This window comes from Mustela nigripes, chromosome 3 (genome assembly GCF_022355385.1).
Source record: "Mustela nigripes isolate SB6536 chromosome 3, MUSNIG.SB6536, whole genome shotgun sequence".
Classification (NCBI taxonomy): Eukaryota; Metazoa; Chordata; class Mammalia; order Carnivora; family Mustelidae; genus Mustela; species Mustela nigripes.
This window is the reverse complement of record NC_081559.1, coordinates 68,163,910-68,452,267: the sequence shown is the minus strand read 5'-3', so window position 1 is coordinate 68,452,267 and position 288,358 is coordinate 68,163,910. Positions and strand designations below refer to the sequence as shown.

The following is a 288,358-nucleotide window of genomic DNA, read 5'->3' as shown; positions in this document are numbered from 1 at the left end:
CTTCTCACCCACTAATAATATACAAATAAGTTATAGGACATTAACAATTCTGAATGATTTGAGAAGGTTTATAACAGGTCATCTGGTTTTGAGGCTGTGTGGGTCCTTGTGTTGTGTGTTGGATACTGGGCCAACAGAAGAGCAAGCATAAAATGTGGAAAACTCACATCCATGTAGCTGTCCATGGTTTTCCTCTTCCTCACCAGCATGTACTTATCCTCCTCCTCTTCCTCTTCCTCCTCTGTGGGTAGAGCACTAAGGGACCCAAGGATCCGGGACCTTGATCTGGTAAGAGGACGAGCTCTTCGTTCAGGGTTTCTCCTGGAAGCAACACCTGGGAATGTACGCCTGCGCGGTGTCTTTGACTGCTAAGTAAAACACATGTGATGCAACCCATTTAATCCAGAATGAAGAGAAGTGGCACCTTCTCCGTAAAAACATTTTTATTTAAGTAAAACGAGAGCTCCATTTACTAATCCTCTGTCCTTTCCATAATGCACGGAAAGTGAGCCCCGAAATGATACAGCTGTTGTAATTCTGCCAACACCAAGCCATTCCTCTCAGACTGAGAGATGATCCTTTTATTCCTCCACTTAAGAACAGATCTCATTTTCCAAAAAACCCCCAAAAAAACAAAACAAAAAAAACCTTTCTACAATATCTCTTGAGCCCTGAAACATACTCAATATTTCTACATGGCACAAGAGAGAAATATATGTATGGTTTTCCTTCTTCCGTTCCTTGCTTGCCTCTTTCCTTCTCCTCAGGGAGAGGTGGGGAAAGGAACTCTTCCCTGTTGTACCACAGCAGACACATCAATCTCCCCTTAGTTGTACTAGCTAAATTCCTCAGAAGATAATCACATAGATTAGGCCATGACGTGTTTAAAAAATTGTCTTTTCCTTTTTTATCTCTCATGCTCAGTTATTAAAAACCTCTATTATTACTTATCTACCATGTAGAAGGAATATCCTAATGCGGGATACAGAAAAAAAAAAAAAAAAAAAAAAAAAAATCAGTCTTTACTCCCTGCCCTTGAGGGGCTTAGTCCCAGTTGGGAAGGAGAGAAATAGCCAGACAAAAAAAAAAGAGTTAAACTCTAAAAAAGAGTTTAAAAAGTTTAAAAGATTAAAGTTAAAAAGTTTAAAAGATTAAGCTCTGCAAAAGCATGGCTTGGAGAGGCCACACCGGCCCTAGCTTGCACAGAAGAGGTCCCAGAGATCTGTTAAGTTTTCTCTACTTCTTTGTCTGGAGGACTACACAAAATAAGGAAACTGGATTTGAAAATAATAAATCTAGGGGTGCCTAGGTGGCTCAGGTGGTTAAGTGGTTGCCTTCAGCTGGGGTCCTAGGATGGAGCCTGGGCCTTGGGCTCCCTGCTCAGCAGGAAGTCAGCTTCTCACTCTCCCTCTACCCCTCCTCCTGCTCAGTGTTCTCTCTCTCTCTAGTAAATACATAGAATCTTAAAATAAAATTAAAAAATCTATCTTAGACCTGTCCAAAATACTGTAATATAAATAAGGATTTATACTTACTGTACTGGGGCGTGGGAGGGAACGCCTTCCAGGGAATGAGCCAGGGAAGCTTTCTAATTCTGACATTAGTTTTGCAAGCTAAAAAGAGAGGAAATTCAACAGAAATTATTAGTTTAGAATAACTGCTAAAGAAAAAAGCAACTTCTGGAAATTATAGTAGCATGTCTTAAGTTTCTGATTTCACTTACACATCTACCAAGACTTTTGATAGATTAAAAGAGAAATTAATTTAGGAAAAGAAGCACATTTTAAAGCACACATTGTGAAGACTTCACAGTTACACTGAAAATAATTCTTAGAACATAGGTATGAGCAATGAGCAGCTTACAGAAAGGGTGGGAAGGGTTAGTGTTAGCACAAAGTCGGATACCTACCATTGCTTTGTTTTGCTTTATATTTAAAGCTCTTTTCTCCAAAAAATTCATTCCATTTTCATCTTCTGAATCAGAACTGGAATCAGTCACAGAATTCTCAGGGGGCTTGGAGGGCACTGCTCTTTTGTTGGTGGCTCCCCTGGTGTTTTGAGTTGGGAACTTCATGGCCACCCGGAGGGGTCCAGACCTTCGGCACTGGCTGCGGGTCCTATAGCCAGTGTGGTCTGGCTGCAGTCTCTAGTGAATCAGGAACAGTGCAGTCAGTCATTATCGACTTGTTGATTGTCGGACAGGCTGCACCACTGACTACAAAATCCCTTCTGAACAAAAGACACTGACAGCAAATAAATTTTAATGGAATACTTTAATAGTCAAGTTTAACTGACAGCTCTGGGCAACAAATCAGGAATTATAATAAATACAATAATCAGGGTAATTTAACTCCTTTAGCCTATCTGAGACACGTCTTTATAAGCCATCTTCATAGCCCTTAGGTCAGTGGTTCTGAGTCTGTTTTGTTTGTTTGTTTCTTTTGTTAATGTGAAAATCCCAGCTCCCTTTTTAATTCAAAAATAGATCTTTCATTAAAAAAAAAAATGCCTATAAAAACAAGCATGGTTCTCCCACAAACATGGTTTCAGTGCTTGGCATTAAATATGTTAAAGGTGCCTCAGTGCTCTAATCTACTCTTTAGAAAATTTGCAGCAAATAAGCCTAACATGAAATTCACCATTTTAACCATTTGTAACTGGCAGTTCAGTAGCATGAAGGGCATTTGCACTGTTGCACAACCATCACCACCATCGATCTCCAGGACTTTTTCATCTTCCCAAAACTCTGCACCCATTCAACACTAACTCCCCACTCCCCCCAACCTCTGGCAACCACCATTCTACTTTCTGTCTCTATGAATTTGACTATTTGAGGTACCTCTCTAATCTACTTACTATAAATTTAAAACTTAAAAGTGTTTGAGATTCCCAAAGTCAAGTGGGATTCCATCATTAAAAATATAGTAAAATTAGCCCTCAGGGAAAAGTGAATCAGAATCACAAGATACTGCTTCATTACCCACTAGTGGAGCTGAATCAATAGCAAGTATGGCAAGGATGTAGAGAACCTGGAACCGCATACACTGCTGGTAGGAATGTACAAGGTGCAGCTGAAGACAGCCTGTCAGTTCGTTAAAAGGCCAGAGTTACCACGGGACTCATTCGTACCTATACTCCGAGAGTATTATGTCCACACAAAAACTTCTGTATGTTCATAGCAGTGCTTTTTCACAATAGCCAAAAGGTGCAAACAACCCCAAAACCCATCAATTGATGAAGACGATAAATAAAATTTCGTACATTCACGAACTATTATTTAGCAATAAAAAGATATGAGGTACTAGCACCTGCCACAACATGGAAGAACCTTGGAAATCTCCCATGAAGTCAAAGAAGTCAGTTACAGAAGACTGCATAGTATATGGTTTCATTCCTATGAAGTGTCCAGAATAGAAAATCTATCATGGTAGCAGACAGACTGGTGGTTGTCCATTGTTGACTGAGGGTACTGGGAAAGGATGAGAAGTGAATGCTGATGGGGGAAAGGGTTTTCTGGGGAGCTGATGAAAATATTCTAAATTGATCGTGGTGATGGCTGAAAAAAAAATTGATTGAGAAAAGAAAATAGATCACCCATAAAATCCCAGAAATGGAATAGCCACTGGATTTTTTTTAAACATTCAAACATGTCTAAAACCTGCACAATTTCTAGTATTCTTCATGTACTTTTAGTGTGCCTGATGATGAAAAAATGACAAAACTTTTATGGGTTCTTAAGACTTTGAATTGATTGGTATCTTATTAATTGAAACAAACAGCATCTACAAAGAATGGAAATAGTGCCCAGAAATGACTCAGGCTAGTGGGATGTAAGACCTAAACAATGTTTAGGTCACATGCAGACGTACAGATCAGCCCCTGCAAGGACTCCAGTCTGCACTGCTTTGGACCACCATCCCTTTTTAGACAGGCAATGCTACATTACCACCAAGTCAGATGGTGATAAACACTCCTTGGCCAGATGCTCCCACTTATGGCAGCATCGTTGTGGTCCCTGGGACTGGCTCCCCATCAGACCAGTAAGCTGAAGAGCATACAGTGACTGTTAAGTTGACACACTGCTTCCTTTGTTGAGACAGTCCCGCTAACCAGAGTCTGCAGAACTAAATAGTATGCTCAGGGAGAGCGGGACCAAGATGCAGCAGCAGCAGCAGTGGCCTGAGCAGAACAGCAGAGGTTAAAGGTAAAGCAGCGTGCACAAGAAAAGACAGCCAAGGAGCACAGGTGAAAGCAAGAAGGACCCTGTCATTCCGTGCACTTGAACTCCTGAAAATGAGTCATCACAAGTTTTTCTGAATGAGGTCTAGGTCCACCACAGGAACCAGCATTTACCAAAGGCCTGCTCCAGGCTGAGCCAATACTGGGCTGGGCACTGGAACTTAAAACAGGAATATAGCTAATCTTGAGGACATGTGGGATTCCCGTCAATCAGGCTAGATTTCTGTGGCAACAGAAATCTGGAGTTTGGCCAATTTTATCTTCCCAGTTCCCAAGACTTTCAGAGCCTACAAAATGTTCAAGCTTTACAAGTAGGACTACATTAGTAAAAACCATTGTAGGACATAAAGAAGAAAACAACTCTTAAAATTTTAAAAAGGTCAACAAAATCTTCTGGCATGACTAAAATGAAAATTATGAGAAAAAAAAAAATTTTTAACCAAGTATGTCATGCCTGTAAATGTACCGTACTTCTTGACATGGGTTCTCAAACTCACCATTCCATCCTGTATCTCACTCTCTGAGAAACCGCAAAATGATTCATCGTCAGAGTCGGCATGAAAAATACTGGCCAGTTCTTTAGTGACATCTGGCCTTGATTTCTGTAAAAATCCGCAATGGTCTAATACATCTTGCACCTCACTTTCTGAAAAGCCGCAGAAAGATTCATTATCAGAGTCCTCATAAAAAACATTTGCCAGTTCTTCACTGATATCTGACCTGAATTTAGGTTTCTGTAAAATAAATAAATAAATGTGGTTGTGCATTTTTTCCCCTTTTTCAAGAACCAATTTTCCATAAACCGTGCAGAGAGCAAATCACATTTACAAGTGCACTACAAGAGAACAGCTTTTGTTACAAAGAAAAATGGTTCAGAGGTTTACAAATGATTTCTGAGTTGTTATGGCAAATCATCAGGCATGTTAGGTTAGGCGACATTTCAAAAAGATAGAATAAGTAGCTAATCTACCTCCAACAATTACTACCTAGAACCACAGCAAAAAGTGAAATGAAATTACAATGCATACTGTATTTTCCAGCGGCTGTATAGAAATGCAGGCAAAAAGCAAGCGGTTTTAATCACGCACAAAGCATTTGGGGCACTGTGGGCACTGCAGACTCAATTCTGTTTATTCTCAGGCAGCACTTACCGTGTTTGCAAAATTATCAGAAGCAAAGCTGTCACAACTGTCATCAGAGGATGATGACGTTTCCATGGAAATCAACTTCACATATCTAAATTTCTTTACATTCTTCTTTACTCCGTGATCCTTTTGCTGCAAGTGAAAATGGCAATGCTATTAAGTCGGGCGCTTACTACACTAACTGAAGACATCATTTTTGAGTATAGTAGTTCAAACAACAGAGTAGATATATCCATTTCTTATACCCTACATAGTAAAAGGAGGATTTGCAAATGCTATAAAAATATTTTCAAAACCTGGTAAAATCTTAAAAGGGGACCCCTTTGAAGGAATTATTGTTAATTGATGTCCTTAAGGACATCAATTCAATTAAACATCTATAGAACTACCTCACTGCCCACCTCTCTTCCCACCAAGCAGAATGTGTGATATGGAGTTCCCAAGGGGTTTAATACCAACCTCCTAAAACCTGCCTATTAAGAAGATTAGATTGGACTTCCAAAAGGAAATTTCAAAAGTACAAAATGGTAGAGTGATTTCTCTCCCTCAGCCAAAAATCAAGCTAATGAGGTCTTTTTATATAAGCTTTGGGCTGTGTACTGTGATGCTAATTTCCCAAACTACAAAAACTGGCTAGCACCTCTACTTCAAGATGGCAGGCTTTCAAGCTGGTTCTGCTCTAACCAAGAGGGGTATAGTGATTTCAGCAAAGGTCCTTACAAATCAAGTGAACAAACATACAAGGAGGCAAGTTAAAGGTCAAATAGCACTCTAAACCCAGGTAGAATGCCTGATTCCACCTCAGCATTCTACCAGCCCGGCATGACATTCAGCTCTTTCTTTAGTCTCCTTGCTATACCACTCTTTTAAGTTTTTAGAAGTCGTTCTGTAAGTCACAAATTACTCCTAGGTTACTTGTTCATAAGCACCAAACAGCCTGGCTTTGCTCATCAGAAAATGCAATTAGCATCTATCTCAAGATAAAGACAGCAATTTCTGGCATTTCTTAACATTTAATGAGACCTATGTGTTTTTAGTTCCTGTGTTTTAATTTTCTTAAATACAGTCACACAATAGAAATAACTCCTCATACTGAAAACTTTGAAAGACATGCTCTGCTATGGGCCCCACAAAATAAAGCCAAGATGTGAGGTGTCAGGTGGAAAGCACATACTCGACCTTCCTCCTATACTTAACACTATGCACTTGATTTCAATCTCTTGCAAATAAAATGATCATGTCTTTTGTCCTTTTAGAAAGGCAGAAAAATGTGACGTAGGTAATGCTATCACCTATTAAAAGGGCTCTCACAAGCACCCCATTTTCCAGGTGAGGAAATTCAAGGATCCAGGGAGGTGTAACAGAGTGCCCGAGATGACACAGCTGGAAGGAGAATCCAATTCTGTAATCTCCCAGGACATCAACGATCCTTGCACAACTGGAGCAATTTTCTCATCAATCTACCTACAAGCAGTCAGAGGCCCAGGACAGCCTCAAGGGAGGCAGTCTACTGGAAGTTGACAGGAAAACATAGCTGGGCTTTAATACCTTAGCACATGCCAAGAGTTAGTTAGCAGGCAAATGCATGTTTTAGAGGAAAAGACGTAGGAAAAGGCAAATGGTCATGGTTGAGATTAACTTCTCTGGCAGGAAGGTAATAACTAATACCACTAAGCAGGTGTTTTATTCGTGCCAGGCACTAAGCATGTTTTCACATTACGTTTAATTCCTTGCAAGAAAGGTGCTATCATTATTCCCACCTAACAAACGGGGAAGCTGAGGCGTGAGGGGTTAAGTGGCCTACTCCTAACAGGATGCCCCAAACTGGAGCCCAGGCACGTCAGATTCCAAGTCCTGTTACACACGGCTTTCTCCAACCTAAAAGCCAATGCCGGGTTACACCCAAGCGCTATTTCTCTGAAGCCACGCCCCCAGCACGCCCCACCCCCCCACTGGAACCACAGCCACCCCACGTGTGTCACTCTTTATTTATTTTAAGCAGGTCACACTCTTCCTTTCCACCCAACCCCCATCTTCTAACATCTCCTGGAGTAGACCCTACGTTTCAGTTTCCGTTAGAGCAAAATGTAACGTTCCATTCAGGGCAACGTCCTGCAGCTGCGAGTAAGGCTGGTGGGTGGAGGAGTGGGAAACGAGCAAATGGTCTGCGAACAGTTTGGACCACCGGGTCCTTCAAATGCCCTTCATCGCCGCCCAGAACTAGAGATGCCTACCCTCCATGGGCGCACCCAAGTCCTAAAGAGACCATTTTGCGAGACCTTTAAACTTCAAGCCCACCGATCCTCAGCGGTTAGAAAGCCGACGCTGGTGTGGCAGGCGCAAAATCCCGCCGGGAGCGCTTCCAAAGCGCCCCGCCCCCCCGTCCCAGTGCGCTAGGTGTTGCCGCAGCGAGCCACGCACCCGCCCGCAAGCTGCACGCTGGAAAGGGCTGCAAGGCTGCAGGGCAAAGCCCCCAGGGAGCAGGGCAGGCGGCGCTCCCCTACACCCGGGCTCCGGCCGGCAGACACAATGGGGAACCAGCCAGCTCCAGCCGCTGTCCGGCCCAGAGCACACGTGCACTTCAGGCGCACGTGGCTTCGGGTTCCCGGGAGTGCCAACCCACCTGAAAACTGCTCAAATCTCCGACCGCCAGCGCGCCTGGGGCGCAAGCCCAGCGGGGTCAGCCCCGGGCTCCGAATTACGCGAAATGCATAAAATCTGGGGCTTGCCTACAGGGGCGCCGCCCAGGACCGCCACCGGTGGATAAGGAGCACTCGGTCCGCGGAGTTAGAAAGACTTGGCCCGCGCCCAGCACCCACCGCACCCGCCCCTCGGATTCAGCAGCTTAGCGCTCACCCGCACGCGCCGAGCGTCCATGCTGGCGGCTGGCGCCCAGGCCGGCGCTCTGGGACTGGAGAGCGAAGCACCGCGAGCCGCGGTCCCGCAGAGCCGAAGAAGCCGGAGCTGCAGCAGGCGGGGCGCGCAGACCCGGGCCCGGAGGGGCGGGGCTCTGGCCGGCTTTCCCGCGTTGGGGCGCAGGTCCTGCAAGCTGTGGTAACCTCCTGCCCCGGCGCGAGACCCTCTCCGCACCGGGGAAAAAAGCGACCCCCAAAATATTGTAGCCTCAAGTCGCAGTCTTGGAATACCCTAAAGTCCGTCTTAGAAAAGCAGCGCTTTGGGGGCTCTAGGACGTTCTTTTTACGTGGCTGCACGGTCCTGAGCGAATGGCGCGAAAGCGGTTCGTATTGCCCCGGGGTTAGCAGGCTGATTTGCATGAATTCCCGGGCTGGGAGTGGAAAAGTCGAGTTGCGGGCTAATGGAGAGCAGCGCCCGAGAGTCTTGCGGGTTTATCTCCAGAATTAAGCACGAATTCCCCCCTTTATTAGTCCAGTCAATGTCCCTGAGTGTGGCACCTCTTATCTGGCAACCACATCATTATCTGCAGCAATCAAATGAGTTAGATCTTGATGTTTCTTTTCAGAAAGCACAGGAAGCCGCGTTGTTGTTTTACAGAAGACTTGTGGGTTTTAAATTAGGACCAAAAGGTGCTGCCATTAGTAAAGACTTATCTGCGGGATCAGACAGGCTTTAATATTTATCTGTTGCGGATAGAAGCTGAAGACAATGTGGTTTGATCATCTTTTCTTTCGTTAGAATTGATAATCACCGAAATTGAAATGACCGTGAGATAGTTTTCAATTGCCCTTTTAATCAAACCTCACGTTCCGACGCAATAAAGTGTAAGGTTTTAAATCTTTTGTAGAGCGGGGGGTGGGGGGAGCAGCTTTTAGAAGAAGAAGTAAAATAATTTGGGTTGCTGTAAAAGACACTAGTTATAATCTCACATTTAAGACTAGTGCTTGAAATGAAAACATTCGAATCTTCTCCTTAAAAACTTTTCTCTCGGGAATAATTCTTTGCAGTGAGAGCATGCGTGACCATACCGCGTTCCTCTCTGAATGTACTGAATACAAAAACTTGTGAGCAAGTAATACGAGAGAACAATGGATTGGAAGAATTGGGAGGGTCTTGGTCGGAGTCTTCGAGCCTTTCTAAAAACACGCCTGCCCATGGTCACTCTGTCACAGTGCAAGGGACAAAGAACTCACGGTCTCGAAGGTAGGCGCCAAGAGAGGCGGTTGGTTTGGCGAAATTCTTGGCAGTGGTGGCGATTGGGGGGGTGCGGAGGGAAGTGGTGAGTGACTCAATTAAATGTTTGTTGAGTAGATCAACTATATAAAAGGTGAAAGACCTAGAATCATCATTAGTGCTGTGTCCTTAGGAATACAGTTTTTTACCACTGAAATACGTGAGAATTTGGGATTGTGAAATGCATAAAGTAAGGGAAGATTAAGTCATTTGACTCTGAAAAGTTCTGATAGGAAAATTCTTAATTCTCTTGGGGCATTAGAAAATAGTTTACATATATATATTTAAGATTAAGATGTCTAGTCTATCAGTCTTTTTAATAAACTGAAAGATGCAAATTAAAACAGATACAGTTTCACTCAGACTGGTAAAAATTAAGAAACCTGATAAGACCAGATGCTGGTAAGGACATGAGGAAATTCCTGCAATGTTAGTAGGTAATTTTTTTTTACCTCAGAGGGCAGTTCAGGGGTATTTAGTAAACCCCAGCAAAACCACTTACAGGTATATACCCTAAAACAAAGTTTTTCACACTGTGGGTTAGAACCCATTTGTGAATTATGAAATCAACTTAGTGGATTACAACCAGCACGTTTTTTTCTTTCTTTTAGAAATAATGTAAAAAATACAAGTTATACATGTGAGTATTGTTTTCTCAAACCGTGTGTCCCGTTTGGGTGTGTGTTTTGTATAAATGCGTATTTCATATTGAGCTTCGCCATGGATGGAATTTTCAAGATCATATCCTGGAGAATGTGTGTGATGAGTCTTGTACTGATGTTCTCTCATTCATTCAGGTTAAATATTGACAATGCCTAGTATACCAGACACAACTAGAGACCTAAAGGCCACGGATTACACATCCTAGCAGAGGAGCAAAAGTAAACAAGATAATTTCAGGTGTGATTCCTTCTGAAAAGGGAAAAAGAACAACAGGATAGGGAGATGGGAAATGAAAGAAGAATTAATTGAGATAAGAAAAATAGGAGAGGCTTCTCTGAGGCATTATTTGATCAGGAGCCTGAGTAAAGCAAGGGAAGAAGTCACAGGAGATAAGGAAGTGCCAGTTTTAAGCCCAATGAACAGCTGGTTCAAAGACTTGTGAGGCCCCAACAGAAGACGCCAAGTATGCTGTGACTGTAGAACTAGGGAAAGAGAGGGAGAGCTGCCAGACCGTGTGGGGTCTTCCTGACCATGGGAAGACCTTTGGAGTTTATCCCAGGTATGATGGGAAGCATTTTGATGGAGAGACCTAATCTGACCCCATGGACTGTATGAACTGTATGTTGAAGGGGAGGAGGATTGAAATCTCAAGGCACTTAGGAGCCCCAGAGGAGAAAATGATGGCTTGAACGAGGGTAGTTTTAGGGTAGGGAGAACTCAGATTCTAAGATATATTATTTTGAAGACAGAGCTAATGGGACTGGAAGGATGGCTGGATGGTTCATTCATATTATATTGTATATCATAGTAAAATATTGCAAATAAATTAAATGCCCCTCAGAAGGGAAATGGATGCACAAACAGTAGTATATTCATAGAATGGAATTGGAACAGTAGTTCAGATGAATGGTATGGCATACTTTGATCAATGTAGTTAAATCTTAATATTGAACAAAAAAGTAAATTGCAAACATTTCTGCCAACTGTGCCCCTAATGCAAATTTTAGAAACATAAAACAAAAGAAACCTAAAACCTATTAAGTTTTGAAAACATAAAAACATACACAAGCTAAAACAGGATACGGTAAACTGAGGAGGGAAAAATGGAAAGGGAAGAGAGGAGGTGAGGCCTTCTACTCTAACATTAATGCTTTCTTTAAAAATAAACAGTGTGAAGCAAATATGGCAAAGTGTCAAACATGAGTGGTGGGCACATGAGTGTCTTTTTTATTTTTACTTTCCATGGGGTTTTCTTATTTCTTTTGGCTCCAAAACATTTTATAATAAAAATTTTTCTGAAGTTTGAAGCCTGTCTGTTGATTAAGATCTATGTTTGTAGTGTTAAATATGCAGTTTCTTTACAGAGAAGTAATAAATAGGAATGTAAGCTCATCTTGCAATTTTAGGTACCTCATAAAGGTCTTAAGTCATTATGTTAATCCTATGTTGTAAATATGTTCATTTTATTAATTTTTTTAAAGATTTTGTTTATTTATTTGAGAGAGTGAGAGAAGGCATGAGAGAGGGAGGGACAGAGGGAGAAGCTCCCTGCTCAGCAGGGATGATGCCTGACTCCATCCCAAGACCTAAGGATCATGACCTGAGCTGAAGGTAGATGCCCAACCGACTGAGCCACCTAGGCACCCCAATAGATTCTTTTTTTTTTTTTTTTTAAAGATTTTATTTGTTTATTTGACAGACAGAGATATGCAGAGAGGCAGGCAGGGAGAGAGAAGAGGAAGCAGTCTCCCTGCGGAGCAGAGAGCCCAGTGTGGGGCTCCACACTCCCAGGACCCTGGGATCATGACCCGAGCTGAAGACAGAGGCTTCAACCCACTGAGCCACCCAGGCACCCCAATATGTTCTTTTTTTTTTTTTTTTTAGTTTTTTTTAAAGATTTTATTTATTTGTCAGAGAGAGAGAGAGAGATAGCGTGAGCGAGCACAGGCAGACAGAGCAGCAGGCAGAGGCAGAGGGAGAAGCAGGCTTCCTGCCAAGCTAGGAGCCCAATGTGGGACTCGATCCCAGGACACTGGAATCATGACCTGAGCTGAAGGCAGCTGCTTAACCAACTGAGCCACCGAGGCGTCCCCCCAGTATGTTCATTTTAAATGAAAGACACAAAAATTGTAAGAATGGAAATTCGGTGTGCAGAGAGTGATGAGGTTCCCAGGCCACAACAACAGGTAACAGGGAATGACATTTCATAGGCACATACCTGACATCTACAGACAGTATCTGGTATGAGGGTTGTAAATGCAACAAATACTCGGAAAATACTTAACTACCAACTAAAATGATTGTAGATGAAATTTGAAACCTAAAACATTCTAAAATACTGTCTCCTATTAAAGAGCTTTAACTTTAAGGATGGGTATGTGTTGTCTTGTAGCTTTTATTCACCTTGCACAAAGAATTCCATTTCCTATTATTGGGTTTGAAACTTGACCCTGAGGTTCTGAGCACTCAGCACTTAAATAATGAGGGAAGCTGAGGTCAAACTTGAATTCAAGATGATTGATTTTAAGACTAGGAGTGCAAGAATTAATAAGATGTACCATTTTAAGATGCGTAGAGGTACTGTTCTCCATCCCATATACCCTTCCTTCTCAGGAAATGTAATGTGAACCCAAATGGCTCAGTAAATGAGAGACCTTCAATAGACCGTGCATACCCAGAGACAAAGGGCTGGTGAGGGGTTTCATTGTGTTTGTGGATACAGACAGGTTGCAGTCTGTCAGGTCACAAATCTCTATTCTAAATAACCCCCTAATTATGGATTTACTTCCCCAGTGTCTGCTTTCAGGATGTACAAAGGCAAGAAACCTAAAAGGCCTAAAGTTACCCTTCCATTGCCAGAAGCCACTCTGTGGGAGGGCCCAGCCCATTACCACCCTCGTTCAGTTTAGCCCACAAATCCTGCCCCTCCAAACTCTCCTGGTATGTTTGCTTTTGATTATGTGTCTGTACTGTTAAGCAGGTCAGTTTGCAGACATCAGATACCTGGTTAGAGAAGGGAATATGGATACATGGATGCAAATCTGGTCATTTTTATCAAGAGGAAATACTTGTTTTTTCATGGATAAACATTGTTCATTTTGAAATACTTGACTGTATAAGGTATTAAAGCATCATTAAACACTGGATGAAATAAAGTCCTATTTTAATTACTGAATCAGTCAGTTCCAACGTTATGGAGGCTGAACTATAACTATAACCCATCTGCATTTTATGAACCACAACTCCCCTCTAACTTGTTCTCCTTCTGTGACTTCTTAAATTTGCCCCTGGTAAAGTGTTTTTATAGGGTACAAATACTTCTTGGAGGTAGTGACTTCACTTCCCTGGGATATAGACCCAGAAGTGGAATTACTGGATCATATGGTATTTCTATTTTTAGTTTAAGGCCTCTCCATACTGTTTTCCCTGATGACTACACCAATTTGTATTTCCACGACAGTGTGCAAGGGTTCCTTTTTTTTTTTTTTTTTCCCCACATCCTTGCCAACTCTTGTTATCTCTTATCTTTCTGGTGTAATAATAACTTTAAAGAACACAATGAGGGAAGGAAAGAAGTCCAGAATGATATATAGCAAAATGTGGGCAGAGATTTCTTCTAGAGTAGGGGAGCTAATGGTGATTTTTCTTTGATCTCTTTTCTCTTTTTTGTTCTTTCCAAATTCTCTGGAATGAGGTCAAATGATTTTTCAAAAGCAAAGGAAGAGAGGCTGAGGCAGTTTGGGTGATTTGGAAGGGATGAAAGATGGGGGAAATGGCATGTGAAGGGAAAATGGAGTCAGAGAAAGGGATGATCTCTTGATGAGGCAGCCAGCTCTGAAGTGCTTCTCAGTTATCCTAAAGGCTCCGCTCAGCCTTCTGGAATACGGTAGCAAAGTCCTGCTGAGCAGCTCATGGCCCATAGGCACCAGCAAGATTTTTGGTTTTACTCAAGAACTTTTTGTTTGTTTTCAATTTGATCATTTCCCCTTCTGGAAACAACCAGTGTGCAAAAATAATTCTGTTTTAATTGGGAGCAGCCTCTGTTCATTGTAGGCCCCTTCTAAGCTATTATAGTTGTGAATTTTCCAGACCCTTGAATTCTTCTTCAGATCTCTTCCTTAAGCAGCTCTTTGGAAAGAGGATTGTTGCAGAAAGAGGAAGTTTAACTCTTAGCTAAAAGGAGACTTGGGGATTGTCTATAGATTGGTTAATTTCTGGAGTGAACCAGAAATGGTGAGGGATGGTGAGGGACCCAGAGAGAAGTCTGATCTGCACACTGATGTGTAGAATTCAAAACCAGCCTACCAGCAGTCGTTAAAACATTAAACACAGATACGATATGATCCATCAATTCCACTGGTCAACTGGCAGAATTTCAGCTTTTTCTCTTTAGCTCCTTTGGAGTCCCCAAAGGTAACCTTGTGAATGGTATGGCTCATCTCAAAGCAGCTTTCTTCAGGCTTCAAATTAAAAGCATACAAACTGCTATAGACTAGTACTTTCTCTACCACTCACTCTGGAATTTCATGGCTCCCAACCCACAGAATTCAGTAAGGAACACTGGTAGAAAGCTGAAAGCTTATTATTCTACTTTACCTTTCCTTAGGCTTATCAAAAAAACAGCTGGTACCATACCCAGGACACCTGCAGAGGGCTGAATTGTGGCCCCTCAAAATACATATCCTTGTTCTAATACCCAAATTCTAACTGTTCATTTGGGAAAAGGGTCTTTGCAGATATAGTTGAGGACCTTGAAAGGAAACCATCCTAGATTACCCATGTAGGCCCTAAACCCAAAGACAAGTGTCTTTATAAGAGACAGATGAGAGAAGTCACATAGCGAAGGTCATTTGAAAACGGAGACAGATTGGAGTGAGGAGCCACAAGCCAAGGTACAAGGACAGCCTCCAGAAGCTAGAAGGGGCAAGTGACAGAATCTTTCCTTGAGCTTCTAGAGGAAGCACAGTCATGCCCACTTCTGATCTCTGGAGCTGTGAGAAAATACATTTCTGTTGTTTTAAGCCACTAACTTTGTGGTAACGTTTATGGCAACCACAGGAAATTGGCTTCCAGTCTCTAATCTGAAGAAGAGGAGTCCAGGAGCGCCTGGGTGGCTCAGTGGTTTAAAGCTTCTGCCTTCCGCTCAGGTCATGATTCTAGGATCGAGCCCCGCATCAGGCTCTCCGCTCAGCAGGGAGCCTGTTTCTCCCCGCCCTCTCTGCCTACCTCTCTGCCTACTTGTGATCTCTGTCTATCAAATAATAAATAAAATTTTAAGAAATGAAGAAGAGGGGTCCAAACAGAACCAGCTGGACCAGGCTTTCATGTTAGAGATGAGATTGCCATTTCCACTCTGGTGACAAACTAGATTCGATCTTTCAAACGCTTACTTTGAAAGACAGAATAACCAGGCTTTCCCAGTTTCCAGCTAGTCTTCATGACTTATGGAGCCAGTGCTATGGACTGAATGTTGTATGCCCACCCTCCACCCAACCCACCCCATTCATATGTGGACATCAAATCTCTAATGAGCTGATGTTTGGAGGTGAGGCCTTTGGAGGTAATCAGATCATGAGGGTGGAGCCCTCCTGAGTGGGATTACTGCCCTGATAGAAAGAGACATGAGAGAGTTTGCTGTTTCTCCCTGCTCTCTACTTTGTGAGGATCCAAGGAGGACCGCCATTTGTAAACCAGGGAGCCCTCACCAAATACTAGATCTGCTGGCACCTTGATCATTCACTTCCCAACGTCCAGAACTGTGAGAAAGGAATGTCTGCTCCTTAAGCCATGCATCCTGTGGTATATTTGTTAAGGTAGCCTGAACAGCCAGTTTTTACTAATTTTTCCAAGTTTTATTTTTCTAATTTTTCCAAGTTTCTAATTTTTCCAAGTTTTAGATAATTGACCTTGATACACCTAATCAACAAGAGATTAAACCAAGCCAAAGAAAATGAGAAGCTTAGATTCATTTTGTATGTGTGTATGTGTATATGGGGCCACTACAGTATATTGTGGATCAGTGGCCCCTATGTCAGACGTCCAGTCTGTGCTATCTGGGAGCAGAAGAGAATTCTCAAACATGGTGCTTAAGCAGCTGGGGCTGGGTATTCAGATGCCCTCTGGCACAGTGTAAGGGTAAAGCATGTGGGCTCTGCCTGGGTTTGAATGGTAGCCTACCACCCACCACATGTTTTATGATCTTGGGCAAGTAAATCTCAATTGTATTATCTTGCCTATAAAATGGAGAGAGTAATCCAAGTCTACCTCATAGGGTTGACATGAGTGATTAAACGAATACATATCTGGCATGTACTCAGTGCTCAAAACATTTTAACTATTATTGGGGCTTAAATTTGCCACTTAATTTTTTATTTCCTATCTTTTCTCCTGTTTCTTTATTTCTGTTTTTTTTTCTTTATTTCTGTTTTATTTTTCTGCTTTCCAATGGGTTACTTGAACATTTAAAAAATCCATTTTTGTTTATTTATAATTTGCAGTATATCCCTTTATATATTATTTTTAATATTTGCTCTAGGTATTATCATACTTATCATAGGCTACAAGAGTTTCCATTTCACAAATTCAGACTATTATTGAGCCTGATAAGCACATGATTTTTCCTATTGTGTGGTTCCAGAGATGCCCACAATTAACATGATTCATAAATCACTTCTCTAATTGTAAGCAACTCACATTCCTGTTCCTTTTCTTAAAAAACAAAAACAAAAAACCAACAACCTCCTAAAATCATATCCAGTTACGAAATCTAGAAATGTTATCCTGGGGCAGTATTAAAATTGCTTATCAGTATTAAAGTTCACAACCTCCTGGCACTATCCATCCCATCTCCAGTTCTGCTACAATCCCTTCTTGCTATTTTACAACCATGGAATAAGTGGCACCTTTAACCACCGTCAATATTGCTGACATAATATTTAAATAGTTGTTGTATTTCAACATACTAAAGCATGTGGAAGTATTGAAATATATTTTACAGATATATTTATTAAATGCAGACATTTAAAACATAATCCTTTAAGAATTATAGTAATTATAGGGATGAGCTCAGTTTATTATGAGCCTCGCTGTGAGAAGGTCAGATCCCTTGTTTTCCTATCTTAGGTTTGTATGTGTACACACACAGATATATGTGTGTGTGTACTTCTATGTCCGTATACCACTGAGGACATGGTGGCTTTTTAGATAGAGCAAGTACACTAACATGAAGTCTTTTTTTTCCATTCCTGTATCAAAACAACTTTACCACTAAGAACAACTTTTTTGTCTTTGCCATAAACAAGTGGATTTGAAATCCTATCAAATGAATAGACAACTACTTCACCCTGTGTTTCGAGATCACTCACAGAATAATTATTTTAATTCCAGTATATTTAACATAGTGTTATATTAGTTTCAGGTGTAGAGTACAGTGATTCAATAATTCTATATGTTACTAAATTCTCATCATGATAAGTGTACTCTTGTTCCCCTTCACCTATTTCACTCATTCCCCCCCCCCCCCCCCCCCGACCTCCCCTCCAGTAACTATCTCTTTCATTTCCATAGTTTGGTTTGTCTCTTTTTTCCTTTTTTCATTTGTTTCTTAAATTCCACATATGAGCAAAATCATATGCTATTTGTCTTTCATTGACTTACTTCACTCAGCATTATACTCTCTAGCTCTATCCATGTTGTTGCAAATGGCAATATTTCATTCTCATGGCTGAGTAATACTCCAGTGTGTGTGTGTGTGTGTGTACCACATCTTCATCCATTCATGTATCAAGGGCACTTGGGGTGCTACCATAATGTGGCTATTTTAAATAATGCTACAGTAAACACAAGGGTGCATGTATCTTTCAAATGTTTTCATATTCTTTGGGTAAACACCCAGTAGTGTGATTACTGGATCATATGGTACTTCTATTTTTAATATTTTGGGGGAAATATCTGTACTGTTTTCCATAGTGACTGTACCAGTTTACATTCTTACAGAACACAAGGGTTCCTATTTTCCACATCCTCATCAACACTTGTTTCTTGTGTTTTTCATGTTAGCCATTCTGACAGGTGAGGCGTGGTATCTTATTGTAATTTTTGCATGTCTCTGATAAGTGTTTAGCATCTTTTCATGTATCTTAGCAATCTGTATGTCTTCCTTAGAGAAATGTCTGCTCATGTCTTTGCCCAATTTTTAATTGGATTATTTGGCTTTTGGCTGTTGAGTTGTATAAGTTCTTTATATATTTTGGATTCTAACCCTTTATCACATATGTCATTTGTAAATCTCTTCTTCCATTCAGTAGGCTGTCTTTTAGTTTTGGTGATTGTTTCCTTCACTGTGCAGAAGCTTTTTATTTAGATGTAGTCACAATGGTGTATTTTTGCTTTTGTTTCCCTTGCTTCAAGGAAGATGTTGCTACAACCCATTTCAGAGAAATTACTGCTTGTGCTCTCTTTTACAATTTCCATGGTTTCAGGTCTCACATTTAGCTCTTTAATCCACTTTGAGTTTATTTTTGTGTATGGTATACGAAAGTGGTACAGTTTCATTCTTTTGTAAGTAGCTGTCTAGTTTTCCCAACACCATTTGTTGAAAAGACCGACTTTTTCCCATTGTACATTCTTGCCTCCTTTGTCAAAGATTGACCATACAATCGTGGGTTTATTTCTAGGCTTTCTATTCTGTCCCATTGATCTCTGGATCTCTGTGTCTGTTTTTGTGCCAGTACCATACTTTTTTGATTGCCACAGCTTTGTAGTGTATCTTGAAGTCTGGAATTATGATACCTCCAGCTTTGTTTTTCTTTTCCAAGATTGCTTTGGCTGTTTGGGGTCTTTTGTAGTTCCATACTGGATTGTTTGTTCTGGTTCTGTGAAAAATGATGTTGGTGTTTGGATAAAGATTGCATTGGATCTATAGATTGCTTTGGGTAGTATGGGCAATTTAACATTTATTCTTTCAGTCCATGAACATGGGATGTCTTCCCATTTGGTTGTGTCATCTCCAGCTTCTTTCCTCAGTGTTTTAAAATTTTCAGCAGACTGGTGTTTCATCTCCTTGGCTGAGTTGATTCCTGGTTGTTTTATTATTTTTGGTTGCAATCATAAACGGGATTAGTAATTTCTCCTTCTGCTGCTTCATTAATAGGGTATAGAAATGGAATGGATTTCTGTATGTTGATTTCATATCCCGAGACCTTAACTGAATTCATTTATCAGTTCTAGTAATTTTCCGGTGGAGTCTTCTGGTTTTTGATATATAGTATCATGTCATCCGCACATAATGAAAGTTTCACTTCTTCTTTGCCAATTTGGATGTCTTTGATTCCTTTTTCTTGCCTGATTGGTGTGGTGAGGACTTTGAGGACAATATTGTGTAAAGGTGATGAGAGTATAAAGGTCATTCCTGACCTTAGGAGAAAAGCTCTCGGTTTTTTCTGAGCATTGAGTATGGTGTTAGTTGTGGGTGCTTCATATATGACCTTTATTATGTTGAGGTATGTTTCCTCTAAACCTATTTTATTGAGAGTTTTTATCATGAATGGATATTGTACTTTGTCAAATGCTTTTTCTGCATCTATTGAAATGATCACATGGTTTTTATCCTTCCTCTTACTGATGCAATGTATCACATTGATTGGTTTGCAAATATTGAACCACCCTTGCATACAGAAAACAAATCCCACTTGATGGTGATGAGTGATTTTTTAAAGTATAATTATATTCACTTTGCTAGTATTTTGTTGAAGATTTTTGCACCTATGCTCATTAGCGCTAGTGGCATGTAGTTCTCTCTCTCCCTTTTTAAAGATTTGTTTATTTATATGAGGGAGAGAAAGAGTGAGTAAAGGGGCTGAGGGAGAAAATCTTCAAGCAGACTCCTCCTAAGTAGGGAGCCTGACATGGGGCTCGATCCTACAACCCATGAGATCATGACCTGAGCTGAAACCAAGAGTCAGATGCTTAACTGACTAAGCCATGCAGGCTCCTCTGTAGTTCTTTTTTTTTTGTAGTGTTTTTATCTAGTTTTGGTATCAGGGTAATTCTGACCTCATAGAATGAATTTGGAAGTTTTCCTTCCCCTTCTGTTTTTTAGAACAGTTTGAGAAGATATTCAGTAGAATTCACCTGTGAAGCCATCTGTCTGGACTTCTGTTTGTTGGGAGGTTTTTGTTTGTTTTTGAAGATTTTATTTATTTATTTGAGAGAGAGCAAAAGCAAGGTGAGGGGTAGAGAGAGAAGACTCCTTATTGAGCAGGGAACCCAGTGCTCTAGGATCATCACCTGAGCGGAAGGCAGACCCTTAATCAACTGAGCCACCCAGGTGCCCCTAGGCAGTCTTTGAATACTGATCCAATTTCATTGCTGGTAATCAGTCAGTTCAAATTTTCTATTTCTTCCTGCTTCAGTTTTGTTACTTTATATGTTTCTGGGAATTTATCCATTTCTTCTAGGTTGTCCAATTTGTTGGCTTCTAGTTTTTCATAATCTCATAATCATTTATATTTCTGTGGTGGCAGTTACTTCTCTTCTTTCATTTCCGATTTTGTTTTAGTCCTCTCTCTCTCTTTCTTTCATTTGATAAGTCTAGCTAGAGGTTCATCAATATTGGTGATGTCTTCAGAGAACCAGCTCCTGATTTCATTGACCTATTGTATTATTTTTTAGTTTTTATGTTGTTTATTTCTGCTCTAATCTCTTCCTTTTTTCTATAGTTTTCATGTTTTCTTTTTCTTTTTCTAGCTCCTTTAGGTATAAGTTTAAGTTGTTTGAGATTTTTCTTTCTTCTTAAGGTAGGCCTATATTGCTATAAACTCCTCTCTTGGGATTTCTTTTGCTGTGTTCCAAAGATTTGGGGCTGTTGTGTTTTCATTTTTGTTTCTCTCTTTCCCTCTCTCCTTCCCCCATCTAATAAATATATGTATGTATATACATATATATTTAAATACACACACACACACACACACACACACACATATATTTTAAGTATGCTCTATGCCCATATCATGGTGCTTGAAATCCCAATCCTGAGATCAAGAGTCGCATGCTTTACTGACTGAGCCAGCCAGGCACCCCATGTCTCCATATATTTTTTTGAGTTTCTTTTTGATTTCTTGGTTAACCATTCATTGTTTAGCAGCATGTTATTTAGCCTCCATTTATTTGTGCTCTTTCCAGGCTTTTTCTTGTAATGATTTCTAGTTTCATAGCATTGTGGTCAGAAAAGATGCATGGTATGAATTCGATCTTTTTCAATTTGTTGAAACTTGCTTTCTGGCCTAATATGTGGTCTCTTCTAGAGAATGTTCCATGTACACTGGAAAAGAATGTGTATTCTGCTGTTTTAGTGTGGAATATTTTGGATATATCTGTTAAATCCAAAGTGTCGTTCAAGGCCACTATTTCCTTGTTGATTTTCTTTTTTTTTTTTTTTTTTTTTTTTTTTTTTTTTTAAGATTATTTATTTATTTATTTGACAGAGAGAGAGAGATCACAAGTAGGCAGAGAGGCAGGCAGAGAGAGAGAGAGGAGGAAGCAGGCTCCCTGCTGAGCAGAGAGCCCGATGCGGGACTCGATCCCAGGACCCTGAGATCATGACCTGAGCCGAAGGCAGCGGCTTAACCACTGAGCCACCCAGGCGCCCCTCCTTGTTGATTTTCTGTTTGGATGGTATGTCCATTGATGTTAGTAGGGTGTTAAAGTCCCCTACTATTATTGTATTACTACTCATTAGTTCTTTATGTTTATTATTAATTGTTTAATGTATTTGGATTGTCCTGTGTTGGGTGCATATTTACAGTTGTTATATATTCTTATTGTATTGTTCCCTTTATTATTATATAGTGCCTTCTTTTCCTCATTAGTCTTTGATTAAAAGTCTATCCTGTCTAAGTATTGCTATCCTTGCTTTTTTCTCACATCAATTTGCATGATTAACGATTTTCCCTCCCTTCACCTTCAATTTCTATGTGTCCTGAGATCTGAAATGAGTCTCTTATTATAGGCTGCAGATAGGTGAGTCTTGTTTTTTATCCATCCCATCATCCTATATCTTTTGATTGGAGTCCATTTGCATTAAAAATAATTACCTATAGGTATGTACTTACTACCATTTTGTTACTTGTTTTATGGTTGTTTTTCTTCTTTTTTTTTTAAATTTAGATTTTATTTATGTGACAGTCAGAGATATTAAATAGGCAGAGAGAGAAGAGTGGGGAGAAACAGGCTCCCTGCTGAGTGGAGAGCCGGATGTGGGGCTTGAGCCCAGGACCCTGGGATCATGACCTGAGTCGAAGGCAGAGGCTTTAATCCACTGAGCCACCCAGGTACCCCTATGGTTGTTTTTCTCTATGAGGTCTTCTTAAACTTTGTTTTCACCCTAATAATTACATAATTCTGACTAGAGACCAATGTTGTACTTTAACTTCTGATATCTGATTCTTGGGATCATGGCTTTTAATTTTAGTTTGTAGTTTTCACAGTTTTTAAATTATATCTACAGACATATACTATTATGAATGTAGTTCATTGGCTTAGTTTTGAAGACACCAATATTCTCTTTCTTTAATGACAGCACTCTAAATCTCTTTATTCTATTATTTTACAATCTTCTACCATAGGTTTCTTATTCTTGCTTTCTCTGAATGCCTAAGAAAATTTTATAACCAGTTTTATGCTCATCCTCCCTCTTATTCCACTTGAACAGTATTTAATTAGCCCCTTATTATTTCTTGTCTAGATGGATGGAATAGATTCCAGGTTTTCTAGCATCCAGCGTATTTGTTCCCCTTCCTAAAAATTCTTCATTCTACTGCCAGAATGCTTCTTCTAAATGCAAATTTTATTATAGTGTTCCTTTGTTCTAAACCCCATTGCCTTCAGAATACAACCCAAACTTAAGCCTTTCATCAAATCTAGCCCAAGAGGCTCCTGTGATATCTTTGGTTGCCATTAACTCACCCCTGTTACACCTGTCAGTGCCTCTTTTACTGCATTGCCTGGTGGTCCTAATCAGCAAGGTCTTTGTCATTGCAACTTATATCACCCCATCATCCCCTCAATTACTGATGCAGATGTTTGGTGACATTTGTAATTGCAGATGTTGGTCCTTTTGAAACAGTAAAAGTCTTTCCCCAATTTTTATAATTCTTTTCATTAAGTTCTAAAGGGAGTAGGTCATTCTGCATTACAAGCTGGGAGAAACAAGTTTCACCAGGACCATTTGGAGACAATTAGAGTAGAAACTTTGTGTCCCGTTCCAAAACATCTGTTTATACCAAAACTCCATCAGTGTTCCAGGAGATACCTAACTTAGCCCAAGTATTCTATTAGAGTTATTCCTTTCACACTGGACGACACTCATGTAAAAGTTGTGGATGCCATTTCTTTGATTGCTGGATCTCTGTATACCTGTGTCAGATTGACAGTTCTGGTTGTTTTCATTTCTTTTTGATGGCCCAGGAAATAAAAGTAGATATTTGTGGATATAGAAATTATGTGGAATTGATGGCAGAATTTATTTTTATTTTTGTTTTTTAAAAAACTGCAATTTCTAAACACTGTTAGAGCAAAAGAGAGCTGTGAATTATGACATCATGGAGTATTTATAATTCTGTCAAGATTACAACAGTAATTTTTTCTCTCTGGAAATCTGGGGTAGAAATCTGGTTCTCCTCATTTCTACCACTTTTTATCTGACCCTGTGAGTCTTCTCAGAATCAAGACTTCTGGTATACTGGTTTTGTTAATGTTTTATTGTGTATTGTGGTAAAATATACACACAGTATACCATCTGAGCTGTTTTTAAGTGTGTATGTAATTCAGTGGCATTAAGCGCATTTACAGTGTGGTACAGCTATCCCTACTGTCCTTTTCCAGAACTTTTCACCATTCCAAACATAAACTTTATATTCATTAAATAATAATTCCCCATTCCCTGCTCCCACCCCAGCCCCAGCAACCTCTTCTATTTTCTGTCTCTATTAATTTGCCTATTCATGGTACTTCATACAAGTGGAATCATATAACATTTGTCCTTTTGTGTCTGGCTTATTTCACTTAACAGAACACTTTCAAGTTTCATTCATATAGAATCAGAATTTCATTGTTTTTAAGGCTGAATAAATTATTACCAAATATGAAATAGATCATTTGAATAACCTATAATTATTAATGAAATGGAATGTGTAATTTTAAAACTCCCATAAAAGATATATTCAAGCCAAAGGAGATTCTACCAAACACTTAAAGAATTAAGAAAAACTTTATTAAGTTTAATTAAAACAATTTGGGACAAAATATTTACAAACTGCATATCTGAGAAAGAACTACTATCTAAATCTTATAAGGAATTCTCAACACTCAACAGTAAAACAAACAATCCAGCTCGAATGTCCACAAAACATATGAAGAGACATTTCACACACACAAAAATATAAATAAGCATGTGAAATGATGTTTGATATCATTAGTTATTAGGGAAATTCAAATTAAAACCAGGTTGAGATTATCACTATACATCTAACAGAATGGTTAAAATAATAATAACTTTTAAAAAAACAATGATACCACCAAATGATGCTGAAGATGGAGAGAAACTTGGATCACTCATATATTGCCAGAGGGGATATAAAGTGACACAGTCAGTCTGGAAAACAATTTGGCAATTTCTTAAGAAACAAAATATGCAAATACCATATGCCCCAGCATTTGCACTCCTGGGCATGTATTCCAGAGAAATGAAAACTTATGTTCACATAAAAACCTACATAAATTTTCATAACAACTTTATTCATAATAGTAAAAAACTGGAAAAAAATTTACATGTCTTTCAATGGCTGAATGGTTAAACTATTGTATATCCATACTTCAGAATACTACTTATTATTAAAAAGAAACAAATTACTGATACATACAACCTGCATGAATTATGAGAATTACACTGAGTGAAAAAAGCCAATCCCAAAAGATTACTTGCTGAATTATTTCATTTATATACATTTTTTTAAGGCAGTCTCTATCCCCAACATGGGGCTCAAACTCCTGACCCCAAGACCAAGAGTCACACACTCTACTGACTGAACTAGCCAGGCACCCTAATTTATGTACATTCTTGAAGAGACAAAACTGTAGAAATAGAGAACAGATTAGTGCTGGCCAGAGATTAAGGAGAGGTTGAGGGCTAAGGGAAGTAAGCATGGCTATAAAAAGGGCAACATGAGGAATCTTTGTGGTGATAGAAATGTTCTGAATCTTGATTTTACCCTGGTTGTTATATGGTACTATAGTTTTGGAAGAAGTTACCACGGAGGAGGCGGAGGGGTGGTGGAGACTGGGTAATGGGTACATGGGGTCTCTTATTTTTTACAACTGCATGTGAATCTATAACTTTCTCAAAAATCAAAAGTTTGATTAAAAAATAAAGCTGGGGCACCCAGGTGGCTCAGTTGTTAAGTGCCTGATTCTTGGTTTCAGCTCAGGTTGTGATCTCAGGGTCATAAGATTGAGCCCGTGTTGGGTGCTGTGCTCACTGCTGAGTCTGCTTGAGATTTTTTCTCTCCCTCTACTCTTCCCCCCGCTTGCATGCACTCTCTAAAATAAAGATATAAAATCTTTAAAAAAAAATTAAAGCTGTTAAGTATAAAATATACAGTATAGTTATCTATAAAGTAAAAGTCTAAAGTAAAGATACTGTCCCTAAGCAGTCCTTTTTTTTTTCTTTTCTTTTTTTTAAACAAAGACATAGAAAAAAATCAGTTGCCTGAAGTTAAAAGAGAGTGACCAAAAGCAATCAGGAACTTTGGAGTTGAAAGAAAGGATTAGTTGTTTGGGTGTGTTTCCCAATTATGACTTTTACCGGGGGCAGTCCCAAGTTGGCACCAGACAGGCAGGCTAAAATTCCAATAGAAACATGCAGTCTTACTAGCTTGAAGAACCAGAGTCCGAAGTGGCCACAGAAGCTGGAAACTGACTGAGAATCTCAGAAGAGAGTGATAAAGGGATAATCTCAAAATCTGCACATAAATTCTGTCCAAATCTTTGCCTGATTCCTAAACTGCACATGTATGAGACAGAACCAAGAAGTTTATCCATGACTAAAAGAACTAAACAGATTTCAGCTGCTGCTAACTGCAGGGTAGTTTGACTTTGGAGTTTGAAGCAGGCCTAGTTGACTTTCTGTTGAACAATCAAGACTCTTTGGAAGAATAGAATCCAGAATTTTTACAATGATTATTAATAATGTCTTGTGTAAAATCCAAAATTACTAGATATAGGGAATAAAAGAAAAAAAAAGACTCAGACATTCCATGCAAACTGACTTCAAGATTCCCCAGATGTTGAAGTTGGCAAAGATTGCAGAACTGCTGTTATAACTATGCTCAGGAATGTAAAGGAAAATATCTTGTAATTAATAAATAAGAGATATCAAATATTTGATATCTCTTATTTTATTTGAAAAATCAAATATTTTTTTAAAAACCCAAATGGAAATTCTACAGCTGGAAAATAACGTAAATGTCTGAATGTGGACTTAACAGAAAATTGGACATGATGTAAGAATAAATAAACATGAAGATAGATGATTAGGAATTATTTGGTCTGAAGAATAGGGAAGAAAAAAGATTGGAGAGAAAAAAGGAAAAGAATAGAACAGGAACTTAGTGACATTGGACAAATATAAAAAATTGTAACATGAGTAATTGGTGTCCTAGAAGGAAAGCAGAGAGTGGGTCAGAAAAATATTTGAAGGAATAATAATATTTGAAAATATCCCAAGCTTACAGATTCAAGAAACTCAGTGAATCCCAATAGGATAAATACAAAGAAAGCCACATCTCTGATATACTTAGTAAATTATCTGAAGACCGAAGATGTAGAGAAAAACCTTAAAAGCAGTTTTTAAAAATACATTATATACAGGAGAATATAATACAAATGACCACTAGCTTCTCATCAAAAGTATTTAAGTATTCCAAAATCTGTGTTTTAGTGTGAATCAACTTTAGCTTACTACCAGCCAGAAAACAACAAAACAATAGGACACATGTTCATGATACCAGGCCTTTAACAGAATTACTGGAAATTTTTTCTTTAGTTCCATTGTTCAGGATAGATCAAAGAACCAGCTACTACACAGTGGACTGATGAAAACCTACTCACTTAAGAAAATAAAATTATTCTTTCCTTATATAAATATTAACACCAAGTTGTCATACCAACCCCTGAAAAGGTAGAGTAGAAAGGTCTAGGTAGCAGAGTTTAGAAATAGGTTTGCTGATTAAATTGGATTATCATTCTGACAGCTTCTTCTAATCTCTAGTCAATGATGTCTCCCTAGGGGTTTATTTTCTTTATATTCTTTGGGTAACAGAAGTGTTACTTTTCAGGTGATATTGACCTGATCCAGGACTAGAGTCAGATGACTTTAAAGAAAATTTTATAACTCTCCTCAGGATAGAGATCAATGTAGAAAAAAAGAAAAGCAACAATAGATATTTCTGAAATTGAAGTTTCATCAGAGACCTTCAAACAAATGAACTTATAGAGGTATTTTAAAGCTACCTTCACAATGGTTGGGGAAAAAAAGCAAAAATCAAATAAAAAAACCCATAAATCAGAAGTGGAATTGAACATGTAATACTGATTCTTACAAAATTTAACAACCTGTAAAGAAAAAAAATCTCAGGGAACCAAAGGTAGAGCCTCATAGAATGGCTGTATTCTCAACAACCTTTTACACTAACGCTATAAAACCTGATTTTAACAATAGCACTGGATTGAAGGTCTTAAGTCTTTGAATTTTCTAATCTCTATTTCCAGTCCTGACTTCTCTTCCTAACTGTAGACTGCCATTCACCACTGCCTCATGGCTGGAGGAAGTATGTTACTAAACAGTATTTTCCCAACTTCAGTCATTCCAGCAGTGTTGCCTCATGCTTTGCTGTAACTGTATAACCCTGGTACTATTCGTTTTTATTCCTTTTCTGTACATTGACTCACAATTTTGCTTGTATACAACTTGAAATCATAGGTACAGTTGGAAAAGCAGTATCATGAGCCATCAGTAAAATGATAGATGGATAAAATATAATGCATAATTATTAAATTTGAATTAGATGCTGTTGTCTTCCAAAGCCTGAGACTTGTTTTCTTTTGGATAAAACCAAAGGCTATCCCCTTACATTTAATAAGGATTTTTAAAGGATTAAGACAGACCTGAGAGTTCTGGTGTTGTTAATGACAGGGTAGCCAGTATGAGAATAACTGTTCCAGGGATCACGATTACAAACTCTGGATAAAGTGTAGCCAAGCAACTATTTGAAGACTCTGGAGAGGGGACAAAAGTAGGCAGATACTAAGGAGAGGGCTTCATGCCTTAAAAGAAGGGAACTACACACAGTGGATGAGATCCACATTTATAGAGATATTCCCATGTTTAGGCAGCATGGAGCCTCCAGAACTCAAGCAGAAATTTTCTGTTTTACTGGTTTGAGGTGTCAGAGCTATAAAGCTATTAGAGGAATTAAGAGATTGAATACTTTAAAAAAAAATGTGACTTACCAAGCAGAAGGATGGAAAGAAAAAATGGAGAAACAAAAATAGTTGAGACAGATAGAAAATAGCAAAATAGTAGAACTGAATTCAACATACCAATAATTACATCAAATGTAAATGAATCTAATACACCAATTAAAAGGCCAGAATTTCCAGACTGTATTTTAAAAAGAAGACTTTTTAAAGCAGTGTGCTATCTAAAAGAGACCCACTTGAAGAATGGCTATATTGAGGCAAATTGAACTTTAAAATAAAATATATTACCAGAGGTAAAGAAGAATATTTTATAATGATAAATGGATTATCTCACTAGGAAGACCTATCAGTACTAAATGTATACAAACCAAATAGCAAACTACAAAAAAAAATTTTTTTAAAGAAAATTTAGGGAAAAATTTGACAAAACTAAAGAGGAACCTAAAGAAATTAATAATAACACATGGATTTTAACATCCTTATGTCAAAAATTGACAATTAGACTAACACACACACACACACACACACCACAAAAACCAGGATATGAAGAATTTTGAAAAAAACTATTAAGCAACTTACTTAATTGACATTTACAAAATATTTCATCCAACAACTGTTGAGTAACAAAATATGTTCTTTTCAAGCGCAAATGGAACATTCATCAAGATAAATTTTATCCTAGATCATGAAATGGTCTCAAAAATTTTTAAAAGAGGGGCACCTTGGTGGCTCAGTTGTTAAACGTCTTCGGCTCAGGCCATGGTCCCAGGGTCCTGAGACCTATCCCTGCATCAGGCTTCCTGTTCAGCAGGATGCCTGCTTCTTCTTCTCCCACTCCCGCTGCTTGTATTTCCTTTCTCACATCTCTCTGTCAAATAAATCTTTAAAAAAAAATTTTTTTAAGAAGGTGCAGTTATGCATAGTATCTTCACTGATACTTAGTATCTTCGCTGATTAAATTAGAAATCACTAATGTTATCTAGAAAAGCTTCAACTATTTTGAAATTAAATGACACACATCTAAATATTATTCATGAGCCAGAAAAGAAACCACAAGGGAAAAATATTTTGAATTGTATCATAATGAAAGTAGGATATTAGAGAAGGCAAAATGAAACTGGCAGTGATTGTTTTTAGGAATGTGGGGATTACTTGAGAGATGGCATGAGGGATGACATGCTCTTACAGTAGCAAAGATGTGACTTTATCAGAATGTCTTTGAGGAAAAAAATGATCTCAGCCCTTGGTCAGTGAAGTCATTATATCCTATAATTCCTGACGCTGCATCTCTAGCAAAGACTTTATCCGAACTCCACACTCCTACATTAAACTAGCTGTTTGATGTCATTTTGAATACAACAAACATATCAGTAATGGATCTGTTGGTTCCTTCCTGAAAATCCATTCATCTCCATCCACCTCAAAATGCCATCATCATCTACCTACTTGCTAGCTAAAACTCAAGTGTTATTCTTGATTCCTCTTTACACCTTATTTCTCACATCAAATTACACCAAATAGTATAGATTCTACTTCAACAAGTCCATCACCCATTTACTTCTCTCCATCTCCACTGCCATCATTCTAGTCTAAACCACTATCATCTCTTTGGATTCTCATGTGATTTCCTAAATTTCCTGTAGATCTACAGGAGCCAGAGCAGTTTGTTGTTATTTTAGACAAATGACTTAGAGTCTGTCCTTCTGTTTAAAAAGTCCTTCATTAGCTTTCTACTGCTCCAGCTCCCATATGCCCTATCCTTTGCCTACCTCCTTTAGCTCCTCCTATACTAGTGATCCCCTTGCTCGATGTGATTCTTCCACAAGAACCTCAGACTCATAACTGCCTCAAGGCCTTTGCACATGCTATTCTGTCTGTATGGAATGATGTCTGTACTCTGATTCCTTCAAGTCTTTTCAGATGTTACCTTCCTGGGCCTTATATTACATTTAGAGAGGCCTCCCCTAAGCCCTATTTTATTCTATTACAAGACCCTGTCCCTATTTATTTTCCTTACAGTTCCTCTCAGAATCTGATGTTTGCATGGTTATTTGATTAAAATATGTTTCACCCACTATTCCCAACACACACACACACACACACACACACACACACACACCCTACCTAGAATCTAAACTGTGGGAGAATAAAGACCCTGTCTGTCTTGTTCATGGCTCTCATCTTAGTATTAGAGCTGGTGTAGAGATTCAGTATATGCTACCCCCAAAAAAGGAACTGGAGAAACAGCTGGTACAGGAAGGATACCCTGAACCTCCCCTGGCCCCTTGAAAGCAATAGATAAATCTCCTGAAAGCCACCCTCCCTGTGCTAGAAGAGTAGAAGACATCTCTGGGAATTTAGGACCAAGATGCTGTATAAACAAACCTTGTTATTCCTTCACCGTATTATTACCCCTGGCCCAAACCCTTTTGTCTTGTCAGTGCTTCACAAATCCAGTCGCTTCTTTCTGTAATATTCTTGTGGGGCTCCTATAATGTAATTAAGTTAGTTTTCTTTCTCCCTGTTAATCTTTTTTTACAGGGTAGTCCCAGAACCTAGAAATGAAGTGGAAAATTTCCTCCCCCCCACCCCCACACTGCCATAAAGTAAATGCTAAATGAGTTAAGACAAAGAACACCTGTGCATGCTAGGAAACCCTATGGAGAGTTTCTTGGTTATAGTATTTTTTATGTTACTAGTATAATAGTCTCCTTTTTGTTAAAACCTTACAAGGCTTCTTTTAGTGAGAATGAGCCTACGTTTGTAAGTTTGCTTTTTCACTACTATAAAAAGGAGGAATTAACCCTCATGGACTGTGAAGAAAAATAAGTCTTTGGCCTTAGCTTTCATAGGATCCTATAGAGAAAGGAAGAGAGAAATTGTGGGCAAAGAATGAAGGAGCTATGTGAAGGGACTGAATCATCTCCCTGTCTCCTATCTCTCCTCCACCCACCCAGCTTCTTACTGGTAAGCTACAGGGTTTAACACACACACACAACCATATAGTTGCCCTCCTTGCACTTCCTCAATGACTCTCCTGAACAAAAATTCAGTAATTTCAATTCAGCCCTGTTACCTATTGGTCTTCATTTCCTTGGCCTCTCCAATAACACAGTTGTTTATTTCTTCTTAAATCTCCAAGATCCATCATCTGTTCTATCACCTGGTATTATTTTTTTTACCCCCTTTCCCAACACTGGCTATGGAATGGGTCAGATTTCCCCAAGAACCCATGCAAGCCCAATTTCACAAGCAGTCTTCCTGTTACCATCCTAAAAATGTTCTTGGGGGGTTTTGATCTAGGTGGTCTATCTACACACACTGGTGGTTGGTCTCATAAAACATTCCTCTGTCCTTTCTCCTTTTCTGACTCATCCCTTTTTGGGCCAAGTCTTTAGAGATAGGGTGTCCTTCTCTTTAAAAGAAAGGTTGACAATTCCAGAGGCAGAGTGAAAGTGAATGAAATCTAAGAGCAGTGTATTTGTTTATACCTTTTGTCACTACAAGCTGGGCACCCTGGAATTTGCAAACGTTCCACTCTTCATGGTGCACCTAATGGACTACAGCCCAGTATGGAATACTCCCCCCACCAACTTGGCCTCCTGCTCTCTTCACTTATTCTCAGGCTGACTCTTTTCTCAGAAAGTAGGCCAGAAATAGCAGCCAATGAGAAATAAGTTTGCATCATCTTAAGTGGTTTATTTGCATTTTGAGGACTTCCTTCCTATGAAATACCTGTCTCAAAGAGCTTTTGCCACATAGAAGAATGACCTCTGAGAGGTCATTTTCTATTTTCCTAGACTTAGGTGTTCCTTTTCTGAGCTCCCATCAAGACTATTTTGTATCTTAAATTGTTCTCACCCATCATTAAGATGCTTGAGAATAGGGACTTAGCATTCCTGATACCTACCACAAGAATGACAACAGAGCTTCATTTCTTAGTACAAACTAATGGATTGGTAGTGATTGCCTGGAACATTTGAGAATGACCATGATCCTGGGAAAGTAGGGGAGAACAGTAGCTCCTCAACTCTGGCTTAATATGAATGAAAGAATTAATGAATTAATGGTCACAATATTACATCAGCATTCTCCTTGTGAGCCTTCATCCTAGCTAATAGATGGCTGGGTTTCTTGGGTACCAAAAACAACCCTGTGGACCTCAGGCTTTTTTATAGGAACTCTCATTACCCTCCAACTCTTATAAACATGAATCTTAGTCCAACAGTCAGCACCTGTAACTAACAGGCCTGGCCCCTCATCACGACCACTCGGCCAATTTCAGGGCTCCAGATGACACCCTACAGCTTCCCACACTTCACCCACCATAAACAATAAAGCATCGTACAAATATTCTTAGCTCTTGATGACTGACTTCAGTTCATTAGTCTCCAGCTTTGATGCGAAAGCCTTTTGAGGTTCCTGCCACTCCTGCCTACAATTCCACTATCTGCTTCCATGGCTCTCATCAACCAGCCTCCTGGTGACCCAGGATTTGCCATTATCCTCGGGAATTTTAGTGCTATCAAGTGACCCACCCACTGCTTACCACCAAACTCCCTATACCAAGTTCTAATGGTTCCCAAATTCTTGTCATACTTTAGAATGGTTCCATTCATAGAATGATCAACCTAATAGCATGACCTAAGAGCTGTCTCCTGTTCTGTCTCTTGCTTGCTCATGTGCTTACTTGCACAAGGCCTTCTTTATATTTTACCAAAAGCTGCTGTCCTTTTGACCACTCTTTCTTTTCTTGCCCTAGGGCCTGGTGGTCAGCATGCTTAGACCTTTCCTCTCTGGTCTAGATCTCATGGTCCACTGCTTCAGTCTCTTGCTCACCATCAGTCTTAGCTCCTTCCATGCTTGTGCTGCTGCCCTAATAACTCTGTAAGCCTTCTCTGGCAGCTGAGCATTGTTGTAAAACCTCATATGATGAAAAAAACAGACCTCATTTGATGGTGAGGACTGGTAGCATTCTGAAGTTATGATGTCTAGTTTAAGATGGCTTCTCAGTTCTACAGGTTAATACTTTATAGGGTGCCAGCTCAGTTCCTTCATTAAATGCCACTGAGGCTAACCCAGATCATTTATCCCTTTCATCACACTATTCATGCTACACTTACCTCCTTTTTTGGCTCAGGATTCTACCTCCTATTTCAGTTGGAAATAAAAGTGCTCTTTCTTGACTGGTTTCCACCTAACAAACACTGCTGCAATCTCATTTATTCTTAATTACTCTCCTTCTCTTGTTCAGGACTATTTTTCTCTGTTTACTTTTTAAAAGATTGATTGATTGATTGATTTTAGTGGGAAAGAGGCAGAGAGACAGGAAGAGAAGCAGACTCCCTTCTGAGCATAGAACCCCATGCCGGGCTTGATGTGGGGCTCCATAACCCTGATATCATGACCTGAGCTGAAACTAAGAGTCAGGTACCTAACTCACTGTGCCATCCAGGTGCCCTACTCTGTGGTTTAGATCAGTATTGTCCAGGTGTGATTATAGCTTTAGCAAAGGTCTTGGAACTTAAGAATGAAAGTTTTCGGCCAACCCAGGCCTATTGAATCATTCCCTTTAGGGATGGCAGGGTATTTAACAAGCCCTGCAGGCTACTCTGAGGCAACCAAAGTTTGAGGATCATGGGTGCAGACTTCTGAGTATTTGCTTGTTCTTTCATCTATCTGCATTCTCTCTTTTTTCACATAATATCTCCCTTAATAGGAATTTATTCTAAGGAAGTAATCTGAAACAAGAACATGTCTGGGGCAGCTGGGTGGCTCAGTCAGTTAAATAAGCTCTGTTCATGATCCTGGGTCTTGGGATCTGAGCCCTAGAGTAGGCTCTCTGCTCAGGAGAGGGCCTGCTTCTTCCTTTCCCCCTCCTACTGCTGGTGCTTCTCGCTTTCTCTCAAATAAATAAATAAAATCTTTAAAAAAATGAGAACATGGTTTTATATACAAAGATGTTCATTATAGTATTATTTATAATTGGGAAATATTATAAATAAGCTGAATGTCCATGGCGGGGAAACTATTAAGAAAGGACAAAGGCATATTAGAATGCTGTTGACTAAGTTTTTAATCACAAGGAAATAATTGTTATAATTTTTTTTAATTTTTAAGAAAATATGATATAATAAACCCTGGCTTAAAATATTGGTTTTAATACCAATAATCAGCTATGCTTCTTTCCCAAACCCCACTAAACCCAGAGTAACAGGGGTGTCCTTTGTTGGTTGTTTTTAAAACAGAATAAGATCAAAGAGGTTAGGAGAGGAGACAAAAGCATCAACATTTTAGAAGCTGGAAAAGATAGGGTAGAATGGTAAGCAACTTAAGAAAATGGATTCCTTAGACAGCAATAAGGAATGCCAAGAAATAGACTGCCATTTATAGTATAGAATTCTTAAGATTCAGGAATTGGCAAGATTGTATACATTTCTAAATAGGGATACAGGTGAACTACAAAGGAGAGGAATGGCTAAAATTTATGGCCCAGGCATCTCCCCCAAGACCGGAGGTTTGTCATCTGCAGTGGGTAACACAAGGGGGCTCTGAAGTGAGGGAATCCACACCTGAAAACAGGTGTTTAATGACATTTCACATCTCAAAAATGGAGGCCCCCAGCTTCTATACCTATTCCCAAACTTCTGGCCACCTCTGAATTTCCCATGAAAGTTCCTTTTACATAGGAAAAAAGAAAAGTATTTTTTAGGTACTTGCCTGGTAGGTCTAAGACAGAAGGTCTGACCAAGCGTTCCTCAAAAAAAAAGCCCAGCGACATCACCTCTACCAGAGCTTTTAAATTATGGGGACATATCATGAAATTAATTTAGCTGGCTATGTCCATAAAATAGAAAAGAAAATATGAGACTATATCACATGCAATTAAAGAAAGTATCAATAAAGTATTCTGAAAATTTTAAGACACATTCACATACAAGGTTATTATGTACAATGCATTTCTGTTTACTTGGTCAAAACTTTTTTTTAAATTTAAATTTTAATTTCTTTTAATTTCAATATGTAACTATATTGGAAATAACTATATTGGAATTAACATATAGTATATTAGTTTCAGGTATACAATATAGTGATTCAATAATACCATATATTACTTAGTGTTCATGAAGATAAATGTACTCTTAATCCCCTTCTCCTATTTTACCCATCATTCCACCCACCTCCCCTCTGGTTACCATCTCTTTGCTCTGGTCTCTTCTTCTTCTTCTTCTTCTTTTTTCCTTTTATTCGTTTGTTTTCTTTCTTAAATTGCACATATGGGTGAAATCATATGGCATTTGTCTTTATCTTGACTCATTTCAGTTACCATCATACTCTCTAGATCCATCCATGTTGTTGCAAATGGCAAGGCTTCATTCTTTTTTATGGCTGAATAATGTTCCATTTTATATATACACCACATCTTCTTTATTCATTTATCATTGGACACTTGGACTGCTTCCATAATTTGGCTATTTTAAATAATGCTGCAATAAACACAGGGGTGCATATATCCTTCAAATTACTATTTTTGGGGTAAATATCCAGTAGTGCAATTATGGATTTATATGGTACTTATGTTTTTCATTTTTTAAGAAATCTTCATAATGTTTTCCACAGTAGTTGCACCAGTTGCATTTCTACCAACAGTGCACAAACAGTTCCTTTTTCTCCACATTCCCATCAACACTTGTTGTTTCTTGTGTTTTTGATGTCAGCCATTCTGACAAGTGTGAGGTGGTATCTTATTGTGGGTTTTTTTTTTTTTTTAAGATTTTATTTATTTGAGAGAGAGAGGAAGAGAGAATAAAGGAGAGAGAGAGACAGCGAACAAGTGAGGAGGAAGGGCAGAGGGAAGAGGAAGAAATCCTGCATTGGGATCCTCAGTAAGGAGCCTGATGCAGGGCTTGATCCCAGAACACTGGAATCATGACCTGAGCCTATCCAGGCACGCTTATTATGGTTTTGATTTGCATTTTCCTGATGATGAGTAATGCTGAGCATCTTTTCATGTGTATCATAGCCAGTTTCATTCTTTTGCATGTAGCTGTCTACTTTTCCCAGCACCCTTTGTTGAAGAGACTATCTTTTTCCCATTGCACATTCTTGCCTCCTTTGTTGAAGATTAATTGTGACCATACAATTGTGGGTCTATTTCTAGGCTTTCTATTCTGTCCCATTGATCTCTTGAACTCTGTGTCTGTTTTTGTGCCAGTACCATACTGTTTTGTTTGCAACAGCTTTGTAGTATATCTTGAAGTCTGGAATTATGATAACCTCCAGCTTTGTTTTTCTTTTCCAAGATTGCTTTGGCTATTTGGGTTTTTTTGTGGTTCCATACACATTTTAGGATTCTTTGATCTGGTTCTGTGAAAAATGATGTTGATATTTGGATAACAACTACATTGGATCTGTAGGTTGCTTTGGGTAGTATGGACAATTTAACAATATTTATTCTTTCAGTCCATGAACATGGGATGTCTTCCCATTTGTGTCATCTCCAGCTTCTTTCCTCAGTGTTTTAAAGTTTTCAGCAGACAGGTGTTTCATCTCCTTGGCTGAGTTGATTCCTGGGTGTTTTATTATTTTTGGTTGCAATCGTAAATGAGATTATTAATTTCTCCTTCTGCTGCTTCATTAATAGGGTATAGAAATGGAATGGATTTCTGTATGTTGATTTCATATCCTGAGACCTTAACTGAATTCATTTATCAGTTCTAGTAATTTTCCGGTGGAGTCTTCTGGTTTTTGATATATAGTATCATGTCATCCGCACATAATGAAAGTTTCACTTCTTCTTTGCCAATTTGGATGTCTTTGATTCCTTTTTCTTGCCTGATTGCTGTGGTGAGGATTTTGAGGACAATATTGTATAAAGGTGATGAGAGTATAAAGGTCATTCCTGACCTTAGGGAAAAAGCTCTCGATTTTTCTGCATTGAGTATGGTGTTAGTTGTGGGTGTTTCATACATGACCTTTATTATGTTGAGGTATGTTTCCTCTAAATCTATTTTGTTGAGAGTTTTTATCATGAATGGATATTGTACTTTATCAAATGCTTTTTCTGCATCTATTGAAATGATTACATGGTTTTTATCCTTCCTCTTACTGATGCAATGTATCACATTGATTGGTTTGCAAATATTAAACCACCCTTGCATCCGGAAAATAAATCCCACTTGATGATGGTGGATGATTTTTTGAAGTGTTAGTATATTCACTTTGCTAGTATTTTGTTGAGGATTTTTGCATGTATGTTCATTAGAGCTAGTGGCATTAGTTTTCATTCTCCCTTTTTAAGATTTTATTTATTTATTTGACAGAGATCACAAGTAGGCAGAGAGGCAGGCAGAGAGAGAGGGAAGCAGGCTCCCTGAGAAGCAGAGAGCCCGATGTGGGGCTCAATCCCAGGACCCTGGGATCATGACCTGAGCCGAAAGCAGAGGCTTTAACCCACTGAGCCACCCAGGCGCCCCTCATTCTCCCTTTTTAAAGATTTATTTATTTATATGAGGGAGAGAAAGAGTGAGGAAAGGGGCAGAGGGAGAGAATCTTCAAGCAGACTCCCTACTTCTAAGTAGGGAACCTGACATGGGGATCGATCCTACAAACCATGAGATCATGACCTAAGCTGAAACCAAGAGTCAGATGCTTAACTGACTAAGCCATGCAGGCTCCTCTGTAGTTCTCTTTTTTTTTGTAGTGTTTTTATCTAGTTTTGGTATCAGGGTAATTCTGATCTTACAGAATGAATTTGGAAGCTTTCCTTCCCCTTCTATTTTTTGGAATAGTTTGAGAATAGGTATTAACTCTTCTTTAGTGTTTAGTAGAAGGCATCTGTAAAGCCATCTGGTTCTGGACTTCTGTTTGTTGAGAATTTTTTGACTACTGATTCAGTTTCATTGCTAGTAAGCAATCTGTTTAAATTTGCTATTTCTTCCTGCTTCAGTTTTGGGAAGACAGATATTTCTAGAAATCTATCCATTTCTTCTAGGTTGCCCAATTTATTGGCATATAATTTCTCATAATATTATCTTAATATTGTTTGTATTTCTGTGGTGGCAGTTATTTCTCCTTTTTCACTGATTATTTTTAATTGAGCCCTTACTCCTTCTCTCTGTATCTCTCTCTCTCTCTTTTTAATGAATTTTGGCTGTCTTTTCAAAGAACCAGCTCCTGGTTTCATTGGTCAGTTCTATTGTTTTTTAGTCTTTATATTGTTTATTTTGACTCTAATCTTCTTTTCTTTTCTTCTGCTGGCTTGGGGTTTTGTTTTTTCTTCTTTTTCTAGCTTCTTTAGGTGTAAGATTAAGTTGTTTATATGAGATTTGTCTTAGTTCTTGAGGTAGGTCTCTGTTATTGCTATAAACTGTTAAAGATAAGATTTTTAAAGATTTTTAAAAATACTACTGTTCTGTTAAAGCTATAAACTGCTTTTTTAGAACCACTTTTGCTGCGTGCCAAAGATTCTGGACTGGTATGTTTTCGATTTCATCTGTCCCCATATATTATTTGATTTCTTGGTTGACCCATTTATTATGCAGTAGCATATTATTTAACCTCCAGGTATTTGTGCTCTTTCCAGATTTTTTCTTGTTGGTCATTTCTAGTTTCTTAGCATTGTGGTCAGAAAAAAAGCATGGTATAACTTCAGTCTTTCCAAATTTTTTGAAACTTGTTTTCTGGCCTCATATGTGACCTGTTCTGGAAAATGTTCCATGTGTACTTGCAAAAAATATGTATTCTATTGTTTTAGAATGGAATTTTCTGAATATTTCTGTTAAGTCCATCTCATCCAATGAATCAAAGTCAGTGTTTCTTACTGGATTTTATGTTTGGATGATATATCCATTGATGTAAGTGGGGTGTTAAGATCCCCTATGTTATTGTATTACCATTGATTACTTTATTTTTATTATTTACTACTTTACGTTTTTGAGTTCTCCTATGTTGTGCACATAAATATTTATAATCTTTTTGTTGGATTATCCCTTTTCTGATTATTTTCTGTCTTTTTCTCTTGTTTTAAATTCTTTTACAGTCTTATTTTAAAGTCTATTTTGTCCAGTAAAAGGATGGCTACTCTACCTTTCTTTTCATACCCACTTACATGAGAAATGTTTTTCCATCACCTTGCTTTCAGTCTGCATGTGTCTTTAGGTCTGAAATGAGTCTTTTTTTGGTAACATATAAATGGGTTTTGTATTTTTATTCATTCTATCACCCTATGTCTTGATTGGAGAATTTAGTCCATTTGCACTCAAAGTAATTATTGATAGGTATGTCCTTATTGTCATTTTGTTACTTGTTTTATGGTTGTATTTGTAGTACTTCTGTTTCTTTCTTCCCTTGCTCTCTTTTCTCATGATAACTTGGCTTTCTTCAGTGAAATAATTGCATTCTTTTCTTTTTAGTTTTTGCATCTTAGTGGCTTTTGGTTTGGACTTCTCATTATATAACATCTTCTGCATGTCTATATTAAGGTGATGGTTACTTAAGCTTGACCCTACTCTTTGCAACCTCCCCGCTCCACCCCACTATGAGGATTTGGTAGCATATTTTACATCCTTTTATTTTGTGAGTCCCTTGATTGATTTTCAAAGATACACTTATGTTTACTTTTTTGTGTTTACTTTTATTACTCTTACTTATGGTACCTCCTTTCCACTCAAGGAGTCCCCCTTTCTGGTAGGACTGGTTTAGCAGTCATGAATTCCTTTAACTTTCCTTTGGGAAACTTTTGATTTCTCCTTCTATTCTGAATGATAGCCTTGCTGGATAGAGTGTTCTTGGTTGTGGGTTTTTTCCTTTCAGCATTTTGAATATATCCTGCCACTCTTATGGCCTACAAAGTTTCTGCTGCAAAATCAGCTCTTATGCTTATGAGGATTCTTTTGTATGTAACTGTTTTCTATTACTACTTTTAAAATTGTCTTTTCACTACTTTTTGCCATTTTAATTTCTATGTGTCTTGGTACAGACTCCTTTTGGTTGATATTGTTGGGGGATCTCTGTCCTCCTGGATATGCATTTCTCTTTCTTCTCCAGATTTGGCAAGTTTCAGTTATTATTTCTTCAAATATATTTTCTGTCTCCCTTTCTTTTTTTTTTTCCCCCATCTGGGATCCCTGTAATGTGAATGTAATTACACTTGATAGTGTCACTGAGTTCCCTAAGTCTGTTCTCATTTTGCATAATTTTTTTTCTGTCACTGCTCAACTTGATTACTTTCCATTATTCCATCATCCTGGTTGCTGACTTGCTCTTCTGTTTCCTCTAGTCTGCCGTTTATTCCATCTAGTGTATTTTAAATTTCATTTCTTGTGTTTTTAATCTCTGATTTATTCTTTTTTCATCTCTTCTTTAATGTTCTCACTAATGTCCTCTACTCTTTTCTCAAGTCCTGAGAATATCTTTACAATCATTACTTTAAGTTCTCTATCAGTCATATTGCTTATTTCTGTTTCTTGGGGATCTTTTGCTGTAGTTTTCCCCTATTCTTTCATCTGAACATATTCTTCTGTCTCATTTTATTGAAATGTCTCTGTCTGTTTCGGTGTGTTAGGAAAGTTAGCTATATTGCCTGCATGAAGAAAAGGTCCTATAGTGCCCTGCAGTACAGTGTCCCCTGTTTACCAGCACCTGGTGCTTCAGGGGTATCTCCTGTGTGTGTTGCATAGAACTTCCTGTTGTGGCCGAACTGTTTTTTCCTTCCATCCAGTTGTCTACAGAGTCTCGTGCCTATTATGGGCAAGGTTGGGACTGTGTGGTGTTACTGGACCACCCTGAGGGTGCCTTGGTCTTGAGTTGAGTCAGACCAGAGACCAGGTATTTGCCAGAGATGTAGTAGCACCAAATTCCAGGGCATTTTCCCTGTGTTGTCCCCTGAGAAGCTTTCATTGGTGGTCAGGAGCTGCAATCGGACTAGATGTCTGCCCCCAGTGCAGTGCTGGAGCTGCATTCTGAGTGGTGTGTGTGTGGTTATTTTCCTCTCTTCCCAGGTCATGAGTCACTTTGGAGTGCTGCTGGCCCCTGTCTGGGCTGTTTGCACACTGCTGTTTTATGACCCTGTTTTGAATGGGCTCTGTCCAAGGGAATATTGGAGGGGGTGGATATGAAAAGTGTGTGGGGGTAGAACAGGCAGTTTTAGTATGGTTTGCACACTGATCCTTTGCAGGAGGGGACCTGCCATTTCCAGGACCAAGGCCCCATAAAGTACATGGGCCAGGAGACAATGTGTTAGCAAGATTTACAGTGGTCTTCTCGGAGAGAGGGAACCCACAGCAGCTGAGGCAAGCCTGACTGGAAAGGACATATCTATGAAGCCTGGGGCAGGGCTTGGTGTAAAGAAGTTAGGTGGTGCATATAGGCATAGGGCTAGTTCCCACAGGTGGCCACATTTTGTTTTGTTTTTCTTTTAAGATTTTATTTATTTATCAGTCAGAGATAGAGAGCACAAGCAGGGGGAAGCAGGTGTAGGAAGAAGCAGGCTGCCTACTGAGCAAGGAGCCCAGTAAGGGACTTGATTCCTAGACCCTGAGATCATGACCTGAGCCAAAGGCAGCCGTTTAACCGACTGAGCTACTCAGGCATCCAGTGGCGTTGTTTTTATGCTGGGGTGTAGAGGAGGGAATTGGCACCTCCCTGCTCCTATGTTGCTGGAGAAGTCCCGCAGAGATCTCTGTAACTCCAGGACATATCTGAGATGGTAAATAACTCTCTCTACAATATATCCCAGACATTTTTCAAACTGCTGCTTCTATGGTGTAATTCTGCAGACAATTTGTTGTGCTCTCTTTAAGTTTAAGGACCTGTTTCCTCCTGCCCTCCCGGCTGTCCCAGAACTAAGCCCACTGATTTCTAACATTCCAGGTTTTTAGTCCTGCTGGTTGTAAGAACTCAATAAATTTGGCCCCTCTGGTTTTTTAAGGCCAAATGTTATGGGGATTTATCCTCTCCTGTACAATAGTCTTTTTCTCTCCCTGAACCACATCAGCAGTTCCTCCCCCCCCATGGACAACCCCCTGGGTCTGCTTAGTTCTCCAGTAGGTCTCTACTCTCCCTACCCTATTCATGTGGCCTCTTCTCGACATCTACTTGTGGAGTTTTTCTGTCAGTCTTCGGGTCATCTTCTGGATCATTTATACTGATATGAGTGTTATCTAGTGGCGTCTGTGGGACCAGGTGAGGTAAGGTTTCTTCTACTGTGTTATCTTCCCAGCAATCTCTGGTCAAAACATTTTGAAAGCTACTGCTCTATAGTGAGAACACAGTTGACAGGCTACACTCAGGTTTTCAGAGCTTTCTATCAGCTTTTCTTCCTCACTCTAAAAGATGGCTTTGGAGGAAAGCATGTAGAATGATAGAGACAAAAAAATAATAGAGGAAACTTGGCACAAACAGAGACTCTACATGGAAAAATAAACATTAACAGGAAAATATTACATTAATATTCTCAAAGGGATGAAAAGATATTAAACAAGGACAGAGTGCTATAAAGAGGGAACCCTCAGAACAAGAAAAGGAGAGCTTTCAGAATAAGAAACAAAATTGCAGATATGGAAACCTTAGTATAAGTGTTGGAAGATAGACTTGAGGAAGCCTTATTTACTTTTGTATCCCTTTCTAGCACCACATTCTGCATAAATCAAATGATAAAATTTTTTTGCATTATACAGTAATCTGAATTTGAAAAGGCAGTGAATACCTAAATATTTAAATGTATTTTGTTTTGGGGCAGCTGGCTGGCTCAGTCATTAGAGTGTGTGACTCCTCTTCTTGGGGCCACCAGTTCAAGCCACATGTTGGCTATAGAGATTATAGAAAGAATTTAAAAAAAATTTTTTAATATATTTTGTCTTATGAGACACAATGTTTGGTTTGCCTGTTGACCTATGGAAAGAAGGAGTAAACTGAGCTGGTGTGACATTTGAAACCTGGTGTTTTTATATAGTCGAGATGAGAGTATCAGCTGCTGCATGCCTATTACTTTTGTGGAGTTACTGGACGTTCAAAGGATATTATCAATGACCCTAATAAGGAGAAAGTTGAATAATGAGAAAAGACCAATCTACGGAAACAATTAGACCATTTTAACACTTTATTACATAGTCTCATTAAAGTCAAGTAATAGAATGTAAACATCAGGGGCGCCTGGGTGGCTCAGTGGGTTAAGCCTCTGCCTTCGGTCATGGTCTCCTAGGATCGAGCCCTTCCATCAGCTCTCTGCTCAGTGGGGAGCCTGCTTCCCCCGTCTCTCTGCCCGCTGCTCTGCCTACTTGTGATCTCTCTCTCTGTGTCAAATAAATAAAATCTTAAAAAATAAAAAAAAAAAAAAGAATGTAAACATCAGACTGTAAGTAGTATAGGATTTTGAGAAAGGAAAACCAAACCCTTTGTGAGCATAGCTCCTCAGGGGAGGCCAGAAAATCACTTGGGAGGTATTTCCTGACTGCTAATCTCCTCTAGCAGAGAGCTGGTGGATACTGCGCTGCCCCTGCTGTCTTTAGTTTAACCACTCTTGGGTCCCAACAGTAGACCCATTCTGTTTTTCCACACCCGAAGTTTACCCATTGTTAAATATAATCACCACAGACTGTCACTAACTTTAGACACCTTAAACTCCTCCATGACTTCTGACCCATCACAACCAACAGTGTGATTCTTAGAGCTCTGGACAATCATTAGAATAAAAAAAATTAGACAAAACTGCTTCCACGTCCCCTGTATGTGTTTTTCAGGGGAGTATGGTTAGTTTCTTCTAACTTATCTATATAAAATGTCAGGAGTTCTTTCTGGCTCAGGTTTTTTCCGTCTCAATTGCCAAGTAATGAAAATTGTCTTTTCTGACTCAGAGTAATAATAGTAATTCCAACAGAGGGCATTGCACCGTGGAAGTAAAAATTCAAATGAGTGTCTTTGAAGCACAACTTCAGTATCTTTGGGAGTTGGGTTTGTGGAAAACACAGGCTTAAAAGACAGAGGTTTTGATCCTCCCCAGTATCACTTACATCGGTAACAGAATCATCGCTGGCGCTGGCGCACATGGAGAGCCTTGTTTTGAGTGATTGCGCCCAGTGGGGAGGGAAGAACAAAGAATGTCAGAGAAACTTTGTGCCCTTCAATCAGCTCAGCCAGTTTCTAGATAATGGTCAGGGAATAGTTTTGATGTGTCCCCTTGTGGGGTATGCTTCCGCTGGTCTTCCTCCAGTCCTCCCACCTGCATGGGGACATCTGCTGGGGGACACCGGGATAAAGGAGAGGAAACCGGGAATTAAACAAATAATAAGGAACTCAGCATTCAGACACATCTGAGATGACTGAACTTGACTGGTGGCAGAGCCAACTAGTTATTACTGTAGTTTATTGGAAACCCCCAAACCAGGTTTCTCCACAGGAGTGAATAATGTTCTGCCACTCAACTTCCAGTAACATCTGTCATGCAGAAATTGCTTTAGAGACTGTCTATGTATGTCATGCTCTCTTTGCTATGACAATTGTATGCACATTTAATGGTTTTCCAACAATGGTTATCATTTAAAAGAGAATCCTGCAGGTAGGCAGTTTGCCTTTCTGATGGAGTTGCAAATGTTCCTGGAGTATATTTCACTTTTATTTTATTTTAAGATTTTATTTATTTGAGAGAGAGTGAAAGAGTATGAGTAGGACAGGGAGGAGCAGAGGGAGAAGAATCAGGCTCCCTGCTGAGCAGGAAGCCCAATGCGGGGCTCCATCCCAAGACCCTGGGATCATGACCTGAGCCCCAAGATAGACAGTTAGCTGACTGAGCCACCCAGGTGCCCCTCTATTTCACTTTTTTTTTTTTTTTAAAGATTTTATTTATTTATTTGACAGACAGAGATCACAAGTAGGCAGAGAGGCAGGCAGAGAGAGAGAGAGGAGGAAGCAGGCTCCCTGCTGAGCAGAGAGCCCGATGCGGGACTCGATCCCAGGACCCTGAGATCATGACCTGAGCCGAAGGCAGTGGCTTAACCCACTGAGCCACCCAGGCGCCCCTATTTCACTTTTTAAATATTGATCACATATAATAATAGCTACTTAACATAGCCTAGGCTTTCACTGTTCTAAGCACTTTACCTTATGAGATAGGATAGCTACTACGATTATCTTATTATACTGTGGAGGAATCTGAAACACAGTGGGGTTAAGTCACTTATCACATGGTTTGAAAATTGTGAGTTGGAATCTGAGCCAAAGCAGTCTGATTTGAGAGGCCTCTGGCTATAGCCTTGACAATTTTAGAGATACAGACTTAAAAGATAAATGTCAAAAAGCTAGGGGGAGAAAAGATTTAGAGATATTGAGTCTGAAAAATGAATCTTCTCTGTAAGTATTTTATCAGCGTAATGATTTAGAGAGCAAGAAGGTCTTTATGAATACAGGTGGTTCCTAAATTAGAAGGGTAAGCAGGACAAAAGCTTTGTTACTCTGGGATTAGCAGTAACACTTATGATTTGGTAGTCATTTGATCAGCTGCTAGATGAGCATAAATAAATCAGCTGATCTAGGTAGAGATTTTACATGTTTCACACAGAGATATAGAAAAAGTAATCTCTTGGGGTGCCTGGGTGGCTCAGTGGGTTAAAACCTCTGCTTTCAGCTCAGGTCATGATCCCAGGGTCCTGGGATCAAGCCCTACATTGGGCTCTCTGCTCAGCATGGAGCCTTCTTCCTCCTTTCTCTGCCTACTTGTGATCTCTGTCTGTCAAATAAATAAAATCTTAAAAAAAAAAAAATTATCTCTTAAGAGATCTATGCATCTTCATCATTTCAGCAGCAAAGAGAGCAGACTGGTTCCCTTTCACTGGCAAAGCTATGTCAGGAGCCCTGCCTTTTGGAGATGTTTTTACTTAGGGGGTGGTTGAAAGAATAAAGACCGTTTGCTGTTGTAGCTACAGAGACGAGTCATAAATACAGCTACTGCATGTTGAATGCTGGCTCAGGCCAGGTACAATGTTTGGAGTTGTACGTGCATCCCTCATAGTCACAACTCTCCTGTGAAGTCAGGATTCTTGTACCCATTTTTGTAGGAGGGGAACGTGTGTCCAACACGATACAGCTCCTGAGGGACAAATTGAAATTTAGGGCTGTCTCAGTCTCAAAGACGAAATTCTCAGCTCCCATCTGATAGAGCAAGAACTTGGAGATCTTTCCAGTAGCAGTGGTATTGATTTGTACTAGGATGTGTTGGTCACCTTTCAAAAAGGTGTGGCTGGAATAGGGGTGTAGACAGCAAAGTGGGCACATTGTGGATAACTGGTATAATTTTTTCAGAGCCTGGTGAACAACAAAAAGGAGCCACCGGACAGAGGAGAGAAAATCTCTCCCTACTAAGTTTATCTAAAGACAGTGAGTTGTAATGTTTGCATAAGTACATTTTTAACTAAAAAAAAAACCCCAAGTAATTCACCCTCATTTTTGAGGTATGAAATGAGCAGAACAAGGATAAAAGACAAAGTGCATATTATCCTACCACCCAGAGATAAATATTTTATTATATATCTTTCCAGATTTTCACACACACACACACACACACACACACATATCTTCTCCTTCTTCTTCTTCTTCTTCTTCTTCTTCTTCAAGATTTATTTATTTTAGAGAGAGGGAGAAGGGAGAATGCACACACTAGCAGGAGGGGCAAAGAGAGCGGGGGAGAGAAAATCTCAAGATGACTCCACACTGAGTGTGGAGCCCAGTCTCACGACCCTGAGATCATGGACCTGAACCAAAACCAGGAGTCAGATGCTTAACCAAATGCGCCATCCAGGCACCTCATCGCATACACACCTTTAAACTTAGGTTTTTTGTGCAGTAATACCAGATTAGAATCTTGGAATCCATTAAAAATGTACAGAATTTTGCCATTTACCCAGCTACTGTAGTATTCAGTGTTTAGAAACATCAAAGTTGTACATCCGAGTCCATTAATATAGTCAAGAACAGGTGTTGTTTCTTCTGGGGAGAAAGCCCACTGGATTGTAAAATTTTAGGGAAATCAAAATTTGATCCACCACTACCACAGCACCCTTAGAGCAATATAAAAACAAATCATAACAAAGAAAAGGGCTGGGGACAACGGTGCAAGCAAAGATGAACAGACTAAAACAAATATGTAAGTGCTCACCTGGGCGTTAGCTGGAGTAGGGCTTTGCTGTTTTCATCTCAGGCCTGGCCAGTTTGAGTTTTCAGATAGAATAGAATACTAATAACAACCATGATGGTAGCTATAATTTATTGAGCCGATAGTGGGAGCCAGGTGGGAACTGAACACTTTACATAGATACCCTCTATTTATTTATTTATTTATTTAGAAAGATTTTATTTGAGAGAGAGAGCATGGGCAGTGGGGAGGGCAGAGGCGGAGGGAGAAGCAGGCTCCCTGCTGATCTGGACTCTGGGATCATGACCTGAGTGGAAGGCAGAAGTTTAACTGTCTTTCTGTCTTTTAAAGATAGTTATTAAAGGGGCAGCTGGGTGGCTCAGTCACTTAAGGGTCAGACTATTTATTCTGGCTCATGATTTCAGAGTCCTGGAGCTTCTCGCGTGCACACGCTCTCTCTCTCTCCCTCTCTCCCCCTCTGTCCCTACACTCGCCTTTCTCCCTCTCTCAAAAGAAAAAAATGCCTATCTTATTCTTATTTTGTAGTAATCCTAATAAAATAAGGGCTAAGGGCTTTGCTTTCAAGGTGATATAGGGGAAGAAAAATAATTTTCTCTTTAGCCTTATGAGTTCTTGGCTGAGACCTCCTCCCCACCCTCATAATAGAAGACAGTTTAACAGGAGAAAAATAAAACCAGCTTAATTACATATATTCATACCGGAGTCTCACAAAAATTTGAGTTTCAAAAGGTGACTAGACAATTGAGATGTATATCGTCCTGAGCTAAGCATTGGGATAGAGGCTGGAGCTTCAAAGGGAGAAGCAATTCGGGGGCAGGTGAGAAGAGTATGTTTGGTAAAGAAAGATTGTCCTAGTGGGAAGTCCCTCAGGTGGAAAAGTTAAGGTAATAGCTCTCTTCCGGCTAATGTAAATTTTCTTTATAAATGTAGATTATGCTTACAAAAGGGTAATGTCTACTCTTTTAGAGCTTCTTCTGCATCTGCAATTTCTTAAAAAATGATTTGCTCAAAATAGTCCTTACACAAAAGAGGCTTGTTTTGGGAGTGGCACATTTGGCTACCCTTCAAGGAAGGAGAAAAACATTATCTCTGGAGAAATCCTTAAAACAAAAAAGTCAGAGTTCTTTGTTTGGTTTTGGTCTTTTTTGACTTCCATAAAGGAGCCAGCACTCTCAGTGGCCGACAACCCAGTGAGCTCATGTGGGCTTCCTACCCTCAACCCAGCCTGACAGGCAAATGTATCAATTTTCCCAGGGTTAAAGGTCACACCCTATAAGTACAGAAGTGATGGGGATTTCTTTTCCTTCCTTGCCTGTTGATGGCATTGTGTTGTTTTCAAAAGGCTGCAATCAGCAAACTCCAGAGTGTGTACTGATAACCACTTCCTTATCTTTTAGGTTTTCATGTTCTTAATAATTTGTTTTTAAACTAGAATCAACATTAAAACATTCTTTGCAGTTTTGATTTAACTTCAACGCTGGGAAGTGACAGGGAGCAGAATATGTGACTCCAAAATGTGCCACTTTGGCATGTGGATATGTTGAGCTGAAGGCAATCAAGACCTAACAAATTCAGTTTTCTTTACCTCTCCCTTTACTGCCAACGAGAATTTAGATAGCAGAACAGAGTAGCAATAGTGCTATTACCAGAGGTAACTTTTTACATTAGAAAGACTGATCCACTCCCCGAACATTTGTTTACCAAATGCCTGCTTTTCCCACCTTCCTGTGAATTGTCTTCCTTACCTTTGAAGTCGACCTCTGCCTGCTTCTGTTTCTCCTTAGCTGACAATCCGATATAGACCTCAGTTGCCGGACTGTCTGGGAGACTCATATCTTTGGGATTCCTGTGCATATGGAATTAAATTTGTTTTTCTCCTGTCAACCTGTCCAATGTGCATTTAATTATTAGATCCGTCAAAGAAACTAGAAGGGGCGAAAGGAAAAGTGTTCTCCCCTATGGGAACTGCAGAAAAAATATACCTTATAGATATGCCTAGACTTTATTTAGTACAATTTGTTAACAAAAATAACTTGCTAACAAAGTTTGAGATCGCCATCCTATGTGATCCCCATCCTATGTAACAGATTTGCAGTGGGGATGGGGGAATAGTGATCTTCTGGGAAATTCTCTTTTAAGATATATATAAAGTTAGGGAAATTTTTCTGTTATTATAAATTGTATGCTTTTCTCCTGTTAATCGGTTTTTGTCCGTTTAATTTTCAGACCCAGCCAGAGACTGTAAGAGGGATGAGAAAAACTTTTTCCTTGCCTACAGCACTCATTCTATTTTTTCTGTAGTTAGCATTGGAATCAGTCTTGTAATGACATGGCTGTGAATGGAACAATAGTGATTTATTTGAATTAAAGATTAAACGTAAATTCTCCCATATTCCAATTTAGACAACACTCTAGATATTTCTAATACCACAGGGACATCTTTTCTCCTCTGTAGAACAGAGATAAGGGTTTTCTACACAGTGGTGGTCCTGGATATGGGGCCCAGCATTTGTGGCATGGCCATAAAGCACTGCAGAAAGGAAGAACATTGTTACCTTTAGTACTTTACCTGTCTGTGCTTGAAAAACTTGTCCATGAAAAATGATGGATTGAGAGAAGAGGAGGGATGTTTTCTTTCAGGGAACCGGACTGCGGAAAGCAGCTCACAGCAAAACACTCTACAGTTCAGAGGCTTCCACTAGCATGCAAGCTGGCTTGTATTAAGCACCAAATCATCACAGCTCTATCCGAAGCAAAATGAACTATCTCTGTTTAAAGACAGCGAAAAGCTCTTCAGGGGGCGCCTGCCTGGATGGTTCAGTGGGTTAAAGCCTCTGTCTTTGGCTCAGGTCAGGATCCCAGGGTCCTGGGATCGTGGGCTCTCTGCTCAGCAGGGAGCCTGCTTCCTCCTCTCTCTCTGCCTGCCTCTCTGCCTACTTGTGATTGCTCTGTCAAATAAATAAATAATTTTTTTTTTTAAAAGCTCTTCAGGTAATGACTGGACAGGTATTAATTCAGGAGACAAGTATCATTAATTCAGTAGACACAGCAGCGTGATTCAGGTTGAAAATGCCAGCCTTCAGGAACATGAAGCAGCCATTCATCTTGAAAAGCTGCTGAGCTAAAGCAAAACAAAACAAAAAACTTCTAAGAGGCAAAGACCTGGGAAAAACAAAATGGTAAACAAAACAAAATTGAAGACAGTTTAAGATTTGAGAAGTCTAGTTAAACCTTAAACAGGGTAATGTTTATAAAGCACCAGGCAGGCACACATGGTAAGCTATAGTTAAGATTTTATTTATTTCTTTGAGAGAGAAAGAGTACAAGTCGGGTGAGGGGCAGAGGGGGAAACAGACTCCTCGCTGAGCAGGATCCTGAGATCATGACCTGAGCAGAATCCAAGGCCGACAGGGTACCCCGAGTAAGCAAGCTATGGTTAAATTGTAGTTACAATTATTGCTACTACTCAGAATAAGAGAGAGAGAAAAGGCAGGAAAAGGATGTTGGAAAACTAATGGACAACAGTATGCAGTTCCTCAAGAAATTAAAAATTGATATACCTTACAATCAGCAATCCTAATTCTGGGTGTATATCCAAAGAAAATAAAAATAGGATTTTGAAGACATATCTGCAGTCCTATGTTCATTGCAGTGCTATTCACAATAACAAAAACATGGAGACAGCCTAAGTGCTGGTGAGTGGGGGGCGCAGAAAAGATGTGGTGATGTGGTGTGTGTACAATGGGGTATTATTCAGCCACAGGAAAGAAGGAAATCCTGCCATTGCAATGACACGGATGGACCTTGAGGAAATAGCGCTATGCGAAACAAGTTAGAGAAAGACAAATGTTGTATGACATCACTTATATGTTGAATCTAAAAAAGCCAAACTCAGGGCACCTTGGTGGCTCAGTCATTTAAGCATCTGACTCTTGGTTTTGGCTCAAGTCCCAATCTCCGGGTCATGAGAGCAAGCCCAGTGCTGGGGGGCACCCCGCTCAGGAGGGAATCTGCTCAAAGATTCTCTCTCTCTCTCCCTCTGCTCCTACCTTATTCCTGTGCCTGCATGCGCTCTCTCTCAAATACACAAATACGTCTTTAAAAAAAAAAAAAAGTCAAACTCATAAAAATAGAGGGGCTGGATGGTGGTGAGCAATAGAGATAGGAGAGATTTTGTTTAAGGGCCCAAACTTGCAACAAGTAGTAAGTTCTATAGATCTGATGTACAGTATAGTGAACATAGAGAACAATATTGTATTCTCGTCACCAAACTTGCTAAGAGACTTGATCTTGATTTTTCCAACCATTAAAAAGAAATGATGATTTTGTGATATGACAAAGGTGTTCATTATCATTACAGTGGCACTTGTAATATATAAATCTATCAAACCAACATGTTGTATGCTTCAAATTTACAATGTCATATGTCAAATATATTTAAATTAAAAAAAAAAAAAAAAGACTCAGAAAGTCACAGGTGACCCAGCAGGTAGGCAAGGACTGACAAGCCTCCCAGGGTGGGGTCTAGGAAAGAAGATAGGTATGAAAATCTAATCCTGACTCTGTTACCATCTTGCCATGGTCCTGGGCACTTGAGTTTAATCATGGTTTACTGAGGATCTGTTATGCCCCAATAATGGGTCCGTGATTAAAGGAACAAGACTGATATAAAGCGAAGGTCAAGCAAAGCTTTATTTCGCGCCAAGCATGAAGAATCTAACTGAACGTTCGGGGACGCACCTCTTACAAGAGAGGGCAACCCTTCTCTGTTTCACAGAGCAAAGGCCATGCAGTCGGGCCTGGCCACACACAGGTGACCAATGAGATTGTAAAACACACAGGAAACTCCACAGTGATGCTAGGTGACCAATTGAATTACAATTTATCCTAGTAGATATTTGAACCAGCCTATTACACCTTGATTAGATTGGCGCCAAAAAGGTTCCCAAAGGGCGGGGGCTAAAGCAAAACAAAACAAAAAACTTGGTAGCTAGGGAGACAGTATGCAATCCCCCACTGATTGATGTCTCCACCTGCCCTGACATACCCTTGTATCTGTGCTTTGTTACCTGGAGCTGGTTTCCGGGACTTGTTTTTAAGTGAATCCCCTGGGGGAAGGGAAGCAGAAACAGTTTAAGGATTATAAAATAGGTCCTTACAGATCTAAGTTCTGGGCTCTTGGGATGAATAGGTCATAGTGCCTATCTTAGGTAGTTCACAGGTTTCTTTATTTCAGGGCCTTGTGCCTTCCATCTGAAGATCAGTAGTGTTATCCTAAATCAGTGTTCCTCAGACTTTAATAATATATGTTCTTCTTTTAAAAGAAAAAGAATTGGGATGCCTGGCTGCCTAGTCAGAGGAACATGTGACTCAGTAAGCAAGCTATAGGGTCATGAGTTTAGCCACACATTGGGTACAGAGATTACTTAAATGAATAAATAAATAAAAACTAAAAAAAATAAAAAAGGAGAAGAATTATGACATTCTAAAAACTAAATTAATTCATTAAATTAAAAAGAAAATTAAGTTATTAAGAATTATTAAATTTAATAAATTATTTTGGTTATAATGTTACTTTAAAAAAACCACCACCCGAGAAAACATATACCCCTTGCCTTATACAGAATTGTCATTCAGCTGTACAACCCAAGTTAATTTATAAGTTGAAAATCAAGCTTGAGCACCTAAACTGGGTATAAAGAATGATGTTTTTTGAAGTAAAATTGTTCCCATCATCAATGTAGTGCCTTCACTTACTCAATTCTGTTACCATTTTTCTCTGTTCCAAACACCGGGAAATCAAAACCCTGTGTGCAGTGAATGTTGGCATAAATGTAGTTCCTGCATGTTGTCAAGTTTTCCTTTTATTATTTGCCCACCAAAATGATTTTTATGCTATTTAGAATCAACAAAAATGGACTCAATTACCAAAATTATGTGGCGGTATATAGATTTGAAGTGGCCATGCAGATGGTCCAAAATGTGCTCATGTATTGTTTAGATTATTGTTAGAATACAAACACCAATCTTAAGTTTTTTTTAAAGAATGTGTGACCTTTTGAATAAATCTGACCCCAGTCTGGAGACCCTTGGGAACCGTAAGTCCTTCCTAGCTCTCAAATCCTGCAAATTCTATTCTTAGTCTTAGGAAGTTAATCTTTGATGTTACTCGTAGTCAGTGCTCAATTAAATATTGGTTTGAATTGAAGTTATAAAGTTATAAAGATATAAAGTATAAAGTTATCCAGTCTGTGAAATAATAGAAAAAAATATATATATATATTGGTCTTTGCCCTGGGTTGCTGCCACAGAGCTCCTAAAACCCTTGTAATTTCCTGAGTGAGAAGAGCACCTAGGAGCATCTTTTGTTCTAATATTTTGTTTTGATTCTGATTCCTGACACTAAGCTTCTCAATCCCTTGCAATTTACTGGGTGGTAGGAATGTCTGTTCTGATGAGGAGACTCTCTGGGCTCCTGGGTGGGGCTTGTCACAAGAAGGACCTACTCTGGATATAGAAACTTGGAATTTTCAGCCCCATCACCCATTCTCCAGAAAGCGGAGAGGGGCTGGAAGTGGAGTTAATAATTGATCATGCCTATGTAATTAAGCCTCCATAAAAATCCCAGTAGTATGGGTTTTGGAGAACTTGGTGTTGATGAACACAAGGAGGAGCAGGGAGCCATGGAAGCTCTGCACCCCTTCCCACATGCCTGTCCTCTGCATCTCTTCTATTTGGATGTTCATCTGTATCTTTATCATATCCTTTCATGATATAATAAGTCAACTGTTTTCCCATGTTCTGTGAGCTGCTCTAGAAAATTATTGAACTCAAGGATGTGGCCTGGGAGCCTCTGATTTATAGCTGGTCAGAAGCACAGGTGATAACCTGGACTTGTGATTGGCATCTGAAGTGGGAGGGGCAGTTTTGTGCGCTGAGTCCTTAACCTGTGATGTCTCTAGGAAGATAGTGTCAGAATTGAGTCAAATTGTAGGACACCCCACTGGATTTGCAGAATTACTCAGTGTGGGGAAAAAGCCCCACACAAATGGTGTCAGAAGTGTTATGAGTGTGGTAGTCATGTGAGAGTGAAGGAGAGACACGGGAGGAGGTGTAGGTTTCCTGCTCACAATCCAGTCTTGTTTACAAAGTGAAAATTTTTATCTGCATAATTTTCTTGGTATCGTTTATGAATGCCACAGAAAAAAATGGTTATTAAACTCAACAAATTCCTTGGAATATGCCCTTCTAGTAAAGGGTGTAGACTAGGATAGCGGGAGGATGAGTGTGCTGGAGAAGTATGCCTAAACCCTGTTCTAAGAGAAATGACTGCAGCTACAAGACCTTACAGCCTCGATGGCCATACCTCCTATCCTCTGCTATCCTCATGCTCCTTTTGATAGGACCAGGGAGGGCACTCAGCCAGCCTAGGATCTGCTGAGCAACCCATGACTTCTCAGGTCTGTCTCAGTAACATGAGCTGGGCCAAGTTGAATCAATCTCTTTTGGGGACCGAACAAAGAATATGGAAGGAATTATTACCAGTTAAAGGTCAGAAGTGTAGCTGAACATTTATGAGGAGGCATCAGTGATGGGAAGCCTTATTGGTACAGACTGAAATACAGGAGAGCAGCAAACATCAGATGTTGGTGCCATGGGAAAGCAGCAGCCATATGGGCGTAGATGAGTCACGTTAATTGTACAGCATGGGGACAAGGATCCAGTGATTCAACCCAGGTTTTGAGAGCCACCTTGAATTCTGAGCAGCCCTCTAGCACCGGTCTTTGTGGGGTCATATCCTGTTGCAGTGCCACTTTTTGAATTACCTTGGGCAAACAGCTAACCTCTCTATTCCTCAATTTCTTCAATTATAATAGAGTCTACCTCATAAGGTTGATTGTGAAGATTAATGAGGGAAGGCCTTAGACTGAGACTGGGCACATAGTTGTCAGTCAATAAATGTTAACTCTAATCGTGATTATTTCTTCCATGATATATTTTATATTACTTAAAATAAATTTAATTGTTTGAACTAGGTAGGATCGGACTCTGTTTCTTATCATGAAATCTCAGTAAAAAACAGATGGGGAGAGGAGGGAGGCAAGATGGCATAGGAGTTGGGGACCTCATTTCAACTGGTTCCCTGAATTTAGCTGGATATCTACCAAACTGTCCTGAACACCCACAAAGTCAGCCTGAGATGTAAGAATACATATCTGAGCCTCTCCAAGCAGAAAAACTCCACTGGGTTTGAGTGGTGGCTTCTGACCACTCCAGATTTTCCTAAGGTGCATCTTGCCTGGCTCATCGTTGATATTTTTGATTCTGTACGTTCCCTCAACCATCCCTCAACAGAATGACTAGGAGGAGAAACTCCCAACAAAGAGAAGCAGGGACCTAATAGATATGGATATAAACAAGATGTCAGAGATAGAGTTCAGGGTTGCAATTATGAAGTCAATAGTTAGACTTGAAAAAACCATTAGCGGCAATATAGAATCTCTACACACTGAACTTAAAAATGCTATGAAAGAGATGCAGTCTAAACTGGATATTCTAATAGCTAGGGTAAATGAGAAAGAAGAATGAATTAGTGATCTAGAAGATAAGCTGATAGAAAGGAAGGATGTCGAGGAGGATAGGAAGAAATAACTAGAAGCCCATGAGATCAATGACGCCATGCAACATTCCAAAGTCAGAATTATTGGGATGCCCGAGGGGTTGGAGACAGAGGACTAAAAGGTATACTTGAGTAAATCATAGCTGAGACCTACTCTAATCTGGGGGAACAAAACATGCATTTGTGTCCAAGAGGCAGAGAGGACCCCTCCCAAGATTAATAAAAATAGACCAACGCCCCAGTATATAATAGTAAAACCTGCTAATCTTAGAGCCAGTGCAGCTACCTTGAGAGCAGCTAGGGGAAGAGATTTCTTACCTATGGAGGAAGAACCTCAGATTAATGTCAGACCTGTCCACAGAGACTTGGCAAACCAGAAAGGGCTGCCAAGACATACTAAAGGTACTAAAGGAGAAGAACATGAAACCAAGAATACTTTATCCAGTAAGGCTCTCATTCAGAATGGCTAGAGACAAAGAGTTTCCAGGGCAGGCAGAAACTGAAAGAATATGTGACCACCAAACCAGCCCTGCAAGAAATAATAAAGGAGGATTCTCTAAAAGAAGAAAGACCCCAAGAAGAAAGACCCCAAGACCCCATGTTACCCCAAGAGTAACATGGACCAGAAATTTACAGAGACAGTCTATAGAAACAGTCTAGGGGCTTTACAGGCAATATGATACCACTAAATTCATATCTTTCAGTAGTTACTCTCAACATGAGTGGCCTAAATGCTCCCTTGAAAAGAAGGAACACATGCACTCCAGTGTTCACAGCAGCAATGTCCACAATAGCCAAACTGTGGAAGGAGGCAAGATGCCCTTCAACAAATGAATGGATAAAGATGTAATTCATATATACAATGGGCTATTACTATTACTCAGCCATCAGAAAGGATGAATACCCACCATTTGCATTGACATGGATGGAATTGTAGGGGATTATGCTAAATGAAATAAGTCAAGCAGAGAAAGACAATTATCATATGGTTTCACTCATATGTGGAACATAAGGAATAGCACAGAGAACCATAGGGGAAGGGATGGAAATCTGAAGGGGAAGAAATCACAGAGGGAGATGAACCATGAAAGACTGTGGACTCTGAGAAACAAAATGAAGGTGTCAAAGGGGAGAGGGGTAGGGGGATGTGGTCGCTGGGTGATGGGTATTGAGGAGGGCATGCATTGTAATGAGCACTAGGGGTTATAAGCAACTAATGAATCATTGAAGACTACATCAAAAATTTAATGATGTACAATACAGTGGCTAACTGAACACAATTTTAAAAAAATGAAAACAAATACAAAACAACAAAAAATCCCCCAAGCAGATGGTATTGTTTTCCTTTGAGTTTGCCCAGAACTTCATCTGTAAGTTGGTAAGAAGTATGAGATTTCTGAAAGTTGACCACCTAGCATTGGATCTCTTATTTCCAGTCAACTCATTTTGATTTTTTGATAAAATAAGGCAGTGATTTGCTATAATGGCTCAAATTTAAAGATGGGTCGTTATTGAGTTTTTTATATTACATGCAGGAACTAAGAATTTTTAGGCATTCTTTTAAGACACAAAGAATAATTGTGTAAGCTAAATCCTGAGAATTTGGATGTTCAGAGGTACAGGTGCCCTAGGCTGGGATGAAATGCAGGGAGAGGGAGAGGCAAGGGGCTGGTGGGCAGAAAGGGTCAAAGAAGCAGGGAAGGAGTTACTCCTGGTCCACAAAATAAGTGATTTCTCTTTCCTATTTTATCTTTCTAATTTAGTCTCTAGGAAAATAAATCCCCTACCTGAGATTTGTTTCTGAATATACAATGGAAACCACGGAGAATGCAGACCAGTGTTGAAGACATAGTAGGACGTTGGCAAATGTTTGCTTGACCAAATTGAGCATTAAAATGTACTCTGTAGACAACTTTATTAGGAATACTTATTCCGTAAAACAGATGCTTTCTCTAAAGCACCAGAAATACAGAGGAAACAAAAAGTCCTGATGAAAGAAAGAGGAAATGTTTTTGCCTTTGGTTTTTAGAAGCATTTAGTCATACCTACCAATCCACAAAGACTCCCCCAGTTTCTATGGAGACTTAAGAAGGTTCAACTGTACCAAAATAAAGTAAGTGTTAACTGTACCAAAATAAAGACCTCAGCAACACCAATTTCACATACCATCAAACATTTTTGCAAAGCACAGGCTTCCATGAGAACAGTGTAGAGGAGAGCCTTAAGGGGTGGCCTTGAGCTCTGCCTTTGCCTGTGACTGGCCGAGCTGCTGGGTGCATGCGTTGCTCTGACAGGCTTTGGTTTCTCCATCTGTAGTGAGGGCACTGAACTTCTGACAGTTTTTGTGATGCCTTCCTGCTCAGGTTCAAATTTTGGATTCTAGGAAAATGGAAAAGAAGCTGAAAAAGCAAAGCCCAGAGAGCAAGACCTCAAACTGCAGTTGAGGGGAGTGGGTAACAGAGATTTTCATGGTGTCTGTGGTAGCCAGCCTACAAGGTGACTCACTGACGCCCAGCCGTTGGTAGTCACACTGTTGGGTAGTCCCCTCCCATGCTGATAGGGCTGACCTGTGTGAACAAGAGGATATTATGGGAAGTGACTGTGTGTGACTTTGGAGGCTAACTCATAACAGACATTGTGGCTTTCACCCCACTTTCTTGGCTTACTCTGTCTGGGGGTAACCAGCCACCATGTTACAAGGATACTTAAGCCTGTGGAAATACCCACATGAAGAGGACCCGAGGCCTCCTGCCAACAGCCAACACCATGTGAGAGAACTGTCTTGGTGGCTTTCAGGCGAAGTCAGCTCTGGTGAACACCTTGACTAACGCTTCCTTAGAAACCCGGGCCAGAATCAGCCGGCTCAGCCATTCCCGAATTTCTGAACCACAGAAACTCTATGAGATTGAAGCCACTGAAAGCTGAGGGGTGATTTATGACACAGCACTACACAGCTGTCACAATGCCTGTAAGAAAAACGCAATTCATGTAGATGGTGTATATAACATATGCTGGTTAGTTCACCTTCATTCCTTAACTTATGCACTCATCAGAAACTTTACTGAGAACATATTCTGTCCCAGTCACTCTGCCTGGTGGTGAAATTCAGGAAAAAATGAAGTTTCCTGTGATGGAGAAGCTCGTAATCTGGGAAGCGGGGGGCTGGGTGGGTGGTCACAAACCGTAAATGCGTCTCACAGATGCCACTTTAATACCCCTGCTTTGATACTGCATGTTCCATTCCTGCCGGTGTTTTGAGTGTATCAACTTTGGCTGTGACTTCAGTGGTTGAAGAGAATGCTCATCAGTTACTGCCGAATGACTGTTTTTGGTTTTAATAAGAGTGATCAATACCATCAGCTCCCCCTTTAAATGCTAATGAATGCTTTAACACAGCAGATGTAGACATACAGTACACTGCAGATTAAAATTAGGCACAAAATTAAATTGCTTACACATAGCAAAGGAGCCAGTTTGGACATCTTGATAATCAGCCGCAACCAGCTGACAGATCTTGAATTGTCCCCGCACCAACGTCAAGCCTCCCCCAGTCCCAGCCGGAACAGACATCATCTGGCATCAGGAACGCGCCTGGTACCTTTGGGTACAAGAAAGGAAAACTGCCAGGTCAGACTTTCCATAAAGCTTTATGTGCTTTTAGAAGCAGTCACAGCTGCACTGGAAAGGGTGCTAGGATTAGGAACAATTGCTAGTCATTAGAAAGACAGAACTTGGGCTGCCTGGGTGGTTCAGTGGTTGCGCGTCTGCCTTCGGCTCAGGTCATGATCCGAGCATCCTGGGATCGAGCCCCACCTTGGGCTCCCTGCTCAGCAGGAAGCCTGCTTTTCCCTCTCTCACTCCACCTGCTTGTGTTCCCTCTCTCACTGTGTCTTTCTCTGTTAAATAAATAAATAATCTTAAAAAAAAAAAAAAAAAAGAACTTTGGGCCTCTGGAAAGGATAAGCCTTGTTGTGAGACTCTAAATGTCTAAAAGGACAAGGACAATGTCTATGTTTGAATTTCTTTAACATGCATAGTATCTCTGTTTTGTTTCGTTTTGTTTTTTATACTTGTGACTAGTCTTTATTGAGAACTTGTGTATATAGTGCTATACTCTAAAAATTCAAAATGGAAAGTATGGGAAGTTCACTACGATAAAAAGAGCTGCTTCTTGAGAACTGACCTTTTCCTTGGGTGACTTGGCATATCCACAGTCTGCTGTCAGTGATAAGCCCCCAATTTAATCAGTGTCACAGAGTTATTCTTGGGGGCCAACTCACACTGGCAAAGCTCACAAAAGACTGATGTATAAAGTCAGAATGGCAATTATTTTAATACCAGAAATACAATTCCAAAGTGGGCTGGAGACTCCTGTTAAGGTCACTCAATGAACGTAGGATTAGAACAAGAATTTAGATGATATAATAGTTTGTTAGCCTGATTAAGAGACTAATCAATTAATGCATTCATTCAGCAAATAGACTGAGTACCAACTACATGTTGGAGATAGACTGGTAATCAAGATAGGAACAGTCCCTACCTTCATAGAGCTGATAGTCTAGTAAGGAATACAGATAACCAAATTTGGGGACAATTATAACAGTGGGGGATCCATATAATTGAGTAACCAAAAGGTTCTCATAGGGAAGGGCCTTACCCAGACCTGCGGATCTGAGGTTTCCTCGAGGCAGTGATGTCTTAGCAGGGAGCGAAAGGATGACATTGCCACGCAGTGTGGGGGAAGCTGGATGGAGGGATTAAACATTTTGAAGACAAGAGGGAACGTGGGAGCAGTTCATTGTGGCTGTGGCATAGTATTTGATGGCTGCGGGGAGAGGAAGTTGGTGATGCAGAAGAGGTAAGCAGGAGTGGGACCATATGACCATCTCCACAGCCAAGTTCAGATTTCTCCAACTGAGTGGACTCTCAATGTCAGTTTGGAAGGGGCTCTGCTGGATGATATTGTCCTGCTTAAGGGGTCTCCACAATCTGGACACATTGTGCCCCGCATGAAGGCCTGGCATGGATAGTAAGTAAGGCTAGCTTTTTCCTTTGTGGGTCACCTTCTTCTGGCCTTCCAAGACTGACCACCCCTAGCTATCTCCACACCTATCGCCTAACCTTCCCACCACTTCTGAAAGACTCCATGTTCTCATCAGATTACTGCTACTTCCAGTCTGATTTGTGGCCATGTGTTTCAGGCCTGAGGGATATTACACCATTTGTGGCCATTCCATTGGTTAAACCTGGGAGGTTAGTGTTGCTTCCTTAGCAACTCATTCTTAAGCAGTACTGCACTGTTCTCACAGAGGACCTTCAGGGGAGAGGGTTTGAAGGGTTAAGTCATGGTGCAAGGGAGTGAGTGATAAAAGGGCCGCAAGAGGGGTACAGAATGGGGAAAATGGCTGGAACTGTGGAGGGAGAAGCAAGACGTCTCCTGGATCTTGAGGCCTGTGTGAGATTCCTGGAGGTGGGAAGGAAAACATTTTGGGGGCACTGCTGAGGATATGGATCATTGGTTCTGGAGATAAATCTTGATTTTAGTTTTGAATGAATGAACTATGAGGTCATAAGTTGTCTTCATTCTGTGACCCTCTTGATTCAGCCATGCATTCTTTGGCCAGCTCAGTAGACAAAGGGAAAGGGCAATTGAGCAAACAGTCACTGGGGCCTGCTACACTAAAGTCTTGGCAAGATGGACCATGGGTCTGGCACTTCTTCCACCTCTGGAATCTTACAAACCCGTTTCAGTAGTAGCAGATAGACAGAGATGGTAGACCCCGGTCTTATGTTCAGACTTCCCCAGGGCAGCCTGGCCTATGTGTAGCTTCTCAAAGCTTCTCAAAGCCAATGTCTTGCCAGTGGTGCCAAGAGATTTTATAAGCCTCCTAACGACAGTATCTATAATTTAAAATTTCAACGAGGCTCCATCCTGAACAAGTTAGCACCACCCACTCATGGCACCCTATAACTGAGTGGTTTCTGACAGCCCAATTTCAGAAGCATGCCATATCTGTACCAACTTGTTGAGGCGAACTGATAAATTATGAAGAATGTACTTACAAGACTTATAAAATAGTTGGTACTTCTGAAATGGAAAAGTTTCCATGAAGTCAGAATGCCCGAAGCTGCGTCCAAGATGTTTTGATTCTGCCACTCGGAATGACTGGACGTTTTGATTTTGCTGTTTTAACCCTAGGACATTTGACTCTATATGGATAAAATATTTTTATCAGAACTATACAACTAATGAGAAATTTTTTTTCCAAGAATTTCATGAGGTGAATTGTCAATTTAATTTCCTGATTTTTCTATCTAACATAATAAAATTGATTCTCATTTTTATATTAAATTTTTTATTGTATTGATTTTTTCCCCCCACGGGACTAGTTCTTTTCAATTTAAATTTTACACTGAAGAATTTATATATGAAAGTTTGCCTTGTTCATGCCAAATTTTACCAATTATCACTGTGCCACTGCAAGGATTCTTTTGTGGCCTTTTTTTCTTAATCTTATTTCCCCCCAGGTCAGATCTTACTGTTCTCAGTTTTACCATGAGTAATATTAAATATTGTAGTTAAATTTTTATTATATTATGAACTAAATGATTATTGGTTGAAAGCAGTTGCTAGTTCATATTTATTTCTAAAGTAGTCCTCGATAATCTCCAGTTTTCCTTTACAGATTTGGGATTACTTGATTATTCTGACTTATTTCTATAGAGGAGGTGCCTGGGTAGCTCAGTTGGTTAAGTATCTGACTCTTGATCTCAGCTCAGGTCATGATCTCAGGATCCTGAATTCAAGCCCCATCCCCCACCCCCACTGGGATCCACACATAGTGGAGAGCCTACTTAAAAAATAAAGAAAGGACTCAGACTATTTCTAGAATTGCTAATTCTATAGAATTGCTAATTCAGTGACTTTGCAAAGCATCTTGCTCTGTTTGGGCTATGCCTGGAATAATGACTATCTCTATGGTAGCAACCAACATAGATTTAGTAGTTCAAGATTCTATCAGAAGTGTACTTAAGGGGGCGCCTGTGTGGCTCTGTGGGTTAAGCCTCTGCCTTGGGCTCAGGTCATGGTCTCAGGGTCCTGGGATGGAGTGTCCGTACCCCCCCCCCCCATAGGGCTCTCTGCTCAGCGGGGAACCTGCTTCCCCTCTCTCTCTGCCTGTCTCTCTGCCTACTTGTGATCTCTCTCACTCTCTGTCAAATAAATAAATAAAATCTTAAAAAAAAAAAGTCTACTTAAGGACCACTGAATCCCCACATTTCGAGATGCCGAAGTCAAGACAGACTTTCTTAATTTGTTTCTACTGTAATTTTTCTCTTAAAATATCCTTTTTAATGTTATTTTATAAAGGTTTTATTTATCTGAGAGAGAGAAAGAAAGCACGAGTGGGGGGAGGGGTAGAGGGATAGGGAAAAGCAGGCTCCCCACTGAGCAGGGAGCCTAATGCAGGATTTGATCCCAAGATCCTGGGATCATGACCAGAGCCAAGAGAAATGCCTAACCAACTGAGCCACCCAGGCACAGTTCCCACCACACCCCCCCTTTTTTTTTTAATTCACTTCAGTCTCCTCAAAGTTCCATAGTTTGTCATTGTTGGCAACTTGATTTAGTTGGATGGAAAAAAAAATCCTATTAACCCTTGCTCTGTTCTTGACTTATATTTATCTTTTTACCTGGTAAGCAACTTTTGGTGAACAAACATCATTAGAAAAAAAAAAAAAAAAGAACAACTCTTATTTTTGCTTTACAACTAAGAAACAGATTCCTGATGTTCTTATTCTGGTTTTGACTGGGAGCACTGATGCTGACAAGTATTTTTTCAATAGATATCACAAAGTGGTCAGTTTTGTGGGCTGTTGGAATAACCATTGTGGGATCAGCTACTACACTAACTAGGCAGAGGTCATTAGGTCATTTCACTACCAGCCTGGATCCTCTAGCCCATAGCCCAAGAAACCTAGAAGAGGAGAAAACAGCCTGTAACAAGCAATCATTTGCATAACACTTTTTACACTAGATTCTAAAATGCCCATTTTGTTTAATAATTAAAGCCATAACTTTGTGTTCCTTTTAGAGTGATTCAGTTAAGACTCTGTTCTGTGTTCAGGCACCTAACCAAAAATTCTAATCACTGAAAATATTTTATTGCCTATTTGGAAGGAGCATGCTATTAAGATAGCATACTTTATATTAGTCCATTTGCTTTTAAATATAAACTCAAAGGACAAGAAAATAATTGAAAACAGACTGTAGTGAGTACCTCACCCTGATTTTACCACTCCCCACCATTTTTGCTTATGAATGCAGATGGCAAACGTGTACTACAACTTACAAAACCGAGTTGTCGAACCAGAGCTAAGGTCACACATCTTCCCTTGTAAATAAAGGTCATTTTCTATCACCTTGACTTTAATGCTTCCCAAAGACGGTTTTCCCCACCAGGCACCATATCACAGCTCCGCAGCTCCTCTGGGAACATGCGCTCAAGTCTGATGACTGGGTTCTATTGAAGAGAACTTAACCCCATGGAAATTACCAATGTGTCATTCGAATTTCTCCAGAGCATTGAGAATCCTGTGCAGGGCAGGGTTAGTGAATATTGAACAGAATCTCAGAATATATTAAAAGTAACATTTATTTATTTTATGTATAAGTTTCTGACCTCCTGACTTTTTGATTTGTAAAATAGGAAGAATTTCATAAGTTGGGTCTCACACTTCCTGCCCTAAGCTGCAGGCAGGTGCCCTTCGCGCCCGCCCCACCCACCCCCACCCTGGCCCTCACCCCGGCCCTCACCCCCAGCTACTTGGAGCTTTTTTGCTGCAAGGATGGTATTTACTCTCTTGCTCTAACAAGGATGTTGGTAATTTTAAATTTCTTTGGCTTGTGGCTTGTGACATTCTTATCCTGCTCTGTGTCTGTTTTAAGATTTTAGATTTCTAACATTCCGGGAGGTCTTTACGGACTGTGTTTCCCTCTGCTTTTCCTTTGGTAAAATGTAGAAAATAATATTCAAAAGCAGTCCCTGGGAGCTTTGGGGAAGCAGTAACCACAAATTTCCTAGGCAATTTTAGATCTTTGTTTTCTGATAAGTCTTAATGAATGAGATAAGCATCATAATCAACATTAAGTTCAAAAACTTTTTTATTGCCTAAAAATGACAAGCCAAATCACTTCAGCTCTGACCATGATAAAAATCCAAATACCTTACTAAAATAAATACCAACCAGCAGTGTCAAGACTAGGGTAAGGCAAGTGAGGTAATTGCCTCAGGCACAAGATTTAAGGCGGCCTCAAGAAAAACAAGAAACCCCAACACCTCAGTAATCAAGATAAATGATATTTTAATGCAATATTTTGAAAATTAATGCAAAAATTCATGATGAACAAAATACCAAAATTTTAAATAGACAGGATCAGTAACAGCGCCTTGCCAAGCCATACTGGAGCCTGAGACAAGAGGAAAAATCAGTAATACTGATCCTGTATTTATGGAGAATTCTGATTTTTTGTTTATCACAGAATTTTTTGCATTAATTTTCATTTATTTAAATATTGCATTAGAATATTATGTATCTTGATCACTGAGCTTTCTGGTGTCCCCTATAAATTCTGCATCCAAGACAAGGACCCTCACTTAACCCCCCTAGTCCAGGCCCTGCTAATCAGAATGGCAGTGGTTTCGGAAATAAAGTGACGTATCCCCTCCTCTCAAAATGTTGATTTGGGGGTGAGGAGGGATATTCACAGTTATGTTTACATCTTGTTATCGTCCCTGGGCAACATTTTGGCTCTGGTTTGGCTGTAGTCTCAATTAGAAGGCATTTCCTAAATCCCAAAATGGAAAAGTTGTCTTTTTGTTAATTCTGTCTGAAGGTATCATATTATCAAAATCCATTCCGTCTTAAAGAAAAAAAGAAAAGAGCCTAGTTAGGAAAACTCATCTAGTTCAATTCATCAAAAGTTTCTCCTTCCACGGTAGTTTCCTCTGCTTCTTTCCCTATTAGTCTTGGCAGGAGAGGGCCTGTGAGGTTTCTTCCGGTATTCCACCTTTGTCCATCCTCCCTCACTGACTTTGGTTTCCTCTTCATTGGCTCTTAAGTCAGTCTCAGGGTGTAAAGGCATCCCGGGTATGGTCCTGGGTCGATGGCAGTCATTTGGGCTTCTCTTGAAGTCAGGTGACTGCTGAGCATTGAGCGCCGACTGAGAAACACTGTAGAATTTTCCAGAATATCTTTCTCGCGAAGGTGTGGAATGAGGACTCTTCCCACTGTACCTTCCCCTAGGAGAAGAATTGAGTGATACGCTCCCACGATCATATTTGTTCTTGTTTCTACCTGAGTATCGACCCCTCTCTAAAGAGCGGTCGGTTGGAAGACTGGAAAAGCCACTGTCTCTAGAGTTGAGATGTAGAGAAGAGAAGTTTTTGGTCAGTCCATACTGAGTAGGAGAGGAGCTTCTGGATTGGTTTATGGGTGTAATCTGTTGATACTTAATGGGCACCTGGGTCCGTCTTACAGCAGCAGCATAGGAATCCTGGTCATTGAAATAGGGGAAGAATTGTGACGCCAGAATGGGATTGCTCTGGGAACGCTGCAATGAAGTATTGGATGCAATCTGCCGCAGCCTCAGAGTGTCCAGCCACTGGCGATCAGCACCTGCAGAGGAAATGGAAATGAGCCTCTTTTAAGCCACAGCAAAGCTGCCTGCCTAATTCATAATCCTGTCTCAAGATAATTCAGGCCTCCTTGGGATGCTCTCAGCTTTTACCATTCATAGAAATTCTAGGCTAGGTATAAGGACATTTCCTTTATTATTATAAATACTTCTTTAAGAAATAAGGCATTTGTGCTAAATGAGTATGTGCTATATGCTTGGCCTCATTCCAGAGGCCTTTACTTACATGATCTCATTCACTCGTCCCCAAGGTCTCAGGATAAGTACAAATGATCCAACTCTGTAAACTAGGAGACTGAAGCTTGGGAAGTCTGGTAACTTGCCCAAGGTCACTCAACTAATAATTTCAGGTCCTTCTGCATCTAAATCCCATCTTCTTCGCACTTAGCCATGTCATCACTTCTAGAAATTGCTGTTTGCATGTGTTTGGATGGTAGGGGCATGTTCAGTAAACGAAAGGTTTTTTTTGCCAGCAGGCACTTTCATAAATTCTCAAGAACCCTAAATGCAGATGAAAGAAATTGGGTTCCAGTTTGAGACAGCTGGGGACTGTCTGGAAGAAAGACAGCTCACATCTCCAGAGGAGAAATTCTGAGGTTCAGGAATAAGAAATGGGTTTTTTGTTTGTTTCTTTGATTTTTGTTTTTCTTTCCCCTGTGAAAAATGAAGCTCCGTGGCCAACAGGAAGAGAAGGTGAAAGAAAGTGGTCAATAAACAGGAACCATTTAGTACGCTCTATTTCCCTGAATAAGCAAGTCACACCTGGGATCTCTTCTGCCTTCTGCAGGACCTAAGTCATCTTGCCCACATCCTGAGTTCCCTCCTGGTCTTCCCTGAGCAACGCTTGCCATGCTTGTCACACGGAGCTTCTGGAGGGGAACAGAGCGTGCCCACTTCTCGCTCCAGCAAGCAGCCCCCCTCACTGCCCTGCACAGGTGACCACACCTCAGAGGTGAGTGACTTATCCCGATACTGGTGACCTGTGTCCAGACACTCCTCACAGCCTCACTCAACCACAGGGCCTTCTTGCCTTCCCCTTGACTCCTCTGAATTTGTAGCTTCTAACAGAGCCCTGATTTTGTTCAGTGTTCAACCCCCTCATGGAGTCATGTGCACTGGCTGAACACATTCTGGCTCTAGTGGCAGACTTTGATTGACCTGAGCCAGATGCAGTGATGTTGTGGGGGAGGAGTGGACACACAGCTCAGTTTCTGGCCAGAGCAACTTGAGAGATCATCTGCTGGGAGTGTGTAGGCAAGTCCTTGTCACCCGTCAGTGTGAGAGCAGGAAAGGCATTGGCCCCTTGTGTCTTCTGCCCATTGCCATATCTTATATGATGGCTATGAATGCGGAGGAGCTGGACTGCAGAAAGGCGACAGACTGTGAAGGGCTGAGTGGAAAGAAGCAAAGGTTTGTTCCTTGTCCTTAATGTGGGTGAACCAGCCGCTTTTACTGCGTCTGAGCCCAGCCTTCTTCTGCAGAAGATAGCACATTTTATTAGAGTTAAAACCCATGGTTTCAGCACATTAGAATGCCTACATGGCTGGTCCCTACCCCAGTAGGGACTCATGGGGTCTGGGGTTGGGCTTGAGAATTTGTATTTCCTTTTGTTTTTATAGTTTTTAAAAATTATTTATTTGACAGACAGAGATCACAAGTAGGCAGAGAGGCAGGCAGAGAGAGGGGAAGGGAAGCAGGCTCCCCGCCGAGCAGAGACCCTGGTGTGGGGCTTGATCTCAGAACCCTGAGATCATGCTGAGCTGAAGACAGAGGTCTTAACCCATTGAGCCACCCAGGCACCCCACGAGAATTTGCATTTCTAACAAGTTCCTATTGGTCCTGAGACGGCTGTTCCTGGGATTACACTTTGGTCCATTTGGGAGGAAGTCAGTGGAAGTTGGATTTTCTGTTAAGAAATAATACCTGAACTGATCCAGGTGGTATCCTTGGAGTTTGCATGTCAAAAGGGAAAAAGATATAGGAGGGAGAAGGAAGGGAGGCAAACTAGCTAAAACTAGGGAGCCAGATTGGGGATCCTTCCCAGAGGAAGGTCACTCTCTCCTTCTGTCCTGCAACCTCTCCTGTTAATCATAATCAGAGGGAAAGGTTGAGCCAAAGCCATTCCACTGGGAATTTGAAGGGTATTGACCATTCCTAATGCTCTTAGAGAAATAATTTGCTTTCTCCCAAAAGACTTAGATTACAGAGGGATCTAGGACACTTGTTAGACCTCTGTCCATTGTCCTCTTTGGGGAATGTCCCTAGTTTGTCTCCACCCACATGGCGACAGTTCAGTGTACCACCTACCCCCCCCCACCCCGCCCCACCTCGCCACGGGATACCCCACCTACCGCCACCTCCCACCACCTCCTTCTGCTGACAGTAAATTGGTCCAGAGGAGAAGGCTTGGACAAAAACAACAAACAGGTCTTACTCTGGGGAATCTGGAATTGGGACTGATAAACTATTTGGTGATTCTCAAAGTGGTAGAATTCAAACTCTATGAACTTGGAGGCAGAGGGCACCTACTTTGTGTCATGTGGGTTGGGAAACAAAAACAGCTTTTAGTAAAAGAGAAATACAGCAGAGATGGAGACAGAAGACCCCTCCCCCCCCCCGCCCACAGATTTCACAAAAGTGTTGTAGAGATCCAATAGGATTGTGGCTAACAAAGCCCTACAGAAGTAAAATGTGCCCTACATACTTCACTGGGAGAGGGACATTAATTATAAAAAGAAGTCCTTTTAAGGCATGATAGGAAACATACGCGACAAGATGGTTGAATTAGCAAATAAAAGAACTTAGAAATGCAGTGTTCTGTGCTGGAGAGACTCAACACCTATTACATGGGTTAGTCATGTGTAGAAACAGCATGCCTTAAAGAGTGTGTGAAAATGTGTTTTGTGGCTGAGAAGGCTTGGTAGAAACTCCTGTTCAGTCATCGCGGCCAGAATGTCTTTTCACGATTCACTGAGAAAGAAAAGAACCAAGTCAACTGGGTTGACAAAGGCAGACAGGTCCAGCGTGCTGTCAGAAATTTATTGGTGAGCTATGGATACTGTCCAGGCTTCTGGGCCCCCGGCTGGTGGTCATAGAAGGTCCGGTGCGCTCGACAAGCTAGTCCTACAGTAGAGGACACTTTAGTTAGGTTCTCAAAACTCAGTGACCCTAGCCCTAGGGGCACTTTATTTTCCATGCCGCCAAAGAACCTTCTGATGTGGCTTTTCAAGTGTGTTTTCTTATTGGGAAAAACAATGCACTAATCAGAAAACACGTACTTCTGGTTCATTGGCAGGTGTGTTTCTCGTGATAAAAAATGAATTGCATGGGGGTTTATGCATCCAACTCTCACGCGTCTGTCAGCTTGTAGTCCCGCAGAGCCTATCTCTGGGTTGTACTGAGTTTCTGGACCTGCAAAGGTGAAGGTCAGGACCTCTTCCCTGAATCTACCAAATAATGACCAATTTAACAGCAAGTCAGCTGGCCTTCCCCTATGTAATTTCTAATCTGTTTCAGTATAGCATCTGTAATTAGTGTCACCACGCTCCACCATACACATTTCGTATTTTCTCTTTATCCTTCCTTACCTTTTTTTGTCCCTCTCCTCCTCCCCTTCCTTCCTCGCTCCCTTCCCCCATCATTCTTCTGCTCTGATGTATCCGTCCTGTTCAGGTCTCAAGAAATTGCCCCAATGATACCACTGGCTTCATAGGAATGTTTGCCGGACCCACAAGATTCATATCGCTGTCTACAGTTTTGGAAACTAAATTTATGCATGTGTATAAATATACATATATATTCTTATTTACCAATATAACATAATCATTAATTTTCATCTTTTATTATAGTCATCCAAATACTGAAATTTCTTGTGATATGCTCACTTATAAGTCCATAAATACTACTGTGCCTATCGTCTGTTTATAAAACCAATATTCTAAAAATAAAAGAAGGAAGTCTTATATTAGAAATCTATGTCTATTCACAGGCTGGCACTTATCCTGGGTATGAGAATTTGATATTCAAGTTTTTGGAGTCTAGCACACATCTAACTTACTTGAGTCAGACCTGCTTCTAGAGTTGCCCTCTGAGTTGGACAGTAATATCTGAATGGCAAGTTGGACAGCTTTCACTTCATCCTGAGGTTTCGTTCGGCTCCACTGAATTGAGTGGACATGCTTTGTGCTCTTTGGAGCTCGGACATCACTCTGATAAATAAAAAAGAGAGAGAGAAACTCACGACCCAATGTTCTATGTTTATTTTATAGGAAGAAAAGAAAATCAGGTTATCATGCCATTTGAGTTCACTCCTTATAACACTATTATCACTCCTTAGAATACTATTATGCCCTACGTGAGGTATTAGTACAGTTGGCCTAAATATGGTACTATGATGTAACCACTTTAGTCCTTAGTGGATTACAGAGTAGTTCAAAACGCGGTTGTCTTCCCTCAGAATGTATTCTATTTGGCAAATCTCAGCTTACCTTTTTGTCTACCAAGAAACGAAAAGTGATTTCTTCTGTTAAAAGTACTTGAAGATAGGTCTGAAAACATAAACATCTGACCACTATTTTGCCCACAACTGCCTCAGATCATCCGGGTAACTGGGTGACTGTGGGCAGCGTGGTGGACTAATTATCCCCATGGAGGGTGCAAAGTAACAGGTGCAAAAGTGAGACAGGATAGGGAATTAAGAATAGCACCTAGAAAAAGGAGAGGACACCAGATCCAAGACGTACCACCTTCTCATTCTGAAACCCTTCATCACCAGGTGTCATGAATCAGATTCAAGAGCCTCTCAGGCTTTATTATGGTTATGAAAATATGTTTAAAAAAACTCTGAAGTGACCATTACAAACACAAGTAGCACATCATCATCACAGACCATGAGGAGGAGGAGGAAGGAGAAGAAAGAGAAAAGAAGAAAAGAATTGAGTGTGGTTTGTCTCTACAACTAAGGCAGGCAGAGATGAAATCTGGCTGTTAGAACTGTCCCGTTGCTAAAGAGAAGGCTTGTCCTGCGCAACGGGCATGGGTCAACAGATTCCAGAATAGCCTAGAGTCTAATCAACAGCTTTCATTAAGTTTTGTGTCCTACAGGCAATGTTTGGACAATTAATTCTGTTTCTCAGGCACCTCCTCCCTGACAAGCTCTGCTCGTCGACTGGTGAGGATAAGTAACTGCTGTAATGCTCCTCACTTTCCAGCATCAGGTCACCCCGGACAAGAGGAGTGTCCCGGCTTTGGATTTGTAATGCCGAATCCAAGCCAAGCTGGCAACTCAGAAGACCGTCACAGCGCAGCAGTGCGTGGAGTCCCATCTGAAAATGATTTCCTTCATCTTACTGCTGGGAAGGGAACAAGTAGGACAACCGGGGAAGAGCAGGAACTGCATTCACAGTCCGAGGACCCGGCTGTGACGCCACTGATGGTCACTGACTACCCCAACGCAGGACTTCTTCCATCTCTCTGAGCCAGTTTTCCCTAGCTGCCGAATGAAGCTAATGCTGCCTGTCTTTCAGTACTGATGCAAGGTTAATACAAGAAAACAGGTGTAAGCTTCTGTTATAATGCCTAGGTCATGGTGAACCCTTACAAAATGTTTCCTGAATGAGTAATTGAGGGAAAGAATGAAACATACGTCCTTTGGAGGGCAGATACATGCTAATATATCCATGTGTGACAAGACTCTGTGCCTTACTGCTTCCCCTCCACCGTGTTTCTGCAGGGTTTCTACCTTGTAAAGTGGGTATCCCACCGGCCATGAAGATATTGCTAAAGTTAAAAATGTAATCACGTTGCTTTAAGCAGTAGAGTGCTTAAAACACCCCATTGGCTTCCTGTTGTGTTTTTAGTAAATCCAGACTCCTCACTGTGACCCCGTGAAGCTCTCTGACTCTGCCTGCCTACCCTCTTGTCATTGTCCTCTGTGCCTCAGGACCTTGAGCTTGCCTTCCCCTGCTGCCTTCTTCTCCTCAGAGGAAAGGCCTACCCTAACCACCCAGTCTTATGTCCCAAGTCTCAACTATTTTCTGGTTACCACTTACCACTCACCACTCTCTACATATTTGTTACCTACTTATTATCAGTCTCCTCCCACTGGAATATAAACCTCAAGAGAGAATACAGATTTAGTCTATACTAATCCTAAAATAGTAACTGTCAGTAGGTATTTGCTAAATGTATGAATTTTAATTTAATTTTTAAAAAGATTTTATTTATTTATTTGACAGAAAGAGATCATAAGTAGGCTGAGAGGCAGGCAGAGAGAGGGGGGGAAACAGGCTTCCCACCAAGCAGAGAGCCCGATGCAGGGCTCAATCCGAGGGCCCTGAAATCATGACCTGAGCCAAAGGCAGAGGCCCAACCCATTGAGCCACCCAGGTGCCCCTAATTTAATTTTTTGAAAAAATATTTTATTTATTTGGCATAGATAGAGGAAACACAATCAGGGGGATTGTGAGAAGGAAAAGCAAGTCTCCCCCTGAGTAGGGAGCTCAATGCAGAGCTCTACCCCAAAACCCTGGGATCATGACCCGAGCTGAAGGCAAACAACTAACATCTGAGCCACCCAGGTGTCCCAAATTTTAATTTTAATAGCATATTTTCTTTAACTGTCAGTTTTTCTATTTTTCTATATATAAAATCTATGGAATCTGTTTTTGATGATCGATATCCTGCCTGCCAGGTGATGGTAGAAGTTGTGCTCCATCCTTGTGACGAATCATTGATCTATCCTCAACCCTAAACTCTAAGCACCAAGAAAGCAAAACACTGTTTTGGTCACTGTTTGGTTTCCCCCAGTTCCTAAAATGTTATTTCTCATGTAGAAGATGTTCAGTCATTAATTGACAAATGGATGAATTACTCCCTGAATCTTTATTGGGTGAGAATATCCTGTTCTCTTTGCCTACGAACATTTTGTTAGAGTAATTATGTTAATCTTCCCATATTCATGTTTCTTAAATAGTTTCTCTTCTAATTTTAAGCCCCGAGAGGAAGCAAATAAATTCCCACCGAGAAACTGATGGTAAAGCCACCAGTACCCTACCCCTCCCCAATGCCAAGCTTACCTCATAGGTGACAGTGCATTCTACAGTCTGATTTTCCATTATTCCTACAGTCCACTTCTCCATTACAAATGGGGGCTGAAAAACAAAAGTTAGGATGGTGTAGAGCCTGCCCTGCTACAGTATGTATCTTTGAGGCCAGCTGCGCCATATGCAATTGACAAATAGAGCATAATGACAGATTATCGTGAAAGTCCTACTGTTGGTTCACATGTGATGACTCACAACAGGCTAATGTTTTGGTGGTTTTCATAAGACCTCTTTTTCTATAATTATAAACAGTCTTGTGCCACAGTCTTCCCTTCTCTGGTATATCACTCAATCCTATCATTAGGCCATTATTCCTGCTAATGTTTTACAATATCTGTAGAAAGCTTTCTCATGTTTAAGAGAAAGCCTTAACAATTTAGACCCCAATGTGCCTTACTTGAGTGCAAGCAGTAGCTGAGCTAGGGGCTTCAACAACTCCTCGGCTTTTCCCTGTTTCTGGCTATTCAGCTGCCAGGTTGTGTGTACAGATGAAACTGTGGCAACATTTCCTCCACTGTATTAAAACAAAGGATTCATGAGAAGCCTGTGCCTTTCAGGGGAGACTATGTCACTCCAAAACATGTCGCTGTGGTATATGTATTGTATTTTTAGCTAAAGGCCATCAAAACCCAGCAGCCTCAAGGAAAACTTTTACTTCTCCTGTAACTGCCTAGAAGAATTTAGATAGGGCACCTGGCCGAGAAAGAGAGCTATTATCAGAGATAACTTTTTATCTGAAAGACCTATCTGCATGGCTCGGCAAGCTTCTAATTATCAAACATCTGCTCTTCTTATCTTCCTGTGAATTGCCTTCCTCCCCTTTGAAGCCCCAGGCCCCTGGCTCATTCCTCAGTTCAGGATGGCACATAAGCCCCAACTGCCTGACCTGCTCTTGAGTCTCCTATCTTTGGGGCTCCTGTGTGTACAAAATTAAATTCTTCTCCTGCTAATCTGTCTTAGGTCACTTTAATTAGCAGACCAGCCAAAGAATTTAGAAGGGTAGAAGGAAATATTTTCACCTCGACACCTTGGATCCTATTTTAGTTTTGATGAAAATGGTCTTTATTATAAGTGAATCTCCACTCTCTTAACCACCCTCCACCCCTTCATTCTAGCTTTAAGGTTACAAATGACCAACTGGGCTTGAGATGGGTACAAAGCACATGCAGTAGAGATTTAACAGGGCCTTTTTTTCTTCTTTTCTTTTTAAAATGAGGATTGTTAGGATGCTGTTGGTGTTAAAAAAAAGTTCTACAGATTTTGAATGGTCTGCCCCAATCCTATTTTTCCTTCAACCCCGGTTAATATTGGTGTATGATGTTGCAGAAGATGTGTTTCTTTGGGAGTGCATATGTGGCATTATACCAGAAACACCTGTATTTGGGTTTACAACTCTACCCTGTCATTTTTGCTGTGAGCAGATTCCTTCTGTTAGCAGGCAAGGACTAGGATCTTGCTTTCAAATGGCATAGGTTGGGGGTTACAGAGCAAGCATCTGTCCGGTCTTCAAGACATCATAATACGTCCCAACAAAATCAGGGAAAGTTAAAACCAGAGCATAACCTTTACAGATAAATAACACCACTGAAATAACTCCTAGTTACTCAGAAGATTCCAACAATGAATATCAAATCAATCGACTTGATGAATATACTTGTAAATTAAAAGGACTTGGATGCTTAGCAATCTTATGCTTAGGAAGGAACACATTTGCAAGTCTAATGCTGTGGCTTTGAAGACTCTTCACTTCCCCACTTGTGTTTGCACCCAGGTTCTTCTTTGCTACAAACCCCATTTTCTTCACTGAAACCAAATACACTGTTCATAGTATACTTAAGAATGGCTTATGTGAAGTTTTGAGTGAATGTCCAATGCATATCATGGTTATTTGCCTGAGTTGTTGACCTTCTACTATTGAAGTCTCATCTGTGTTTTTTCAGTATTAGTGAGAGAGAACTGGATTTTTTCCCCCCATTTTGAGGAGAAGCTAAGCATTTCTCTGAGTCTGTCTTCTCTGTTTTAATGCATGTACTTCTACCACTGACGTATTCTCTGGCCAGAGGTGTGAACTCAAAGAAGCCAAGAAGACGTCAACACAAGCCTCATGACTAACCTCCCCTTAGTCCTTCAAGAAATTGAAGACAACCAAGAAGGCTTTCCACCTTCCAAGTTTTTCAAAGTTTAAAATGACCCCAAAGTTGAGGTAAATATTTTCATGATGCCATTTTCTTTCCTTTAGTAAGTGATGGAGTAAGTGTAAAGAAATAAAGAAGAAATTTTTTTTTAAAAAAATTAAAGGACACTTTTTTGGTAGTACTTTTTAGTTCACACAGCATAAGTGGAATTTTAACAAAAAACTATTATGATCTCAATCTGCTAAATAAAATGTGCCTTTCAACAGCCAGCTTGAGGCCGAGCTGATGTGAACGTTGACAAGCACAAAAGCACACTGCTGGGGGATTTTAATGTCTTTGTTTGATATCTGTGAATTCAAAAAAGCTTTTAAGCCGTAAATAGAACCCTACCTTTGTCATCTTTAAAATCTCTGCATCGGGTAGGTTAGTGTTGAATGTCACATCTTTGATATAGGTTATTGCAATTTCATCCCCATCCATCTCCATATACATTTTCCACTTACAATCCTGGAATTAAAAGCAAAATTACAGAAATTTCAGAAAGTGAAACCATTTGTTTTAGTCTCAGTCTCATTTATAACACATGAAGTTTTCTGAATGAAATGTTACAGAAGTTTTTTTCCCTTTTTTTTGAGAAAAGGACATGAAATTACATCTCTTTATATATCTAAATAATTCCCAGTTAGTGCAGTCATGAGACATAATTCATCAGTGTAAATGTTCTATCACGTGAGTTACAAACTCAAAATCCTAAAGGAGCCAGGCAGATAATAAAAATGAGTAAAGCCAGGCAATTTCATTATAGAACCCTAAATTGCAATCTTTCAAAGTAGACCCACTTAATTTACATATTAAACATTGTTGGAATATTTTTTCATTCACACAAAGAAATGGGGACTTCCCATTTTGAAATATAAGACCCTCTTAGATCTAACTTTCACTTTTTAAGTATTGATAGTAATATGGGCTCAAGAAATAGTTCACTTTCCTCCTAACAGGAAGGAAAACTGCAAATATGATAGATAGTGACTGATAACTGGCCCATGTGTTGGGGAATTATGGAAGGGTTAGGATTCTGGGGGTCTAAAGGGCATCTGCCCTAAAGGGACAGCCACCACTCAGCTTCTGTTGACTGTCCCCACATGGGAATATGAGCTCAGTCTTGCTGGATACATTGAGGTTTCATGAAAAGCTGGACATCTGGATTTTTACATGAAGCCTCTAGGTTTTTTTAAATGATGTTAATTAAACTTTCAGTAAAACCATTCTATAGTGAAAAAGTGCCCTACATCATTAGTTGGGGAATGTGAATTAAAATGTCACCACAATGAGGGGCGCCTGGGTGGCTCAGTGGGTTAGGCCTCTGCCTTTGGCTCAGGTCATGATCTCAGGGTCCTGGGATCAAGCCCCACATCAGGGTCTCTGCTCAGCAGGGAGTGCGCTTCCCCTTCTCTCTCTGCCTGCCTCTCTGCCTGCTTGTGATCTCTGTCGGTCAAATAAATAAATAAAATCTTTAAAAAGAAAGTAAAATGTCACCAAAATGAGATGACACCAAATGGCTAAGATTGATAACATCAAATGTTGGCCAGGATTTGGAGCTACTGGATTGCTGGTGGAAGTGTAAATGATAAAATCATTTTGGGGAGAGTTTGGGCAATTTATTAAAAACATATATCTGTATGTATAAATGTAACATCTATTTGATGACCATAAATTCAAGTCCTAGGTATTTATCCAAGAGGAATAAAAAAGTCTTAGTGTTGTTCTGAGCAGCTTTATCATAATCGCCACCGCCACTGCCCACCACCCCCCGCCCCAGCCCAGCAAAGTGTTGAAACAGAACAAGTGTTCATCCTTAGGAGAATGGATGAACCATGATGTATCCGTAAAATGGAATGTTACTCAGCAATAAAAAGGAACAAGCCACTGATGCATGCAACAACACAGATCAGTCTCAGAAATGGGACAGTGAGTGAAAGAAGTCTCATACAAAAAAAAAGAACATACTAAGGATTCTATTTAGATGACATTCTAGAACAGAGGAAACCAATCCACGTAGAAAACATTCAGAAAATGGGTTGCTTCTGCATATGGGGATTGACTGAGAAGGGACATGGCGAGACTTTCTGGGGGTGCTACTACTCTGTTTATAGGGGTTTGGGTTACAGAGACATACACACATGCCAAGACTCAGTGGATGTATACTTAAGATGTGTGTACTTATTGAACTCTAGCATTCTGAATTGTTTAGGGGGAGGTATACTGATGTCTGCAGATTACTCTAAAATGCATCAAAAATAAGGATTGATATACAGCTAGAGTGATAGATTGACAGATATGCAATAAGGCAAGCAGAATAAAATGTTAATGGCTGAATATAGGAGGTGGGTACAGGAAGATCCCTTATAAATACTTTTCTTTTTTTTTCTGTATGAATAATAATAAAAACGTGGGGGGACAAACTGTGTGTGCAATTCAAAGGAAACATAAGCTATGTCTTTGCACCAAACTGGACCCCTGGACCATAAATTCACCTTCGTTCATGTTATTTGAAGAATGAAGGATTCTGAGAGGTTAAGGACAATGTACTGAGCACCCTACATGCTGAAACTGGAAAACGCTCTGGTAGGAGTAGACCTGGAATGTCTCCTGAGCAAGCTCAGACAAAATTATTGCGGAAAAACACTAACAAAGAGGCTGTTGAAAAACCTGTTGGTTTCAACAGAGGGCTGGGGGAGCTCAGTGTTTTACGAAAGCTTCTAGACAAATTGCAGAACCAACCAGAGCCCATGCCTGAGGGGAGTGACCCTCTTTGCCCAGCCACTTTCACAAGATGGAGAGCCAATTAGTGAAGGAAAAAGGCTATTCAACAATGTGAAAACCGAGCTCTTGGCCAACATAAGTCAAATGAGTCGCTCAGAATGGACAAATCTCTTAGTATTGCTTTGTTTTGGAGCCACTGCTCCCCTGGCAACATGGGCCCCGAGATAAATGGGCAGGATAATGGCTGTTTGGAGTCATGATTGCTCTTCTCTGAAATGGCAAGAGCATCCTCACACAGTGCTAGAATAAAAAGCCTTAGAAAAGATGAATTTTACTGGTATCTTCTTCTTTTGCCTGTCCAGTTTTGGAATGAAGCGATTCAAATCAAACGAAAGACCCCAGGTTGTGTGGAAATGGCCAATTCCCTGTGCTCCACTCTCCTAGTCAGAGCCCAAGAACTCTCCTGACCTCAGGCCCGCCATCACTCCTCCTGCGCGCATGCTCAGAGCAGCTCTCTGTGGCGAAGGGGCTGACGGGTGGGAACTCCTATTTGCCGACTGCTTCATCTGCTCCAGCATGCTGCTGGATGCTTACCTGGCATTCTTTCGTATGATACCCACAATAATCCTGCAAGTTAGGTTTGCTCTCCCGTTAGGGGAGGAAAAAGGAGGCTCAGATAAATAAGGAACTTTACTGGGGCTTCCTGGCCAGTAAGTGGTAGAGGTGGGATTATAATACTAACAGCACAAGGTTGCCTGGCTCCAAAGTTGGAGTAGTGGGTGGTAGGATGTACTCACTGGATGGTTCTCAGCGCTCCACCATGGGACCAGCCGTCAGCAACCGGCAAGTGGGAGAAGGACCAAGGAAGACTTTGCTAATAAAACCGAAAAAGCAAGTGGCGGCAACAGGTCCTCCCCTACGGCAACTGCTTCCCTGGTCCCCAGAGTCCAACTTGGAAAAACAAGGATCCCCCTAACAGGGCGACAGACCTTTTACTTTTCAAATGTTTCTCTTTTCCAAAAGAGAGGCTTTTACCTGAACCATAAAAGATAGTGCCGAAGCAATAAAACGATACTCAAAGGCATTATAAGCCAAGGTGGACGGGGCATTATCCATTTCATTAAATTACAAGGCTGGGTGGGAAAGGAAAAGAATATGCAGTGTTCACCTAAATTATTAACTTCATCTGTCAGTGCCCTCATATAATTGCTAGTTGTTTTTGTTTTTGTTTTTCCAGGGCATCTATGATTTCATCATTGCCTAGTTAAGAAAAGTAACCCACAAATAAAGTCATGGAATTCTTTGAATTCTGCTCCATTTCTTCTCAATCTCAGGTATCCCACTGGGTCATTAAGTTGTCAATGAGCGCTGCTCACAACTACCAGGATTTGAGCAAGGTACTGAGTTCCACAGGACCCAACTGAGACAGGACACCATGTAATGAGTTCTTGATCAGCCAATCACTGGAAATGTTTTAGTAACAGTAAAGTGAAGTAAATCATCGGTAACATCAGTAAAAGTAAAAATTCTGCATATTTATGAGCCTAATATGCAATCTTACATGCAAAATTACTAGCTTTTCCGTTTCTTGGTAGTGGGATGGACCAGGTCGTGGGAATGTGGGGTCGGATTTAAAAACCATTCACTTTTGCCAGGGTGAACTATCGATTTTGGTTGATGTGAGTGACAGAAATGTGGGTATTGATTTTGGAATCGGAAACATTCAAGAGTCACTGTGGACGTCTGGAGAACAACTCTCAATCCTGACAGACAATTCTGTATTCTCAGAGCCCATGGGGGCCTCAACGGACTCTTTTTCCAAAACCATTTCACCCCTGGCAGTCTGAAATGGCATTTGGAATTGGCCAGCACTTTAAATAGAATTTAAAGTGCTGCTGCTGATGGTTAGATAGAAATAATATAGAGAAGGAGTCCACAGTAAGCCATTACTAGGAGCGTAGCAGGGCATGAGGTGAAAGAGGACAGCTGGACGTCCAGCTCCCTGAACTGGAATCCCAGTTTCGTCACTCCCCACCCTGCAACCTTAGCCAATATACAACCTGTTTGAATATCAGTGGTTTTTTTTTACACACAAGCAGGTTGTTGTGTTGTGTGAGAGTGAAGCGAGGTAAAGTGAATAAAGTACTCAGCACAGGGCCAGGACCAAATGCGGAAGCTTGGGAAGGAGCAATAATTACTCTTGTTACCAATAGTAGTCCCCAACACAGCTCCAATATAGTTAATCAGACTAGCCGGCCCGCTGTCCAGCAACCGTCTAAGACTGAGACTAGGCCAAAGTCGAGTGCACTTTGATAGGCAGGGTGGCGCGGTGTGTTTAGAAAAGGGTTCTGGCCAGAGCAGGCAGGCTGGATCAGAGCATCTTATACTTGGGCAGGAGTTTGGGGATCCAGAGGGTACTGAAGAAATCTGGTGCCTGGGAATTACCAGTGTTGCAAAAAAGAAGAAGGTGTGGCCAGTGGCAAATTAACAAAGACCGTCCTATGAAATAAATAGAAGAGGGTAGAAACGTGTATCTTCTGACATAGATGGGTTATATAACACCAGTTCTGCCCTTTCCTGCTTCCACAGATCCAGATGCAGCCCTACCAGGAGGAACCAGGGGATATCTGGAGGAAAATGGCTATGACATGTGGTTGACAGCCCGAGAGCCCTGTCTTGTCGAGGAACCCGAAGCATAGAGAGAGAAGGTAATTTGAGCAAGATCGCATAGACAGCAAGGCCTGGTGTTCAGACTTGATCCTAAGTGTTCTCTTGCTGCTGTAATGAGCAGGTTTCCAAACCCTCAGTCTTTTCTGAACCTTGAACTTTCCCTTGTTATGGGTTAAGGGAAGTAAGAATCACGGTACAGATGAGCTCCACCTTCCAGAGTCAGCAAACAGTCAGTCCAGATTATCTTGGCGAATTCCTTTGTTAAGTGTCCATGGCAGAGGCCAAAATACTGATTCTCTGATAAGTCCAACATAGCTGATTTTTCCTCACTTATTGACAAAGATCCTTATTCAAAGCACAGATGCTGCCATTCCACTGTCTGCTCCTTTCCTTGATTGATCTGGCCAGTGTTTGGAGTCACCAATACTTTGCTCCAGCTCTGGCTTAGGCTGTGTGGCTAGGCATGACTTCCACTCTCCAAGCCAGAAACAACCCGCTCCCACCCAGTTGCACAAGCAGATGGTGGGGACAGGTCCGACTACTGTGGATTTTTATTTCATAGCTAGATTTCCACCTAAGAGAACATTCTCGCTATTCAAATCTGTACCTTGAGGCACATCTCGAGGAAATGCTACTAATCAGGAAAAAGGTACTGGGGCAGGAGCAGTGCTGGGCCCTGGGACAGCACTGGAACAGCAGAAAATGGTCATCCAAACCTTTCCACTAACTGGACTGTCTGCCTCTCAGTGAAGATCTATGAGAATTGAATGGAATTGTGTTGGGAAGAGCAGAGTTTTTGCATTTGAAACTGATGAAAAAAATGACAGTGCTGTTGGGTGCCCAGGATATGCACTATTTATCTGGGCAGCCACTGAAATACCTGGATAATTTTAGAAGCAAGTGTGGTTAATGGAGGAGCAGAAAGCATTCCATTTGTACCACTTCTGCATTGCCAATTATGTTAAAAAATTTTCTGAATTAAGATTACTGGCCAAGTAAAACAGAAACTCTTAACACTGTGAAGATGAAATCCTAAACAACACTCAGTTAATGCTAGATTAAGTATCTCTTTGTGAGAAATCACTATTACATTCTTTGCAAGCTGTTTAAAATTCTTTGGAGTTCCAAGCCAGTACAAGTGATGCCAAACATAGACATCCCTTCTCCCTCCCACGGAAAAAAAAAAAAAAAAAGAAGACAGGAGGGAGTACAAAGAAATGATCCATATAGAGGTAAATTTTAGATAGCAAAAGGGATTGAAGATAGCACAGAAACTAACTTTAAATATTGTTTCAAGTTCTAGGCAGTTCAGAGACAATAGTCAATAGTTTACAAATATGAGCGCTGTAGGTATCTCTTAAAAGAATCTAGGGCCAAGATTATTCAGGATATTTCAGAGGGAAATAGACCTCCTATTAGGCTTTCAGGCTCCTACAGATCCCTTCTACCTGAAGATTACAGACAAAACAATTCTGATGTATTTTTTTATTGAGGTGGTGTATACTTCGCAAACAAAAAAATGCACTCATTTTTAAGTGCACCAGTCAATGAATTTGGACAGCTTGTGCACCAGCGTACCCATCCAAACAAACTAGATATTCCCACTGGCCTAGAAAGTCTCCTTATGTCCCTTCTCAGTGCAGGTTCCCCGCACAAGTGGCGGTGTCTCCTCCATCCCATTTCTATCACCATAGACTCATTTTGCCTGCTCTAGAACCTGACCAAGTTGGAACTTGACAGTTAAGCATCTCTGTTCATTTGGCTTCTTTCACTCGGCATGGTGGTTTTGAGATTTGTCCACGTTCCTTAATCCTTGCAGCCTTACCCTGTTGTAGATAGCCCTATCTCCATTTTACATTAGTAGACTGAATCTCAGAAAAGTGCAGAGATTGGCGGCAAGGTCACTTAGCTGCGCGGGGGCCGGAATTTAGGTCCTGGTCACGCCTAGTCTAATGGTAAAGACACTGAGTTTTAAAATCCCATCTCGGTCTCCCCAGACCCTTCCCCCGCCCGCCGCCCCACCCCCAATGGATGGAGAAAAAGCCAAATCACCAGAGATGGCTCAGGATTCGAGCAGAGAGGCTCCTCCACTTTAGAAAGGCCTGTACGGAGGAGACATTTTATTTTATTTATTTTTTTTTTTTTTAAGATTTTATTTATTTATTTTACAGAGAGAGATCACAAGTAGGCAGAGAGGCAGGCAGAGAGAGAGAGAGGAGGAAGCAGGCTCCTGCTGAGCAGAGAGCCCGATGCGGGACTCGATCCCAGGACCCTGAGATCATGACCTGAGCCGAAGGCAGCGGCTTAACCCACTGAGCCACCCAGGCGCCCGGAGGAGACATTTTAAAAACATAAAATAGAGGTCAGAATAAACTTTTTAAGATTCAAGAGGGGGAGAACGGGAGACAGTTTCCTAGCAGGTGACTGTTGGACAACGTGAGAAGTACTGTAAGATGAAATAAAAATGCGGCACAACTGTTGGTCATGCTGGTATTAAAAGTAGTAAGATGTTGATGATTTAGGCCTCCGAAGGCTCCTTTACACGCGTCGCTATTATGCAGCTCAGCTGTGGGGACCTGCTGTTTGAAAGGCAGGAGAGTGGAACATCCCGTGAGAGCACCTGGGCTCTTTATCATTACGGATAAGCCCGCTACTCCCTATTTTATTATGCTGCCTTTAAAAAGGAGATAATGCAAGTACGGTTAATTTGCTTCTCTTCTTTATCTGTCCGGTGTCGTGACCCCTGGCGGCTTTGTCCCACGAGATTTGTTTTGCAACCCCAAAAGAAGCCCACAAGAAGCTCTCCCTAAAAATTCCATTAATAACCTCTTTCAGCGCGTATAGGTTGCAGGGTCTGGAACTAAGAATGTTTTAATCTGTTCGGCAAAACAATGTCTCATAATGATGTACAAGACTATTGCTGCACTGATGAAGAATCATACATAATTCAGCACCTTTCACTTGGCACCACTGTGATGTCCTCATTAGCCGTGGCTCACAGTGTCTGTCAGATGGTGTCCATGCGAACGCAGGCATTATATTGTCTTTGAGATGTGCAGCTGCTTCCATGACACTGCCAGTATATAAAAACATGACGCCGGTTTGTTTTATTTAGTGCTCAACCTTCCAGTTTGTAAAAACAAGGCTGACACAGAGCCTGACATGAGGCAGGGAAAATAATTAGCTCTCATTTTCTCAGCCTTCTATTTCCTTCTCCCCGCTGTGTTCTCTTTCCACTAAACCACCACATGTCAGTCGGAATGGGAGGCAATTAGCGGGCTCATTTCAGTCCCCACAACTGTGCTGAAAAGAAAGTATTTATGATGGCACAATGAACAGCTGAAAGATTAAATAACATTTGCCTTTTGAAAAGAAAATGACTTCTAGCTAAATGGGCAATTTTTGATTATTCTCAAACAAGCTTAGAGTAGTTGGTTTTTAAAATACAAGAAAGGAAAATGAGTCATTTTTAGGTGAAAGAATCAAATAAAACTTGACACAGTAATGCAAATAACTGATGTTTTATTGCAAAATATGTAAATGCGTTATACCCTTAACAATGGCTTGTGTCTAAGGTCAGGGCGGATTGGTGCCAACTAGACACCAGTAGAGATAAGGTTGTTATATTGCCTTTTGGGGGCTTGTTATTGGAGTCATGTACGAAAAAGGGACTTTAGGGATGATGTTAAAATAAAGTGAAGGAAATCAAGTGAGACATACTTTCATATGATGCATTCCATACTTGACTACCTGAAATGGTTCAGATGTTAGCTGACATGTTTGGAAAGGGCTTTTTCATTTTAGGGTTTGTTTGTTTGTTTCTCAATACAATTGGAAGGTACTAGGTATTCATCTTGGGGGAAAAAAACAAGTCTTGCTATTGATTTTTGACTAATTAATCTATTCTCAAGACTGGATTTCTTAACCAATATAGAAGGTGTTCTAGCTTACCTAATTACTGCGTAAGGTTTTTTAAATGCTGGTAAATGGGCTGCAAATTGACTTTTATCCAGGACACTCAAAATATAAAAACAGTTCTTCTGACTGCTAACTTCTCCTCCTTTTCCATGACTTCAGAGGTGATGCCCAAAAGTATGACTTTTGTAAAAAAACAAAACAAAACAAAAAACCAAAACAACAACACTGGTCTGGTTAGTAGGTGGCGTTTACCATTTGAGCTGTTCTCAGCCCAAATCCTGATGTCCAGGATTGATATGGTTGTCGTACATCTTTGCATTTCCAATGAAGTGCTTTCAATTTCATTTCAAATTATCAGTCCCTGTTATAGTTGATTATTTTCAAGACCTAATTTTTGGTTCAGAAAACACAAGCCATTGTGAGTTATCAAGGTCACCTCTCTGCAGTGATCCTCGATGGCTTTGCTTCTAAAAGCAAAGATGTCCTCTCTTAGGAACAACTGTGCCTGTCATCATGGAATCAACAACCATAACTGTTGGAACACTTGAAAAAGACAATCACAGACTTAAATTTTGTTTCTCTATCTCCATAAGCCTACTCTCACCCATTACAGACCCAAATCCTGATTTTTAGTCAGTGTATCCATATGAACCAATGGCCACCCAAGGAAATCTGAGCCAACTATGGATTCACTAGGAAATTGGAGCTCTCTGTGAGCTCATTACACATATTATTACAGCTGGAAACCGACAATAATGTGTTTGTTACCTGGTGAAACCCATGCTTTATCCCATATACTTCCTTGCTGTTCACTTTCTCAAAAGGAATCCGGGGTCTTGATTAAGAAGGCCACAAGTGATCCAGCTGTGTGCTGGAGCTCCCCTCATGAGCTGGTCACTCACACCTTCTTTCCAACTTCAAGTTCAGGGGCATCAGATCGGTAACTTGAAATTGGCCACGGTGAAAATATTTGTACCATAGAGATCTCCAAACACTACCAGTCAGGGCTGTTTTCTCCCATTGGTAGACATTTTCTGCTGTGCCATTTCTACATGTGACTAACAGTCCATTGGCAAGTATGGACTAAGCGGTTCCGCTCTGGATCTATAGGCAGTGGCCTGACCCGTTTCAGGAAGTGTTGCCCCATGGCGATTAGAAACATGCAGCAAGTCACACAGCCCTATTCCGAGCTGCACTTGCTCCTTCGCAGTCAACTACAAGTTCTGTTTCTTATAGAACCCTGACCCTGCAGGCTGATACACTGAGGCACACCAAAACGTATGTCTACATGTCTATGTTTTTCCCTGGAAAAACAGTTGATCATGGGAAATAAACTTCCTTACACTGCATTTGTAATAAATGCAAGATATATCAAAGTAAAGCACTGCATGTAGAGGTTCTGAAATTTACAAAGAACGTTGGCTTTTTACTTCCTTACAAAATCCTTTTCTTTGTGCCCTGTTATTTTATTCATGTTTATCTATCCATTTAAAAAATTATACAATAGAGGAAAAAACCCTATTTGACAGTTTCTTGATATTTACAGTACTCTGAGAAAGGGCCTGGAGATTCAATTAAGTTTATTAAATGCAACATTTTATACATGATCCTAAAAAGCACAATAGTAGGTGGCAAGTATTTGTAAAAAGCAGGGCTTCTAACCTCCAGGTGAAACCACCAGAGAAGGAGAATTATTGACTGAATTGCTTCTGCTGAGGTGTGGTTGAAGGGGCCCACGTGCTGCCTGTGCTGTGTGCAGAAGGAGCCAAAGAGGCAGGGTGAACGGAAAAAGGCTTCTGCTCTGATGGGGACCTCTATTCCGCTTCCACACCTTCAGAATGTTTCTCTTATTTTCTCTTCTTCATTCACTTGCTCCTTCAGAATTCCGCTCCACAGAAAATCGGAAGTCATGGTCCTCTGGTAGGAAGTCCCGGGGTCCAGAAGCCTGTCTCTCTCTCCGGGTCCGTGGGAGCCTGGGTGTGGCTTGCCAGGCTCCTCCCCTGATTGTGGTGGTCATCTACTCAGACCCACAGGTTTGTTTCTGTGCCTCGCTGGGGAGATGAGGGAATTAGGACTCGAGGGGCAAAGCCGGTGACTGTCCGGCATGCACAAGGAATGCGCAACTCTCTAGATAGTTCCTTCGTAACCCAGCTTTTGAATTTTTATGACACAGTCTCAGAAAGTTTCTTGGTGAGAAAACTGCTGGGTGATTTGATAGTTTATTCCTGGGCAATTTGAGAATCAATATCCTTGACTGGCGAGTTTATATGAGATATAATAATAAACTCCATGGAGCTTACTATGTCGTAAAAAAAAAGGGTGGTTGCCACCCTGGAGGGGGCGGCTCAGGGAGCTGTCTGAGATCCTGGAAGCCTTCTTCCTTTTGTGCCAAGTCAAAGGCCTTAGATTACAAAAATGCAAGGCATTTCTCACACAAAATAAAAAGTGGTAATTTAGTATTAGGTGATCCCCCCCCAAATTATCTTTTTACCCATATGCCGATTTGAGGGGACAATGATACTTTCCAGAAAGGGGAGTATGACACAGTGGTTGAGTCCTCCGACTGGCCCGGCCCCTCACTAGGAGGGTCTCTGGGTAGGGAATTTTACCTTACCTGTCCTCAGTTCCTTCTGGACATGATCTAGGGATGACATTCCCTGGGACGGTGGCTTATAATAATTACATGAGAAAAATGTTCATAAAGGACTTACCACACTGTCTGGCAGAGGTGTGAAATAATCATTATCAAACATTTCCAGCCTGAGCACAGGAAAATTTTGAGCTGAGAAAGACCCTGTTTCCACCAATTCCACTGTCATAACTTCAGCGTTGCCACAACATATAGCATTATTTAAATTACTAATTTACTTTTTAGAAATAGGTCAAAAACAGTAGGAAAACCCATTCTAACTTATTGTCAGTTTAAATTGCCAGTGAAACCTTTGGTCCGAGATCTTATTTTCCCTCCCATTTTACCTCACAAAGCAAAGAAAAAAGCCTATTTCATTTGTGTGCAGATTCTCAAAGTCTGTATGGGGCTTTTAGCCTGCCGAGGTCCTGCCCTTCAGAGGGTGTGGCAGGAAAGACGGACCACAGCAAGGCCTCACGCAGTGGCACTGGGCCACTCTGGCCGGCATACAGCCACTCAAATGTGAATGGCTTTCCTCAGTTGAGCAAATCAACCTCACTTTTGTGCCAGAATCCATCTGGTTGTAAAATGAAGCTAAAAAAAGAAAATGCGGCTAAAAAAAGGAATTGTATCTGAATCCTTAGAACAAAAGGCTGACAGGTCTTAAAACAAAAGGCTTTCTCCTCTACATGTATTTGTCTTTTTGTGTCCAAGGTCATATTTTCTTTCTCTCCTCCTAATAGGCCAGTTCCTGAAACAACATACCAATTTTAAGTGGTTGTTGAGCTGGTGGGGCTTCTTAGAGCCAATGGGAAAATGTAGCTATTATTTTCATGATAAAGTCACTGTCCTATGATTCCCAGTGGCTGTAGTTAGAATGCATCTTTCGCTTTGTTTGTAAAAGAAAAGGTGAAATGGTCAAGCAGATCCCCTGCTGTGCAAACGCAGGTTTGGACAGAACTCGCAGAATGCTTAGTGTCCTCTTGCAACCTATCCTAGTCATGGAAAGGCTTCACCTTTTCTGGGAGGATGGGTTTATGAGAACTCAGTTGACTGGGAATTTGAGGATGTCTTTTTTTTTTTGGCTTCTACCTTTAAAAGTCAAGGTAACAAACAAACAAACAAACAAAACAGTCTAGGTAACAGGGTTTTCATGTGGGGAACTGGAATTTCAATTCAAAGCACATTTTTGGGAAAACGTTTCATAATGCTGGGGTATAGACCAGATAGCATAACTGGGTAGCTTAGAACTGGACAGTAACTTATTCTAGGAGTATTTTATGAAAATTTACAGATGGTTTAACTCTCTTGCATCATGTATGAGAGCTAGCACATGTTTAAGAAGAAAGTAACAATGAAGATGTCATTCCTAGTCTGAGCTCTTTCCTCCCCTCACCTGAGGCGGCCCGCACATTTCCTCTTGCTCCCTGTTTCCTGATCGCTGATGACAATACTGTTCCTTATGCGTCTCACAGAAATGCCAGGAAGATACATGAGATGACATCTATGAAATAACCTGATCACTTTAGAATGAAGTACTCTCTCTAAAGCATAAGCTTTAAATACTATAGTCAGGAAATAATTTGCAAATGACCGTGAACCTCTTCAAGCCTTGTTTCAAAACTCACCCCTTCCAAAAAAGCTTTCCCTGGTTGACCTCACCCATTCCAGTCACTTCTTAATACTTTAGCACCATGGCACTACATCCACATCGTACGTTTCACTCTTGACTGATTACATCATAACCTTCTCTGTCCAGCTCCCCACACCGGAAGCCTCGGCACTGTCCTGACTCCTCCCTGTCCCCCACCCCATTTCCAGCAGATGACCCAAGCTGATCAGTTCCATCTCAGAGTCCGTAGACTCTTGGCCCTTCCATGGCACGGCCATCGCCTCCTCTCCTCATCCCCTTTCACCTGGTTGTTTGCATCTCTCTCGCTCCTAGTCTTTCTCACGGTAGCCTGGTCCTCTCCCGTTCCTCCTCCCCTGTGCTTTCCAGAGAGCTTTTAAAAACAGAAATCTGATCCCATCTACTCCCTGCTTAAAACTCTTCAAACGCCTTGGTTTAGCACCTGGGATAGTTCTCACTGGTTGCCAGCCACTCTTCTGGCCTTCTCTGGCCCTCTTGCATAGAGCAGGTCCTCAGTAAATGTCTGCTGAATGCACAGTTGAACTTATTAGTCTGTAGGCATGATCAAGTATCAGCCGCCTGACAAAAACTGCAGTGACGTTAGGCCTTGTGAAAACCTCTGGCTCAAGAAGTCTGCACTCTTAAGGCCAAAAACAGACCAGTGTTGGTCTCCAGGATCATTTATACCATCCAAGTTTTTACAAAAAGATGGATTTTTTGTTTTCCACATTAACAAGTCATTTCTTTGTTAACCGAAAATGATTTTCTTGGTTGAGACGGCTTTGACAAGTCTCTCTCAAGAAAATTCTTCCCTCTTCTTTTACTATCTACAAGCCATAAGATGGTCTAAAGAAAGTCTTGAGTGCCTTGGAGTTGAGGATATCAAAGAAGGCAGGATAAAGTATGTAATTTGTGTACCATCAGATGGACTTGGGAGTGCCCACAGTTTACAGAATCTCTGGGTGAGAAGGGCTCCTGGTTGTTGGAGAGAGGATCTGCCTCTCCCAGCCTGCTTTCTGTAGCTGCTGCTAAGGACAGGAATGAACAGTGACCCACTCGCGGAAAGAAAGGAAAGTGTTTGCATACAAGAAACCTGGAGTCAGAGCAACTTTTACTCAGCCAGCTTCTGTGGCCAGACAACGGAGAAGAAGATTTCCATTCAGTAGAAGCACGAGTAGACCTGCAGGTACAGGCGGGACGCTCTGTCCAATGTCTAGCGAGTTTATCTTTGGAAGCCCTGGGTAACACTCATGCCCTCCCAACCATTTCCAGTCACTCCCAAATGCTGGTTTCAGGAATGGCCTGGTATAAGCGAGTTATGATCAGTGGCAGGCCGTGAGCCACCTGCACGAGCCCCACGGGAGCTGGGGTTGTAAGAAGCTGTACGCATAAGGTCTCCTGTCTGCCTCAAGGGAAAGGCATAGATGGCGCAGGAGGTAAGAGCTTGGTTCTGGGGTCCCAGAGGTCTGTGTTCAAATCCTAATTCCGCTGCTTGCTAGCCCGGGAATCCTGGGGTAAGTCATTGACCCTACAGAGCCTCAGGTCCCTCATTGGTAACATGGGGGGAAGCAGCATCTACACCACAGCATCTTCACCCCAGTACCATATGCCTGGAACACAGTAAGTGGTCAATGAGTAGCAGTTACCGTCATGACTGCCTCTGCACGGTAATCCAAAATACCTTAGACCTATGGTGATGCCAGTTCACCTGCCACCTGGGTCAAATAACTGTGCCACATTCTAAAATTAACATACAGGGAGGGAGCCTGACTGAATCAGAGTGCTGGCCAAATGCTCTGCTGTCCTATTTCCAGCTGATAACTTGGGTTTCCATATTGCTTATAGTTCGATTCCGGGTGTCGTCTCACTCTCAGCATTCTAAAACAGACGCAGGAAGATGGGATTCTCGAAGCCCAGCAGCATGAACAACCACTCGGATATGCCCCCACCCCCACCCCACCCCACCCCACGCTTTGCTGTGAGTTTCCTTGGTGGTTTCGGTGGCCTCACACAAGACTCTTCGCTGAACAAGGGTAAGATTCCCAGACTGGAATAGGTGGCTGGCAGCTTTTCAACCAAATTCCATTTTATGAAGCCTGTGAATTTACTCAGAATTGAGGTGTTGGCTGATTGGGGGCAGGTGAGAGGTGTATGAAATCATAGAGTTCCAAGAGGGAAAAAGAGTAGATTAGACTGAAATTCATCCAAAGGATTTAAAATATGATTTACCTGTGGGCCGGTTCCTGGTTTCAAGTGAAAACCAAAAACAAGTTCAAGGTTCACAATTTTTTCCTCATTTTCTTTAGGTTCATCTACTGAGTCCTAAAACAGAAAAACCCAGCACTATTTATTCCAGACGGGATGCTGTGTTTTTACTTTTCCTTCTCATATAAAAGAGATGGTTTTTCAGCACTAGTGTTTCCATTTTAACCTTCTGATTCCCATTTGGTTATTTTGGATTAAGCTCCAAATTCCAATTACTTAAAGCAAGAAAAATGACACCGTAAGCCTTTGAGAGCATTTCCACATGATTCATCTCACACACCACAAATTGAATGTCACCATCTCACAAGGTTTTACAATGCCTCTTGCACTGTACAGTTTTACCCTAGAAATGCACTTAACACCTGAAGGTACGCTAGGAGATGGAGAGTTTCTTAACACTCAAGATGTCTGGAAGCTATTCCCAGAGAGGGGCTATGTGCCTGCTGGAGCAGATGACAATGAAGGGCCAAGCGGAGGAACAGAATGAACCTCCAGGAGCTCAGAGATGGAAAACCACAGTGAGTGAGTGAGTGAGCGGAGTTCTGTGTATTAACTGCAAATACCTACTAATTGTATAACAAAATGGGCCATCCGCCTTTAGACTATATTCAAAATAATGTGTCAAAGATGCTAACATATCATTCAGACAATACCCCCCCCACCATAACCCGCCCCCCCCAGGGCTAGCGATAATCTAGAGCCCCAGCGTGTGAATTCCTTTAGTGACTTACGTGTGGGACAAAGGTCTCCAGAGACAGGTGGGAGGCCACTGCACTAACCTATAGTGTTAATACTTACCTCCCCTTACCACTAAGGGGTCATGTGTCGTTCTTATCATGAATATGTTGTTAATATTTCAACTTAACAGGAATCAAGCCTGTTCAATTTATGCACATGCTACTCTTCACTCAAAGGGCCTTTTGTTGGACAGATAATGATTAAATTTCCCTTCAAACAACAGTTCCCGACATTGGCAATCTAGGTGTGGATGTGGCAGGTGCATATATCAATAAAATAGCACATTCTCAGTAGAAAAAAAAAAATCTTACCTTAATTAGTGGTGGGAAGTGAAACAAGTTTAGGTAATCGTGGGTTAATTTCTCAATGGCTGACTGTAAAAAAACAAACAAACAAACAGAAAACAAAAAAGAAACACATGACTTTATTAATGATCCGATAGTGCCACAAGAGGATTAAAATTATTGTGCATCTATAAAGGCAATCTTTATTTATGTAGCCCATAAAATATCTTGGGGATGTTATTGTCCACCATCGATGGAGACTAAAAGTGATGGTTCAAAGTATTATAGGTAGTTTGTCATTATTTAATGGAACAGGAAGTTATTTTAAAGATGGGAAATCTCAGACCATTCTTCAATTCTTCAAATCCTGGTAGAGAGTCTACTTGTGACAAGTTCATGTTCTGGTGTATGGAGTGCACTTGTCGCCCTCAGTAACTACGGGAAAAACGACAAAGAACATGAATATATAACCAGAGACTCCTCAAGGCTGAAATCTCGCGGAAGGATTTACTGCATCGTAAGGGCTATTCTCTGGGTGTGTGTCCAGCACTCCTTCCCCCAATGAAGCACAAAGAACTCTTAAAGGAAAGGAGGACAATTTAAATCACGATTTTTTTTTTTTTATACTCATCAGGTATAATCCAGCTCTTCTGTGAACTGAACGTATCACATAGAGAGTAAAAAAAAAAAAGTGCCAATGTGAGAAAAATTAGATGCCTTTTTCAAAGCGAAGTGAAAGCTGTTGACACTTGACAATGTAATGAACACTTAGGGATGTTCAGCCCTGTTCCTTCCACACAGCCCCTCCACGTGAAGGCTTCCGGGCACAGGGAGAAGGATGCTGAGCCGGGCTGAGAGGGACAACTGCGTGGCAAAAGGGTAGGCAGAAGAACCGTTCGCTTTCATGACCCACAATTTAAGGGCTGAGAGTCTCTCTGAGAAAGTACGCAGACCTGACTGTGCTTTCCTTAGTGAAAGAGCAGAGAGTGGCCAGCACAGAGTGAGTGAGTGTGTGTGTGTGTGTGTGTGTGTGTGTGTGTGTGTATAACACGTCTGACAGGTACCAGGGGGTAGTCACCTGGTGTCCTAGCCTCAGAGGCCCAGCTCAAAGCACTATTTAATCCTCATATCTCCATGAGTGGATACCAGAGCACCCAGAGCAAGCTTCCAACATCCCTTCCCTTTAACCTTTCTCTGTCATATAAGCTTATTTGTTAGACATACCCATGACCCCGCTGAGTTTAGTGGAGCGTCACATGTTGGCCGAGCCCCCCATGCATGGCCAGTAACACATCCATGCTTTGGGCATTTAGGCGGACTTCTGCGACTCCCCTCTCTGGAGAGTCTTCATGTCCATATGCCTTCTCATCCTTGAGTTCCACGGCGGTCTGGGGTATCCCCATGGATAACTGGCCTGCTCCTTTAGGAGCTCAAGGCAGACACTCTACTTCACGAGCCAGGTACACTGCCCTGACCCCCTCCTGACTTTTTCTCTATGTGTGTGTTTCTTGGCTTCTCTGCAGCATTAGACTATGCTTCTATAAAGCTTTCGACCTTTGGTGTCTGTGACACCATTCTCTCCTCCTCTTCCTACTTCCTGGGTGGGCATCCCTCTTGTCCTCCTGCCCAGGTTCCTGTGACCTCTCCTTGCCACAGCCTTCCTTCCTGAAGGCACATGGACCATCAGACAGAGACAGCATCCCAGCCTAAGACTATGTGGTCGGGCGTGTACGTGGGCTGTGCTTTCCTTTTTATTTATCAAGGTGAAATTCACTATCATTAAATTAACCATTTTGAAGTGTGCTCCATCAGCAGTGTTTTGTAGCTTCCCTGTGCTGTGCAGTCCTCCCTTCTGTCTAGTTCCAAAATGTCTGGGGACCCTGTGCTCATTCATAGTCACTCCCCATTCCCTCCTCCACCCAGTCCCTGGCAACCACTAGTCGATTTTCCGTCTCGATGAATTTACCTATTTTCTGGATATTTCACATAAATGGAATCCTACAACATGTGACCTTTGGTGACCTTCACCCCACAGGGCAGTTTTGAGGTCATTCATTCCATGTCGCAGTGTGTGTTCACTATGCTCTCCTCCTCGAGCATGCAAACCGATCTCTTCCCCATGGAATCCTTCCTTTCTCTGTTCCCATTTTCATGACACCAGCTAGGCCTTATTATTTTGTGTCATAACCTCTGAACTGGTCTTTCAAAATCCAGCCTCTCCTTTCTAATCTACTCCACAACTTCCAGAAGCAAAGTTTTAAAACATGTCAGATCTCAAAACTTCCAGTACTCCCCAGAGCGGGTCAAATGCCAGACCCCGGGCCGGAAGCCCTGAGCTGTCTCGGGTCTGGCCTTGCCTCCCCCTGGCTTCTGGGGCCTGAGGCCTCCCCTACCAAGTGAGGCTTCCATCAGACAGAGTCCCCTCTTACTCTTTGCATCAGACCTGTTTTTTTCTGTTCCCTTATACTCTCTTCTGTATCTTTCTCTCTTAACTCCTTATTCTGTCTGGATTCTTGTTCTTGCCTTTCCTGTTCCTGTCTACATTTCAAATTCTGCCCTTCTCCAAGATCCAGCTCAAAGGTCCACCCCACTCCAGGTCCAGCCCACTCTCGCCGCCCCCCCCCCCCCCCCCCCCCCCCCCCCCAAGCAGAGGGAGAGAATAGCTCCTTTGCTCCCAACTTTCAAGGCTCTTCTGAGAAGTTGTATGTACATGTTTTCTCTCTTCTCTGGGACGCACAGTCCTTGAGGGCGGATTCTTCTCTGTATGTGCACAGGCCCAGACTTGCAGTGAGTACATGTTCCCAGATTTTGCTGAATAATAATAAGTTTGGCCATCGCTTGCCCTAATGATACCAGCCAGCATGGAGGGGGCACTTTGTCCTAGGCCAGCTCGGATATTTAAATCACTATGGTTTTGTGATGTACAGCTTCCCTACCCGCTTTCCTCGTGACAGCTCCTTAAGGAAATGTTGGGTTCTTTATCAAAGACAGCAGAGGGGAAGGGGATGTGGGAGCATCTTATCTGTCTTCTGCCAAATAGGACAAGATTTACCACATTGCTCTGTTGGAACCCTAAAATTTCTCTGCACCAGAGAAAATAATTTTTTCCTACTGCAGCCCACGTAAGCCAGCTCAGCTTTTCAAGATGGACGTGCCCACAGCCAGAGGTCAAGATTAAATTACTTGTCAGCCATTGCGATGTATGTTTAGGCATGAGGTTTCCTACCCATATCCTAAGGGGGAAAAGATAGTGAGGTTAAGGCTAAGGCATCACCCAGCCAGTGCTGAGGGGCTATGAAGATATTCCTTGTATGGGTCCATGGCCCATGAACAGAGGTAGATGGGTTCTCCTTGGATCTCAGAGGGGATTTCTTTGAAAAGGCCACATTGGTGGCTCTAACTGAAGTAAAGGGAAAAGTAGTTATGTAGGTAGAGACTTGGCGAGATGTGGATTTGGCTAAGAAGCTGCTTTTATTTTTTTTTATTTTTATTTTTAAAAACATTTCCTTCTTTGATTTCTCTTCTTTCCAACCTGTGCCCACTCCTCCATCCACCCACACTGGGATTGAGGAAGTTCAGGGAAAAAACTGATTTTATCCTGAGATCTCTCTTGAAACAGACCTCTGACTAATAACAATGTCCACACAGATGCCAGCAATTATCTGGTTTGAGTAACTAAAGAGCAAGACAAAACAGATCTGGTTGCTAAACTACAAAAAATAATAATAAAGGCAACAGCAACAGGAACAGGTTTAGCTTTGCAACTGTTCAAGACTACGGTGTGAGGGGACATGTTAGGATTTCCTGAGAAATTGAAGGACAAATTTCCCACGTGGTGGTGTCAGGTGCAGGTCAGAATTACAGACGCGGCGAACCGAAGGCCTGTCCCCACGACGTGAGGTGCTATGGTGGCTTCACCTTTGCCCAGTCTGTGGACAGATCCAGTGTCTTTAGGGACTCCCAGTGGGTACCTAGCCCTCCTGGGCTTAAATGAAGTCACATCCTTGTCTGCTGGGTGGAGGGCCGTTCTGCAGGCACCCCACCGCCATGTGTCTAGTCCTGGCACACAGCATTCTCCCATTCTTCCTTTCCACCGGCGGTGCCTTACCCCCGGAACACCCCTTCCCCCCGCATCCCCTTCACCACAGATTCACGCCTGCTTGTCCTTCAGCTCTCCTCCTTAACTTCTCTGCAGCTGACTTCCCTCAGCCAACCTCACGCCTCCTTTGTGGCATTTCCTACAGCTGTCATTTGATCTTTCTTGCATGATTAACACCTACCTATCTTTTCTAGTAGACTGGAGATTTCTGGAGGCCCTGGAGTGATATGTGGGTGTATCTAGGGGACTTCTGCTGTGCCCAGTGTTAAGCCTTTTTTTGCTGTTGGACTATGAGGAGGGGGTAGGGGGTCCCATGGGGACGGCAGCTAGTTACCAGCTGGCGTGTAAGTATTTCAGTACTGCTAGAGCCCGTGCGTTCGTGGGTGTATCCTCAGCCCCTGACACAGGGTCTGCTACGGGGTGGGGGCTCAGTAAGCATCATTGACCAACTGTCCTCCCTCTCTGAGGTACCTTCAGGTGAATGATGTGCCCCTTGGAGACAATGCCCATGTCTTTCAAGTCTTCTTCCTCCAGGAGCAGCAGTCGCTTTCCTGTGATGTTGTTTTCCTTGAACAGGCTTGCATATATGCTCATCTCCGCTGAAGAGTCCCCTGAAGGGATCAGAAGGCAGAACAGCATTAGATGAAGCCCTGTCCAGAGCAAAGTTAACTGCATGAATTAAGAAGGGTAAGTTATTCCACTTGCCTTTTCTGACGAGCTGCTGAACCCAAAAATACTGTGAAAGAGAGGACATACATGGTTTTCAAGATTCACAAGTGCTCAGTGGCAAGCCGTCACAGTAAAACACACTTTCAGTCGATTAAAATAACCAATTTTGTACCGTAATTTTCTGACTCACCCACAAAGGGAGAACGAAAGACATTTGTTTTATGGTTTTAAAACTTTAAGCTTTCAAGGAGGAGAAAGCCCTCCTCGTGGAAGCCTTCGGACACTTAAGGGAATGTTGGTTTTCCTCCTTATTTGGGAAATTTAAAAAAAATTCTTTAAAAAGGCTCTTACTTATAATGATTTTTCTCTTCCCCTGCTGGTGGTCCCTGGGGTTGCCAAGGGGTACTGGTGTACCCGGGAACTGTATGAGGAACAGGGACTGCACAGCAGTGGACAGAAGGACTGGGCAGAATGTGCCCTTTGTTCTAGGCCTGGTCAGGAAGTAGCTGCGTGGCCCAAGACAAGTTACAGCTGGGAGCTTCCTGTGTAGAAAGAAGTTGGACCCAGTGACCCTCAGTCCTTAAATTTCCCTTGGCACGTGTTTACTGGTAGCCTCTCACATAGATGGAAGGGAGGCCAGACCCAGTCCCAGCAATTCTCTGGGGAGTCCTTGACCCTGGGATTTTATTTACACGGCTTGAAAACCATTCGACCTCAGAGCAAAGACTAAAAATAACTGTTAGAGCTTACTGCTTTTTCCCCCCTCTCTCGCTGTGTCTCTCTCTGTCAAATAAGATCTATCTATCTTATCTACCTATCTATATATAAAATAAAAACTTTCTTCTCAAATGAGATGGGCCAGCTTTTCAGCTGGAGATAAAGAGATTCTATCCAGGCCCATGAATAAAGGAGATCCTAAGTTGTTTTTCCTTGTTAAGCAGGGCCGGTGGGAACTTTACAGTCGATGAGGCCCGAGGAATGGAAAGAAGTAGAGGCAAGTGGCGCCAGGTTTTCTCACCCTGTACTATAAGCCAAAGAAGTTAGCTTGTATCAAAAGCAGTTTTACTTCACCAGAATGCCATAGGCAGGAAGGAGAACGCCCCAGTCCAGGAACCAGGTTGAGTTAAGTAAACAGACCTTCCCAAGAGTTTCTGGTAGTGAGCTTGCACGCTGTGGCCTCGGGTCTATTCCCTGGGCCGGGGACTTGCTAAGGCTGGCATTACCGCTGCTTTTCATATGCGGATACCTGAAGCATATACAGGGGACCTGGACGGACATAAGCCCCTGGGGTCTCTGATCAAGAATCCTCTGGACCTTTCACTAAAGAAACAGCGAGATGCAACAGCCTAAGAAGGATTGCCCCTCAGGGTTTCTACCCACATGTAAGGTCTAGAACTTCCTTTGGACTGAAATAATCTGTCCTTGTCCTCTGGCTCCAGCTGCAGAGAATGTCTGGGCGCTCATGGCCATTCCTCCTTGGGAAGGCCAGAGTAAAGATGGACCTGTCACTTCCAAACAGGCCTGAGGTAGGAAGGAAACCCAGTTCAGCAGAATCCCAGCTAGCACTGCCTTTACCAGATCTTTCTCCGCTGTGGTTCAAGTCCATCCCTGGTATTTTAGGAAAACTTAAGATCGATTTTTTTTTTTTTTTTTCACATATGTTCACTTGGTATCCTGGATCACTCCCGTAACGTTGTCATTGGTATTCACGATCGTATTCTGGAATACCTTTCAGAGCAAATAGGGAGGTGGAATCCTCTTGTAAGATTTGAAGAGATACTTGCTTTGCTCTTGAGGCCTTATTTTAAATCATTACTGCATTAAAAATAGAAAAACAAGGAATTTGTCAACTTCTCCTAGTGCGACTTTCCTAAGGCCCAGACCCCTCTGGCTGCATTTGTGACTTGTGGACGAATGTCTGAACCACCTGCCCGGGGCCAAACTAGGCGTTAACAGAAGCCAGCTTACCACGTCGTCTTCAGTCCATGAGCCAATCTCAAAGGAGGGCAGCAGCTGCATGGGAAATATGAATGCAGTGAAAAACAAAAGCAATATTATCCTTGTCCTTTTGGTTTATCCCTTGTCTTCCCATCTTAGCTTTTGGCTGCTGCTCTGGCTGGGTTCCTCCTGCAGGTTACGTTCAATGGGAAGCCCCTTTCCTGACTTTATGGGGAATTTCGCAGTGCTTCAAGCATCGTGCCCACAGAAGCCAACCGCGGGCACCAGCTTCTTCTCTGTAACAACTCCTTGCCCTTGGTGAGCTGTGGCAGTGGGACCGTAGATCTTGAGAGTGTCCTCTCTTGGTACTTGGCACACACACCTCCCGCAACAGGCCTTGGCAGTTAAGGAGTTTCTGACGTTTGCCAGATACCAGAGCCTCCTTTGAAACTCCTAGTCAACATGGGGATCATATGATCATTAAGGAAAATTCCAAAGCAACCAACCCCTTGGTGATCAGATGACTTGCATGCTTCTTCTTACAGGAGAATTTCTAAGTGGTTAAGCAAATGACTTGCATTAACCAAATATTAGGACCCATGGATGAAAAAGGACAAGTGAGATGGGACTCTGTCCCAAGAAACCCAGGGTGCAGAGTTTGCTGTAATGAAAACTCAACTAACCTCCCTGTTAAGTGTAGACACGAAAGGCATCTCTGCAAAAGAACTTTAGCCTGCATCATTTTCAAAGCTAGAGAGCTTCTTGCTTGAATAGATGCCCATGACCACAGCCTAAATGAGACATGCCTACATGATCTGAAAAAAACTGGTGTGTCCTGTGTCTTGCATGAAAAAATCTGCCACAGCCATTAGCCTTAACTAACTTACCTTACCAGAATGGTTGGATTTCTCATAACATGGCAGTGTCTTGCAACCTTTGTTAAAATATTTTTTTGTGAATGAGTTGAAAAAAGTTGCATTTGGTTGCTTTTACTATTACTCTAAAAATCAGAGGGTGGGTGAGTTAATCCTTCTAATCTGCAAATATTTTGAACTCACATGCTCTAATCCCAGCTAGGAACAGTATGCCCCTCCCTTCCAGCAGCTTTTAATTTAATGGGGGTGAAACAAATATGGATTATAGATGGAGGAGTTCAAGGCTGCCTTCGTGCCGGTTCACTTGGTGCCTGGCAGTGCCTGCCATACGATCCTGGGTACATTTTTGTTGAACCATGTTGCTGAATGAATACGACTGCGAGGTACAGTAACTAAAATGCTCAATTCTCTGGTACAGAATTCAGTGCCTGTGGATTTTCCAGGGAAAAGCGAGGGTTTCACAGACTAAGGTGGGGGGAACGGAAGGCAGGGTGGGTTGAGCTGGGTACTACAGGGCAAGGAACAGAGAAGTTACTCTGGGTGAGGAGAAGCAAGAAGTCGAAACAGTGGTGTAGGGGACAGGAAGGGAGGAAGGAAGGTGGGCACATTTGCCTTACCGGAGCACTGGATGTGATGGAGGATAAAGGAAAATACTTAACAGCTTTGCTTAAAATGCTTAAAATTCTCTCTGGCAGTGGTCAAAATCTCTAGGGAGCTAAGTAGATTATAGAAAAAAAAAAAGAAAAAAGAAAAAGAACCCAAACCCGAAAGTTATAATATATTTGAATGCGTAGGGTTTGAATATTACGCTAAGTGGCAAGCATAGAAATCACTGCTATTCTGTATGTACCCAGGTGCCCTCGCTCCCTCAGGATTGCCCCTCTCCTCCTCTGAAATACTTGACATATGTTGGAATCGTCACAGGCACTCACCTGCTTCAAGGATGCAGAAAGGAAAATGACTTGAAGAAAATCTAAAACTGAATTTGATCACAGAAAATATATGACAGGTCTTACATCTTCACAGGGCAGCTGAATACAGCTGCAGAAACGTGTCATTCCCTTTGCCTATCACGGAAACCGATGTGAAATAAGGAACTTCTCCGAAGAGTTCGAGGACCAACAGACTGAGTTACAGAACTATTTCCCTGCATCAAGGTTAGCCGCTCTGGGGAGTGGGGGGATGTGTCGTGTTTTGTTTGTATACAGTCCCTGAATGGTGTGCTAAACAAAATAGGTAAATAAGTATTTCTTAAATAAAAGTTGTATGTCACTACTAATCAAAACTAATATATTTGGTTTTAGGGTCCAAAGGAGAAGGGAAGAGTTCTGAGAGTGGCTGAAGATGACTCCAAGAGGGAAAGGCATAGATTCGGTTTGCTAACCCCTCCGGCAGGACTCCTGCCCCAGGCTGGCAGAAATCAGTGAGGGGAAGGCAGGAGCCAGGCACTGCTTCAAGACGGTTTGAATTTGGGAAAACCGGGGGTAAGAGTTAATGATCTCCAGCCACATCGTGGTTTACCATTTCCTTTATGCTCTCTGTACCTTCTTAGCATGTGTCTGCTGTAGGGTGAGCTTTAAGATTTTCATTCTTTGGGGATTTAAAAAAAAAAAAAAAACACCTCGTGACTGTCCCGTCACTCGACCGATTCGTTACTTACACCCAACTGATTTCAGGAGAGAAAATCTCATATTTGTGTGCATGTGTGTGACAGTGATGCCTTCCAAGGATGTTAGGAATCCAATCTAACAAAGATCGGATATACACAGCAACACATAACAAAGGGATTTACTGTCAAAACGTTTATTGCAAAATGGAGTCTTAAAACAAAGAAAAGCAGAGAAAAGTTCACATCAAAATGAAATGTATGACACCAACTTAGATTTCCGAATACATTGTGGACTCCGTGCTGGAATATCAAATTCCAACTACGAAATCGATATCTGAGTCGTCTTACCACACATGAGTGAAACGGAATCTTCCATACAAACATTATACACGATATTTGGCATAGGATTTGCTCAGAATAACATTGTAATTGAATAGTTGAGGAAAAAAGGTTTTGTTAAAAAAAAAAAAAAGTGATGCCATCCTCTATTCAAAGCGCACACTCAGTATAAATATTTTCTATTATTTAGTACAAAATTTGTTCAAAGAGTGCAAAAGCAGTTTGTGCAGTGTACTGTACCTGACGTTAAAAGATAAACTATTCTGCACATTATATAAAATAATTAAGGTAGGTGCTGAAAATGCTAGTTGTAAAGTCAGTAATCACATGCCCAAAAGCTCCCCGCCCCTCCTCAGGTCACAGAATGCAATTCGGCTGAGCCCGAGGGGAACCCTGCTAGCTCTCGGCTTCCCTGGTGCACACTCGTTTTCCATGGCAGAAATGCTACTATTTGCAGGCTATGCCACAATCTAGAGAACAGACCAGATTCTTCTCTCTGGCCAGGCTTAAAGCCAGAACAGGTAAACAGCCTGACTCCAAAGCCGCAAAAGGTGCCTGATTATAGAAAAATGATGCCCTATTACGAACGTGGTGTGGTGAGACACTGCTGGTTGTTAACAGGCCCGCAACGAGTCTAGTGTTAGCAAAAACCCAAAAAAGTATCAATGTTGAACTCCGAATAGCTTTTCTAATGAGCTTGTACGAAACGCTCCCTACTCCAGAGAGCGCGCCGAGGACTGAAGTTCTGTACATCCCAGAGAAGTCACGCCAGCTCTCTGCCGCACCTCGCCTCCCATTCCTTGACTTTAATGGGGATCCGTTTTGAATAGCTCAGCGGTTGCTTAGGTCTAACAAATCTGCTGCCTGTTAGAAATCACTGGCTGAACGCTGGCCCTCAGCCTTTCCGGAGCATCCCAAACAAGGGTACTCTATGCCTTCAACCCCTTCCCCTGGGTTAAGTATAAAATATTAAAATGTGATTTTCCTTCAACAGAAGGCCCTTTTAAATTAACCTGACTGCTCTGCAGGACTGAAGCTTCCTCAGGGATGTGTTTCTGTTTTATTTATTTTGGGTTAGTGTGATAGAGGAGAGTGAGCCCCTCCCCTAGGTACATTTTGCTGTTTTATGACGTTTCCACCAGGGGAAAGAAACCATTTTTCCACAAGTGGGGATTTAAGATAAATGTCGCCAACCTATATAATTCAGATTGTACAGTAGCTGTCATTTTGAAACTGCGTCTTTTGAGTCGAGCAAGTTTGTTTAGGGGCAGGGTGGGGGGGGGATGAGTTGGAGAACTGAAACTGTCAGGGTTAGCAAGTTTCTCAGTGGGGGGAGGGGCACTGCTGTTGGTACTGTGGGTGGAGCTGCCCAGGGGTGCTGGGCACTCAACCGCACCCCTGGTCCCTGTGAGGACCCAAACTCTGCCCCAGCACTTGCAAACACCATTAGGGGTCCCAGATGAGAGTGGCTGGCAGGATGTTCTCAAATTCTGTATGATCGGCTTTCTGAATACAGAAAAAAAGACTAATTATATTCTCAGTTGTAGGACTCTGACGATATTACCACAGAGTTTCAATTATTATTTTGAATCTCTCAATTTCTTAGGGTTTCTTTATTCTCTTTATAAATGTACGTTCTTGTAAGTCAGGTAATTGGAAATACATCCAGCAGCAAGAATTTGCCATTTCAAAAACTGATCTGAAAAGTGAATTAGAGGCAGCACAATTAACATCGTCTTTAGAAATTCTATGTAATAAACAGTTCTTTTAAGAAGTGATAAAACTAATAATAGAGTCTAAAGATCTTCTAAATCATCTTTACAGATAGAGTGAGACCACTTTTAAATTCTGTTTATATGATTCAGATTTTAGGGATGTTCAAACCCACAGAAAGACACTGATTTGGAACAAGAGAGTAAAATAATGCCATGTGGTAGTTACAGTAGAATTCCAAGTGGAGAACAATTTTAAGCTTCTCACTGAAGCTTTCAATTCTGCTGTATCCTAAACCAATGAGGTTTCTTTTTGGTAGAGTACTGAGCTACAGCCATCCTGGGGGATACTGGTGAGGAAAGTGACAGCACTTGAGAGATTTTACTCTCAAGTTTTTACTTCAAGGTTTTACTGTGAGTAAGTATTGAAAATTAAGTATTGAAAATTCGTGGCATTTCGGTACTTCTGAAGAAGTATTTGTTATAGTCTTCTTTCATCTCAATTTTTTTATTGTTAAAAAAATTTTTTTATTGGGAACTATTACCTCATTAATGGTAAAACCTTAGTCTGAGTATAGCGTCCTATTACCTTTCTCTTTTGCCCTAATTGGCTACTTTCATGAAGGCACCGAAATTTTATGTGTAATTATAATAGGCTTATATGTAAATGAAGAAAAATGTCAGTTTCCTTCTATTCCTATCTATTTATGTGTTCTAATTTTGTTGACGATGATTCTTAACTGAGAGGGTTTACATTCTTACGTGAAGTGCACAGATCCCAAAATTCACAGAGATCCTCTTACCAGTGCAGCCTTCTCTGCCCACACTGTCCACTCCGTGGCACTCCCCCATGTGTCATCCTCTTTCCCCGCTCCCCTTCTCAGCATGCACTTGTCAACCGTTTAGGTACTAATAAGGCATTTGTTTTGTTTATGTCAGGCTCTGCGGACATGGATGTCCTGTAGTGCAAGCATGGCCCCCTTGCTGTGCCCTGGAACTTGTTCCAGGCACAGACAGGGGCCTCAGTGAGTATCCGTGGAACAGATGACTTTCTCTTTACCCCAAAAGATGGGCAAGAGGCTTTTAAACTGCTTCCTCTTTGGTTCTCTCCTTCAGGTTGCTGGACCACAGTGACTCCGATGTGCCCTGAAGTCAAGAGTTGAAAACCAGCCCTCTGCCCTGCTTCCAGAGGTTCTGTTTGAGGGCCTCAGCTTGAGGGAGGGAGCACTGCTCTGCTGAGCATAGCCAGGATGCCTTTACGTGTTCGTGCCTGGGCACCGCCAGCACCGCTCGTGGTGCTACCATGTAGGCTCCTAGGGCACCCATCTTCTAGGGGAAAGGTCTGCCTATCCGTTGTTTTTACCTAGTCTGTGGGTGGTGGAAGAGTCTGCCGATTCCTCAGCTGCGTAGTCTTCAAAGAGCAACATATTAAATTTGTTTATATGGTTTACATTCTAGGAGTGTTCTCTTCTACCTTTCCTGCAAGCCATTCACTTTAACTTCCATTTCCTGTGACTCAACAAGCATGACTTGAGATTGATGTTTAGTTCTCCAGGTTACTGTAACTACTTATTTTTTTTTAGCAACTTTTCGCTGGCTAACACTGACTGACCACTTGCTATGGGCCTGGTACTGTGTTCATAAAACACACACACTGTGTTACATACATTATTTCACTTAATCCTCACAACAGTCCTTTGAAGTGGGTCCTGTTATTATTCCCATGTCAAAAATGAACAGACACACAGAGGCTAAATAATTTTTAACAGATTGCACAGCCGTTTTAAATCCTAATTTGACTCCAGATTCTTCTCTTTATCACTCTGGTATATAGGCTATGCTACATTTCACACCCAGAACATTTTAATGGTTATTTTTCTCCAAACAAAGCTGGCACAGCGTACTGATCATTCTGTGATATTTTTCAGCTGTTAATAGGGATTAGAAGCATGTCATGTTTCAAATTTTGAGAAGCTTTTTATGACTGAATATACTTGGAAATAGTATTAGTAATATCTGTGATGATATACTTTCTTAAATTTCCCATAAAAAGAACCATCAGAAGTATTTTAGTGTAATAGTCAAATGAATGGCACTTTTTTCCAATACAGGCTGAAAAAAAGTTTTTGTGCCTTGGCCTTTCTGTGTGTGTGTGTGTGTGTGTACACACACACACACACACACACAGTGTTTTGTAGTTTTTTTTTTAATCAGTGTTTTATAGTTTAAACAAACTTTGACAAATATAACATTCTGAGACTATTACTCTGGCGAACTAGGTTTTCGGAGAGACACCTACATTTACTTCTGTTTAACACTGGCATGGCTGAGTCAGGGTTAAAAGAAAAAAAAAAAAAGACCACTCTGGAAGGCTGGATTTGATATAAAAAGGACCCTTCATCCTATACTTCTGACTCAGTAAGTATAACTTATCCTTGCCATTGCTTTCATAATCTTTAGTTCCCTCTTTAAAACCTCTCTACATATATCTAGAACCCACGATGCTCCTTTCCCACTGGGGGTGCAGAGCGGGTCTGTGTCCCCACTTGATATCAGCTTGCAAGCAGCCCTTTAAGACCATCTCTTTCTCCTTTTAGAAACTAAGCCTCAGATGACAGTGTTGTTCAGAAGCTTCCAGGGCTAGCACTGGTATGAAAGCCTGCAACATCTGCTGTTGGCTTCAAATGAGAGTATTTCTTCTTCTAGTGTATTACTGAGAACATTTCTCAGGTTTTACTGTGAGTAGTTGTGCCATTAAGTATTGAAAATTCGTGGCATTTCGGTATTTCTGAAGAAGTATTTGTTATAGTCTTCTTTCATCTCAATTTTTTTAATTGTTAGATTTTGTAGTCATTATCAATTATTTCTGACAGTGCAGTGTATTGCCATAAGAAAAAAAATGTAGTGTGTTACAGGAAAATCAGTGTCAGAGAAGAATTAGGAGGTAAGAGTGCTTTTTCAAAATGTAAGTCTTCTTAAGCAATTAAATAAATGAAATCAAATCAAATACAAACATTAAAGTATTTGTTTAAAAAAAAGCTACAATGTAATTAGTTAAAACTACTATATTGTAATAAAATCACAGATTTCTATAATCAGGCACCACATTTGCTGACTCATTAAATATACCTTTCTGCTTTAATTCCCCCACTAACCCCCCATTTTTCTGTAAGCAGGGGAAAAAAAAAAAAGTAAAATCATTCAAGAAATGACTGTCATAGAAATGTGATTGGCCTAAAAATTCAGTGCTCAGTTTTCTACTTCCTTACTGGTTTTTGTACAGGCTGAGATAGCAAGTTTCTTTCATTTTCCCACACATTTTCCATTTTATTATTTTGCTTTCTGCTTTCATTCACTATTATTATCCATGTCATTATCCTCATCACCGTCATCATCATCATCATCGTCACCTTCTGACAAGTCAAAATCACTGAACCCCAGGGCCATGTTGACCTTCTTCCCCCTTCTCTTAGATGTGGTTTTGGAAGAATTCTGCTTGGCTTGCATGTTTATCTGCATCCCAGAATGCAGCACAGCTCCTGCTTTGTTCATTGAGAAGATATCCCCAAAGCCCATCAGCATCATGGCCTGCAGACTTTGGTTCATGCCATGGCCCTCCCCGTTACTTGCTGCTGTGATCTGACATGACATCTCTGCACTGTTTGACTCCTCTGTCTTAGATTCAAAGTAAGACTCCTCAGACATTCTTGCAGCAAGAGGCAAGAGAAGCTATCATGAGGGAAGAAAGGACAGAAGTAAAAAGAGAAATTAGGACCAATTTAAATAAAGCAAACAGATACCACAAAATTAGTGGGTGCTGCACAGAAGGTAAATGATTAGTGAAACAAATGAATGTAGGGAATTACTAGAGAATTTATTTAATGACACGTTTGGCTTCAGCGTATTTGCCGTAATTTATAAATGACAGAGTAAATCACAACCAAAAGTTTGCAAAGCATCACAACAGGCCAAATTTCACATGGGAAGGAAGTTCCGAGTTTTAAGCTCTCATTTCACTTGAAAGTAGTTTTGAGGACTGCGCTTAATTTTTCCCAATTTCACTTTCACGGAGACATTTAGCTAACTATTAAATTAAAAAAGAAATTAAGTAGAGATTAAATCTCAAGTAAAAAAAAAAAAAATCAAGAAACCTTGTACCAAAGAATAAAGCTTAGAGGAAGTAGGAGAACAGTTCGGTAGTCAATACCCTTCTACGGAAATCTAGGCCATTAATCTCCCTTTTTATCTAGATTACTATCTGAATCTAAACTAAAAACAAGTCTAGAATTCACTGGTTTCCATTATAATTTATTACAGCCAGATGTAATACTGGTTATTCAACTTATGACATAGTTCATTTGTGAACAAATTCTAGATGTCTCTAATACTTAAGTATAAATAAGTATGTAAATACAGATGACAACTGGGAGGAGAGGAAATTAGTATTAATTTAAACTGTTACCTTTTGCTTTATTCTCTAAGCGTCCTTTTAGCAGAATTTGTTTTCTAGGAATTGCCCCTCTCACATCTATTTTCTACCTTATATAATTATTTTGGACAGCTAACCTGTTCCCATAAGTGTTGATCATATTTCAGAGCTAGAACTGGCATGATCTAAAAAGGGTTACTACCTCTTCTTTTGAGGAATAAGCAATTGAGGCTTATATTTTTGGTGTTGCTTAAATATTGGTAACTTTATGATAAAAAATGTACAAGTAACATATGGGGTAAGTAACCGTAACATCCTGGATGTAAGTACACATTTTAAGGCCAATTTCCTAATTTTTAAACTGGAGTTTTCAGGGGGGGGGGGTTGTTTTTGTTTTTGTTTTTTGAAGTGATCTCTACACCGACTGTGGGGCTTGAACTCATGACACCGAGATCAAGAGTGGCATCCTCCTCCAACTGCGCCAACCAGGCGCCCCCTGGAGTTGAGCTTTTAAAAAAAGTTATCTTACTCTATTAGGAAAAGATTGCCAGAGTTGTTAGCTCATGAAGAATTTCACATGCTTCAGCTAAAAAGTACCAGTTATATGGAAGAAAAGAATTGCTTTAGCTCCTTTAACACCGGAAACAGGATATTACTTTCCTTGCAGTCAAACTTCCCAGCTTTTCAGATTTGTTTTCAATTGTTAGATTTTCTTAGGGAGCACTTTCTTCCTGATTTATTTTATTATTTCATGGGTCCTTCCTCACATTATGTTAAGTTCTCAACACAGATGTCTCTCAAATAAGTTTTTATTTTGAATAGCAATAAAATTTCTACATCAAGCTATAACAATCATTAAAAAAAACCACTGTCCGAAATTTTGTAGGGAGAATTCATCTGCCCAGATGATTTCAACTAGTTTTTTAATTTCAGGAAGGAAAACAGCATCCTTCCTTGAAATAAATCCAATAATTCCATCTTTTATGAAGTTACATAAATGTTAAACTTTCATAATTAAGATGAGGCTACATATATACAGGAAGACTAAGCCTCCAGCTACTTCCTTTTAAAAAGGCTTATTTTATCTTTCTCTCAGAAACCTCATTTAAAGTCAACTAGAAACTGATGTAAGGATGAAAGAAAATACCTACTTAGAAAACACCTGAGCACAAACTTTCTTTCCTTCAGAAATACCAGCTCTAAGCAGAAGAGACATTAAAAGCAAATACTGTAAGAAAGAAAACTTAGCCCTCAAAGGTTAAAAAAAAAAAGTGGGGAAGAAAATCTCTGAGATCATGCTTCATGCTGTCCATTGTTAGATGGTAGCCTTCGAAGCAGTTCCTTTACAGAAAGTTTTCTGGAGTTAAAATGCAAGCATACAACCTACTGAGCACTCCTAGGGTCTCATTATTTATTACACAACTATGTTACTAAGAGCAATAGTGTGTGCAAGGCAGCCCATGATTTCTTAGCAAAACTAATGCCAATAAACCAAAGAAAGATTCTAAGGCAGACTGTAATAGGTAGTTTAGAGTATTTTTCTGACAATGCTACATTTAGAAGGAGTCAAGACATGCAGTGCTTTAGAGCTTAAGATTTCAATGTACTTAAAAAAAAAAAAAAACACCTCTGAGCCTTGAGAAGACCACCACAGTCCTGCCTCTCCTCAGCTGGGGAAGAAACTTGGGGGAGAAGCCGTGCTCCTCACAGACCCTGAGGGCGATGCTTTCTGAGTCCGCCAGTTGGGACCAATTCAACCAGAACAGGAGACTTCCTTCCACTTCCTTCTTGAGAGGCAAGTTAAATTCACTGAACTTATAAATTGTGATACCTTTTAATGTCCCATGGCAGTTTTGTGTAGCAATTCAGTCCTTACTTTGGAAATCCCTGCACAGCCAAAGTCATTTTGGGAAAAAGTTAAATCTGATAATAAACAGTTAACTTCACTGTGTTTTCGTTTTGTGGATATCAGGTTGCTTCTCCACATGAATTGGAAAAGGAGGCAAAACTATTTTATTCTTTAGACACTGGAAAATACTTTGCAACTGGGCACTGGCTGCTTAATGAAGATTAAGGCTTTTAAAAATAGGAAAGCTTTTTAAAGATCACCAAGTGAAGGGCATTTAAGTATCTTTTTTGTGTGACTGCCACAGCAACTATCAAAAATGAATTTAAAATACATAACAAGTTTACCTCTAATCTCACCATTACTTGTGATTTGAAAGTGGACAAAACTCCCCATTAAAAACCCTGAAAAAACCAATGATAAACTTAATTCCTAAAATGATAAATCATTCAAAATAGGGAAGAATCCTAAAAATTTGATTAGACTTTAATATATCATGGCAAGATGTAGGCACAAGCTCAATATATACCTAGTGAATTCCTTAAAAAGAATTTTTATTTTCCTCTCAGCAGAAGACTTGGAAGAAAACCAAGGTATTTCCTAAGTGTAGTAAATACTGGAGGCTTGTCTCAAGGGAAGTCTTTTTCCAATCTTTTGCTGCCATGATTAGAACACTAAATCAAGCAAGGAATATTAATGCTTGTCACTTATATGTCACTAAATTTGCTTTTTTTTAGGAGGAAGATTTGGTTAAGTTCTGCCACATCAAAACTCTTAGACAGCTAGCTGCCTCAGCGTTATGTTTATTAATTACTGATAGACTCCATGGAGTTAATCAGCCTTTAGGCACACGCTCTGGGGATCTAACAGATGGTATGAAAATATACTGCATTTTATTTTTGTAATCCTAACGTACAAACACACTGACAATAACAGTTCTAACAGAAATGGGCTAAGCTTTTCTTTTACATTTCTGGCCTTTTGTTAATTGAAATTAGATCTGTGTGCTACTTGAGTGTAAACGCAGCCCCTTTCCCGTGCAGGCAGGAGGCAGGAAGTGAGAAGGTGGCAGTGGGGAGGGGGCCAGGGGAGGGCGGCCATGCTGCCCCACTAGGCTATAGCTTCTAAGTGGGGGGACTGAGCCACCCTGTTGGGAGCACTCACCGGGGTGTTGGACTGCTCTGTCAGCTTTTGCTCCCACATCCTCAGACGTCTTTCCCGTTCTTTGAGCTCCTGCTCTTTACAGCTGAGGTCCCGTTCGAGTTTCTTCAGCCTCTCGAGAGTTGCCTCAATTTCGCACCTGCATGGGGATGACTGGTTTAAGTCTCAGCTTTGCACCACGAGTTACTGAACACATAGTGGCTCATCAGAATGCTTAATGTAAAACGTTAACATTTGCACTTTTATTTTTCACCAGTTTTGAGATGTAGTGGACCTCTGTCACTGCAGAAGTTTCAGGTGTAGAGCAGACTAGTTTGACTTACATATACTGTGAAACGATGACGCTGTAGATTCCGTGAGCGTCCATCATCTCATACAGAGAAAGCAAAAAAAGAAAAATATTCTTGTGACCAGACTCTTAAGATTGACTCTCTAAACAACTGTCACGTGTATACTATATAAGACTGCAGTCATCATGCTGTACGTTACATTCCTTGGACTTAACGGATCTCGTGACTAGAAGTCACAAGACCACCTTCCTCCTATATGCTCCCCCCTCAACGGCTGGTGACTGGAAATCTGATCCTTTTTCTCTGTGAGGTTGGGAAAACTCGAGCTTCGAAACCAAACTTCTCTTCTTCAGAGAAGAAGAGATCTGTGGCATCCTGCAAAAACAGGGGATTTCTAGTTTGGGAAAAGAAGTTCAAGAGACTTCCTTACCGAAGCACCGAAGACCCACCCACCGTAGAGCCTGAGCTGCAGGGCTGCACCTGGTTTAGCTACTCAGTGAACGCTGACATTCACGTAGCCCTTTGCAGCTTGGAAAGCACTATCACACAGCATCTCATCTTATTCTTGTAACAACCCCGAGAAACAGGCACTAACAGAGATGGGGAAAATGATACTCAGGTTAGGCGACCCTCATCACTTCGCCAGTAAATGCACGTTCGCCGGTTCCCTGGCTGGGCACCTCAGTCGGCAGATTAACTGACCCAGTTTCCTCAGCCGTAGGGGGTGATGATTATCTTACATCAGGGTTCCCCACTTGCCTGATCCTAGTAACTACCTGGGCAGCTTGTTAATAAATATACAACAAAAAACACAGATTCCAAGGACCACTTCTTTAGAGCTCAGGATTCAATCGGGCTGGGTGGGGCCCAGGAATTTCCATTACTTAATAAAAGACTGAGGTAACTTATAACCAGGCAAGTGTGGGCCAAATGAACTCTAAGAGCCTTTCGAAGTCTAATCATTTTTTTTGGAAGTTCCCTCTTTAGTCTCTATAGGCCGATCACGCTCACCCCTTAGAGCATGTCCAGTTCTAGGAACCCTCCTTTGTAGGAAGTGAACTGTTGACATCGCTGAGCACAAGCTGTCTTCTTCCTTCAGAGCTGTCACAGTGTGTAAGTCTCAGTTACGCTCTGAGAGCTGGAAGTTCCTTCCCTTGGCTTTCCGAAAGGCCTGGAAGCAGCTGACGGCTGGAGGGCAGCTGGTGCCACGGGGGGACCCTGACTGGAAGGTACCGCGCCAGACCGAAGTTAGTGGGTACATGTAACCCAAATATGCTTTTTTAGCTCCAGGGAAGATTAGAATATATGGCCATCTTATTCCAACGCCCTTGTGGATGAGAACTAAATGGAAACCAAAAAGCTGTGGGCATTAACTGGCAAGATCCAACACAGCGAACAGCTACTGAGGGGGGTCTGACCTGGGCCTGGCACTTTGCCTCCCTGATTGTCTGAAAGGCACACCTCAGAGCCAGGGAGGTAGCAGTGAGCGTAAAAGCATCGGCTGTCAACACCCAGCCCTTTCCCTGGTGCCATTTGAAAACAACAGAACTACAGAAGTAGAGTCACACTACATACCCTGAAGAAAGGCACTAAATCAGCAATCTTTCAGAACCGTGACTGTCCTAAAATCCACATTTTATATTTCTGGGTATTTCTGACAAGAATATTATGCACATTCACAGATGAGTTTCTGTTTATTTTCCAAATGGAGGACTGAGAGAGAAGAATCACTGTGGAAAACCTTAGGTAAAACTTCTGTAACAAAGGAAGGAAGGATGAGCCCCCTGGCCGAGAAAAGGAGAGGGTCAGAGGGTGACAGGAGGAGGCAGCAGAGCCTGGTGCACTCCGGGGCAGAGGGCCAGGGTCTTCTGTCTGCAGTGCTCTGCCTGGCCACCCGCACCCCTGCCAGAGAGACGGAGCGTGTTCAGGCTCTGTTTGATCAGGGTCCTCGGCCAACACATTTGAGTTCACTCGGAATTTAAGCCAAGTTTCAGCTCTGGGAGCCGACTGTGATTTTGAGCCCTTCTGGAAAACAACTGTTAAGTAAGCTGAAAGCTGGGACAGGAAAAACCAAACACTGACTAAAATGTGCTTCCTCAACCCTCTCTTCAGGCTCAGCGCCTCCAGCACCAGCTCCCCTGGGCAGCCTGCATCGGCAGGGAGTGTTGGATGCCAAGCAAACCTCAGGAGGGCAATGTGACAGCTGTCCCCTTATGGTTCCCTGGTTGCCCAGGCATTGTTTTGCGTCAAATGCATCTGTTGATGTACCTATATTGCCTTCTATAAGTAAGTAAAAGCATTTTAGTTGATAAAAAATATTTTTTCTTAATCCAGATCCAACTGAGGTTGACTTCCTCTAGTATCAGTTTTCCATATGCCAAAAGCAGGGAATGAACTGCAATTACCTTTAGAGGTCAATTTGTAAAAACAGCCATATTAGATAGGACGATAAATAGATAATATGTATAGTAGTGTTATATATAAAATGATTTGTGCAGTTATCCAAATCGTAGATTACATTTTTGGATCTGTTTTTTGTTTTTAAGGCATGCCACAGTGAGAATGTTCTGATCACCAAGGAGGAATACAACCAGCAAATACTCTGCCAAGAGCCCCAGCTCTGAATGCGCCGTCCCAGCACCACACAGCTCGCTTAGTACGGATTACCACAGGTCTGTCGACAGTCACACGAGGCCATGAAAATTGCAAACATGACCAACAGGGTGACACACTTCCTGTTCATAATACTCACCGCTGTTATTGCTAATAAGTCAGTAAAAGGAGCAAGAAGCTAAAAGGTAAGATGAAGAGATGACTTTCCTAGCATCTGTTAGGTCAAAAGAGAAAACATAGCTTAGGTGGCTTTTAATAACCTAGTTTAAAAAACAGCTTTAAGAAGAATAATTTAATTCTCTAGACAGGGTGTCTCATTGGGTCTATGTGTGAGGAAACTGTACCAGAAAGCGAGCGTTTGCCAGAAACACCAGATTTCCTACACAAGCTTTTGACTCTAGTCACATGGTTTCTGACACCAGACAAAAGTCAGGGGAAAGACAACAGTCTGGATGTGTCATTCCTAGAAGTATCCAGTTGATCTGACAAAGCATTTAATTCTTTCCGGTATGTAGCACAGAGTGGGATAGATGGTTTGCCTTAATCATGACCTAAACAGTCATGCTCTGTCGTATTTCTCTTCATTCAAAGGAGTCAAGTGAACTCTTCGTGCTAATGAGTGGAAAGCTTGGCCCTGGCCACAGGTCTGGGAACAGCGTTGCACAGACTGTGTGCCACGGCGGGCCTATGGGACCATACCAAATGGGTACCAGCCCCGGCTCTGTCTTACATGGAGTGTTTTGAGACAGGTGACCCAACCTGTCAAGACCCTAGATTGTGCATCTGTGATAAAAGTTCGGATTGCCATGTGGATTATACAGGATGATCCAGATAACAGTACAAGTGTCTGGTAAGAGTATAATGAATGACAGCTGTGTGTGTTGTTATTCTAATTAATATTAGTATTATTATCTCCTATGTTTTTAACCAATTGCCAGGTTCACTTAGAACAGCCCTGTGACTTCTCAGACTGGTTTAATGGTTCAAGTAAAGAGAGGTGTTCCCTCACCAGCTCTCAGGATTAACTAGTTCCCTAGAGATGGCCAAGGAGGAAGCCAGCGAGGCAACTGTTGGCTTTTTTCTAAAATACATTAATGTTATTTTCCTCAGCTTTTCATTGTGAAGCATTTAAAAAATGTATTATTCAACTTCCAGGTTTGTAGGACAGAAAGCTATCCAAAGAGAAACCACTCTCTCGTAATTTCATTATCCAGTGGGAACACTGGCCTTTTGATACTTTCCTCTACGTGCACATACCATATACACATAACATGTTTATTTTACAAAAAAAAATGGAATCATTCCAGTCATACTGGACCCTCGTCTCTATTTTTAAATCATCTGTCAGGTCCGTATTATCACGAATGGCCCCACCTATTCTGTATATGGAGCTATCATCAGTTTTTAAAACCATAAAACCCACAAAAACCCAAAAATCTTTTATTGCACTTTATGCCATTCTCATTTGCATTTCTAGATGGCGCCGGGCTAGTAAGCGGGTGTCCATACATTCTTGTACAACCTTTCCATTTATTTTCCTAGGAATAAAATGGTAGTGGTGGTGGGGTCTGAAAGGTAGTATTTTCACCAGCAACATATTAGAAAGCGTATAATGCTGGCTATTTTCATAATGTATATCTTTGCCAGTCTGAGAAATGAATTATGTTCTCTTACAGTTACTGGACTAGTGAGTGAGGTTAACTGTTTTTCCTATGTTTATTGGCCATTTGATTCCACCTTTTGTGAAATGCCTTTCATGTCCTTTAGAATGAGATTATAATTAAAATGTTATTTTAAAGACAGCAACTCCGTCTACTATAGTGGTTTTCAAAGTGTGATCTGGGGACCCATGAGAGCTTTTCAAAGGATTCAAAAGGTTAAACTGGTTTTCAGAATAACATTAAGACATGATGTGCCTTTTCTACTCTCATTCTCTCACAAGTATACAGACTTCCAGAAGCATGATAAGTGGCAAAGCCGCTGGCTGAACGTAGAGGCAGGATGTATTGTTTCTTAAATGAATCAATAACTACATATTTATGCTTTTTTCCCCATTCTCATTTTGAGTGTGGTAAATGTTGACAGATATAATTTATTGAAACAAAAGCTCTGTGTAGCTCTCACTAATTTTTCAGACTGTGATGGGAGTCCTGAGACCAAAAACTTTTAGACCTGCTGAGCTACTGTACAGGGGGAAATAGATTGTACAGCAGTTTATGATGGGTATTGCTTTTGACCATATGCAGCTTCTACATTTTTATATAGAAAACTCCTCCCTATATTCTGATATACAGTATCTGAGACACTGTACCTCAAGGATATCAATAGTAAGGTTAAAATCCCACCGGTCTTTTGGAGAGCAGACCAAACAGCATCTCCTCAGGAAATCCTTTTATTACCTTGTCTGACTAGATGAGATTTCATGGTTGTATAGTCTCAGATATCCAGTACTTCTCTGTCATCACACGTATCAAAATAGTCATGAAATGTCACTTGTATATTTATATTTCATAGTTTACATTAGACACTCAGATCCGTGCTGGGCTGTTCTGCTCATCGCCACAGCACAGCCCAAGAACCTGGTGCTCCAGCAGAGGTTCCGGGACCACCTGAGTGAATGAACGTCAGAAGCACACTTGGCATAGTCAACAGATTAGCTTACATATTTCTATTCCCTTGTGTGATACCATAATGTCTTTTAGTATTATTATCACTGTGCTGTTTCCTGCCCCTAGTATTTATTGAGCCACTGCTGTGTTCAAGGCACATTCTAGATGCTGCGGGTGTAGTAACGAGCATAAGAAAGAGAAATTATCTGACCTTTTTACATTTCAGCCAGCAAGACACAGATTAAACAACCAACTACGGTTGCTCATTCACTCCAACAGCAGTTGCGGCTCTGAAGGAGATGGTCCCAGGGCACATAAAGTGGAACCTCATCCATCTCGGGGCGGAAACACTTCCTTAAAGACATGTTATTTCAGTGGCTATCTGATGAATAGGAGCCCGGTTGGATGTGGGTGTCAGGAGTGGTATGCTGCTGAAAGGGATGACTTTTATATAGAAGAAAATGCATTTGCAAGGACTCTGATCGAGGAAGAAATACACAACTGTTGAGGGACCAGAAGCCAGAGATTAAGAGGCAGAACTATATGCTCTTAAGGTAAGATTGCTGAGGTCAGAATACAGAGGGTCTCCTGAGTCTCGTGAAGGGTTGGCCTTTGTATAGAGTAATCCCTGACACGGATTTAAAAGAGGAGTCATGTGTTAGACTTGCACTGGCCTCTTCCTGCAGGAAACAACATTATTACATGCTTTGTTAATTATTTAAGTCCAGAACAAAACCCATCATACCTACACTCAAGCAGACAGTATGACTTTTGTTTCCCTAAAAAAAAAAAAAAAATTCATTTAACTCACTGGTCCTGGATAGAGATTTCAAAAGTATAAAAATAAATCAGATTAATGTGAAACGCAAACAGAAAGCCCAAGGAAATGTCTAGTAACAGGAGTAACCACCACCATCATTTCCAGAGTGCATGCAGTATTCACCGGGCAACAGCAGGTGGCGTAAGGCATCGTGTTACCGCTGTGGCTCTCCGGAGCAGAGATAAGTTACTTAAATCTCTGCTGAGTCAGGGAGGAATAATGTCAGCTCCCAAACATGCTATTTATATTCCTGCAGCACGTGACCTGGCTCAACGGTCGCATCCCAGGCTTGCTTCTTCCACTCACACAATACAATTCTCTCATTACTGAGTTTGTTTTACACTTGACAAAATTTAATAGGATTTATAGCATCAAAAGTTTTCTTTTAAAAGTGTTTTTATAGTCTGCCTACCCCCTCCATCAACAGATACAGCCCTCTGCAAATCCCTGGGCAAACAGTATTTTTATTTCCACTGGAGAGACGCCAAGACTCCCTAACACAGAGCGTGTGGTACAGAGAAATGTCTGGTGACTGTCTTTTGTCTCAGAAGATGTGATTTCAATATTCTTTCCAAATACTGAGATGGATGATAAGGCAACAAGCTTTGAAGATTGCTGTTTTGTTTACATATGAATGGGAGGCCTTATTAGATGTCCAAAAAAATTGAGCATAAAAAGCAAACAAAACTCTGTGCTTAGAAGTCAGTACTGTCCTCAAGTTCACTGGTTCTCTTCTGCAGTGAAGCTGGTCACAGTCCTTCAAAGCCAGAGACCATGACTCAGAACGGGGCTTACTCACCTCCACTCTGCCTTGTTGTGCAGGAATGAGTTACACTGGTCGGGAAGGTTCGTGTCATTTGACATGGACTCCAGAATCGAAATGATTTGCTTAAAAGATGGCCGTTTCTGAGGAAGAGAAAAGAATCACTCGTTGGGACTTAAAGTAAGTCTTGAAGAGAAAATCCATAAACACAACAATAAGCTGGATGCACAACAAATAAAACGGCACGCAGTGTCCTGAGTCCGAGTACGGCTGTCAGACCACTCAGGCTGAAGGGGACCATATTCCTAATTTTCAATAAATTATTTCTAAGAACAGAGGCAGATGTCATTTTTCTATTGTGTGGCCTAACGGTGGAATAAGTACAGGTTTTCTCCAGGTGAGGAAAGTAGGAGTTCTCTCTTGGGTATGATGAAGGACTCCTAAAAGGGAAAGGCAAGTCCTTTAAAAACCCAGGGATACAGCAAGTTTAGTAAAAGTTAACGGCGGAGTCTGGGTGGGAGGTATTCATTATAAAATTCTTTCAACTTTTCTGTAGGTTTCAATTTCTTAGAATGAAATGATGGAGAAAACCCTAGTTAATGTTATGAGAACTAACAAAATTGCCTCAACCACTTGCTCAGAGAGAAATTCCCCAGTTTTCAAGCCATTTTTAACTTCACTGTTCTCAGTGTTTATTCCATGTCATGACTTGTTCTGGGGCTGGGAAACTCTAAGGCACGGTTTACCCGAAACAGAGAAAGCAGCGGTTAGGTGCATTTCTTTAGCTAGCAGTACCTCCACTTGTCTTTTCTTTAGACTCCAGCTAAGGTTGAGACAGAAGGTTAAAACAAAAATGGAAGAAAGATAATAAAAGGATGATGCACATTCTCTCTTCATCACGCCTCATAATTACACCATTTCTGAGAAAATTACAGTTGCAGCAATTAAAACATGCATTTTAATTTAGGAGCACAAAACAAGAAGGAAGTGTTGAGGTAGCTTGCTCTCAGGACTTGAGTGCTTCCTACATTAAGAGAGACAATTTGTCCATTTTTTAGGAATATAAAACTGGGATACATATTCTGAGTTCTGCCTGCATTGCACTCTTTTAAGGGAATGTGTGCCTGTGTGTGTGTGTGTGTGTGTGTGTGTGTGTGTGTGTGTGTGTGTGTAAGTAGAGGGCATAAGTAGCTAAATGTCACCGATCCACATAAAAGCATTCTAATAAGAAAAGAAGTAAATGCCTGAAGTAGGAAATTTGAAAACTGTTTTGTCCTCTTTTAGCTTTATCCCCATTTTAATTCCTCCTACTATGTGTCAGTGTATGAAAGGAAAAGTGAGCTGTTTGCTCAGGAATTAATTATAAATACAGGATTTTCATTTTGCACGGAAAAGCAGCAGGAGGGGTTAATGAATTTTTAAAGAATATTTCCCCCCACATTTAATCATTCTTGGAATAAAGTAAAAACTCTTTTGAAATCAGATGATAAGTGTCCCTAGAAAAATCTTTTATTTTATAGGTAGAATATATTCTCAGATGGAAATTATCAAAGTGAACATTTTAAAAACACAACAATGTAGAAATTTGTGCTAATTGTATTTTATGAATACTCTGGTTGCAGAATACAATACCTGGTCCAGGCTTAGGTTCCTTTTAGTGTTATGTAGATTTTGCTCACATTAAAAAAAAATTATAACTAGGACCATCTATTAAGCATCTATATACATTACTTTTTATCTTCATTATATAGATAAGGAAAATCCATCTTAGAAAAGTATGGACTGCCTAGCATCACACTGGAAGCAAGTTTCTGAATCCGGGGCAATGCTCTTAAACCCTTCAATGCTTTATCACATGAGGGTAAGATGTTACTTCCTATCAAACTCAGGGCTTTTTTTTTTTTTTTTCCTATTTAGAAATGCCATTTTAGAACTGGAAATGATACGCACCTTTAGTTCCTCCTTCTCTTTGATAAAACACTTTGAGCACCTGGTATAAGCCATTGGCATGACCTGACATTCACCCAATACTAGCTTTCTCTTGTATTCCCTTCACCGTCCTCATTGCAAAAGAACATTTTTCTACAGGTGAGCTGAATATTTTCATCTATGTCTTTAAAGCACAAGGGCTAGGGGGAAGAAAGGAAATAAAAGTTTTTAGCCAGTGATAGCTCTCTCTGTATGCACAGGAGTGGCAAGCACTAGTGGCTGAATTGCTACATACTTAAAGCCAGAGAACTAGAAGGTGCCTTGGTCTGGCTGCTTTAGTCAACACAGGGGGCTCCACTTACTGAGTGCGTGTGATGTGCTGAAGGCAGCCCTGTTCCCTCGAGGGAACTGCAGTCCGTGTAGGAAGAAGAGACATTTAAAAAATACAACAACACAGGGTAAGGCAGTAGCCCGGACTTGGTTTAGGAAAAGGAGGACGAAGGAAGGGCGGGGATAAACAGAACAGCCAGGGAAGGCTGGCCAAGAAAGTCCTCAGGGGAGGAAAGAAAAGAAGAGGGCATGCGCAGGGAAAGGAGGTGTGTAAGGCAGCCTGGAGATCAGCCACGAGAGTGCTGGAAGTGGAGACTGCAGTTTGGGGCATACTTAAATACTGGGGGGATATATTAATTGTATCAGAATAAAATGCCCTGAATTTAGAAAGTAAAAATAAATCTTAAACTTTCTTTATACTTCACGTAGTTAGAACACAAGACTCAACTGGACCCAAGAAGGGTGAGCTTGCTACATGTTAAAGACATGCCAGCTTCATAGCATTACCACCAGGTCTAAGGTCCTTCCTGTGTTACGTGTTTACACTATTAATTAATGCACCTTAAGTATATATTCTCAGAATTTTAATCAATGAAGTACAGAGTTTCCGATTAAGAAATTCAAAACCCGCTTTGCATACTGAAATATAATTGCAATTACAGAGAATCTAGTTGCATTAAACTAATTCAATGCAAATAATTCTAGGTGAAATTTTTATTTAAGTAGCAGAAAAATATTGCAGAAAGGACTACATATGCTGCAACAGACAGAGAACTTGTAGAAGAGTATAGAGAAGGTAGTATGGCAGCATTTAAAAAATACAAATGTTCTAGAGCAAGCCTGCAAACAGCTGAGTGTATTTTCCGCTGGATTAGCTGCAAAGTGCAGGCATTTCTGCAAACCACATTCTGCAAACCACACACTAAAATAATAGGACCTAAACACAGGTAGGGCAGACCATGCCATACATATGCAACTTTGTCATGGAATGCTAATAAAAACAGTAGTACTAAATAAAAACACTAACGGAATCTAGAAATGTTAAAATTCTTGAATAAAAAACAGTACTAATAAGAGACTCTCCTTTAAAGAAAAAAAGGGTGAAGGTAGTTTGATGAAGAAGAGTGAAAGCAAAGCTCTTGTTCTTGAGGCAGAGGTGAAATGTGCAAATCTGGGAAGCACCCGCCCCACAAACTCCTCAGAAACAAAGCACAGGCAGGCCAGAGCCAACAGAGAGCGCACGGGGCTGAGAAGCTCCACAGATCTGCACACCCGGCTGCTCTGTGGGCCCCACTACTGTACAAGCTCCTGTACTTGGTGTTGAGCTGTTCTCACGAGGTGGTGTGGACCCAGGTGCTAGGTAACGGGTGGGATCTGGCAGGTGAGAACTCAAACTCACTGGTTGTGCATCCTTCCCACTAGAGAAAGATGCTGTGTGTTACTGGCACACATTCTTCCTGGGGGCCAGATTGGAATTGGGTTTAAACTAAGGAAGAAATTCCACTCCTGAGTCTTTGTTTTTAGATCTCTATTTTAAGAAGTCAATTTGCAATATATCTACTTCCATGAAAAAGTGGACAAATTTGAACTATAAAATTACAGTTCATCTCTTGGGCCTGTCTCTTCTTCCAGTGTTTTATCTGTAAGGATCTTACTTTCTAACTTTTTATTATGAAAAATTTCGAACATACCCAAATGTGGAGAGAACAATGTAACAAGCCTCCATATACCTATGACCTGGCTTCAAAATCTATCCTGGCCAATCCTGTTTAATCTATACCGCCACCTATTTCCTTTCAGTTTTATTTTGAAGCAAATCCAAGACTCGCCTATTATTTTATCCTTAAATATTTCCGTATGTGTGTGAGAGTCTTTTAAAATGATCTTTGCAGGGAAAGGAAGTCGGCCTTCATGCTCAAATGTGATAACCACATGAAAGTCTAAATTTTGGAGTGTCTCCAACTCTATTGTGATAGCTTCAAAACATCATCAATCTGGGCAAGGAGTATGTATCAGGTTTCTCTAGAAGGGCTACTGTGGCCGGGTCTTTGGTTCAGACTGCTTGGGTTCATTCTCCAGTCTCACCATGTACTAGCTGAGGCCTTGAGCATGACTTAACTTCTGTGTGCCTTGACCCTTCATCTGTAAAATGGGTGGAAAAACACAACTTACGTCACAGAGCTATTGTGAGGAATCAATGAGTGAATGTACATGAAGTACTTGGAGCAGTGCCTGGCCCAGAATAAGCACTGTGTGCTGGCCATTTTTAGACCACGAAGGTGCAACAGTGCTTCTTAAAGATTAAAAACAAAGGAATGCAATTCTCTCTACTGAATCAAGAGTGCCAGGCGGCTGTAAGAAAGAGCCAGTCATGAAGTTCTAAGGATAAGGGAGGCAACCAGCAGCTTTGCTTGGTAATGACTCTTATTACCTCAAGTGTTAAAAACCTCAAAGTCAAATAAGTGGAATTTCAGAATCCTGAGCAATGACCAAAAAACAAACAAAAAATTGATATATACCTTGGCATCAGCTTCCCAACACTGACGTAACAGCTCAGCAAAACTCCTGGGGCAGCTGCTTGGAATGGTTAATCTCTACCACAGAGAGAGGAAAAGACAAAGCAAGGATTTACTCATGGAGGTAAGCAAATACTCACTGAAAGTTCTTAAAAGAGTTAAATGAAGAGCACAAACAAGTCATTAAATATTAAGCTTCCACAGACTGATAGATGACTGGTGAGAATTTATGTTTAGATTCATCATATCTCATCACTAAAGACACGTTTAATCCTGTTCTTCCAAAAAGACCAGTTGGGCCGTGGGTGCTGCATCTCTGAAAACGTCTTCAGCACAGACCCGCACAGAGATCATTTGAGAGAAGTGGGCCTCTTCTGATTGGCCAGTAAGAGATTCTGGACACAGGACTCATTAGTGCAAGGGCTGGACACAACAAGGATTACACTGTGAGCATCGCTCCTATGCCAACATGTTACCGAAGTGCTTCTCTAGGACTTGCCATGCTCCTGGAGGCTCTTTAGGGAGCTACGGAGGCATTTTTGTTTATTTTTAAAACTGGAGACTTGCCCCTGGAGCGGGTCAAGAATGCTGGACATCTTTCACTACGTTGTAAATCCCCGACCAAGTACTCCCTTGCACTCCACCAAACTTCAAATGCCCCACGTGCAATCAAACGAGGTTTAATCATTTTCTGGCTCTAGACCCGCTCTTTGATTTACAAGAAACACAAAAGTATATTTTGAGCAGATTTCAGATGCAATGAACTAAGAATGCAACTACCAAATAAATCAAGGGCAGATTGATGTCTGCATTATTCATAACCTTCCCGAGATTTTTGGAAAATGTCACCTACAAGAGCATTGCTCATGCTGCTGGCATCGTGGAGACCACTCGACTCCAGTCTGCACTTGTAGATGTTGAATCCTATCTTTCCATAGGTATGAGCTCTAAAATGTTCCATTTTCTCCTCTACTGTGGCCAGGCCTGCGCATTTATACACAGTAATACGTATTTATTTCTTCGGTATATTACAATGAGGACATTATGTTGACTTCAAAATACAATGTGTGTGGGTAGGCTGTACTACATCCGAATTTCATTTCCGGAAAGTAGAGGGAGCATGAACAGAGTTGTTCTCCAGAGAGGACTGGGTGTGACAGTTGAGAACCACAACACTAAGAAGTACCAAGATGAGTTACTCCACAGTTTTCTTGTTTACCAAAGAAGTTTTGCAAATAAAAAACTGAAACTGGGGCGCCTGGGTGGCTCAGTGGGTTAAGCCGCTGCCTTCGGCTCAGGTCATGATCTCGGGGTCCTGGGATCAAGTCCCGCATCGGGCTCTCTGCTCGGCATGGAGTCTGCTTCCTCCTCTCTCTCTCTCTGCGCCTGCCTCTCTGCCTACTTGTGATCTCTCTCTGTCAAATAAATAAATAAAATCTTTAAAAAAAAAACTGAAACTGAACTTAGTTGGATTTGGGGGAGGGCTACGTACAAAACTAGAAAAAGAGTTGCCCTGGCAAGAAAACAGGTGATCTGCATTTAGAATTACAGATAACCTTAAAATCAAAATAAATCAAAATAAATACAACCCCAAAGTTTATAAACAAATGGCCCTCGCTAAGTTAAAGGCTATGCTAAACATTTTTTTTTTTTAATTAATTCCATAGAGTAGAGAAGACTTGGTCAGCTGTACTCTCATTTTACTGTAATGTGAACTGGAAACCTTTTGATGAAGACCAAAAGGAAAATCAGGCGTTTACTTTTTAAAAATATTTATATACAATGGTTGGTTAGGAGTGGCAACTAAGAGAAACAAAGTGACTGCAATTATTCAGCTGAATGCACTCCATGGGAAAGTAATTTCTCATTTTCAATAGAACTTTTTCACATTTTTCTAAGAACTGAAATGGGACCTGGATGAATACGGATGGATGTTAATCTTTTCTTACTGAGAAACTTTTTAGCTACTGCATCTGAGACATTATGAAAGAAGACAAAATTATTTTAAATTATCTCATATGGGCAAATGTCAGTTAAATCTAGACTCAGACACTAATGTAAGGGTTTGTTTTGGTGCACTAAAAAAGTACTTTAAGAGAAAATCCAAAGTATTTGAGTCCTGATTACAGAACGATGGGCATTCCTAATGCATTAAAACATCCTGAAATAATCAGATTATCAGCCACAGATTAGCCACACTACTTAAAACTTAAATATTTTACAAGTTCCAAATTTAAAATGAAAATACTTTCCAACCACTAAATTAGGCAAGACATTTTTGAAAGAGCATATTCTTTTTCTGCATTGTTTTCTACGTAAGATGAAAAAAATTACTTTTTGTCAATTATATTTTATTATCTTTTTTCCAAAGAGTAGTCATCAGTGGATTAAGTTTTTTGAGGATTTCTGTCAACAGTATGGGGTGCCTATTAACAATAGTTTGGTTAAGTGACCGAAAATTCTCAGGTCATGATCTCAGGGCCAAGAGATCGAGTCCAGTGTCAGTCTCTCTAGAAGAAAAAAATAGTTTTTTACTTAGAACAAAACATATTTTATAAGAATCTAAGAACTTGTAAAGATGGAAATTATGCTATCAGAATACTTTGAATGACCTCTGAGTTTTAGAGAAATTACGAAGACAAATACACATGTCTATAAGAATTATAACATTTACTAGTAATATCCTCCTAATTTCATGACTTCTGTAAAGGTTCAGTCTTTGCTTTAACAGTGCTTTATGTATCTAGTTTTAATAGGACTTAATATTAGGAAAAATTATTGTTTGAAGGCCTTATTTCATTATTAAGCAGTCAGAAGCAAAAACCTTCAAATATTTTGAGAAAGTATTGATCTTCTTATAGATCCAAAGAGCAATCTAAATGGTGAAACTGAATAAGGTCCAGAGTCTAGTTAAGATTAGTAATGTATCAGTGACAACTTTCTGGTTTTGGTATTGGCCAATACCTGTATTTCACCAGTGGGGGAAGCTGGATGAAGGACACACAGAATTCCTTTTACTATTTTTGCAACTTCTGTAAGCCTATAATTATTTCAAAATAAAAAGTTAAAAAGAAAAAGTAACTCTAATATTTGGATATAGGTGTATTCTAGGGTGGCTGGCTTACATTTAAAATGTCTCTCTAAGTTTAAACACATTATTTTTTATTTAAAGGAGGTCTGTTAAAAAAATACATACATATACATATATATATATACATATACATATGTATATGTATATGTATATATATATATATATATATATATATATATATGGCTCGCTCTTTTCAACTCAAGAACCCAAGGTATTCCAAAGTAAAAATAAATGAAATAATTAGAAGTTGAAAGGATCTGTAAATTATTTTTAAATCAAAGTCTCAATTTTATCATGAAGTGAAATAAGTCCTTGGCCTTTTTTTTCCCCAAGTTTTTATTTAAATTCCACTTAGTTAACATACAGTGTAATATTAGTTTCGGGTGCAGAATTGAGTGATTCATCACTTACGTACAACAGCCAGTGCCCTCCTTAGTTCCCATCACCCCTTTAGCCCCCCCCCCCCCCTCTATCAACCCCTTCAGTTTGTTCTGTATAGTTGAGACTTGGCAATCGTTGTAATTTTATGTCAACAGAATCTGTTTTGGTAACACGTGTCTATACTTACGAGATGAAATGAAGACTCCTTTGTGAATGGTGACAATGGAAAGTACAATTAGACTTAATTTCAATATTTTTGACAAATACTGAACAGAGTGAGAGTAGACAGGTAAGTAGCCTTATAATACCCAGTTTTCCTTAAGTTCAGTCCAAAGTTGAGAAAACTTTCATCGCCACCTGGGGTTTCTTGAACTTGCTATTCTGTGCCCAGAAGGGGAGGTACCTGAGTATCTCTGGGGGTTTTCAGCCGACTATTAGGTCACACATGGATAAGACAGCAACATTGGACTCTCGGGAATCCCTGAGGGAAAGGACAGCTAACAGCCTCCTCCTGTACAAGCTGACGAAGTTCTCGAGGTTACAGATGGGTGATTCCTGGCCCGCGAGCCAGCTACCCAAAGGCAGTGTCTAAATCCATTTTTCTTGTCCGATTTAAACATCCTCGATAGATACTCATGTTCTGAAAGTGCTTTAGATGCACACCTCCTCTGCCACCCTTTAGAGGAAAGATTATTTTAAAATACTGTTTTTTTCTTATACATCTTTGGAGGATCCAGTCAGCTTTTAAAAAACTTTCTTCTAATTTTCTGGGAACAACACAGAGGGAAAAAAGTTACATTGAGTGTTCTGCTCCAAAGTCAACATTAGGTCAATCGCTTTCTTCACCCTCATGTGTAAACCCAGAACCAAACATCTAATCACCTCACTGGCAAAAGAAAATGGAGCAGAAGCAAGCCGGTTCTCATGTCATGAAAATATCAGTTATCCTGCGTACGAAGGTCTGATTTAATAGCACACCAGGAATAAGCAGGACATTTAATTAAAACAGAACAGCTCCTGTGAAACACTGAGCGAGACACATTCTTGAATATAACGCCTTTTGCTTTTTCTTAAATTGGCAGCTCTCTCCCATCAAGTTCAGCCATCGTGAACATTTCATCTGTTCTCAATAGCTCGGGAGGACAAATTAATAAGGGTTAGGGTTATGTGATCTAAACTATGGAAACTTGGTCTCTCTTAGTCAATTGCAGCTGTTTGGTTAACGTAGTCTGTCCCTGCGCTCACATGGGGAGCAGATCAATCTAATTCTTTCATAGCGTTAAAAAGGGCATATCTCCACGTAGTCACCTTTTTGCAAATTATTTGATCCTCGGGTTGCGCGCTTACCTTCTGTGGAGGGCACTGATCAGCTCTGGCAATGAAGCTCTGTGAAATCAGGTTGTTTTGCATTGCAAAGACAACTGCGGGCTTCCAGTACGGGATCTAAGTTCTCCTAGTACCTTTACTGGATGCTTCGTCCTTATGCTGAGGATTTCCATGCCTGTGCATTTCAGTCACAATTTTAAACCTTTCAAAATGTAGTTGCTCTCTTTGATATGAATGTACCACGTTCTCTGATGTAGGCTCATAGGTCCAACTAACTGAAAGCCTCAATTTGTGGGAAGAAGAAAAGCGAGGCTGGGGACACAGCACAAACGGTGTTTACGCCACTGAAGTTCTTTTGAAATGGAAAGGCTCTGCATGAAGAAGGGAACAGTTATGCCACTGCCTCGCCAATTCCAGTGAGGAGCTCATCTTCAATGTAGTGTTCAACGTAGGTGGCAAAACTGTAATTTTTCCCTTTTTTGAAACTATTTTTTCTTCTTTTATTTTTGAAATTCTCATCTAAGCGACAGTTTCTTGTACTATAGTGACTCCTGCTGGGAGAGGTAAGTTGAAGTAGCTGAAGGTCTCTTACAGATAGATCAACTCCCGGCCAGTAAAAAAGATGTCCTAAACGCAGGAGATGGAGTTAAACTGTTCCCCTACCTTGGACGCAATGGCTTCTTTCATCACTAAGAACAAACCCCTAGGTTTTACAATTGAGACTGAGAAACTAGTACAGTACTTGTACAATTTTTGATCTACAGCATCACGACGTGAAGCTGCAACAATTAGATGTAAAGGGTCCATTCATGAGGAATAACATCACTTTGACCCTTTGTGTTAGCTCCTACTGCTAATCTTTCCATAAGCGTGAACTTACTTTCAATTTGAAGAAGATGAAAAAGTCTTTTGCAAAACCCCAATACTGTTTTCTGATCTATGTACCTGAATGGAGAATCGTAGTCTTACCTCGTTTTTTTCCACTACAAGCCAAGCTACTTGTAATCCTTCCAAACCTTTAAAGGGGACCTCCCTTGTTAGCATCTCCCAGAGAACCTGGAACAAAAAGAAAATGGAATTTTTATTCTTGTACTTTATATTTTTGGTGTATTACTGAAACTTATCTAACACTTAACTGTATCCAATTACCAGACAAAACCAACCCCACCTGTAGAAGCCTGGACAAAACATATATATTCACGCAGAGGACTTCTTCTAAATATAATATACCTACACACACATATTTTATATATACATATACACACATGAGCACACACACACACATATTCATTTTTTGTTCATTTTTATAAAGAAAAAAAACTAGTTTAGAAATCAGAACATTCAGAGCCAGACTTATGAAACCAATGGGCCTACATAATTTATCTTGTAAGTTTCTAGAATTCTCACAGATTCCCACAAATTAGGTTTTGTTTTGTTAGTCCAACACTTTTTACCTTCAATCACCAATAAACTTCTCTATAAGATAATAACTGGGAATTCAACTGTATTTTTAAAGGTTCAGTAATGGTCTGATAAAAAATACTCAGCCCTAAATCCAAACCACTGGCTAAACCATTCCCCCCGTAATGGTAGATACTTGCAGAACTGTAACATGAAATTGTGTGTTTTGGAGGAAGATCTCTCAAAATGAGTTGATCTAAGGGAGTCATTTTCTTCCACCTCTAACATAATTATATGTTTTAAAATATAATAAACATTTTATTTATATGTTATGCTCATATATATGTTATGTTCATATATATAGGCTAGGGGTCTGTGTGTGTGTGTGTGTGTGTGTGTGTGTGTGTGAAATTTATGTGTGTGTTCATATCTCTGCAATCCTTAAGATGAGCATGATTAATAAATTTGCACTGGAATGCCCAAAGAAACCAAACTGATGTTAGGAACACTGAAAACACCCAATGATTTGGGTTTCATTTAAAATACTAAGTAATGGAGATTTTTACATTTGGGTAACTTTCTCAATTTATACAAAAGGGCATCAAAAACTAAGTCTACCAATATATTTTTGAAGTGATAAAACAATTATAATTTTATCAGTAATCCTAATAACAACGACTGTCATTTACTGAGTGATTACGTTTCAGATACTTTGCTAAACTCTTTAGGGGTGTTACCATGATTCCGACCAATACAGCGAATACATATGATCCTCATTTTATAGATGAGGAAACTAAGGCTTCAGAAAGTTAGACAAACTTGCCCACAGACACTCCATTATCAAGTGGCAGAGCTAGAATGTGAACTTGTTGCCTCACCCCAACTGTCAAGCTCTTAACGTGAGGTAACTCTAGAGAAGTGAGGCTGCAGTGCAAGAGAGAAGCCATATTTCAGGGGTGGAGCCGTGGTAGAGGTGAGAAGCAGATGAGTTCAGCAGTTTTGAGTTAGACTGCTCTTGTTCTAAAAACAAAACTAAAAAGCCCACTTCTAAATAATGTAGATTGAGAACACGTACTCCATTCAAGAAGGTCCCATGGACCTTTCATTCTATAGAGCCACTGTTTCCTCAGCCAGTGTTCAGTCATATTTGAATCAGGACATGCTAAGTGAACTCTGGCTAATACAGAAGATAATTAGCAGGAAAATCAGGGAAATTGGCAGATGCTGTTCAAGCAGGAGAAAAAAAAATTCACTGAAGCCTCTTTGGCTTTTAATCAAGTGTGTAAGGTACTTCTCTAGAAGAGCTACTGAATAATTCTATTTGAGTCCCAGAAGTGATTAAGAAAAAGTAAGGGGCATCCCAGAAGGGGACGATTCTAGCAAGCACTGTAAGTAAAGGACCAGAACAGGTATGCAGGCTGCACAGAGGAGGGGGACGCAGCATCGAGGGGGCTGGGCAGGAAATGAAGCCCCTTCATTCCCTGCAATTACCACTCCCCCGGTACGGAGGTTGGGAAGGGGGAGGGGAAGGCAAAGCAGGCAAATGGATGAATTTGGCCTTCCTAAGGAGAAAGGGAACAGTGAATCAAATAAATCAAATGCTCCAGACCCCAAAATATCCAAGTAGGTGGCCCCCTGCCCCCTGTTTTCTGATCCCAGCCTACAGGCACAACTCACTGTATGGGAGTACACATAAAGGCTGACTGGGTTGAGGTAAAATGCAAAACCAAGAGCTCGGGAAGAGAAACACAAAAAGACTTATGTCATTCTTCACTCCCAAATGTTCAGGTGGAAAATATCCGAAATCTACCGAGGTCTGAGTTCTGTTTCTCCACAAGTTCTAACCCCAGAAAAGTAAGAGTTTCACTTCAGTCTGTGCATGTGCGCATGTGTGTGTGTGCAGAGCTCTGACGGCTGAGGGGCTATGGGACAGCTGCTCACAGGAAGATATGGACATGGCTGTGAAGGTTTTAGTGGGAGTCCAGCCCCAGCCCCCACCGAGGTCCCTTTACTGATCCCTCAGGTGTAGGAATGTACCAAAAAGCAGGTGGTGTGAGATGGGACAAGAGCTGTTTCTGCACTAAACACAATGACACTCGGCACAAAACACTCCTTTGTGGAGGAAGTCATGCAGAGGTCTAAAAATATGTTAAACTAGGCCTGAAAATATCAGTGATGGGGATGCAGGCCAAACATGATTGTGATCTTTCCTCTTAAAAATACTTTCCAACTCATTCTATCTTGAGACGTATTTACGTTTAAACTGTGCTCACAAGGAAAAATTTCTATTTTCAGTTTGCAGAGAAACTTGGACAAGGCTGTGTACTTTTCCTGACCTTTCCTGCCAGACAATGGCAGGCCATTACCTGAGCCCAGCTTGTTCCGGAATGGGGCTCACAGACAAGTGACACAGGACGCTCACTCTGAAGCTACGCTGTCGTGGTTCTAGGCTCAGAAGCTGCTGAGAAAGGAATCCTTTCTGCACTGTCATTAGGACAGCTTTGTTTTGAAAGAGTGGCAAAGCCTTGTATTTGCGGAAGGCTTATTCTTTTAATGATGTTTGCTTTCTTTAAGTCTTGTCTTTTCTGTGGACAACATACTAAACCCTCCTCTCTCTCCATCCTTCAACAGAGAGCATCACCAGGGGGTAGCACAATCTCCTCTCTTGTAAGATGGAGAGAGAAACCGCTCCATGGCTCGCGAGGTTTATCGGCTTTGAAGCAGGGATCACCAGATCCACTTCTGGCATTTGCAGCACATTTCTTCTGAAACTGGCCAGGGCTGGTTAGTCTGGCCATGTGTTAAGAAGCAACCCACGTTTATCAAGCTGCAATGGCAAGGGACTTTGATAATACTAGGGTCTAAATTCTTACCACAAGTCTGAAAAAACAAAAAAATGAAAAGCAAAAATATTTTAGGTGTTTTGGGGTTTTTTTTAGGTTGGTTTTATAAAAGGGCAACTCTTTTAGGGTCTTGTTCATCTGTCCGAGACTGTGTGCATGCGTGCGTGTGTGCGTGTGTGTAGGCACAATGAACAGAACAGACACTTCATGAACTATGGGATGCTTTATGCCAAGAGATCCTTTACTGACAAATGGTCCTGGTCACTTACCTACTTTTGAAAGGACATCAAACATTCTAAATAATTTTTAGTTATTTATTTAGAACATATTTAGAACATTGCTTTCCTAGATAGGCAACATTTTCGGTCTATGGACTACAAAGTTCTAAAACTAACATGCCCTACCTTACTAACCAATCCCTCCTGCTTTTTTAGTTAATACCTACTTTGACCGTGCAATGCTTTCTTCATTTTTAAAAAATCTGTGATTGTGGGGTGCCTGGGTGGCTCAGTGGGTTAAAGCCTCTGTCTTCAGCTCAGGTCATAATCCCAGGGTCCTGGGATCGAGCCCCACATTGGGCTCTCTGCTCAGTAAGGAGCCTACCGCCGCCTCCTCTCTCTCTGCCTGCCTCTCTGCCTACTTGTGATTTGTCTGTCAAATAAATAAATAAAATCTTAAAAAAAAATTTTTTTAATCTGTGATTGTTTCAACAAAAAGCTCTGGAAAGCATGCCTCATACTATTTCTTTCACCAAATGGTGTTTATCTAGAACATAATGGGAAGGGGTCAGAAGTAAATAAGATGTTGAATTCCTGTTTATAATGAAACTGGTTTATGTGCAACTTTCTGAGCGGAATTCTGCTGACAGAGCTATGGGTAATTCTGAGTGTAATCAGAATTCCAAGTAAACCTCTCTCTTTAAGATACTGTTTTCGAACAGAGTCACTGAAAAGGCATTTTCTGTTTCAACCAGTCAAAAGAAGACTCTAACATGAACACCGAGTTGATATTCAGAAACAGGTGACGGGGACTGAGATTCTACTCTGGCTCAGGAAAGCCAGCGGGTGCACTGCACACAAAAGCCGCTGGCAACTGTAAGGTCCTGGAAGGAGGCGGTGTGAGGTTTGTCTTCATAAATGAGATAACACTGAAACCAAAAGTTCACTCTAGCTGGAACCCACAGTTGTCTTTCAGATCTAACGTTTCTGGGATAGGGAAAGTCGAAGACTTGGGGAGAATTTTCAAAGTAAAAGCATTATACCAGAGCTAGTTCATATGCAAAATAATTGAAAAACTATAACCGCCTAAATGTGTATCTATATGACAGGCAAGTGAGAGTGTGAGAAGCGTGGTCTCCTGTTGACTCACTGTGACCCACTCTAGCCCAAAGGCCTCCCCACTCCCTCTGGCTCCACACAACCTGCTCTGGGAACTGAGGCCTGCTGAGGAACGCACAGTGGTTTTAACACTTGCAGAGGGCTGTAGGAAACAAAAGAATACACAACAGGACAGAAAAAGTTTGCTGGTTCCTGTTCCACAGGACAGACAGTGGGCCCAAAGAGCAGGTAAAGGACAATTTAAAATACCCTAAGTTGGTGTCTAATACAGTAAGTGCATTATTGCTTAAAATGAAGGGACGTAACTTCTGAAGAGAAAATGATCTCACTAAAGTCTGAAATGACAACATCAGAACTCCCCATGGGTGATCTGTAGGATGGTTAGAATGCAGTAACTTTTGACATAGGGAACCAGTTTTAGAATCGAGTCTCTTCAGGAACTTGTGTTTTTTTTCCCATCTTTCAATGAGACTTACTTGATCACTATCTATAGTTCACAGCCTTCATTCTTAGAAAGACCCAGAATTAAGGGAAATGAGGTACTTCACCTGAAGCTATTGCTTTCTTTCAACCTTTAAAATTTTAGCCTTTTGCCGAAAACACATATCTCATTCCTATAATGACTTTTTCCAATAGCCAACAAAACTCATCTCTATTATATTAAATTAATTTGGTAAGGTGCCTGGGTGGCTCAGTCAGTTAAGTGTCTGCCTTCGGCTCAGGTCATGATCCCAGGGTCCCAGGATGGAGCCCTGTATGGGGCTCTTTGCTCAACGGGGAACCTGCTACTCCCTCTGCCTGCCACTCTCTCCTGCTTGTGCTCCCTCTCTCTCCAATAAGTAATATCTTAAAAAAAAAAAAAAAAAAAAAAAGATGTATTGTAATTTAGAAGCAGCTTGCTAACAAAAACAAGCCTAAGACTTCAGTAATGAAGCCAAAAGTAACTCCTGAGAGGCTGATGGCCTCTAGAGAATCAGGAACACACATGACAATGCAGGTCTCCTCTTGGGCCATCAACAGTCACTTTTGGTAGAAACCAGAGAAGTCCAGGAAGTGGAGGTATGGTAGTTTGGGCCAAAATCTGTCTCCTCCTTTACCTGTCACTATGAAAATGTCCTTTTGAGAGTCATAATACAAATATAGAGGCAGTATGACGGGGAGATGAGACCTGAAGAGAAGGAGCATCAAATACTATTTCGCACTCTTTAAAAGATACACAGTATTTTAAGGATAAAAGAACTCCTCAGAAAGGGGCAACAAATAAATTCCTTCTACCACCAAAGAACCACCCTGCCCCTCTACCCCACCCCCCTACCATTCCCCTATTCCACTTACTTCTTTCCTTCTGCTATTCCTCAAGAATGGTTCACCTCAAAACCCCTCCTCCAGAAGCTTCTGCTCCTTCAGGGAGTCTTTCCTGTGCTCTCCATTCCCTGAGCAACCCCCAAACCCACATTATCCTGTTCTCTGTGCTGCTCTGTTGTGACTTTTTCATGATTCCTTCGAGTCATGCCTCAGAGAGTCACACTGCTTTATAAGACCTGCAGCAGGCATGGGCAAGGCCATAAAAGCTACGTGCACTTCCTTCTGTACTCTCTGGAAACTCACCAATCATTTTCATAGTTGACGATCAAAAATCTGTAATTCACTCATGTGGCAGACCTACTGGTGTGGTTTGAGCAACTTATCACAGTGAAGTCCTGTTCCAGATGGCCCACACTTCCAACTGACTTACACGGATGTTCCACGGTCGTGTGTCCAGGAAAGCGCTCTCCACGGGACTGCTTCGGGCCCCGCATTATTTCAGGTTTCATCTAATTGTTCTTTGGAAGTAGCATTGGTTTCTTCTTGACATAGGACGAAATAACTCAGATGCATAAAAGTCATCCAAGTCAACATTATGGCAATTAGGAAAGTGTCCTCTCTGAGGCCGCTGCTCTAAGCATTCCACCAAACACAACATTATTGTCTTAAATCTGTGTTAAATTGCTGTATCCCACTTCTGGAGGTGTTTGATTTTTTAGATTTCCTTGAGCAACAACAACAAAAAAATGAGAAATGAACTCACCACACCATAGGAATATGTGTCACAAGTTTCAGACACAGGGAGACTTTGGATAACTTCCGGGGCCATCCATGGGAAAGTTCCAACCAAGGACATGTGTGTCGTATGGTTATGGAACCGAGAGGCACCAAAATCACATATCTGAGAAAAGAGAAACAAGTATCAACCTTCTACTACCGATTAATGAAAGAATTATCCATCACAAAAACTTACACATGAAGTTAACAAATACTTCTAAAAAAAATTAAAAGGAGTCCTACCTTCAATACCCCATCAGCAGCTATAACAACTAAAAAAAAAAAAAAAAGAAAAAATTATGACAATCCTATTTATATATGATTTATGATTTATGACCCTAATTTATTTGAGTCATCTTATGCTGAAAAACCCTGTAAACTTCTATCTTCCATATGGCATATGAAAGGTAAAACTGAAGTATTTACTGCACTGAAGATTTTGCAAAAAGGAGCTGACATTAAAAAAGGAATAAAAAAAGTAATTCCATGAGGTGCTGACTAAAACGTTTCTGAACATTTGTTTAAATCAAATGTAGTACTACCCAGTAAAAGCAGCATATGTTAGTAGTAGTAAAGAGAACCAAACTTTTTAATACAGATTTTATTGACTTATTGGAGAGAGAGCATGAGAGTGGGGAAGGAACAGAGGGAGAGGGAGAAGTAGACTCCTCAGCGAGCAGGATGCCAGCCTTGGGACTTGATCCCAGGACTCCATGATCATGACCTAAGCCAGACACTGATGCTTAACAGACTGAGCCACCCGGATGCCCAAGAACCAAATTTTTTTTTTTTAAAGATTTTATTTATTTCTTTGGCAGAGACAGATCACAAGTAGGCAGAGAGGCAGGCAGAGAGAGAAGGAAGCAGGCTCCCTGCCGAGCAGAGAGCTCGATGCGGGGCTCGATCCCAGGACCCTGAGATCATGACCTGAGCCAAAAGCAGAGGCTTTAACCCACTAAGCCACCCAGGTGCCCCAAGAACCAAAATTTTTACTTGTGTTCTGCCACTAGACTACCAGCATGATGTTGAGGAGGTCTTCAACTTCATGGTATATATTTTTTCTCCCAATTGAGTAATTTTCTTGTAGGCAAGGACAACATTCATTCATTCACTTACTCATACATTCACTCACTTAACAAATATTTGCCAAGCACCTGGTATGGGTAAGCCCATGTACTATATTCTGGAAGAGGAAGGTGAGCAAGACTGTCTCTGGCTCCTGTGTATAGTTTCCTGGGAGAGACGTGAAACCAATGTCTGTAATCATGTGGGATAACACCTGAACCTAATATAATACTGTATGTTTATACTGGAATCAACATTTAAAAATTTTAAAAATTTTCTTTAAATATGTAAGCAAGTGGGACAAATTCTATGAGAGACACAGAGATTGCCTTGGAATCAAAGATCAGGGGTATCTAAGTCTAAGGAGGTCAGGAGTTTGCAGAAGAAATGCTCACACTAAGACCAGAAGAACAAGGTGGGACTAACTAGACAGAGGAGTGCTATGGGAGGGAAGCATTTTTTTTTTTTTTTTTTTTGGTAGAGAAGAGAGCCTTGCAGAAAGTCAGGAACAGAAGGGAAAAAAGGGCAATTTTGGAAGGCAGGGGCCTGGGCTGGAAGAAATGGAAATCCAATGAACCATTTTAAGCAGACAAATGACAAGGTCAAATGTGCAGAGGGGAGAGCATAGGAGAGAAGAGAACTGGAGGCAAGGAGATCACTATGCACCCAAGCGGGTGCAGTCCAAGAGAGACTTAAGGATGCCCATACAAAGGCTGTGGCAGAGAAGAGAAGCAGACGGAGTCAGGGAACATTTAGGAGGCCAGATCAGGGGGTTCGGGTGGCTCCCTTGGTGAGTGCTGGATACTTGGTTTTGACTCAGGTCACGATCTCATGGGTTGTGGGTCATGGGATTAAGCCCTGCATCAGGCTCTGTACTCCATGGGGAGTCTGCTTCCCTTTCCCTTTGCTCCTCCCCCTGCTCACACACTGTCTCTAAAATAAATAAAATGAAATCGTTTTTAAAAATTCAGGAGTAGGGGCGCTTGGGTGGCTCAACTGGTTAAACGGCTGCCTTCAGTTCAGGTCAGGATCTCAATCAGGGTCCTGAGACCAAGCCCCACATCTGGCTCCCTGCTCAGCGGGGAGTCTGCTTCTCCCTCTCCTGCTGCAGCACCCCCTGCTTGTGCTCTCTCACTCATGCTCTCTCTCAAATTTAAACAACAACAACAAAAACATCTTTTAAAAAAGAAGAAAGAGAAAGAAACTTTTAGGAGACCAAATCAACTGGCCTTGAGTAATGGGGCAGTGGGGATGGGGGTGGGGGGAGAGGGAGGACTCGAGGATGAAATCAAATAAAGAGGCAATCCGGCACAATGGTTAGAACAAGAGCTCTGCCGTCAAACTCTTCTTTTTTTATCTCACTTCTGGCTCAGGGAACTGGTATTGCCATTCGTGGAGAAAAGTAGTACAGAAATAACTGGGGGGGAGGGGTGCGGAGAGGAAATGAAAAGATCAACAAGGACATAATATATCTTGGCGTCATACAAATACCTATGTGGCCTATCCCAAAAGCAGACAGCACGTGGTTCTGAAGCTGAACTCTGTCTGGGCGTGCTAACAGGCAGACGGGGCTTTTGTGGGAGTGGGTGAGCGAGAGCGGAAGAGGCAAGGAGGCCCAAGGTAGACCTCGAAGAACTGGTCTGGTTTGTTGTTTTGTTTTTTTAAATTAAATATTTTATTCATTTATTTTAGAGAGAGAGAGAGAGTGAGTGAATGAGCAGGGGGGGAGGGCAGAGGGAAAGAGAGAATCCCAAACAGTCTCTGCACTGAGCGGGGAGCCCAATGCTGGGCTGCATCTCATGACCCTGAGATCATGACCCCGAGATCATGACCCCAGCCGAAATCAAGAGTTGGGAGCAACCCACAGAGCCACCCAGGTGCCCCCTGGCATTTCTTTTGTAAACCACACAGTGCCCTGAACACAGTAGCAGAACTGTTCTTCCTCAGCTGTTACTAATGACCTTGATAAGTGGGGAGAATATACTCTTGGCAAGAAATAGCCTAAGAGTAAATGTGATACTATATATAAACTATCCATGTTTTCAAATAAAAATAAAAATAGTGTTAATATCATATTCAGTTACTTTTTAAAATACCTTTACCTTTTTTCTCATTATAAGATAATAAGTGCTTCATTTAAAAAAAAAAAACCTAACATAAAAACTTCTAACATAGAAAATAAGACTATTATTCCCTGTTTCAGAAAAAGAAAATTGCTAAAAGTTAGGTCAATATTTTTCAATAGGTACATGTTTTCTCATCAAGTAACTGCACAAATTGTAATTTGTAAAAATCCAGACAGTCTCCGTTGTTAGTTTCCATAATGAGAGCATGGAAAAAATCTGTAACTTAATCATCCCCATCCTATGAGATATTTGGGATATACTGATAAAACAAATTTAAAAAAGTAAGTCAAATAAGCTGTGTATATTGAAATTCTGAGCACAAACTAAAAAACTAAAAATCTATACTTATAAGACTCTGAAACTTCCTACTAGATTCTAGATTATTTCCTAACAACTTCCTGTTCGCCAACTCGTTTCAATAGTGTTTAGCTTCAAGAAGTTTATGCCTGTGAGGAGCCAAAGGATAAGTGATGACATAGACAAAGGAGAGAAGAGTCAGCCACAGATGCCGGGCAGGGTGGAGGAGGTGGTCCCACCTGGATGACTGATGAGTGGCAGCTGCCAAGAACTTCCCTTTCCCCGCACCACTGCAGACCTCACAGACCCCGCAAGGGCCCCTGGCAGATCCCCAGCTTCTCTTCCTCTACTTACCAGGACTAACCACTGCAAGGATCACACACTTAGCATACACCCATTTTAACTGCAGTGATTTAAAGATTTAAAAAAAAAAAAAAAGTATTGCTCCTGCTCCTTACTTAGAAGAATAACTTAGAAAGCCTGTATATAAGTAAAGCATGTAAAGGGATTGACAGGAAGATTTTTTTCTTTTAAAGTAGCAAGCTCTAACGTTTCCTTGAGCTAGTGTGGGCCAGCTACATAATCCCACTCTCTGCCTTTGTCCACTAACTTCCAAATGACATAATAGGAGAAGCATTCTGATACTTTCCTACTGAGAAGTAATACTGTCTAATTTGTGAGACATTTTAAAATGCTCACTTTCTAAATTAGAAAATACAGGATCATAAATAAACTTTAGAGAGTACAGAAGAAGAAAAAGAAGAAAAAGAAAGCATTTGCTTTCCAAACTCTGAAATGTGTTGATCATTTTGGGGCACTACGCCAGGTAAAATGACGGACATAAAAAGTTTACACCAAATAATTCAGAAGTAAAAAGAACAAAACTCAAAACTGCTGGTACAGAGAACCATCTAAAAATAGGAGACTACAAGTATAGGACTACATAATTTGATCTAGCAATACCTCCTATAGAGTGATTCTAGGGGCACCTCGGTGGCTCAGTGGGTTAAAGCCTCTGCCTTTGGTTCAGGTTGTGATCCCAGGGTCCTGGGATTGAGTCCCACATCGGGCTCTCTGCTAAGCAGGGAGATTGCTTCCCCCTCTCTCTCTCTGCTTGCCTCTCTGCCTACTTGGGATCTCTCTCTCTCTCTCTCTCTCTGTCACATGAACAAATAAAATCTTTAAAAAAAAAAGTGATTCTAGAGAAATAACTAAGAATGTTTTAAAAATTTTTGCTGGGGGTATCAAGCTCAACATTTTTTATCACAGAAAAAAATGTAAACAACCCAAATATACATATTCTGTGCTGTTTATACAATGGAATACTATACAGCTTCTTGAAATAACAAAGAATTCTGATATTTATCAACATTGGAAAGATTTTTATGGTATCAATGATGAGTCAAAACATCAGGGTACAAAAGATATGAAAACCATGAGCCTATTTCTACAACAAGTGTATATATTTCATAATAAAATAGGCAACATAAAAACTTAGGACTACATTACCATTTCTTGACTTGAGATCTCTGTGAATCACCTTGACAGGAGCCTCCATATGTAAATAGTGCATTCCTTTTCATACAAAAAGGAAGAACAGCATTTAATGTCATTTTTTCAACATTGCACTGGTATTAACCTTCCATTTTAAAACATCAGTATTACCTTTCATATTTTTGCAAAGGATTCAATGGCAGAAACGAAATTCATGTGCTCTTTTCTTATATGATTGATAAAATAGAGACAGGATATGTCTACATTGGGAAAACTGGAAAATTCATGTGCTTTAATCTCTTTGAAGTTAGAACTTGATTGTGGATAAAGCTATTACAATACCTAATAAGGACACCTTAATTTTCTGTAGTCTCCACAAAAATAGCACAGTTACAACTGGAAGAGGTGGTCCAATGACTAATCAGCCAAAGTTCCGACCAAGGTTTTTGGCTTTCATTTGGATGTCTGCAGCTACCCCGTTATTTTCTCAGTCCTCTTTCCAGTAAGACCCCGGGCGAGGTGAGGGTGTGGGGGAAACTGGTTGGATTCCTAAGTTGTGGTTGGTAAAGGACTCAGAAAAATTTACAGTAGTTACAAAATATTCTCTGTTATAGGGATGGATCTTCAGGATAATCTATTATTTAACTGTACTCCAAAATTTTCTCCAACATATTTAGAATGTATATCAAGTTAATTTGGTAAATTGAATGTATATACAAATAGTTTTATTATTTTGAATAAAATATTATATATCTCAAAATTATACTTTAAAAGACACATATTTCATAGTGATTCTCTTAGTAGCATTTGACTCTCTCTTTATGGATCATATACCTCCTTAGAATAAAGAAAAAGAGTATTTTCTACTGAAATACATTTCCTTTCCCTTTACTTCTCAAGTTGTCTTTTCTAAATAATGGAAGAAAAAGCCTCCCCACTGCCACAACCACACAAGCTCTTGGTTAATGAACTATCCAGTACATGTCATAAATAGGTTTTGGTTCTTTTTTTTGAGTATATAGAAAATTTCATTTTTATAAAGGCTAATTTTTAAAATAATCTATTATTTTTCTACCATTCTGATTTTTAGATATTGAAGGTCATGTAAGAACAAAGAAAATTTAAAAATTTAAACTCCTGCAATACAAGAAAAATGACTGAAAAAGAGTCAAATTCACAAAAGTACCAGTAATTTTTAGCGATCTTAACCAAGATATAGCTAGAATACAGGAAAGCATTCTTCTAACACAAAATTCTCCACTCTACACACTGAAAATCCAAGAGCTACAACCTGGGTAACTTTTAATAACCTCTAGGATTTCAGAGTGACCTCTTTCTTGCTTAAGAACCAAATTCAGGTAGAATCTGCTTAATTACCATTAGAAGCAGGGCTCCATAGTGTGAACACTGGCTGACAGTGAAGATCTCCAAAAACAACATTCAGATACTAAAGCTTTAAACAGAAGCCTTTACTTCCTTATGGCAGATGTTATGAGAGAAAAATACCATAAGTTATATGTGTAGAATGTACAGTATGCATTTACAATTAGTGTGCATAAACACAGTAGTAATCACAATCACTTAAAAATCTGTTTTTATAGAGCCCTCCATAACTCTGCCTTATTTTTATTGCAGTGAACAATGAAGAAGGCTAAAAAAAAACCCACCATCATCAGTTTTGAGCTTCAGGGTTCCTAAAAAAGATTTGACTGGTATCATTTGAAGGGGGAGATGGGGAATCAGTGAGGACCCTTCTGAGACTGGGTCCCGGTTCACCCACTTGAATCATTCTGCTTACACACTGGGAGGGGCACGCGGCACTTTCAGATGTACCTGCCAGCGGCCCTCCACTTCCCTTCCTACCCAGAAAGGAGACAGGTTTTTTTTTTTTTTCTTGGCTTTGAGGAGGTGTTCTCTCAGCAGTGATGTTAAGCAATGCCTACTTCAAAATGCATGAATCAACTCTAATTTGAAATGAATTATTCACTCTTTGATTTCTCAACATCATGTTGCTTCTGTGTCTTCCATCTTGGTCAGACTAAAAGGTGTACAGCTGAATGTGACAGAGAATCAATAAAAATCAAGGCTTCCTGCTTCATCTCCGAGTTCTGTGCCCTGTTCTACCAGAGAGGTGAAGTCATTCCGAAAGCGCGGATTTCCTCTTCCTTTTACAGACCATTTTAAATAATAAGTGTTACTTGTGACTATCAATAAATAAGTCTCTTCTCTGCCCCCCTCTTCTCACCTGGGGCCAGACAGAGGAGAACCTGCCTCTCGGGGCAATTCACCAGCCATGAGAAAGGGATTTTCCTGCGCTGCGATTTGGCACACAGTGTTGTGTGCCCTCCGCCCCCCACCCGTCCTCTCTCATCTCATTCCCTCCACCCCTAGTCTTTACCTCCAGTTCCAGTCTGCTACTTCAGGAACCCTGCTCTTTCTCTTCTTTGTCCTTCTGATAGAAAGCCCAGAATAACTGAGCTGATCTGGAGCCAAGGGATTTGCCCCTTAGACAGGGACTGCACTGGGGAAGGGCCGGGAGGGACAAGGTTTTTATGGGACAAGGTTTACAGGCAGGCCTGGCAGAGGGGAGGGGAAGTAGTGGGGTTGGAGGGGTGGTGGAGGGAGGCAAAGAAGCATGTGTACAGCAGGAAGCAGAGCCACTGCTGTCAGTTGATTTGTTTGATGTCTATCCTAAATGCCAGTAAGTCATACCATGGGTGTAATTGGCTAAGCACCCTAAATGCAAAGGTCTATAAGGTGAAGTGCATTCAGTCAAAGACTGCTCAGATATACAGACACATTTATGGAAGTGTATTTCCACAATGCTTCATGCAGCTCCCAGTGAACACACGTCCCTCGGCTTACAAACACGTGGTTCCTGTGAACTACTGATGCATACAGACATGACTATGATGTTACTTGAAAATGTCTTGAAGAACGCAAAAATTTAAGGCTGATTGGAAATGCCTGATGCATGAATACACAATTAAGTTAATTAACACAGCCAAAGCCTTAAGTACACCATCCTAAACATAGAGCTTATTATTCTTATAAGGTAATGAAGTATCGTTCAGCAGCAGCATTTTGCATGAAATTTAAAAAAAATATTTTTCTTCACTTTCCCTATTTGAAGAATTTGGCAGGTGTTGATGAAACTTAAAACTGACAAGAAAATTCCCCAACGGGAAGACTGTTACTTTTGGAAATTACTGTATGACTTCCCGGTGAAAGCGGAGTGTGAGTTGCTTTCCTTACTGAGTGCTAAATATCCTTTTCCTTGCTTTGTAAAGAGAAACTTTTAGAGATTGGAGGAGCAAAATGCAAAGGAGTGAATTGCCCTGGTAAAATCTGGACACACTTGCTTTCTAGGGGTTGCTAGAATACAAATGTAACTATCAGTGTTCATTATTTAGATTAAGTTGTTTCCAAAGCAACTTTGACAGTTATAAATAAAACTCAGAAACCTTGAGTTAGGAAAATGGAAAAAAAAGAGATAAAAATAAATGGAATTTAAATTGCTTTAGAAAGCATTAGTCTATGTCAGAATTTATGAGGGGAAAAGAACTGGGCACCTTGTTTAGGGGTTTTGTGTATTAAAAATATTTCATTTCCAGGGTGATTTCCAAGTTTACATTAAATAGAAAATAAAAATCCGAATTGCTTTCACATGGCAGGGCAAATAAAACTTTTTTTGAAAGTGGTTACGATTTTTAGCATATTATTATCTATACAAAATAAGTAGAACTAATCCTACAATAAATCACATTTTCTGGGTACTGAGTCTAAGAAGAGACTTGCGGAACAACAGAATTATGAGCTTTCCATTTAATGTGTTGAGCAGGCTGGTCAATTACAATGTCACAAAATGTGGCAAAAATGGCTGTCCTGAAGTCACGGATTACGTTGGAACATAGTTTTAGGGAAAGAAATAAAGTGAAGAGAGAAAAGGAATGCAGAAGTGGAAAGGCAGTGACTTAAAATATCTATTAACCCCTCCCTCCCCCAAGAGAGAGAGACAAACCAAGAAAAGACTCTTAACTATAGAGAACAGATGGTTACCAGAGGGGAGGGGTGGAGGGTGGAACAGGTGAAGAGGATTAAGGAGTGCACTTGTGATAAGGACTAATACACAGAATTGGGGCTCACTATATTGTATACCTGAAGCAAATGTAACACTATATTACATACCTATACTGGAATTAAAATAAAAAGTTGCAAAATTCTTGCTACTTGCAGACTGAAAAGGGGACATCTAAAGACACAGAGTAACAAACCTTTGTCCTTAAATCACCATGTCACGATAGGAAAATGTGCCCCACCAATTCTCTAAAAATACAGGAAGTCTCTTTACCTTTGGCTACATCAGTGGCCCAGGTCATAATGTGATCCATGTCCATCTCTTCACTTCTGTTACTATTAATGTAATCATAGAGTGATCCCAGAGAAGCATATTCTAGTTTCAAAGGAAAAGAGAAGCATACAATTAAAACCAAGGTGCCTTTCAGAAATAAGACTGAGTATACCTGAAACTAATATATGTCAATTCTACCCAAATAAAAAAGAACAACAAAAAAATTGAAAAATAAGACTAAATTCTCATTGAGAAAATGTGTTAAATAATTTACCAAATAACATTAAAAGCAAATAAAAACCGTTCCAGGCTGTAGTTTCTAAAAATTATTGTCTTCCTGAAAAGATATCTGTTAAAGACCAAACCACTGAAAGAATGAATGGTAAAACTTCAACTGAGGATGAACTCAAAAGCTTTCTGGATGGAACTGAGACACATAGGGAGGTGCTGGAAGAACACATCTGAAACAAAGGCAGGCACGTATATAGATATTTCTTTAAAAACTGTCATTCTAATGAGATAGAGAAGATTAAAATACATAAGCAGAGTATTTATGTGACAGGGTAAACAAATCAAATCTTGTTGCATCAGGATTTAGAAGAGCCCTCAAAACATAAGCACATAAAAAACCCAAGAAAGTGAGAAAATTCCTTCAAAAGTGGTTTTGAGAGCCTCTGCCTTCAGCTCAGGTCATGATCCTGGGGTCCTGGGAAGCCTGCTTCTCCCTCTGCCTCTCTCCCTCCCTTCCTCTCTCTCTTAAATAAATAAATAAAATCTTCTGGGGTGCCTGGGTGGCTCAATCAGTTAAGTACCTGCCTTCACCTCAAGCCATGATCCTGGGGTCCTGGGATGGAGCCCTGCATCTGTTTTCCTGCCTGGTGGGGAGCCTGCTTCTCCCTGCTTGTATGCTTTCTCCCTCTGTCAAATAAAGAAATAAAATCTTTTTTTTTTTTTAATGGCTTTGAGATATAAATTACATACCATAAAATTCGCCTGTCAGTGTACAATTGGGTGATTTTCAGTAAATTGACAGAGCTGGAAACCACCACCACAACCCAATTTTAGAACCTTTCCAGCACTCCAAACGGTTCCCTTGTGCCCATCTGCAGTTAAGCCCCTCTCTAAACCCCAGCCCCGTCGTCTAATTTCTGGCTCTACAAAGGTATCTTTTCTGGATATTTCATATAAATGGAATCATGCAGTAAGTGGCCTTTTGTGTCCGACTTCTTTCTCTTCACAAGATGATTCCAAGGTTCACTCATGCTGTAGCTTGTATCAGTACTTCGGTCCTTTTTATTGCTGAATAATAGTCCATTGTGTGGATTTACAATTATTTTATTCACTCACCAGTCACTAGACATTTGGACTGTTCCTGATTTTGGGCTATCAGGAATAATGTCCTAGGAAACTGTGAAACTGCTTTCCAAAGAGGCTGTACCATTTCATACACCCGCTAGCACTCTCTGAGGGTTTCAGTTTCTTTACTTAGTACTGTCCGTGTCTTAATCACAGCCGTTTTGGTGAGTAGAATTCTAGTGGCATCTCATATTGTTAATTGCACTTTCCTAGTGACTAATGAAGTTGAACATCTTTTCACGTGGCTATGAGACCTGAGTATATATTCTCAGGCAAAATGTTTATTTCAATATTTTGCCCAATTGAAGATTTAGTTGTTTTATTAATCCCGAATTTCAGGAGTTCCTTGTTTATTCTGGAAGCAGGTCCTTTATCAGATTTAGGATCTGCAAGCATTTTCTCCCAGTCTGGAACTTGTCTTTTCATTTTCTTAACAGCATCTTTCAAAGACCAGAAATTCTTAATTCTGATGATGTCAACTTAATTGTTTTCTCTTTTATGGACTGTGCTTTGGTGTCATATTTAAGAACTCTCTGCCCAAGTCAAAGGTAAAAAGATTTTCTCCTATTTTTCTTCTGAGAGTTCTATACTTTAGCTCTTACACTTAGGTCTATGACCCATGTTGGGTCTATGACCTATTTTTTTGTGTGTGGTTTAAGGTAAGGATTTAATACCACTTTTTCACATGTGGATTTCTAATCGTCGCAGCACAATTTGTTGAAAATACTATCTTTTACCCATTGAATTGTCTTGGCACCTTTATTGCAAGTCAATTATCAATCAGTGCTAAGATTTTTTTCCCCTAAATTCTTAATTTTGTTCCTGTATCCTTGAGCACTATATCACTGATTCCTACAGATTTACAGTAAGTATTAAAATGAGGTAGTTTGAGTCTTCAACTTTGGTTCTTTTAAAATTCTAGGTCTTTTGCATTTCTCTGTGAATCTTAGAATCACCTTGCAGTTTCTTATTTTAAAAAATCTGCTGGAATTGAGATAGGAATTGTTTTGAATTTATCAATCAATTTGGGGAGAACTGCGATCTTGACAAAAATGAGTCTTCCAAACCACGAACATGCAATGTTTCTCAATATTATTTATATCTAGAGTTTCTCTCAGCAATGTTTTATACTTTTCAGGGTAAAAAGTCTTATACTTCTTTATTCAACTTATAATCAACTATTTTATTCTTTTTGATTCTACTTGTATCCAAGTAGAATAACTGTGAATAAAATTTTATTTTTTTAAGATTTTACTTTTAAGTAACCACTACATCCACAGTGGAGCTCGAGCTCACTACCCCAAGATCAAGAGTCATGCCCTATTGAGCCAGCCACATGTCCCAAAAGAAATTGTTTCTTAATTGATTAATCAATCAATCTGGGGATTCCTTGGGATTTTCTACACACAGGATGTCATATAAGACAGTTTTATTTCTTTCTTTCCAGTATGGAATCCTTTTATTTTTCTGGTCTAATTGCGCTGGCTAGAAATTTCAATATAAGTACATGTTGCTTAGATGTGGCAAGAGTGGAACCTCAGGAGCGCCTAGGTGGCTCAGTGGGTTAAAGCCTCTGCTTTCAGCTCAGGTCATGATCCTGGGGTCCTGGGATCGAGCCCTGCATCGGGCTCTCTGCTCCAAGGGGAGCCTGCTTTCTCCTCTCTCTCTGCCTGCCTCTCTGCCTGCTTGTGATCTCTGTCTGTCAAATAAATAAATAAAGTCTTACCAAAAAAAAAAAAAGAGTGGAACCTCACTCCCTTGTCCCCAATCTTAGGGGAAGAACATTCAATTTCACCATTAAGTATGACATTAGCTATGGGGTTTTGTAGATGCTATCCATCAGGTTGAGAAGATTCCCTTCTGTTCCTACTTTACTGAGATTTCTTATGATAAACAGATGTTGTATTATGCCAACAAGTTTTATCTTTTTATTCTATTATCTATTATAGTACCTTACATTAATTGATGACAGATGTTAAACCAACCTTGCATCTTTGAGATAAATTCCATTTGGTAATGGGATATAATCCTTTTTAGAGGTGGCTGGATTCAGTTTGCTGATACAGCTCTTCTTCGACTTACACTGGGGTTACATCTCAATAAGCCCATCATAGGATGAAGACTGAGTTAAGTTGAAAAATGCATGTAGGGCACCAGGATGGTGCAATCAGTTGGACATCCGACTCTTGGTCTCAACTCAGGTCATGGTCTCAGGGACAACTGTGGGATCGAGCCCTACGCTGGGCTCTGTGCTCAGTGGGGAGTCTAGTTGAGGATTCTCTCTCTCCCTCTGTCCCTTTCAAATAAATAAATAAAATCCTTTAAAAATTGCATTTAGTACCCCTAATCTATCAAACATCATAGCTTAGCCTAGCCTATCTTAAACTAAGTGCTCAGAACACTTAGATTTGCCTATAGTTGGCAAAATTATCTAAAACAAACCCCATTTTATAACGAAGTGTTGAATACCTCATGTGATTTACTGAATATTGTACTGAAAGTGAAAAACGGAATGGCTGTATGGGTACAGAATGGTTGTAAGCCTATCAGTTGTTGATCATATGGCTCACTGAGGGTTGTGGTTCATTACTGCTGCTGCCCAGCATTACAGAAGAACATGGTACCACATATTATGAGCCCCAGGAAAGATCAAAACTCAAAATTTGAAGCACTGAAGTATGGTTTCAACTGAATGCCTATTCCTTTTGCATCAACATAGTCAAAAAACTGTGAGTTGAACCATTGTAATTTGGGGACCTTCTGTCTGTAGTTAAGAATTTTTCCATCTATGTTTATGAGGGATATTGGTCTAAAGTTTTCTTTTCTTACTATGTTTTTGTCTGGCTTTAGCATTGGGATAATACTGGCCTTACACAATGAGTTAATAAGCATTCCTTCCTCCTTTATTTTCTGAAGGTACAGGAAGGATTGGCATTTTTTTCGATAAACATTTGACAAAAAGCACCAATGCAATTATCTGGGTCTGGGCTTTTCATTATAGAAATGTTTTAAATTTCTGACTCAAATTTCTTTACTTATTCTATGTCTATTCAGATTTTCTGTTTCTTCTTGAGTCAGTTTTAATAATTTGTATCTTTATAGGAATTAGTTTATTTCATCTAACTTGCCTAATATGGTGGCATAAAATTGATGACACCATTCCTTTATAATCCCTTTATATTTCTGTAGAAGCCATAGTGCTGTCTTCTTCATTTTTGAGTTTGCTAATATATATCTTCTCTCTTTTCTCTTGGTCAATCTAGCTGAAGGTTTGTCAGTTTTATTTATCTTTTCAAAGATCAAATTTTTACCTTCACTGACTTTTCTCTATTATTTTTCTGCTATTTTATCATGTCCTGCTCTCATCTTTATTATTTCCTTTCTTTGCCTTGCTCTGGGTTTATATGTTGCTTTTTGGGGGGTTTCTTAAGGTGGAAGTTTGGATGATCAATGTCAGACCTTTCTTTTCTTTTTTTTTTTTTTAGATTTTATTTATTTATTTGACAGAGAAAGACAGAACACAAGCAGGCAGAGAAGCAGGCAGAGAGAGAGGGGGAAACAGGCTCCCTGCTGAGCAGAGAGCCCAATGCAGGGCTCAATCCCAGGACCCTGAGATCATGACCTGAGCCCAAGGCAGAGGCTTAACCCACGGAGCCACCCAGGCACCCCAGACCTTTCTTTTTTTGACACAGATGTTTAAAGTTATAAATTTCCCTCTAAGTATTACTTTACCTGTCTCTTATAATTGTGTAATGTTGCATTTTTCATTTTTCTTTCTGTCCAAAATATTTTAAAGTCTATGGTAATTTCTTCTTTGACTCACTGAATATTTAGAAGAGTATTGTTTAATTTCCAAAATATTTGGAGGGATTTTTCAGATTTCCTTCTGGTGTTGCTTTTTTTTTTTTTTTTTAAATAAACATATAATGTATTATTAATCCCAGGGGTACAGTCTGTGAATCGCCAGGTTTACACACTTCACAGCACTCTCTGGTGTTGATTTCTAACTGTTAAGTTAGAAATAGAGTTATCTATTGTAGTTGGAGAACCTACATTTCAGTATTCCAGTTCTTTTAGATGTATAAAGATTTATTTCATAGCCTAACTTATGTTATATTCTGGAGAATGCTGGATATGTGCTTGAAAAAAATATGTATTCTTCAATGGGCTGAAATCAAGTATTGCTGAATTGCCTATTTATTCTTTAAATTTTGTCAGTTTTAGTTTTATGTTTTTTGGCAACCTGCTGTTAGGTATGTATACCTTTACAATTGCTGTATCTTCCTAATGTACTGGTGTGGTTTTTTTTTTTTTAAGATTTTATTTGTTTATTTGACAGACAGAGATCACAAGTAGGCAGAGAAGCAGGCAGAGAGAGAGGAGGAAGCAGGCTCCCCGAGGAACAGAGAGTCCAATTCGGGGCTTGATCCCAGGACTCTGGGATCATGACCTGAGCCGAAGGCAGAGGCTTTAATCCACTGAGCCACCCAGGTGCCCCCGTACTGGTCTTTTTATCATTTATGAAATGACCTTTTTCATCTCTAATAATATTTTTTCTCTTAAGCCTATTTTGTCTGAAATAAATACAGTTACTCCAATTCCTCTCATTGTTATTGTTTCCATGGTAGGTCTTTTTCCATCTGCTTACTTTCAACCTGTGTCTCTGAATCTAAAGTGGGTCTCTTGTACACAACACACAGTTGGAGCTTGCTTTTTTATCCATTGTATCAATCACTGTCTTTTAGCTGGGAAGTTTAGACCATTCACATTTAATGTAATTATTGATATGGTTGGATTTGATTTTGGATATTGTTTTTTATATGTATCCTGTCCTTCTCACTCATCTCTTCCTTTTTTTACTGCCCTCTATGTTAATATCTTTTATTTATCATTTTAATTCCTCAGTCAATTTTTTTCTGTATTTCTTGAGTGGACGTTCTTTGTGATGGCTAAAGGGAATACAAAATGCATCTTAATTTAGTATGATCTACTTCAGCTTAACACTAACTTAATTCTAGTAAAATACAGAAAATGATACAGCTCCATTCCCTCCCCCATTTTTATGCTATTACTGTAAAATATACCTACATTTGTTAAAAATTTATTTATTTGAAGGGCTCCTGGGTGTCTTAGTCGTTAAATGTCTGCCTTTGGCTCAGGTCATGATCCCAGGGTTCTGGGATCGAGCACCACGTCAGGCTCCCTGCTCCTCGGAAAGCCTGCTTCTCCCTCTCCTACTCCCCCACTAGTATTCCCTCTCTCACTGTGTCTCTCTCTGTCAAATAAATAAATAAAATCTATTTAAAATTATTTATTAGAGAGAGAGAGGAGGAGGAGAGTGAGGGGGACAAGCAGACTCCATGCTGAGTGCAGAGCATAATGTAGGGCCCAATGCAGGGCCCAATCTCAGGCCCCTGAGATCATGACTAACCCCCCCAGGTGCCCCATCTACATTTTTTAAGTAAGCAAAACAGTGTTCTAATTATTGCTTTATACAATCTTATGTTTTTAGCAATGTTAAGAGAAGAAATAAGAACAAATATACATACGGAGTATTTTATATTGACCCACATATTTATCATTCCAGTACCCTTTATTTTTCCTTAAATTATTATCTGCTGTCGTTTTCTTTCTGCCTAAAGAATCAACTGCCTTTAGTATTTCTTGTAAGTCAGAACTAATAGCAACAAATTCTCTCATCCTTTATTCAAGCACATCTTTGCTTTGTCTTCATTTTTAAAGGATAATTTTTGCTGGATATAGTTTTCTTCTTTCAGCATTTTAAATGTCTACTGCTTTTGGCCCTCCTTGTTATAGATAAGAAGTTAGCCATTAATCATATTGTTCCTTTATAGGTGAGAAATTGTTTTTATTTGCTATTTACAAGATTTTCACTTTGTCTTTAACAACACAGTTTGAGGGTGGCTGGGTGGTTCAGTAGGTTAAGCTTCTGTCTTGGATTTGGGTCAGGATCTCAGAGTCCTGGGATCGAGCCCCAACATTGTGCTCTCTGCGCAGCGGGGAGCCTGCTTCACCATCTCTCTCTGCCTACTTGTAATCTCTCTCTCTCTCTCTCTGTCAAATAAATAAATAAAATCTTTAAAAACAAAAACACGGTTTGACTATGATGTGTCTAGGTGTGGGTTCTTTTCAATCTATCCTACTTAGAGTTCATCAAGCTTCTCCAGTATGTAGATAAATGCATTTTATCAAATTCAGGAAGTTTTTTTGGCCTTTATTTCTTCAAATACTTCCCTATTTTTTCCATTTTCTATTTTTTACTTTATCTATTTTTCTATTTTCTATTTTTCTACTCCTCTTCTCTCTCTGCTACTACACAAGAATTGGTACACTTGATGTCATCCATAGGTCTTTAAGGTTCTGTTTCTCTTTCCTCAAGATTTTTCCTCTTTTTCAGACTTGATAATTTCTATTGGCCCAATTTTAAGTTCACTGATTTTTTTCTCCTTGCTGTCTCAAATCTGCTGTTAAGTCACTCTAGAGAACTTTTTTTTTTTTTTTAAAGATCTTATTTATTTGAGAGAAAGAGTGGGAGAGAGCATGAGAGGGTAGAAGGTCAGAGGGAGAAGCACTCCCCATGGAGCTTGGAGCCTCATGTTGAACCAAATGAGCCACTCAGGTGCCCTAGAGAATTTTTTTTAAAAAATTTTTTAAAAATTATTTCCTTTTCTACTCCAGAATTTCCATGGGGTCCTATTTCTTAAAAATTCTATTTGCTTGATGAGAGTCTCTATTGTTTGATTCACTTTTTTATTTTTGTATAATTTTTACTTTTACACCAAAGTTATTAATAGCTACCAAATAGCGTAAAATTACAATGATAATCTTAGATGAACAAAGGAAAGGCAAAGAGCTTTAAGTTTTACTATGAAATAGTCTGGTCGAATGTAACAATGGTGACCTTAGAAATCTATATTACCACATAATCTAGACAAGTAAACTGCCTTCTATAAATAAAAATATCCTTGGTGATACAGTATTTGAATAGTTTTTGGTTACTAAAATAGCATTTAGTAGAAGATTCAGCACCTTTAAGAGTTACTATAGATGCCAAATACAAAGTAATGTTCACCTCCACCACCAAAAAAAATTAATCCTCAGAAAAGAGGGAGTCACCTTTTACTAAGATAAATTCTAAAATCTCTCATAGGGTACTCTCTCAATTTATTTTGTACATCAAAACATATTTGGCGAAAAATATCTGAGCCTGAGATTACCTTAATCAAAGGTAAATTTTAAAGGCTAACCGAGTTATCCCTATGAGTGAGAAACCAAAAAAAAAAAAAAAAAAAAAAAAAAAGGCAACAAAACAAAATTTAACACAGACTAATCACTTCTGGACCTACAAACTCTCCATTACTGAAAACATGAGTGGTTCAGTCCTTAAGCATCTGCCATCGGCTCAGTTCATGATCCCTGACCTGACAAGTACAGTACTGGGAGTGGAGGAGATCCCAGAGTCCTGGGTTCCAGCCCTGCATGGGTTCCCTGCTCAGCGGGAAACCTGCTTCCCCCTTTCCCACTCCTGCTTGCGTTCCTGCTCTCACTGTCTCTCTCTCCCTCTGTCAAATAAATAAATAAAATCTTTTTTAAAAAATCACTTAAAAAAGCAATACAGTTATGGTTATAAATATGCCCTGTGGGACTAAAATATCCACCAACCTGATGTTACGCCATTGGATACTTCAAGCTTGGGATGAGTATCCAGATAGCACACACAGAAATCTAAACTACTGTATTTTGAACATCTTAGACTACAGTGAAGTGGATTTTGTGACCCTGGGATTTATATTATGAAATATTTATCTGTCTTCTTCTTGTTTCTGAAACAAAGCTCTTAAAACCTGTGGAATTTTCTAAGCAGTAAGAGTAATGGGAGCATCTTCTGTTATAGTATTTGGTCACTGTCCTTGCTTCCCCCATTAGCTCCAGAGCCATCAAGGTGAAAGGAGTGTCATGTTATTCATAAAGCCCCTTTCAACCACATTTGAGTTTATGTTAATGAAGTGCCTTTTGGAAAGCCTCTTAGGATGGGAGCTATTCTACAGGAGAACCAACTAGAATTCCCTCTGGGGAGGGGAGAGGGCTGGAGTTGAAAATCACCAACTGCCAGTGCTTAATCAACCATGTCTATGTAACAAGAAATACAAAAATCCAAAAGGATGGGATTCAGAGAACTTCAAGATTGGTGGAGAAGAACATCCACATGCTGGGAGGGCGCACCCCAAACTCCAAAGGAACAGAAAACCCTGTGCTCAGGACTCTTCTGGACTTCATCCTATGTATCTCTTCATCTGATAACTTTTCATATATCCTTTGCAATAAGCCAGTAATCTAGTAAGTAAGCTGTTTCCTGGAGTTCTATGGGCATCCTCCAAAGACAGCATGTGGGAACCTCCTATTTATAGCCAGTAGTCACAAGTATGGGTGACAACCTGAACTTGAAACTGGCATCTGCTGAGGGGAGGGGAACTCTTGCAGGACTGAACCCTAACCTGTGGTATCTGACTCTATCTCCAGGTAGATCATGTTAGAAGTGAAATAAACTGCAGAGCACCCAGATGGTCTCACAGACTCACTTGGTGTGGGAAAACTATCACACACCTGGTGACCAGAAGTGCCTGAAGTGAATGAAGTACAGTACTGAGAGTGGAGGAGACACACAGTGTGGTGTTTTCCCATTGAAGATGTACTTTGAAAACCATGTTAAGATAATTTAAAAATGGGTTCAGATAATGAAAAAAACATGGATGTTGAAGATACATTATGAAACGAAATTGCTTCACGAATGTGAGGGTACCAGAAAGGCAGTACGAGTATACTATTTCATGTAAAACATGATCTTTAAATATGTTGGTAGGTAAACCATTTTAAAAAGGCATATAATTATTTCATCCTTTTTGTCTTCTCATGGCAAATTAAGGACCCACCTTATGCACACATGATACATGCTTTAAAAACCACTTCACTTCCCCCTAGAACAGTTTATTGGACTTTAGAATAAAACGTTTGTTTTAATTCATTTTAAAAAGGGTCATTAAGAATCATATTAAGGAAACATTTCCTTTTGATTTCTAAGTTAATTTTTCCTTTTTAGTTTTATGGCAACCATAGCTGGCTTTGAAAAATGTAAACATTAGGGACGCCTGGGTGGCTCAGTGGGTTAAGCCCCTGCCTTCAGCTCAGGTCATGATCTCAGGGTCCTGGGATCGAGTCCCACATCGGGCTCTCTGCTCAGCAGGGAGCCTGCTTCCCTCTCTCTCTCTCTGCCTGCCTCTCTGTCTACTTGTGATCTCCCTCTGTCAAATAACTAAATAAAATCTTTAAAAAAAAAAAAGAAAAATGTAAACATTAAAAAAGAAAAGAAAAAAGAAAAATGTAAACATATAGTCACAATCTTATTGAAACAAACGCATTATCACAAAAATCTCTTTATAATATTACCAAGTAAACTTAATTTGGATTATAACTAATAGTACAAATGAATTTAAGTAAATATCTGGAATTTGTTTTAACAAAACGTGACACTTATTTCTAATTGGCTAATAAGATCAACACAACATCAAAACATGCAAATTAGATGTGTCTGTGACTGAAATACATCAAAACTGAGTTCAAGGAAATGAAATCAGGCGCTTAAAAATTAATGTTCTCCATGCTTGAGGTTTTTTTTTTTAAGATTTTATTTATTTATTTGACAGAGAGAGAGAAAGAGAGATCACAAGTAGACAGAGCAGCAGGCAGAGAGAGAAGGAGAAGCAGGCTCTCCGCCAAGCAGAGAGCCCGATGTGGGGCTCGATCCCAGGACCCTGGGATCATGACCCAAGCCAAAGGCAGAGGTTTAACCCACTGAGCCACCCAGGGGCCCCTCCATGCTTGAGTTTTAATGAGGATTTAGGTCTGTCAAAGAATCGCATAGAACTAGTATCCTTTCTGAGAGTAGTGGTAAGAGGTCATGTGGAATTAGTAACAAATTTAAGAGGTGACAGCAGCCGTAGAGCACAAAGATGTAATTTCCCAGGTCATGAGACCTTCAGCCACCTTCCTCTGGAGTCCTGGGACCCAGTCTGCCTCCAGGTACTTTCTGCAGTATTCCTCTCCAAACTGACTCCAAAAGAACCATGTGACCCAGTGTATAGCACCTTCCCTCCCAGGAGTAATTACCATTACACTCCCAGCCATCAAGTATCTGTGAAAATACTTGTTAAAAAAAAAAAAAGAAAAAGAAAAAAAAGATAAAAGAATGGGAGTAGTACAGAATTAAGAGGTTTCCAAAGACGAAAGAAAACTTGATCCATTATTGAATTGTTTCTTTTGACTTTGGAGTCTGAGGTTCTGGTCACTCCATTTCTTTGTAGATCTAGGGGAAAGATGCTCACTTCCCCTCCAAGGGAAACCAAGTGGCAGCTCCCTCTTGGACTCCTCCCTAGGTTCCCCTATAAGCAGGTTTTCTAAGTCTGTGATGGAAAGTTTTGGCACACATGCGCACACAGGGGCGCACACACACATACACATTCCCACCCTGGAATCATCTACTCTTGTCACTTCATTCACATAGGAGAAAATGAAGACACAGATCATCAGACCCATCTATACAGCTTTGGCAGAATCAGGACAAGACACATCTCCCAATTCCCAGGGACATTCTATTCTGATTGATAAATTTTCCTCCAAGTCCCCCATCTGAGCACCAATAGCTTCTTCCTGCAACAACCTTTCCTAGGAACAAACTCAAGTGGAATGGATTCAAGTCATTCAAGTTGCCCCTCACAGAACCCCCAAATCTGAGGAAGATGACAGAGTTCAAAAGAGGGGGAGCTGGCTAAGCTGAGTGATCAAGGTCTCTCTGCCTGTTTGTCTCTCTTTTCTCCCTTAACATCCCCATATTAGACCTATTTGTGTCCATTTCAAGAGGCAGAAGAAGTGCTGTCATCCTGAGCCCATGTGAGCTCCCAGACTAGGCTCAGTTTGCATGTATGCCCAGAACATGGCTGGATCTTTAAGCTGCAGGAAGTGGTCTGAAAAGCTCAGATATTTCTTTGGTAGATACTTGTAAACATACAATTAAAATTATTATCTCCAGAAACAAAATTAACCTTATCAAAATAATACATTTTAAAACACCAAAACTTGGCTAAGAAGTATCTTTAATAATCAACCTCACAGGTCAATAAGAGAGCTATGAATAAATAATTTACTATTTCCTGACAATTGTGAAACTTGTGTGGTTTTAAAGAAATGTTTAATGTTGGGGCATCTGGGTGGCTCAGTGGGTTAAGCCTCTGCCTTGGGCTCAGATCATGGTCTCAGGGTCCTGGGATTGAGCCCCAGGATCAAGCCCCCCATTGGGCTCTCTGCTCAGCAGAGAGCGTGCTTCCCCTCTCCCCCTCTGCCTGCCTCTCTGCCTACTTGTGATCTCTGTCAAATAAATAAATAAAATCTTAAAAAAAAGAAAAAAAGAAATGTTTAATGTTAACAGTTGCTTATTCTTGGCTCTATAGGGAAACAGTTGTAGATCTAAAAAGAACTAATCAATTATAACCAAAGATTTGGGGAAGGTAAAGATGCATGAAACAAAGGACTGGCTAGTCCATAAAATAACTAAGTGAAATCAAACTTTCTCACCCAAGTCCTTGGATGCTTTCTTCATCTTTAGAATAAGAAGAACTGGGTTGAGTATGCTGGCTAACAGTGAGTGTCCCTCACAACCTCCCGGGACTCAGAAAAAACTCTTGGAAAAAGGAATTCATACCATGACTTCAGTTCCTTTTTCTACTCCTCAGCCTTACCTCTAGAAACTACAAGACTTCCTGAATAGTCCACGGAGTTCATTAAAGCTAAAGTCTTTCACTCAAAGGGTTTAATTTAGGCTAAAAGTACAAGACCAGAACCCCAGTTTCTAATCTCTTTGGAGCACCACACTTTCATCTACTAAATAGTAACTTAAGCCACAAACAAGGATCAGAAAACTCAATTCAGGGGCGCCTGGGCGGGGGGCTCAGTCCATTAAGCGTCTGCCTTGGACTCAGGTCGTGATCTCAGGGTCCTCAGATTGAGACCCCTTTTCCGGGCTCCCAGCTCAGGGGAGAGTCTGCTTCTCCCTCCCTCTCTCTCTGCTCCTCCCCCTACTGGTGCTCTCTAATAAATAAATAAAATCTTAAAAGAAAAAGAAAGAAAACTGGATTCAGATTTTTAAGGTAAACCTAACTAGTTAAAAGTAAATACAATGGACTAGGAAAGGCGAAGCAATATGGCAAGTGGGTCAGGGACAGAATTAAATTTTAAATCAGAAATATGACTTAAAAGATTTAATGTGGTTTACACACTAATAATATAACCCATTCTTAGATATCCAGGTTAACGGGAAATATACAGGCTCGAGACTGAAAGCTGCCGCATTACCCCGTTTTAAGGCATAGATCTAAACATAGCTAAATGGGGATAAAATTCCCTCCACTTAAGAATTTAGGTAAAAATGCTGTTTATCAGAGTAAAAACATGTTAAACTGCTCGCTGCTCGAAGGTGGAAGTAACAGCAACCATGTCCCTAGGCGGGTAAGAACCAGTGTACCCAGCCTTCTAAAACTAGCCCCGTCTAAAACTAGACAAGACAAGAAGCTTCTGTGTAAGATCAACCTGAGAAATTTTTACCAACGGTTCAACCGCTAGCTGGATGACCTTGGGAAAGGTCCTTAAGTTAGAGTTTTAGTTTCTTATTTATAAAAATTATTCATAGAAATTATTTTACCTATCTCATGGAGTCATTGTAAGTATCAGAAGAGATCATTTATAAAGAGTACCTAACTCACAGCTCTTTATGGACGACGTTTTGTTGTTATTCTCTGTAAAGACAATCCAAGTAGTTAACACGACAGCAGAAGAAGAGGGGGTTAATCTTTGAAGGTTTTCTGGTTGGTTTTGCTTTAATCAAAGAACAGCCAGACTAAAGAACCTGACCAAAGTTACTTACTATGAATTGAACGTGATACTTATTATGAACCTAAAGCTGCTCATTGGATTGTATAAATACGAGTACAAAGTATTAAAAAGATGTGTCTGTCTTTATTTTTATATGGCAAAATTTTCTGTGTGCTCCTCTTTGGAAAGGGTATTCCCATCAGTTATAAAACCGCTGTTCCAAATGTGGTAATTTAGATCAAGGTCATTACCAACCCAGATGACCAAACTTGAAAAATACTGTTCTCACGTCAGAGACCTTGAAGAAAGAACGCTCTAATGGGATTAAAATACCTTGCAAAGAATTACAACACGAACAGCTCAAGAAATCTTAATTTGTAAAAGGTCACAGAGTTACAAAAAACATCGCTCATTTCAGCTAATTAAATGAAATTTTAGTTAAACGGCACCTTTAAATATTGGTATTGCAGCTGCGAGTGCATTTAAATAGCATTTACGCAGATATAATTAGCACAATTAAACATGGGTAGAAGTGGAAGCACCATTCTTAATTATATTGATATAATCAGTTTTATTAATGCTTTATAGCAACAAAAGTGACATCTGACAGTAGCGCACAATTCATGACTGAACCTCATATTAAGCGTTTTAGCATATTAAGGAATCAAAAGCTAGGTAACTGGGGAAAGAAAGAAGTCAAATGATGCGTGCCTACCTGTGACGATCCCATAGTTGGGAGGTTCGAGAATTACTCCATAAAACTGGATGATGTTTCTGTGACTGAGGACACTGAGTATTTCTGCCTGCACGAAAATCAAATACAAAGTTACAGATGAAAGTCTCCTAAAATAGGTTGCCCATTCAATTTCCTTTTACATACATTTACGAAGATAGATACGTGCTCAACAAGTATGTACTGCTGATAGAACTCTGTGTTTCGCAGCCTTCTTAAAAGTTTGAGAATTTCGATTGAAACTTTCCTACATGTAAGAAATGGGGTTGAAGGGGCAGAAGCAGGGGTGCGTCCGGGCAAGCCAGCATGACAGGTAGTGAAGAGGGTGGTGGCAAGGTGAGAGGTCCTATCTGTTTAAAGAAAAGCGCTCTTCCTAACAGATGAATGTGTTTTTACATTCTGCATCCTGTCTCTTGTAGGAGACCGAACTTCTACTGGTTGGATGAAGAGTCGTCACCAAATTAACGGAGGATTTCTGAACTATTGCTAAAACAGGTTCAGGTAATACCCATTGATATTATTTATCTAATTATTCAAAACATATTTTTGCTCTTATACTATATAGAGCAAAGTCCTGAAAAGGATGTAAGGGTGGGTTCCTGACCTTCAGTGGTGACCTGGCAAGTAGGGAAGTCCTACTTTACATCTGAAATGAATTAAATACCAGAATACTCTACTGCAGAGTGACATCATAAAAAAATAATAAATTTAATTTTTTAAATGAAAAAACAGAGATACTGCAATGTATATCTGCTAATGTCTATAAGAAGGGCATTCTCTAAGTTAACTAAATCACATGTACTTATTACCTTTATGGAGACAAAATACAGATGAATCAAGAATTATAAATACAATTAGATACAAAATCACTTAGGTACAAAAAAATTCAATATTTTTAAATGAAAAGCATGTTATTGGCCGGAAGTAAATAGGAGGTTAATAATTCCCCGTTCCAGGTAAGCAATTAAAGAAGAATGAACAGGGCTTTGTTAGAAAGGTGACAATGTAAATCAGTATTATTTGTTACAAATTTTTTGTCACAGGATAAGAATTGAGATTTCTTTAAAACACTCCAAACTTGTTTTTAAGGTGGTACAACTAGGTACAAAACAGAAGTTTAAGTGTTGGCATGGGGTCAATATGGAATTAAGAGAAAGGCAAATTATTGACTGGATGAGATATTTATCCAAGGTTTCTTTGCCAATGTTTTCCTTTTAATGACATAGGTGCTGAAGGGAGCGATCAAAACACCCCTCTCACACTCTCTGAGTGCCTACTGTGTGCAGAGGTTTTGTGTTCCTCAAACAACCTTTTTCCCATAGTTTAGCTTTCCAAGCAGAAAGAAAATACATTAATTGAGCAAGACAATTATTCATCCATATGGCAAGTCTATTCTTTTTTTTTTTTTTTAAAGATTTTATTTATTTATTTGACAGAGAGAGAGATCACAAATAGGCAGAGAGACAGACAGAGAGAGAGAGAGATGAGAAGCAGGCTCCCTGCTGAGCAGAGAGCCCTATGCGGGACTCGATCCCAGGCCCCTGGGATCATGACCTGAGCCAAAGGTAGAGGCTTAACCCACTGAGCCACCCAGGCGCCCCATGGCAAGTCTATTCTTATTAAGAAATAATAAATGAACTTTATTCTTAAGACAGAGTTCGCGTGAGGGCCACCTGGGTGGCTCAGTCGGTGAAGCATATATCTGCCTTCAGCTTGGGTCATGATCCTGGGGTCCTGGGATCGAGTCCCGAGTAGGGTTCCCTGTTTGGCGAGGAGTCTGCTTCTCCCTCTGCCTCTCACCCCTCTTGTGCTCTCTCTCTCTCCCCGTCCCTCTAACAATAAAATTAAAAAAAAAAAAGTTCATATGATGTGAAATTTGGAAAACAAAGCCCCCCTATTTTTAACACGACTCAACTCCTTGTCAGTAAAGCATTAGAATTTAATGCAAATCAAGCTCTAATGTTTGGACCAGTGTTTATCAAAACAGGGGAATGTTATCCCATGCTATGTTCTGGTGAATTCTTTGGGGTATCTAAATTCTGTGACCATTAAAAATCGCTGGCTCAGTCAATAGAGCATGTTACACTTGATATCAGGTTGTAATTTCGAGCCTACGTTGGGTGTAGAACTTAAAAAAAGAGAGAGAGAATTTCTAAATCTTCGGATGGCCATTTTATAATTCAGCACCACATGGGATTTTCATTGTTCCAACTAATTTTCATGTTTACATTTAAGATATTGCCAAGTAATGCCTTGGAGAGACAGAATTTATCTTTCAAGTACTGGTAAACATATGCAGATGTTAAAATAACAACCATTATTTTGTGTCCCATTGTTATGCTCATTTAAAATTTTTTTACAGTTATGAAAAACTAAATTTTTGTGGTATAACTTGTAAGTAAAAGACAATTTCACAGAGTAAGACTTTCAGTTCTAATTTAAGAAACTAAGAATTTGATTTAACATAAAAACAATATAAGACTTTATAGAGTGCTGTACTAGTTCCGTAGAAATGGTCTTATAATAATCAGAGAGAGGCTAAATAAGTAAGTGGTATTTCCAATAAAGGAAGATCAAGTAATATCATGATGTTACCTACTCTAGCAAGCTTCAACAGAAGTAACTGTGGGATTGCACAAGTCACTAAAATCTATGCTGTAGCAATCAGCACCTGACAGCAAGTGGGTCTGTTCTGTGGATTTGCCTTTACAAGCACCTGCTTGCCAACAGTTCCTTAATGCAACTGTTACAGTAACAAAAAGCTTTTCTTTAAATTGTTGTTTTCCAGATTTATATTTTGGAATACTCTAGCAAACAGACTGCCCATCAAAATAATGGATTAATGGTTTAAAAAGTTCACATAAGGAAACATACTAGTGATGAAGGCTAACTATAACGGTCCGGTCCGTTGTGCCAAAAGAAAAAAGTAACTTTTTACACTATTGATATCAACAAAAGTGATTTTCAGTAAATGTAATTTGATGAAAATTGTTCATTTTAGTTATTTTGTCTTTATGCTTTTATTTTTACTTAACTGAAAATCTGGTTTTGATTTTACAGGAGCTATAAGCATAAGGAGTTCCGGGGAGGCTGGTTGGCTCAATCACCAGAGCATGGGACTCTTGATCTCGGGGTTGTGAGTTTGTGTCCCATGTTGGGTATAGAGATTACTTAAAAATAAAATCTTAAAAAAAAAAAAAAGCATAAGTAGTTCTTCATTTTATATTGTATATACTTAAGTTACACTGAAATAATAATTTTAATCAACATCAGGAATACAGATAACTTAATATTTCTATATAAAGAATCTATATATTTCTCAGTTTGCAAAACGCCACTCTAGGAACACAAACAGAGACGTGTAGGCCAGTGCCCACTGCAGCATTATCCCCAATAACCAAAACGTAGAAGCAACCCGAGTGTTATCAACTGATGGGCAGATAAACAAAATGTGATATATGAATACAATGGAATATTAATTTAGCTATAAAAAGGGATTAAGTTCTGATACATGTTATAATACAGATGAACCTTGAAAACATTGTGCTAAGTGAATAAGCCAGGCACAAAATGACAAATACTGCATGACCCTTCTTTTATAACATATCTTGAATTGTCAAATTCAGAGATAAAGAATGCAGATTAGAGGTTACACCAGTGCTAGGGGAGGATGGAATGGGGAGCTGCCGCTTAATGTGCAGAGTTTGTTTGGGGTGATGAAAAAATTTGGAAATAGGTCATAGTGATGGTTGTCCAACACTGTGAATGCAATTAATGCCACCAAACTGTACACTTAAATATGGTTAAAATGGCAACTTTCATGCTATATATATTTTGCCACCCAAAAAAAATGTTTAAAACGTACAGTCAGAGGGGCACCTGGGTGGCTCAGTGGGTTAAAGCCTCTGCCTTCGGCTCAGGTCATGGTCCCAGGATCCTGGGATCGAGTTCCACATTGGGCTCTCTGCTAGGCGGGGAGACTGCTCCCCACCGCACCCCTCCGCTATCCCTGCCCGCCTCTCTGCCTCCTTGTGATCTCTGTCTGTCAAATAAATAACAAAAAATCTTTAAAAAAATACAATCAGAATGGCTAAGATTAATAAGTCAGGAAATGACACATGTTGGCAAGGCTGTGGAGAAAGGGGAACCCTCTTACATTTCCGGTGGGAATGCAAGCTGGTGTAGCTGCTCTGAAAAACAATATGGAGGTTCCTTAAAAAGTTAAAACTAGAGCTACCCTATGACTCACTGCTGAGTATTTACCCCAAACATACAAATGTAGTAATCTGAAGGGACACATGCACCCCAATGTTCACAGCAGCAATGTCCACAACAGCCAAACTATGGAAAGAGCCCAGATGCCCATTGATGGATGAATGGATAAAGATGTGATGTGTGGCTATCTATCTATCTAACTAGCTGTACCTACAGCACAATGGAATACTATGCAGCCATCAAAAAAAGAAATCTTGCCATTTGCAATGACATGGATGGAATTAGAGGGTACTAATAAGTCAATCAGAGAAAGACAATTATCATATGATTTCACTCATGTGGAATTTAAAATTTAAAAAACAAAACAGAGGAGCATGAAGAAAGGGAGAGAAAAATAAAACAAGACAAAATCAGAGAGGGAGACAAAGCAGAAGAGACCCTTATCCACAGGAAGCAAAAGGGGTTGCTGGTGGAGAGGGGGTGGGGGATGGGGTGACTGGGCGATGGGCATCAAGGAGGGCACATGATGTAATGAGCACTGGGAGTTCTATGCAATGAGGAATCACTGAACTCTACCTCTCAAATTAATAACACACTACATGTTAATTAATTGAATTTAAATAACATTTTAAAAATAGAGCTCTCAAAAAAATAAAAATGCTATTCTAGACTTCTGTAGAGATGATCATATTCTCTCTACATATATTTATATACATACATACATACATACATACACACATACATACATAATCCTCTCAAAGTTACAGAACTCAAGGTCTAAATATCCATGGGTCAATAAGTACTTTTTCAGATCATGATTTAAGGAAGCAAGGAAAGTCTATGGCAGACAACAACAATTTTAACTCTGGCTCAAGGACTCTCCATAAAAAGTCTCAATCTGATATAGAAGAGAGATAACTACAGTCTATTCACAAAGATGTCTTTATCAGAGCACAAAAATGTCTACACAGAAACTGTGTTTACAGTTAGGTATGTGACTGCTCCTACTGTTTCCAGCTTGGCTGGTTTCTTCCTCTCTCCCTCCCCTGCCTTCCTCCTCCTTTTCTTCTTCCTTTATGGGAAGGCTTACAAGCATTTCAGCGAACAGATCCAGGCGGGAGGAGGTATTTTGTTAGCTTTATTCTATCTGGCCTTTCTACATGTATATATGGACTGATGAGCCGTTAGATCAGTTTGTTGTTTTCAGAAGTCATCCAGCATACAGATTCCAAACAGACGAATCAGAGAGATTAGGTTAAATATTATAATTTAAATTAAAGGAAATTTAATGGAATATCATAATTTAAATAAATTTAAAGGAATTTAAGTTTTAATCTGTTTCCTTTAAAGTCTTAAAGGTCTTAAACAGTCTTAAAAGAAGATTTTAAATCAATTAGTATCTTCAGAGCAACCCCTTTCCTTCAATTCAAAACTTATCTTCTATTTTGGCAAGATTGCCTTTTTGAAAAACATTTAGATGTAATTGACAACATTGTATTATTTTCTGATGTAAAACATGATGATTCAGTATTTATATATACTGCAAACTAATCACCCCGGTAAGTCGTTAACATCCATCACCACACACAGTGACAAGTTCTTTTTTCTTGTGATGAGAACTTTTAAGACCTACTGCCTTAGCAACTTTCGGCTATATACTACAGTATTATTAACTGTAGTCACCATGCTGTATATTTCATCTCCATGACTTATTATATAACTAGAAGTTTTTCAACCTAAACCCAAATTTAAATGTTTCCTATTGGAGAGCTACCATAAAATCCTTAAAGATTCTGTTTCTATGGCTTCTTTTAAACTTTCTACATTCCATTGACATAGCCTCTATATGTATTTTTTTGATAAATATATATATGTATATTTTTGTAAGAAGGCTTCATGACCAGCATGGAGCCCAACATGGGGCTTGAACTCCCGACCCTGAGATCAAGACCTGAGCTTAGATTAAGAGTTGGACACTTAACCCACTGAGACAACTCAAGTGCCCTGTGATAAACAGTTAATAAAAAGTGAGTTTACTTCCTTTTTGAAAGAAACTAAAGATACTGACAGCACTCTATTGATCTACAGACAACACTAGCAGAAGAAATCATCTCTGAAGACCCATGTCATTAGCAGGCTCTATTTACATCTTCTCTTAGGAACAGGTTTTTCTCCCAAGCTGTCAACAGCTATTATCCTCCATGTAACAGCAGGATTGTATCCTCCTGCCTGTGATATGATACTGACAACAAAGACAGTAGGTATAATAAAATCCAAGGTACACGTCTACTGTCCACAAGTGTCAACTGCTCCTTCTTGCCCTCTTTAAATGACATTTAAAACATTCCAGGGACCCTGATTTCTGAGGTCCTGACCAATCCAAGATTCTCTGATTCTATCAGAGTATGATAATAAAAAAAAGAAGTGGCTCATTCGACCATTCAAAGGAAGTAGTGTCTTTCACATTGTGCATCCAAGGTCAAAGGCTTTCTCCAAAGAGCTCTGTCTCCAAAATACAAATATGATCCAAGATCAGTATATTCTCTCAAAGTTTAAGAAGACAGGAGATGACCCCATGTTTTTGTTTTTTTAAAGATTTCATTTATTTTCTTGACAGAGAGAGAGATATCACAAGTAGACAGAGAGGCAGGCACAGAGAGGGGGAATCAGGCTCCCCGCTGAGCAGAAAGCCCGATGTGGGGTTTGATCCCAGAACACTGAGACCATGACCTAAACCGAGGGCAGAAGCTTAACCCACTGAGCCACCCAGGTGCCCAATCCCATGTTTTTTTAAAAAAGAAATTATATATGTAAGAGAGGCTAAGAAAAAATAAAATATTAGAGGCGACTGGGTGGCTCAGTGGGTTAAGTCTCTGCCTTCGGCTCAGGTCATGGTCTCAGGGTCCTGGGATCGAGCCCCGCATCAGGCTCTGTGCTCAGAGGGGAGCCTGCTTCCCCGTCTCTTTCTGCCTACTTGTGATCTCTGCCTGTCAAATAAATAAATAAATCTTAAAAAAAAAAAAAAGACAAAGTATTAATTATGGTCATCTCTAGGTAGCAGAAAGAATCATAAATGATTTTAAATTTTTATGTATTTCTAAAATTCTCTACAATAAACCGTATAGATTTTTATAATTTTTTTTCAAGATTTATTTGAGAGAGAGCAGGAGCATACTCGAGCAGAGGAATGGAGCAGAGGGAGAGGGAGAAACAGGAAGCCCCACAGGGCTGCATCTCAAGACCCTGAGATCATGATGTAAGCCAAAGGCAGCGCTTAACCGACAAAGCCACCCAGATGCCCCTAAACCTATATAATTTTTTCATCAAAAAAAGCAATACATGAATGCAATATATATGACTGGAAAATACAAAGATAAATACAAAGATATTTATTTGCATGGAAATTCTGATTTTTCTCTTGGATTTGATCAGGAAGAAATAACACTCTTTCCTCACCTTCCCAGAACTACCCTAGGTATATAAAAACTAGTTAAGTTAAGCTCTGAGCTGTGAGTTTCTCCTGACCTGGGTCTGGAGCAAATTCATGTTCACCTAAGTTATTCTTGAAGAAGGCCACAGGTCCTGAGAGGCCACAAGACCACAGATGTGGGCGCTGCGAACTGACATCTAGATTGATTTCAACCTACTCAGTATCTGCAGTTTTATTAAATGATCTCGTCTCCCTTCTTATATTTGCTTCTGCGGCTTGCTGCCCTTTAGAGAAGCCTTTCCTACGCTGCTCATCTTGTAAAATGCCTAGTACAATACTGCATGAGGGAGAAAGGTCAAATCCTTTATACATAGGAAGCACTCAATCTCATCCGCAGAATGAACATATGGCATTTGATGATAATGACATTTAGTCTGTTTAAATAACTGCTACACAGAGTCCATGTTAGTAAATGTTTGCTCTGAACAGCAAAGTGAGAAGAGTAAAATGCCAGAGGGTGCAGACTGGCTTCAGGACGCATTCTGTTCTTTCACGTAAGGGTTGCTTCTAAGGCTGGTATTTCCTAAGAAGGACCGTCAATCAATTACATAACCACAGTAGAAGCCCCAGCCGAAATGTATGCTCACTGGCTCATTGCTGATTTCAACTTTCAGAATGAAGACTTGAACTTTGCCTCTGCAGTCCAAGGCAATCACAGGAGCACAATTTCTTGAGAGTCCTTTCCTGCTTTGCTATTCTCTAAGCATGCCCTTGCTTTGACATTGCACACTTTCAGATTCACAATGCAGAACCTGCTGAATCTTCAACGTTCCATTTCCAATTTTCTACCCGATACGTCTAACCATATAAAGCTGACCAGATTTGAACTGTGTGGGTCCAATTATATGTGGATTTTTTAAACAAACACATTACAGTACTCTAAATGTATTTTCTCTGCTTTATGATTTTTCCTAATAACATTTTCTTTTCTCTAGCTTACTTTATTACAAGAATATGGTATGTAATCCATGTAACATACAAAATATGTGTTAATCAACTGTTTACATTATCTGTAAGGCTTTCAGTCAACAGTAGGCTATCAGTAGTTAAGGTCTGGGGGAGTCAAAAGTTATATAGAGTTCTGACTGTGCTTGGGGCAGAAGGCTCAACTCTGTTTCCAAAATCACCTCTGAAGATAAGGTAGCCTTTTGTCAAGTCCACACACTTTTCATACCTACTGTTCTCCCTGAACCCCGAGGCAGATGCTCCCTGCTGTACAGTGATGTTTGTATGCCCCCCAAAATTCAGATGCTGAAATCTAACTCCCAGGGTCACGATATCTGAAGGGGGACCCTTTGGGAGATGATCAGGTTATAAGAGTAGAGCCCTCAGGAATGAGACGGTGCCCTTACAGAAAGAGACCCCAGAGTTCCCTCACCCCTTCCACTAGCTGTGGACACGGCAAGGAGACGGCCGTCTAGGAACCAGGAAGCAGGCTCGTACCAGACACAGAAGCTGCTAATGCCTGGACCTCAGACCCCCCAGCCTCCACAACTCTGAAAACTAATGTTTGTTGTTCATAAGTCCCCCTGCCTTTAGTTTTCTGTTAAAGGAGCCAGCACAGGTCAGTCATCCTAAAAGTCCACAGCAATTCAACCAGGTCTCTTATCAACAGGACTGTTCGAAAAGACACGGCTACTGGTCTCGGTATAGCATACCTCTTCTCTTTATCACCACAGAGCTCAGAACTATTGTACTTAGCAGCAGAAGGTAGGGGACAAAGGGAAATTCTTGATTTAAAAAGCCCTACAACAGTATTTACAAGTCTTAAAGTCAACCCCTAGCTCTCTCAGAACTGGCCTTCTGCTGCAGCCTCTGATGATACAGATAACCAAGCCAGAGTGCTATTTCAGTCATCAGAAGATTTACATGCACCATACCACAAAAACCAGGGTCAATGCCAAGAAAATACTGTGGTTTTTGTTTTGTTTTGTTTTTTAAGATTTTAGTTATTCATTTGACAGACAGAGGGATCACAAGTAGGCAGAGAGGCAGGCAGGGAGAGAGGAGGAAGCAGGCTCCCTGCTGAGCAGAGAGCCCGATGTGAGGCTCTATCCCAGAACCCTGGGATCATGACCTGAGCCAAAGGCAGAGGCTTTAACCCACTGAGCCACCCAGGCACCCCTGTGTGTTTTTTTTTTTTTTTTAAAGATACTATTTATTGAGAGTAAGCAGAGGGAGGGGCAGAGGGAGAGGGAGAATCTCAAGCCATGCTCCACACTCATCATCACAGAGCCCAATGCAGGGCTTGATCTCACCACCCCGAGATCATGACTGGAGCCAAAATCAAGAGTCGAACACTAAACTGACTGAGACACCCAGGTGTCCCCAAAGTACTGTTTAATTAATTGCATTTTTACCCCAAGAGTATCATGGTTAAGAACATTTTCCTAAAATAAAAGCTTGTTTTCGTATTATGTATGGCAAGCTGGAAAACCAGCCCCTCTGCTCCTAAAAATTCTATGCCACCAGAACAACTTATAAAGGTAGGCTTGGATGATTTTCAATCCCATATTTAATTGCCAGAATGTCAGACACAGGTCATGTTCCCCGAATCACTTTAAGTTTAATGAGACCCATTCAATAACAAGTCATGTGACAAGCAGCAACCCTCACAGTTCTGTAGATTCTCTTTTAAATGCTGTCCTTCAGGTATTCAGGGAAATAAAGAAGGGTAAATGAACTGAATTCAGGCTCTGTAATATTATACAGCCCATATTCCTAAGGATGTTTGACATCATGAAGATTTTTCTTTAGAAGGAAAATGGCAAGAGATACTAAGAAGAAAAAATAAGCCAATCATTTTGCTCACTCCTCATCAACACCCAGGAAGGAGCCACGTGGGATTTACTGCAGACATCACCAGTGCCGGGAAGCCTGTTGCTCAATGGCTTTCCTGGTGGGTTGCAGCAGACTCCACATGCAGCCGCTCGGGGCAGCAGCCTGGGCTCTCCTCCAGGAATCAGGCTGCTCTCTAGTTAAGGACAACCCTGACTCAGGGCAGGCTAACCTGGTAGGACAGAAGGGTAGCTAAAACTGAATGAGACGAACAGTGAAGACTGAAGAATGGGGATTTTAAGAGATTGTTCCAAAGCACAGAAAGGCTAACATTCTTCATGTTCATAAGAGAGTATCACTGTCATGGCATGAGAAAGTCAAACACATTATAAACAACTTGCATTCCGTTTGGGGGACAAAAGTTGTGCATGGTGCACTTCTTCATTCTTCTGTCTACATACAGTCCTGCCTAATTTGATGAGCTGGGGTAAAAAGAAAAAAAAAAAAAGGCACACTGCTTTTCACAAAACAACTCCTGTAACTTGGTCACTGAGATCATTTGGTGCTAAAATTACATACAGTCTCCACTCCCCCATCCCAAAGAAAGCCCTTGAATAAGCCTTGAAGTATGAACTAATGAAGGATTAGGCTTTTAAAAGACTGAACAGCAATATAATTTTAATCAAATACGGGACAGGGGGGTGGAATTTAAATTCTAATTCCAAAATGGATGGCCCCAAAACTTCCTGGTCACTGTGGACCTTGTTCTCTTTCTAGAAAATGACTCGACTGGACAGAATTATCTTTCAGACTCCTTCATGCTTTAAATTTCTATCCATTTCTATAAAAAACTGATGACTTAGGGATGCCTGGGTAGCTCAGTCAGTTAAGTATCTGCCTTTGGCTCAGGTCATGATCCCAGGGTCCTGGGATCCTGTCCCACATCAGGCTCCCTGCTTGGCGGGGAGTCTGCTTCTCCCTCTGCTTGCTGCTCCCCCTGCTTGTGCTCTCTTCCTCACTTGCTCTGTCTCTCACAAATAAATAAAAATTAAAAAAAAAAACTTGATGTCTTATTAATAGTACGTTATACAGATTGGATACTCAATAAATCTTTGATAAACTGAACAGAGGTAACGGACTGTAGCCTGTTAGGACATCCTCTACAGTGAAACAGACCTGAGCATGAGTGGTGTCTCTGCCGCTTACAAACGTGCTGACTCTGAGGAAGTTATTTAAGCTGTCTGGGCCTCAGTCTCCTCATCTGTAAGATGGGGGCAGTAATCCTACCCTGTGCCCAGTAAATGGCAGGTGTTTGACCAAGGCTACTTTCATTCTCTGTCAGCTTTCCCCTTTCTTGATAATCAATCTATTCTTCAGACTCAAGTCAAGCTCCTGAGAAAACTCAGATCTCTTCCAGTAGTGGATTCTACTGCCATAATCTGCTTGTTTTAATTAACTTCATTTATTTTACTCTATGTGCCTTTCCATGTTTAGATAAAAATATTTCCATGTTTCTCCCTAATTATAGCACTTTAACATTTTCAAAACACTTGTCTTATAGGACCCTCACAAGTAAGTTAGCTATTTTATCATGTTCAAGAGTAAAGAAATCTGGGTCTTGGAGTTAAGTTCATTTTCTAGGAGCTGAGTTGAAGTCTAATAAAATTTGAGTCTAGATTTCCTACCTCTGCCTCTTTTTATGTACTGCTTCCCTCTCTCAAAAAAAAAAAAAAAAGCCCAATAAAAATATGAGTCCTTTTATCTAAACCTTTTTTTATTAGAAGCTGCCCTTTCACAAAGAGATGCCAATCTGCAGAGCCCTCCACAGTAACAACTACCATTTAGCGAGTGCCTACTACGAGCCAGGCCAAGCACATTACATAGATTGAGACTTCAAACCCTCACAGCCTACCTTGAGCCTAGGATCTACTACTATTGCTCTTACTCAGGGGAAGACATCTCCGCACACAGAAATCTTAAAACTTGCCCAAGGGCACAATAAATGGCAAAGCCAGATTTTCAATGTAGGTAGTCTGATGTCCTGCTTACAATCACTAAACCATCCCGTTTTACTGCATAAACCTTATTTGATTATGGGATGGAATGTTAGTTTATAGAACATCCAGAAATTACAACAGGCTTAGAAAATTCCGAAGCTCTCTTTAGGTAGTTACACAAGTGTGAGAAACAATTCCTCATCGACTTCCTCTTAGGGACTCAGGGGCGGCCCCCACTACAAATTCCCATGCCTTCCTGACACTTGACTGTGCAGTATCAAGTCAAAAACCAAGATCCAATTCTCCACAGGCACCAGCCTGTCAGGCCAGCTAGCAACAACCAAATTTATAGCTAATAAAACCAGTTAATTGCACAGCATGAAGTACCCTCTCTCTATGCAAAAATTACATGGTTAGGAATTTTGAGCGACTCTCACAATCTGATTAGCTAAGTGCTTTATAATATTACTCTACAGTGCAACAGAGTTTGATTATTTACATCCCATAAGAGAAATGTTTGCCACATTTATTATGGAAATCTGCAAAATCATTTAGAAGAATTCAGGCAAATTTAATTTTAAAATAGTCTGAAAAGTCCTTTAATATCTTGTAGATGACACTTAGACAGTATCTTGAATACCTGGATTCTTCAGCTAAATTAATGATCTCAGTATTTCTGGATTCTGTCAGCATACTCAAACAATACCGAATGACAAAGGTATGTGGGTGACACCTGCCAGACTACGGATTTTTTTTTTTTTTTAAGTACCAAACCCTAACAAATCATGGTAAAAATAATCTGGAGTCATAAACTAAGGAATGGAAGGGATCTGAAGTCTTCCAGTCTTTTCTCTCACTGCCCCCAACGACAAGCCCCACCTTAAAGCAATTCCACTCTTAAAGGCAAAAGAGCATTCTCCCATAAAGGTTTAGTGAAAAGAGCTTCCAATAACTAATAATCATCAGCAGCAACCACAACAACCTTTCTTTTTACTCATCCTCATACTGAAATGCAAGTCTGTATTGGTGCTCAGTAGGAGACAGCGAGAGAGAACTCTTGAAGGCTAATGTCTACTTTCCAGGGTAGTTTCTCCTAAGCCTAACCATTCTGATTCTTACCAATTTTCTTGACGTGTCTGATTTTTCAGTCTTTTGGTTATCTACCTATGTCTATGCAAAGACAACAGTCATTCCGAAAACATAGTCAGATAACTGGCATTCGGTAGAGCTGTCAACCCCCCAATGTCGGGGTACATTGTAAACTTATTTATGGTGGTTCTCCTAAAACCTGTCTTGATATTCTGCTCCCACCTAAAAGAAAACTTTCGATGTTATTATGTAACTCAATGATATAAAGTTAGAATTCAAGTAAAATAGTCTTAGTAAAAGAAATATGTCTAATTTTCCTGAACTGACTTGATTTTATCCCACTGCTCCCTCCTGTGATTACTGTAACAACCTATCATGTTACATTTTTCAAGCTGACTGCTGGAAAGCTTCTCCCCAAATCTGTTGCCTACTTCTAAAAATAGAGAAAAACTCATGGGTGTGTTCTTATCATATTAACTTCATTCCTGCTTCCATTTTGTTTTTTTTACATTTGCTCTCTCTCCCATTTTCCTATTTTTAATTTTTTTAACCCCACAACTGGAATCTTTACTACATGTTTTAAATCATTTCAACATGAAAGCCATACAATAAAATAATATTTTGATGTGCATCTCAAATTCGAATCATTAAGATTCCTGGTGTACAGAGAGATCCTTGGTGGCCCATGAAATCAAAATTCAAAGACACACTGGTCTAACTAAAGGGTTACTGCTTGGTTACCTGTGTATTCAAATACATTTCCTAGACTTTCTCTTCTCCAGGAAACTACTGCTTTAGCAAACTGTCACGATCCCTTAGACTCTTTTCTTACTCACCCATCTCAAACATAGAAACCCCTCTCTGACCTCAACCTCTTATCCTTACTCCCATTAAAATTGCTCTTCATTTGATCCACTGAGGTCTCTTACCCTTAATTCCTTTGAGCTTTTCCTTTCTAATCAACTGAGTTCTCCTGAAAGAAAAAGATCCAAAATAACAGCAGTTTAAACAAAATAGTTTCTATTGTCTCAAAATAAGAAGGCTGTAGGAAGTCCAATATGGCTACTCCACAGCTATACTCTTCCACCGTCTTTAGCCCTAGCTTGCCTTCAAGGTTACCTAATGGTCACAATAAAATTCCTGGGGTTCCAAACCATTATATATCCACATCCCAGGAAGCAGGAGGGAGGAAAGTGCATAATGGTTTCCCTCCTAGGTCAGAAAAGCCTGGGGAATGTAGCTTTGAGCTACAGTAGCACATCTAACAATCCATGAATCTTTTTTTTTTTTTTTTTTAAGATTTTCTTTATTTATTTGAGGGAGAATGAGTGAGAGAGAGAGCATGAGAAAGGAGAAGGTCAGAGGGAGAAGCAGACTCCCCAAGGAGCTGGGAGCCCGATGTGGGACTTGATCCTGGAAATCCAGGATCATGACCTGAGCTGAAGGCAGTTGCTCAACCAACTGAGCCACACAGGCGCCCCACAATCCATGAATCTTAAAGAAGACAAGGAGAATATACATTGGGAAAACAACTAATAGTGAATGCCATATCCACAAGTTGCTGGTGATTAAGCTTCTGTCTAACAAAAGGGGCCTCAGGATACTACACATAACGTTACACTCCTTGGTCAAATATTGCCAGGGTTCTAATGCTCTAGTTCTCATTCTACCAGTTTCTAAGTATGAAAAGATTCAGTAACTACCTTTCTATGTTTCTCAGTGTTTTTACACAAGTCTTTATGACAGAAATGTTCTGAGACAATTAACATGGTATATTTAGAGTCTGTACATTTATTGAAAGTGAAAAGATGATAGCAATAATTTTGAGTATCTCCAACTGGCTCCCCTTTGTACTCTCCATTCACCCAACAAATACTGTCTATGGCACAGGCACAATTTTTTGGTGCTGAGGATAGTGATGAGCAAGATAGCAAAATCCTTGCCTTCAGGGAGCTTACAATCTACGGGGGCGGAGGGGAAGACAGACAATGATGATATCAAAAGCTAAATGAGATAATTTTTAAAAGTCAACTATAATAAACCTCAAGTCTTATGTCATTTGGCTATTCTAACCCCTGTCATCCTCAGATTACTAGGAATACTCTCACACTGGGGAAACAGACATAACTGCCTTCAGCTTTCCTACCTTATGTTCACAGTCTTCCTTTCTGCCTCAGACCTCACCCAGACACCTGTGTTATTTCTATCTCCCTTTCTTCCCTCAGGATATGATGCACTGTCAATTATGTTCCTTCTGGAATCTTTAATCTCTTTCTAAGTCTATCCTCTGGGTTTAAAATATGCTTGAGTTTCACCTCTCCAAAAAACAAGCAACTTTTCCTTGACTGCCATCTCCTTCTCAAACTACTTTCCTAAGCATCAAAACTTCTTGAAATAATATTTCATCCTAAAGTCTATTTCCTCACGTTCTATTCACCCCTTAATCCCATTAAGCTTGGCTGGACTTTTATTCTATTGTTAAAATTTCCCTAATAACTGAATTCTGATCTTTTAAATATTCTACACAGTTTCTACTCCGAGTTTTCTAGTTAAATACAACCAAGCTTCTTCCCCTTAACATTCAGATATCGTCTTGAGCTCCCATGCTTGTGTTATATCCTGATATGAATGAAAACAAGGATGAGACAGGCATTGTAAGCAAATGAGAAGAAATAAACCACTACCGTCAAGGGCTTGCATAGTATCAAAGGGAAAAGAGAAGTGCAGAACACCCATCTGGAGAACAAAGTGCTGTGGGGGATCCACATGCAGATGGTGAATGCACGGGCTAACAGAAAGCTTCAACTGGACCATGTAGAATGGTTTAGATGTTGATGGATAGCAGGGGAAGGTCTGCCATCCCTAGCAGAAGAAACAGCAAGAGCTTTGGTGGAGAGACAGCATGGGGCAGCAAGTCTGGGAACAGCAGCCCTTCCATTTGGTTATGGATGTGAAATACGTGCAGGGAAACAGAAGTAGGCAACGGAATTGCTAACACATGACAACACAACAACACATGCCAAGCTGATGTTCATGTTGCATTTCACTAGGAGTAACTCCTAAAAAGCGAAAAAATGCTTCAAATGTTCAAAGATCTCTTTCAAAGAGATCAGTGAGGTCTACAGAGGTTAAAGAGTTACTAATTTACAACATAAAGGTCATGCGCCCCAACTCTCCTCTTAATGAAGTTATCCCCTTAGGGATATTCCAAGAAACAGACACCCCGCCTCTGACTGGACACTCCCAATGACAGGTAAACACCGGGGATGTTTCACTGGGAACTGAGAAATGATTGATCTAAATGGGTGAAACTGGAGATGGACAAAGCCACCCTACAGCAAAAGATCTTTCCAGGACCAGAGGACAGGAGACAATTTGATTGAAAGTATTAACATATTTGCACGTGCACACATGTATGTGCATATTTGGTAATGGTTAGAGATGGTCAGCCACCATGGCCTGGAAAACAGTTGAAGACATTAAACACTGGCAGGGAGAAGAGGTAGGGGGAAGGGGTTAAGGCATCATAACTTCCCCAGGGAGAAGGCGCCTCCTGGGAAGGGTAGACAAATCAGACTGCTAGCAGCACATAGTATTAGAATACATTAGCGTCCCAGCAGCACATAGTATTAGAATACATTCACGTCCCATTACTAACTCCTCTTGCTATGAATCCACACTCATAAAATAATGTCTTTGTAAGTTTGTTTCCCATAGAACTCACCAACAAATAGAAATTTTTAAATTAGCAAACTGATTTTATTCTAAAGTCAAAGTCAAATATGTTAGTATGATTTAACATTCTGAGTCCGCCGCCCTGAAGCTGAAATTTCTGAGCACATAAAGCAGAAGCTACCTTACTCGGGATCTATTTGGGTAGCTACCAGCTTTGCCTAGGAGGCATATTTATTATATCCTTGGGAGCCTTAAGATCTCCTACAGCAGGAAACTACTTTTCATGATAGCCTATTCTAATCACTTCAAATTCTTAGAGCTGACTCACGAAACTTGTGTTCTTGAACTGAACTTGCTTGCTAGATCCATTTCAGTTCAGATTTTTATCTCATTTCCAAACACTGCCTCACCCCAAATTCTGATTTTTCTCTTTTCTTGAAGAGTCAGTGAGTGTCCTTAATCTGACTGTGACTCTACTTAATACCTTAATACCTCTGAGCAAAAAGGAAGAGAAAGAGCTCCTTCAAAGGCATCTGGTAAATGGTACTTAATGATACTGTAAAAGGATCCATTCTTCCACGCCAGTTGACTAAAGCAGTGTTTGCGGAACGGATTCCTTTTATGTCTTGCAACGATGCACAAGACCCCGGAGAGATCAGGGACAGGCCTCAGTTGATATGTGGAGTTCTCTAGGTGGAACTTTTCCCACGTACAAGACTTTTAAGTCCAAAAGAAAATAATTCAAGATTTTCTGAATAAAACTATGAACTACACAGGACTCCCAAGAGACAAGATGCAATTGTTTTGCATATAAATAAATATAAAACCAGATACCAACCTACATCAATCAGAGCAAGCTCTGGCAGCCCACCGCATTTAACTAGACACAAAGAAAGTCATGGCTGAATATAGCTGGGATGTAACAGTGGGCCCAGAGATAAAGAAGAAAATATATCAGAACACCACCGTGTTTTAGAAGACAGAACGGAGACTGTGAACTATAAAGTTTGAGTGTACAGACCCTGTTAAGGGTCTCCAGAAAGGTACACCTGTGTCTTTAAGGCTGAGAGAAAGGGATTTCATACAGATGACCCACGTCACAGAAATAGTATCATTATCATAATTCTTTTGTAGGCAACAGATGTAGTAACTATGGAGTTCCAGAAGCTATAAGCTGAGTAAACCTTTACTCATGCATTACTCTACCTGATGCTAATGGAAAGCTTCCTGCGCATCAACACTGTCTCATCACCTCCCACCCATGAGCTCACTTAATCCATGAAGTAAGCACTACTACTATCCCTGCTTTATTTCTAAGAAACCAAAGAACAGAGAGCTTAAGTAACCTTCCCATAGTATAGGAAGTGATTAAACCAAAATTCAAACCAGGAGTTCAATCGTGATGCAATACTGCCTCCCTCACAAATGAATATCGATTTCCAAAACCACATGGCTGTGCATGGGTTGTACATGTACACATGTACATGCACACATATTTCTAGATGTTACATACGGATAAATAAACTCACCTATGACGATACATGTGCCTAGTATACAGACAGTACTGTGTACTCTGTACACAGCAAATACTCAAACATATTTATTTGACCTGAGTATGGAGAAAACTCCAGAATCACAATCAAGAGATCTGCATTCTAGTCTTTCTTCTGACACTAGGCAACCATGTGATCTGGGGTCAGCTTACCTTTGGATAAAATGTCAATATCTGTAGGTAAAAAGGACATAATGAATGCTCTACAGTCTTCTCAACACTAACATTTTGCCTTAAATCTGATGTATTTAGTACAGGGCGGGGGCCCAGGAGTGGCTGCTTCTTGGAAGCTTCTCAGGTGAGTCGAACGTGGCTCAAGGGAGCAGCCAGGATTTGGACCCAATCCCAGAGGGTGGTTCTGGGGCAAAGCTGAAGGGTCGTCCGGTTACCCTGGAGTCAGAAATTGCTGGGGCTAAATATCAGCACTACCAGGTATGAACTCCATGATCCTGCAAGTCTCTTGATGTCACCGAGCTTGGTCTTTATCTGTAAAATGAAGAAAGCTGATACCTACTTAAACTAGCTGTGAGGACCAAATTTAAATGGAAAGTACATGCTAGGCACCTGGTTTTCCCCAATAAATGTGAGGTGCTAGGGGCGCCTGCGTGGCTCAAAGAGTTAAAAGCCTCTGCCTTCGGCTCAGGTCATGATCCCAGGGTCCTGGGGTCAAGCCTCACACATTGGGCTCTCTGCTCTACAGGGAGCCTGCTTCCTCCTCTCTCTCTGTCTGCCTCTCTGCCTACTACTTGTGATCTCTGTCTGTCAAAGAAATAAATAAAATCCTTTAAAAAGAAAAAAAAAATGTTAGGTGCTAGGGATTGTATTGAGAGCACTTCAGAGAAAAAAACATTAAAAGATACACAGAACTGAACTTGGATATATAGAACACCAGCTAGGACTACGAGTTGCTGGCAAACAGATCCAATCACTGACAGCAACGGCACAGTGAAGCTCGTAAAAGAAAGAGGCCAAAGCACAGGTTTGGGCAGGACAGAGCACAGACCAGAGAGTCTGGTGATGACAGCATCAGTAAAGAGAAAGGTGTAAGCCATCCAGCGCACTCTGGTCATCATCATATCCGGTGGAAGAACCTCTAATTCAAAGAACAAAACATACCAAGAAGACCATAGGTCTTAGGCCTGATTCTTCAAGCCTCAAAATAAATCTCCTCAAGTCCCTTACTATTTTAAAACATCAAGTGCCAAGCTGAAAGACACTGAACATCACTTCTCTTTGCCACTCCCAGGGTAAGGAATCTGACCTTAGCCTCACTAGCCTCCCGATTACTGCACCTGTGGAACGGGTCGGAATTTGATGGGGCCATGCTCTTGTTTCCATTTTCTGCCCCTCCTCAGGTTTCTGAGTCAGAGGTCACAGAAGACCCCACCATGCCACCATGCTTTTTTGCCAAACACCTGTCATCATTCATCCTAGTGAGGTTTCTACTGTATTGGTTTAATCAAATATGTACTATATTCTCCATTCAAATGTGGAGGGGCCAGTGGCTCAATGTCAAAGGCAAACATGCTTTTTTTGGGTTATTTTTCCAGTAGAAAACACAGATCATAGTGATCTATTAGCTGTAAAATGAAGATACTACTCATGGGGAGGCTGCCGTGGGAAGCAGTGTGTTCCTACTGACGCAGGAGTGAATACAGGCACTGGGCTGGGAATGCATGGACTGGGGTCCCAGGGTCCGGTTTCCCCACACCCCCAGGTGTGACAGCAAGCTACCTAGCCTTTTGAATGTTAGTATAAACCTCTGGACTAGGGGATAGGGAAAACTTCTAAAATAAAATTTTTAAAAATAAACTAGTGTTCTGGAGTAATTTTTAGACTCAGAGGAAGGCTGGGTTTTAGACTGAGAGTGGATTGAGAGAGGCACAGACCTGAGGATGGCCCTCGCTCAGGTGACAGCTTCTGTTAGCACAGCACGTTACTGGAACTGAGTGACCTAGGAGTTCCCTTGGGTCTCCGTTACTGTCTTCCATGTGTTTGGGGACCCACTCTGGGGCGCCATATCACGTGAAGCTGTCCCGTTTCCCTAGTCTCCTCTGGCTGCATGTCACGGGTCTTTTTTTTTTTTTTTTTTTTTAAGGTTTTATTTATTTGACAGAGAGGGAGAGATTACAAGTAGGCAGAGCAGCAGGCAGAGAGAGAGAGAGGGAAGCAGGCTCCCTGCTGAGCAGAGAGCCTAATGCAGAGCTTGATCCCAGGACCCTGAGATCATGACCTGAGCCGAAGGCAGAGGCTTAACCCACTGAGCCACCGAGGTGCCCCATGTCAAGAGGTTTTAATTTGTAAAATGTAAAATGAAAAGGAGCTTTAGAATAGAATTAACTATTGTTTATGCATTATATGAATTTATGCATTAAATGAATTCATGCATGTGAAGCACCAAGAGAGCTGCCTGGAATGTATTAAGCTCCAAATACTGGTTATGAGCATGATCATTACAAACATTTAGACTTATCCTACACTGTGATCAGTTCTAAGCGTCTTCAACATTTGCTTTGGATTCCAAATTCTACGGCTTCAGATTTTATTTTCTCTTTAACAAGTTAGCTTGACCACATCTTCATGAACATCTTGTTCTAACCAACTCAGTCAGCATGAACAGCTCAACTGAGGAGAGCAGGACAGGCAAGAAGAGATAGAGTGAAGGCAGAGGCACCTCCGGTTCACTTCATCACCAAACATCAATCTTGCGCCACAGAGAAACACAACCAAGGAACCCAAGAGGGGAAATTCAGGAGGGGACATTCCATAGAAACCAGCAAAGTCACAAATACTCATTTCCTGTTACACAGTCTGTACACAGCTTCCAAGCACCATTAGGAGGTAAGAAAAGATGATCTGTGGTGAAGGGGGGCAGGGAAGTGATGCCTAGCCTCATCCTCAGTGCACTGAGCTTGCTAAACGTGCCTGGGAGAAGGCTCCACCAGATCCGGGTTACTCATGCAACTCATCCTACTGATACCAGGAAATCATGAATCAATGCCAACTGCTTTAGAGAATAAAAGGAAGTAAAAGGCTCTAGGGTAGAGCCTGTACTGAAAGAGACAAAACCTCTTGCTTCTCACAGCATAACATTTGACTAAGAAGTGTTAAGAAGTTTCTATGACCCAAGAGCCAGGGAGAACAGTGGGTTGTTTTTTAGTAGAGGCCAAAGTGTCCACTTAACAGTACGTGTGTCAAACCCATTAAATATAATGTAAAGCTGGCAGACAAGAACTCCCATATGGGTGTGGGTGGGGGTTGGGCAGGGACGGGGCGGGGAAAGGGACAAAGAGAAAAAGAGAGATTAGGGGGACAAATAGCTGAGCAGAGGCACAAGAAAGAGTAAATTCTGTGCTTTTAATAAATAGCAATCTGTTTCAGCTTTCTGCATTATCTTCAGGAAAACCATATTAACAAATAAAATCCAGAAAACTCTATTAAGTCTTTTCTGAAGCCAGTTACAGAATGCTTCTTGATCAAATTGGTATTTCAGACAGGTTCGAATTATTCCTTTTAAGTCTGGTAGCATAGTCTTTTGAGTCAAAGGTGAAGACGGCACCTGCCATGACAACTGCTGCTGGCTGCCTTCTGCTTTGTTTCCGGTGGCCAGGCCCCAAGCATACCTGTCACCTCCCAACCAGCTCCTCGCTGTACGTGATCATGGGAATAGAGTTCTGGCTAAAAGAGGTAAGAAGCTACTACAGAATAAAGTTGGACGTCCTTCCTCATACCATACACAAAAATTAACCCAAAATGGATCATAAACCCAACAATGCACTGAAACTACAAAACATTTTAGAAGAAAATATGAGAGTAAGTCTTTGTGATCCTGGGTCAGGCAAAGCCTTCTGCGATCTGACACTGAAAGTACAAGCAACAAAAGAATCAGTATATTGAACTTTATCAAAGTTAAAAAAATCGGTGCTTCAACAGACACCGTGAAGAAAATGAAAAAGGAAACTCAGAGAATGAAAGAATACAATTGTAAATCATATATCTGATAAGGGACTTGTATTTAGAATATATAGAAATTCTCACAACTCAGTAATAAAAAGACAAATAACCCAGTTAAAAATAGGTAAAGAATCTGAATAGCAGTTTTCCAAAAAAGATATTCAAATGGCCAAGACGCACATGAAAAGATGCTCAACAACACCAGCATTCACGGGGAAACTACAAATCAAAACCACAATGAGATTCCATTTCACAGCCACTAGAATGGCTACAATAATTAATTTAAAAAAAAAAAAAAAAAAAAGAGGGGCACCTGGGTGGCTCAGTGGGTTAAGCCTCTGCCTTTAGCTCAGGTCATGATCCCAGGGTCCTGGAGCCTGCTTCCCCCTCTCTCTCTGCCTGCCTCTCTGCCTACTTGTGATCTCTGTCTGTCAAATAAATAAATAAAATCTTTAAAAATATATATATATATGTACATATATATGTATGTATATATATATATATATATATATATATATATATAAAAGAGAGAGAGAGAATAACAAGTGTTGGTAATGATTTATCCAGAAATTAGAACCTTCATGCCCTTCTAGTATGAATATAAAACAGTACTGACGGTTACTCAAACAATAAACATAGAGCTACCGTGTGACTCAGCAATTCTACTCCAAGGAATAGTGGCATGAAAAGAAAAATCCTGTGTCCACACACAAATGTTCATATCAGCATTATTCTTAATAGCCAAAATGCAGAAAATGATCCAAATGTCTATCATCTGATAAACAGATAAATAAAATGTGGCATTTGAATGGTGTATTTGACAGGAAAAAGATAGACAGTACTTGATACCATGATTTATAATGAGTATATATGTTAGGTCTTCTTACCCATTTCTGGCGTAGAGCTCCTAAAACCCTCGGAATTTCCTTACTGAGGAGAGTGAATGAGAAAGGGGTCTTTGTTATGTTAATGAGGTGACTTTGGAAAGCAACTAAGGTTGGGGGCTGGCTGCCAAGGACAGGACATGATCACCTGAACAGAGGGTTAGAACTTTCACTCCCCTCCCTGCTGACCAAGGAAAGGGGCTGGAGGGTGAATCATTTGCCAGTGGCGAATGACTTAATCAATCAGGCCCGTGTACTGAAGCCTCCAGGTAACACAGAAGGACGGGGTTAAGGACCTTCCAGGCTGGTGAACAGGGCTGGGAGAGCACAGGCCTGACCAGGGGAAGGAAGCCTCACAGGGCCTTGCCTTGTGCATCTCCTCCATCTAGCTGTTCCTGGCTGATACCCTTTTATAATAAACAGAGGACCTAGGAAGTAAAAATGTTTTTCTGAGTTCTAGTGGCCGCTCTAGCAAATTAAATGAACCCAAGCAGGGGGTCACGGAAACCTCTGACTTGCAGTCAGTCGGTCAAACCTGGGCTTAGCCTGTGTTTGCTGCTCTCTCCAGGTAGACTGTGTTAGAATTGAGTTGAATGGGAGGACACCCTACTGGTGTCCACGAACTGCATGCATGTGTGAAAACAATCCCTCCGCACACTGGAATTAGGTCCAGGAACCCATTTAAGTAGAGATATGCTCACATGGATGAGCCCAGAAACATGCTAAGTCAAAGAAGCCAGTCACAAAAAGTCAAATATTATATAATTCTGTTTATATGAAATATCCAGAAAAGGCAAATCTATAAAAAAAGAAAGTAGATTAGTGGTTGCTCAGGGCTCGGTTGTGGGGGAGCTGAGGGAACATGGGAAATTACTGCAAATGGCTTCGGATTTCTTTTTGGGTGAAAATACTCTAAAAGTGATTGTGGTAATAACTGCGTAAGTATGAATGTACTGAAATCCATTTAATTATACACTTTAAATGCATGGAGTACATGGTGTGCAGATTATAATTTCATATTCAGTTTTACATATATGAATATACACGCACATATTTATACATATGAAATTACTAATTGGTGATTTGGGAGAAGCCCTTTAAAAGGCAACAGACTTGCCTGGCTTATTCTTTTGCCTTTTTAAGAAACTGAACTTTGTTTTTTAGCAAAGGTAAAATGCATGTATCATAAAATAAAGAGATCTTAAATGAATAATGTAAGTGCTTTGATACATGTAGGCATTTGTGTTTCATCCTAATTAGGATACAGACTATTTCTATCTTTCCATGTGCCCTTTTGTCAATTCCACCCCTCAAAGGCATTGTTTTCATTAAAAAAAAAAAAAAAAAAGATTTATTTTAGAGAGAGAGGGGGTACATGAGCAGGTGGGGGGCTGAGGGAGAGGGAAAGGATCTCAAGCAGACTCCCCGCACAGCCTGGACCCCCCCATGCGGGGCTCCATCCACGACCCTGAGATCACGACCTGAGCCACCCAGGTGCCCCAGAAATGTTGTTTTCTAGTGCCATTTTTTTTTTTAAGAATTTTATTTATTTGACATAGAGAGAGAACATAAGCAGGGGGAGCAGCAGGCAGGAGAAGCAGAGGGAGAAAGAGGCTCCGTGCTGAGCAGAGAGCCGGATGCGGGACTCGATCCCAGGACCCTGGCTGGGATGAGATCATGACCCGAGCCGAAGGCAGACACTCAACTGACTAAGCCTCCCAGGCGCCCCATGTTTTCTAGCACCATTGATTAGTTTTGCCTTTTCTTAAAATTCACATAAGTGGAATCATACCACAGGTACGATTTTTTACTACACAGTATGTTTTTGAGATTCATCTATGTTGCTGCATTTATCAGTTCTTTCTTTTTATTGCTAATTAGAATTCCATTTTATCAATATTGTTTATTTATCCATCTTCCTGTTAATGAGTATGTGGGTTATTCCCAATTTTGAGCTATTATCACTAAAGATGCTGTAAATATTCTTATACTAGTCTTTTTTGAACATACGTTTTCATCCCACTTGGGTAAATATCTATAAGTTGAATTGCTAGATCATAGGGTAGGGTAGGTGAATTTTTGAAGAAACAGGCAAAAACCCCCCAAAGTGGTCATACCATTCCACACTCCCCTAAACAACAGTATGAGAAGGCGCTAATCTACATTCTCACCAATATTTGGTGTTGCTGGTTTTAAACATTTTAGCCATTCTAGTGGGTGTGAAATGAATCTCATTGTGGTCTTAGTTTGCATTTCCCTAATGACGAATACCATTGAGCACTTTCATGCATGCTTACTGATTGTCTATATTCAGCTGACTCTTGAATCATGCAGGGATTGGTGTACCCACTGTCTTTGTGTTGATAAATTTTTGACACCCCTCCCCCCAAATTTAACTACTAATAGCCTACAGTTGTCCAGAGACCTTACCATAACGTAGACAGTCGATTAACACATATTTTGTATATGTGTACTATATACTGTGTTCTTACAATAAAGTAAGCTAGAGAAAATGTTAAGAAAAATCATTAAAAAATACGGTGCTGTATTTGGCTGTCATAAGATTATAAAATATTCCTTTTCTTATAGAAACTTTACCATTTTAACTTTTACATTATGGTTTATAAAGGATCTTAAAACAACTTCTGTGTATGGTGTAAAGTAGGAGTTAAGTTTTTAAAATATGTATGCCTACTGTTACAGAAATATTTACTAAAAATATTTCCTCTTCTGCATTTAATTGAATTGGCATGTTTATTAAAATTCAACTGACATCAATATTTGGGGGGCTAAATCTGAAATTGTTGCATCAATCTACGTTTCTGCCTGTACGCCAATACCACAGCATCTGAATTACTGGGCCTTTGCAAGAAGTCTTGAAATCAAGTGTGAATCTTCCAACTATGTTCTTCTTACACAAATCAACTTTTAGGGGAAAGTGATAGCTGAACAATAGTGTATTTTACAATCCATGGACATGATTTCTGTCTTATTTAGATCATCTTTAATTTTTTTCAGCACTGTTTTATAGTTTTCAGCATGGAAACTTTTTCATACCTGCCATTAAATTTATTTCTCAGTATTTTTTGTTTCATGCTATTCTAAATAAACTGTTTTCTAAATTTTATTTTTTGAATGGTTTGCTCCTAGTATATAGCAATATAATCAACTTGTTTCCCGTAACTTTACTAAATTAACCCATCACTTCTAAGAGTTGAACACTTAAAATTTTCTATGTAAATAATGATTTCATCTGCAAGTGAAGGCAGATTTACTTCTTCCTTCCCAATCTTTAGCATTGCTTCTTTTTCTTATCCTACTGCTCTGACTAGGCCTTCCAGTACAACACCGAACACAAATGGTGAAAGCAGGCAAAACGATTTATCCTAAAATCAAAACGATTTTAGGACCTATATGTTTTCGACCAAAGCTGGGACACTTTATCATTTCTTCAATTTTTTTCTGTTCATATCTCTGTCCTTTCCTTCAGGGAGTCCAATTACATGTTTCAGACTGACTCATATTGTTTCACATTCCTGAGTTTTAAATTTTTAAGTCTTTTTTCCCCATGCTCTTCAGATTTGACCAATTCTATTAATTTGTTTATATATATATATATTGACTCTTCCTTTTGCTTCCGTAATTTGCTATTAAGTCCCATCTAATAAAACATACACTTCAAAGACTGCAGTTTTTCATGCCTAGAATTTTTAGTTCCTTTCTTTCTGCTAAATTTCCCATTCTGTTCTTTCATTATGGCCATGTTTTCCTTTAAGGTCTTGAACCTGTTAATAAAAGTTGCTTTAGATTGTCTGCTAATTACAACATCTGGCTCATCTCAGAGTTTCCAGTAAAACATTTTCATGTTTCTCCACATCTCCAATAACTTTTTTATTGTACATGGGCCAAGAATATAATTTGTTATAATAAGTAAGAGTAAATAAATGCTATTTAAACACAAAATATAAAAGCTACAAAAAGAAATGAAAGAGCTCTATACATAGCCACATAGTGTCTCAATATACTAAGTTTAAAAATCCAAATTTCAAGACAGTATATACATATAACAGTATGATCCAAGTTTTTAACTTTTTATTTTGAGGTAACTCTGCAGCTGTAAAATCCCATATATTCTTTACCCAGTTTATATCTTGCACACCTATAGCACAGTAGCATAATCAGGAAATTGACAATGATATACTCCACAGATCTTATTCCAATCTCACCAGTTTTATAGGCAGTTGTGTGTGTTTAAGTTCTAAACAATTTTATCATACCTATATTCAAGTGATCCCCACCACAGTCAAGATACAGACATTTCTATCACAAATTTCCCTCATGCTACCCTTCCTGGAAATATGATCCATTTTTATGAAGGGAAAAATATTAGAACAGCAGAGAAATGCAGAGAAAATAATCAATATGGAAAGTTATTCATACACTGATAAGTTTTAGAGCACAAGAATATAGGGAAGAGAAATACTTTTCTTCTTTATGGGCTGCTATAATGTTTGATTTTTTTTTTAGAACGAACATGCATCATTTTTAATATAAAAAATAAAATCTGGAAAATAAACATAACATGGAAATATCTGGTTATAAGCACAGCACAGTGAACAAACAGATAAAGATAGAAGCTGAAAGAAGAACCATGATACTGAAGTGCATCAAATAAGAGAAACTATTTAGAAATCTAGTTTCCTATTATTAGCATACTATCTCCAAATTATGTTCCTTTATTTAAGAAAGAACTGGTCACTTTTAATACTAGGAAAAGATTTCAAAAGAAAAAAAAAAAACTTCAAAAATTTTGCAGAAACCTTAAATGTCACAATAAATGGAATTACAGTACTTATTAATAAGATAAGGATTAGGGGACAATTAGACACTTAATAAATATCACTTAGTAAGAGTTTCCCGAGTATAATTTTAATATTCTTTCAAAAAAATCACATTACAGTATTACATTATTCCTTTAATGCTGGGCCAAAACTGTTAGCATGTGGTACAGACTCAGAATAATTTAGAGAAGAGCTTTCTGATGGTCAGTTTTCCAAAGATGAAATGGATTGTCCCAGGAGGTTAATGAGTTCTCCATCATTAGTAATCAGAAGTCAAACAGAAGCAAAATGCTTATTTGTAACAGGAATGCTGCAGAGGAGATTTGGGCATCAGAAATATGGTTGAGTAAGCTCTTTTCCAAAGCTGAGGTTCCATCAAGGGTAAACAGAGCCAGAAAGCCTGAGATCAAGTTCTGTTCTCCTGTATAAATTTTGGGATAATTTATACTAAACCTGTCCCATCATTTGTAAAGGAAATGACATAAAAGTGCTTTCTAAATGGGAGAAGTACTAGTTGAGTAACACTATTATTCGAAGATAATGCAAAGGATACTGGGTTGAAACCCTAACAGAAGTTATTTATGTGGTGCTACTTCCCTAGTTGCTAGAAACACTATGAAGAAAAGCGAATGTTGGTTTTTTTTTTTTTAAGATTTTATTTATTTATTTGACAGAGAGAAATCACAAGTAGATGTGGGGCAGGCAGAGAGAGAGAGGGAAGCAGGCTCCCCGCTGAGCAGAGAGCCCGATGCGGGACTCGATCCCAGGACCCTGAGATCATGACCTGAGTCGAAGGCAGCGGCTTAAACCACTGAGCCACCCAGGCGCCCCAAGAAAAGCGAATGTTAAATGGGCTAATGTTAAAAAGCTATCAGATGCCTATTGTTGGAGCATATTTAACCTTCCTTCCTAGAACAAGCCTCGGGTAGGCAGCTGAATGTCATTTAAAATCCAGTACACACAGTAGGAACTTGACAGCGAGCTCCTGAGGGGATCTCCAAACCGACGAAGCAAAGACCCAGGCTCTGCAATAGAATTCATTGCTACCCAACATAACTATGCTGCACTTGCAATTCCTGATTTATTAAGGTTCTTCTAAAAGATTTATTTATTTATTTGAGAGGGGGTTGGCGAGCAAGCAAACCTGAGGGGGAAGGTCAGAGGGAGAAGCAGACTCCCCGCTGAGCAGGAAGCTTGATTCAGGACTCGATCCCAGAACCCTAGGATCATGATCTGAGCTGAAGGCAGACCCTTAACTGACTGAGCCACCCAGGTGCCTCAAATTCCTGATTTTTAGAATGGAGGTTTGGGACAGTCAGACTAAAATAGCTATTAAAAGTTCAGTTTGAGTGCTGTAATAGATTTCCAAGATAATAGACCTTACCGCAATTATGTGCAAATCTATCCACTGAGCAAAACCCTTAACCACAATATCAATCCTCCATCATTTTGCAAATCCCCTTTCTCTTACTTAAGCCATCCATAATTATGAGTTCAGAAGAAAAGAAGGAATCCCATAGTTCAATCATGAACACTTTGAGATTTTTAAATATCCTAAAATTACAAATATTTATTAATTTACCTAAATAAATGAGAGCTGTTAAAGTAGAAAGAAATGGCTGTGTAATTGTTCAAATAAATTTTTATAGGTTGACTGATGGAAGAGCACTTTTACTTTCTTTTACTTAATCCTTGCTGCCCAAGAGCCAGGAGTCTTAATATTAGAAAATCTTATGTGGATTATAGTTTAAGTCACTACTGTACTTTAAACACTAGACTAAATCAAATTTCCTTCTGTTTCTGCTCATACACTCCCATTTGTTTCTTAGGACCCACAGATTTTTAACAGAATATAAAATACAGTAATAGCAACACACCTATTCACTGAAAGAGACAAAAAAACCCATACCCAGTTTTTACTGCTATATATGATTACTAGACAATCTCCTTTACACATAAAATTACTCGCCCAGAAAAAGATCTTTTCAAGCTGACATTTTAATTAAAATGGATGCTTATGTCTTCTTGAGCCTGCCTCCCCAAATAGAGAACTTGGGATATTTATAATTCTCTTCCTTACACACCTGCACCACACTGTATGCTTCAATAACAAGGTGACTATCAAAATACAAAAGATTTAATACAGTCATAATCACTATTATTCTTTAGGCCAAGTGTTTTGGCAGATCCTGACTCTAGATTCTGAGAATAAATGGGGAATTCTGCATATAAATTTTCTGGTAAATCATTATTGTATTTAAAATATTTTTTAAAAAATGTAATGAAGAGCTTAATAAAATCCAGCAGTTTAACACTCCCTAGCAACAAACACAGGAAATTGTGTTTTCCCATGCAAAGTGCACAAACATGGCCAAGATCCTTTTCAGGTTAAGAGACAGAAATTGGGAAGACCAAGCTCCTGAATATTTTCATAGCTACTGCTCCTGAAAAGTGGTGCCTCTTGCAAGAAAAGGATAGAACAAAGATCTTAATGTTGCGGGTCTGAAAGATATCCACATCAAAACCAGGTATAGTGGTCCTAACCTAAGCAGCTGGCAAACCGCAGGACGGATGTGGGCCCTCTTCTGCCTAATAAAATCTGAATCAAACACTTTGCATCTGATTCTCCATGTGAGCTTTTATGCAAACTTCTAAAGTGCAAGGAATCCTGGGGTGGAAGAGCTATTCTGAGAGATTTCACATAGTTCATGTAATTAGGGAAACCACTTCCTTTGATTGTAAGTGTTCAAAACAGCTGAATTTCTCCTATCAAAGGCACTCTGTGATTTGGGTCACCTCTTTTACTTTCTCTTTCATGTTTCTCAGGATGAGAGGTGAAGCTGGAGAGCACATTATTTAGGGGAAAAAGAGATCTTGCTTTTTGTTTTAGGGATTGAACTTACACTATTCAAAAGACTGTCATTTGGAATCTTCCTTTCTTTCTCGCCCTCTCTCTCCTTCTCCACCAAGGCTCTTCCGTAGAACACAATCCAAAATGCCAATTTAAGGCTGATGGAAATGGTCATATTGTGTGTAGAAGAATTCTAAGTTTCATGTTTGGGTTTAAAACGTAATTAGGAAGAATGGTAGTCTCCAGGATCTTGATCTCCATATTATGATTTTTTGTTGTTATAATGGTGGAATAAGAGAGAAAGAGACAGGGACAGAGAGAGAGAACTGGAAAAAGGAGCCTTCTCTCCCCACTCCCCTTCCCCCCCATAAAAAGCACAAGTCACCAGCAGCAAAGATGGTAAAAGAAACTACCATCCTGTTCTTTTCCTGTATTGCTGCAGTATCCTTTTTCCCTAAAAGTGGAACACAAGCTTATTCAGTGAGGAGGTTCATGCTGCTTTGCTATAGATAATCTTAGCACTGACGCCGATAAGGTATTCAGTTCGACTTCTAAAATATCTTGGTCAGTTTAGCACAGTTAGGATTGTCAGTGAATATACAAACTAAAAGGTAGAAAATAATTCGCCACTTATCAACCACTTCGATGCCCATATTTCTACTGAATCTAAAGATGAACAATAATGTATGTACTACAATCTCTAAAATTTTATTTTATTTTATTTTATTTTATTTTAAAGATTTTATTCATTCATTTGACAGAGATAGATCACAAGTAGGCAGAGAGGCAGGCAGAGAGAGAGAGAGGGAAGCAGGCTCCCCGCTGAGCAGAGAGCCCGATGCGGGACTTGATCCCAGGACCCTGAGATCATGACCTGAGCCGAAGGCAGTGGCCCAACCCACTGAGCCACCCAGGTGCCCCGGCAATCTCTAAAATTTTAGTTAATTTAAATGTCAGTTATTTAAAACTCTGGATGGTTAATAAAAACTAGAGATGTTGTCAGTCACATCAAGGAAAAGGGTTTTGAGCCATATGAATTAAATACAACAAATTTCTCCAGAGTGACAGTAATACTACTTGCCTTCATTATATTTGATCCTTACAATTCAAGAGAAACATAACTAAGCAGGATTATCCCCATTTTATAGATGAAGAAACTAAGTTCCAGAGTTAGCTATCTTACCCTACAGCCTAGTCAATAAGAGCAAAGTAGAAGAAGCTCTAAAAGTTTAAACAGAGAAGAACAGGGCATGGTCTGCATTGTTCAGGATCCTAAATTTCTCTTACCATAGTCTAAAAAAAAAAAAAAATCACACCAGCTTCTCCAGCAAATACATCACTTTAATTCAGAGTAAGCCAAGTATAAAGTGTGCTCCTGGGAAGCCATAGTTTCCTCACCGTCTACTTAACACTTAGCTTTCCAGCGTCTGTGTCTAAGATGCTGCATTCCCATCGCCTGGCTCATCGCTGTCATCTGTGGAATTCTTTTCAGGTTCTTGATCTTATTGTGCCTTTCAACATCAATTATTTCTTCTACTATCATACTGAGTCAGGTGGTACCTAAATTATTAATGTAAGTGTTGAAGAGGACATGAATAAACGTATTTAATTCCATGAGGATTAGGCGTTCTCCACGTACTTGTTAGAGTGGGTACACATTCACCTAATCTGTACACGGAAACCTTATTTCGGTACTTTTACTACAGCACCAGACACACTCTGCCTTCCACATAGTGTTCCATCCTCTTTGTTCCTATCACTGTTATAATCCTAAGCATGTCTCTGAGCCAGGATGTACTGAGCACTTGCTGTATGCCAAGCACTGCATCGAAAACCTAGACTTACCCGAAGGTACTCTGAGGTAGGTGCTGGTAGTGTCCTTCCAAGAGACCTGAGGACACAGGGCACAAAGAGCTCGTCTAAGGACTATGCTAGTCAAGTGGCTATGTGAGGGATTCCAGATTCTGACTCCGGAACCCACACCTCAGTCCACTGCCTGTGTGTGGAAGGTGTTTGTCGGCAAGTTTTCTCTCTCCAGGTTCCGCTGTAAGATCCCCCCAACATCTCGCACAGTTCTGGCACAGATTAATTCCTTAGTGAATGGCCTTTGAAGTAAGATGAAATCACAGCACAGTAAGGATGGAGAGGGCGCTACAGCCTAAATAAAAGGTTTAAAAAGTGCATCACAGCCGTCTCCAAATAATCTGAGGGCTGCCAGGCGGAAGATGTACCAGACCCAATCCACACAGCACAGGTGGTAAGACAGTACTAGAATCAGCGGACCAAGTTAAAGGGTAGCAAATTCTAACTGAAACTAGTTAAGGCCTTTAAAAGAGAACAACACTAAAGAAAAGGAAAGGAAAAAAAGGTGCCTTAGTCTAAGGTTCCTATTATCAGTGATATTTAAAGTGTCCAGATGACCAGGCAATGGAGAAAATAACCTCATCCTGAGACTCCTTGGTTAGGGTAGACCAGGGGTTCCTCAACACCAGTCCACTAACCTGCTGCATCAGGGCTAAACGTTTCTTACATAAACACACACACACACACACATACACACACACACACACACACACACACACACACACACACTTAGGCTCTGCTGTGGAACTGCTAAATCAGAATCCTGCAAGCACGACCAAGCTACAAGCATGTTAACAAGCCCACCACGTCATCCTGCTGTGCGGCCAAAGTTAGGAAGACCGGACTTATGAGGTTCTTTTCAACCTTAAGCTCTAATTTTATGAAGATGTGCTTTCATTGGTCTCTTCACTGTATTATCACTGCAGTTACACTTCTGAAGCACCAAAGACATTACGGCCCCTGACTGACTCTCACGGTTTACACCAACTCTCCTTTCACTTTGTCCTTTCTGTGAACACGGACTGCGAGAGCTTTTTCCAGGAAGTCAGCATCCACTTGGACTTTCCCAATTGCTCAGCATCTTTCTACATGTGACCCAATCTGTTTTCAGATCCGAACTACTTTTGTGACCACGCACAAAAACAATGACCTCAGCTCTCTGGGTGAGGAACTCTGAGAAGTTTATATCATTTTGTGATGGCCTCCTAAAATTTAGAAGTTACATATAAAACATGTATTCTTCACCATACTTCCTCCTCTTAGAATACACAAATATTTAGGTAAAGCATTCAAAAATAATGTTCCCGGGGCGCCTGGGTGGCTCAGTCGGTTAAGTGTGAGGCTGTTGATGTGGCTCGGGTTAGGATCTCGGGGTTGTGAGATCTGCTGGAGTGGGGCTCTGCATTTAGTGAAATCTGCTTTTCTCCCTCTCTCTCTTTACCCGCCCTCACTGTCCTCTCTCTCAGATAAATAAATCTTTAAAATTATTATAATAATAATGTCCCTTAAATTTCATCACCTTCATACTAAAACCTTACTGAGGACTCTATTGAAATGAGCCTCAGTTTCTCATCAATAAATATTTCTGAGTGCCTACTATGTGTAAAGTGCCACTGGGAGGTGGAAATGAAAGACATGAAAAGCAATTCACGGTGCATATTCCTAACATATGTCTAAAGCTTACTACGTGGGAGGCACTGTGCTAAATACTTCCTGGCCATGCTCCCTTTCAGTTCCTTTAACAAGCATATGAGATCTACCAATGTTCTCTCCAGCTTGCAAATGAAGAAAGTGAGACTTGGTGGGAAAGTCATGTGCCCTGGGTCACTAAGCGGGTAAGTGGAACAGCTGCGAGAGACTCTACCCCAGGATGACCACTTTCAAGCCTGAGTTTCTGGCCACCGCACTACACAGAGTCCTCCTCCCAACCACACCACTCCACAGCCGGATGAGAGAAGGGGAAAGGCTCACAAAAGCAGCCCAAGACAAGGGCTCCCCTGAGGTGTAAAAAGAGTTCTGTGAAAACACAGAAGGAATACTGAACTTTCCAGGGGGAGGCAATGGAGAACGTTCTGTCCTCTCCTGAAGCTGATGCACAACCTGCAGGAGGGGAAGGTAGCAGGAGAGGGTTAAAATTTTGCTAAAGGGCCTAATGTCACATTAAGGGGTTAGAATTTATTCTATGGGTAATGGAGAACTATCAAAAGCTTCTGTTGCAGAAATGACATGCTCTGATCTGTTTTTCTTTTCTTTTTTTTTCTTTTATTTTAAATTTGGTATCCATATGGCAGATGGATCAGAAAGGGAAGATAGCCAGATGCTGGAAGGAGATAATAATGACTTGAATTAAGAGAAGCAGAGATGGAGAGAAGAGAGCACCAATTCCCAAAACAAACAAAACCCTTTCCATTGTCAAGAAGATTTACAGGGTTGGGAATACAGCTGGACAAACCCATTTCCTCGGGAGCTCTGTCCTCCCATTGCAGGGACTTGGGTTTGGAATGCATTCATTGGAGAGAAGTCCCCTGGGGAGGGCTGGGGGTGACATGGAGCTGTCTCTAGGAAATGGAGGGTTTAGAATCGGTCTTGGTTGCAAACTACTCTCAGACACAGAGGAGGACATGAAGCCACATCAGTCCAGTTAGCTGCCATCCTTACCACTGCTTCTATTAGTTCTTAAAACTTGCTCCTTTCCCAAACGGTTGCTTTGCAATAAATCCATAGGCCAGCCGAGGGTCCACAACACCGAGCACATCCGAGCAGACCCTCAGGGGACCTGCCTCCCACTGTCCTACTGTCATCCTTCTGTCCGCTTGATTTTTTGAGATTTATTTATTTGTGGTTAAAATACCTTCTCTTATTAAGAATATCTAAATGCCACATCACTTCCTAGCTGAAATGATGGATTCTGCCCGGCTACGGTTGTTAATTGATACTCATTTTGAAATGTGTTTTTCTTTTCATTGACAATTCTGAAAACAACAATTTGTATATGTGACTGGTTTAACGGTTCTCATCTCTAGACAGTTTATTTTTCACTCCACCTCAAAATGAAATTGTTGAATTCCTAAGCAACTCTTTCCCCATCTCCATCACACTGGGTATCCATGGCAACATGTCCTGAAGAACTGGTACACTGTGGCATTTCATTGTTTAATGGAGCACCTAATGTCAATTACTATACACGGAACTTTATATGTGTCTGTATTACTTAATCTCCTTCATATTCTATAAGGCACATAGGAGAGCCTCTGAATTCCCCGGAGACAATGCATTATCCCCTCTAGCGGGTAAAAGCCAGAGCAGAAAAACAGAGTGTATGCACAAGGATGATTTAAGATCTTTGGACTGCTGCTGCTCTGCTGTTTTCACCAAGTCAGAAGACACAGCCAAGGGTTTTATCCAAGCAGACAAAAAACTCTGCACAAATGCCGCTACTATGTGAAGTAATTATAATCCCTAAGAAATTATATGCACGTTGTTTTCAAAATTGCTCAGAGACGAGTCAAAATCTCAAACAGGATTCTTGTTTTAGTCATTACCACAGTTCAACAGAATTTGCGCAGATTCTAAAATCTTGTCAAACACTGTGGTTGAAGTTTTTGTCCTACACTGATATAATGATATTCTAGTGATGGTAACAATTGTCCGCCTGACTGTCCCTCTCACACTGCCGATCTCATTTCACCTACCAGACAGTCCAGGACAGAAATGCAAGGCCCACCCTGGGCAGAGCACTCTCCTGGCTGGGTGTTCAGCGCCCGTCCCAGTCCCATCACCCCCTCACCGGGCACCACAACAGATTTGCACACTTTGTGGGATCCAACACATTGTCCTGTCATATGCCGTTCTGCTCCTTAGTGAAGGTGTATTTAAATTTCCAACTGGAAAGATTCTCATCATTTTTACCATTCTATTTTTTTAACCCTCTCATCTTACAAAGGGGTAACAGATTGGTAAAGGGAGACCTTCCAGAATCTAGGACAAAACTGTGAATGCTACTTTCTAGTCAACAGCATAGAAATACGAGGCTCACGACGCTTTGTGTGTGTGTGTGTGTGTATGTGTGTGTGTGTGTGTGTGTGTCTTATATATAGTAACAGAAATTAACTGGATAGCATCTCAGAACCGTTTTTCATGGGGGGATCTGGGGGGCTCAGTCGGTTGGGCATCTAGCTCTTGATTTTGGCTCGGGCCATGACCTCAGGGGTGCTGGGGTTGAGCCCCACATGTACTCCATGCTCAGTGGAGTATCTGCTTGAGATTCTCTCCATCTGCCCCTGCTCCCACTCACACTCTTTCTAAACTAAATAAATAAATCTTTTTTTAAAAACCCAGTTCTTCGTTAAGCAAATACATATTGTCTATAAGATGCTTTCTTGAGGGGAAAAAAACAGTGATATACTATGGACATTTTTCCATGTCAGTAAATATGGATCAGGATTGCTATTTTCCTTATCGGCTTTTCATTAAATGAGAATACCAGAACTGATTTACCTGGTCCTCTGTTGCACATCTCAGTAGCATCTAATGTTTCATGGCTATAAAAACAACACTGTACATTTATACATTTATCAAAGGCACCTGTTTACCCATAACCTTTGGATATGCTCTTAGTTGTGAAATGCCTAGTCATAAAGTATGCACGTTTTGATACACAATGCAAAGAGGCACGTTAGAGTATATCAAGGTATCCTTCTACTTAAAATTTAAGAGACTATCCATTTCCCTAGACCTCACCAGTAGTGAGAATTTGCATTAGTTTTTATCTTTAGCAACAGTGAACAGTCTATCTTTTTGTGAAATGTCTCTTCATGTCCTTTTTATATTAGCATATTTGGCCCTAAGTTCTTGACTCCACTTATATAGGTTTCAAATCTAATTTCTAATTATGTATAAATTTGTAAGAGCAGTTTCAGCTTAATTTTAATAGGTCAAATACAGATAAATCATGTAATTAAAGTTTTACTTCAAAATACTCCCAGATCCCTTAAAGAAAGCATTTGTGAAAGTACAAATGTAACAGTTATGAACATAAAACCCACTGCAGAGACCTGGGCTCCAATCCCGGCTCTGCTACCCAGCACCAATGATTGGACACAAGTTATTTCATTCCCTATGTCTCAGTGTTATCATATGTAAATCTGGCAATAATGTTATTTCATGGATTCTAAGATGTACACTCCTTTCCCCAGGTATCACTAGCATTAAGGTTGTATTACAATACGTGTCCCCTTGTAACTTTCACAGGCAGCCTTTTTTCTTTCATCGTGGTGCATGGAGTAAGGCTCATTTTAAATGAAAAGCATCTTAGATTTGATGAGACATGGTAGTACCAACCTTCAGGGCTCTGGTCAGGATGAAATGAAATGGGGCAGCTATGAGCTTAGCATAACAAACACTCCAGGAATGTCACTAATTATTGATACAATGTTACATATCCCTATAAGTTTGTTTTTCATGTTTAATATTTCTAAAATTGAGTTGAAGAATGTTTCTTAGTTCCTGGAGTCCCATTTTAAAGCAAAACAGTCAAAAGTTCTTCATTTCAAAATTATCACAGATAAAACCAGTGCTAGTGTAATAATGTACATTAAAAGGAATTCTACTTGAGCAGGATGTGATCTATTATTTTGCTCTCTTAGGAAAGAATCAGCTCAATAATATTCCAAAATCATGATCTCAAACAGTGGCCAAAGAGTTATGGGAAAAACTACTGCAAAGAACAGTGTGGAAATTTTCCATTCAAGTCAGTGTAACCATAATGCTTCCCACCTGCAGCTCTGTCACGGGATCTTCTGCAGACGTACCACCCCACACAAGGCTGCTTCTTGGGACTTTCAAGCAAGAAATGCCTCAAGCAGGAGGGTGAGACACACCAAGTACTAAGGGGAAACTAATGCTCTCTTGCTCTTTCAATAATTTTCATGAATTTTTTTTTGCCACAAGATGCACTCACTGAATCCCTCATAGGAGTCAACAGGGGTGGGAAGGTTTCCATGAGCTGAGAGCTTCAGCTCACAGAGAACCAAGAGGGCCCGGGTTCAAGTTCCAGACCTACCCCTCACGACATGTCTTTGGGCAGTAAGATCACTTCTCTGCATTTCTTCACCTGTGTGTAGGTCACAATACCTAATTCGCTAAGCTGTTACCTACTGGCAGAGTGCTGGTAAATGGGAAAAGTTTAACAAAGGATTTTGAGTATTACTACCAGTTGTTATGTGCAAATTGTGGGGCTTCTGATTTCATCTGTTACTTCTTTTGCCCTACCTAATTTGGGATAAATTTTGCTAACATTGCATTCCAAATCAATATATACATTTCTGGGATGAGAACCTTCCTCCCCGTCCCCGTCTCTTTTAGAAATTGGGCAATTTTTTAAAACAGGCTTCCCAAGAAAAAGGGTCTGGTTTGTTTACAAAAAGTGTACATTTTAGCTTTTTCTCATATTCATACAAGTTTTCATCATTTTTCTTCCCCATCAAGAACTCTTCAAAATAAAAACATGCTTACTTTCAGCTGGGGTATTAAATTTGAAAGACGCTAATTCTAAAGGTTATCTTTTTAATGGAATCCTCAAAAAAGCAAAATTCTGCTTTTAAGCAAATTATTTAAAAAATATTTTTCTTCTCTTTCCTCCATTTTGAATAGCAGAACAAGTCTTAAAAGAAAGGGTGAAAGAGTAGTAAATCGTTAAATTATTTAACTATGAAAAGAATATTTAAATGAGGTAGAAACAGACGCCTGGGTGGCTCAGTTGCTTAAGGTCTGCCTTCGGCTCAGATCATGGTCCCAGGGTTCTGGGATCAAGCCCTGCATCGGGCTCTCTGCTCAGCTGGGAGCCTTCTTCTCCCTCTCCATCCGTGATCTCTCTCACTTTCACTCTCCCTCAAATAAATAAATAAAATCTTAAAAAAATAATAGTAAAAGAAGTAGGAAATGGAATGCAGGAATAGGAGTTCATAATCAGTGTACATCCATCCATCCACCTTTTCATTCTTTCTTAGGCTCGCTGAGGACATCAGAGGGAAATGACTTCTGGGTGGCCCTCTGCAATGGAAATTTGCTTTCTTACTCCTTATTTGTTGTGCAATCAAAATCCTGGTGTTTACTGAGTGGTCATAATGCTAGCCCCTACTTCTCTCTTGCTGTTAAAAAACAAAACAAAACAAAACAACAAACCACCACAAAACCAACCCAGAAAGGACTGTGGTTTGGCGAGAGAATAAGTGTCCATTTCGAAACCACATGGCTGTCACATAAGCGAACAATCCTGGCAGGCTCCACTACATTTTCTCAAACCCAGAAAACACAAACCTCCTACTTGTAGTGGTCAATGTCAGAGTTAAACGTATGGCTGCTGCCATACCGAATATTTACCCTGCTCCTCTAAGCACGCTTCACTGTACGAAACAGTCTGCCACAGCTTTCTGCAACCAGAGTCCTCCCTCTCCTTCTAATCTGACCAGAGAAATAGGAAATGAATATTCTCTTTATTAAGAAGCCTACTTTGTTACTTTGGGCACCACCTTTCCTTCCGTGCCAGCACTGGGATATCACAGCACTGTCTCTGTCGTGTCCTAGGCCGGTCATTCTTTCCCCTACTATATAGTGTGAAATCCAAAACTCTATACTCTAATTTACATAAATCTTATTGAAGGGCTACAGGCAAAAACATGACACAAAGCGCTTTTAGAATATATATATATATATATATTTAGAGACAATGTCTCATTCTTTGCATTAAATGTTAAAAGTTCCACAAAGAAATATAATTATATTGCTTCAAGGCATTTGTTTTTAATTATGCTTGTGGTATAATTTTCAGCTCACTTACAATGTACACTGTCCTGTATAATGTACTGTAAAACAGAATTCAAAGTGTACATCCTTCAATTTACAAAATTAAAAGAAAAGCCTTTTGAGAAAACTCCTCTCTGGAATGAAATGCATCTTCCCTTCTATTTCCAGTGTGTACTGATATTTTAAGTGTTAGACCAAAACATACTTGTACATTCAATGCCATGGAGTTCTATTTACAAGGAACATATCTGAAATTTGACTTGTTTTCTATTTTCAAACTGTGAGATAGAGGCTTCTAGGTAGAAAAACATGAGTAACTGAGGCTGCTGTCGGGGTAATCTGAGATCTTTGTTTTGCTGTGATGAGAGCTTGCACCTAGCCAAAACACCATAAAACAATATACATTCTTTAGCTACAGTACCAGGACTCATGGGGATATTAATGATCTGAAGACTGAAATACATGGGTAAGAATTTATTATGATGAGAATGTGCTTTTTTGTAGGAGGTAAGATGTGTGATATTGTACAAGGGATCTATTTAAAAGTGAAGGAAACATGCACATTGTCCACAAAATATATAAACAAACCGACCAGGCAGCTGATAGTCAATGTATGAAGGAAAAAAAAAAGATACATCGTTTCTTCTCAAAATGATCTAGTACTTTATAAATACATGCCAGGTATAAACTGCCTGCCCCTCAGCTCTGTGCCCACACTTCCCTTTCCTTTGTACTGCTAGAGCTGGACCTGATAAACACTTCTCCTTGGTTGGCAGGTGTCATTTTTGGCCCTGGAGGGTCTCCACAAGGCAAGTCAGAAGAAGGGGCATCTCTTCCTTGCTCCTCAGCCCTCTCACACTCAAAGTGAGCCAAACGGGAGGATCAAACTCAAAGGCAGCCAACGGGAGGATCCAGGGGGTGCTCGGCCTCCAGCACGCCTCTCTGGCGCCCTGGTGGCGGGCTTCTGAAGCCACAACCTACCAGGCCGCTGCCTGCTTGCCCACCGCCCCGCCCCCCAAGCAGGGGCTGTGTGTTCACCAGCGCCGGCCCAGGTAACGCAGAGAGGAGCTGCCGGGGAACCACTGGAACCCATGGCACCCCGTGGAACTCAAGCCGGTAGGCGGGAAGACTGGTGAAGTGGCTTCAGCCCGCGGAGCCATGGTGCGCTCGGACACCACCCACTCCAGCTACTGCCTCTCCAGCCCGGCTCCCGCATGGACATGCTTCTGAGTCTGTCGCATCCCTGAGTCGTTGCCCTTTACCGCCGTGGGGGTTGGGGGGGAAGAGTTTAGTCGTCTACCATCTGTTACTAGTTAATAATTCTCTATATTAATTCTCCTGACTAATATAGAATTGGTACAGGGTGTGGTCCCAGGCTATCAACCTTCACAAATAGGATTTTAGAGTTTGCTCATGCGCTTAGGCAGGAATACAGGGCTCAGTTTCCTATCCATGGAAAATGGGATATTAATAATCCACAGACTCAAGTGGCATCAAGATCGATCAGGCTATCACCTGTGAGTGGGAGTTCCAACTAAAAGGCCCGAAAGTCAGAGTGGCTGCTGTCCTTGACCGTTATGGCAGTAATGATGAACAGAAGGACTACGGGGACGAATGAAGTCTTCCGAGAGCAAGGAGGTATTGACCAAAAGAAAATGACAAGTTCAGGTCCTTTAATCCCCAGTCCAAGTCATAGTCTAAGGAGCACAAAGCTTCCATAACAGATCTAAAAGAACCTTTTTTAACTGTAGCCACAGGGCTGATATTTACAGAAGTCAAAAACAAACTTTATTGTGTGTATTGCTGAATGACATCAGTTGAATCCACAGCCTCACCAAGTTCCTCCTGGGGTATTTAGTGTACTGATCGAGGAAGAATGGGATGTGACACATGGAAAGGGGTACATCTTCTTGGATTCAAGATGAAACTGACAATTTCTAACCTTAAAGTCATCCCGAGGCTCCCTTACCTATGGAAATAGCTTGTCCTCTTGTGTCTCAAGAGACTAGCTTTCCTGGGATGCCTGGGTGGCTCAGTCGTTAAATGTCTGCCTTTGGCTCAGATCATGATCCTAGAGTCCTGGGATCAAGCCCCACGTTGGGCTCCCTGCTTGGTGGGAAGCTGCTTCCCTTTCTCCCTCTCCCCCTCTCCCTGCTTGTGTTCCCTCTCTCTGTACATCTCTGTCAAATAAATAAATAAAATCCTTAAAAAATAATAAATAAATAAATAAATAAATAAAAATAAAAAATAAGAAAGAGAGATATTAGCCTTCTTTTGCTGGACAACTTCTGCTGGATAGCCTCACCTGGAGAGGACACCTTGCAAAGGGATGCCCGTTCTCCTCGAGATCTGCCACAACCACCCACCCGTCCTCAAATTTTAAGATGCTTCAGAAGGTCAGGTACATAGTAACACCCAGAAGGAAATAATTTACAGCCAAAAAAACCACAAAGGTTTTGTTTATATTGGAACAACCGAGGGAATATGGGAGGAGTAAATATCAAAGGTATTAGAGGAGAGTGGGAACATTTAGATTGGATTGCTTTCATGGATATAGAGGCATTTCCTAGGGATTCTAGATTAATGCATAAGCTCATGAAGCTCATGAAGCTTAATATCTTCCTTGCTTGGCTGACTGATACTTGAGCCCAGTGGTAGCCTACATGTAATAAGGCTGAGATGCCAGAACTTCCATGGCATGATATGAAGGAAGGAATCTAAAGGCTTAGGAAGAAAAGAAAGTTGGAGTGGATTTATCCTATGCAACCTGCATCTCCACCCACCTACCCCAACTCCATCTGCTGAGAAGGAACAGAGACTCTCCTTTCGCTAAGACAGTGAAAAACACATTAAAAAGGAATATTGCATCTCTGAAAAACTCTGTGGCCATTCTCATTTGTAGACCAAGTATGACCACAGGTGATACTACCACTGACAGGGATGGAGACTCTGTGTGGGCCCAATAACACGGACTTTCCCCACATTGAAGTTGAACAGCAGTAATGACCGTCACTGCCGAAATCTTCACCAGCTGCCATGTGGTGCCTCCTTCACCATTACCGTATCCCGCACTGCACGGCTTCTGATGGAAGAAACCATTTCACAGCAAAGGAAGTGCAGCAACGGGCTCAAACCCCTGCGATTAATTTGTCTCACCACATTATCAATTCACTCAGAAGCAGCTAGCCTAACAGAAGTGTGGAACGGCTCAGGAAGTCTCGGTTACATCATCAAGTTGAGAGACAACATCCTAAAGGCACTTCTGAGTTAGAGGATGAGATGTATGCTTAGAATCAGAGGCCACTGGATCTGGGAATCCAGAGAGGCTAGTGGAGGGGCCCCTGGGTGGTTGGTTGGCCAAGCATCCAACTTTTGGTTTCTGCTCAGGTCATGATCTCAGAGTCATGAGACAGAGCCCAGCCTTGGGCTCTGCACTCAGTGGGGAGTATGCTTGAGATGCTCTCTCCCCCTCTGCCCCACTTGTGTTCGCATTTCTGCACTCTCTCCCTCTCAAATAAATAAATCTTAAAAAGAAAAAATAAAAGAAAGGGAAGTGAGACTGGTTCCTATCAGTATTAGATCTAATAATCTATTTACAGATTATTTGCTCCCCATCCTAACAACTCTGAGCTCTGCTGGTTTGGAGGTCTTAGCCCCCAGTGATGGAAATTCTTCCACCAGGGGACGCAATAATGATCCCAGTGAACTGAAACAGGATACTGCCACTTGCCTATTTTAGCTTTTTTATGTCACTGAGACAACAAGCAAAAAAAAAAAATGTTCCTCTACTGACCAAAGCAATGAATCCCAATTACCAAAGGAAAATTGGGTTATTGCCAAACAGTGGGGGCAAGGAAGTCTATATCTGAAACCCAGGGGATTCTATGGGGGGACTCCTAGTACTTCTATGCCCAAGAATAAAAGTTAATGAAACACTATGACAACCAATAATAGGTAGGACTATTGAGGACTCAGAACCTTTAGGAATGAAATTCAGGTCACCCCAGCAGGCGAAGACTCCCAGCCAGCTGAGGTTTTGGCTGAGGAGAAAATGAAATAGAAAATGAGCCGTGGAAAAAGAAAGCCAGAGACCAGGATTAATCACAGAAATGAGAACTATAAATAGCGATGGTAGTAGATTTGTATATTTTTCCTTTTGCTTGGTATCTGTATATCCATATCTAAATATACACACTTATTTGTATACATCAACTATTTCTTCTTTTTCTTATCCTTATTTTTTTTCCTAGCTCTAATGAGGTATGACTGACAAAAACTATATATATTTAAGATAAATATGATGGTTTGATATACATAGACATTGTGAAATTACAATAGTACTAATTAACACATAACATCTATCATAGTTACCTTTTGCATGAGACCTCTTGAGATCAACTCTTAGTAAATTTCACATTAGTATTAACTATAGTCACCATGTTGTATATTACATCTCCAGGACTTATTTATCTTACAACTGAAAGTTTGTACCTTACATACCACATTTTCTTTATGTACTCATCCATCAACAACACATAGGTTGTTTCCGTATCTTAAGCTACTGTGAATAATGCTGCAATGCACATGGGAGTTGGATTTCTTTTCAAGATAGTGATTTTATTTCCTTTGGATATATACCCAGAGGTAGAATTGCTGGTTTATATGGTGGCTCTATTTTTAATTCTTTTGAGGAAACCCATACTGCTTCCCATAGTGGCTATACTAATTTACATTCCCACCAACAGTGTATAAAGGTTCCCCTTTCTCCACATCCTTGTCAACACCTGTGATCTTCCAACTTCTTGATAACAGCCAAACTAGCATATGTGAGGTGACATTGCACTGTGGTTTTGATTTGTATTTCCCTGATGATGCGTGACGCTGAGCATCTTTTCACATACCTATTGGCTAGCTGTATGTCTTCTTTGGAAGAAAGGCTATTTCCTCCATATTTTACATACAAGTTGTTAAAAGTTAACTTTGTGATTTAGATTTTAGGTAAGAGTATTCAGTGGGACAATGATGGAATTCAAAGAGAAATTAATAAAGCCAGCAAAGGATACAATGAATATTGGCACTGTGTGTCTCCTTATTTGGGGGAGATGGTAAGAACTTCGTTTGGACGAAGGACAGCTGACCTTAACTGATAAAAGCACAGAGCTGCTTCATTATTATATGGACACTCAAATATGTGTAAAGGGTATACACAGAAGCCAAGTGGCCAAGGGCAAGAACTGTGCCAGTTAATAATTTGCTGTCCCTCAGCACCCTATCTACTGTTTCTTGTTCTGCCTTGTGATACTGGAACCAACCCCCACAAACATTTTTTTCTTCGCCAGTTGGCACAAGGTCAGCTGTGTCTGTAAAGGGCACCAGAGGGACACTGCAAGGCACAGCCAAGGAGACTTTCAGTCCTGCTTCCTGTGTGACTTTTTTCCCACTGGCCCTGGTCGCCAGCAGCACGTGTAAGATCCGATTTACTCACCCTCGAATGTTTTACTAGCACCTCCGTGGGAAGATTCTATGGACTGGCTTCAGCTGACCATGTCCCCAGGGGCGGCTTCCCGCACACCAGTCCGGCCCACGGCTCCCCAGAGAACGTGGCTAAAATCCCAGCGGACCGCTACTCAGCCAGCCCCAGCCTGGGACTGCTCGGCAAAGCCCTCCACAGTCACATCCTCTCCCCGGAGGTCCACGTTTCGGCCTCACCGAGCCGTTTCTAAGCCTGCTCCTGCCTGCGGTGTTCTCCCTCAGCCCGAGGCAGGTAGGCGCCCCCTGCGTTTGCCAGTCCTCGACCCTTTAGAGGCTTCTGATAGTTCATAGTAGTCGACGTTTTGCTAGTTAGCAACTTTAGTATTAAATTTTCACTGTTCCAATTGCTGGTGTGCTTTCTGGCTCCTGACCGGATCCTGACGGACAGAATCTACTGTTTTGTACTGAAGACTGTTTCTTGTCATGGTATCACCCACTGGACTGGATTTACTAACTGTGCAAACAGTACTTTTTTTTTTTTTTTTAATTTATTTGAGAGACAGAATGAGAGCATGAGAGGGGAAGTCAGAGGGAGAAGCAGACTCCCCAGCTGGAAGCCTGATGTAGGCTCGATCCCAGGACTCTGGGATCATGACCTGAGCTGAAGGCAGTTGCTTAACCAACGGAGCCACCCAGGCACCCACAAACTGTACTTTCATAAAACTTAATTACAATGGCTTTCAAACCATTATTTTGATCATATTTTCAGTAAATAACAGGGAATTGTAATTTCTTGAATGAAAAAAGGCAGTGTGAATCAAGTTTCACAGACCATGATGACGCAAAGGCAAACAGACCGGCATAATGGCTACCAACTGCTAAGTCAAGCCTTGCCATTAAGGACTCTCTTGCCTTCCAAGAAGCCCGGAAAGTCTCTTTGTCGAACAGACTTCCCGTTCCACGCTTTACCCTGTAAGATCACTGCATCCAGAACAAAGTCTTGTAAACAGCTGAGGGGGGCAGTGTGTGGGTGTGCTGTGCGCGTGCCCGTGCCTGGCTCCTTGAGTGTTCGTGGCTATGAGAGTTGCATTCAGGTGCACAGGGAACCCAAGTCTCCAACATACAAGATATTTCTGTGTTACTTTTTTTTATTTGCTTCTTTTCTAAACTGCCTCCCCACCACAAACCCATCACACAGGGACAGGGAGTCTGGAAGTAATTTCAAAAAATTAAGAGGTCCATAAAACTCTGCAGTAAGTTCTTGCTCCCCCAACTGGACTCTTTACGTTACTAACCTCAGATCTTACCCTTTCAGGCACATCTATTTAAAGGAAGATTTTTATCTCCTTCAATGTAAACAGTACAATAAACTAAGAATTATTCTGACTTCAAGGAAAATAGAACTACAAAGAGAAAAGAAACAGAACCTAATTAATCTTACAGTCTGCGACATGGCTAGATATCTCCATTTGTAAAACATGGAAGCAAAAACAGCTGGCCTCCGAGTGTAGGCTTTCAGGTGCAACATTTTCTGATGGTAATTGTATAAAGAACAGAAAACCCCTTGAGGCAAATCTCCTGCCATCCCAGAGACTTAGATCTGTATTCTCGTCACATCTCTCTCCATTTATCACTCTCCCAAGCACCTGCCATCCATCCTCCCCTCCTTACCTTGACTAACGGCAGGCATATCACTCTAACTAAACAGAGAAGACCTTTATATAACTTAGGTGTTTTTCTAATATGCCTTAGGGGGAAAGAGGACAGTGTCTCATTATTAGGTGCCAGAAGAGATTAATAAAAATTTCTGTAGCCAAAAATGATTTATGTCTGTTTGCCTCATTCAGATGCAGTTTCTAGACAAGCACTCTTCTGGACTATCCTAATATTTGTTCTGAACTGTATATGCTGGGAAATTAGTTATCATTTCTTCTGTACAATTAAGGATATTTAGGTTATACTCTAAAAGGGGAAAGTTTATTAAGAAAATAAATAGCAAAACAGATGATGTGTGTGAGAGCCTTGGTATTGGTTTCATGTGAGGGTAAATCACTGAGGAGCCAATTCATATAAAATCTTATTATTATAAGCTTCATCATTTAAAAAAAAAACTTCAATTAAACCAAAAGTTAAATATATTTAAATATACTTTTTTGTAAACTAAATATATTAAATATTTTTGGAAAACAACAACAAAAACAACAAAAAAAACCTCCTAAAAGAGTTGCAGGTGGGAGAAGCCTTTCAATGGAATGAAAATGTCTGCTAATATAATATTCTACTATGTATAAGATGTGATGTGTTTTCTATCTTTCGCTACCACAGAAGCAATAAAAGTAAAAACAAGAGGACTAGGTACAGCCTGAACATTCCAGAATTTTCAAAGTTTTTTTTTTTTTTTTTTTTAAAGAGTAGCTTTCCTCAGCAATAACAGAGAATCGAGGAGAGAGCTTCACATGGGAGGAGAAAACAGAAAAGAGACAGTGATCTTATCACTGTTCTTGGTTTTCATCTCATTCCTTCATTGCCACTGCAGGACTGGAACAAAAGAATCATTGCATTAATACTTCACCACATAAAAATAACTGCCATGGCTGTACCTCAGGAAAACGAACAGAGGTAAGGAATATACTGCCATCAAATCAGAAGTAATTCAACAAATGTGGATACGGTGTTTGCAGTTCTCAGAAAGCTGCTGCTTGCTTTAGTGTACATTTCAGCTCTTGTTTTTTATATTTTGCATGTTTGTATTGGTACGTGAACTTTTTTGTGCTACCATGAATTCTAAGACTAAATTTCACTATGTTTTATTAGGAAAAAAAAAAAAATTAGTGAGGAAGTTTGGAAGTTTACAAGAATGTATCCCTACTTCATAAAAGGAACTCTTTAAGGTGTTCTTAAGAGATTCCGCTTAATACTCCCTAGTCTTTCAGATACGCTTAACAGATAAATACTTTCAAAAGACCAAGTCTTTCATCTTATTGATTGCATTGTTAAATGCTAAAGAAAACTGCATCTTATTATATGGGATTTAACTATAAAATTATAGTACTGAACTTCACTAATCCTTTAGAAATGGTACTTCCAGAGGTGCCTGGGTGGTTCAGTCAGTTGAGAGTCTGACTCGTGGTTTCGGCTTAGGTTGTGATCTCAGGATTATGAGATCAGACCCCGTGTTGGGCTCTGTACTCAGCGGAGAGTCTGCTCAAGATTCTCTCCCCATGCCCTTCCCCTGACATGCGCATGCTCTCTCTCTAGATAATAAACCAATCTGAAAGAAAAAAACAAAACCTGACACTTCCAAATGAGCCTTGCCCTCATCAAAGTCACCAGTGTTACCAGTCAAGGACACAGATCCAGTTTGCTTCTTTTTCAAGGAAGCTAATCTGGATTTGTACCTAAAATCATCCAACCTTTAAATGTTGACAACGAATTTTTTAAAAATTAGACTACCGGGGCGCCTGGGTGGCTCAGTGGGTTAAAGCCTCTGCCTTCGGCTCGGGTCATGATCCCGGGGTCCTGGGATCGAGCCCCACGTCAGGCTCTCTGCTCCGCGGGGAGCCTGCTTCCTCCTCTCTCTCACTCTCTGCCTGCCTCTCTGCCTACTTGTGATCTCTGTCTGTCAAATAAATAAATAAAATCTTAAAAAAAAAAAAATTAGACTACCGTGTGGACCAAACAGAACAGACCCGCAGCACAGATGCCTCCATGAACTACCAATTTGGAACATGTTCTTAATAATGACAACCCTGGGGGGACTAGCACACAGCCAGCTGCCTCTCAGCATACCCCCGCTCCAGCACTTTCCACTGGGTGATGCCTGGCCCCCTTCAATGGCCTGTGTAGACTCTGGAGGGTGCAGCCCTGAAAGCACAGACCTTGTGGTTCTATTAGCTGGGTTCCTTGGCATTGTAAACATTTGTCCTCTGATGGTAGGTTTATTAGTTTTTGACACAGGCAAAAGTCATTAGAACTAAGTCTGTGGGGGCGCCTGGGTGGCTCAGTGTGTTAAGCCACTGCCTTCGGCTCAGGTCATGATCTCAGGGTCCTGGGATCGAGTCCCACATCAGGCTCTCTGCTCAGCAGGGAGCCTGCTTCCCTTCCTCTCTCTCTGCCTGCCTCTCTGCCTACTTGTGATCTCTGTCAAATAAATAAATAAAATCTTTAAAAAAAAAAAAAAGAACTAAGTCTGTGAACAGATATGTTAACGTGCATTTGTGTATTAAGAAAATACACACTGTTCAAGGTGATGCAAAAAGCCACCATCTTTGTTTTCAAGGAGTAGAAGGCCAAGGAAAAGAAAAGGGATGTCATAGGGTTACAAGGTGAGCACTGAAAGAAGTACACGATGGGAAACCTGCAGGCTTGGAGGCAAGTGAATCCAAATGGGGAAATCTAGTCAATAACATAGTACTGACTTTGTAGGTGACACATGGTGACTACACTAATCGTGGGAAGCATTTGGTAATGTATGTAACAGTCAAAGGACTATGCACAGTATCTGAAACCCATGTAATATTGTATGTCGACTCTCCTTCAATTACAAAAGTTTTTTTTAAAGGGAGTGCTGAGTTTGAAGAACAAAGGCCAGATGTCATGATAAAGATAAAGTAAAGCAGAGATGTTGGAAGACTGGGGTAAGATAAATTATGGGCAGAGAAGGAAGCCCAGGCTTGCTATTTTCCAGGTAGAGTAGTTCTAAGCTATGAGATGTTGAAGGTTTGACCCACAAGCAGCCACAGGGCAATGGGGCCAGGTGGTGAGAGAGTCTGCAGCTGGCTCAGAGGGCCGGCGAGTGAGTCCCGCATCACTCAGGGGACCAGTCAGAGACAGGGCAGAGACATTAACCCAGGCAGGCTCAAACCCAAGTAAGGTGGGAACAGACTCAGTGAGGAGACGTGGTAGCAGACGGAAGGGAAAACAGACTATTTTTCTTATATAGCTTATGAACGGATTCTATCAAAGAAAACACCACTTATTCTGATCTAGAAGTTGTATTAAAAAGGACTGCTTCTTAAAGTTAAAAAAGTATTAAATTATGTCTTACTTATTACAGAATTGAATTACTAATATCATAAAAAAAGATGATCAAATGTTCCTTTTTTTAAGATTTTATTTATTTATTTGACACAGAGACCCACAGCGAAAGGGAACAGAAGCAGAGAGAGAGGGAAAAGCAGGCTTCCCGCCGAACAGAGAGTCTGATGTGGGTCTCGATCCCAGGACCTTGGGATCATGACCTGAGCTGAAGGCAGATGCTTAACCCACTGAGCCACCCAGGAGCCCCTCAAACATTCCTTTAGAGGAGATAAATATATCACATCCCACCCTCCAGCAAGATTTCCAAAAATACTAGGATGAGAGAGATTTTTATGGTTTCAAATGGGGACCCAAACTGAGAGGTGATTTTCGTTAAACCAAAAAATTCTAAACCCCCAAGTCTATTTCTAAAAATGCATTACAGAAGTATCTTATGAACACAGACAATTCAGCTAGGTGAGCTGAAAGATGGGCTCAAAAAGAGAAATTTAGGGAAGGTCTTTGTGTATAGACACAAGTGGTGGGGGCCCCTCCATCTGGCTCTGAGTGCTCTTATCCAAAGCTGACAAGGTCATAGAATAATCTTTCTCTGCTCTAAACTCCTCTCTGAATGGAAGAGTTAACAGAGAATCTACCTCCCCCTCCCTTTTCTGCAGGCTCTGCTAAGATAAACAGGTGTGAAATGTTTTTCTCTGTTTATATACAGTTCTTAAAAAGGAAATTTCTTCCTAACTCATCCTGACAAATGGCTGTGGGTAAACATTCCAGAACCTTTATGAGTTTGCTAAAACAAAGAGAAAAAAAAACCCTCCACTATAATAAAGGAAAAGACACATTTTGAATACCACCCAAGTACTGAGTTATATGTTCTTTATACACTTTCACCTACAGAGCAAAGACAGATTTCTCCCCTTTACAGTTACCAGATCTGGAGCAAGCTAGAAATACCAGTAAGGTTATAAACCCTTACTGGTTAGCAACCAACTGTTCCATTTGTATTCCTAAAGAATACTAAAAGGAAGGTGCCAAGTGCCCAGATAAATGCAAATTACATTTAACTTAAAGTGTCTGTAGTGTTTCTCCAGCTATCAACTAAGACCTGGAGAAACTCTTAAGTAGAACTCATGTTTACTTATACAATATGTATGCAGAGTTTCGTGACAGCAAAGAAATTGGGGGAAAAAAGAAAGATAAGGAGATTAAAATTCTGGGTCATCAACCATGTTCTGGGAGAGGTGAAGCAGAAAATATCAAAAAAATACATAAGTAAACTTCAAAGTTTACTTTACAAAGGAGGTGCCTATGTGTACAGAAGCGACCAATTATATTTTCCCTGACTCTGTGCCATAAGTAAGATTCCACGTATTTGGTCAGTTTTGTTTTCTTTATTATTATAAAAGGAGCACATGCTCACTGTTTCCCATTTTTCATGGCCATACACAACTCTGAATACATTCACATGTGCATCTTTTCCAGTTATTCCCTCAGAAAAAATTCTCACAAGTGAAGGTGGAGGGTCAAATGACATTTGATTTTAAGACTTTTGTGAATCCCCCAAAATGCCCTTCGGAAGGTCATGCCATTTTAGACTTCCACTAAAAGTCTAAATTTCTCTGAATTTTGACTCATCTTCTCTGACGGAAGCCAGGCTCTCCTCTGCAAACCTCTCTCTCAATGGCCCCTTGCCGGTCTCTCTCAGCACCTAATCCACCGGGCCTAGAGGTGAGCAAGGTGTCCTCCTTGCTCAGTACCATTCTCAGACAGCTCTCCCCCTCCTCCCTGAAAGCTGAATTTTAGGTCATTAGAATGCATCATCCTTCACTGTTCATATGTTGCCAACATACACAAAGAGAGGAGCGTGCGCATGATCCCACATTCTCATCAGCACTAAGTGCCGTCATTCCTTCCCACCTCCACCAAACTTGTATGGGGAGAAATATCTCCACATTGTTCTATGATGCCATCGGGAGGGTCCTATGTGACAGCAATTCTCCACTGGGGGCGGGGGAGATACCAACTTCTGGAGGATAGGGAAAGGGAAGGGATTATATCTTTTGAAGGGTTAAAATATTCTACTTAATGACACAAATGCATGAGGTAAATGATGAAATACTATTGGCTGGTAAGAAAATGAAAAAAAAAAAATAGGATAAGAAAATACCACAGAAAACGTGGGTTTTCCAAGTTTGGGAAACACTGTACAATAGGATAATGTAAGCACCTAGTTACTGACCGCTCTTAAAAAAGAAAGCTATGCTGAAATGCACTCAACAAACCCTAGAGGAGAGTACAAACACTGGGTGTGTTCGGACTATAAGCTGCTGAACTAACTTAATAACAACAGTCACAAATGCTGAAAGCTGACTAGATGCCGGGAAGCGTGCTAAGTGAGATTACCTCATCCGGCCCCCGTAATAACCTTATGAAGCAGGCCCTATTATTATCTCCATTTTATAGAGGAGGAAACAAAGACCTGGTTAAGTAATGACCAGTGCGGCCAGGATTTGAATGTCCACGGCCTGACTCTGGAGTGCAGGCTCTTAAAACACTTAGCTCTGCAGCTTCCTAGGAATTAATGCCTCCATCTTCAACAAAAGATAGACGATTTGGCTTAAAACATGCCAATAAAAATTCATCCTATAGTCTTCGTAAATATTTTAACTGCTATCTCAGCCAGTGGACAGAGTCCCCGTTAAGGACATGCTGCCGGAAAGAAGTTTTCTGGTTTCTCTAGAATGGCCTCGTTCTCAGTTATCTCCTCAGAGAGTCACCGACAAATTCCAGATGACACGTGTCACACAACCTGGAGTCAAGGAAAATCCCTTCTGTGGCTGAAGAGATTTTCGTAGTCTGCATGCTCCTCCTCAGGTCTCCTGTGTCCAAGGCCTGAGAAGCCCTAACCCCCACCGCGCCTGCCTCCACGACGGGGTCACCACGGTCTGACAGGACTACCCTGGGACTAATCTCACTGTGCCCGTCATCCCTGTTGATGTCTTCAGCACAAGACAGCCCGGGCCCCAGGCTACCCGGTCCCCATTTCCCACATGCTAACTCCTCTCTAACTGCACAGAGTGTCCAGCCAGACCCTCCTTCCCAGTCTTCCACAGCTCCTGAAACCCTCCCACGGTGCCCTCAGGCTCCACCTACAGCTACACCCCTCCATTCTGAACCTCCTCCCTAAACTCTGCCTCATCTTCTCTGAAAGAAGCCGGGCTCTCCTCTGCAGGCCTCGCTCTCAATGGCAGCTGGTCGGTCTCTCTCAGCACTAGCTCCACCAAGTCTGGAGGTGAGCAGGGTGTCCTCCCTGCTGCTCCCCAGTAGGACTTCCAGACAGCTCTCCCCCTCCTCCCAGAGCTGAATCTTAGGTCATTAGATTGCATCATCTATCATCCTTCATTGTTGCCAACATACACACAACAATTCCAAATAGTTCCTCTTCATTTCTTGATGATTTTAGCTCCTGGCTCACTGTCATTTTCTCCAATTACTATTCTTGTCTCACAGTGTGGGAATGTTTACATGCACATAAATGAGGCTCTAACACTTGTCCTCTCAAGTCCTTGAACTCCCCTGCAACTCCTCTGTCCCCGCGTTCCTTGGCCACACCCATGACCCAGCACTTTCAATACTGCACCCCTCCACAGTCTAAAACCCATCCGTCCCACCTCCTCTGTTCCCAGCTCCTCCTTTCAGTACCCGGGCTCCAACGCTCTCACGACCTAGAATCACCTGTTCCTGCACCTTTCGGTGCCATTTCCTTCCCAGAGGTCTTCCCTTCCTTACTTCGCTGAAATCCCTTGGCGAATCACAGAACCCTTCCTCTGCACCCAACCTCACCTCCCTTCTTGTGCTTTTAAAACTTCACCGTACTCAGGAAAACCACAACCCTGAAAAAACCCAATTCTCGGTCTATTCCACTTCTGTCCCCATGATGCTGAAAAGGGCTGAGAAAACACATGCCATCATCACCGCTCAGTGACCTTCCTCGGTTTCCTCAGTCCAGTAGGTTCTCAGGGTCCTGTGGATAGACACTAACTGTTTCAGCACCATTTGTTGAAAAGACTGTCCTTTCCTTCATTGGACGGCCTTCTTGGTTCCTTGGTCAAAGATCTATCAACCAAATATGTATCTACTTCTGAACTGTTCCATTGGTCGATCTAGGACATGAATCCCCCACAATCTTGGTAACCGGAGCTTTATGAAACTGGGCAGTATGTTGTGCAAGTCCTCCAACATTGTTCTACAGAAGTGCTGCAGTTATGCCAGGTCCTTTACATTTCCATACAGGTTTTACAACCTGCTTCTCAATCTCTACCAAAAACTGGCTGTTGTTATAACAGGGATTGTCCTGAAGCTACAAATCAATCTCAGGAGACCTTATGTCTCAACAGCATCCATTCTGACCTATGGACAGTGCATCTCTCCATTTACCAAGGCCTGCGCTCATTTCTCTCAGCAGAGTTTGACAGTTTTTAGTGGGAAGATCTTGCACAGTTTTTTTTTGTTAAATTTACCCCTTAGTATTTCATATTTTTTAGAAATAGAACTTTAGAGTTTAGCTGTGGTATATAATATAAAACTTACAGTTTTGACCACTTTAAGTACACAATGCATCAAGTCCTTTCACATTGCTGTGCAACCAATCCCACTATCCTTTTCTAGAATTTGTTCATCATCCCAAATGGAAACTCTATACCAAATAAGTAACAAATCCCTATTTCCTCCAGCCCCCGGTAAGCAGTGTTCTGCTTTCCACCTCTGAATCTACCTATTCTAGGTAACTCATATAAGTAAAATCACACAGTAATTGTCCTTTTGTGTTTGGCTTCTTTTGCTTAGCACACCGTTCTCAAGGTTCATTCATGTTGTAGCATGTATCCAAAGGTCATTCCTTTTTAAGGGATGAATACTATTCCACTGCATCCATATACGGTATTTTGTTTATTCATTCACCTATTGGTGGGTATGTGGGATGTTTCCAACTATTTCATATTTTTGTTGTATTATAAATGGTATTTCTTTAGGCTGCTAATTCCAATTTTTCACTGCTTGTATCAAAAACGAACTCCTGATCTTCTCTCACAAATCTGTCTCCACTTCGCAAGATGGCAAATACCTCTTCCATCTCCTCAGAGTAAAGCCTCAAACCTTCCAAGACTCCACTCACACGGCAGGTCCCATCACTGAGCAGATCCGATTAGCTCTACCTTTAAAACATACCCCAGATGCAACCACCTCTTACTGCCTCCACTGTAACCTTCCTGGCCCCAGACACAAATACCTCTCATCTGAAAGGTAATCCTAACTTGTCTTTCTGCCTCTGCCTCTGTCCCATACGGTCTTTTCTACAGAGAATCTAGAGTAGTCATACTAAAACATTCGGCAAAGCATTCACCTGCTCACTCTTTTCCCATTTAAATCAGAAGATTCTACAGTTGTCTGTCAGGCCCTATACCATTCAACCTTGTCACCTCTCTGGCCCCATTTCCTGTTTCTCCTCCCCTCATCCATGCCACTCCAGCCACAATGGCCTCCTTGTTATTTCTCCAAGGCAACAACGATGCTCCCACCTGGCATTTGCTTGTAACCCCTGCCTGGAAGCTTTGCCTGCATATAAGCATGGCGCTCCCTCTCTCACTTCCTTCAAGCGTTTACTCAAAATCATCTTAGTGAGGCCTCCCCTGCCCAAGCCATTTTTTTTTTAAGATTATTTATTTGACAACGAGAGAGAGAGAGAGAGAGAGAGATCATAAGTAGGCAGAGAGGCAGACAGAGAGAGAGGGGGAAACAGGCTCCCCGTCAAGCAGAGAGCCCAATGCAGTGCTCAATCCCAGGACCCTGAGATCATGACCTGAGCCGAAGGCAGAGGCTTTAACCCACTGAGCCACCCAGGCACTCCCCTGGCCAGCCCATTTTCAGTTGCAACCTTGACCCCATGCTGGTACTCCTAATTTCCTTTATTCTGTGTTTTTACTTCTATTTTTATAAGCTTTTAATTTGTGAATAATTTCAGATGTATAGAAAACTTGAAAAGATAAGACAGACAGTCCCTCTCACCTTGTTTCCCCGAATTTTAACATGGTGCACTACTCAGATCTGTCAAAGCTAAGAAACCATCACTGGCACATTAACTAAACTCTGAACTTCATTTGCACATCACCATTTTCTCTACGAATGCCCCCCACCCCCATGCCCCATTCTAGAATCCAATTCGGGATACCAAATGTCTGGTCTCTATGCCTCCTTAACCTCTTCTGGATTGGGACAGTTTCTATTAACACCTTGAGAGGCAGTGGCCAGGTATTTTATAGAATGCCCATCAATTCAGGTTTATCTGATGTTCTCCTCACGACTAGACTGGGATTACAGGTTTTGGGGAAGAAGACCATAGAGATGGGGTGTGTTTCTCATCACGTCCCATCAGGGGTATATGCGTTGATGTGGCTTATCCCTAGCGACATTAACCCAAACCCCTTGGTTCAGGTGTCATCTGCCAGGTTTACCCTCTATAAAGTCACTAAGCCTAGTGTTTCCTTTGCTATACTCCAATCTTCGCAAGTGAGTCACTAAGTTCAGCCCATATTTAAGAGGGGTAGACATCTTTAACTTTTAACATACAATTTAACTAATTTTTTGGTTCCCACATTTGAAGGTAAGCTCTAAAAAGAGATGGATTTTTGTCTATTTTATTACCGATATGGCTCTAATGTCTAAAATAGCACCTAGCATGTAATAATATTTGTTGGATGACAGAATACCAAAAAGGAGATTTCCTAGGAATCTGTTCTGATCATAGTCTTCTACAGCAACAACTATATATCCCTCATCTAGAAAAGTGTGCTCAGGAAAAAAAAAAAAAAACACGTGTCATTCATTCTAAGGTATTACTAACACACTGAGTACCGTTCTCAGTGGTATTTGTAGCTTTATTAGGAGAAACTATCTTAAAGAGTGAAATTACAATACCAAATCTGAGGCATTAGAAATAGGATTAAATAGAAAACAGAGGTCAACTGCTTAGAATAGTGGCTGTCAATAATGGGAACTCAAGAAATGTCCGCTTTACGACTTTACCCTACATTTGGGAGAGAGAGATTTTGGGGGGCTCCAAGGGTCTTCCCTGGAACCTCAGAAACAAACTTATTCTACCTGCTAACAATCTTAAAACATTTTTAAAACAAGGCAGCATTTACGTTTTTAACATTCCCCATTCCTGAATCCAGTTAATATTAACTTCTTAATCTCTTATGAAAAATCGGTTCTTGGCCTGCTTGTCACTTGAGGCAAGTCTATCTAGAATCGGAGTTGCCTACATATCCTTATTGTTCTGAGACATGTACTCTGGCCTTGCCCAGTTCCCAGGTTCTTCGGAGCATAAACTGTTTCCCAAAGAAGAATGCAGCTTACACATAGGGGCCTTGGTTTGTGGTTAAGAAACGGTCCCGAGATTTTCAGGGGGAAAAGTTGTTTGTTTTCACAACTTTAGAGATTTGCCCACGGTTGAACTGGTTTAGGAAGTCAGGTTAGATGTCAACTAAACTATGGGCTGTATTTAAAATACCCATCTGAGGGGCGCCTGGGTGGCTCAGTGGGTTAAGCCGCTGCCTTCGGCTCAGGTCATGATCTCAGGGTCCTGGGATCGAGTCCCGCATCAGGCTCTCTGCTCGGCAGGGAGCCTGCTTCCCTCTCTCTCTCTCTCTGCCTGCCTCTCCATCTACTTGTGATTTCTCTCTGTCAAATAAATAAATAAAATCTTAAAAAAAAAAATTAAAAAAAAAATAAAATAAAATACCCATCTGATGATGTAAAATGATCACCTGTTACTGAAGATGGACTCTCCAACTACAGCTCTAATAACGGGCCCAGTTCAGCTTCCCACTAAAGGAAGCGCTATTCGACATGTTCTAAAAATTTAGTGAGTTTAACTGATTTTGTTCATCAATTGCTTAATATCATCTCTCTTTAAAAGCACAGCAGCCATACAGTTCCCTCCTTCTTGAACAGATCCTGCACGAACACTCACCAGACATTTTCATCCTTATCAGTGTAGCTGCTCTAATGGAGCTAATTTTACCAAGCACTATTTTCTGAAGAACAGCAACAGGGATAAAGTCGTATTCTCAAGTCATTAAGATTCCAGCAGTCTCATTTCATTTAGGACACCTTAATTTTTTTCTCAGGTCATCAATCAATGAACATCTGATATTAACAGAGCTAAGAAAAAGGCATCTTGGATTCCTTTTTTTGGAAACATGTTAAAAAAAAAAAAAGTAAGAACCATGGCCAGGAAAATCCTTCCTAGCTGCTATAGAACAGAACCTTTCTTTCAAAGACAAATGGATGCATTAAGAACTCAAAAACTCAGCCAAACATGGAGAAGGAAAGGGTACGAAGTAGAATATGAATGGCCAACTGTGTTCTTTTTTGTAGACTCAGGAATACAAAACCTTTCCATAAATCTTACAAAAGAAGAAAGCTGAGGTATGAATATCACATTGACTATTTATTTATGACCTATATATTGACTGCTTATAGTGAGCTCAGGAAATAAAAGATCAATAAGGTCTAGATCCTGTGCTCAAGAAGCTCATCTATAGAAGAGGGTAAGATTTGTTCTATGTGACCCCAGAGCCAGAGCCCATTATTGACATCTGGAAGTTATATTATAAAGAACTTTCTAAGAATTAAACTGTTCCAAAACTAAACAGCCTGCATCTCACAGGTCATCAAATGCAGTATCCAAATAGAAACTAGATGTCCTAACCAGAAGCATGAATTAGGCATGAGTGGGGAAAAAAAAAAAAAATGACCAGATGGTCTCTATCTTGGTTAATTTCCTATGGCTTCCTGTCTTAGAAAACTCTAGGTATCTATTTATTTATTTATCTTTAAAGGTTTTATTTATTTGAGAGATAGACAAAGAGAGAGGACATGAGCAGGGGGAGGGGCAGAGAGACAAGCAGACTCAGGCAGAGCCAACCCCTGGGGCTCAATCCCAGGACACTGATAGCACCAACCAAGCCAAAGTCAGATGCTTAACAAACGGAGCCACCCAGGCACTCCAGGTACCTTTTTACTACCCAAGTGAGAGCATCCTATTCTGAAGACTGACGCCAATCATATCTGTTTTGAAGCTGTCTGAAATACTCATGGATGGCTCTTCCTCTCCTCCAATTTTGCAACTGTTCTCTATTAGGCTTTGAATTTCTCAGAAATTCAATTTGTGCTTCACGATATTTTTTTTTAAAGATTTTATTTATTTATTTGACAGAGAGACAGCGAGAGAGGGAACACAAGCAGGGAGAGCGGGAGAGGGAGAAGCCGCTTCTGGCTGAGCGGGGAGCCTGATGTGGGACTTGATCCTAGGACCCAGGGATCATGACTTGAGCCAAAGGCAAGGGCTTAACTGACTGAGCCACCCAAGCGACCCAACACAATTTTTTTTCTTAAAGATTTCATTCATTTGACAGACAGAGACAGCCAGAGAGGTAACACAAGTAGGGGGAGCAGGAGAGGTAGAAGCAGGCCTCCTGCAGAGCAGGGAGCGCCATGTGGGGCTCAATTCCAGGACCCTGGGATCATGACCCAAGCCAAAAGCAGACACTTAACTGACTGAGCCACCCAGGCACCTCCACAATATTTTTATGAAGCAAGAACCTAGCTTTGTATAACACCAGTCAGGATATAACATTTTTACTGGAACCAATATTCATTGGTTTGGTTCAGCACAATATTTAGAGCATGGCTGGGTATTAATTAACCGAATAATATTAAGTAACTGAAATGTTTATTGCTTAATATACTGAGATCAATAATACTTTAATGAAAAGCTGAAATAACAGCTGCAATAATGTTCCTCATATGGTCAATCAAAAATAACCTCTGTGTGCAAGGAAACATGTAATCTAATGAAGTTTTGGAAAGGATTTTAAAAATTTAAAACAGCTAAGTACCAAAAATAAGGATAGGGGCTTTCTCTTGCAAATAAAACATTTTTGCAGTCATATCGTTAATCTGAAAAATAGCAAAGAGTGATGTCTGTCTTAGTATAATTGCATTTCACATGCCATCATAAAAACATAATTCAGGTGATTTCCTAGACTCCTGATTCTAGGAGAAACAATGCCTGTGGTTTTTTTCTCACTCTAAGGTTACCTCTCCTGTAAGGTTTGTGCTGCCTTCAGAAAGATCAGTAACACACGCTTACTCATTTAACTTGTACATTTGTCAGTATGTGTCTCATTTCTTAATCTCTTTTTATTTTATTTTATTTTTTTTTAAAGTGGTACAGGGTCCAAGAGAGCCCTATACTGATTTTTTTTTTTTAAAGATTTTATTTATTTATTTGACAGAGAGAAATTACAAGTACACTGAGAGGCAGGCAGAGAGAGAGAGAAGGAAGCAGGCTCCCTGCTGAGCAGAGAGCCCGATGCGGGGCTCGATCCCAGGACCCTGAGATCATGACCCGAGCCGAAGGCAGCGGCTTAACCCACTGAGCCACCCAGGCGCCCCTCTTAATCTCTTTTTAAAGATTTTCTTTATTTATTTGACAGAGAAAAAGAGATCACAAGTAAGCAGAGAAGCAGGCAGAGAGAGAGGTGGGGGGGGAAGCAGGCTCCCTGCTGAGCAGAGATCCTGATGAGGGGCTCAATCCCAGGACCCTGAGATCATGACTTGAGCCGAAAGCAGAGGTTTAATTTAACCCACTGAGCCACCCAGGCACCCTCTTAAATCTCTTGATAGCAGTTCACTTTGGGGTACCTTAAATTATAAGCTTCCACTAACAGAACTGCCTTGAGGAAAAGAGCTGATGGATAGCAGCTCAGTAGTTACTTCTGGATGGTGACTACATTAATTACCAAATAAAATGATTTATTTTCAATTGCTTATTCTCCAAGTGAGGATTTATATATGTAGCACAGAGTCAAAGTATGGCATAGTGAACTGTTTAAAATTCGTAAGCGGAAATGGTAATGCCAGCTAAAAGGTAGCAAAGCACAGGCATCTGTCAAAATCCCACAGCAGATACCTCAGAGAAAAAGGAGGAACTAAGAGTTCTGTTACTGTGAAGCTGAGTGAAGTCACCACCGGCACATACGTAAAGACTGGTGGGTTCCATCTTCCCTTTCAGCTCAGGGAGTAAAGGAAGAAGATGTAGGCACACTGATATAGGATGAGAATGAAAGGAAAATCGACTACATCAGGATACCAAGTATCAAGGAACAGACACTTTACTGGGAACAAGGGGCCACAGCGCTGGGTGAGGAAAGGCAGGCAAGGAAAGGTGCTGTTTGGATTAGCCAGGTTACCTGACCTCTTTGAGCTGTCATTTCTGATCTATCAAATGGAGATTACAGTCTTCTAACATGACCGTGAAAAAGAAGAGGGCAGTAATGGAAAAGCCCTATCCAAGTGACCATGGTGGTCGTTGTACTGGGTACAGTAAAGACGGTAAGGATGGTGACAGCACCAGCGACCAAGGTAAAGCCAGCCCTTGCCCTCAGAGAGCGCCCAACAGGGTGGGGACTATGCCGTGTACATGCCCACCCTTCCACCTGTTTGCTGAGCCCTGCCGTGGCTGCCTGCAGACTGTCCACTTGGCCTCTGACTCCCCCACATAAGGTTCTAGAAGCCAACATGACACTGATCGGCCACCCTGACTTTAGAATACGGTTGTGAAGATACCATGGATCACTGACGGTTATCCAGGTTCTCCTATGTGCCAAAAACGCTTCGAGACATCTGACGTGAGTCCTCTCATCTAATCCTCTCACCAACAGTTAACAGGTACTGTTAGGAATAAGCTCCACTTTTCAATGAGGGGACCAGGCATGTTCACATGAAAAGTTAAGTGGCAGAGGCTCACAGTGACCTAGGGTTGCAAGGAAATGACCATCACAAGTCATGGAAGTGGTACGAGCGTTAATGAGTTCAGAATGAAAAGAAGAAGGATGCGTGTAGGACCAGAGCCTGTTTCGCAGGGAAGGAAGAAGTCAAAGCCCGAGAGCAGGAAGGATCGGCCCAGGCAGGGAGGACAAGGGCATTATAGCAGCAGGAAAGAGGGAATACAGTCACAGAAATGGAAAGGGGAGACAGGAGTGAGAGTTCAGGTCAGAACGAAAGACATGGCAGGTGAGGAGCCCAGAGTGGAAGGTCTGGAATCAGAAGGCATTTGCCCGAGATTATATGCCTGAACATAAGCCGGGGGAGTGGGAGAGGGAGAAGCAGGCTTCCTATTCAGCAGGGAGCTTTCGTCTATCACACTCAGGGACACAGCCAGGCAGTGCCTGTGCACTGGGGGTCACCTGGACGTGGTAAATTTCAGGGTCTGAAAAGCCTCTAACAAGCACTACCAGCTTGACAAGGGACCTAAAATTCCAAACGAAAGTTAACAACCTGATCACACGCATGTGCCCTGTGATTGGCCGGGGACAACCTAAAGTTCTCAAATTCTAGTGGGCATCGGGAATATCTGGAAAACTTGCTACAACCCAGCCTGCCAGACCCCACACACCAGAGTTCCTGAGTCATTATAGGTGAGGCCCAAGAAGTTGCATTTCTAACAATTTCCCAGGTGGTGTTGATACTTCTGGTCCAAAGGGCACACTTTGAGAACCACTGACCTCAAAAAAAAAAAAAAAAAAAAAAAAAAAATCCAGAATGGGTAAATTCTGACTGAGGACAGGAAAAACTGTGCACAAATTACCACAGAAACTATGTCAGAACTTGATGGCAGGTCTCAAGTATGCAAGATATTTTTGTTTACATTTATCAATGTATTTAAATACTGAGAGGATTTACAAAGAAAATAAATGCAGTTTTCTTCGTTACTGTGTCCAAGACAGGAAAAAAATTAAAATAGCATTTCTACAGTTAAAGTAAATGCAAATAATTTCTTAGGAAAAAGCTACAGAACTGCAAAGAAAAGGAAAGGAAAATCAGTCCTCCAAAGAGCTACTAAAGTGATAAAAACATTTGCTAGCCTTCTGTGAAGCACCAAATGCTGTCATGTTGATAAAGTTTGTATGAGGAAACCTTTTATTTTTAGTTCTGAGTTCTGTGTCAATTTCAAAACTGTATTTTCTACTTCATACAGGTATTTCCCCCTTTATACAAAAACTTCTTGGTAGTTCCTGTTCTTATGCCCTGTTTTGACATTTTGATCTTCTCTATTTATAAATATCTACAGTGTGGGACAGTTTTGAAACTTGAATTGATCTGGCTTTCAAAACTTCTACAAATTTGGTAAGACTTTTTTTTTTTAAACAAAAGGAGTGATGCCTTGCAAAAAGCAAATGAAACCTCATCTTTCACCTCCTGAGCACTCTGCTTCCTTTCAGTTCTTTTGGGGAAACAAAAAGAATCATGTTTCCTATCCCATACTTAGGTCTGATTTCCTACAATCAGCTGGATATTCACAGATCCCAAGGTAACAAATACTTGCAGGTTTCCATCTGTTAGAAAAACATCATGTGTAGGCATGTCTGATTCAACATATCGTGAAATACACTGCAAGAGCAGAATGAAGCTGTTTTGAATAAGCCTTCCTAAAAGGGTTGTGAAGCTGAAGAACTCTTGGCCATGTGTGGTCTGTGGATGGAAAGAGGTCACTGACCCACAATGTCTTTCTCTGCGCTACCCACTCCTTGCTCCGATTTCTGCCTATGCACTATGGTTTGATCTCAACTCCTCCAGAATTTACCAAAAAGATACAATAATGGCTTCTTGTCTTACCTTTGGCATAGATACTTAAGATAGTATTTCTTTCCCTGTTGAGAACTTTTTTTTTTTAACAAAAATAAACAGTGCAATGTAAGTAAATCTGCAACTAACCAAATTACCACTGAAAAATTCTTCCACGCTGTTACAGAAAATTGATGGAACAGTAGACACTAAACATTTTAGAGGCACATATTGAGACTGGAAAATTAGTAATCTGTGGTATATTAAAGAGTTTTATAAAACTCAATTCACTTGAACATCCTGAGAAAGTGACAGAGCTATAATTTTTTTTTAAGTTTCTTCCAATTATAAAAGTAACTCTAAGGCTCACACGGTGTTCACATTAATCAGAATGGAGTGATTGGTGCCCCTCACTGTATGTAAATTTTACCTCAAAAGAAAAAGAGTAAACCATACTGAACTCTGGTAATAATATGCACACTGAAGTATTTAAGGGGAAAGATACTGATGCCTGCAACTTGTATCGAAATGCATCAAAACAGATTGATGGGTAGAAGGACATGTAGCTGAATATATATGTGATGAAGCAAGTATTTATGTTACTGACAGACCCTAGATGGTAGACCTATAGAAATTCACTAGGAAACTTCCAGCTCTTCTGTTTGAAATTTTTACAATAAAATGTTGGGGAAAAACATGAGACCATTATAGAAAAATCCGGAAAACAAAGGAAATATAAGAAAAATTAAAAAGCCATTCAAACACCAAGCAGGCATCCAAAATCTTACCATATATAATGCTTTGTAACTTGGTTTACCACATTAATGAGCATTTCCCTAGCTCTTTCAATATTCGTAAATATTCTTCCAAATGCAAAGGAATGCCATTGTACAGATGTAGAATAATTTTTTTCAGCTTTACTAAGGTATAATCAACAAATAAAATTGTAATATTTTAGAAGTATTAAACATGATGATTTTACTATATGCATATAGTGTGAAAGGATTCACATTAATGGAAATAACATATCCATCACCCCCCATATTTGCCTTTGTGTGTGTGTTTGAGAACCAAGAGGTGGATGCTTAACCAACTGTGCCACACAGGTAACCCCAAAGGCTCTTTTTTTACAAAAGATTTTATTTCTTTGATAGAGTGCAGTGAGAGAGGGAACATAAGCCAGAGGAGTGGGAGAGGGAGAAGCAGGCTTCCTACTGAGCAGGGAACCCAATGCAGGGCCGATCCCTGGACCCTAGGATCATGACCTGAGCCAAAGGCAGAGGTTTAACCAGTCTGAGCCACCAAGACACCCCAGCTCTTTTTTAAAAGTAAGTCTACTTGGGGTGCTTTGGTAGCTCAGTGGGTTAAGCCTCTGCCTTCAGCTCAGGTCATGATCCCAGGATGCTCGGATCGAGCCCCACGTCGGAGTCCCTGCTCAGTGGGGAGCCTGCTTCCCCCTCTCTCTCTGCCTGCCTCTCTGCCTACTTGTGATCTTTCTCTGTCAAATAAATAAATAAAATCTTTAAAAAATAAAAGTCTACAATAAACAAAACTTGTATCCAAATCTTGGTTTCTAAATATCAGAGTCCCAAATCAGGCACCCAGAGCCAAGGCTTCTTGAAGAAATGACTGATACCGGCAATCAGGCAGGAACTAGATCAGCCTGGAACATCTTCTTGTGCAAGGAAGTAAGAAAATGCTAAAAAGTGATGGAGACACCAAAAGACACGGGAACTAACTTGAAGGGACTCTTGCATTGGGACATTTTCAGCATGAAAGTGAGAAACAACATAATACAATATAACATTTTGAATTTGAAAAAGAATCTATAAGTCGACAATAAGACAATTGGTGAAGGAGCAGGTAAATAAGTGAAGAAAAGAAGGCTCTCATTTATGCTAGAACTTTTTGCCGCCTACGCAGTTAACTGTCATAGTAACATCTGATTCAAACAAGAGTTGCCAACAGATGCTCAAAACACTGGGTAACTTTTGTTGAAAGAAGATATTTACATAACCTCAGAGTATCTTTCAAAGGCTTAATCATTAATTATAAAGGGAAAAAAGGTATTTTTTTTTTGTAGAGAATTTGGGTAAACCCCTCTTAGTCGAGGGTTCAAAATTAGCATCACCAGTAACGAGACAAACTGACATCGTAGTCTCCCATTAAAATATGCCAAGGGCATATGACCTCTAAAGTATTCCTACTAAAATCACATAACCTTAAACTAGGCAAGAGGAAGGGAAAATCAGATAATCCCCAAATAAGGGACATTCTACATAACTGTCCTGTACTCTTCAAAAATGTCAAATTTTAAAAGACAAAGAAGAGAAGAGAAACCGCCCAGTTAAAGCAGATTAAACAGGTATACCATTGAAGTGCAATATGTGATTCTGATTGGATCCTGGGTTGAAAAAAACTGCCATAAAAAGTCCTCACTGGGACAGTCCACAAAATTTGAATACAGACTGTAGGACAGGTAATATTATTGCATTAGTATTAAATTTTCTAATTGGATAGTTGTGCTATGGTTACATTCTTGGGAGACGCTAAAGTGTTTAGGGATAAATGTACCTAGTATCTGTGATTTATCTCATGGTTCAATAAAATATAGATGAATATGGGGGCGCCTGGGTGACTTAGTTAAGTGTCCGATTCTTGGTCTCAGGGTCCTGAGAAGCTTTCTGCACCGGGCTCCACGGTCAGCAGGAGTCTGAAGAGTCTCTCCTTTTGCCCTCTTCCCATTCTTTCTCTTTCTCTTTCAATTTCTCTCAAAATAAATAAATATGTATGAATACATATAAATTAATATAATATTTAAAGAGAGCAAATGTTGAAAAATGTTAATAATAAGTGGTGATTCTAGGGGAATGCTAGAATTCACAGTACCATTCTTATAGTTATTCTGTAGGTGTAAAATCTTTTAGAAATTAAGTTTTAAAAAACTACACAGATTTTAAGTAAATTCAATTTTTCTTTTCTTCTAAATTAAAAAAGTAATAAATATTCACTAACACAGAGAAAAGTAACACATCCTAAATTAGAGGTCTACAAAAAAGTCAAAATAGAAGGTCTTCTTTCCTCCTACATATGTGAAGTTCAAGAGTTTGGTAAATATTTTCTCCACCTACCTTTCATCACTAAGTTCATAAAACATAATCCGATATCAGGTCCCTCTTAAGAGTTACATGAGTGAGCTACAAACATGTTATTAAGCATCCTACTGCTTCTTGGCAAAAGTGATCAAGTAACATAAAACTGAATCTACACATTGGAAAAAAATCCAGAGCTGACTACTTTTACCTCACTTAGAAAACCTAAGCCAGCAAGCCTATCCACAGCCCAAAAAGCGTAACAAAAATCAACCTAAGAAATGCACATTGCCTTTCCCGATAACTGCTAAGCCCTGGCCAAAATGTTTTCTATCTCAAACCCATGTTGACTCAGTAAGTTTGAGGATGCTCCTTTTCGCTGACAGTCACTGACAAACCAGCCCCCAAAGTTGTATTTGTATCACTGTAAATCAACTCAATTTCTGAATGATAACCCATCTAGGTTAAATACCTACATAAGAGCCGGACTTGGGTGTTTCCAATTCCTGCTTTCCCCCCACCCCGTGCTTTCCTATGTCATTTTCCTGCTTTCTTAAAGAGAGTAAAAAACTAAAATTATAAATAGTATTATGTATAAATGGGGGTGGAGTGAATATGCTGCAATTACTGTTTTCCTGGCAAAATCTGCTCTTGGACTCAAAGGTCTTTCTCACATCCAACAATCATATAAGAACAAGCCTGTACAGAACCTGCATGACCTAATGCTTACAAACATTAGCAGGTTTAAATATTCTGAATATAAATTTGATGGAATTGGTTTATTTTCTATTTAATCTGGTCAACTACAGATTTCAGAGTTCAGAACTACAGAACAGGAGATCTGGTCTCCTGGATTTTACTTGCCCCTCCTGAGGTACCTTAATACATTTTCCAGATCTCTACTTCCCCATCTAGAAAATGGGTACAATAATGCATGCCTATAAAGGACATAAGAGTTCACTAGATAAAAGCAGCTAGGCTCTGTCCAGAGTAAGAAATGGTTTTACTATGTGGCTACTATTTTAAAACGTGTTGATGGAGAAATAAAGGGGAGGAAACGTTTTCTACATAGCACCTGTCTCTTTTGTATGCACACGGGTGTGAAAAGCTATCGCTCTTTAATGCTTTCCCCAACCTACAGGTACCCCCCAGGCAGAAAGATCTTAGTCCTGCTCACCTGGCTTCAACAAATTGGAAGCCCAGCTGGTGACCAGAGTCATACAGCACTGCTGGGAAGAAACACCACAAAGGTTGCCTTTCAGGTCCCCTTCTCTAATCAACTACTATGGTTCACTGACAGCAGTTAATGGGAAAAAACAAAAATGAAATCATTCATGGGAAACGAAAAGATATTTATGGCAAAGTTCCCTTTAAAAAGACACTGGGGGGAGAGAAAAAACAAAACAAAACATTAATTAGCCAAAACAGGACATAAATAGAAATGACCAAAACCAGCTCCAGAGGGTAAAAGCTGCGAGTGCCACTGAGCCCCTGCAGGTCAGCTCCACAATTAGCTTTATTCTCCAGGTACTAAACTGGGGACCCAGGGACCACGCTGCGTGTTATTCCTAAGGAAGAGAAAGGGTCTTGGTAGGAGTTGCGTGCTCCCCTGGAACCAGCACAAGTGCCAGACTCGGGAAGCCAAGGCTTCTTTCTGATTTTACAAATAGGGCAACTGTTTGTCTAGTACCTGTTAATTCTTTATTAAGATGAAGTCCAAGTAGAGGTGAAATTCAAGAAGCTAGTATTATTTATATTTCAGTAGAAAAATAACGCTTTTTATTTTTTAAAAGACAACTCCTGATGGCCACAAATTCACAAAACCCAAAATAGAAAGGGAGTAAAAATGTTCACACGTTACTCTTTACTGACCCCTCTCGGCTGACCTGGGAAAAGGCAAAGCCTGAAGCCTCAGAAGGTTTTTGAAACCTCACCTTCCCCTCAAGGAGAGCCTAGAGAACATTCGGTCTTTCATGCCGTGGAAACAAATCCTCTCAGTTCAAATGACCCCTAGGAGAGCTCAACCCTAAAGCACACGTGGCAAGGATTTCTATTTATGGGGCTCCCAGAATGGAACTGGGAAACAGCTTCGTGGATCAGCCCCAAAGGCCTGGCTTGAGAGGTCCCTGACAGCCCGTGACCTCTGACTGGGGTTGAACAGCTTACATAAGTGCAATCGCGACCACTCCTGACAGCAGAAGACCTTACCTCTTTCTCTATTTTGAGCAGCTTCTTCACAGCCACCTCCTTGTCCTGGGATATCCATCTGGCTCGATATACACTCCCAAAACTTCCTCCACCGCAGTTTTCAAAAAACTGCAAGTCATCAAATTTAATTTGCACAAAGGAGGCACCGAGAGACGACATCTCATAATGACAAAGGATTAGACTCCCACAAGATCTGTAGAGAGAAAGCAAAAGAAAAGTTGGATCATAAACATATTAGAACCAATCCTCTGAATGCCACTTTAGATAACGTGTAACAAGCGCTGCGAAACTTCCAGAAAGAGCCTTGATGACTTAGGAGAAAGGAAAACAAGGCTATGAACAAATCAAAATGAAAAACCCTTACCCTGGCAGCCCGTACAAAAGTCAACGGCCACTTGTCCAGACTCTGAAACCCAGCTGTTCGCAGAGAAATGGCTCAGATTTCCCCCCTGACAAAACCCGTCACGGTACTTCCTGCACATCCCCAGGAGCTCTGGCGAAAGGCTACTGTGTCACCAGGTCTATCACAAAGCCCTGACAGACAGGAGGCATGCTTTCGGTAGCAAGCTTGCACAGCTCTCCCGGTATCCGAGGCACGCCGTCTCTCCACGTTGTGCTCACTTCACACAAAATATACATAACCTAAGCGGCCGGGCATCCCAGCACAGGGAGGGCCAAAATGCTGCAAACTCAACACATGTTCAGGGCGTCTATTCCGAAAGCTAACGTTCTGCGGAGGGATGATTGAAAAGCTGGCCGAGTGTTTGCCACAAGTGGCTCCCTGGACTGTATACTGTAGCAGAACTTAATTAAAGAGGAGAAAATTTGCCCTTGATTACAATATATTAAGTCATCCAAAGAATTCTGCCAAGAATGTTTAAAAAAAAAATATTATGTTTGTCTCCAGAGGAACAGATTACCCCTCCCAGAGATTATTACAATGATATTTTCTGCAGACTAAGGAGTTTTACTATTATCCAGGTAAGTGGTCATTCTTTACACCCCATGCCAAACCACAGATGAGCAGGGAAAACAAAACAACACCTACAAACAAGAGAACAATGGACTAAAATCTTGAACCTGCATAAGAAGCAGGTGGATGACAAAAGTCTGCACACATGTTCTTGCCAAATTGTAAACCAGATTCTCACAATGAGGGAGCAAAGAGACAAAAACATACACATGCAAAAACAACAAGCCTGGGTCCTCATCACAGTCAACAAGCCTGGGTCCTCATCACAGTCAATGTCAGGAAAGATTTAAAAAAAAAAAAAAAAAAAAAAAAGGGCAGAAAAATTTCATGAGGAGACATAAATAAACATGAGGACCAAATGCAGTAACTGACCACTGACTGGATATTGGCATCAAAAAACAAAATCTACAGAAAGTATTATTGGGATTTGAGGAAAACTTGAATACTAACTATATATTAGGTACTATTATCTTATCCATGCATAATAATGGTATTCTGGTCTGGTAGGAGGATGTTCTTGTTCTTGGGAGACCTACTGGGAGGCATATTTAAGCATTATACCTACACCTTGATTTAAAATGGTACAACCCTCCCCTCAACCTTCAAAAACAGTGCATGGGTATAGAGAGAGAGGAAGCAAATGCGGCAAAATGTTAAGAACTCATGAATCTAGGCAAAAGTTATAGGAGTGCTTCACTACTCTTTCTATTCTCTGTGGGGTTTGATTATTTTCAAAACAAGAAGGTGGAGGGGGCAGTTTGTATCCATATAAATGGACAAATTTTCTTCATAAACAACTTGAAGCTCTGTTGAGTGCTGTACACAGTCCGCTCAGAGATCTTAATGTGCAGCTGACTAGCAGCCCCATTTTTGGAACATCATGTCACTGAGGAATGCTGATTTCTTTTTCCTTCTTTCTTTCTTCCCTTTTTTTTTTAAAGTAAGCTCTGTGGCTAATGTGGGGCTTGAACTCACAACCCTGAGATAGGAATCACATGCTGTACCTACTGAGCCAACCAAATGTCCCACGAATGCTGATTCCCCACACAAAGTCAAACTTTGCTCTACCCTTTGGAGAAGACAAGAGAGAGGATTCCCCCCTTCCCCAACTTTAAGTTTAAAAGTTAGCTTACAGTCTACATAAAAACACAGGGCAAAAAAACCTACTGTATCCAGCTTTAGTCTATACACATGTGAGTCAACAATTTACCTTATTAACTTTTGCTTCAATTCATATCAGTTAATTATAGAAAGGAAGAAAGTTTGGATAAAATTTAGGAATGTGCTAAAGGTAGGTAAAAAGAACATGCAAGCTACAAAGGTGGTTCAACAAAATCTGAAGCACCACTTGCAAAATTCCCTGCGTGTTACTGATGCGAGGTCTATATTGTTATTTTAATGTTATCAAAGTATAAAAATAAAATAGGACTACAAAGCCTATAATAAAAAATAGAACGCTCCTCTACCCCTCCCCACACCCAATTCTCTCTCCAGAGGGAACTAATTTTGACTACTTTAGCATTTTCTTCTGCTATTTATCTCTGTATTTCTACAAAATGTGTTCATATTTCTATTTCTCGATTGTTCCATTTCAGATATTACCTATTAACTTCTCCCTGTGGAAGAAAAGGATTTAGTTTTCATAAATCTCCTTTATCCTTGCATAGAAATACATCACATTTGCCAATCCTCCCAACTTCCAAATATATTTTAACATTTAGTTAAATCAATAGTCAGTAGTCTGACTACTGTAGACAAAGTAAATATTCTCAGGACTCCTATGTGGGATTCAATGATTTTTTCCTTTCTTGGATAACTTTTTGTTTCTCCTAGAGTTATTAGTTGCTCTGTTTTTGTTGTTTGCTTAGCATGTATGCACTGCATCGAACTCTCCCAAGAACTGCAAACCTCTTCTAACAAAATGAAAATGTCTGGTAATTTGGCGGAGAATGTTCTATTGTTTTCTCAGAGACATTCCTCCTGTACTCTTCATCTGGATTCAATCTGGCTGAACGGTTGCTATATAGGCCTGACTTGGACTGAAACTTCCCTTCACCATCATCCCAAAATTTCCTTCACCTTCTCTGTGAGAACACCCAACCTTGAATCCCCTGCTTTTCCTTTTTTGGTTTATTCCCTTGTTTTAACAGTGTACATCTCCCATTAACAACCTAATAGAGTATCCAGAATGCAATTTTTTTTTTTTTTAAATCTGTGTGCCTTTAAATGTCTTCATTGATACCCTTGTCTGGCTTTGCAATTCCAGGTAGGAAATAACTTCAAAAGTATTCCTTCATAGTCTTCTAGTTTCTTTCTTTTTTTTTTTTTTTAATATTTTATTTATTTGACACACAGAAAGAAATCACAAGTAGGCAGAGAGGCAGGCAGAGAGAGGGGAGAAAGCAGGTTCCCTGCGGAGCAGAGAGCCCGACGTGGGGCTTGATCCCAGGACCCTGGGATCATGACCTGAGCTGAAGGCAGAGGCTTTAACCCACTGAGCCACCCAGGTGCCCCAGTCTTCTAGTTTCTAATGCAGCTGCAAAGCAGCCTGACTGTGCTCTGGTAACTAATCCTTTTTATACTATTACTTCTTCTCTGAAAGCTTTTAGGACCCTGTATTCACTTCCGAAAGCTGAAATTGACAGCACATGTGGAGGAGAGTCTTTCATTCACTGGTAGGACATTGAGTGAACTCTCTCAGCCTGTGCTCCCAGTGAACTCATGTCTTTCTTTCAGTTCTGGGAAATTTTCTTGTGTGCTCCTTTACCACCGACAACTTTTACTTCTTGTTTTCTCATACACACATGAGGAACTACATGCAGTTTCCAGTACTTGCTAACCTCTCTCACATCTCCATACCTTTGTATAACCTAATTCTACTTTGAATGTCCTTCTCTGCCCAGGAAACTCCTGTCCCCGACTACCTGCTTCAAGTCCTGTAAGCAGAATTAAGTTCTCCTTTTGTGCCGCAGCACCTTTCTTTACCTATTCAGCTTTCCTACTTACTTCCCACCAGACTGTAAATCCCTTAAAGGCAACACTCATTTCTATTTACATCTGGATCTTCAGCACCTAGTACACAGCCACACATGCTGCACATTTTCCATTCAAAAATTGCTGAATGGATGAACAAATGAACAAATGAATGAATGGTTTCTGGCTATTCTTCCCTTATACTTTTTGTAGCTAGAAAGATTCTAATCAGCCTAAGTAAAATCTGACATCTGTAGTGTTTACAAGTTCCCCCCAGAGGATTGTGAAGCGAATCCTGATTTGGAAACTGCTGCCTAGGCTTCTTGGGAAACTGAGGAGAATATATTTGGGACTCCAGAATTAGGTATCTATGAGTCCAAGGGAGAAGGAAGACAAGGAGGAGGAATAGGAGGAGGACAAAGAGGAAAGAAGCTATTTTCAAAACAAACCTAGAGGGGCGCCTGGGTGGCTCAGTGGGTTAAAGCCTCTGCCTTCAGCTCAGGTCATGATCCCAGGGTCCTCAGATCCAGTCCTGCATCTGGTTCCCTGCTCAGTGGGAAGCTTGCTTCACCCTTTTCACTCTGCTCCTCCCCTGCTTGCACTCTCTCTCCCCTCAATCTGACAAATAAAATCTAAAAAAAAAAAAAAAAAAAAAGGCCTAGAGATCTAAACCAGGATGAGATCAATATGAATAAATCTAAACCTTTTGTACAGAGCAAGTCCAGGAAGTATGGATGAACCGAGGTAGGATCGCTTACATTTGAAACTGACCTGAGGAAGGCTGACCTCTGAGAAGTATTGTTCTCCAGGCCCTTCATTCCTTGAGATGACGCACCTAATCCTGTTCTTCCCAGAATCATTGTTACTCACTTTGTGATACATCTTGCTATGTATGAATGGAACTATGTAATTACTTTAATGTTTTATTGAGACCATAAAAAAATTAAGTCCCATCTTTATTACTGAAGAGACTAACAATTCTGGGGTGTACAAGTACAGGTTTTAATTCCAGTGAGCTTGCAAAGCAACATGGACTTAGCTGAGAAACCTGACTGAAATCCCCACTGCCTTCTATAGAGTATCAGACCACGAACAGGTTTTCCCCACTATCCAAAAGTACAGCCTTCCTTTGAAACCTTTCATTAGAGAAAATGGCATAAAGCGAAAAAGCAACTGCCATTAATTTACAAGGAGAAAATTTTGAGTTATTTCCAGACTCCAAAATTAACCCCTCTTAGGCCTTTCGGATAGCTTATGACACATCTTGCTAATGGATGCAGTAAATAAATCAAGATAAAGAAAGTACAGATGCTCTCAGACAGTTCAAAGCTACAGTGGCTTGATGCTGAGTACTGTACCAGAGGTAGGGGGTTGGGGTGCGTCCCACCTCTATCAACAGCTCACTGCAAAATAAATGCTGAATGCAATTTTCCCTTTTTGTCTTTCTTTCCCTAAAAGTGAAAATCCTCTTCAGATTTCTTTCAGTTAGCAAAACCAGGTATTAACTTAGGTCTCTCGTAAGAGCAAAGTGGTATAAGACAAATTTTCAAAAAGCAGAAGATATTTATTTTTCCCCTTGAGCTATCCTCCCTTAATTTAAATCATTACTCAAAGAGGATCAAGTTATGATCAGAAGAACGGAAAATAGGAGTTGCTGATTAATCACACTTAGAGCATCTTGGGGAAGACTACTACCTGATCAAATTATGTCTGACTTTTCAGAGGTGTTCTCCAGTGAATACACCCAAATGTAATGAGTCACCCATACAAAGGTATTTACCTAGCACACCCAATCAAGTGATGTTTATATCCCACCATGTTAAAACAATTGCTTTTACACAGGAAAGGCAATTTTTCTCCATGCAACAATCCCCAGTCCTAATTTTGTAGCATTTTAACTTTTGTTTCATAAACTCTCACAACTGTTTTAAATATTAATAAGGATCTACCACACAGCACTGAAGGGTAAGCCAGAGTGGAGATATCACAAAAATCAAAGCATAATAGGGTGTCACAGCACTGAAAAGGCTGAAAATCACTAACAAGTGCTGGTGGAAGCCAATCACTTGAGTACTTGAATAGTAAAAAAAGAACTTGTTCAATTTTTTAAAATGTGAAAATCGAAATTTAGAAAAGATTTTTAACTATTAACTAAACTGCTAAAAGCACATATATTATCACCATCAGCAAACTGTCAAAACTGAAACCACATGGAGGCAGAAAACTTTAAATGGAGTATTATTTGACTTTAAGGTTTTCAGTTTTCTAGTCCAACAAAATGACTTTTGTCCTGAATTAAAAACAACAAAATAAAAGAAGAAAAGATCCTGCTAACATTCTAAAACTTAAAAAAAAAAAAAAAAAAAAAAAACAAGATCTAGGCTTAGATGGATAATAAGTTTGAACTCTGTCTCTAGCTCTTGGTAACCTTTGAACCAATCACCTTTTCTGACCATGACCTCTCTAGACCCAATAAGTTAAAAAAAAAATTGAAAGCTCTTCCATTCCTTCACCAAATGCTAGCTCAAAAGTTATCCAGTTTGCAGAATATTATTTGAGTTCTTTAAGGAGTGTCCTTTCCCAATAACAGCTATTTCAACACAAAAGCAGCATGGCCCAGGGAAAAGACCCCAGTTAGATCCAGTAGCATATGTGAACTTCCTAGCTGTTAGACCTTGGCCCAGTAGCAAATGTGAACTTACTACTGTACTTCCCAGATCTCAGTCTTCTCACAAGCAACAATACCCATCCTGCCTGGTGCTGGGAAGTGGGAGACGTGAAAGTGCTTTGTGCAGTGCTCAGCACCTAGTAAACAATATTCAACAAATGGAAAGGACCATTGTCAAGTTATGTTAATAAGTCTTATCATCATAGACTTCTGCTTTCATTGTTCAGTCTGCTCTCCTCCATAGTTCTCTTCCCTCTGTTTTCAGAATCGTTTTATATCTCCAGTAGCTTGGCAGAGCAATGATTAATAAATGTACTATTGGTCCCTTCTTATCCGTGTATGTTTTAATTTTTTCCTCACTCCTCTGTTTGCTGCTTTTGGTCTGGACAGCTTTTGCAAGATCTTATTAGTGTGTAATCACAATTTTCTTTTGAACTTTTTCATAAGGAAAATAATTTATTAAACGGCGATACTTTTTTTTTTTTTTGCACTTTTTAGATAGAATTTCTAGGACCTACTTATTTCAATTATGGCATTCACTTTGGTAGTTTCCTTGAGTATTCCTACTTTCCGTGGTGGCCACTGTCTGCCTTTAGATCTTATCTACTGCATATCAAATGGATTCAAGAAACTGTAACCACCATCATTAAATACCTGCAAATCATAACTCTCTCTTTAATTAAATCCACCTTCTAAAAGGACTAACTGTACTAGAAAATAGGTCTTTGGACTTTTTCTGGATTTTTCTACTTTTTACACGAGCCTGTAATTTCTGAATGCAGATTCTTCCTCTTTTTCTATCCTTAACTGACATTTTTCTTTTTCCCTTCCTCATAAAAATTACAAGTTTATTTTTGATGCAATATAGGAAGAAAACTAATTTATTTTAGAATGACCTGAATTGGACCAAAAGGGGGAAAAAAAAAACCTTTTAGAGAACAGCCCTCAACAAAGTCTTCTGCCAACCTTGCTGCTCTAATATTTATTTATGCTAGCATTGTTTCAGCCTCCTTAACATAGATTAGTGAATAAGACAAATATGTGCTTTACCTGCATGTGTATTAAAATAATGCCACTTGGTTTATGGCTCTACAGTGATTTTTCTCCTCCAAGTCTAATCTTCAAAACATGGTGTCTTTGTTCAGAACAGCAAGGGCAAAGATTCTAACATTCTGTTCTTGAGCAGGGCTGTTCGTTTACTGCTTTTGTTTTTAAACCACGCAAAGAAAGATCTGTAAGACTAACTAGAGGAGAGTAGGTATGCAAATAGAACCAACCAGTATCGTGGACCATGGACACTCCTTCCTCCCTTCAAGGCTGCCCCTGAAAAGCAGCTGATCTTGTGCAGAAGAGGTTGGGCTCAGTGAATAGGCTCTTTAGTCGTGACTATCAGAGAGAAATAGACTTTGAGACTCTTAAAAAATAGAACAGCTACTGTTTCATTTTTTTGTGAGTCTATGCTTGACCGTACAAGTGACAAATCCCTCTAATTAGAGCCAAGGTTAAAATACAGATGAGCCAGTTAAATGAAACATTCTGATTTGTCCTTTAATATTTCAATTAACGAAGACAGACTTCCATGACACATTTCCCTGTCAGAAATGTTGTCACTGGAGGCAAAACACTGGAGGAAGAGGAACGTAGGAGGCAGGGGGCACTGACGCCACAGAAATACCACGTGGAAATGTGTCTGTGCTCAAACAGAAGCCCAACTAGGCAACATGAGGCCGGTACGATGGGTGACCTGGGGTCCCTGCAGAGGAACCGTGTCCAAGGACTGGAGGCCCAGGAAGAGAGCTGGGCCAGAGTCTGGGAGGGGAGCAAAGGAGCATTGAGAGGGCACATTTCTACCAGTGGCTGGAAGAGGAATTCACAAATGTTTGGGGGTGGGAGGAGGGGTGGGGTTGAAAACAAGACTAAACAAGGCTTACTTCAGTCAGTGGGCCTAGCCATCCCTAATGCTGCTGCTACTTGGCTTTTGTTTCTACCCCTAACCACGTTCCATCAGACAGAAGCTATCTGACCCCTCCTGCCAGCTAACAAACAGGTGTGCTCTTGGACTAATTACCTAGAACAAATGTGCCCTGAGAAGGGTCAATAAGACAGTTAAAACCTGGTAACCTCGACATAAGATGAAAGCAAATGGGGACTGTTAAAACCAGAAGCGGCCACGGAAGACCCCACATTGTGCTTCACCGATCTAAAAATTCCAACAAAAATTCCTGGTTATTAGAGTCGCCTATGAAGCACTCTGCCACTCTGTCTAGTAGTGAGCTGCCTGTCCTGGAGAGGGTTCAATGGCACATGGGCACGCAGAACAGGAGATTCTTGCAACAGCCGGAACAGCGACCCTGTGAGTATTTTGTGACTAATCAACCTACTCTAAAGGATGCATGGTCTCCCTTCCCAGGGATACATGAACCTGACCGAGGAGTCCCTGGCAAGGCAGAGGAGCAGTGATGGCTGTCAGCGATGGAGATGATGGAGATGACTGGGCCAATCTCCTCAATTTCTCCTCCCAAACAGGCTGGGAAGCCAAGAGTCATACTCCGGATTTCTATCCTACAACTAATCTTTCCCCTCATCCCTTCCTCTCCTCCGTTCCCAAAGCAAAGAACTTTGTGCACACTTAAAGACCCAGGATAACCACCGAAAATAAAAACTCTGGGTGATGATCTACTGCTATTCTTCTCTCCACAAAATGGAACGGTGTTACCCCATGCGGTGGGCGGGGCTGCAAAGCCTAATGGGGCAGGTCCATCCATCAGAGCCAGGCTCTCCCTCCCCCACACGCGGACTACGCCGCACTGCGCAGAAGGTGTATGAATAATCCACCACCTACAAGACTCCATTACCTACAAGACTCCATTTCACCTTAACATCTGGGGAAATAAACATGCCAAGTGTCTATCCGTCCTGGTTTGTCCAACAGTCAAACAGTACAGAAGAGAATGCAACATTCAGATGAATTTTTAAGATGAAATACAAGTTTTAAAAAGTGCTTGTTTACATGGGGTAGTATTTGTGGCTCTATTTACAGATCCCTGAAGAAATACATTCTTCTCCACAACAGGGTACTCTGGTAGAAAAGTTTCATCAGTGAAGATTCACTCCATGACCTTTAGATAGCGATTCTTGCCTTCTCTTTTCGGTTTTCTTCTACAGAGTCCAGAAAGAAGGATGTCAGCCCCTGAAGACAAGCTGTGCTCAAAGGCAGCTCTAAGAACGTTTCCAAGTAATTTTGGTTTTGGTCTTCCAGGTCATAACCTTCCCTTACTCGTATAACTCCCAAGTTCTTCAAATTCCTCATATAGATATTTAAATGCAATAAGCTTCAGATTCTTTCCCCCCAAATATCACAAACCTGCTTTACAAACCCTTAAAGCAGGAGAGTTGCTACGAAAACCTCTAAGCCCTGTACACTCCCATGAAGTATGCTTTGGGAACGGGGCCAGCTACCTGGGTATAGATAGAATAAGCAACTTGCTCTGCCTCTAACTCGAGAATGTGGAAAAACACCTTTCTCCACCACTCAAATATAGTGGCTGAAGTTTCCGATGCTGCTTCAAGCATTTCCGTCTGTAGTCTCATAGGCTTATGCAGCAAGCAGGTAGCACTGTCCCCAGTTTACCGATGCAAAAACAGACAATGAAGGGAATGAAAACTGCCCAAGCCAACCACCTAATTTACAAGTGACATGACCAGGACTCAAACTCAGCTCTGACTTCAAAGTTGTATCTTTTTTTCCCCACCATATCGTAGGTCTTTTTTCCACTATATCATTCCGTCCCGTCCTTCAAATCTTTTTTTTCTTTTCCTTTAAACAAGCTCTTTCTTTATGACAGTAATCACTAGATTGCTTATTATCCACCTAAAGTTCAATTTGAGGCTTTAATTTCCTATTAGCAACTGTAATGCGGGGTTAGAGTGTCAATGCATGGCTGCTTTGTTCCCGCAGAATCTTCTCCTGGGTTGGGATTATTTTAACTGCTACAGGGCATAATCGATGCTTCAGCAGTCCGTAGGATGGTCCCACACAAAAGCACCCATGTATCAGGCAAACCAATCTAAGCTCTCACATTTATAGCTCTCTTTCCTTAACAGGTACAGTTTTCTGGTCACAGCTGGAGCTCTGGCTTATTTGTGTGTAGGGGGGCAAGGTTAATAGGCCACAAAAGAAGTAGCCTAAATCTTCCCTGCAGTAAGGCCAAAAGATGCCTTCGCTACTCCTATTACATTTAGATAGATGAGACACCCTCCCTGTCAATCTGTCCTGGGTAGAATAAAATGGAAAACAAATGATCCAAATTGATTTTTATTTTCAGTATCTCTGGATACAGATACAAGGCTATCTCATTCCAAGAAGTACTGTATCACCGCAAACACCTTTTTCTGGGTTTAAAAAGAAAAAAAATCATTGATTCTCTCCTCTCTTTTCTCTGAATCCAACAATTTCTAAAAACTGTCCATTTTTCTCTTTGACTCCACACTAATAGCTTCATGTATGTCTGACCTCTTTTCACAAAACCTCACTGTAACCGCGTTTTCTCTGACTAGATTATTCCCTCCACACCCCTCATAACTCCTGTTTATAGTTTTGTAGCCCTGTCAAAGTCAGTTTCACTGCTCATTCCAGATAGGCACTCAGCCAATATATTGCCAATAACACTCACTCTTGTGCTAACTTAAAATACACAGTGCAGCTTGCCAAGTTTCCTTATTTGGCAAGAAGGTCCCTTAGTTCCCAAGATCTTTGACCATCCATTTTTAGATCCAAATCCTCCTGCTTAATATTTGGATATTTCTCTTTTTAATGTGTCTTATGTGTTCCCAAAAACAGTAAGAAGAGATCAGTCATCTATTTGCTTTCCTAGACAAGAAAAGTCTCCTTGCCATTGCACTGTGATCATTTCCTTTGGAATTATTATCACTCTAACTTCTGAATCAAACTATATTTTCCAGGTTAAAAAAAAAAGGTATAATAGGAATTATGTTGTGAAAGACGAAAATAAACAGCACACATTGCTTTATGGGACCATCTTCCTTTATCTTAATTCACTCTTTCCAAACAAACCAAATTCATGTTCATTTGCAATCTCCTTAATCTCTCACTATTGTAGCTGGAACTTTAAACAAAGGCTCTACAAATGACCAAAACCATAATTAAAATGCATCCGTCATTTTTTTTTTTTTTTAATCAAAAAGCAACATGAAATTTCACTGTGGAGCTAGGCCCACTACAAAGAAGTCATTAACTGTCTTGAAGCACTTGTTTATTTTTGCCTTTCAATGTGTTTGTAGGTTCGGATCCGCAGAATCCCGACCGTTAGCGTCAAGTGAGGTCAAGAAAGCAAGAAGGCTCTCCTAAAACAGCTTCAGGGATAAAACAGAACATACTTTAGCAACCATCTTAGCTCAGATATCCTCGCATTAATTGTTAAGTGGATTCTAATACACCCTTATTAACAGAGAGCTGCTTATCGTCGTATCATTGGATCCGGCCACCAAATGATGTTGCTTTCGTTATTTAAGAAACTAACAGAAATACTAATTAAGTCCTCCATAAACGGCGCTTTTGCAAACATCTCGAGGCGCATCAGAAACACATGCTTTCAGCAATCTAATAATGACCTGCCCCCTTTATTCTGGCAATTCGGAGCCATCTCTCCGGGTTTCTGGAAAAGTTGGTCTGCGAGCTGTCAGGAGCCAGCCAAGCGTCGTGGCGACCTCAGCTTGGCCCTCCCGGCTGGGGGCAAGTCTCAGAGCCCGGGGGGCCGAGGGCCGCCACCGGGTCGCGGAGCAGCACCCTCGCCCCGGAGGGAGGCAGAGGGGGCCGCTGGAGGGTGCGGGCGGCGCGGGCCGCACGCTGTCCCGGGGAGGGTCGGGGAGGGCGGCTCGCGGTGGGAGAAAAGCAGAAGTTACTGGTCTCCCCTCGCACGCAAAGCCCTCCGCTGCGAAGCGGCCCGCGCCCTGCCCTGATTTGGAAGACTCGCGTTTCGCCTCCCAGAGGGGCCGCGTCGCCCGCGCCCAGGCCGGCGCTCCGGCGCTCGGGCCCCGGCGTTCCGCGAGGGGAAGCGGCGGCCCCCGCTCCCGCGCCGCGCGCAGGGCCGGGAAAGCCCGACAGACTGCGCCCGCCCTTCCGGACGCCAACTTCTGCGTGGGACCCGCCCGAACTTCCCGGGGCCTCCGGGCCGCCGCGCGGAACTCCGGCAACGCTCGCTCGGGCCGCGGCCGCCCGCGCGGGCCCCGGGTCGGGGAGGGCGCGCGGCGGAGCCCCGCAGGCCGCCAGGGCCTCGGCCCCGAGACTCGCGAGCGCCGCGGGCCTCCCACCCAGCCTCGCCCTCCGCGGCCTCCCGCCGGCCCCTTACCTGGCTCCCGGGCCGGGCGCGAGTAGCAGCCGGGGGCGCCGAGGCCCCGCGCACGCCGAGGGCAGGGGCGGCGACCGGGGGTCGAGAGGACGGCGGCCCTCGCGGCTCCCACGCTTCCGCCCGAGTCAGGAGTTGAACATTCCGCCTCTCCGCCCCGCGCCAATGAGGAAGACAGTCGCGGCAACAGCACCACCTACCTCCGAGCGTGGAACGGCCGGGCCTCTGGCCGCGGCTCCGACGTGCGGGCCGGCCTCCCGGGCCTGCGCCCCCCGAGGGCTCGGTGCGCCCCTGCGCCCAGGCAGCCGCCCGGCTGGGGGGATGGAGGAACTCGGTGGGAAGAGCACCGGCCCTGCAGCGCGGGGCGCCGGGAGAGGGAGGCGTGCCTCTGGGCCTCTCGGTGGCTTTCAGCTCATTTCAACAAGTTCCCACCACCTGTCGGGTCAACTCAGTCCTTATCAACCAACACTTAGCTTGTCAGAGGTGCTGGGAATACGAAGAGACGGGAGGATGCTTCAGGCCCCGCAGGAGTTAATTATCTGGTTGGGAAGGGCACAGACCTGGGAAGATATTTCTAGGAGATAGGGCTGAAGGCTGCGTGGGTGGGACCACCAGTAGATACTTACAGAGGCATTTCGAGGAGGGGTCACGGTCGGCTGCCCGGCTGCATGACTTAAACAAAACTGAGTTCAGATGAGGACACAAGAACTCATCCCAGGTGTTGAGCAAGAGGCAGCAGTAAGTATTGGGAAGAAAAGTAATTGTTGATTGGGAAGGATGGCTCTGTTGGGGAAAGGCGAGGCAAGTCGCAAAGGTACAGGCAGCATTATCCAGGGGTTTCGGTTCGTATTCTATCATCTATGGGCCCTGGGGAGCTGGGGGAAGTTAGAAGCAAAGGGTTTTGTGTTTGAACGGTGACTTAGCGAGCAGTCCAGGAGGTTGTGGGATGCGTTACTAGGGCAAGACTGGGAAGCAGCAAGAGCGGTAAATACTGTCCCGACCTGGTAATGGGATTGTGAGGACCTGGGCAGGAGGGTAGGAAATGGACCTGGAAAGGAGGAATGGAATTGAGGGACACGTTTCAGGAAGAGGCCACAGAAGCCGGGGGTGTGGAAGAGAAGAAGGAAAGAGCCAGAGATGATGCGAAGGTTTCAGGCCTGAGTGACTGGAAGGAGGGTGGTGCCATTGACAGGAACAGGGATCTGTGGGGGAGAAGTTGGCTTGAAAAACAGATAGAGATGCAGCCCCTGAACTATGAAACGGAGACTCAGAAAAGAGGTCAGGAGAGAAAGAATTGCAAATCGTCAGTCGAAAATATGAAAGCAGAGGGATAGGTGAAAATAAGCTAAAAACACACCACGTTCTCGTCTGTTTTTCAGATTATTGAATTTTCCCTTTGGTGAGAACTAGGAATTTCAGCACTGATGGATTCTATTTCAGTAACTGAGAAATGAGGATTGATGAAAACTATCACGCAAACCGAATTCCTGATGTAATCGAATAGATCTGAAAATCATCTGAACGTGAGAGAGTAAACTAAGACTCTTCAGGATAGATTCAGGTATCCCATCACTCCAGTCAGTCTACCTCACAAGGCACTACATTGTGATGGCAAAGACCCTAAGACTGGGCATGAGTGAGCCTGGCTTCTGGTTTTAGTCCTACCACTCATCAGCTGGGGAGCTTTGCTAGACAGGCCCGGTTTTCTGCTCTGCAAAATAAGAGGGCCTGGTGAGATGTTAGCCACAGGCTCCAGCTTTAAAACTATAACTGTATTACTGTAAACTTGAAGCACATGCCTTAAGTGTCAACATTTTCACCACATTCCCCTTCCTTCCCATCCATTTTTCCCTTCATCCTATTTCCCCTACCTAATTAGACAAGATAAGGAGCAGGAACAGTGAACACTACAGCAGAGTTTCACAAATATGCTTACATGATAAACTGGGAAGCATTCTCTTATCTGCCCAACCAGGTTGCAAGTTCCTTGAGGTCGTGTCTTATTTCTGTTGTATCTGCCCATAGCTGAAATAAATGCATAATTGTGTGATAACCTGGACGCCTCAAGTCTGACTCTTCTTTGGTCAAGTTGCCTGTTTCCTTATGACTCTACTGATCTCTTTGAGCCCCAGACCTAATAAATATAGTCTAGTGCTTAGTCCCATGGCTGACTCTGCTTTTTCAAACTTCCCAATCTTTTCTGGAGCGCGTGTTGGTTGATTCTCACCTGCGTAGATTTACAAATGTGAAGAGCAATACCAAAAGCGACCTAGTCAAACCTCTCCTATCAAGCCTTCCTATCCCTTTGCTTCAAATGTCTCCGCACTAAAAATAGATGTACTGTCAGCAGCGGGGTGGATTGGGAGTCCTTAGCACCCTCTTATATCCAAGAACACCCTCCAAAATAAATATGCAATGTCAGGAAAAAAACAGTGTATTTGCTATGCAAATAGAGCTTAAAGAAAAAAGTCTTCTGGTCTCCCATTCAGATTTTTGTCCCTAAACTCCTCTGGAATAGAAATTCTGAAACTGCCATAAGCTATGGGAGGATCAGAGACATGCAGACATAAGTTTTACTAAAGATAGAAGGAAAGGCAGCTTACAAGGAAGAGAGCATTCTGATTATCCCTCCCACTCTGAGGCACATGGGGACCCAGGAGCATTTTCTCCAGCCATCTCTATCCTCCATGGCAGACTCTGAGCAGTCTGTGTCTAGATCCTAGCTAGGAATTACCAGCATTTGCCCAAAGGCTGGTGCTCTCCCTCCTGCACCATGTTGAACCCCCAGGACATGAAGGCACACAGTCCTGCATCCTTTAAGATAAGCCACCATGACCTTAAAATCAGGCGTGAAGCCCAGGTCATTGTTGGAACTTAACTTTCACATCTAACTTAAAGACCGAAGAATTCAAAAGAATATCTCCCAAATTTGCTTAAGCGTTCCAAGGCCTGAAAGGAACAGCAGAGCACGAAGAGAAATTGGGGACTTGGGCAAAACTGGTTCAGCAAGCATTTACTAAATCGCAGGCACTGTTCTGAGCGTGTGATGATAGCAGTGGCCAAGACGTGGTCTCTGTTCTCACAGAGTGTGCTGAGTGCAGCGGAAAAGCCAGAAAAGACACAAGTGATTGTACTGTGGTGTGCTCTTAAGAAGGCAAGGATATGGGATTACAGTAGGGCACATAACACGGGTTTGAGGGGTCATGGAACCTCCACGTCCATGGGAGAAGAATGGAGTGAATTTGCTGGACAGAAAGGTTGGAAAGGTATTACAGACAGAGGGAACAATAAGCACAAAGGCCCAAAAGCATTTAACAAGTTCAAGGAATAAATTATTTGGCTAAATGAGTAAAGGCGTTGCTGAGGGAGTAATCATCCTCATGATGGTGGTAATTGTAGCAGCAGGAGCAAGAAGAATACTGATCATGATAATCATACTAATGACGGCTACTATTTACTACATGCCCAGGTGCTATGCTCTGAACTAAGAGCTGTACATGGACTGTGCATCTGATCTTCACAACAACCCTATCAGGCAGTTGGAAACATCATCCCACACTGTAGGGCAGGAAAAAGTGTTGGAAAACTTTAGCAACTTGTCTTCCTTTGCAGAGCAAGAGGTGGACTTCAGGGATTGCTCTTTTAGATAAGGCGATTTTCCAACTTTTTGGTCTCAGAACTCCTTTACACTCTAACGTGCTTGAGGGTGCCAAATGGTTTCTGTATCGATAAGTTGTATCTATCACTATTTACCATAGTAGAAATTAAAACAGAAATCTATTTAAAATTCACTTATACTAGCTTAAACATATTTTGATGAAAAACAAATATTGTGCAAAATTTTAAAAGTGAGAAGAATGTCATTGTTTTATATTTTTGCAAATCTTTATAATGTCTGGTTTAAAAGAAGACGATTGGATTCTCGTATCTGCTTCTGCGTTTCATGTGGTGCAGCATCACACCACATGTACGCTTTGGGAGAGCCCACTGTTCATTCATAAGAGGGTACAGTGAAAATCACACCTCAGTATCTCTATGAGATGAGTTTTGACCTTTCAGACTCGCTGAAGGGGTTCCTGGAGCGAATTTGGAGAACTGCTATTTTAGAGAGTATGAGGTGGAGGGAATCATTGGCCATGTATCCCACGTGCCTCAAGATGCAGAGTCAAGGGGCACCTGGATAGCTCAGTGGGTTCAGCCTCTGCCTTTGGCTCAGGTCATGATCTCAGGGTCCTGGGATCGAGCCCCACATTGGGCTCTCTGCTCAGCAGGGACCCTGCTCCCCCCCGCCCACCCTCTGCCTGCTGCTCTGCCTGCTTGTGATCTCTCTGTGTCAAATAAATAAAATCTTAAAAAAATAAAAAGAAAAAGAGAGAGAGAGAGAGAGAGAGAGAGATGCAGAGTCAAAGGACAGCTACCCAGAATAGGGAAGAGAGCAATTTGCTAGACCTCCAACAACGTGGGGTGCGGTGCCAGTCCTATCCTTCAGCAGCTATCACTTTGTTGGGTCCATACTGCCTGATGGCCATGTGACATGATGAAGGCCTACTTACCTTTGAGTCTTGAGTCCTAGGCACTGCTTCCTTTTGCTCTCATCTGCCATGCTATTCTTCTTGAATATCTTAGATCGAACATGTGACCAAATCATAGCTGAGTTTCTCATACCCTTTCAGCATTGAGCCTTGCCATCTCTCCTATTTGTTCTTACTCCTACTTTATTGCAAGGAATTCATAAGCTTCTTCCCCAAGTATATAACAGTTGGTATGCTTTTCTGGCAAGATCCTAGAGTTATTATTATTATTATCATTATTATTATTTTTTTTTTAAAGATTTTATTTATTTATTTCAGAGAGAGATTACAAGTAGACGGAGAGGCAGGCAGAGAGAGAGAGAGAGGGAAGCAGGCTCCCTGCCGATCAGAGAGCCCGATGTGGGACTTGATCCCAGGACCCTGAGATCATGACCTGAGCCGAAGGCAGCGGCTTAACCCACTGAGCCACCCAGGCGCCCCAATCCTAGAGTTATTATTAAATTCCATGATTAAACAGAAAGCTAGTAAGTACTTTGAATGTGAGCACCAGGAACCAACACAGATTCATTGAAATCAAGATGTACCATACAAGCTTGGCTTTCTCTCGGGGAATCATAGAGGACAATGAAGACTTCCTCAGTGAAACATGACAAAGTTTCTCAAGACGACTTTATAAATCAGAAGGGGATTTTAACGAATGACAGTATAATACAATACATTGCTGTCAGTTTGAAAACACCTTCAAAGGTACACTCGCAAAAGGGCTGATGTCACTCAGGGTGCAATATTCCCTTACAAAGGGTTTCTAATGGTATGTTGCTGGGCCCTGTTCTCTATCCTGCCTAGTCAACATTTCTGCAATTTAGGTTAAGACCTATGTGGCTTGCCTGTCTGATTAGGGAATAACATGTATTTGGAAGCAATATCCAACACAGTACACAGAATTGTATCAAAATTCAAAAACCTTTACTCAAAGGTTTTACTGACATTTTGCTGCCTGCTAAATACACTCCAAGATCTTGAGGGCACACAGTCTAATCCAACTTTTCTTCACCAACATTATCCCCCATCTTCATTGGCCTGACGTTGCCTCCTTCCAGCACCTTCACCCCCTTCCCTGGATCTTCCTCCATCAGTTCTCACCCTCAGCATCACACTGGGCCACCAGGAACGCTCTCTCCTCCCTCCATCACATGTGTGGCAGTGGCAGGTTCTACTCAAAGGGAGAATGAAATCTTAAGGGAAATAGAAAATGTCATGAAAATCGTCATATGTCTGAAACTGAGGGTTCTGCTTGAACAGAAAATAGACCCAAGCATTCGTCCCTAGATAACTGTATCTTAGCCCCAGATGAGCTGGTGGGACACTGGAGAAACATTACTTAGTTTCTTAGCATCTCCAGGGCTTCCAGATAACCCATCTCGCTCTTCCGGGTGAAGCAAATTCAGACCTAAACTTCCAGACACCCCAAGAAAACCAATGATCTTATCCCATATGGCATTCAGAATATCACAAATTTATTAGATTTGGGCACATGGGATTAAGAAGGAAAAATCTTCTATATGTTGATATCTGGAAAAGCAAGAACTGTATCTCATAAGGTAATTATTAGTTCCAAGTGACATCAACCATCTTTTATTAAAAAAATTTTCAGGTATCTATAGATTTTTCAGTGTAAACATTATTAGAGGATGATACCAGTATGTAATCATGGGTCTTCCCTATTCAGTAGTCTTTCCTTTCTCCTCAATAAGCAATTTTTAAAAATTATTTTACCTGCTCTGTTTTCTTCATTTTGCTTGCCTCCAGAAAGTCTGCAAATAAGCACCATAGTTCTTCTGGTCCGCCTACAGAGCGGGAATGACTCCTTCCCAGTAAGGGGCCTAGGACCTCTCAAGAGTGGATTAACCAGTTTATTATATCAGAAATCCTGATCAAATTTCAAGGTCACTTTTCCAACCACACTTCTCTTATATAATTGTTTCTCAAGTTGAAATTTTTTCAATGAATATTTTTATAAAGTCCTATATGCTTTTTTTGGGGGGGGGGTCACCATTGGCTTTCCCTAACTTTTGAAGACCCATTTGTATTAAACTCCTGTCCACATTGTTGTTTGTAACACCTTCCAATTTAGTATCATCTGTAAATTTCATTAACATGCTATTTACTCCCTCTTCCAAATCATTAATAAAGGCTATTTCTTATGTATTAAATTTTGCGGTCGAATAGATTTAATTTACTGTTGTAATTTCAAAGCATGTTTTCTAAAGATACAATTCAGTTAAGAATGGTCTTAACATAGACTTAAATCCATCCCCAGTTTATAGTTATTTTACTATTATGCAATCCATTTGTGTTCTCTAATCAGCACTGTTGTGAGCTCCATTGAAGCAATAATCTATTGATTTTCTCTTCCCTCTTTTTCAATACAGTCATCATCTTGGATTTAAATGCACAGCAATAGCAGAGTTAGAACTTATTGTTGTACTCTGATCCACAGCTATTTATAAAAGGAAATTAAGTCTTTTTTCTCAGTGGCTATTCTTCCACTGATATAAGAAATATTCTCTATTTAAAAATTATAACCATAATATTTTATTTTCCTAAGCGTAGTTTCAGTATTCTAAAAAGATATAAATTCTAGATCTTTTTTTAAGCAAGCAAATGGAGTATGTATATATCATTTATATGTCAAATATATATAATAAAAGATAATATATGTATTAGGGAGAGAAAGAATGTGTATGTGTGTATGTGTATTTTCTTTTCTTATAAATCTACTCACTGCTTCCCTGATACCTAGAGAATCTGAAGTAACTTTGTTTTTTACAATAGAATTAGACATGTTAGCTTCAAATCAGAGAATGAGGTTCATTAAGCCTTTGCTTCACTTTGTGTCACACATCAGCTTACTTATCAGGCCTTCCATAGTGCCAGCATCCATTTTCAATGAGATGAGGTCTCTTACATGCCACTTATTTCTGTCCTTATGTTCACATATTGCAATTTTAAATCATTATGCATGAGGTTAGTCTTTATATTACTACATATCACAGTTCTCCTCACCACTGGAGAGCTGGCAAAAGTAAAAGAGTAGAAATAACTGGATAATTGTCTTAGTGTTTTACTTCATTAATACAAAGCAGACCTTACTAAATTGTTATGGGAAAACATTTCAAAATAATTATGTCAGATTTGCAAAATCCTACTGAACTATTTCAGTTGAGTAATCAAAATTCAGACTCACTTAACCAACCATGCCCTGTCTATACAACAAGTTTTTCTGGATCATTTTGCCATGCAAATTAGTTGCACAACCCCCTGTAACAAGTTTCAGTGTATTAGATTACACAGTTTGTTATCTATGAGCAACATCTCCAGCTACTGGAGGAAGTAGTGTCAGATGTATCTCCAGATGACTCAGATTATTTCCAGGCCTGAGGGATCTGGATGCAGCAAGTTTCAGTGTTAACATACTGTGAATGATTCTTAGTAGGTATTCTTGAAGTTGTAGGCTTTACTTGGGTAGTCTTATCGCGAATACATATATAGATAGGGATCAAATTCAAGCTCTGGCCACTTCCTAGTCTTCATCAAGTAGGCTGGAACTTAAGTGTTCATTGTAGGTAAGAACTTGATAACTTAATGGATCCCTTGATCCATCATACAACCCATTGTAGATGTTAGTTAGGACTTTGAAGCATCTAAAACTCAAAAAGGAAGGCTCTCAATGCAATACAGCATAGGGACTAAGAACATGGGCTTAGGAATTAAATAGACCTGGGTCTGCTGCATAGTGACCTTGTGTATTTTATCAGCCTCTCTGGGCCTCAGTTTCTTCACCTGTAAAATGGGGACCATAATGGGGTTTTGTTTGGATGAAATAAGTAAAGAGATGCAAAGAGTTTAAAACAGGACCTGGTTCAGAGTCAGTGTTCAGTAATGCTTTGTATTATTATTGGTCATGTTCCACAAGCTAAACATTCACTATTATATTGCTGTTATTATTACTATTATTATTCAGTTACCTGAATTATTTCTGTTTCCTCTGGAGTCCGTTTTTCTTTTTATTTCCCTTTACTTTTATCTCTTATGGTACTAGTTTTCTCAGATATCTGGTGATCATTAGTTATCGTTTAGGTTTAAGAATGAAAAATTATGTTGACTATTTTAAGTAGCTGGCATGGATTTTCTCTGCTGCTATGAAGCAGACTTTTCTCCTATAGGACATGTCGCTGAATGGAAGATTCAATGGGAACTTCAAGTACATAGAGGGACAAGTTGACTGGCAGGCATGCTTTAGGATATTTTCATGGTTGACTCAGTCAATACAGTAGAATTAGTGCTAGTATGCCTTGGACTTTTTCTTTCTCCTACTGTGAAGTTATAACCCCTGAGAGCTAACAAAAACATGTGAGAGATAGTGCTGGAAGCATACCCAGGAAGAATAGCCCAGTGGATTGAAGGTTTGCTACAACTTGATAACTTATCAAGATGGTAAAGATCAGGGAAGAAATTAGGAATTGGTATAAATCCTTTGCTATTATGAAGGGCTTCAAAAATATCACTGCAGCTTCTGAGGATCTGTCAAAAGTAGCAGGGGAAAAACTGTCCCCTAAGCTTATTATAACAAAAAGGAAGAGTGATGTCAATGAGCATTCTGGAAATTTATCTCCACATCGAAAGGTAATGATTTGGTTAGGTTCCTGTTACCATGAATGTATGTCCATGCTGAATGTGTGCTAGGACACAGCAGAATTGTTGAGAACTCTGATGTTTCAGTCTTTCCTTCTTTCTTTTCCCATTGGTTCCTGAAATGGAAAGAAAGAAGAGGAAGGTTTACTTTCCTGGTATGAATTATGACATCCACCTTTAGGAGATAGGAGCGTAGCTAGTTTGGGTTAAATAAGACAATTTTCTCTGTTATGATAAAAAAAAAATTGTCTTTTATACTGCCCTTCTAAAGAGAATGACCCTGGTAACAGGAGGGTCTTCTGTTTGCTGAGGACAAACATTTTCATCCTCAGTCAGAGTGGGGACTTTCATATTTGGAGCTAGGGCTGCAGGGAAAATTAACTTGATTTACATTAAAAAGAAAATATGACTTTGGGTCCCAAGGATGATCTGCAAACTAGAGGGATGGAGAATTGGGAATGTGAAGAGGACACCATATGATGGGTAGCAAAGAAGAAAGATTTGGAAGACAAGATAGGTCCTGTGAGGTTTTTTTGTTTTGTTTTGTTTTGCTTTTAAATGAAATACCATGGGATTCTGTAATAAAACCCCCTCTCCATCTTTTCTACAAAATATTCAGTTAATTTTCATCTCTCAAAAATACTTCAACTTCAGTGGAGCCAATTTTAATGAAATAAGGCAAAGAGCATAATATGAAAACAACCACTTGGCTTAAGAGATAAAGTGTTTCAAATACAACAGAAGTGTCTTCCTGGTTATGAGTGGATTCTTTATGACAAATGCAGAGAAATATTATATCATCCTGTGAAATTAAGGACTTCCCATGGTATACATACAATATATAAGATTTTTATGAAAGGACACACACACACACACAGAGTTTGGTTTTGAAGACAAACTTTAGAGAAAAATACACTCAAATCTCTTGTCTAAACTCCATTTACAATATTTTGGTAAAATTAATCTCATGCTTCGGTTCCCTAAACTCTTCTCTGTTATTTTTAGTTTGTGGCTTCAAAAGCCTGGATAATCTGTTCTCTTGGGGGCAAAAAGAGAGTCAAACAGTGTGGCCTCGTAGTTAACAACATATATTCTGGAAGCAGATTACATTTGGTTTCCCCAACTCTGCCGTAATTTAAGCATATGACCTTGAGCAAGATAATTTCTCTCAGTTTTCCTCATCAGTAAACAGTAAGACTATTCATCTCATAGGTATTTAGAACAAAATACTGTGTGCATGTATCAGGTAGACAGTAGGTATTCAATAAACGGTAAGTGAAGTGACAGGTTGAAAAGAAATCCTGAAAATTCTCTTCCAAAGCCAGCATTCAGAGAATTTTTTTTTAATTTTTTATTTTTTATTAACATATATTTTTATCCCCAGGGGTACAGGTCTGTGAATCGCCAGGTTTACACACTTCACAGCACTCACCAAAGCCATACCCTCCCCAATGTCCATAACCCCACCCCCCTTCTCCCAACCCCCCCTCCCCCCAATTCAGAGAATTTTTTTATTTAAAACTCTGTATTCCTTACGGATCTTCCTTTTCTTCTAATTTTAAGTGAAAGTACAAAATTTCCTCTTTTCCCACCCCAGCAATCATCTTCTCTTGCTGCTCAAAAGATTTCCCTGCCCTGTGTTACAGACAGTCTTCAGTTGCTCCAAAGATGCTAATTCTGACGCATAAGCGAATTCCGCACCTCAGGTCTATACTACGACTACCTTATCTCAGTTATTCCCACAACCACCCCTCCCCCCACAAGTGGGTTCAATGTTGACTTAATGTTATTCATTTGCTCATGTTGTTAGTGAAAGCAAATTCTTAATTAAAAGGACCAAGCTTCACCTGACTCACACAGAGTGCCACAGGCAATAATCTCTAATTTAGTGGACCCTCTGGTTCATACCTTCAATTTAATTTCTGAAGCCAGAAATACAACTGGAGTTTATGACAGCCTGTGAGCATCAGGTAAGAGGAGATCAGAACCGCTAATGAAGAACCCTTCCTTGGGAAGAACTTGTCACTGTGTGAAACTGTTTCTAGGTGATGTGGACTGAACACGTAAATGAACACCCCAGTCAGGTTAAAATCGAACTCCTAGTGTGATCTGTGTGTGACTCGTGTCACCCTTGGTTTAGCTTCTGATCTCTTCCTTCATACATGAATATTGGATCTGTTGGTAAAAAGTCCGAATCTTACTCTCTCTTCACCTCTCCTCTCTTTCACTTGGTAATCTGAACTGTTTTCCAGTCCGCTGCAAATAACTTTTAAAATGGGTCTGTTCAAGATAACAGTATCCTCTTTCAATGACTGCAGCAAAAACTTTGTGCAATTGGCGTACCTTTGGGGGAAAGGACAAAGGATGAGGGGAAAGGCCAGACTCTCCAAAGGCTCCTTTGCCTCAAGTCAGTTTCAATGGCTGGAAGCCGCCATGTAGGTTTCCTCCCTTTGCCATCCTTTCTCGATTGTTTTGGCTGAAGACTCTCCGGCGAACTCCCAGTGTTCTGAAGTTCCGTCTACTGTGGCCTCTCCTTGCAGCACAGAGGCAGGGAAGACACTGAAATTTCCTGAGTGCCAAGCACTCCCTGTGCTAGGCACTTTGTACACCTTAACACTCATTGAATTCCCAGGCAGCCTTCATGAGGGAGGAATGAGGATGCCTGTGAGCAGAGGTGGAAATCGAAGCTCGGAGGTTAACTAACGTTGTTCCCGAGCTCACAGCTGAGGCTTCCCGCATGTCGGGATGCAGGCTGTGGCCGTGAGAAGAAGCTTGGTTGAAGTAGAGATCTGCAGTGGGACAGCACCCGCTTTAGACTATACACATGAAAATGCTGAGTCAAACCCAGATCCACCTGATTTTAGAGTCCGTTATCTTTCTGATATTCCATGTTCCTTCCCCAAGAGCTCGATTCTCTCCCACAGAAGCACCAGGTCCCGAAAAACTGGCCCCAAACAAGAGAAGTGTTCCTTCTAGCCACTCACTTTTGGGGGCTAGCCCCACTCTAGCAGACTGTGAAAATGACAGCCATTTTCCTCTCCCTGTATCCACTGTCTGTGTGTGGGACTTTGAAGCTCTGCACATCGAGACACAGAATCATTCCTCCGCTCTTTGAATCGTGGCAGGTGCCCTGACCCACTTTGGCCAGCAGAGTGAGGGTGAGCCTCTTTGGAGCCTGGGAGGCAAGAGTTCTCACTTACGGCTTACCGGTTTTCCTCCCTGCGAACCCTTCCCAGCCTGCAAGTAAGGAAGTCCAGCCTCCTCTGCTGGAGGATGAGAGGCTGTGTGGACCGGAGATGAACCATTCCATCTGAGGGCAAGCCTGTACCAGCCGACTGCATGCCTGAGTCCACCTGAGGCCAGCCTATACCAGTCGACTGCAGATGCATGACTAACTCCAACCCTGATCCACCCAGCCTGACCTGGATTGGCAGGACGATCCAGTTGACCCAGAGAGTCATTGTTGTTTTAAGGCACTAAATTTGGGGTGGTTTATTACTAAGGGCCATGGTTCATTTTCCATGTTAATTTATTGGTTGTTTTGTTTTGTTTTGTTTTTGTTTTGTTTTTTGGATGAGGTGAACATTTAACCTGGTGAACTTTGAGAACGCAGAAAGCCCTCCACAACTGAGTGGGCTTTGTCCAAACAGTTGAAGGCCTGAACTGAACAAAAAGCCCGGCCTCCTCAAGCACAAGGACATTCTCCAGCAGACAGGTTGGACTTAATCTGCACCATTGGCTCTCCTGTGTCTCCAGCCTGCTGGCCCACACTGCAGATTTTAGATGCTTCAGGCTCCATAATTGTGTGAGCCAGTTCCTCAAAATAAATCTCCTTTCGTATGCACACAAATTCCATCACTGCTGTTTCTCTGAAGAAGCCTGTCTATTACACGCAACAACTGATACCCTTGCTGCTGTGGTTTATCTTTCCACAGTGTGAATGAACCACTGCTTTCCTCATCCTTCTAAAGCTGCTTTATCTTGGCTGGTGCAGAATCTGTTTGCCCTCAGGGCTGCTGTCTCTCCTCACCGTGAGCCCCTCTCCTCACTGGGGAGACTGAGCTATTAGACTCTGTCTCTCTGCCCTGAAATGTCAGAACTCCTCCTGGAACCATCAGCTGTCTCCATTCCGGCCAGGTCCTTGTCCTTAGCCTGCTAGAGACTCTCGCTCTCACCACGTGCCTGCAATTAAACGGATGGAAACCTTATGAGGCCCTTCCCATCCTCTTTTATTCTCAGGTACTGCAAAACATGTCCTGAAGAATTTTATGCCAACTTTTGCTCCAATTATTCTCTTGTGTTGGTCCTCCTCCTATGGAATTTTCACTCTTCCTGCCAAGGTAGAATCTGAACCCGCCCTGCCAGGCTGAGGAGAGGGGACTACTGCAAATCTGACATCTCTCCCATGCCCTGGCCCCAGCCTCTCTCTGTTCGCCAGCTCTGGAGGAGTTCCCATACTGGTGCCCATGAGCTCGCAGTGCCTTGTGCTTACTTCCCTTTATAGCTGGGCCTGGCCGCAATCTTTCCAAATTTAAATTGGCCCAAGAACAAAGATTCTGGCTTCCTGTAGCTTCATCCTTGACTTTCCCTAACTGCTGGACAAGCACGTGCAAAGGAGCCAAAGCAAGGCAGGCACTTTTCCCATTCCCATGCCCTTATTCTCTTGGGGTTAGTAACATTTCCTCCAGTCCTTCAATGTCAGGCCCCAGGAAGTGGTCTTCTGACACGGTAACCAACAAAGCAGTAGGGGTGGACCAAGGGCTGGGGCTGAGACTGTCTCATGGGCCATGCTGGCTTAAAGGAGGACCCTGAGGCTGATGGGAGCTTCCTGCTCCAGGCTTGGAGAGCTACATATGGAGCCCTGGGTGCCCTGGCCACTACTCTTCCCAGCAGCCATACCATGCACTGGCAGACTTGGTCTCCTAGGAGAGGATATGGGGGAAGCATGGGCCATGTCAGATGTAGCCCATAAAATGGTAGAGCAATTACAGAACGCAGTAGGACAACTCCTCGAAAGCTTAGACATGAATCACCGTACAATTCATCAATTCCACTCTAGGTACAGATCCAAAGAATGAAATCTAGGACTCGAGCAGATACGTGTACACCCCAGCTCACGGCAGCATTACTCCCAAGGCCAAAAGGTGGAAACAAACCAAATGATGGATGAATGGATAAGCAAAATGTGGTATATGCATGAAAGGCAGTATTTTTCAGCCTTAAGAAGGGAGGGAATTCTGACACATGCTACAACAGGGATAAACCTTGAAAACATAATGCTAAGTGAAGCAAGCCAAACACAAAAGAACCTCCTTCATGTATAGGAGGTAACCTCTAAATTCAGAGAGAGAGAAAGTAGAATTGTGCATGCTGGGGGAGGACAAGTGTGGAGTTTTGTGTGAAGGGTAGTTTCAGCATGGACTGAGGAAAAAGTTTTGGAGATGGATACTGGTGAGAGTTGTACAACAATGTGACTGTACTTATAGCATTGACTTGTACACTCAAAAAGGGTTAAAATGATAAGTTTTATTTATGTCTTGTCCCCCCAAATTAGAAAGTGGTCCAGTGTGGACTGAGTCAGGAGGGGGATGGTCTGACTCTGTGTGAGTGTCTGGGTTCTCCGCTGCTTTTAATATTTGTCATTATCCACAATTCCCTCTGCCTTACCTTCAAGCTTGCATAATACAGTTATTATAGACTTCGGGATGACACCACATGTCCCCGCAATGTGGTAACATGAAGCAATGACCTTGCCCTCCAAGGGCTACCATGAGGAATGCAACCTCGCCCCCCCTTCCAGAACCCCGGTGACTTTCTGCTGCTCTTAGTCAAACATGAGATTCCTTGTAAAGCCCTGGAAGTCTTCACAGCTCTGAGGCTTCTTAGTATCTCCAGCACATTCTGGAGCACGCTCCCCGGCGCCCTCTCGGCTCTGCCACAGTGAGCTTTCTGCCCTTTACACTGCCAAGATTATTCCCTGCGTAGGATATACTCTTCTCTCTCTTGCCTCATTAGCATCTTCATCCTTCGGAGTACTGGTCAACCGTCACTTCCACAGGAAATATTTCCTTACCTCGGATCAGTGCAAATCCCCTTATTACATGTCCGTGAACACCAGATGCTTCCCTGGGAGTGTTTTTATATTATGTTTGATTCTTTGATTAACTTTCTGTCTCCCCTAGGAGGTGATAAGCTCCAGGAGAATAGGGACTTTCTGGTTTTTCTCACCATTGAATGCGGAGCTCATAGAGGGCCTGGCACTCAGTAAGTCCCTCAACCACTATTTGCTAATGAACGAGTGAATAGGAAGTTAACTGACAATGTCTAATTAAGTTAAAGGTTCTTTAAGTTAAGTTTGTAAGTCAGTTTATAAGTAACCTGACCATCTAACACCATGCTGTTCCCGATGTAGGTGTAGGGCCCAAGGGCAGGTTGTCCAAGGTGGGCAACTTTGGCATGAAGATGATTTTAAGTTAAAAAGCAATCAAACCCCAGCAAATTCAGGGAAAGCTCTTCACCTTCCTCTCAACTGCTTGAAAGAGTTTAGACAGAGGAGTTGCTCTAGCAAGACAGCGATCAGCATGCATAACCACGGTATACTGAACTGCGTACTGCAGACAGGGAGAAACCCAGCAAGACCTGCGCGATCAAAGTCCTCTCTTTGTCCCATTGTTTCTGAGTGGCCCAGCAAACGTGGGTTTACCAAACATTTACTCTTTTTCATTCTTTTTTCATCCCTTCCCTTTGCAGCCTCCTATTCCCTCTTTCTTGGTTTGAGATGACACATAGACCTCATTTTGCTCGACTGTCTTTAAAATTTCCATGTCTGTGTGGGTGTTCCCCCTAAGTAAGCTATTAAATTTGATTTTCTCCTTTTAATCTGTCTCATATCAATTTGATTCTTAGATCAGCTACAAGGACCGTGAAGGGCAGAGGAATTCTTCCTCCCCAACATAAAACAAATAGAGAAAATGAAGATTATTCCACAGCAAGGAATGTCATACATTGTAGATTGACAGTATAAAGAAAGCCATTCGAGGCAGGGGTTCATTTTTACCACACTGCATGTCCTATGCTGACTTTAAAAAAAATAAAAGCACATTTTAAAACCAGAATACATTTCTTTTAATTTCCTCAAAGTGGTGGTCATTGATCTGCATTGATATTTAAGAGGAAATGCCATTGAGTTTAGGAGCAATCTATTTAACCTGCATCGTATTCCAAAATTGCTGGAAAGGCTTAGCTCTTGTACATCGTGCTAGTGACCTTGCTAAGTAGATATGTTAAATGCTCACATGTATAATTTTCTGCAGGCATTTTTGGTAAAAACATCCTTTCTTCTTTTTTCATGTCTTCCAGCAAACCTCATTATCCTTCTTGTGACCCTGTAGGCTTCTCATTTTCTTTTGGCTCATTTGCAAGTTTTAAAATATTAACTGCACCTCCTGCTTCAGGAAAGGTTGCCTGGCTACTACTCTTCATATTTAGAGTGTGAGTTCTTTTACTTTGCCATAGCTACCTTATTCTCATTTGGAAGCCTAAGGGGATATGTATTAATTTTGAATAATGTTGAAACTAAATTAAAAGGTCAAGAGATGTCAGTCACCATGAAATTGGGGGAAAGAGGCTGTTAGACATAGGATACCAGCTTTTTTTTTTTTTTTTTCTTTTTTAGGATTTTATTTATTTGACAGAGAGAGAGAGAGCACAAGCAGGGGGAGCAACAGAGAGAGAGGGAGAAGCAGACTCTCTGCTGAGTAGAGAGCCCGATGTAGGACTCCATCCCAGGACCCTGGGATCATGACCTGAGCCAAAGGCCAATGCTTAACCGACTGGACCACCCAGGCGCACCTAGGATACCAACTTTTAAGGAACAAAGTAAGAGTAAGGAAGGAAGTAAAGAAGAGTAAACAAGAGCAAGAATGCCCAAGGGATAGGCTATCAGCTTCGTTTCTCAGCTTTCAAAATTATCTAGGAAAGGAAAACTATATAATGGTGAAAATTTGCAGCTGAAAAATGATGGCTTCAAAAAAAATTTATTCAGTGACTTAAAAAAAAAAATTCTCTAGTAAATTCCAGGCATTATGCTCCACTAGGTAGGAGATTAACTGCATAAAACAATACCCCTGGGGACCTTGAACTATGAGATGAATGAACACAGAAAGTCATTTGCCTGCTTTAGCATTTCTCAAAATGAGCCTCCACTGTGTGTTAGGAGGGATTGCAGTGGGACTTCTCAGAGCCTTTAATATGTTAATGAATATTGAGAATCATTTCTAAGAATGGGCCGTGTATTGTGCAGGGGCTCACAAATTTATTTGAAGATACCATCCTGGTTTTGTTTTTTGCTTTGCAGTTGTGTGTTTTTGGAGGAATAGTTTGTGAGCTTGTGAGACTAGTATAGCCTGGAACACACTCTGGAAAATGCTAACAAGAAAAAATAGAGACATATTTGGACTTTAAGGAATTTTAGAAATCTCTTCATCAAATATTTACTAAGTGCTTAAATCACTGAGAAATGGTATGAGGCCCCATACCAGGCAGTTCTAAAATCGTGCCTTTCCGTAGTTGCTAATAACCAAAAAGTGGAACAACACAAGTATCTATCAACTGACAAGTGGTATATCCACATCATCAAATATTATTCAGCCATAAAATGAAATGAAGTACTGATACATGCTGGATTAACCCTGAAAATGCTATGCCAAGTGAAAGAAATCCGACATATAAGGCCACATATTATATAATTCCATTTATACAAAATGTCCACAATAGGTAAATCTACAGAGACAGGAAGCAGACAGTGGTTTCCCAAGACTGGGGGAAGAGGAGAGTGAGGTGCGTTTGCTAATGGATATGGGTTTTTTTCTCAGGAATGTGGAGAATGTTCTAGAATTAGTGATAATGGTTGAACAACCTTGTGAATATACTAAAAGCCACTGCATTTTGCTCTTTAAAAGGGTGATTTTTATAGTATCTGAATTTTATTTCAATTAAAAAAAGCTGGGACCCCCCCCATACCAAAAGGTTACCCTTTCCATATTACAAGAATCAAGAATAACACGACCTTTTCTTGTCAACAATTATATTTAATGAAGATACTAGCTGTTATTTACAGAAGATATACATACATACAATTCCTACACATTAAATGTAGCCTAATTGTGAAAAGAGGAAAAAATGTACTCCAAAATTACATACTAAATAAAATAAATAAAAAGTAATCATTTGGCACAATATCTATTATATAGCAAATAAATAACTCTATACCATTGATTGAGTGAACTATTTACAATCTATTTGAAAGTGCAAAACAATTGCTGAAAATTAAGATATTTGTAATAACATTTAAGTCCAGAAAATATGTTTTTTTTTTTAAATCAGTAATAATAATTAGCCAATAGTAAAGGTTTTTAATGCCCAGGAAAATATTTTAATTTTGAAAAATGTTTTGTGCATATTGTGCTCTTTTGAAATGTTCTTTCTTTTTTTTATTTTAACGCTGGCAATTTTTAGAACCTTGGAGTTTCTTAGTGGAATTCTTATGTATGTAATCCTGACTTGTAAGTTTAAAAAAGTTACATTGTAAACATAAATATTATTCTAGATATCATTCAGAAATTACAGACCAGTCCTCCCTAAATTACATAAATAGCCATAATGTTTTATAGTAGTGTGGTGGGGTTTAACTCCTTCAGAGGTAAGACTATGAAGATGCTAGAATACAGCTTATGATTTAGATTTACATGATTCTTCAACACCTTCCAACCTCATGCTCCAAATCAAGGTGTTGAGATTAAAAACTGTGAAACTAGACCACCACAGACGTAGTCACGTAAACCCTATTTGTAGCGTATCTCCCCTGCCAATTCTCTGAGGAGAACCATCAGGGACTCTTGACAATGGTATTCCCACCAAGCTCTTCGTGTGGGACTTAATTTATGTTTCAGCAAAGAGGATGGCACAACTGGAAATAAAATAGGGTGACCACAAATTGGAGGGTCCTAAGCTAGAGTGCGAACGTTTTATGCAAGTCAAAGAATTTCTTCTCTTGTCAGGACGCTGGTAAGCCGTAGCCCTGAGATGTCTCAGGCTGCGTGTCTGCTTGTTTTGTAGAATTTTCTAGTGACAAGACAGTCAGTAGTAGCGTAAATGGCATTTTTGAAAAACTGTGGACTGGAGGCAAACCATTGTTCTGGGCACTTTAAATGTCTATGGTCGACGAGGCTCTAATCTGTGTGACATCTGTGATAAAGTTCTCTGGTTGTCAATCACATTTAATTGCCGTACATAACTCCGGACATCCTGATGGTTCTTACTAGCTTGTGCTGCATCGGGGTCTGTTGAAGGAGAAAAGAGCAAATTGGCATTGCGTAATATATGCATGTAAGACACAGCTCTGTTTCCTCCAATTACTTATTACAGTTATGTGGATTCCAAGGTTCCATTGCAATCTTTCAACATACCATATTCACTGAAATAGATGTCCATCTCCTCTCTCTCACCCTTTCCTTCCCTGGAATCACCTATTTGATAATTTTCCTTTGTACTGCATGTTGTAAAAAAAAAAATAAAAAAAATAAAAATGGCACCAAATAAAAGTGAGAGTGTCACTTGATGGCTCTACATCGGTTATACATTAAAATTGCTTCCTCTTTCCGTCCCACCTGTGTCTCACACTCAGCTCTCTGCCCCCTTTGATACAGGATGAGGGCTGATGGCAAAAAGACATGGTGTTCATAAGCCCCTAGCAAAAGCGCTGAACTCCCTGGTGGAACTGAAACAAGCCAGTGAGATTAGCAAGTCCCACTCTCCTCGTTACTTGAGTCTGGCATGCAGCACTCCTGCACCCACGTGTGCATTTTGAGGCTGCGCACACGGGCTGAAATCACAAGGTCCGCTAGACCTTCGATTCCCTGATTCGACCTGTTCTGAAATCCCAGTTACTGTTCTATTCTCATCCACTCCCCCTCTCCTGCATGTGAGCCGGGTAGTTCGGAAGTTAACAGCTTTCTCTAAAACCAGGCTGAAAGAAGCATCAGGGGCCCAGAGCCTTCTGCAGAGAATCTACGTGAAGGAGGAAAGCCAAATCTGACGGTGGGGAACTGGAACCACGGCTCCCTTTGGAAAGGACTCCTCAGCTCCCCCAGGAGGGCACCCCCTGGAGTTGCCCCATCTTCCTACTTTTCTAGAGAAATGAGCGATCTGGATTTCTTTTCCTGGGAAATCTCTTCATTTCACAACGGTGACATTATTTCCAGACAAGAGGGGGGAAGATGCTCGGGTTAGACCCAGCACCTGTGCTCCGGGCCCCGGGCCACCTCGCCCCACAGATGCATCAGCAACATGGGGCTGTCATCTAGAAGGACACTGGGAGGGACCGAGCTGGAGTCTAGCCTCCCCGCCAGGGTTCTTCCCCTCCTAACCCACTGCCTTCTGCAGTCCATCTGCTCTGCTTAGATCCACGCATCACTCGCAGAGACAGTTGGAATGCCATCTGCATCAGGGGTGGAGGATAGGGGTGCAGGTCTGAACACAGAAAAGCAGAGCAAAGTTACAAAGGCCCCTACTCACTCTAAGAAAAAACTCATCAGTATAATTATCACATATAAATAATACCACAGTGTTTAATTCCTCGCTTTTCCCTGGCAGTGTACTCTCCATGTACAATATACTGTAATTACATTGTACATATTCCCACAATGTTTACGCATCTATTCCTATAGCTTTATCTATAGACTGTTGACTTCAGCGCTGAGCAGCTGCTGATTACCAGCAGTTCCTGATAACTTCAACCAACGCAATGGGCATCTTACAGAGAGCTATGTAATTCCCCAACCCCCCCCCCCCCCGGACTTCTCTAGGAGATGGAGGAGAATGTAGGCTGTACTTCCCAAGAGGCTTATGGAACAAAACATAGTCTATAGCAGTTCTTCTGCTCTAAGAAACCACTAAGAATCTCCTCAAGGCTACAAACCCTCGCAGGCACAAAAACTTTGTGTTTAATTTCAGGACCTTCCTGGACCTCCTGAAGGGCCCTGGATTCATGGGTCTCGTTGTAAACTGACATCACCTAGATTTTCTCATATTCACTTGTATAACGGCTTGAAGACCATGTCTTTACACAGACCGTAAATTACTAGGTGAAGAGATGTGAGACACTCTAATTCTAGAATCCACACAGCGATAGTTGCTGATGTACAAGACTATTCTCACTTTGGAAGGAAGAGGAAGCATGACCACTTGAATAAGAATTTTAAAGGTCTACTTGTTCCCTGAGTTAAGATTATTCTTCCTAGGTTTTTCCTCCTTTATACATTAACAAATGAACATTTAGCAGGTCTGGCATCCTGTGTTAGCCAACCCTCACTTTGGGCCAGTCCTGCGCTAGGAAGGGTAAAGATAGCTCAGATTCGTAAGCTGAGAAACTTCTAGTCTCTTAGAACAAGGTTTACTTGATTGGCGGTGGGGGGGGGAGGTAAGCCCCACAGCACGTCCATCTCAAATTATCACGTTGGCTTAATAAGCCAAATGACTTCAAGTGACTCATACAATGAATTTAGCAAAGAACTTTATAGGGGCGGCCTTCTGACTCCCAGCCCAGCTGGAGGGACCCGAAGCTCCACCCCACCCCAAGTCCCAGCCCAGGAGACGGTAGCGCTGGTCTGGCAGGATGATCTGGTGCTGTGATGCAACTTAATCCCCACCAGTTCAAGATCGCTGTTTATTAGTAGTAATAGTTTTATATTAAAGCACTGTATGGTACCAGTTACGGTGCCATATGTTCAGATTTAGGAGGAACATCTTAAATTCACCTGGGAATACTAGAAATATAATAATGAATTCCTGCTATGGGGCCTTTTGCAAACAAGTTATACATATAAATGCGTTCTTGCAACATCCCAAGAGACAATAAATAATATCTTTCCCGGTTTATAAACGACAGAGCTGAGTCATCAGAAATTGATGTGAATTTCTCAACATCAAGCAGTGAGTCATAAACACAGTTGGTTTGAGGCGGGATTTGTTGGCAATGGTGTCTTAGCTGTCTCTAGCCACACCAGAAAAAGCACATTTATTCTCTTGAAGTTCATTCATAAAACAATATTCCTAGGGTTAGTTTCAGGTTTTACAACTAGAAAGTCCTTCAACGCAAGGCCCCTATCTCATGGGCATTCATGGTCCAAAGTGTCCCTGACAAGATCAGATATCGTCCAGACTTCTAGAATATCTCCATAGCCTCATTAAAAAGGACTCGATCACCCAGATCAAGATTATGGCACACAGCAGCATTTAACTTACTGAAGGCTTGGCTCCTGCAGTATCTCACTGTTCTGGCAGTATTTGCAATCATGCGCTAGAAAGAATAAAGAAAAAAGAAGTGAAATGCAGGGAAGGTTAGCGTATAATCCATAAAAGAAAACAAGCCATTATCTATCGAGGGAATACCTGGGACCATGAAAAAAAGCCTGTTCTGAGACACTGGCTATCTGGAGGTCACTGGCTGACGTAGAACCGGTTTAATGACTTGAAAGAGGGACCTACAGTCACATAAGCAAGGTGCTTCCCACAGGAAGAATCCTCACGACATAATTCTCATCCAGCTGTTCGCTTGTGCCTCTGACATAAACATCAGCCTGTTGTCTCTGAGACTTACCCCTCAGGCCTAGTTTTCACCATCCCTTCCCAAGGTCATGGTGAACTTTTGTCAGAGAATTTGTAACTATCCGAGATGGGGAAAAGGGCTAGCTTTTCCTCCTCCCAGTAAACAGGACTCTGTAATGAGGTATTAGATTCTACTGACTGAATACAATCAGACTATCCTACCTACACATTTTGGTAAACACTGTGCATCACCGACCCTTCTAATCTGCCAGCAGGAAGTGTGTGCTTTTTTTTTTTTAAGATTTTATTTATTTATTTGAAAGACAGAGATCACAAGTAGGCAGAGGCAGGCAGGGTTGGGGGAAGCAGGCTCCCTACTGAGCAGAGAGCCTGATGTGGGGCTCGGTCTCAGGACTCTGGGATCATGACCTGAGCTGAAGGCAGGGGCTTAACCCACTGAGCCACCCAGGCACCCCGGAAGTGTGTGTGCTTTAATGTTAATCTTCATTATTTGATTTCCTCCCTCCTTCCTTTTTTTTTTCTCCCCCCTTTCTGACTGTCATACTTCCTCATGCACATTTTAGAAAATGAGAAAATGCAGAAAACATTAAGAGCAAAGTAAAAATCACTTAGGATATCACCTCATTTACATTTTGGTACATTTCTTTCTAATGCTTTATTTATTTATTTTAAAAAAGATTTTATTTATTTATTTGACAGACAGAGTTCACAAGTAGGCAGAGAGGCAGGCAGACAGAGAGGAGGAAGCAGGCTCCCTGTCAAGCAGAGATCCCAATTCAGGGCTCCACCCCAGGACCCTGAGATCATGACCTGAGCCGAAGGCAGAGGCTTTAACCCACTGAGCCACCCAGGCACCCCTCTTTCTAATGTTTTAAAATAAATATGTAAAAGCATCTTTTTCAGAAAACTTAAGTCGTAGTGTACATACATCTTTCTGTTTTGATAGAAATTTTGGCATTGTGACTGTTTTCCATGCCACGTGCGTTTTAAAACATTAAAAAAATGAGTTGGTATTCGATCTTACGAGCAGATCATAATTTATGTAACCTTTTTAAATTTTGTCATTAAGTGATCCTCTTAGTTTCTTGATGTTTTGGTTGCCATAAAGACTTATAAGCGAATTTTTTTACACTACACTCAACTTAGTTTAAGACAAAAGGAAAAAGGAGGAAAAAATAGGAAAGGCAGTTACATGAGGAAAAACATCGGTGAGACCCACGCACCATTTCTCAGCTAGGATGTACATTTCTCGCTCGGGATATTTTAACGGCAGCTGGGCCCCCCAGGCTCTGTGTATTGTCTCAGGACCCCTTTGCTGTTCAGACTCTAAAGGGGGTCCAGCAGAGATGGTGGATTAATTCTAACACCAGCAGAAAATTGATAAGGCTCCAGCCAGGAAAAGAGATTTTCTTATCTCTAAGTGGCTATGTAATTCCAGTCTTTGCTTTTGTCTCTCATGGGCCCTTGGCTTGCCAAAGTATAGAAAATGACTTCGAGAAAGCTTCTCTACGGGTAAAAACAAACAAACAAGCAAAAACCCCAGCTTGCTTGGCAGGAAAAGAAATTCACAGAAGAGTGGAAGCTTCTGAAGGACGTACATGTGAACACTTAGCATTCTAAGTGTTCTGCTGAATCCAACTGCTCTGAGGACTCTGGGAACATTGGGTGCCACATGTCTGCACTGGATCATTTCTCACACACAAAGAGGCAGTTGGAAAAGTTGGAACTTCGTTTTCATAAAGGGCCCTAGAAACCAGCGTGTCCGTTGATCAGCACGAGAAATACAAATACCTCTAAGAAAATGTAACATACAATGTATAATTAGCCTCTGATATATGGAGCCCTGAAATAAACAGGAATCATGATAATTTCCCTGCTAATTTACTTTAAGTTGTTTTTTCACTTCTCTCGGCTTTGCATCCGAAGGGCACAAGTATATTCTGCGTAGAATTATTGTAATTCTTCAGATATTGAATGGAGTGTAATTACCGAAAACCCCGGGAAAGGCTGCCAGTGTGCCCCTCTGAAGAATAATAAAACAATTAGCAGGGGTCAGAAACCTCTTCCTATACCATTTTGCAGGGAGTAATTGTTCTGCTTTTTAGTTTTGAAAGCTAAAACATTTCATTCTGACTTTGGTTTTAGACTACTCTTTACAGCTATACTCTGAGGCTTCATCTTTTTTAGCTCATTATGCGGTTTAAAATGTGAGAACAATTGTTTAAATCAGTAATTTCCAGCTCTGGAGTTCATTCTACCTTTCTAAATCTTTGATTAATTTTAACAATGGTTTTAATTTTGACGTTTCCTTTTTAATTGTCCTCAAAGGTAACTTCAGTTTAAGTTTGAAATCCAAATCTGGCTTTTGCAATGAGGCCCGTGGTTTTCTTTTGTGAGGTCTGCATGGTCACGCTGCCCCCCGTAAACCCTGGCAATGGTGCAACAAGCATGCGTGAACCCCGCTGGCATCCCAAGGGACGCACACCTGCAGAAGGCTTTTGCAAGGCTGGAGAAGGGTTAGCTGGACACTAACTCCACCCACTTTTGCACCCATGGACCCCTGCGGTAAGCTGCTAACCACTGCACCTACAAGCACCCCCCACCACCTCCCATGAAAGAGGCTTCAGAGGTCCCTTCTTCAGGTGTCTGCAAGGTACACAATCCCTTTCAGAGCCTGCCTAGCAACATCAGCTTCCGGCTGTTTGGACCCATCCACTGAGAGGGACTCATTCCTGCCAGGACAGCCACCTTCATTTTTATACATCTCTTGACTATTAGAAATTTCTTTATCATTCTGAGTCAAAGCTGGTCTCCCTTTGCTTTTCACCCACTGATCCCAGTTGTGAGCCCTGGAGCCACAACAAGCACATTTAGTTCCTCCTGTTCTTTTCGTTTTGTTTTGTTTTTTAAAGAAACAGACTCCCCACTGAGCTGCGAGCCTTATGTGGGACTGCCAGGACCCTGGGATCATGACCTGAGTTCAAGGCAGAAGCTTAACCACCTGAGCCACCAGGTGCCCCATTTAGTTCTTCCTTATTAGGACAGTTCTTCAAACACTTAAAGACAGCCATTGTGGACATCTCCTCACCCCTCTGCCCCCAGGTCTATTCTGGTTTGGTCTAAACATTCCCAATTTCTTTAACAATTTTCAGTTTAACAATTTGACAGTTGTGGGTCTCTTTAGGGCAGCCTCTAGCATCGTGCCCTAGATTAAGCAAAGCAGATAACAGAAGAATGATTATCTTCCTTCCCTGGTCTGGATGAGGCTATATATCTGAGTCCACAATGTAAAAAAAGTCACATTGCTGGCATTGTCGAAGTACTAGCGAATTAAACCTCGAGCCTGTTTCATGAGCTGCTGTTTGGACCCAGCTTCCCTCTCTGTTGCCGTGCACTTGCTTTCTTGGACCACAGTGGAGGATTCTGCATTTATCTAGTTAAGAGTCTTTCAGTCCTTCAGGGACTTAAGCCTTACATGTTGTTTTTGACGGCGGACAGCCACGTATTTGCCCATGTTCTCAGTTAAGGTTGGCAGAAACGAAGTTTAAAGAGACACAGGCTTTGTTATCCAACGGCTGCGGCAGGGATGAAGCCAAAGATTACACCCGAGGTTTCACGATCGTGCCTGAGCCGGTTGGCCTGCCTGGAGCAGGCCAGTCAGCTTTGCAGTGGGGCCGGGCCGGTGAGAAAATACTCGATTACTCCAAGGCAAAGCTTCTCATCTTTTTTCCCCATCTCAGCAAACCTGAGGTTTATGACACACGCCCTTTAGCAACAGGCTTATGAGAACAGCAGTTTGAAAGCCGCGGGCCAAGCAAGGAGAATTCGCTGCTTTTAGAAGGCGCTCTGAGCCAGTGTGGGGGGGGGGGTAGTGTGAACCCCACTCTCCACACCGGACAGGACTTCCATGGGCTCCCCCCACCCCCTGCTGGGAATCACCACCTTAGATTCTGCTCTGCCAATGGCCAGCTTGGGCCCTCTCACCAAGAAAGCAGTCCGCAGTCAGAACCGTGGAAAAGGTTTTAAATTGCACACAGCCACCATTTTTCCGGAGACCCAGTCTCAGTCTAGGTCTTTGGGGTTTATTTGCACAAATTAATATGTTCACGCAGTTCTTCACCCATGAGGCTGGGAGACGAGCCCAAACGAAGGCTGACACCTCTCCCTCTGGACGTGAACTCACAGAGGGAAGCTCAGGAAGGAAAAGCAGGTGGCAAGTGAAGGGCTCTGTACCTACCCTTGTGAGTTTATTTTGTTAGCTGAAAACAGAGCAAGTCGCAAGGAAATGTCCTTCTTGGGGGTCAGGCTTACAGGCAAAGAGACTGTCCAAGGAAGGGGCTGTCTGCCATCCAGCCTGGCATAGACAAGAGGCCTTGAGGCTATGGTCCCAAGCACAAATTTCCCTCCAGCTCCGTAAATTATTCCCCTTGAACCCGATGAAGGGTCAGAGGGGCTTCATCTCAGGCTGGGCCCTTGGGACTGGGCCTCCCTTTTTACCTCTCAGGAGGCTTCCAGCCCGCAGGAGTGAGCTGGCCAACTTACACTTTCACGCCTGTCCAGATAAGCCGAGAGCCCGGCAGGCCTTTACAGCTGTCTCCAGCTTCTCTGGCCACCTCTGTCCAGACCCTTAGCTCTCCTGTCCCTGAAGAGGAGCAGACTTTCATGTCTCTTTCCAAGTTCAGACCAGCAGGCCCTGCAGGCAATGCCATCTTGCCCTGTTACACTTTCTTGACCTCCCTCCCACACAGAGACAGCTTCCAGAACAGCCTCCCTCTTCTGAGGCCAGGCTGCCTCTCTGCTCTGAGGCCTTTGAGAAGCCGCTCCTGGACTTCAGGCCTCTTCTAAATGCCTACCCTGAGCAGATTTTGTCTTTCCTTCTCTTCCCCTTAGATCTTTGCCAACCGTGTTCTTCCTGTTTCCCACACTGCCTCTTCTTTTCTTATTTCTGTCCCTACTGATTTGACTCTGCCCCCATCTGTGTGTTATCAAATAAAGAATCTCCGTCAGTTATTCCTTGCCGAGCATGTGTAAAACCACACCTACATCACCTGGTTATTTTACTCAGATCCTCATATATTTTGGACAGGAGTTTTTTTTCCACAAGATCTAGAAATGTATATAGTTCTCACATACAAAGATCATGTCCACGAGAGAAATTAAGGGCACAGTAAGGACCAGAAGTAGAAGACAAAAAGGCCCAGGAGCTCAGCCAGCCTCGGTGGTGTACAGAGGAAGAGCCCTGAGCCCCATTCCCTGGCTACCGATCTTTCTATCCAAGAGGTATGCGACATACAGACACACACATGAAATGTACATGATGCTTGTGATACATTGTACATTTCCCAGCCACAGGACCTCGTGGCTCAGGGGCCTGTCCAGGCACATGCAGAGTATTGCACATGCATCTCTGCATTCAGGAAAGGATGGTGAAGGGTGGACACAGCGCCACAGAGAGCAGGGGAGAAGAAGAATGTCCACGCTGGAACAGAAGGCTAAGGGAGTCATCTTGCAGAAACTGTCAATAATGCAAAATGCCTGGACCATTTTGCTTAATCAAATTTTCTAATAAAATAGAAAACATTTCTGGATAAAATCTTCGTTCTACAAAGTCCTTTATTTTTTCTTTTTTTAAGAATTTAATGTATTTATTTGAAAGGGAGAGAGAGAGAGTGAGCAAGAGTGTAAAAATAGGGGGAAGGAGAAACAGCTCCCCACTGAGCAGGGAGCCTGATGCAGGACTCAATCCCAGGACCTTGGGATCATGACCTGAGGTGAAGGCAGATGCTTAAACAGCTGCACCACCCAGGTGACCCTATATAAAATCCTTTAAAAATGTTTCAGAAGGAAACAAATGCTTCAGTGTATTGTCCTATCTCACTAGGTCCAACACTGAAATAGGATAGGGTTATTCTTTTATTCAACAAGTGCTTCTTGCATGTTTACGACGTGCCAGACACCTTTTTAGGAGCTGGAGAAATACCAGTGAACAAAACAGATAAATACCTGGTCCAGGACACTTACATTCTAGTGGGGAAGACAGACAATGAAGAGGCAAGTGAAGGTTGTCTCAGATTATGAAACCAGCTGCCAGGGCAAGGTTATCTGTCTGAGAATGCTGAGTGTGGGAGAGAGAAGAATGTTTGAAGGATAGTCAGGAAAGACCACTCGGAGGAGGGGACACATGAGCAGAGACCTGAGTGATGAGAAAGAGTCAGACAGGTGAAGACTAGCAGGGAGACAGTTTCAGGCAAAGGTAACAGCTAGTGCAAAGGCCCTGAGGCAGGAAAAAAAAAAAGAAAGAAGGTTGGTCTTGCCAACTTGGACTGAGTACAGAGGAGATGAAGAGTGAGGTGAGGCTGTATGGTGCTCAGAGTAACAAGTCTGGATTTGATTGTATTATGTTATTGTATTTAACATGGTTTTGTTTTCCTCCTGATAAAGCTGTATGAAGTTACCTCTCCTGGCATTTTGCTTTTGGATATCTCTTTTATTACTATTGTGAACTAGTTCTTAGATCTTTTTTTTTCTTTTAATATTTCATGTCTTTATGCTTTTACCTTCTTAACTATATATAATCTCCAAAAGGCCAAGGATTATTTATTGGATTTCTTTATATTTCCTGGTGAAATCCTTTGCCCGAACAGTCAACACAGATTGCTTTGCTATGAAACCTATCTTTTGGAAAATCGCATTTAGCCCAGTTTGTGAGGTCTAGATAAAGAAATAAACTTTCAAGTCCTCTTATAGATTTCTATTGTGTGAAAAGTTCGGAGAATTGGATGTATTTGAACATTTCAGTTGTTACTTGGAGATTCTTTTTTCCATAGCTTGATATAAGCGTAGTGCTTTCTCCACAGATCTTATAATAATATTATTGGTGATAGAAAACATATCGTTGCTAATTATGTAATGCCATAATTAGTGACACAGAAATAAAAGGATTCAAAGCATTTCTCTTTCCTCAGTGAATTAGCTTCTGCTAATGTTTCCAGGAGTGTAGAAGCTTTGCCCCATGCTTCTCATTCCAAATAAAATGACTATCTTAAAATAATGTTCATAAATAAATACACCTAAATATGGGTATGTCTGAAATAGAACCAACCTCCTAATACAGTAGCAAGCGTGGCTATCAGCATGCTTTATGCAGCCTGGGATAGTGGCAGCCAGCCAGCATATTATCCTCTAATCCATTGCTAGTCTACCTCCTAAATGTTATAAATATTCATGTATGCCATAGAAAGCTACAAAGGGCTTTATTCAAACATTTTTTTGAATACTCCTTTATGTTTCCCCCAAATGAAAGAATGTCTGCTTTTTTTTTCTTTGCATAAGGATCAGAGTGTGAATTCTCTTTTGTTCGTACTCATAAATCCTGAAAACCAATATGCAACAAATTCTCTAATCCTCATTTCATACCTCAAGGGTAAAAAGGTTCAAAATAAAAATCCTTAGGGCCGGCACAGTAGTTCGCTGTGTCTGTGCAATGCTGCCACCAAGAACAGGCATCTGTGTTCCTGGCTACCCTGGTGACTTCTGCCCCTGGCAGGGTCTCCCTCCAGGGAGACCACCTCCCAGCCCCATAAAGGCTGCCAGCTCTGCTCACCACCTTGGCCTTGCAATGAATGATTGGGAAATGGCATGGACACCAACCTGAAAAGACAGATGTCTCCTTCCCCAAGACACATGGGGACAACAGCGGCCACTAGTGGGAGTTATAATTGGCAGTGGTGGCATTCTGGGGGCAGAGGGTGGGTTTGTTTACGGGGAGAGAAGGTTGGAAAGCTGAAAAGTGCCAGGTTGGTCAAAGCCAGGTTTAAAAAAACATAATTAAATCGTTTTGAAATTCCATGTCATTTTCCAGTAACATCAAACTTACAAAAGGCAACTGTAAAATTAAACTTTCTCATGGTGTGACTTACCAAATGAAATAAAGTTTATAGCTGCTAGAGTGGAACACTAACAGTTCTCTTTCGGTATATCCTTTTACCCTTCTCTTTCACAGTAGCGGAACCCCCTAATTTTTAGTGGGTACATGGATACCCCAAATCAGGGCCGCATATTCCAACTTTCCTTTCATGTGACTAAGTAAGTTTCCAGCCAGTCAAAAGTGAGTGCCACTCCGGGTCATGTCCTTACAGGGAAAAGGCGTGTCTTCACCTTCTCTGTCTCCCCTTTTTTCCACCTGACATGGCGTGGTGGTGGTCTGCCATCTTGGACAGTGTGGATAGAGAAATGGCAAGAGAGGAGAAGCCTGGAACCTTGACCCCTTCGTGAGACACACCACTTGCTCAGACATTCACAAGAGAAAGAAACACACTTCACTTGTGTCAGTCTGTTAATTCAGGTTCCTGCTATCACAGCCCAACTGCTAGCTCGGGGGTTCAGGTGCTTTTTTTTTTTTTTTTTTGAAGATTTTATTTATTTAACAGATCATAAGCAGGCAGAGAGGGGAGCAGAGAGAGAGGAGGAAGCAGGCTCCCTGCTGAGCAGAGACCCTGATGCGGGGCTCCATCCCAGGACCCTCGGATCATGACCTGAGCTGAAGGCAGAGGCTTTAACCCACTGAGCCACTCAGGCACCCCCGGTTCAGGTGCTTTTAAGCTAAAGTGGAGTATCTCTGAGAGATGGGTGTGAGGAGCCGGGTCTCTCCTCCTGGCAAGGCGTGTAAGAGCCCACTGCTGTGGACATGGAGAGGAGAAATGGGAGAGGGGATAAGACTCTTCCTTTGAAGGTTATGGAGGCGACACCAAGATCTAAGAGCTTAGAAGAAACAACTTTCATTCTCCTTGACAGGTATTTTTGCTATTCTTGTTTGTCCTGTTCTGTTCACTTTAATGATCAAAAGTTCTAAAGCTCAGTCAACTCTTTAAGAAACCCTGCCTTCTACGCCTCTGTGCACACGTATATTTTATAGTCAAATAGTTGCCTTAGCTATCCCTTCGTCTGCATTTCTGTATACGTGATCTGGAAGGTTCTTTACCTATTTGCTAAATCTTTCATTTCTGGAAAACAGATTTTGAGACATCAGGGAAATATGTTTAATTCTCCATACTAATAAGTGAGCAAAGAATATTTTTTTTACTTTGATCAAAGATTTATTAAACTGACAGTATTAGAGATGCTCATATTCTGCCCTTGGATGGGTACACTGCTGGGGAAATACTTGCCCTCTAGCACAGGGCATCTTTGAGGAGTGTGGACTCCTATGCTCTTTCCTAACAAGCTTAAGGCATGGAAATTCAATTCCCTGACAATTGTTGGACTTCTTCACCAGGCTGCGCTTGCATTAAGCTCGTTCCCAAAGCTGGATGGTATAATCCTTACAGATCACTGCCAGAGGTTTCCAGCTCTCCTGGAGCGAGTATACCAGCTGAATTTCAAGAAACCAGAAGAACCTTTTTCTGAGGAGACTTCTGTAGCACTATATATGGCTTAAAGGAATCTGGACCCATCAACAATCTCCAGACACAGAAGGAGCAGGCAGGACCCCTATCTACTCTTGGGTAAACGGACCCACAGAGAAGTTAAGAGATCGCTACAAAGGAACGAAGCTGAGAACTGAGCATCCTGTCTCCCTAACTCTCCAGGGTTGAGCTTTTCCTGCAGAGCCCATACTCCCCACTGCAAAGTGTAACCCTGGGCAGATGCTTACCGACGCAAGAGATCACACTGTAACACCCCAGCCATCCAGGCCGCAGCCAGAGGATTTAGAAGACAATGGAGCATTCCATGAACATGCACTATGTAGCTAAAGATAGGTTTTGGCATGACCTGCTTTATTGCCTCACAGAAGATAAGAAAATGAACGGCAAGGCAACTCTTGCCAGATGACGGCTTTTTCTGGCTGAGCGGAGCTGCAAACTACCGAAGATACACGCCAGTTCCACATCTGTGTTGTTGTTTTTGTTTTTCTTTTTCAAAAAGTGGTCTTTGTTATGAAGACTCTCAAGTTCCTTCTCTGAACTTGGGCAAATTTTATTTATTTATACATTTCAATGACTACTCCTTAAGAAGGATCTGCTGTGGCATTGCCTTTTACCTACGTGCTCAGCAGATAACTCAAAGGCATCCTGGGGAAGTCTAGTTCTAGGAATCTTACAACAAAATAACAACATGGAACATTCGTACATTTTAGCAACAGGCAGCCCAGGACCAAGCACACGGCACAGAAGCTAGTGGCTGCTGGGAGCTGCAGCACAAACGCCATTCAGTTTGACAAAAGAGAATCGACAGACTAAAATAGGCAGCCAATTGGAACCAAATCTTTCAAAGCTCCTTTATGTGTAACTACCTTTTTAACACGGCAGCGTATATGGAAATTATTTCCTTCATTAGGGCAAATGCAGATTGATTAAAAAAAAAAAATAAAACATTGCAGATAAGGTTATAATACCGTACGTACCATTTTTTCAAAGTTTACTAGATTGTCAATGAACGTCTTGTTCCCCTCATGAGTAAATGTCATATCTGCACAAAAATAAAAGTCACATTCTAATCACTAACAGAAATATGTCATACCAAGAAACCACAATAGCACCATTAGATTATGCTGGAAGATTTGCATAACACTGCAGTTGGAAAAAGCTGATAATCGTTCCTTTTATGTTGGGTGTTTAACTTTTGAAAGCACTTTACCTGAGATTAGTAAAATTTCCAAACTAACCCATGATTTCACTATCAAGTGTTTCCAAATCTTAGATCCCTGCTCCTCCAATAATGTTCGCAAGCCTTTCCAAAAAGTCAAGGGGCAGAGGAGGTGAGGAAGGGGGGAAGGATGGGACCATTCTTTCTGAAGAGCTTGGTCTGATCCGGTTCTTGTCCATGTTCTTCCTCATGTACCCCTCCCTGGTTTGACCTGTGTGTTCCCTTAGGATTACCTTTAATGAGCAAAGGCATGAAGGGGATGAGAGGGGGCTCCAGCTTAGCTACAGTCAGCCTGTAGGCCCTGTGGTTTCTAGAAGGATCCTTAGGAGAAACAGAGAGATGCTGGTTAATGACTAATGACACATATGCCAGCCCCTCTAACTTCTAACACACCTAGACTTGTTTTGCCCCAAGCAGATAGTTTTCAACGAAGTTGTAGCTATAGATGTAGTTAAATTGATTTTTGTTTTAAAACAATTTCCCTTCTGACATGAAAATTATTTGCGTTTTTGCCTGAGAGGGAGATTTGCCTGCAGGGATTGAGGGAAGAGTCCCTTTGTGAGCAAACACAACCTATGTAAAATAACACCCCCTCCACCAAATCCCCCTCCAGAAGCATGCCTCCATCCTGGAACACCCCCCACCCCTACCAAAGCACCACCTCCTTCCTGGGAGCCCCCCACTCCTGAAGCATAGCCTCCTTCCTGGGACCCACCTACTCTCACCAAAGCACCGCCTCCTTCCTGGACCCCCCCCCCCCCCCCCACCAAGCCCTGCCCCCCCCTTAGCCCCCCCCCCCCAAGAACTGCCTCCTTTCTGGGAACCCCTCTCTGGAAGCACCGCCTCCTTCCTGGGACCCTTCCTGGGACCCCACCCACCCACCCCCAGCACTGCCTCCTTCCTTCATGGACTTCTCTGGGTTCTTTCCCTGCCAGCCCCCTGTTCCCTCCCTGAAACCATTCCTTCACTCCTACCAGCTCCCACTCACTCCTTTTCTGTCTGCAAACACCTCCCAGCCAATGGGGAACAATAATTTTGGCAAGGCAAGGAAAATGCAGCTTCCAACTCAGAGCCCACCTTTTCTAGGTGGAAAGGATCCTATTATACTGCTTTTCTTAGTTACACAAATTGACCTTATGTGGGACATAAGTCCTCTTTAAGCTGACTCCTGCGGGTACCATTCATTAGTCAGACATGCTTGTTTTAGCAGCACTAAAACGGGATCATAAACTTCTTAAAGTCATACAAGGACAGGTAAAATTTCTGAAATGAGAACTTCAATTCACCTAATCAGAAATTGGATTAACACAGACAGTGAACAGAATCAAGGAGCCACTGTCACTTACCATTAAACTTTCAAACTCCGCATAGAACTTCTTGAACTTGCTTGGCAGTTTCTGTTAATGACACGAAAATGCCACACTCATATGTCAGATTCGATATCTAGATAAGTACCATGTGTTACCATTTCTAGGGATAACGTATTCCTCCAGCTCTTAATCAAACATCTCTAAAACAGCCTAGGCTGTAATCTGGCTTATCATTTGGACATCATCTGGAACATAAAGAACTTACCTTTTAACACACTTAACCTCACTGAAACAAAAGCAATGACAGATGCTTTTTGGTCTTTGTGTTTTTATGATGTTTTCTAATTATTCATACAGAGGACTGCATTCTCAGACCACAAGTGATTTGGGATTACCTCCTCCTACCATTTAAACTCTTTGATTCCCGTAATTAGGAGTTTAGGCCAGAGAATAGTAGGATTAAATGTTTTAGAAACTACCCATTCAATCCTCCTCTTCCCTTGCAATGTAAACTACATGAGAACAGAAATTTTCGCCAGTTGTGTTTATTGTTATAACACCAGTGCCTGGATGGGTGTCAGGGATGTAGTCACTACTCCCTAAACACTTATTTGAATAGATTAAACCCATGTTTCCTAGATGGAAGAAATTAGGTCTCATAATTTAAGCGACATGCCCGAAGTCACACAGCAGATGACAGTCCAACGTGGAACTCACATCTCCTGCCTCCTTTCTATGCCTCTCTCACACGTGCTATGCTTTTCCACACGAGCGTCTCCTCACGAGACTTCTCTGCCCTGCTGTCATAGGAGCACAGATGGCTCTCCCGCCGTGGTTCCTGCTTCAGTGCCACTGGCTGTACCCACATAGCCCATCGGCCATTATCAAGCCATCTTTCTGTCTATTGGTTCTCTCTTTGCTTGGGTCCTGGGATCTTTGAGACCTTGAACTATTCTCTTCTGACAGGCCACACTAAGGTAGAGCAGCGTGATGTGTCCTTGCTCCAGAGACCATGGCATCCCTGACTGAGTTCTAGGGCTCGGAAGTTCCCTGCTCAGCTCTGCTTCCCACACGTAAGTCTACTGGCAACAACGGACTGACCCGTGAGGCCTCTGCACTCACAAAAGAGCTCCTCTCCCTTCTGTCTCTCTCATGGCTGAATGAGTTTGTCCTATTCCCATTCAAGCATCTGTAAAAAATCTTATTTTGTTTCTAGGACGAGTCTCCCACATATCTTCCAAGCCCATTTTCCTAGTATCTCTTTTCGAGTTAGGTTTTGGGAGAAGCTGATAGCTCACTCAGAGGGAATGTCCAACGGGATGAGAGGCAGGATGGGCATTAGGGATGCAAGGATCTCATTCCACACGTGGTATCCAAATCACCTCTTTAGGTGGTAACTTGCCATGGACATAGACTACTTTAGAAAAACTACAAGTGGATTACGTTTTGGGTTAGATATGTCGCTCTACCCGTCTTCCTTTACTTAGTTGACTTTTGGGTCAAAGACCGGATGGCATACGGTAATACATATCTTGTGGGTCTTAACACTACAATCTATGTACACCCTGTGCTTCCAGAGTGATGGTTCTCAACTGGGGTCAGTTTTGCACCCCTCACCGACATCCACTGGGGGACATTTGGTGATGTCTGCAGACATTTTTTTTAATTGTCGCAACTGGGGTGGAGCAGAGTGAGAGGAGCTACTAACATAGTAGGTGGAGGCTGGGGAGGCCGCTGAGCAGCCTCAGTTACACAGGACAGCCCCACAGTGAGGAATTACCCTGCCCTGCCGAGGGCGCACTGCCAAGGGCGAGAAACCGCTCCAGGATTTTACTCCCATTTGCTTGATGTCTGATTGGTCTTTCCCTCCCATGCTGAACCATTCCCTTTGCCATGCGGTTCACTTTCCCTCCGTTCGGTTCACTGACAGATTCCCGCGTGTTCCTGGGAGGTCAGGCTGGTCTCTCACCCTGCTCGTGTCCGGGCCCTCCTGCTCTCCACCGGAGCCATATGGGCAGCGTGGGAGGCTCTCAGCAAGTATGGGTAGAGAAACTCAGATCAGAAATGCTGACGGATGAACGTGCTTCCTACAGGATGATGTAATTACCTTTCACCTTAAAGAACAGAGACTTATAAGTGAGCCTGCATTCATCTTCTCTTTCAGCAACATGCAAGGATGAGAACAGCAGCTCTCAGACCGCTGGGCTCCTTCACCTCCCCAGGAAAACAAAGGACGGGCCCATTCAGTCCTTCTCTCTCCTTCGGCAGCTCACACCCTCCCACCCCCCTGAGCAGCCTCTAGTGTTTCTCTTTAGACCAAGACAAGAGACTCAGAGAGTGCCCCCCTCATTCTGTGGCCTGAACGTCCGGCTGCTGTTTTATGCGCTACCTGCTCTGGGGCTCCCCAGGACCCCTGGAAGAGATCCTCCCCACCAAATCCTATGGACTCAGTGGACGCATCAGAAGCTGGAAACAGGCTGGGGAAGGCAGACTGCCTGCACGGGGACCCTAGGTTTCCAGAGATTCCAGGAGCTTTGGACTTCAAGACAGGGGAGCCTGCTGTGTGGCTTCCTCGCCTCAACCTCGTGGCAGCCCTAACTGCATCCCTCTCCCCGCTGGACGATGATACCAGCTGCGTGGCACGCAGGCCTCAGCAATTCCCTCATTCCTATATTCAGGGGATGAGCTGCTGTGTGCCGCATCAGCCTGGAATTTTAAGAGAAACCCAAGACAGAGGAACTTGTGAGGACCTGTCCTATAAACAATGGAAACATTTAGGAGGGACAGGGAAAGAAAACAGTTTCAAGAGGCAAATGGGGAAGGAAATGTTTTGAGGAAAATATTTAGAGATGCAAACAGCTGCCTTTGGTGCCTCTTTAAAGCACCCTCGCAGATGAAATCTCTGTTATCTACTCCTTGACCTCTTTTTGTGTCCCACTTACACATACTTTTTTATTTTTAGTAAGAGTCTATTTTTGTGTGTATGTTCTATGAGAGATTAGTATTTCTTCAACTATATACCACACGTAAGGGGTCAGGCACATTTTGAGTACCTTAACTGATGAAAAACGAAGATGTTTAGCACAAATACCCAACTGTCGTCAAACCACTAATGGTATTTCCTCCAGAGGTTCACAACACACCTGTGGAACTTTTGCCGCAACCTGAATATTAGCCAGCTGTTGTGCCTGCACACACAGAGAGGTCGGCCAGGCGGTTAAGAGATACTTAGTACTCAGCAGGGCCAAACAGTTGGCCTTCTGGCTAATTTTCCCCAGAGCAAAATGACTACTTGGATAAAAATGGATCTTCTGTCCTCTCTTAATTACAGATAAGGCAATAAGCAGACATTCCAGAAAACAACAGAATCCATGAGCAAAACCTTTGAAATCACCCCAGCAATGTTGTTGATTCATGTTCTACTCAGGAGCTAGATGTATTATTATTTACCTTGCACAGACCAAGAAGCTGAGACCCCCGCATCTCCCTTCCTCTCCACGAAAGGACAATACCTTTTGAAATTCACACTCTCAGGCAACTGGAAAAAGGAGACAGGTCACTTCCCTCAAAGGGTCCCACCTTTTCCATTGTTATACCAGTGTGAGTGATATTTCTATTTAAAAAGCTCACTGGTGAGCCTGTGTTTTTATTCTTAAGGCAAAAGTCACAGCTGGATGTCAGCTGAGGCTTACCTCCCACGTGAGTGCCAAGCGGCTCACAGCAACATTACTTAGTCCCATGACGATGGCAAAAAAGGAATTCAGATTTTTGTACTCCTTACAGCTGAAACACAAGAGGCACATGGCTGAGTAAAATGACACTTTCGAGTGCGATTAAAAAAAAATTAGAGTTCTATTTTCTGATAGTCATTAATAATCGTCAGGACTCGTTAGGAGAACAGGCAATGATAGATTTAATGCACTGGGTAAGTTCCACTCGGGTGACCATGTTCAGTTATCTGGCTTCCTACGGTAATTTTAGAAAGGGGATGGTTCCAGCCATCTAGGTTCAGGTTTTGAGAAGGAATTTAAAGACCCCTTCCCTAGGGATCCTTAGGATGATCTCAGAGCTTCCTAAAAGCCTTGTTGGACCTGGAAGGAAACATCGCATGAGGTAAGAGGGAAGCAAAATGTCCTTGAAGACTTTCGGACTTTGAGCCTGAGGCCTCCTTCCCCAGAGAAAGGAAAGAGGAAGTCAAATTGCTGCCCCCGTGGAAATTTCTAACCTGCAATTCGAAGCCTTCTAATTTGTTGAGAAATATCAGCTTACAAGTCATGATCCCTATGAAGCTGACAAAGAACCCAAACAATTGACCAAAAAGTAACCTTATTTTCTGTTTTACTGATGTTAACGAGGCTGATCCTTTTATGCACTTTGGCAACTGTGAGCCTTTATGAATATATATTTGGGAATAAGACTATTGTGGAGCAAGATCAAAGATTCTTATTAGAATGGCAATATTTTAGGGCACCTGGATGGCTCAGTGGGTTAAGCCGCTGCCTTCGGCTCAGGTCATGATCTCGAGTTCCCGGGATCCAGTCCCGCATCGGGCTCTCTGCTCAGCAGGGAGCCTGCTTCTTCCTCTCTCTCTGCCTGCCTCTCTGCCTACTTATGATCTCTCTCTGTCAAATAAATAAATAAAATCTTTAAAAAAAAAAAAAAAAGAATGGCAATATTTAGCCCAGGTAGTTCATTTAACTTAAGAAAAAAAAAAAAAAAAGAAAGAAAGAAAAGAAAAGAAAAAAGAAGGGAATTCCCCAGCTCCTACATACCAGTTCCTCAAAAAGGGGAAAGAATTAATTTTGAAACAAGTGCAAATCCTTTACCCCAAATCAATATGGTTATCTAAGTCAGCTGGATCATAATTAAATCCTGTTTGGATGAACATTTTTGTGAAAGGCTAATTAAATTGTTGCTTTTGCTGCCTGCGTTCTCTTTGTAGGGGAAGCAATGAGTAGTTCTTAAATGGTCTGCGTGGAAAGAGGAAAATCGTTTTCAGAGAAGCTATCAGGTGTGTTATACCACTGGTGGAAAAGTCAGCAAAGCCTTTGCTGTGCGGGAGCAGTGGCTCTCAGGTCAGGGGCTGAAAGCAGTTTCAGAGGAACCCCCTCCACCCCCGCCACCGGGCTGAAGGCAGGGAGAATAATCATATGCATGGTGTTTGCCTTTGTCCTAGCCATGTGCTCTTGAAAGCACATGCAGGAATACAGACTTGCTTTTCTGGTCACTGCTCTGTTTACTGTTCCCAACTAACCTCATCACCCTAGGTAAGTCACAAGCTGTCCCCATGCCCAAGTCTCCCCTGCGAAAGGAGATGATAGTACTTGAACCCCCCGACTTCATAAAGCTCTGGGCAGGTCAAAGAGCTTACATGGAATTTGCTGAAGTTCTCTAAAAGTCTCATTCTTGTAGACCTTGCTCTAGGACAGTCTACAATCTTCTCCAGCAGGGCCATGCTCACAGCTCCACTGTGGGACAGCACCAGCTTAGGAAAGGTTGAATAACATAAGCCAATTTATACCAAAGGCCAAAGCTACCTACTCATTCCCCTAATCAGAAGGAAGAAAGATAAAAAAGGCATAAACGTTAAAAAAGAATTCCTAAGTTATGGAAAGCCTCTCACACTGCCACTGTCAACTAACAGGATCAGGCCCCCGAAGGCTTGCTGATCCCCCACACTGGGGTGCAGTTTGCCATTTTCTTCTCCTTGTTGCATTTGGCACTGCCAGGCTAAGGCGAAGGGAGAATGTGCTCTTCATAGCGGGAAAACACGTATCGTCACAGTTTCCGTAATCCTCCCCTTGCCAGTACGCGAAGGCACCTGCAAGGCTGTTCAGTCTCCTCGGCAAAGTGGCTATCCTTTGATCCAGAAATTTGTAAGCAACATCTTACTAAATCTTTCTTCAGAGAGGCAGCTTTTCCAAATGAAGAGATATCAGCCTTTGAATCTGAAAATTTGGATATCCTGTTGAACCCTCAAATTTTTGGCAAAATAATTTGAAGCATTTGGCAAGCTAATACATATGAAATGTCAGGCAGCGTTTACTTCTTTGTTTAGCTCTGGAAATCAGACTCTGTATGGGATCTAAACTGTTTGACCCAAGAAAATTGCTAGCTGGGGTTACTTGTGCTCCCCACCTTCCTGTGCGAGAGCTCCCTGCATTTAGAAAGAAGTCTCCCAGCCATGGGCCACATTTAGCATTTTATTTTTAGCATTGTGGTGATACCAAAAACATGGAAGTAAACAGAGGTTGTCAGGCATATCTAAATAGCAGGAGAAGATTAAATTCATGTCAGGGAGAAATCTAACCGGCCCCTGCAGTAAATAAATTGTTTCCCATGAACTGCTATTAAATAGAATATTTATAAGCTGCTTGCTTTTTCTGATGTCGATGATTTTCATGTCTCAGGTTAGCTCGCATTTATGCATTTTACTGATTTCATTCTGGCTGAGTTTTATGTGCTCCTGTACCTGCATGTTTCCACTGCCCTCTACTGGTGAGAAGGTGTCCAGTGGGACAGCCACTCGAAAGGCCTCATCAACACAAGTTTTCTACGACGGAACTTTGCTGAAGGTCTCTTTAAAATGGAGGAGGCACAAAGCCAGGACAGTTCAAAGCAAAGAGGTCATGATTCTGACTCTGGTATCCATGCTGTGAGGTATTAATTTATTTATATACTGATGTCCGGTATGACAAAAGCCTGATGAAATTAACCTTTTACCAGAGTTCAGTTATTCTAAAGCCCCCATCATTGTTCCTTGTGCCTAAGGAGATCCTATATCTTTCTTTCTTTCTTTTTTTTTTTTTTTTTTGAAAGATATAGCCCTAATAGGAAAAAAATGAAAATGCAGCTCAAACATTTTTTTTCTTTCTAAGCTAATGATACTTACTGGGCTGCGATCTTAATAAATTTTTTTAAGAGCTGAACACGCTTGCTGGGCTGGGAACAAAGGCAAATCTCAGTGACAACCCAAAACTGAATTTCATTAAATCTCCTCAGGAACAAATCCAAGTTTGCTGTGGTCTTTTTAAAATTATGCCTTCCAAATGTGTGATAGATTAGCTCCAGCTAGAAAAGAAAAGAAAACAATCTCATTTCTTTGTTCCTCAATCAAAACACCAATGAGGCTTCTTTATTTGTCACGACAAGTTGACGGGGGTCAGCAAATGTGAGTCCCATCACTGGCCAGGATTCAAGCTATGTACTACGGGGCGAGGGGGCTTCAGTGGTCTTCTTAAATATAGAACCATTGACGAGGGGCTGTTGGCTTGACATGCACAGGAAGGCTACTCTAAATCATTATGATTTTTCTTGAAGACACAAAAACTTTGTAACAGGCTTTATTAATAAGCTCGGTATTTCCATAAACGATCGTGTGGTGTCCATCTTGCTGCATACATCCACGTCTGCCGCCGGGCTGCATAGCAGCCTTTGTCCAGAATCACAACGGTACCTCCTCTCGCTCTCAGCAAGCACTTACCTCGTGCACACAGTTGAAGAGTTCCCAGTCATAAATGGTCATCTGGTACGCTAAATCTTTGGAGCTCATCAGTTCAAAAGTTCCCACTGTTCCAACAGTTGGGCCTTCCTGCTCTGGCAAGGGAGTCTGTGAATAAGAAGGCAAAAATAGATCAGACTCTCAGGACAGAGAAGTACTCCATGCTGAATGCTTCAAGGAGTTTTGAGGGTAAAGGATTCTGGAGGGGCTTTCAGGACCTCTCCAGTGTCACCCAGAGGAGAAAGACACCTTTATTCTTAATGCTCACTTCCTTCAGTGCCACCCTTAGAGTCATCGTGATCACTATCATCAAGTCCACTGACTGAAAAACGTGGACTGTGGTAAATAAGCTTTGGTGAGGAGTGACCTATGGGGGTCCCCCTTACCCTGGGGCCTGGGAGATCCCTGGAAACAGTCTCTTTTCTCTGGTAAAGGCATAAGAAGTCCTTGGAGATGTTTTCCTCCTATTTTCCACTAGCTGTTCTGGAACAGGTACCAGGATGGCCCTTTTGGACATCTGGCCACAGCACCACTAACTGTGGTGGGGCTGTTGACTGCGGTGACGTTCCTGCTTATCCAGCTCGTAGAACACATGGCCTGAGCTGACTGGCGGACAGAGGGCTCCGGGTACCGACATGACCCATGCTGGCCCATCCCTCCACTCTTGGAGCGATGCTGAGCTAGAAATGATAGCCACAAAGTCATGGCGTTCTGGGTGAGGGCTTCTGCTACTTTCTGGAAGGCTCTCATTCAAAACTTTCTACCTGACTCACCGATCTCATTTGTATTTTATGAGAAATGACGGAGACTGCTTTCCCTTAGTAAAATGAATGATTCGTATGCCTTGGAAACTTACGTATACTATGCGGACATTTGTGGATCTGTAATATATGTCCAAAGTTACAAAAGGGACATGAATTGAAAGAGGATTTCCCTAATACCATGCTAGCCACATTGGGATATTCGGTATTTAAGTTGGAAATACCAATATTATGCAAGTTCTACCAGCATGACTATCAGCAGTCGCACGCATAACCATTATGTTCCATAAATGCTCACTGGGTTCTGGGCACGAGAGAAATGACACATTCAGGATGTAGGTGGTCTCTGCGAGTTTACAGGCTAAGGGAAGGTAAGCTCTGATCAGGGAGTCCCTCTTGACACTTAATCGACAGTCAGCTGCTGGCATTCATGCGTGGCTATGAAGGACAGACAGACGCATCGACACACACCCAATGCCCAGATACACGGATAAACGTGTGGGAAGACTGGACGGGCTTTTTGAGAGTTAGTGGGCATGTCAGATGAATGTACGTCGGAGAGGTTCTTGGAGAAAGAAGCCAGGCTATAAAAGATTAAACAGACAAACTTGGGTGGGTCAGAACAGCAAGGTTTCCCCTGAGCTCCCAGGTTGGTCTGCTAAAGGATGGGTACAGATGCAGGAAGGCTAGAAAACTGTCAGTGGACCTGTTTGTCAGGATCAGAGAGCCTTGGGGAACCAAAAAGACAGCCCAGACAGCTTTAGAAAGTCTGTGAGTGCCAGACAAAGAGCTGGGGTTTTGCAACAGAGCAGTGTTCGAGGGCAACAGACTAAATGCAAACCCCACTCTAGCTACGCAGACTGGGATCGATTCCCTAGTTTCTTGCATGTCTGTTTCCAGCTCAGGAAACTTGGTGTCGCAGTACCGGATATGCAGGCTTCTTAACAGGATGGACTGGGAAGAATGTCCCTGTATCATAAGCAGAGTGCCTGGCACAGAGGAGGTCCCCACTCCCAACCCCTTCCAAAAGAGTTCCCTCCCCACAAGTGCTGCGGTGATGCAAATGCACAGGAAAGTATGATGCAAGTGATGTCTGGACATGGGAGCTAAGCTCAGTTGTTCCTGATTT

General features: G+C 41.1%; 3 protein-coding genes across 12 annotated transcripts in view; all 3 read right to left on the bottom strand.

Moving 5' to 3' along the window:
- CDCA7 (cell division cycle associated 7) overlaps positions 1 to 8,391 on the bottom strand; it is an 11,895-nt gene extending 3,504 nt beyond the window's left edge. Inside the window, exons 1-6 of one of the 3 annotated variants that reach the window (XM_059392783.1) lie at positions 8,241 to 8,391; positions 5,391 to 5,516; positions 4,737 to 4,973; positions 1,910 to 2,146; positions 1,536 to 1,613; positions 168 to 368 (exon numbers count right to left, since the gene is read on the bottom strand). In XM_059392783.1, the coding sequence (XP_059248766.1) occupies positions 168 to 368; positions 1,536 to 1,613; positions 1,910 to 2,146; positions 4,737 to 4,973; positions 5,391 to 5,516; positions 8,241 to 8,261 (900 nt within the window). In that variant the 5' untranslated portion in view covers positions 8,262 to 8,391. The remainder of the gene's footprint in view (positions 1 to 167; positions 369 to 1,535; positions 1,614 to 1,909; positions 2,147 to 4,736; positions 4,974 to 5,390; positions 5,517 to 8,240) is intronic. The other 2 variants (XM_059392784.1, XM_059392785.1) reach the window with 2 other exon arrangements.
- A 57,248-nt stretch (positions 8,392 to 65,639) lies between these two features.
- MAP3K20 (mitogen-activated protein kinase kinase kinase 20) lies at positions 65,640 to 244,544 on the bottom strand. 3 transcript variants are annotated; one of them, XM_059394178.1, is made up of 20 exons: positions 244,361 to 244,544; positions 231,182 to 231,374; positions 160,677 to 160,764; positions 145,667 to 145,768; positions 141,331 to 141,396; positions 136,577 to 136,605; positions 136,320 to 136,457; positions 129,640 to 129,726; positions 123,876 to 123,950; positions 119,134 to 119,240; positions 112,006 to 112,141; positions 100,062 to 100,106; positions 98,130 to 98,160; positions 97,896 to 98,035; positions 93,353 to 93,415; positions 92,268 to 92,360; positions 76,819 to 76,935; positions 74,267 to 74,341; positions 71,248 to 71,398; positions 65,640 to 67,171 (listed from the first exon to the last, which is right to left on the bottom strand). In XM_059394178.1, the coding sequence occupies exons 2-20, from the start codon at positions 231,338 to 231,340 to the stop codon at positions 66,471 to 66,473; spliced, it is 2,403 nt and encodes an 800-aa protein (XP_059250161.1). In that variant the 5' UTR covers positions 231,341 to 231,374; positions 244,361 to 244,544; the 3' UTR covers positions 65,640 to 66,470. The 3 variants fall into 3 exon arrangements, with proteins under 3 accessions (XP_059250161.1, XP_059250160.1, XP_059250162.1); XM_059394177.1 differs by lacking the exon at positions 244,361 to 244,544 and adding an exon at positions 244,164 to 244,349; XM_059394179.1 differs by lacking the exons at positions 65,640 to 67,171; positions 71,248 to 71,398; positions 74,267 to 74,341; ... (5 more) ...; positions 100,062 to 100,106; positions 244,361 to 244,544 and adding exons at positions 102,694 to 108,295; positions 244,164 to 244,349.
- Positions 244,545 to 262,455: 17,911 nt separating this feature from the next.
- Positions 262,456 to 288,358, bottom strand: part of RAPGEF4 (Rap guanine nucleotide exchange factor 4) — a 288,407-nt gene continuing 262,504 nt past the window's right edge. For all 6 annotated transcript variants that reach the window (XM_059394172.1, XM_059394171.1, XM_059394173.1 and 3 more), the window contains 8 exons: positions 286,451 to 286,576; positions 285,860 to 286,038; positions 282,660 to 282,750; positions 279,004 to 279,054; positions 277,891 to 277,978; positions 277,416 to 277,480; positions 266,690 to 266,744; positions 262,456 to 263,727 (listed from right to left, as the gene is read on the bottom strand). In XM_059394172.1, the coding sequence (XP_059250155.1) occupies positions 263,600 to 263,727; positions 266,690 to 266,744; positions 277,416 to 277,480; positions 277,891 to 277,978; positions 279,004 to 279,054; positions 282,660 to 282,750; positions 285,860 to 286,038; positions 286,451 to 286,576 (783 nt within the window). In that variant the 3' untranslated portion in view covers positions 262,456 to 263,599. The remainder of the gene's footprint in view (positions 263,728 to 266,689; positions 266,745 to 277,415; positions 277,481 to 277,890; positions 277,979 to 279,003; positions 279,055 to 282,659; positions 282,751 to 285,859; positions 286,039 to 286,450; positions 286,577 to 288,358) is intronic.

Excerpts from the sequence above, each read along its gene's own strand:
- MAP3K20 (XM_059394178.1), bottom strand. The coding sequence starts at position 231,340 with ATGTCGTCTCTCGGTGCCTCCTTTGTGCAAATTAAATTTGATGACTTG. Across the intron at positions 136,606-141,330 it reads AGATCTCAAGTCAAGAAATG|TTGTTATAGCTGCTGATGGG; the intron begins GTAATGTAGTCC and ends TTTTTTTTTTAG. Across the intron at positions 67,172-71,247 it reads TAGAAGCAGGTCTGACTCAA|GTGCTGATCGCCAGTGGCTG; the intron begins GTAAGTTAGATG and ends TTTCCTCTGCAG.